Source organism: Bos grunniens, chromosome 13 (genome assembly GCF_055505025.1).
Source record: "Bos grunniens cultivar Pamir isolate PY7600 chromosome 13, Bosgru_T2T1.0, whole genome shotgun sequence".
NCBI lineage: Eukaryota > Metazoa > Chordata > Mammalia > Artiodactyla > Bovidae > Bos > Bos grunniens.
Window position 1 is genome coordinate 72,517,086 of NC_141177.1, and position 288,358 is coordinate 72,805,443.

The following is a 288,358-nucleotide window of genomic DNA, read 5'->3' on the forward strand; positions in this document are numbered from 1 at the left end:
GGTTGCCATTTCCTTCTCCAGTGCATGAAAGTGAAAAGTGAAAGTGAAGTCGTTCAGTCGTGTCCAATTCTTAGCGACCCCATGGACTGCAGCCCACCAGGCTCCTCCGTCCATGGGCTTTTCCAGGCAAGAGTAAGACAGGTGACCTGCTTCTAAATACTAACTCCACCATTTCTTGCTGTGTCATTACAGGTAAACCATTTAAATCCTCTGAGCCCCAGTTTCTTCTTTCTACCTACCTACCTATCCATCCATCCATCTTCTACCTTCATCTATCACAGCAGGTTGTGGTAAAGAGGAAAAGAGGAAGTATAAAGAGGGAGGCACTTTGAAAACTGCAAATGCACAAATTAATAGCAATTGTTCAGATGTGATAGATGGACAAGGGCTTAGGGCCTAGGCCTAAACTTGGGCTTTCTATTGTCTGAGGGTTTCTGCGATTTGAGGCAAGAGTGAGGCAGGGAGCGTGGGCCAGGGGACGATGACGGCCTGGATAGTTCCATGAGGTGGTCCCGGGGTCAAGTCAACATGATTGTCATTAAGTGTGAAAGAAATGAGTGCCACACGTGGGAGGAGGAGAGCAGTGGTAACGTGGGACATTAAGCTGGGAGCTGAGGACCTGTTAGCCCTGGATCCCGCACTAGAGGGAGGGCAGGGGGAGGAAGTGCAGAAAGAGCCTGAACCAGACCAAATGGAGCCATTTCTGGACCCCTGTTTTTTCATTTTTATTATGTGTTGTTGGATATAGAGACTTTCAATTTCCTGCTTGGTTACCCCTTAAAATAATTCTTTAAACTATATCTCTTTTCTAATTATTCATTTGTGCATATTTCAAAATGCATATTAATACTATCTTTTAACAACAAAAAAAACCACTATATGACATTTCACACCTGTTTAAGTTTACATCTAAAACATTTCTTCATCAATCTAAATAGTTGCAGAGGATATAATCTCTGGTGAAACAGAAGTAGGAAACATTTAAAAGTAAAATCCTAATATGACATCTTCACTGTTTCCAGGACCATCTAATGCCACAGCAATTTGAGATCCACCTTAATTCGTTTTAATATACACCTACAAGCTCATCTTTAGTAGGCAAAAGATATTTCATTTACTCCTTAAAGTTGTATTTCCACTCTACTTTCTTCACATAATTTTATGTTAATGTGATACATTTTATGCCTAAAATCCTTTCATTGGTCATCCATAATTATCTGCAGCAAAAATATGTATATAACTTGAATTCAATTGTGTACATTTTAATTTGAAGGTAATGTTTAAATCCTGTAGCCAAATAGCTCTAGATATTAAAGAAATAATTCTAAACCGAATTATCACTATAGATACTATTAATATGTGATTTACACACAGGGTTTTATTAATATTAAATATAAAAAGTAAAATTTTATTGGAGAAAACAGTTTGCATCAGACTTACTAAATTAAGATGCATCTATTTCCTAAAATAGATAGCAATCCTCACCAACATTAATCTCATTTTACAATTATTGTTGTTATGGTTGTTGTACACACTATGAAACATTTTTCATGAAAATGAACAAGAAAATGAAAGGAACTTTATCATAGCAATGTCCGTTACCAAGCTCCCTCTGATACGGTGATCTATCATCAAAATGATTTTTAATGATCTAATTTCTGATGGCTCAGTTAGGTCTTCCCTCAATTTTCATGAAAGCAAAGTATTAGAAATCATCTGAGTTGCAAAAAGATTTAATACTAAATCAACAGACTCTTTCACTTTCTCAAAAAAACCCATTTTATCTGGCACCCAAGAGATTTGTGGGCCCTGGAGAAACTCATCATAGTAAGCAGAGGGAGAGAGTCAGGTCTCACCTTTATGGAGAGGTCTTTGTAGAGAGCAAGACCCTCCACCCACCTGGGACCACTCATTGCCACTCAGCTCTTGGCAGAGCAACCTTTGGAAAGGGTGCACAGGCAGGCTGTGGATCTTCAGGTTTTTTTAATCCATGCACTGATGTAACCTTAGTAAGCATTCACATACCACCAAGCATGTGGGGGTCCAATTGTGAAGGTCCCCCCCCCCACCAGACTGTCTGGGAGTTGATTCCCACTGACCTAGGAGCTGAGTCTCCACAGAGCTGGCAACCCTGGACAGCGGGAGATTCCCTGACCTCTCCAGCTGGCATTCTCCAAACTGGGTTGTGGCAGGGGTGGGGAGGCATTTGTGTGCATTGAAATGTGAGTGATTCTCAGTGGAGACGGAATCCCAGTTGAAAAACATTTGGGAAAAGCTTCCTTTTATTTCCTCCCTTAGAGATTTGCCACCAAACCAGAATATTAAAGGCTAAAGAAAGCTGTTTAACTTTCTTTAGTGCAGAATTCTGAAATCAGTTTGCTCCCCCACCCCAATCTTTTCTCCCAAAGAACACATAGTTATATAGAAAGAGACTTTAAATCATCTGCTCTGATCCCCAGAGCGCCAGACTGAGTCTCCTGTGAGTTCATACATGGTCTGACCTGTTCATGACAGCTACAGGCCTCTCTAGTTTCCAGGGGACCTGAGATTGGTTGGTTTTCAAGGGCTGTTAACCTGCTAGGGCAGTGTTACCCTCTGCCCCAGCCTTCCTACTGATGTTACCCATTTTTAGATGGACGTTCTGGTACAACAGGAAGGTTTCTGTGCTACTGATGTAGGGGCAGCACCCACTGCAGCCATGAACTTGAAGCCTTATGATCAGCTCTCAAATAACGCCCAGTGGAGGGTCAGTTTGGTGCCTGCCTAGCTGTCTTTCTGGGCCCCACGGTCCATGACGATGTGGGACTAGCCAAGAAAGGACTATAATTAGATGCAGAGTACAATTAAAATCAAACATATATGAGTGGAATGTGTGCATAAGAAATAGACTGTGTCTCATCATATGACTGTTTTTTATTACATCCAGAGCCACGTGGATTATAATCATCTGGTTTGAATTGTCCATCTTTCATTGCCAAGCACAAAAAGTTCGCTACACTATCATGATGAAGATGAGAATACACAGTTCAAGTACCACCACTGGGGAGAGACATCCCTGACGCTGTTCACTACATGGGAAGGAGGGCTGGGTCACCTGACTTGGGTCACATTTTGGAACTTCGCAGGCATTTGATCTAAGACACCACCACTGGCAATACACAAGAGCAAGTCCCTGCTGTCCTTTCCTCCAGGAAGACCCCAGGACTTCAAGTTAGAAATCAGTCAATATGCGATGCACCAGTGCTGAACATTTTGGTTAGCATGGAGATCCAATCAGACTCTCCACTCTGACAGCAGCTCAGAACTCAAACAAATCCGTCATACCTGCTGGGAACAAGGTTGAAGAGTGAGCTGGCGGAGCATCTCTGTTCTTGGAACACAGGAACTGTGAAGCATTCTGCCTGTACCTTCACTCTGCACACTGTCTTCACTCTACACGGAACAAGACAGCTGATGAGAACCAGAGGCCAACCACATGGATGACTGGTCCAGCCTCAAATGGAACTGGATTGGCCCTTGGGAAGCCTCTGCTTTCACCTGTGAAGCTGCAAAATAACCAATGCATTTTTATAAGCCTCTCATTGGAGGAGGAAATGGCACCCCACTCCAGTACTCTTGCCTAGAGAATCCCAAGGACAAAGGAGCCTGGTGGGCTGCCGTCTATGGGGTCACACAGAGTCGGACACGACTGAGCGACTTCACTTTCACTTTTCACTTTCATGCATTGGAGAAGGAAATGGCAACCCACTCCAGTGTTCTTGCCTGGAGAATCCCCAGGACGGGGGAGCCTGGTGGGCTGACGTCTACGGGGTCGCACAGAGTCGGACATGACTGAAGTGACTTAGCAGCAGCAGCAGCAATCCAAAAACAGAACTCAAAACAGCTGGAAGAAACGAGATACGGCATCAAAACTAGTTTTTGATCTTAAAACCACTAGAAATTTCCTGGGAAATCACCCTCCCAAACTCCCTTTTATGGGAAGACAATGGGAGCAGAAATCAAACGTTTTACCTACAGGTGAAGGGGGAGAGCTCTCAGCACTTCAGGTCATGGGTTCTAGATGTTAAGGTTCAGAGAAACCTGCAAGAGAAGTGCCAGGGAATAACCACCACACAGCAAGTCTGTGAGCAGGGTACTCTACATGCTCAGTGAAACCTCCTGGACAAATTCGGCTTAAATATTTTCTTTTTAATGCTTTGTACGAAGGCTGGTAAGAAGAGCTGGGTGAGGAAAACAAAGTAACGAGATTAAAATTTCTTCCATGTAATGAGATAGGCAAAATACAACCTCAAATAATAATATGTCTAAGCGTAAGTCTTAAGGAATACAGCTTTCTTTATTAAACAAGAAGTAACTTTTAATTACACGAATCTTCCTCCTTTGGTTTCAAATTGTTCTGATCCTCTTCTTAAGATGATCATTGTCTATGCCCTTCATGTATCTTATGATCATAATTTTAACTCTTTAAAGCAGCTGGATGATATAAATATGGATCTGTGAAAAGCATACAATAAATACGTCATGTCAAGCTTTCCTACCATTTACCAACTTATTAAATTAAAAAAAAAATATGGTACAATTGATGCAAGAACACTGAAAAAACAAGGAGATGATGTTGCTGAATTAGGAACTTCTGGCTTCTCATCCTTTATAACTCCTCTGAAGGTTGTTAACAAGATTATTCTTTTAATCCCTTTGCCACTCTGCCATCTTTACTGTAGGTTTATGGATGTTCATAACATCCTTGCTTAACAACTATTCTAGGAAGTGAATTCTGTTCATTCATCTTAAATATCATGTTCGTTCCCCATCAATCAGGGCCTAGGCCATGTCCCAGCCCTCCCGAGCTAGTCTTCTCTCCCGACCACACTAGCTTACTTCCACACAACTTGCTCCTAAATTCCTGCCACACTCTCTTTGGTATCACTGAAAATTCAAAACTTACCACCTGACATTGTCATTCATATATAAATATATATTTTATATATTAATATAAACATATAATATGTAAAATATAGTATGTAAGATATATGTCAAATATAGAGAAATTATAAAGAGTCCTTGAAATAAAGAATTCCACTGAATTGGTTCCAGATGACTTGGTGTGTTTTTTCTTGTCCTCTACTTGTATGACAGTCATCTGAAATTCAACTATTATTAGAACTGCAGGAAAGAGAGGACTAGGATCTTGCCTCCTGGAGCTCCCGTGTCAGTACTTTCATCCACCTTCCCTGGTCTCATGCCCCCTTGAGCTCTCTTTTCTCTCTTTCTCTCTCTTTCATGACGCACTTTTTTATTCTTTTTATAGGTTTTTCTCCAATATTTTCTCTTCACCTTTTTTTTTTTTGAAGTATCTTTCATCACTTCCATTCTTTACTGTTTAATCTTTCTCAGAAGCACAAGTACACACACACACAGACACACACACAAGTTCCCATACAAGCTCTGTGTTCAGGTGCTGTTTGACGGGGCTGTCTCTGTGTTTGACTCACATTTCCATATTCCACAATGTTACCACATGCCAGGAGAGGCAACCCTTTTCCTGTCTGCTTCTCATTTTGATCCACGTCACACTAAAATGAAGCAAAAGCAAGGGTCCCAGACAGACCACTGAATGCTTTAAGATGCTGGCCTTTTAGAATCACATTTCACGTTTTCCAAAGCATCAGAGCTCTGGCCAGTCATTTGGCACCTTCTGCAGGACACAAAGAGCCATAGGCTGGGAAAATCAGATCTGATCTAATGAATCTGATTGAATCTGATTTAATTCAAGGCGGCCACCACATACCTAGAACCACTCTGAATAAACCATTTCCTGCTGTCAATATAACTGTACTAACCAAAGCAATCTACTGATCCAGTGCAATTTGTATCAAATTACCAATGATGTTTTTCACAGAACTAGAACAAAAATTTTTACAGTGTGCATGGAAATAGAAAAGACACTGAATAGTCAAAGCAATCTTAAGAAAGAAGAGCAGGAGCTGACAGGATCAGGCTCCCTGACTTCAGACTACACCACAAGCTACAGTAATCAAAACCCTGGTGCTGGCACAAAAAGAGAAATATACTGCACAGATCAACGGGACAGGATAGGAAGTCCAGAGAAACCCACGCACCTGTGGTCAATTAATCTAGGACAAAGGAGGCAAGACTATGCAATGGAGAAAAGACAGCCTCCTCAATAAGCAGTGCTGAGAAAACTGGACAGCTACATGTATAAGAATGAAATCAGAACACTCCCTAACACCATCCACAAAAATAAACTCAAAATGGATTAAAGACCTAAACATAAGGACAGGCATTATACAACTCTTAGAGGAGAACACAGGCACAACACTCTGCCACAAATCACATTAATGTATCTTTTTTGACCCACCCCTTAGAGTAATGAAACTAAAATCAAAAGTAAGCAAATGGGACCTAATTAAACTTAAAAGCCTTTGCACAGCACAAGAGATCATAAACAAGACAGAAGAAAACCCACAGAATGGGGGACAATATTTGCAAATGAGGCAACTGACAGATTAATCTCCAAAACATTCAAACAGCTCAAAGAGCTCAATATCAAAAAACAAACAACCCAATCAAAAAATTAGTGTAAGATCTAAATAGACATTTCTCTAAAGAACACTTACAGATGACTAAAAACACATGAAACGATGCTCAGAAAGGATGCTCAGCATCCCTAATTATTAGAGAAGTGCAGAAATACTACAATGGGGTATCATTTCACACCGGTCAGAATAGGTGGCATAAAAAAATCTACAAACAATACATGCTGCAGAGGGTGTGGAGAAAAGGGAGCTCTCCTACAGTGTTCATGGGAATATAACTAGGTACACCCACTGTGGAGAACAGAATGGAGGTTTCTCGAAAAACTAAATATAGAGTTGCCATATGAATCAGCAATCCCACTCCTGGTCAATTATCCAGAGGAAACCATAATTTAAAAAGATGCATGCACCCCAATGTTCACTGCAGCGATATTTACAATAGCCAATACATGGAAGCAACCGAAATATCCATCAACAGATGAATGGATAAAGAAGATGTGGTACACACACACATACACACAATGGAGTATTACTCCGTGATAAAAAGAACGAAATAATGCCATTTGCAGCAACATGGATGCACCTAGAAATTTTCATACTAAATGAGGTAACTCAGAGAGAGAAAAACAAACACCATAAGATATCACTTAACAGTGGAATCTAATAAAAATAAGCTTATTTACAAAATAGGAACCAACTCCCAGATCTCACAATCAAACTTACAGTTACCAAAGGGGAAACATGGGGGGAGGGATAAATTAGGAGATTGGAATTAATATATATACACTACTATGCATAAAATAGAAATAGATAACTAATGAGGACCACCAATATATTACAGGGAATTTACTCAATAACCCATATGGGAAAAGAATCTGACAAGAAGGGATATACATGTCTGGATCACATATATCAGTTATATATATATGATTATATATAATCATATATAATCAGTTATATGTATATGATTATATATAATCACATATATCAGTTATATATATATAATTCACTTTGCTGTACACCTGAAACCAGCACAACCCTATAAATCACACATACTCCAATAAAAATTTTTTAACACTTATTTCCTGCTGGAACAAGGCTTTATATTCCTTCAGAACAAATCTCTCCAACTCCCAATAAATATCTCAGAAGCTAAGGGGTCTTTCCAATGACTTCCTTCCATTTTCTTTGCAGTTTCATAAAGTACCTTTATTCAGTCCAAAGAGTCATGAGTGTTGAGGGGCCCAGTGGCAACCAGTAACAACCAACGTGAGAGAAGAAGCCACATTTTGTTTGTTTTTTTCCATCTCTAGCATCCAGCGCAGAGACTGGACTCTGGAATTGGTTGGTTTTGGGTGTGCGGCTTTTGAAGGGCATGATGTGTATTTAATATATGAGGTGGAGGAATATGACACAGATTATTTTAAGAAGAGAGGTTTTTCTAGATGTTCCAGCCTAGGTGGGTTATGAATGCAAAACTCCTAACTCGGAACCCTCTATCCGCCTTTTAAATCTATTAAAAATAAAGGAGGACACACTAAAAAGAAAAACCGATGGAAATGGAATAGGACCCTGTGAGGATCTGCCCACAGACCCTGCCTTTTGTTTGTAGAAAAGCTTTAGCCTCTGAGGCTTTGACCCAAGAGCAAATGAAATCAGAGAAGTGAGAAAATGTTGCAACAAAAACATTTGAGCAAGACAAAATAACTATAGTTAAAACTTCAAAGTCAAGGACCTTTAATTCCTCCTCAAGGGCTGTAGATAACATTCTGAGCCATATCCTTGAATTCTTCTGCAGATACTGAAACACCCCACCAGCTGGAAGAAGTTAACTGCATGTTGACTAAACCTACGTACACCCCAGACCAGTTGAAACCTGATGGTCGATGATACTGACTCCTAAAGTCACCCAGTTACCTCACCACCAATCAGCCCAAAAGGATGTACACAAGCTATCATGCATCTCACACTCTCACCCCTAACTCTGCCATCAAAAGCCCTTCCCTGAATTTGGGGGAGAATGGATACATGTGTGTGTCTGGGCTGCACAGTCCATGGGGTCTCGAAGAGTCGGACACGACTGAGCAACTTCACTTTCACTTTTCACTTTCATTCATTGGAGAAGGAAATGGCAACCCACTCCAGTGTTCTTGCCTGGAGAATCCCAGGGACGGGGGAGCCTGGTGGGCTGCCATCTATGGGGTTGCACAGAGTCGGACACGACTGAAGCGACTTAGTAGCAGCAGCAGCAGCCTGTGTGTGGCGGAGTCACTCGCTGTGCTCCTGAAACTATCACCACATTGTTCGCTGGCTGTACTTCAATATAAAATAAGTATTTTTAAAAAATTGTTTTCATCCTTAGGAAACCTAAGCCACATATATTTCTTTATTCTAGTTTACCAAAAGGTGCGTTCATTTTTTCCCAAGTATTCTAACTATTGGGAAATGTTTAAAATTTTGTTAATTCTCTCATAAACTAGCCTGTCCTCCTTGTTTAATACAAATATATGTCCTCCAGTTTAATACAAAACTTGGAGACATATATTTCTATACCGCTATCTCTGTATCTACTCCTGTGTGTGTGTTTTTGTGTGTCTATATCTAGCTATTTCTCCCTACTGGAAATACGCTGTGTAGTATTTTGAAGCTTGCCTTGCTTAACAAAAAAATCACTGACATTAAAAAAAAAAAAAAAAAACACCAACAACAATAAAACCCTTCCCTGGAAGCCATCAGAGACTTTGGGTCTTTTGAGAAGGAACCCTCTGTTCTCCTTGCCTGGCCCCACATTGGGCACCTTGCAAGAAACACCAGTTTCCTTCATCGCGACCTGGTGTCAGGAGATTGGTTTGACTGTGTATTGGGCAAGTGGACCCAAGTCTGGCTGGGTAACAAAATCAATAACCAACTCCTGCAGGAGGACAGGAAGGCATAAATAGGTTGTGTTCTAGGTTCTCCATAAAACCTAGCCTAGAATTGGAGAAATACTAGACAATTTCAATATTCTCCTTAAAATTGATAGCTTAAATATCTGCCCAGTGTGATGGTTAATTAATCTGTCGACTTGGCTAGAATATGATCCCAGCCGTTTGGTCAAACCTCAGTTTAGATGTTTCTGTGAAGGTATATTTTAGATGTGATTAGTATTTAAATCAATAACTTTGACCTTTTGAGATTTTTTTAAAGCTATGCAACATGATGAATAAATGAGGAAGAAGGATATTTTTCATTATGACTGCTCATGCGTTCACATTTTTCATTAGCTATGTATAAGAAAAATCATTTAACATAGCATCTGTTATCCAAACAATGGCAAAAGATGCCATTTACTGTTTTCAGTGTATTTCAGAAATCAATGAATAAATTTAATTCATAAGTTTTGGCAACATACCTTTTGTTAGTTCTCTAGTTATACTCCTGGCCAATTCCTGCTGCGTCTGAAATAAGTCAAATATTATTTATGTTTAATTTAAGCAAGAGATATTGTCATAGGAATGACACAGAACTAACTAAATGTGACATTTAAATAATACTTTTAGAGACTAGACCTAACTTGAAGATTACTTAAGTAGAAAAATAATCACATAAATAAAAGAAAATGAATTCCCACTTATTCTGCTTTTAGATAACAGAGAACATATATATGGAATGCTATTTAATCTGATAAAATGTACAATAAATACCAGTCTATCGAGAACACACAATTTCAAAGAATTAGGGAATCATGCATAGTCCTAGAAATGACCCACGAGATTACTATCTTCTCCCGTAAAAGCTCCTGCCCTAAATACATACTTCCGAGACCTTTATTTTGATTTCTAGGTGAGGATCGAGTTCGAATGGAGGAAGTGGTTTGAAATCAAACTGTTAATAAGGAGAACGCATCTGTGATTTTCTTTAAACTTTTCCATTTAACGAAAACACAGAAAGGTGAGAAAATTATACACAAGAAAACAAGGTACCAGCAAGTTTTAATTCTAAAGATGTTTAGTGAGAAGGATTCTCTCGTAACTGTTAGTTTCCAAACTATGTCCCATAAAAGTGGAAGGCCCCACAGGGGTCACTGCAGAGTTGAACAGAGAAATCACAGCTGCAGGCTCTCTGGTCGCTCCTTTAGCTAAAGGGCTCTATACTTGTCCCTATTTTATATAATATGGTTCTGTGGAAAAGTGTTTTGTTTTTTTTTGAAAGAAAGGTTGTTTTCTTTGGGGGGAAAAAAAAACTTTTTGTAAGGTATGAGACTCATTGATTTAGTCAAATTTCCTAATTCTACAAAAGAAGTAACAAAGCCAATGGCCTTCTTACTGAGTCCTATGCCAGCTACTTCCTCAGATTAAGAAAAATACATAGATTTTTAACTATAACATAGAGAAAATGATATGTAAAACCTTGTTCGTAGTTCAATAACGCTTGTGGCATGACATGATGTAGTAGCTTTCTAACTAAATCATATGCTTTAAAGGCATGAATAAGAATAATTAATATCGAACTCCTATTTGGAGAAGATATATTTAATTTATAAAGCATGAATTTTTTTAAATACAGGAAAGGGAACTTGAAGGAGAAAATCTTTATTTGAATCAAGCAGGCCAAAACTGAAGAGATTCGCCCTTAAAAGAATGTTTGCTTCCTCCAGATAAAGCCTGGTTTATTAAAATGAGTCAACAAATGAATTATCTACGTTTTGGGTTATTTAGGACAAAATTTAAAACACACAACAGATCTCTCTTTACTGTCTAGCATACTTCTAACCAAAGCTCTCATCATTAGCTGGTATATACAAAAAGCATGAGTGTAATCTCAATTATAATCTAAATCTGGTCAGAAATTACAGTTGAACTTCATTTCCTCAGCCTGAAGTTTCAAGGGGAGGACTTATACTCCTACCCTCCTGTATGAGAAGAGAGGAGATTTATCTAACGGGTGAGTTTGGGAGAAGGAACGAAGAAGTGCTTGCTTGGTTCCAAATCTCTTCTTTGAAAAGATGGATGTGCCCCCAGCACCATGAACGTGGGTCTGCAGTAGGCAGCCTGCCCCTGGGACAGGGGTCAAGCATTTGCTTCCTCCCCTTAGGCCAGCGTGGGGAAGTGTCTGACTTGGGATGAAGTGTTCAGAGGCCCGCTGTGACCGCATAGCTAAAGCACGTCCTCCAGTTTCATGGCTCTCAAGTACTAAGACCCAACATAGCCACAGTGCTATCGAAGTAACCTTAGACTGCTCTTCTATGATGGCAAGAAGTCAAATGAGAAAACTGGTTGAGACTGCATTTAACAAGGGCTACTTTTATCTGCACCACAAACATCATGAAAACACTATCAAGACGATACACCTGTGTGCACTGACAGAAATGGATATTTTAATCACAATGACTACACAATGAAATCTAGTTAAAATTTAAAGACTCCCCATCATTGCTATCTCAGTCATCATTCATCCAGGTGATGTCAAGACAGAGACAAAAGTGAGCTTCATTTACAATTTTTAAATATTTGATTTATCTACAAATTTAGAAACATTCTACAACTGCTCAGCAAGATATTGTTTAGAAATTTAAATTTAAAAAAAAAGAGAGAAAGAAAACAAACACCACCAAAACTTAACGGATGGAGCAAAAGAAGTTCTCAGAGGAAAGTTTATAACAATAAATGTGTACATTAAGAAAAAAGAATGCTCTCAGATAAGCAACCTAATAAGGAACCAGAAGAATAAGAACATACCAAGCCCAAAGTTAATATAAGGAAGGCAAAGAACAGAATGGAAATAAATGAAATAGAAACTAAAAAAATAACAAAATCAATGAAACTAATAAGCTTTGTTTTTTAAAAATATAAACAAATCTTTAGCTAGACTCATCAAGAAAAAGAAAGGACTGAAATAAAATTGTAAATGAAGGAGAAGACATTACAAATGATAAGATACAAGAACAGAGGATCATTAGAGACTTCAATGAACAATTATATACCAAAAAATCTGATTGCAGATATGGACAAATTATTATTTGTCCTCAAATATCCAAAAGTTCCTCAAATACCTAAAAAACTCTTTCGTATCGTAGGCTTGAAACACTATGTAAGGTTATTATTATGTGACTTAGGTCTCTTTTACATTTCTTTCACATTAGAACATTTCTAACCCCTTTCCCATGTCATTGAGTAGCTAGAAAATACTGGGCACAGAGTCCTGAAGGACTTGCCACGCTCTGAACATGTTGCAAAGCCATTTCTTAAACTGTGGAATCCCGTGGCCAGCTATGATTTCCAGAGGCGTATCGTTTGATATTGTGGACACTCTGCATTGTCTCATTTGGTGAAACTGGTGCATGTAACATCTGTGCCCACACTACCCTCCTCCTCTCCTGGATCCACTTAGAACCCCAAGCTATAGCTGTCCTCTCTAGGAGGTCCCTAACAGTTTTCCAAGGAGAGCTGAAAAGGAGAGCAGTGTTTCCACAGTCCAGAGAAACAGAAGCCTAGGGCTGTGTAGGCGCTCTGCTGGGAAAGAACAAAAGTTGATTGCCTCAGCAAAACAGCCAACAGTATCTGTGTTCTGGAAGAGGAAGCTCCTATCACAAACACATGTAGAGGACTTGCTGAGGTTCAGCTGCAGAGCTGCCGCATCTCTTCTTGGAAGGCAGCAGCAGGCTGGGGAGCTCAGGTGGATTTGCATGTGAACCCAACTCGCTCCTCTCCTTGTACTTACACGCAGCCTGCATCAGCAGGTTAGAAACAATAATACGAATGAAGCTCCCGCAGCTCGGAGCACCTGGGAGCCAGCACCTTGCTCTGGATGCTAGAGCTCCTGGGCATGACGACTGATGAGCTGGCCAGGGGGCCTCTTCTACACACCAGCCCAGCAGCACTGGCAGCTCGTCCTGGCCACATCTTGCATGGCTGCTTCAAGCTTCTGAACTTCAAGGCAAGAACTCATGCCTTCCGAGTTCCCACTCACCTGGGCTACTTTCAGGGTCCAGTTTCCTCCCAATAATCCAGGGGAGCCTGATAGGAACCCCTGGAGGAATCAGAAATGAAAAACTCTAAGATACTCCTTTTGATGAGCTAAGAGAGCAGCTCAAATGCAAACATGCACGTGCTTCAGTCTGGATGAACACACGCTGGCTGGCTGTCAGCTTTGAGCCAGGCTTGGTGCTCGGCACTGGGGCACATGGAGAATATTCCAGACTACTCCAGACTGGAATATCCCACTCCTCCCAAAGCTGTCAGTCTGGGCACAGTTGTGTTCTAACCATCCCTGATCTTTTTTTTCTTTTTTTTCAAGTACTTTCAGAATGGATTCCAACTTAAATTTTTCTTCTATAGCTTATATTCTGTTGCTACTGCCTTAGACTATAAACAGATATCAAATCATACTAATAAAATACCATTAGCATCTTTGAAGCCCTTTCAGGTGGCAGAGTGGTAAAGAATCTGCCTGCCAATGCAGGAGATGCAGGAGAGCCCATGAAGATGCCCTGGAGGAGGGAATGGCAACCCACTCCAGTATTATTGCCTGGTAAATCCCATGGACAGAGGAACCTGGCAGGCCAGTGTCCATGGGGTCGCAGAGAATGGGACAAACTTAGCAACTGAGCATGCACACAAGTATCTTTGGCATAGGACATTACAACACTTCACAACACTGGCACAAATAGTAAATTAATCTGTAAATTGATTCCAAATTCACAGGTGGATAGTAGTAGGCGGGTGTTTAGAGTCAAGAGATATCAGAAAAAATTCTGACTTACCATTAATAACTTGCATTATGATCTCAGGCAAGCCCCTCCACCTCCCTGGAGCCCTGTGTCCTCTCTATATGCAGCACTGGCAGCTGAAAACAAAATGATCCTTGGTATTTGAAACTCTGGGAGAGGTGACTTTTATTCATCCTAATCGTAGCAGAAGCATTATTGATGTGTAGACACCAGGGGTCTGGATGCTGTTTCTCCTGTACAGCAAAGTTTCACAGGAATAGATTTGCCTGCCCCAAATGCCAGGGGAGGTCACTTACACTGGTCTCTTTCACCCTTCCCTGCTGGACAGTCTACGCATGTCGGTCACTGACAGTGAGCCTGACTACTCAGCAAGTTGGTTGTGCTCAGAAGGAAACAGCTGGGGCCCATCCACGAGGACAGGTAGGGTAAGTCCAGGTTGCTGAACTCCTGTCCATCTGCACACCTGAACTTCCAGGTGGTCTTGGAGAGAAACCTTCGGCTGGTTATAAAGCCATGGTCCTTTCTCTAGTAAACTATGCCCTGTGCGTGCTAAGTGAACTAAAATTATTCACTGTGTATCTGACTTACAGATTGACTCCTTTAAGTTCTAGGGAACCAATTACTCTGTCATTCAGTTGCTGTTTAGTTGCTAAAGTTGTGTCTGAATTTTTTGTGACCCTGAATCCCAACTAACTTCTAAATGTTTTAAGGGCTCAGCCTCAGATGAAATACCTCACAATGAAGAACAAAAATATCAAGCTCCATAGTAGGAGTAATTATTTTTTAAACTATATGTCTGAATGCATTAAAAAAAAAAAGTATCCTCAAAAGTTTTCCAAAAAATGACACAAAAGCAGAGGTGAAGTCAACTTAGCCAGAAATAACTATTAATTTGGGCACTCTGAGGTGAGTTGAAACAGGTTTAGTATTCTCTTGGTTTCTAAAAGTCAGTGTCTTTAACTAAAAATAAAGCTGAAGTTAGATGACTGGTGTTTTGACATCTACCCAAGTTTTATTTCTGGTACAGCTATCCAGACTAAAACACCACTCATGGCAAAACTTGCCCATTTTTATGTGTATGTTTGTTTATACTCAGCTCTCTTAGCTCCACACCATCATGTCCTGTTCTAAGGAATCTTGTCCCACGGTACGTGGAAGTACACAAATGTGTTCATTTCCCCGGCTGTAAGTCCTTTCCAAAAGTCTGGCAGAGAACCTGGATGAAGTGTGAAGGCCCCAGACAGTGGCCATCGGACAAGGACCACGTGCTAACACCCACCACTATCTCCAGGGTTACATGATCAGTAAGGTTTGAGTGGGCCACCCCAGGCTCGAAAGATTCCAATTGGTTTTCTTTGACCTTGGACTTGGGTTCAGTGATGTTGTGCATAAGGCGAAGAGTCTGAAAACAGGTGACCTGGTTCCAAATACTAACTCTATCATTTCTTGCTGTGTCATCACAGGCAAACCATTTAAATCCTCTGAGCCCCAGTTTCTTCTTTCTACCTACCTACCTATCCATCCATCCATCTTCTACCTTCATCTACCACAGCAGGTTGTGGTAAAGAGGAAAAGAGGAAGTATAAAGAGGGAGGCACTTTGAAAACTGCAAATGCGCAAATTAATAGCAATCGTTCAGATGATGATAGATGGACAAGGGCTTAGGGCCTAGGCCTAAACTTGGGCTTTCTATTGTCTGAGGGTTTCTGCAATTTGAGGCAAGAGTGAGGCAGGGAGCGTGGGCCAGGGGATGATGACTCCCCGGATAGTTCCATGAGGTGGTCCCGGGGCCAAGTCAACATGATTGTCATTAAGTGTGAAAGAAATGAGTGCCACACGTGGGAGGAGGAGAGCAGTGGTAACGTGGAATATTAAGCTGGGAGCTAAGGACCTGTTAGCCCTGGATCCTGCACTAGAGGGAGGGCAGGGGGAGGAAGTGTGGAAAGAGCCTGAACCAGACCAAATGGAGCCATTTCTGGACCCCTGTTTTTTCATTTTTATTATGTGTTGTTGGATATAAAGACTTTCAATTTCCTGCTTGGTTACCCCTTAAAATAATTCTTTAAACTATATGTCTTTTCAAATTATTCATTTGTGCATATTTCAAAATGCATATTAATACTATCTTTTAACAACAAAAAACCCCACTATATGACATTTCATACCTGTTTAAGTTAACATCTAAAACATTTCTTCATCAATCTAAATAGTTGCAAAGGATATAATCTCCGGTGAAACAGAAATAGGAAACATTTAAAAGTAAAATCCTAATATGACTTCTTTACTGTTTCCAGGACAATCCAATGCCACAGCAATTTGAGATCCACCTTAATTCATTTTAATATACACCTACAAGCTCATCTTTGGTAGGCAAAAGTTATTTCATTTACTCCTTAGTTGTATTTCCACTCTACTTTTCTCACATAATTTTATATTAATGTGATACATTTTATGCCTAAAATCCTTTCATTGATCACTTATACTTATCCACAGCAAAAGTGTGTATATAACTTGAATTTAATTTTGTACATTTTAATTTGAAGGTAATGTTTAAATTCTGTGGCCAAGTAGTTCTAGATATTAAAGAAATAATTCTAGACTGAACTATCATGATAGGTACTATTAATATGTGATTTATCACAACAGGATTTCATAAATAATTATTACATATAAAAAGTACAATGTTATTGGAAAAACCAGTTTGCATCAGACTTGCTAAATTAAGATGCATCTATTCCCTAAAATAGATAGCAATCCTCACCAACATTAATCTCACTTTACAATTATTGTTGTTACAGTTATTGTACAAACTATGCAACATTTTTCATGAAAATGAAAGGAACTTTATCATAGTAATGTCCATTACAGAGCTCCCTCTGATAGGGTGATCTATCATCAAAATGATTTTTAATGATCTAACTTTTGACAGAGCTCAACTCGGTCTTCTCTCAAATTTCATGAAAGCAAAGTATTAGAAATCATCTGAGTTGGAAAAAGATTTAATACTAAATCGACAGACTTTCACTTTCTCAAAAAACACTACTTTGTCTGGCACTCAAAAGATTTGTGGGTCCTGGAGAAACTCATCATAGTAAGCAGAGGGAGAGAGGCAGGTCTCACCTTTATGGAGAGATCTTTGTAGGAAGCAAGCCCCTCTGCCCACCTGGGACCGCTCACTGCTGCTGCTCAGCTCTCGGCAGAGTAACCTTTGGAAAGGGTGCACAGGCAGGCCGTGGATTGACAATTTTTTTTAAATCCACGTATTGATGTAACTTTAGCAAGCATTCACATACCGCCAAGCATGTGGGGGTCCAATTGTGAAGGCTACCCCTTTGGACTGCCAAAGCACCGACCTGGGAGCTGAGTCTCAGCAGAACCGGCAACCCTGGACAGCGGGAGATTCCCTGATCTCTCCAGCTGGCATTCTCCAAACTGGGTTGGGGCGGGGGTTGGGGGGGGGGCATTTGTGCATATTGAAATCTGAGTGATTCCCAGTGAAGATGGAATCACAGTTGAAAAACATTTGGGAAAAGCTCCCTTTTATTTCCCCCTCTTAGAGATTTGCAATCAAACCAGTATATTAAAGGCTAAAGAAAGCTGTTTAACTTTCTTTAGTGCAGAATTCTGAAGTCAGTTTGCTCCCCCACCCCAATCTTTTCTCCCAAAGAACACATAGTTATATAGAAAGAGACTTTAAATCATCTGCTCTGATCCCCAGAACGCCAGACTGAGTCTCCTGTGAGTTCATACATGGTCTGACCTGTTCATGACAGCTACAGGCCTCTCTAGTTTCCAGGGGACCTGAGATTGGTTGGTTTTCAAGGGCTGTTAACCTGCTAGGGCAGTGTTACCCTCTGCCCCAGCCTTCCTACTGATGTTACCCATTTTTAGATGGACGTTCTGGTACAACAGGAAGGTTTCTGTGCTACTGATGTGGGGGCAGCACCCACTGCAGCCATGAACTTGAAGCCTTATGATCAGCTCTCAAATAACGCCCAGTGGAGGGTCAGTTTGGTGCCTGCCTAGCTGTCTTTCTGGGCCCCACGGTCCATGACGATGTGGGACTAGCCAAGAAAGGACTATAATTAGATGCAGAGTACAATTAAAATCAAACATATATGAGTGGAATGTGTGTGTAAGAAATAGACTGTGTCTCATCATATGACTGTTTTTTATTACATCCAGAGCCACGTGGATTATAATCATCTGGTTTGAATTGTCCATCTTTCATTGCCAAGCACAAAAAGTTCGCTACACTATCATGATGAAGATGAGAATACACAGTTCAAGTACCACCGCTGGGGAGAGACATCCCCAACGCTGTTCACTACATGGGAAGGAGGGCTGGGTCACCTGACTTGGGTCACATTTTGGAACTTCGCAGGCATTTGATCTAAGACACCACCACTGGCAATACACAAGAGCAAGTCCCTGCTGTCCTTTCCTCCAGGAAGACCCCAGGACTTCAAGTTAGAAATCAGTCAATATGCGATGCACCAGTGCTGAACATTTTGGTTAGCATGGAGATCCAATCAGACTCTCCACTCTGACAGCAGCTCAGAACTCAAACAAATCCATCATACCTGCTGGGAACAAGGTTGAAGAGTGAGCTGGCGGAGCATCTCTGTTCTTGGAACACAGGAACTCTGAAGCATTCTGCCTGTACCTTCACTCTGCACACCATCTTCACTTTACACGGAACAAGACAGCTGATGAGAACCAGAGGCCAACCACATGGATGACTGGTCCAGCCTCAAATGGAACTGGATTGGCCCTTGGGAAGCCTCTGCTGTCTTACCTGTGAAGCTGCAAAATAACCAATGCATTTTTATAAGCCTCTGCTAACCAAGGAGAACAGAACTCAAAACAGCTGGAAGGAATGAGACAAAGCATCAAAACCAGTCTTTGGTCTTAAAACCACTGGAGATTTCCTGGGAAATTATCGTCCAAAACTCCCTTTTATGGGAAGACAAGGGGAGCAGAAATCAAATGTTTTGCCTACAGGGAAAGGAGTACGTTAAGGCTGTATACTGTCACCCTGATTATTTAACTTATATGAAGAGTACATCAGGAGAAATGTTGGGTTGGATGAAGCACAAGTGGGAATCAAGATTGCTGGGAGAAATATCAATAACCTCATTTACGCAGATGACACCACCCTTATGGCAGAAAGAGAAGAAGAACTAAAGAGCCTCTTGAGGAAACTGAAAAGAGGAGAGTGAAAAAGTTGGCTTAAACTCAAAATTCAGAAAACTAAGATCATGGCATCCGGTCCCATCACTTCATGGCAAATAGATGGGGAAACATGGAAACAGTGGCTGACTTTATTTTTTGGGGCCCCATAATCACTGCAGATGGTGACTGCATCCATGAAATCAAAAGACACTTGCTCCTTGGAAGAAAAGTTATGATCAACCTAGAGAGCCTATTAAAAAGCAGAGACATTACTTTGCCAACAAAGGTCCGTCTAGTCAAAGCTATGTATTTCCAGTAGTCATGTGTGGATGTGAGAGTTGGACTATAAAGAAAGCTGAGCACTGAAGAATTGATGCTTTTGAACTGTGGTGTTGGAGAAGACTCTTGAGAGTCCCTTGGACTGCAAGGAGATCAAACCAGTCTGTCCTAAGGGAAATCAGTCCTGAATATTCATTGGAAGGACTGATAGTGAAGCTGAAACTCCAATACTTTGGCCACCTGATGTGAAGTAGTGACTCATTGGAAAAGACCCTGATGCTGAGAAAGATTGAAGGAGAGAGGAGAAGGGGACGACAGAGGATGAGATGGTTGGATGGCATGACCGACTCAATGGACATGAGTTTGAGTAAACTCCAGGAGTTGGTGATGGACAGGGAGGCCTGGCGTGCTGCAGTCCATGGGGTCGCAAACAGCTGGACACAGCTGAGCAACTGAACTGAAGGGGGAGATCTCTCAGCACTTCAGGTCATGGGTTCTAGACATTAAGGTTCAGAGAAACCTGCCAGTAAAGTACCAGGGAATAAACACCACACAGGGAGGCCACGAGCAGGATACTCTACATGCATGGTGAAAATTCCTGGACAAAATCAGCTTAAGTATTTTGCTTTTAATGCTTTGAAAGAGGGATGGGGAAGAAGAGCTGGGTAAAGAAAACAAAGTATCTAGATTAAAATTTCTTTCATGTAATGAGATAGGCAAAATATAGCTGCTGCTGCTGCTGCTGCTAAGTCGCTTCAGTCGTGTCTGACTCTGTGCGACCCCATAGACGGCAGCCCACCAGGCTCCCCCGTCCCTGGGATTCTCCAGGCAAGGACACTGGAGTGGGTTGCCATTTCCTTCTCCAATGCATGAAAGTGAAAAGTGAAAGTGAAGTCGCTCAGTTGTGTCCAACTCTTGGTGACCCCATGGAATGCAGCCTACCAGGCCCCTCCGTCCACGGGATTTTCCAGGCAGAAGTACTGGAGTGGGGTGCCATTGCCTTCTCCGAAAACATAGCTAAAAATAATCAATATGTCTAAGTGTAAGTCTTGAGGAATATAGCTCTCTTTATTAAATAAGAAGTAACTTTTAATGAGGCTAATCTTCCTCCTCTGGTTTCAAATAGTCCTGATACTGGTCTTAAGATGCTAATTGTCTATACCCTTCATGTATCTTATGATCATAATTTTAACTTTTTAAAGCATCAAGCAGGATATATATACAATATGATACATATATTATATATATAATAAATGTCATGTCAAGCTTTCCCATCATTTGTTAACTTATTAAACTTTTTTAAAAAATGGTGCTATTGGCACCAGAACACTGAAAAAGCACTGAGATGATGTTGCTGAACCAGGAACTTGTGGCTTCTCATCCACTATAACCCCTCTGAAGGTAGTTAGCAAGATTATTCTTTTAATCTCTGGCCATGTTTTTCCACTCTTTAGATTTATGGATGTTCATAATGCCCTTGCTTAACAACTGGCATAGGAAGTGAATTCTGTTCATTCATCTCAAATATCCTGTTCACTTCCCATCAGTCAGGGCCCAGGCCATGTCCCAGCCCCTCCCAGAGCTGCTGTCCTTCTCTCCCGACCACAGTAGTGCATAGCCACGCAACTTCCTCCTAAATTCCTGCAACATTCTCTTTGGTATCACTGAAAATTTGAAACTTAGCACCTGACATTGTCATATATATATATATAGACATAGATATATGGAGAAGGTGATGGCACCCCACTCCAGTACTCTTGCCTGGAAAATCCCTTGGATGGAGGAGCCTGGTAGGCTGCAGTCCATGGGGTCGCGAAGAGTTGGACACGACTGAACGACTTCACTTTCACTCTTCACTTTCATGCTTTGGGGAAGGAAATGGCAACCCACTCCAGTGTTCTTGCCTGGAGAATCCCAGGGATGGGGGAGGCTGGTGGGCTGCCGTCTATGGGGTTGCACAGAGTCGGACACAACTGAAGTGACTTAGCAGGAGCAGCAGCAGACATATATATACACACACACACACACACACACACACACACACAATGCAGTCTGAAAGATATATGTAAAATATAATATATAAAAATTATATAGAGTCCCTTGAAATAAAGAATTCCATTGGTTTCAGATGACCTGGCGTATTTTCTCTTGTCCACTACTATGATATTCATCTGAAATTCACTTATTATTATTATAACTGCAAGAAATAGAGGACTAGGATCTTGCCTCCGGGAGCTCCCATGTCAGTACTTTCATCCACCTTCCCTGGTCTCATGCTCCCTTGAGCTCTCCTCTCTCTTTCATCTACAACTTTTTATTCTTTTTATAGGTTTTTTCTAAAATGTTTTCTCTTTACCTTGTTTCTGAAGCATGTTTCATCACTTCCATTCTTTACTGTATAATCTTTTCAGAAGACCAAGGACACACTCCCGTCCTCTGTGTTTAGGTGCTGTTTGACGGGGCTGTCTCTGTGTTTGACTCACATTTCCATATTCCACAATGTTACCACATGCCAGGAGAGGCAACCATTTTCCTGTCTGCTTCTCATTTTGACCCACGCCACACTAAAATGAAGCAAAGGGAAGGGTCGCAGACAGATCACTGAATGCTTTAAGATGCTGGCCTTTTAAAATTACATTTCACGTTTTCCAAAGCATCAGAGCTCTGGCCAGTCATTTGGCGCCTTCTGCAGGACACAAAGAGCCATAGGCTGGGAAAATCAGATCTGATTTAATGAATCTGATTGAATCTGATTTAATTCAAGGCGGCCACCACATACCTAGAACCACTCTGAATAAACTGTTTCCTGCTGTCAAAATAACTATACTACCCAAAGCAATCTACTGACTCAATGCAATTTGTATCAAATTACCAATGGTGTTTCTCATAGAACTAGAACAAAACATTTTACATGTGTGTGGAAATACAAAACACCCTGAAGAGCCAAAACAATCTTGAGAAAGAAGAGCAGGAGCTGACAGGATCAGGCTCCCTGACTTCAGAGTATACTACAAGCTATAGCAATCAAAGGGAGCAGGACTATACAGTGGAGAAAAGACAGCCTCCTCAATAAGCAGTGCTGAGAAAACTGGACAGCTACACGTATAAGAATGAAATCAGAACACTCCCTAACACCATCCACAGAAACAAACTCAAAATGGATTACAGACCAAAATGTAAGGATAGACATTATAAAACTCTTAAACGAGAACATAGGCAGAACACTCTCTGCCACAAACTATAGCAATATCTTTTTTGACCCACCTCTAAGAGTAACGAAAATAAAAACAAAAATAAGCACATGGGACCTCATTAAACTTACAAGCTTTTGTACAGCACAGGATATCGTAAACAAGAGAGAAGAAAACCCACAGAATGGGGGACAATATTTGCAAATGATGCAACTGACAGGGGATTTAATCTCCAAAAGATTCAAGCTTTCCAGGAGTCATGTACACATGTGTGAGTTGGACCATAAAGAAGGCTGAGTGCTGAAGAACTGATGCTTTCAAACTGTGGTGCTGGAGAAGATTCTTGAGAGTCCCTTGGACAGCAAGGAGAACAAACCAGTCAATCTAAAAGAAATCAACCCTGAATATTCATTGGAAAGACTGATGCTGAAGCTCCAATACTTTGGCCACTTGATGCGAAGAATCAACTTATTGTAAAAGACCCTGATGCTGCGAAAGACTGAGAGCTGGAAAGAAGGGGGTGACAGAAGATGAGATGATTAGATGGCATGTTTGATTCGATGGACGTGAGTTTAAGCGAACTCTGGGAGATGGTGAAGGACAGGGAAGCAAGGCGTGTTGCAGTCCATGGGGTCATAAAGAATTGGACACGACTGAGCAACAAAACAATAACATGCAGAGGTTCACAAAGAAATGTGACTGTAAGGGGTGACTACAACTGGGGGTTGGTAGCAGTCAGTTCAGTTCAGTAGCTCAGCCGTGTCTGACTCTTTGCGACCCCACGGACTGCGGCACGCCAGGCTTCGCTGTCCATCACCAACTCCCGGAACTTATTCAAACTCATGTGCATCGAGTCAGTGATGCCATCTAACCATCTCATCTCTCATCCCCTTTTCCTCCCACCTTCAATCTTTCCCAGCATCAGGGTCTTTTCCAGTTAGTCAGTTCCTCAAATCAGATGGCCAAAGTATTGGAGTTTCAGCTTCACTATCAGTCCTTCCAATGAATATTCAGGACTGATTTCCTTTAGGATTGATTTGTTGGATCTCCTTGCAGTCCAAGGAACTCTCAAGAGTCTTCTCCAACACCACAGTTCAAAACATCAATACTTCGGTGCTCAGCTTTCTTTTCAGTCCAACTCTCACATACATACATCACCACTGGAAAAACCATAGCTTTGACCAGACGGACCTTTGTTGGCAAAGTAATGTCTCTGCTTTTTAATATGCTGTCGAGGTTGGTCATATATTTTCTTCCAAGGAGCAAGCATCTTTTAATTTCATGGCTGCAGTCACCATCTGCAGAGATTTTGGAGCCCAAAAAGATAAAGTCTTTTACTGTTTCCATTGTTTCTCCATCTATTTGCAGTGAAGTGATGGGACCAAATGCTATCTTAGTTTACTGAATGTTGAGTTTTTTGTGTTTTTTAGTTTTTATTTTATTTTTTTATTCGTAATTATTTTATTTTTAAACTTTAAAATATTGTATTAGTTTTGCCAAATATTGAAATGAATCCACCACAGGTATACATGTGTTCCCCATCCTGAACCCTCCTCCCTCCTCCCTCCCCATACCATCCCTCTGGGTCGTCCCAGTGCACCAGCCCCAAGCATCCAGTATCGTGCATCGAACCTGGACTGGCGACTCATTTCATACATGATATTATACATGTTTCAATGCCATTCTCCCAAATCTTCCCACCCTCTCCCTCTCCCACAGAGTGCATAAGACTTCTATACATCAGTGTCTCTTTTGCTGTCTCGTACACAGGGTTATTGTTACCATCTTTCTAAATTCCATATATATGCATTAGTATACTGTATTGGTGTTTTTCTTTCTGGCTTACTTCACTCTGTATAATAGGCTCCAGTTTCATCCACCTCATTAGAACTGATTCAAATGTATTCTTTTTAATGGCTGAGTAATACTCCATTGTGTATATGTACCACAGCTTTCTTATCCATTCATCTGCTGATGGACATCTAGGTACACGTGTCTCTTTCCCCTCTGGTTTCCTCAGTGTGTATGCCCAGCAGTGGGATTGCTGGACCATACAGCAGTTCTATTTCCAGTTTTTTAAGGAATCTCCACACTGTATGGGACCTAATTAAACTTAAAAGCTTTTGCACAACAAAGGAAACTATAAGCAAGGTGAAAAGACAGCCTTAAGAATGGGAGAAAATAATAGCAAATGAAGCAACTGACGAACAACTAATCTCAAAAATATACAAGCAACTCCTACAGCTCAACTCCAGAAAAATAAATGACCCAATCAAAAAATGGGCCAAAGAACTAAATAGACATTTCTCCAAAGAAGACATACAGATGGCTAACAAACACATGAAAAGATGCTCAACATCACTCATTATCAGAGAAATGCAAATCAAAACCACTATGAGGTACCATTTCACGCCAGTCAGAATGGCTGCTATCCAAAAGTCTACAAGCAATAAATGCTGGAGAGGGTGTGGAGAAAAGGGAACCCTCTTACACTGCTGGTGGGAATGCAAACTGAATGTTGAGTTTTAAGCCAACTTTTTCACTCTTCTCTTTCACTTTCATCAAGATGCTCTTTAGTTTTTCTTCACTTTCTGCCATAAGGGCAGTGTCATATGCATATCTGAGATTATTGATATTTTCCCAGCAATCTTGATTTCAGCTTGTGCTTCATCCAGCCCAGCATTTAGTATGATGTACTCTGCATATAAGTTAAATAAGCAGGGTGACAATAAACAGCCTTGACGTACTCCTTTCCTGATTTGGAACCAGTCTGTTGTTCCATGTCCAGTTATTGTTTCTTGACCTGCATACAGGTTTCTTAGATGCAGGTCAGGTGATCGGGTATTCCCATCTCTTTAAGAATTTTCCAGAGTTTTTTTTTGATCTACACAGTCAAATGCTTTGGTGTAGTCAATAAAGCAGAAGTAGATGTTTTTTTGGAACTCTCTTGTTTTTTTGATGATCCACTGAATGTTGGCAATTTGATCTCTAGTTCCTCTGCTTTTTCTAAATCCAGCTTGAACATCTGGAAGTTCAAGGTTCACATACTGTTGAAACCTGGCCTGGAGAATTTTGAGGATTACTTTGCTAGCGCGTGAGATGAGTGCAATTGTGCGGTAGTTCGAACATGCTTTGGCATTGCCTTTCTTTGGGACTGGAATGAAAACGGACCTTTTTCCAGTCCTGTGGCCACTGCTGAGTTTTCCAAATTTGCTGACATATTGAGTGCAGCACTGTAATAGCATCATATTTTAGGATTTGAAATAGCTCAACCGGAATTTCATCGCCTCCACTAGCTTTGTTCGTAGTGATGCTTCCTAAGGCCATGACTTCACATTCCAGGATGTCCGGCTCTAGATGAGTGATCACACCTTTGTGGTTATCTGGGTCATGAAGATCTTTTTTTGTACAGTTCTTCTGTGCATTTTTGCCACCTCTTCATAATACCTGCTGCTTCTGTTAGGTCCATACCATTTCTGTCCTTTATTGCACCCATCTTTGCATGAAATGTTTCTTTGGTATCTCTAATTTTCTTGAAGAAATCTCTAGTCTTTCCTATTCTATTGTTTTCCTCTATTTCTTTGCACTGATCACTGAGGAAGACTTTCCTATCTCTCCTTGCTATTCTTTGGAACTTGGTATTGAGGAGGGTATATCTTTCCTTTTTTCCTTTGCCTTTAGCTTCTCTTCTTTTCTCAGCTATTTGTAAGCCCTCCTCAGACAACCATTTTGCCTTTTTGCATATCTTTCTTTTGGGGATGGTCTTGATCACTGCCTCCTGTACAATGTCATGAACCTCTGTCCATTGTTCTTCAGGCACTCTATCGGATCTAATCCCTTAAATCTATTTGTCACTTCTACTGTATAATCATAAGGGATTTGATTTAGGTCATACCTGAATGGCTGCAAAGAATGTAATCAACCTGATTTCAGTATTGACCATCCGGTGATGTCCATGTGTAGAATCTTGTCTTGTGTAGGTGGAAGAGGGTGTTTGCTATGACCAGTGCGCTCCCTTGGCAAAACTCTGTTAGCCTTTGCCCGGCTTCATTTTGGACTCCCAGGCCAAATTTGCTTATTACTCCAGGTATCTCGTGACTTCCTATTTTTTCATTCCAGTCCCCTACAATGAAAAGGACATCTCTTTTGGGTGTTAGCTCCAGAAGGTCTTGTAGGTCTTCATAGAGCGTTCAATGTCAGCTTCTTCAGCATTAATGGAATTACTGGGAGTTGATATACTACTTCATAAATGATAGGGAGTAGGAGAAAAAGGCATCTTCTGAATAACAGGTGACTTGAGCGAGGCACTTATGGGAGAACAAATAACATTTAGGAAGGATAAATGGTACCTTAGGAGGATATATGGGAGTTAGGGGACTTTTGTGATAATGTCTGTTTGTCTGGTGCTTTCTCCAAAAAAAAAGTCTTCTAAGACTTTTTCCAAAAAGCAAAGCAAAAATAGATAGATTGGTAGATAGGTAAAGATAAGGTGAAAAGTCTTAGGCAAATCTTATTTATCGAGAGGAACTTTCTCTAATTTTAACACTGTCTCCAAAAGTAAATCAAGTCAATTAAAACTGACTCAAAAGCATTCCTTTCTATAGTTGAATAATACACAGCTTCTTTCTCCATTCATCTGTTGATGGACATCTAGGTTACTTCCATGTCCTAGCTACTGTAAGTAGTGCTGCAGTGAACACTGGGGTACATGTGTCTTTTTGGAATTTGTGGTATGATGCAGGGAACCCAAAGTTGGTGCTTTGTGACAACCTAGAGGGGTGGAATGGGGAGGGACGTGGGAGGGAGGTTCAAGAGGCAGGGGCCATACGCATACCTATGCCAATTCAGGTCAATGTTTGGCAGGAACCATCACAATATTGTAAAGTAATTATCCTCTAATTAAAAACAAAAATTATAAAAAGTTAATTCATTTAAAAGGCAAAAACTCAGGCAAATCTTATTTCTCCATGAGAAAACGCCTATGAATCTGTGTTTAAAGTTATATATAGCAAGTTTTATGCCACTATTAACAACTGTAATACATCAAAACATTGACGGAAGCCATACAGCAGTATCTAAATCTTTAGGTCTATATATAGTGATAAAAACTGGAAAATATAAAAAAGCTATCAATCAACACCACTAAAAATTAAAGACAAGTCTGGGTCTTTGGGTGCTGTTTAAACAGCTGGTATTAGGGCTCAGTGTGAGTTTGTAAAGGGCATCCCTGGTGGCACAAATGGTAAAGAATCCACCTGCAATGCACGTGACCCAAGTTTGATCCCACGGTCTGGAAGATCCCCTGGAGAAGGGAATGGCTCCCCACTCCAGTATTCTAGCCTGGAGAATTCCATGGACAGAGGAACCTGGTGGGCTACAGTCCCTGGGGTCGCACAGAGTCAGACACGATTGAGTGACTAACACTATCACTTAGAATATGGAAAACTCAACAGTGCTGATGTTTAAATCTGCTAAAAACTAAGTTAGATGCAGAGAAACATCACTTAAAATGCTATATAAATTTTCATCATACACACATAATACAAAAATATTTTCCTTTAATAAAGATTTTCTCATCATGTTTAATGGGAAACAACAAAATGGCATGGAAATGGTCCAGTAGAGAAACTTTTACTATTTATCTTTCTGAATCATGTATTTTTCCTTGCAAATCTGTATATCTTGTTCTTCTGTTTACAAAAGTAGGTCATCACACACATTTGACCCATCTGTAGATCCTCGAGAAGACACTCTAAAGGCATCAGATGCAAACTGAGGATCAACTGAAAGAAAAGGAAAGAATTATATTCTTTACCTAAAACACCTGGGTTAACTAAGATTCGTAAACAAACAAAAAACCCTGAGACCTTTCCTAGTATTCTGAAAAATGAAATATATCTATAGATGACACAACACAAAATACTAATCAAGAGTACAATTTTCTAATCTGCTTATGGTCGCATGTGGGGCTGAGTATCAGAGCTCCTGGTTTTCTCATTCTTCATTCATGTACTCATGCAATTGAGTGAAATGATGAATAGTCATGTATTCATGCAAAGGTTCTGTGACAAGCGCTGGAATTACAAGATGAAGGTGACCCAGTCCACGCTGAAAAATGATATGCCCCAAATTGGAAAAACAGACAAACAGGCAGTTTCCATACAGAGTCACAAATACTAAGATATAAAAGACGGCACAAGGAACACTCAGGAGGGGAAGCCAGCTTTGTGTCAATACTGCCAGCTTTCTGGTGGAGGTGATATGTATGTAGCTACCTGAAGGACGGGAAAAAGTGCAAGAGACGGAGGGGAGAAGCCCGTACAGAGACCGGAGGTGAGCAAGCGAATCTGTGGGATCCTACACAGTCTGGCTGGTTAGATGCAGAGCTAAGCGGCAGAGTAAGCTGGTAAAGAGATAAGGCCAACTACTTTGGCAGGACCCAAACTGACGTGGGTGTTTGGAGCATTTCCCGAGGGTAAAAGATAAACTGGTGACGTATCTAGTGACAGAGAAATTTTAAAGTCACCCACCAAGTGACAGCTACACAAATGTGACTGCTCGAGTCTGGGTTTCCTAGCCTTAACCACTACCAGACACTTGAGAGGCTGATGAGAGGCACGTTTTCTGAGAATCGTGTCAGGGTGTAGGAAGACAGCTCCACAGGGATGGAGGAAATAGAGAAAGGATACAGCTAGAAATAAAAAGAAATACACAGACCTTCAGAGACTGTTTCTCAAGCTATGGTACATGATGAATAAATGAAGAAGGATATTTTTCACTATGACTGCTCACGCTTTCACATTTTTCATTAGCTATGTATATAAAACAATATTTAACACAGCATCTGTTATCCAAACAATGGAAAGAGACGCCATTTATTGTTTACAGTGTATTTCTGAAATCAATGTCTAAATTTAATTCATACATTTTGGCAACATACCTTCTCTTAGTGCTCTAGCTATACTCCTGTCCAACTCCCGCCGCATCTGAAATAAGTCAAATATTTATCTTTAAGATAAACAAGTTATATGTTTATAACTTATTAAATGTGACTTTTAAATAATACTTTTAGAGACTAGACCTAACCTGAAGACTACCTCAGTAGAAAAAAAATCACACAAATAAAAGAAAATGAATTCCTACTTATTCTGCTTATAGATAACACAGAACATATATATGGAATGCTATTTAGATTAATCTGATAAAAAGTACAATAAATATCAGTCTATCAAGTACACATAATTTCAAAGAATTAGGGAATGACCCATAATCCTCGGAATGACCCACAAGATTACTATCTTCTCCCCTAAAAGCTCCTGGCCTAAATATGTACTTCCGAGACTTTATTTTGATTTCTAGGTGAGGATCCTGTTCAAATAGAGGAAGTAGTTTGAGTCGAATGTTAATAAGGAGAACACATCTGTGATTTTCTTTAAACTTTTCCATTTTACAAAAACAAAGAAAGGTGAGAAAATTATATACAAGAAAACAACGTGCCAGCAAGACTCAATTCTGAAGACGTTTAGCGAGAAGGATTCTCTCATCAGTGTTAGTTTCCGAACTACGTCCCACAGAAGGGGAAGGTCCCCCAGGGGTCGCTGCAGGGTTGAGGAACAGAGAAGTCACAGCTGCAGGGGCTCTGCCCACTCTTTAGCTAAACGGTTCTATACTTGTCTCCACTTTATGTAACACGGTTCCACGCAGAAGTTTTTTTTAGAAGAAAGGTTGTTTTCTTTTTTTTTTAATATATTTTATTTTATTTTTAACTTTATAATATTGTATTGGTTTTGCCCTATATCAACATGCATCCGCCACAGGTATACATGTGTTCCCTATCCTGAACCCTCCTCCTTCCCCCCTCCACGTACCATCCCTCTGGGTCGTCCCAGTGCACCAGCCCCAAGCATCCAGTATCGTGCATCAAACCTGGACTGGCGACTCGTTTCATATATGATATTATTCATGTTTCAATGCCATTCTCCCAAATCATCTTTGCAGAAAAAACTTTTGTAAGGTATGAGACTCATTGATTTACTCAAAGTTCCTAACTCTACAAAAGAAGTAACAAAGCCAATGGCATTCTTACTGAGTCCTGGGCCAGCTACTTTCTCAGGTAAAGAAAAAACACATAGATTTTTAACTATAACATAGACAAAATGAATATATAAATCCTTCCTATATAATTGAACAATGCTTGCGGCATGACATGACTTTCTAACTAAATTATGCACTTTAAATGCATAAATAAGAATAAATCAATATCAAACTCCTATTTGTAGCAGTTGATATAGTTAATTTAGAAAGGATAAATATTTTTTAAAAACAGGACAGAGAACTGGAAGGAAAAAATCTTTATTTGAATCAAGCAGGCCAAAACTGAAGAGATTCGTCCTTAAAAGGGTGTTCATTTTCTCCAGATAAAACCTGGTTAACTAAAATCAGTCAACAATGAATTATCCACATTTTGGGTTATTTAGAACAAAATTTAAAACACGCAACAGATCTCTCTTTACTGTCTGCTGCTGCTGCTAAGTCACTTCAGTCATGTCCAACTCTATGCGACCCCATAGAGGGCAGCCCACCAGGCTCCCCACTCCCTGGGATTCTCCAGGCAAGAACACTGGAGTGGTTTGCCATTTCCTTCTCCAATGCATGAAAGTGAAAAGTGAAAGTGAAGTCGCTCAGTCATGTCCGACTCTTTGAGACTCCATGGACTGCAGCCTACCAGGCTCCTCTGTCCATGGGATTTTCCAGGCAAGAGTACTGGAGTGGGGTGCCATTGCCTTTTCACTTATGCTTAGGGGTAGATAAACCGCGGTGGGTGCAGCAAAGCTCAGAAATGATTATGAACCACTGCCAAAGTGAAATCAATTAGAAAGTCAAACATTTTAAAGTATACTTTCAGTTACTAGGCAATAAGATTTCATTTCTAAAGTAGAATTTCAATGCAGCTTTTCAAGAAATTTAAAAAGTATCTCTTAAAAACGAGAGATCTAGGACCAAAAAAATCATTAAATGTTTCCTTGATTAGCACAGTTAATGACAGCTTTTACTTAGTGTGCATAAGTCAAATAAATAACTCAGAAGTTCACCAAATTACAAACAAGGATCATTAATATCAGAAATCTGAAACCCAGTGGAAAAAAGATAATAGAACTAACCTTGGTCAAGTAAGTCTCCATGCTATTATTCGAAGGGCGCGGAATTGAGGTAGAAAACCTTAAGTTTGCTCTTGGAGTAAGATTTCCGTTGAGCACTAAAGGATTATTGAAATTTCCAACACAAGGGGGCTCCAGGACTGGCCTCGTGCTAACAGTGTTGAAGAAAGATCTGTTCTGCTGCTTCTCCACCTGAAGTTTGGCGCTGACCACTGCCAGCCTCTGGTGAGTCCTGGGTAAGATGGAAAACACCAATTTCATTCATGTTTTCATAAATTATCTGCATTTTTTAAGTTGCCATATAGTAAATGGAATTCCCATTAAATTATTTGAACACTGAAAACACAGAGCAGACCTCCTATAAACAATAACAGTTGTAATCTTGCTCTAAAGAAGTACACATGTGTCTGGGGCTCCTCAAGTAACAAGGCACAGTTGGGAGAGGAGAGAAAGGGCATCAGAGAGAAAGGGAGGTGGCCTCACACGGACACCTGCTGCCTCTGGGACAAACCTGCCTCCAGGAAACAGTTCAGGGATGAAGAAACACCCCATGCCACAAAGCCACGTTCAAGTGATTCCTTTCACCACCCTTGTATACATGTTTCACTCATGACCTCAGAGAAATTCAGCTTTTGGCTCTGAGGAATCACCTAGAGCCACAATCTCAAGGGAGGACGAGAAAGTCAAAGGCTAAGGCTGAAAAGAGCTAAAACAGCCCCAGGAACAATTACAAGTATCCCCTGCTTTTCCAAAGTTCACTTTATGTTACTTCACTTCTACAAAGGGCCTATGTCAATATCTGTTTTTGATGATCAAAAAAATAAAAAAATCTGAAGACAATTTCTGGTCTCATTTAAAAAGCCAAAACTCTAAACAGTGTTCAGTGTACGTTTTACAGTGAGAGGCATCGTGCTCCCCAAGCAGGGAGACTGGCCCCACTGAGCTCCTTCCCGGGAAGCCACACCCCACATCTCAGCATCAAGTCGCCACAGCCCTAAGCCCCGTCTGGGAGCACCTGTGCTTCACTTGTGCATATTCATTTTATGTATCGACCAGCAGAATGTGTCCTCAGGTCCCTGCTTCTTTGCTTTATGCTGCTTTGGCTTATGAAAGGCTTCCTAGGAGCGCTCTGCTTTCAGATAGTGGGGAAGCCTGGACTGGGCACTGCCGGTGGGATCTGCCCTTTCCATCCTCCACACCCCTCAGTTGGGTCACTACATTACTTTTAGCCACTTTGTGACTTAACCTGCGTCTAACCCATGTGTTCATTTCCCCTATTTCATAAGCACGCCTGTACATAGTGCGGGAAGCCTTGACACAGTGGTAACAGTCGGTCTTAGGGCACCCCCTTAGCAGTAGCCAGCTAGTTAGCTTTCCCTTCCTACGAATCTCATGCCCCACTCTATAAAAATTAGTCTTAGAGACAAATCAATGAACTAAATTTCGTTTCTGTGATTCTGTGTTTTGACTTACTTGTCTAGTTTATCTTCCAATGACTTTATAAGTTCACATTCTACTAGGTAGAGTTGCTTATATTTTTCCAACTCTGCTTTATTAGAATCTTCTTGCAAACTTTTCATTTTGGAGAGTTCAGATTCCAAGTCTTTAATTCTGACTTCCATCTGTTGAAATCCAGCTTGTGTCTAAGGCAAATTGAAAAACATAACATTTTTAAAATAATCATTAACCTGGAAAATTACATTTATTCCCTTTAGTTTTGAGTCAGTGATTCAGAGAGCGATTTCAAAGGTGAAAAAAAAAGAGAGAGAGCGGAAGTTTAAAACAATTATTGTTAATGTGAAGTGAATTAAATCTGAATTATAAAATTAAAGTGGAATCACTGTTACAGTAGTACTTATATAATCTGATAATTCAAAGAATAAGAGGATCAACTTAAAATTTTAAAAATTGAACAAGATAATAATTCAAGAGGATGGTACCAGTTCTAAACCACAATATTTTCTTTTCTTCCTAATGTCTTGTTTTTTACCAATTGGTCTTATAAGTAAAAGGATTCTCTAGTGAGAATCATTCTGAAAGGTCAATTTAGTGATAACTGTGATGGAAACGGAAATATTAAAAGGGAAAACAAGCGCCCCCCTTCCTTCCAGAAATCTACAAAACTAACTGCTCTAAGGGAGGCAGAAGAAACACCTACGCTGCATACATCCAAAATGTACTGTGCAGGGAGAGTGAACTCAAGCACAGGACAGACCAACAAAGTAATCTGCAAAACATGGTGACTTCTCTTAATTTCTCTACGAGATCCTGTCTCGCTCTTTCTTCACTCTCCTGTTGATATTGCTCTACTTGACCGTGTTCTATCATATTCACTTCTATATGACTTCTGAGGGTCACTACTTCTTGCCCCAACTTCTTTCTCTTCTCTCTAGTTTTTTACATTTCTTTTGCACTAGTTTCATAGATAATAACTCCTGTTGAAAAACTTGATTTTTTGCATCCAGGTGCAGACCTTTTGAAGATGCAGTTTCCAGCTCTGCTGGAAAATCATCAGTCTTTAAGAATAAAAGGATACTGTTTGCTAGTGAAGAAAGTGGACTGAGCACAGCCTAACTCAAACCCAGGATGAAATAAATACGATGGTATCTGTATTGTAGAATGTAGGACCAGGGATTACTCAGAGAATCAAGAAATATGTTCTCACCACCAAGAGTCACAAAATATGTTCTTCACCGTCATCTTTGTCACACAACAATTGCACTTGGTTTTACACTCTTTTATGGTCCTATAATAATATTTTTCTATCTTTCCTCCATAAAATGACTACAAGTCACCTCTTAGTAGAATGTCTCTTACTCCTCTCCCCCTCTTAATGTCCCAGGATTTTAAAGAAGTTTGAGGGATACTGTACTGTCATGCATTGGAGAAGGAAATGGCAACCCACTCCAGTGTTCTTGCCTGGAGAATCCCAGGGACGGTGGAGCCTGGTGGGCTGCCGTCTATGGGGTCACACAGAGTCGGACACGACTGAAGTGACGTCGCAGGGCTAAGTTAATAAATCCCTTCCAAAACAAGACTATGAGAATAAGACTCTAATTAATAAATCTTGTAAATATGGATTCTAATCCCATAAGCCTTTTTCTGAAAGACGTTTTGCTAATTTGAATTGCATTCCAAACAGAATTATTTGCAAAGTTAAAGAAATCCCATTTCCTAACAGTTTACAGAGATGATCCACACATTCTTCTGAACAGCAACAACAAAAAATGCCTCATTCTTGTAATCCTTTGTTACTGTCCATTTATGCAAGACAAGTGCTGTGCACATCAATAAATATTCCCTGTTACACCAATGTATACTTAGCCAAGATTCCCCCTCATGGAAGAAATGTCAATAGTGTAAAATCAGGGGCTAAACTGTTCCTCAGAGCCTAGGTAACAAGCACTGATGTGAAAAGGCTCAATGAGCTGGATAGTCAGGGAAGCTCCATGAAGGAGGAGAGACTGGGCGCCAGGTCTGAAATAATGAAGGACTACCCAAGAGGAAAAGAAACTGTAAAGACAGAAAGGACAGTCTGAGCAAGGGCCAAGGAAAGGTGAAATCAGCCAGCTAACTCTGAGGATAAGATCCAACCACAGGGAAATAAAAACATGTGCACACAGAATCATGGAAATCAGTGTTCACAACAACATTGTTAATAGCCCCAAAGCGGAAACAACCCAAAGCTGCATCTAGTGATGATGGATACATGGCTTAGCTTACTGTGACAACCAACAGAAACGGAAGAACTGATACTTGTTATCACATGGATGAACTGTGAAAACATGACATCAAATGAGCAAAGCTAATCCCAAAGGAGCATACTGCATGATTCCATTTATATAAAATACCGAGGACAGGCATGTCTAGAGAGACAGATATTAGACTGGGGGTTGCCTGGGGCTGAGGGAGATGGGAGGCCATGGGTGGCGGCTAAGGGATGCAGGGTTTCTTTTAGCGGGTGATGGAAATGCTCTAAAATTGACTGTAGCCACCGGTTACACCTCTCTAAGAGATACTGAACTACACATGTTGAGTGGGTGAATTCTATGATACGTCAGTTATATCTCAATAGCTTTTAAAAAAATCCAGTCCAATGCAGGATCCAGATAATCTTCTTAATTCTCTAGTTTGGATGTACGTATTCTACACCATCTGAATACCTCCATGCTTTTACAATATACTTAAAATGAAAAGGAAAGAAGGCAATGCCTAAACTTCACCTGGCTTATATAATACCTTTTCTGCAGAAGTTATTCTGAAATCCACGAAATAAATATATACAGAACTCTACAGCCATTCACAAAAGGAAAGATGAGAAATGATAATATTCTGAACGTTCCATTAAACTAATATTATCCTCTGATTTTAATCTGGCTTGCTTCATCATGGTAATACAGTTATCACTTAAAAAAGTATTGTTGCAAAGAAAAAAAAGGCTCTCAACTAGTGTGTATAATGAGGCACAATTCTCAACTTTCCTAAGGGTAAATAATACAAGAAAAAAACAATATAATGCAAATGGCAGGATGAACGTCTGAGTTTAAGAAACGAGTGCATTATAAAGATAATAAGAAAATTGTAGTAAGTTACTTGTAACAAAATTACAGAAGAAAGCTGACCATGAAAATGAGTGTCCTAAAACACTTTATCCTGCATATTGACTGTTAACACGTTCAATTTCAAACATACCTGACTTGTGACTTGACGTGGTTGTAGTAGTTTACAATTGTTCTTCAAATCCTGTGCCTCAGCTTCTAACTTAGGACAATAACATGACGTGACCCTCAGTGAAGCCTCCGACACAGACTGCTTTTTTACAGCGTCATCCAGTTCTTGTTGAAGTTGTCTCACCACTGCCTAATAAGATGCTCTGTCACTGAGTTTATCAAATCACTTTACTATTATGTTATGTTAATAACAGATAACTCCAACATATGGACTTTGAAAACTATCGCCACAGACAGCAACTCACCTTCTTTTTCCTCCTCACTGAATCTAGTTACAGACACAGAAGGGGCCACCCTCCAGCCTTCCTGATGTTAAGTTACTCAAAGGATGCGGCCCCACTGTCCACGCCCTGCCCCTCCCAATAAATCTGCAGAGTGTCACCACCTCACGTCCAGAAAGAAATGAGCATGTAGGTGGGACAAGTGGTGGAAAATTCCACACTGTGGAAACATTTTCCTTTTTTACTAGAAGCTTTGATTAACTCAGAGATCTTCACAGATTCCAACCAGTGCTCAGATCTTTCCAATAGATTCCTACCTCAGCAGAAAAATGGGGCCATTCCCTTGTTGCTTATCTCTTTTATACCTAGTAGGGTGTCTATGTTAATCCCAAACTCCTAATTTATCCCTCCTCCCCACCTTTGCCCTTGGCTAACTGTAAGGACCTACTGGAGAGCACAGGGAACTCTACTCAATATTCTGTAGTCACCTACCTGGGAAAAGGAACTGAAAAAGAATGGATACGTGTATAACTGAATCAGTTTCCTGTACATCTGAAACTAACACAAAATTGTAAATCAACCATATTCCAATATGAAAGAAAAATGAAATTTAAAAAATGAGGTTGCTCCCATGGCCTTCAAGGAGCCTCGACAACCTGGCCTCCACCTGCGTCCAGACCGCAGCTCCTACAACCCTCTCTCTGACTCACTCCATTCCTGCTGCTCACGAATCCTGCCGTCCTTCATTTTTAGAGGACAAGCTTGTATTCAAATGATAGTAATTGATACTTAAAATGAGAATTATGAGCAAATTGTTTGTAAAAATATTAAGTAAATCATAAACAGCAGTGGGAAGATTAAATCAAGAATAGTTTTGCTAAAGTTCACCACCTGAGTCCCAGATTATGATTTCATGATAAGTAGATGCATTTGAAGAGTTGAGAGGCTTTAAGAACAAATGATTCAAGGCTAAAATGTTTCCCGTATTAACTCAAACTGACATGAATAAAAAATAAAATTGTACCAACAAATATAACAAAAAGCTATGAGAAGCTACTGAAGCCAAAGTACGGTATACAAAATATAGCCTCTGGGAAACCTGGAATTGACTATCAAGATAATCCAGGTAACTGAAGCTTCATTTCAAAATATTCATTTCAGGTTTGAGCATTTCATTTATCTGCTTCATCATGATACTGAAATGTGGTAACATAAAGATTAAAATTATTACCTTAATAAAGAGTAGATTACTAGTACCTGTCTACGTTAACAATTTAGAACTAAATCTCTTAGCATTTCATAAACAACACAATGTCCCTATTCAAAGTAAAGGATTTCTTCGGTCTAATTTTTATTTGCTGGATACAAGGTGTGCTTTTAGGCTGGTTTAGAGACCATAGATTCACAGCCTGTGTATTTTTTATATTCAACTAGATTCAACATTTACCCAGAATCAAGAATCACTTTGAACTTTCTTTCAGGAAGCCTGAGATACTTCTCCTTCTGGATACTCACTTCTCCTTCTGCTTTCTCATTTTCGTACTGACACATTCTCTCTTTTAAATGATTACATTCCTTGACTAACTCCTTGTTTCGTTCCTCCAGCATCAGACCTTGTTTCTCACGTTCGGCCTGAAGTTTTCTCACGATCTGCTGAAACTGGTCTTGGATGCTAATGATCATCTTCTCTCTACTGTCGGCTCTGTTTCCCGCATCGTTCAGTTGCTGTCGGAGCAACATGTTTTCACTCTGGAGTTGAAATAATCTCTCCTCTAAGGATTCCTGCTTTCCAAGGTATGTATTCACTCTGCCTTGTTGGTTCCGATACACGTGTTCAATTTCCTGCTTTTGACCCTCTGCTTGGTGTAGGTCTCTCTGGACATGTTTTAACATCAAAGTCTTTTCTCTAAGATCATCTCTCGTGTGATGCAGCTTGATTTTCAGCTTATTGAATTTACTTTCCACTGTAGATAGTTGCTGGGAAAGCATCTCGTTGTTATCTTTTAGATTAGCCACATCGGACTTCATTTTGTCCTGCAAGCATAACCACTCGTCTCTTGCTCTCCCAAAGGCAAGTTCCAGGTCTCTTTTTGATGTCTGACTTTGATCACGATCATGTAAGGCAGCAGCCAGTCTGGAACAGTAGGATTCCACTTCCGTTTCCAGTCTTTGTTTGCTTTCTTTTTCCTTCTCCAGCTTAGAGTTTAGCATTGCATTCTCAGCTGTCAGAGCATTAAGCTGGCCTGTATAGTGGGATATAGTCTTTGTTAACATTTCCTCATCCAGTTTTATTGTCTTTTGAAAGTCATCATTCTTTACTTTGAGAATTTCAATGTCCTCAAAATAGTTCTCTTCCTTTTCCCGGTGCTGATTTTTCAGCGCATCTCTCTCCAGTCTTAGCATGGCAATTTCCTCCTGCAGCATGTGGTTTTTGCTCAACAGGTCTTTTGCTTTTTCACAACTATCAGAAACCTAAGTGAAACAAAGGAGATGTTTAGCTAGTACTCAGTAAAGTGACATTCCATGATTTCCTCTGAAATGAAAGACTAACTTGTATGTTTATACAATGAAAAGACTGCACCAAGTGTGTCTCCAACAGGAACAAATAAGGTTCAATACAATCCTCAGACTTTATACCAGCATAAATTCCCAAAGGTTCAAAAATTTAATGGAAGACAACGAATCCATGAAAGTCAAAAAGAAATCCCAAGAGACTTTTCAACAAGCTCAGAACTGGAAAGGCTTCTCTCTGAACTATAACAAACCCAGAAGGCTTCAAATAAAAGATTCATAGACCTGATTACACTTAAAAATTGCATCTGACGTGGAATATTTATATAATGGAAAACTAGTAAGCCATAAAAAAGAATGCAATAATGCTATTTGCAGCAACAGGCATGGACCTAGACTTTATCACCCTAAGTGATGTAAGTCAGACAAAGCCAAGTATTATATCACACTGCTTATATGTAGACTCTAAAATGAACTTATTCACACAACAGAAAGAGACTCATAGACACAGAAACCAAACGTATGGTGACCACAGGGGAAAGTGGGGTGGGGAAGGGATAAATTAGGATGTTGGGATTAGCATATACACACTAGTAGATATAAAATAACCAACAGAGACCTACTGTACAACATAAGGAACTACACTTAATATTCTGCAAGAAGAATCTGAAACGGAATATGTGTGTACGTGTGAGCGTGTGTGTGAGTGACTGTGTATGTGTATTAGTCACTGAGTCATGTCCAACTCCTTGCAACCCCATAGACTATATAGCCTGCCAGGCTCCTCTGTCCATGGAATTTCCCAGGCAAGAATACTGGAGTGGGTAGCCATTTCCTTCTTCAGGCTGCTGCTGCTGCTGCTAAGTTGCTTCAGTTGTGTCCGACTCTGTGCGACCCCATAGACGTCAGCCCACCAGCCTGCCCCGTCCCTGGGATTCTCCAAGCAAGAACACTGGAGTGGGTTGCCATTTCCTTCTCCAATGCATGAAAGTGAAAAGTGAATGTGAAGTTGCTCAGTCGTGTCCGACTCTTAGTGACCCCATCCATGGACTGCAGCCTACCAGGCTCCTCCACCCATGGGATTTTCCAGGCAAGAGTATTGGAGTGGGGTGCCATTGCCTTCTCCATCTTCTCCAGGGGATCTTCCCAACCCAAGGATTGAACCCAGGTCTCCTGCATTGTAGGCAGATTCTTTACAGTCTGAGCCAGCAGGGAAGCCCCATTTATATAATATACACGCACACATGTACATATATATCTGAATCACTGTGCTGTAGACCTGAAACTAACAGAATATTATTAATCAACTATAATTCAGTAAACACCACCACTTGCTAGGTTTATAAACACTGCATCTGATACCTCCTATACATCTACTTCACAGTAAGAGCCTTAACTCTGTATAAATAGACTACGTTTTGTACAAAAAGTTTTTCCCTGAGAATATGCTACCTTCTAACATTTTAATAGGCAATTACAAGAATTACACCTATTGACAACTGTATTAAGCACTTCTACAAACATTAATTAACTCATTAGCTATAATGATTCTGGAAAGGAAAAAGTTAAAAATATGAGTAAGCTGCAGCCTTTTCGCCAGGTCTTTGGACTCTACTGGTCTTCTTACATCAAACCACATGTTTCTAGTACAAACACATCAATACAAAATAAGCTTCCTATTTCATTCATGGTACATACACTAATGGTAAATAAGGTAAAATTTAGAAAGCTCTTAGAAAACTATGAGATTATTTGCTGCAGCAATAACTTTCATTATCTCTCCATAACGTCTAAAATAGTAAGACGGGGAAAATACAATGAAAAACACTTAATAACTATCACTAAATATATATTATGGCATATCTATCACTGTTTTCAAAAGTTCTTTGTACTGAAACAGGACACTCACAGAACAGAGTGCTCATTTTCTCACAAGCAGAAGAATGACACACAAAATGTGGTCTCTGAACTGCCTATAGTTTCCACCTTACCATCAGGGAAGTGAGAAACTAACCTAATGATCAATCGAGAAAGTGAAATCATTACCAAAACCCAGAATATCTATTATTAGTAGCAAGAGTTTCCCCCCCGCCCCCGCCTTGGTGTGTGTGGGGGGTTAGGGGGGCACTTTTATAAGTTGTTCTAAAGAAACAACTTTTTAAAAGTGTTCAAAAGTGCTTTTATAACTGATGTCACAGTTTTTACAAAATGAAAACCAGTACATGATGTGAAAAGGTCGTTGACAGGATATTAAAGAAATGACAGTGGAGCCAAGAACGGACTCTGATTCAGACACTGAAGGTGACGACGTGCGTGGAGTGACCGACACGCTCACTCCAGAGCAGAGGGACTTGGTCGGGTAGCACAGTCGATGGGGGAACACACACGGTCTTCCTTGCCTAAACCACAATCAGGGTCCTGGCTCCTCCGAGATAGTCACAAAGGATTTGAGATCAATTCCTATGGAAAATATTAAAGGCCTCTCCTTGGATGAGGCCATCCTATGTCACTACCTGACTGCTCTAGACAAATGGATTTGAATTACAAATACTACTTTCCCGAGCTCTTCCCGAGAGCTTTTCGTTGTGGGAGATCTGCTGCTAGGACCTCAGGGATGGGACCCAGTCCATGTTTGAGAGGGATATCAGGTGTGGGAGCAAATTCCTCTGCTCTGAGATGCCACTCGAGAACTCTGCAGAATGAAGGACAACCAACTTCAAGAGTGTCTGGTTTCTACCAACTGCTGGAAAAAAATTCCTGCACCTCTCGAGGATGCCAGTTAACACCTGTCCTTGAGGACTCTGCTGTGAGGGAGAACCCAGCTGGGAAAGCTGGAGCCAGCTCTAAGCTGTTCACGGGGCAGGTGGCCTAGAGGGCTGACGGGCACAGAAGGAGGGGGTCCACGACCCTCAGCCACCTGCCAGATTGAAGGCCAGAGGCAACTTGATGTAAAATTAGGCACGATGGTCCCTAATGGTCCCTCAAGGCAGAAGGATCTGTTGCCTGAGGTGGGCTGAGAGCTTAACCTCCAGTTTCTACACCATTCTCAACCCTGTGGTTTCTCAGGATCTATTGTGTGAACTACTGACGTGACCTCTTCCTCCCTCTGCTCGAAAAAGTGCACCCAGCATGTCAGGATCATACAATTCTTATTTCTGGCCTTATTACTTTGGGAATTTTGAATTTCTTTTCTTTTATTTTTAACAATTAACCTAAAATTTCCTATAACACTAAACAAAATGACACTAAATAAATGGTACAACACTAAATGGTATTTTTTTTTAAAAAAAAGGGGATATTATAAATACTATTGATGAAATAGTGTTAGAAATTTGAAATTTTCACCAAAGATTACTCTACCTGATTCAGATTATTTCTCTCAGCCTTCAGTTTCACTTCTACTGCTCGGAAAGTGAGTTCTAGTTGCTGTTTCACCTCAACTTCTTTACTATATTCGTCTTCTTTTCTTCTTAAATGCTCCCTCATTTTTTCACATAACATATCGGCATTTCTTCTATTCTCTTCTTTTTGATTTAAGGTGAATCTGCCAAATTTAAAGCTCTTCTTAGAAAATCATGAGATTATTCACTGCTGCAATAACTTTTGCTCCATCTTTACAATGTTTAAAATAGTAAACGTGGGGGAATACAATGAAAAGCACTTAATAATGGTCACTGTTTGCAGACAGAGGGTTAAGAATAAAACTGCATACAATTGTTTTCATTTTCTCTTGAGAAAATGGCTACTTTATACATCTGCAGGTGGGAATGTAAAGTAATATAAACTTTGCTAAGAATAGTTTAGAAATATAGATCACAGACCTTTTTTAAGTTCTCATACTTTAACCAAATAATATGATATTATTAAAGATAATGTATTCAAAATAATTAGAAAGGTAGAAATGAATTTATAGAAAAGGTGTTCCTTGCAGTATTAAATAGAATACAGAACAGTGAAAAGCAACTGAAAGTTAATTTGGTAAATATTTAATGGGGTTTCCTTATGGTGGACTTCTGTATGGTCATGAAAATGATGATTTGGAAAAATATACATTAAGTTATTAGAAGCATTCACTGTTAAGAACCTGCCATATTATTTCCAAGAATTTCACACTCCACAATACTAGTGACACTTTCTCCTGTAAAATCCTAGAGGATAAGTTAGTCCTTATAACACGTCTACGTCTCTGCAGTATTAAAGGAAACAACAGTTCACGTATTTCTTTAAAAGCGAGATGTACAGTACCTCAAGCTGCCGAGCTCTCGTTCCCACTCCACTTTCTGATGCTCTAACTGTGACTTTACTTCTTTGGTTTCTGACAGCTCTTTCTGTAGCCCACGAACCTTACTTTTCATTCTGTAAAATTCTCTAAGTAGTTCACAATGGCTTCTTTGAAAACCTACTAATCTTTCACGTGAAAGAATTGTATCTTGAATTTTCAACAAGCTAACAGAATCTGCATGATGAAGAAAACAAAGATAGAAACAAAAAAAAAAATTATGTGAGTAATTTTTGAGTATAAAGGACTGTGCCTTTCACGTTCACTCATCCACGCACTGAACAAGTATTAAGTGTCTATAACTGGAAGACATTATTCTAAGCTCTGCAGATAAAACAGATGTCCCTGGGTCTTGTTTAGCTTTAAGTCTAGTAGAAGAGAAAGACAAATAAAATAATTATGAACTCAGATAGATACTCTAAGAAAAGAGAGTTCTATGATCACATAACAGAACTTGACATAGACTGGGTCCAGGAAAGATTTCCCTGGGGAAGAGCTGTCACACTGAGAAATGAAGGATGAGCAGGAAGTAGTAAGTAGAGTAGGAAGAACAACCCTGTGGACAGTCTCCAGCTGCCATATGTTTTTAACCAAGACAGAGTGAACAGCTACTGATTTACCTTCCTGAGTGGAGCGAGCAAAAACAACGCTGACAAAATACATTAAACAATGATTTCATGACAAAGGACTTCAGGGAGTGAAGGACAATGATCCCGGAAACACACCAGGTTAGCCTAAGGAACGCCCCAGCTCACCGCCTGGAGAGAATTTCCAGGGCCCAAAATGGGGAGAAGGAACAGAAGCTGAGTCAGCCAGACTCCCTGACAGGAGGTGATGAAGCTGACAGTCTGGTGAAACCAAAGTGGGCAGAAATCACAGCTCAGAACCGCAGAGAGGAGAGAGTGGGACAGAGAGAAAAAGGACCCTGGAGATCTGAGGAGGAGCCCCTCGGGTATTCAGCAGAGAAACAAACAGCGCCCATCTGGGAGAAACCACCTGAGACCAGGGAGAAACCATCTGAAAAGACCATAGGAACCTGTGACTGGTGCTCACTCAGTCCCAGGACTTCTATCTATTCTCATGAGCCAGGCTGGAAAAACTCCTAGGTACCAGCAGAATGAACAGGATAGTCAGCAAGGTCTGGCCTCCAAGGCAGGAAATAATCAGCCCTAGCCTCAGGCCCCCTCTGGATGCACCTAACACATCCATGAGAAGCAAGAGCACAGAAGGAAAACTCTCAACATTTGGAAACTAAATCACACGGACCTAATAACCCTTGGATCAAAGAGGTAATGAAAAGAAGAATTACAAAGTATTTTGAACTGAAGGAAAATGAAAACATTAAGACCAGCAGACATTTTAGGAAACTGACACGCTGATTCTAAAATTCATGTAGAAAGAAGGGTAAAAAATAAAACCACCGCCTTGCCATGTGAGAAGGCACCAGTGAAGGCTGATGCAGTATAAGCTATAGGAACTGAGGCCTGGAGTCACGACTGCTGTGAACTCTGGGGCATGGACTTCACTGGCTCTACGTGTAATGTCATGCCCGCCCCAACAGGAACGAGGGGGCCACGTGCCACCACGGCCACCGCAGAGACTGGTGTGGCTCAGAAAAAAAGGGGCAGAGTCACTTCTAGGAGAAATAACGCAAGAGTATTTATTTAGAGAGACGGAGCGTCCTCGTCACTTGGTCATGCTGGAGAGCCACCCGAGTTTGAACAGCGAGGGTGCGGCCGAGTCTTCCTCGTCAGCGACCAGCTGCCTGAACAGGGAGCCGGCCTGCCTGGGGTCCTCTGCTCGGGAGAGCGCCGGCGGGGCCGCCTGCCGCTGTGTGGAGGGGAAAGTGCCTTAGCGTCCACCCAGACCCCCGGCCACCCGCCCCCCACTCTGCTCGGGGGTCCACGCGGCGTGCACACAGCGGGTCTGAGCAGCACGGCCAGCTCCCGGAGGGCACTGCTTAGTCCAGATGGAAGAGGACACGCGGCAGACTGAGGGGCTGTGGCGGGACAGCCGACACCGGGAGCGAGGACTGCAGGAAGAGGAGCGTGTGCCTCCTCCCCGTGGCGTGTTCCCCTCGGGGGCAGAGCTGAACGGTCAGCTACCGGAAGGAAAGTGGACACCTGTGGGGAAAGCTAAGAGCACAGGTCTGGGCTCAGGAGCGGGAGGCTTGTGCACAAACTTTCCCCCCCTCACACCTTACTCCCATCTCCCAAGTTTTAAAACCTGCTGTTGATTGAGGATTTTGGACCTGACTGGGTTTGATGGCAGAGAATGTGGAAAGGAGACATCACAAGTACTTTTATCCAACCAGAGAGCAAACAAGGACCACACGCTGGAAGGAAGGGAGCTCTGTGAGCTCTCAGACACACGTGTACACAACACACTTCAGAGACCCCCGGAGGACTCCCACAGCTATCCTAGCAGATGGCAGCTTACGAGACAAGGTCTATTAACAAGAACAGGTGAAACTCGAGGAAACAGACTCCCTACCCGCCTGAGAGAAACTAGAGACGAAACCATCGCTGAAACAGAGCAGTTTTTTTTTTTTTTTTCCCAAACAAGTACAGTCGTAGTGCTGGGTTAGCAGTTAACTCTTCTACCCTCTTAATCTTAAACACAAGCTGTATGTAATCTCGGTCTGTCCTGCACATTTTCTACAGCCTTGGCAGCCTGAGAGTCATTTCTACCCTGAGGCTACTTGATAGTGTCAGTGGGCATCTTTTAAAACCTCTCTTAGCTCAAGCTAAAAAAAAATAAAAAATAAAAATAAAACCAGATGAAACTAGACAGTTGTGGCCTTTAACTACGCAGCAAAGAGAAGCAACACTTGGGTTACATGATGAGATCTGAATTTTTAAAAATAGTTAATAATTAAAGTTGCTCTACAGACCAAGGTTCCTCAAGGTGGAGTGGCAGGGAAAGAAGTTCTGAGATTATTTCAGTTATTCTAGGAGGAAAATGATGCTAACATGACCTTGGGTGAAGGCACAGGAAAGAAGAGTCAACAGAAGGTACAGTGAGTGAGAATGATCACAGGCCTGTGGCGCAGAGGATCCACTCACGTTCATGTTCTTTTAATACAGAACCTACTTCTGAGATGCACAGCACTGTAACACATCCCTGGCTCTAGAGCAGTACTGGATAAGATGCGCATATATCACTACTCTGTACACAAAGAGGCTTTCTGTTAATATTTACACTGCGGTCCTACCTTTATGCCCCAAGCCAAGTGGTTCTACTTGCAACATGGAATTTGTAGAGTAACGCACGTCGTCATCCTCAGAAACAGTCTCAGAAGTCATCCAAGTGGTTCACATAATTAATTTGTTCTCTGACCTATACATAAACAATATTGTCTCACTATGTCCTTAAAATATGTATAAAATATATTAAGTGTACAGAGGTGATAACTCTCTTTATCAAAGCAAAAACAGACACTTCTTAAAAGAACAGATTTTTATCAAAAGGATAACTTTATCAGTTTCTAAATGATGTGTTCAAAGTAAAGTTCTCCACAACAAAGGAAGATTTTCTATCTTGCCACTATTCCTTTGACAAAGTACTTTCTACTAGGATAATATTTTTTAAAGTTCATTTTTTTTTTCACTATACCTTCTTCTTGTCATATGGTGTTTTTCTCGCAGGCCTAAAAAAACAAATGATTCTTTTCAGGCTAATAGTAAATACTCAAAAATACAAACAATACCTAAACTTTTCTTTTTTAGATAAACTCTGCATCGGTAAGTAATTTTCTATAAAAGGATGCAACAATCAGTAAGAGGAGCATTAAAGGACAAAGAAAATATATCAGTAATATTAATAAAGCATTAAATTTAGATCCAAGGCAAAGGAAAAACATAACGTTACTTGTGTTATGTGATAGAAAGCAGCATACCAGGGTTTTTGCACCTGTCATTTTCAACAAGAACTAATTTTTATGGCACTAAAACCTATCTGGGAGATAGTCCTTAAGTCCTTCTAAGAAAGAAACCCATTTTGAATAACCATGATATTAGCTTTGCGAGGACTTCCTAGGCAACTGCTATGCATTATTATAAGCACTTGACATGTCTTAAAGGCATTTTCATCCTCACAGTCATTCTGGGAGATAGGTATAAGAAGAAATGGAGCACAGAAAGGCTGAGGAACTCGCCCAAGCCCACACAGCACATCACCACAGACCCAGAATTCAAACCCAGGACATCTGGCTTCAAAACTGCTCTTCCAAAATATGCTGAGAAAGTAATATTGAAAAGTCTTCTTAAGTAACATGATGGCGAATGACTCCATAGCATTATTCCATGTCTAGCTATAACTACAAATAATAATTTCTGAATCTTAAAATGTATTTCTCAAAAAATAAAAAGACCAGATGTAGGCAAGTCTGGAAATCTACTTTCAATAAAGATTTGTTTTTCGTAAAGGAATTCATCAATAGGCATCCATTCAACCATTCTGCTGTTTCTTCATGCATCTGACATCCACTTATCGAGCACACAATATGTGTTAATGACACTCTTAATACAGGAAGCATGGTTTTTGTCATTTAGATCTTTATCATCCAAAAGGAATCATCTGTGAAAGATTGTTAATATTTTTTTCTATTTTATATAAACAAAATCTTCCCCTTTTCTCTGCAATCTATAAACAACTATGAAGTTAATATGATGTGAAGTTTCAGAGTACCTTACAAAATCATAGCTACTCACAAAGCTACTATCAACTAGAATCATCAAGGAATTATCAAATCCTATTCAGGATAGCCTAAGTGTTTGTAAATTCACAATTATGGAATTTTTGAAAATCTACGTGTGATCGAATTAACTTAAGTAGTCATCTGCATATTCAATTATATAGGAATATTACACTTCAGAACCAATGAACAAGCCTTTACCATAAAACTATATATGAGCAGAAGTATTATGTGCAATTAGTTTATTGTAATAGCTTAAACGGAGAAGGCAATGGCACCCCATTCCAGTACTCTTGCCTGGAAAATCCCATGGACGGAGGGGCCTGGTGGGCTGCCGTCTATGGGGTCGCACAGAGTCGGACACGACTGAAGTGACTTAGCAGCAATAGTTTAAAGATAATGTCATGCAATCAATAAGCTTTCCAATATTGGAAATGCAAACAAGATTAAATAAACACATCCTTCGCTGGCTCATTTCCAACAGCATACACACTCTAAAAACTCCCTTCTTAACCTAAAACAAGAAACACCTTTGAACTCCACATTCCTCTTCAATTACCATCCAGTTCTTCATGGCCTGTCCCAATAATATTCCCTACGGAGCTGTTTACATGTATTCACTGCAGTTCAGCTTCCAAGGGGACTCTTCACTGGAACAACTTCCAGCCAAAGTCACTGGTCCTCACCTTAACCTTTCAGCAACTTTCAACTATAGTTCGTCCACTAGAGTTGAGGAATGCCTTGTCTTGGCCTGTGCAGTGTATTATGCTGCTCTATTTCCAGAAGAAGTACTCAGGGCTAATATTACTTATCCTACAAACAAAGAATTTGTAGAATGTACCTGTCATCATCCTGATTCACTTTGTTTTCATCATTCATGTGCAGCAGACCACCAGTCAGTGAATCGGGCTTTTCAAATATCGGTGCAATGACACAGCCTTCTGGTGTCTGTTTGGCGTTGTTCTTTTTCTTTACTTCCTTCCTGTGCACACCAGGGTCGCTACTTTTAAAAAATTCACAAAAAAGCCAATGTTTTCTAATAATTCAATTGATAAAGAATAAAAAACCAATTCTTGTAAAATTCCAACTCTTGCCCATCTTAAGTCATTGATTAACTCTCAAAACAGTTATGAAGTACCAAACATATGCAAGAAAACAAATTCTTCCTTCAAACACAGATATACAGTTATGATACAATATGATATGTAAGAGTTGACATATGAAAGTCATAAGTGTAATAAGGAAGGATTTATAGGAGAAGTGAAGACAGGAGGTCATGAGAAAGAGAAAAGGGAGAAAACCATTCTACTTGGAGATTCGAATGTGAGCACAAACATCAGCACGTGGCATCTAGGTTGTTTCCTAGGAACCTGGAAGGAAAAGTACAAAATACATGGAAGAAAGTAGAGAGATGCATCTGGAAAGACATTGGGAAGAAGCTCAAGGGCTACACTGAAAACCTGGAGTCCACTGCCTAAACACCATGACTCTTAGATGTGGGAGTCATAATTAGATTTACACTATATTTTTTGTGTTGCTTCTAAATATAATCATGGTGACTTTAGGGATTTTCCTGGTGGTCTAGTGCTTCAGAGTCCACCTGCCAATACAGGGGGCACTGGTTCAATTCCTTGTCAGGGAAGATCCCACACGCCACGGGGCAACGAAACCCGTGCTGCACGACTACTGAAGCCAGCACCCTAGAGCCCACGCTCAGCATCAAGAGAAGCCACCACACTGAGAAGCCCAAGCACTGCAGCAGCAAAGACCCAGCGCAGCCAAAAATAAACTAAAAAGAGAATTCACAGAAAAAAGCCACACTTAATTTAGATAATATTTTAAATGACATGAGGTACATGTACCATGAGAGAAGAAATCAAGGAAATATTTGGCCAGAGTGGGGGGAGTTTACTTTTAAACCACCCACATGATGGGGTGACAAGAGCATCATGGCTGAAAAACAGGCGCCTCATCGGCTCTCCCGCCACCAACAGCAATCTGGCTCCATCCATGGACATACTCAAAGTGCTAGGAGAACAAAACTGCCAACCAAGAGTATTCTATCCAGAAAAGGTGTCTTTCAGAAATGAAGGAGAAATAAAAACTTTCCCAGACAAAGCAAACCTGAGGGAGTTCGTCACCACTAGTCCCGCCTCATGAGAAACGCTGAAGGAAGTCCTCAGACTGAAATGAAAGGATGCTCATTAGTGACATAAATTTAACTTTACAACACACTGGTTAAGGCAAGTATGCTGTCAACTCCAGAATACTCTAATACTGTAACACGGTGGTATGTTAACAAAGGAACTCTAGTATTGAGGCTAAAGGACAAGAGTATTCAAAATAACTATATCCCTAGTAAAATATAAAATGTGTAAATCACAAACATTAGTTCAAGTTAGAAATTATTTTATAGGAAAATAACAAATGATCTGATGTGAAATATTGATACAGGATTACCTATCAAAATCTTCATTCTCCGCAGCAGGAAACTCCTGGCTGCTGTTTCTTCCACTCTTTCTCTGCTGAATCAATCCACTCTCAGCAGCAGCATCACATTCGTTGTCTGATACTTCCACTTCACTACTTTTGTGCTTCTTTTCTTGAACCTTTAGTGAAAGTTTGACACTAAGAATAATTGCTACTTCTTTATTATAAAGATCTTTGTTTTCAATTTTATTATTTGCTTCAGCGTTTGCCCTGAATTTAAGTGATAAAAACATTTTTGTGCTTATTTTACCACTTACAAGTCACTGAAATTTTTGTAAAATCTGCTCCTTTCTGTTTGAGGAAAAGAAACAAAATTCCCCAAATTTCAAAAATGGCTTTCTTCATAAGATGCAATTATTCACATTCAGTCTTCCCCATCTGACTGGCAGAGACAGAGAAATAAAAAGACAAAGACACAAAATCTGTCCTCTTCAGTCTTTACCACCTGGATTTTCCATTAAACAGCCAGATGTAGAGGATGTGACACCTTAGTGCCTCAGAGACAGAAAGGAAACATTCTTCTTTCTGCACTAAAGCTATTCTTTTCCCTCTGCCTTTTACAATTCTTTTTTTCACCTGGATCCCGGAGATAGCAAAAAAGTGATGGTGTTCACTAAAATATATGAGAAAAAGTTTACCTAAGTTTACCAAAACACAAGGAGCAGAACGAAACAGAGGAGTTGTTAGTGTGGAATTCTGGAATGTAAGTAATGCTTCCCAATTCCACATGCAATAACTGTCAAACCTTACAGCTAGAGGGTATAGAAATAATTGCATACTGTTGCCCCACTATTTACCAAAAACAGCAATAAAATTCAAAAAAGTTCAAGGTTTTGTTTGAAGCCCCTAAAGTGGCTTTCCCTAGCATTTTATGGCACCAAAAGAAACGATACAATTCTGTAACCTTGAATGTGATAAATTACCAAATGAATTCATCAGATCAATCAGATAAGTTAAAAGTGTGACTTTGGTAGAGTATTTTTAAATGCCTTAGTTGGGGATATGGAGAAGGCAATGGCAACCCACTCCAGCACTCTTGCCTGGAAAATCACATGGGCGGAGGAGCCTGGTAGGCTGCAGTCCATGGGGTCGCAAAGAGTCAGACACGACCGAGCGACTTCACTTTCACTTTTCACTTTTGTGCTTTGGAGAAGGAAATGGCAACCCACTCCAGTGTTCTTGCCTGGAGAATCCCAGGGACGGCAGAGCCTGGTGGGCTGCCGTCTATGGGGTCACACAGAGTCGGACACGACTGAAGTGATGCAGCAGCAGTTGGGGATAGGGTTCATCTCCTTTTTTTTTTTTTTACCCGAAAACACATAGAGGTTTTTATTTTTTTTCCCCTTGTCTATTGTTCAAATTCAGTTAAAGCACCTCTTACACAAAAGAGCAAACAAACAATTTTAAAAACCTATTACTGAAGAAAGAAAAATCTCTCAGCGTCTCAAAACTCAGTTTTCTCCTTTGGAGATAAAGACAATATTTTTTCTTTTTTGCTGTGGTTTTATACTACCTATCGTCTTCCCTGGTGGCTCAAATATGAAAGAATCCACCTTCAATGCGGGAGATGTGGGTTGGAAAGATCCCCTGGAGAAGGGAACAGCTACCCACTCTGGTATACCAAGGACAGAGGAGCCTGGCAGGCTACAGTCCAAGGGCTCGCCAAGAGTCAGACACGACTGAGCAACTTTCACACACACACACACACACACACACACACACCCTATGTGACAAAATCACACATGTCAAAACTTACTACATTTTAGTAAAAAACTTAATGGAAAGGTCTGTCCCAAAATAAACATCTGAGAGTGGTGATTAAAGCCTATGTGGGAGCACATGTATTTGTTATTGAAAAGATCCTGAAGCAGCCATGCTGGGAATCTAAGAGCCCAGTGACTGTGGAAAGCAGAGAAGATCACACACATTCAACCACAATGAAGAGATTAGAGGGAACACCTGTTTATGTCCCTTCTCTCAGTCACTGCTTTCTTCCCATTCTATGGAAATACAACATATTTAATCTGACAGAGTTAAAGAAAAAAAAAAACAAAACTGCAAAACCCTAGCTGATTATACTTCTTAAGCAATTTCCCTGGTGCTTATTCAGGCTCAGAAGATCATGTGGTACATAGCTAAATGAGTTTCCCAGTCCACATGAAAGACTGACAGAGACAGAATTAGATATTAGATTGATTGAAGGACAAAAGCCATGAAAATTGTTTCCTGCATTCCTATTATTGTGATGGCAGACAATCTATTTCTACACAATTACCTATTTAGATGACCCCACTTTATTCATAAGTGGAAAATCAAACAGACCAGATCATTGAGAAAGAGAAAAACCAAAGCAAGAGCAAAGGAACCTCTACCTCTTTTGAAAGTTGAATTTTCTTTTTCCAAAGCCAGCAACTCTACTTGTAACATGTCTATTTCATTCTTAAATCTCTGCATATCCTTCTGGAATTCTTCATTTACATACACTTTGGATGCTCTGTGACTTTTCGGTGAAGAATTCCCATTTTCTAAGTCGAGTTCCATGCTTTTATCCTTACAAGCACTACAATTATCCGCATGCAGTGGCTTCTGGAACCAGTCCTGTATTGGTTTGCTTTTCTGATCAGTATTTGTAACAACAGCAGGAGTACTGTGACTTTTTATTTGAATAATGTGTTTCATCTTCCCGGAGTGGACAAGCCACAGACTTGACTGATGTGTCTGTCGGATGTCTAATTTCCAATTAGTAGGATTTTGCCTCATATTTTGTGACATTTGCATATCAAACTCTTATTCTTCTTTCACTTCAAATGTAACTACTGGGTCTGCTCCATTTTTATTTTCTGTATCATTATAAAAACTCTCCTCAATTTTGATAAACACGTGTTCAATGTCTAGTTGATCATTTTCAACGTCTACTTTATTTTCAGTGAAACAAAGCTTTGAAGATGACCGACAAGCATATCCCAGGGACCCAGAGTTTACAGACAATGGAAAAAGTTTTCAAGACTGGGTTCTTTTTGTTCAGGAAATGCTGGGAATACTAGAGACATAGAGACTCCAAATGCATCTTTTCCCTCACAATCAAGTATATTATTTGTCATATTAGGAGATATTTCCTTTTTGTTTACTCCTTTTTTAGGGTTATCACGTAGTGAATCTTCCTCAGGACAAATGGTAATTTTGTATTTCACCGAACTTCTGCTTTAACTCATTTGTGATGGGTTTTAACTTATCTTTCCATTCTAATTTGCCTTGTTTGATACACCTTTTCTCATACAGTATTAAACCAGAAATTGAAATTTACAGTTTTACATACCTGTGAATGGTTATTTTCATCTCCATCAGGTTTTTCCTGTGCTTCCTCTGATATCATTTCCAAGTCTAGTTCTGCTGACAAATCTGTATGTTTAGTTAAAATTACTTAGAATGTTTAGATAAAAGACATAATCTTCATTTAAAACGTAGATCTAAAACATTGTATCAAATGACAGATTAAGTCAATCTTAATCTTCAACTGAATATCTACTTCTTTAAGAAATACTTCCAATGATCTAAACATTTTAACCAAATCCTTTGGGAAATGCCAGATGTCACCAAGTTACAGGCACACATACAGCTCAAAGATTCAGTCACAGATTCATCCAAACATCAGTGAACAAAACAATCAGAAACCAAACAAAATTTCAAAATACAGGACAGACATATAAAGTCACAATACATTCTCTTCTCTACTTCATAACAATACCTTTTTAAAAACATGCCAAGCTTTGACTGCAACATTACTCATGGTTTACAAAATTCCTCTTACTTTTTATGCTTTTGTCAGTTCCTTAATCTGAAATGCTTCCCTGTACTCTTTTGACAAGTTACTTTTCCTCTTTTAAGACTCAACCTGCTTTGTGAAATTGTCTTTGATTACAGCTATCTTTCACCAGATAAAAGGTATCTCTTTCCTTGTAGCTACCTTAGTACTTTAAAGATTTTTCTAGTGTATCTTTCTAGATTTTCCTAGTGATAGACACACATCTGAACTGTAAATTATTTCTTCACATGTCAATCCTCTTGGCTCCTAAACTGCAGACGACAAGCTCTTAAAAATCACCTTGGTATATACAGCCAACGGGAATTTGCTGTATGGCTCAGGAAACTCAAACAGGGGCTCTTACCAATCTAGAGGGCTGGGATGGGGAGGGAGATGGGAGGGAGGTTCAAAAGGGAGGGGATATATGTATACCTATGGCTGATTCATGATGATGTTCGACAGAAAACAACAAAATTCTGTAAAGCAATTATCCTCCAATAAAGAGGGAGAGGGTGGGATGATTTGGGAGAATGGCATTGAAACATGTATAATATCATATATGAAATGAGTCGCCAGTCCAGGTTCGATGCACGATGCTGGATGCTTGGGGCTGGTAAACTGGGACGACCCAGAAGGACGGTACGGGGAGGGAGGAGGGAAGAGGGGTCAGGATGGGGAACACGTGTATACCTGTGGCGGATTCATGTTGATATATGGCAAAACCAATGCAATATTTTAAAGTTAAAAAATAAAATTAAAAAAAAAGAAATAAAATTTTAAAAATCACCTTGGTATAAATAGTCTTTATTTCTTTTATTCAATAATTATTTCTCAGGTTTCTGCTCAGTACTAGATACCACAGTTTAAAGAAAAATGTAGATAAAAGGTGTCAGGGATGGCTCTTCTGGAGATAATGTCTGAGCAGAGACTTCAAGGGAACAGAGGGCAGGAAAGGGAGAGCACTTAAGGGTGCAGCAAGACGGGGACAGAAGCACACGCACGACAGGGTAGATATTGTCAAAGTACAGGGACAGGGACTACCGGAGATCATGGCATCTGGCCCCACCACTTCATGGCAAAGAGATGGGGAAACAATGGGAATGGTGACAGACTTTATTTTTGGGGGCTCGTAAATCAATGCAGATGGTGACTGCAGCCATAAAATTAAAAGACACTTTCTCCTTGGAAGAAAAGATATGACAAACATTGACAACATATTAAAAAGCAGACACATTACTTTGCTGACAAAGGTCTGTCTAGTCAAAGCTGCGGTTTTTCCAGTAGTCATGTATGAATGTGAGAGTTGGACCATAAAGAAGACTGAATGCCAAAGAACTGATGTTTTTCAATTGTGGTGTTGGAGAAGACCTTGAGAGTCCCTTGGACTGCAAGGAGATCCAACCAGTCAATCCTAAAGGAAATCAGTTCTGAATATTCATTGGAAGGACTGACGCTGACACTAAAGCTCCACTACTTTGGCCACCTGATGTGAAGAGCTGACTCACTGGAAAAGACCCTGATGCTGGGAAAGACTGAAGTCAGGAGGAGAAGGGGATGACAGAGGATGAGATGGTTGGATGGCATCACCGACTCCATAAACACGAGTTTGAGCAAGCTCCGGGAGATGGTGAAGGACAGGGAAGCCTGGTGTGCTGCAGTCCATGGGGTCACAGAGAGTCAGACATGACTGAGCGACTGTACAACAACAGGAACAGGTGAGGGGGACATCAACAGCAGTTCAGAATTCCAGGGCAAAGGACAGAAAGAGAGAGAGATGGAGAGTCAGGCAGAAGTCAGGTTATGAAAGCATCAATGGTGCTTTCAGAGGTCTAGACATTAATGTGCTTTAGAGTGCTTCATGGTCACGTGTGCTTTTGAGATTGGTGACTAAATGCTGAGGGAGGGATGAAACTGAAGAGCACGCAAATAAAACGAGGAAGATGAATCTGAAGGCATTAACGGTGGGGGGAAAAAGGTGATGCAGACCTGAACTGTGGGATGTTTCCAGAAATATTTAGGATATAAAACTTTCTGGGTCTAGTATAGAATCAATCTTTAAGAAACCAATAGATGTACAAATCCTGGGACTCTGAAGGAGGAGATTCTGCTTGATATTTTATAAAAGGTATCGACTGAGAAGAGAAACAATCAACATGAACTGACAGAAGCTGCTTCTATTTATTTTGTAGTTTTCCTATTTCACACCGTCCAGTGTTGGAGGGACTCGTGTAGCCGTTTTATTTGAATCTGTGTTTCCTGGACTTACCAAGCTCACAGAGAAACAAGAGCAAATGACTCAGTTGTACAGATTAAAAAAAAAAAGAAAAGGACAAACACTTTGAGTTTAGAGCTTGTAGTCACTATTCTAGGAGATAACTGAGAATATTCTGTAAATGCAAAGGTGAGGATAGAAACGAAATAACTACAGGAGTGTAAAAAGAAACAGTGTATGATTTCTTACTATAGCCTTGACCACATGACTGATTAAAGGCACTAAATTAGTATTTATGGACAACACATTATTAGACATGGTTACTCAATAGATTGGGCATCCTAGTAGAATCAGAATTGATTTTCTGTATACTGCTTTTAAATGATACAGCACTCCTTCAAACCAATATCCCTTGTGAACTCTTAATTCATTACAAATAACAAAACAAGTTGATATTATGTGGACAGAGCTGAGAAGGAGGTACTATGTAGCAAATTTCCCATGACTCCCATTACCACCGGGAAAGCCAATTCTAAAATATATGAAGTCATAGAAAACACAAGAAATATTTTAATATTTGGTTTCAGAGCTGCTTTTGCAATTATACTGAATATAATGATAACGAATCCTTACGAATTTAGAGCTATATAAAAACATTGCTACAAAGTCACGTTTTGAGAAAGCAATCTCTGTCTACTTAGGTCTCCCAACTAGTCCCAGAGTTCTAAATATAATCCTGCTACTCACTCTCAGGTGTATGCTAAATATTAGCCAAAATGAACTTTCATTCTCCTAACTCTCTTTATTATTTATTGTATTACTATGGTCAGAGGGAGAATGCCAACATCTTGCTAAGAGGTATTTACTGGTATTGGCTGCAGGTTGTGTGAAAGGAGTCAACACAAGGTAGATTTTGCCACAAAACCTCTAATTTGGAAGCGTCAGCATGATGGTAAGGCCGTGCCCAGGTGGCGCACGGCTGAGTGCTCTGGGCTTCTGCATTACCTTGTTGGCTTTCTCTGTTTTCTGGCAGCTGAGACTGGCACGGGTCATGGAGCGTGGAATTCCCTACCAGAAACACCACTGCAGTATTCCTCTTTACTTCATCTGTTACGGTCATCTGTCCCAATTCTGTGGATGCTGACTGATTTTTGGTCGTTGACTGTGACATCGATGGACACTGATCACCAACTTTCAAACGCCCAGCTCTCTGACAAGTCTCGAGACTGAGGCTCAAAGCAGTAGAAGCCAAATCTGAAAAACGTGAAAACAAAGTCTCCATTTATTAGAATGTGAGTAAGAATACAACTCTGACTAACTGTACAAAAGTCTTTCTTCAGAGAATCAGTTCCAAGTCCCCCGCTCCCCTCAGACTCACTAGTTCTTCCCAGCTTATTGTATCTTACGTGTCGCAGTCATGAAAAGACGTTAACTAGTGTATCTCATTTCTTCTGTTTTTTAATTTTCTAGTATTATTTACTTTGATTCACTCAACTTCTATTACATAGTCTGTATTCCATAAGAACTTTACTAATAATTATTTGTTTTCAACATACAAATATTTTATTGACAATATATAAATCTAATTTATTTTACATTTAATTATGCCTTACAATGCTGTATGCTCTAGAGACCATGGTTTTTAAAAACACTTTTAATGAATGGTACTATTTTGCCAACAAGGTCCGTCTAGTCAAGGCCATGGTTTTTACAGTGGTCATGTATGGATGTGAGAGTTGGACTGTGAAGAAAGCTGAGTGCCGAAGAGTTGATGCGTTTGAACTGTGGTGTTGGAGAAGACTCTTGAGAGTCCCTTGGACTGTAAGGAGATCCAACCAGTCCATCCTAAAGGAAATCAGTCCTGGGATTTCTTTGGAGGGAATGATGCTGAAGCTGAAACTCCAGTACTTTAGCCACCTCATGCGAAGAGATGACTCATTGGAAAAGACTCTGCTGCTGGGAGGGATTGGGGGCAGGAGGAGAAGGGGACGACAGAGGATGAGATGGCTGGATGGCATCACTGACTCCATGGACGTGAGTCTGAGTGAACTCCGGGAGTTGGTGATGGACAGGGAGGCCTGGCGTGCTGCGATTCATGGGGTCGCAAAGAGTCAGACATGACTGAGCGACTGAATTGAACTGAACTACTTTAATTAATGGTACAAACCTAGACAACATGCAAAGACATCACTTTGTCGACAAAGGTCCATACAGCCAAAGCCATGTTTTTTTTTAGTATCATGTACGGATGTGAGAATTGGACCATAAAGAAGGCTGAGCACCGAAGAACTGATTCTTTCAAATTGTGGTGCTGGCGAAGACTCTTGAGAGTTCCTTGGGCAGCAAAGAGATCAAACCAGTCAATTCTAAGAGAAATCAACCCTGAATGCTCATTGGATGGACCGATGATGAAACTGAAGCTCCAATGCCTTGGGCACCTGATGTGAAGACCTGACTCACTGGAAAAGACCCTGATGCTGGAAAGATTGACAGCAGGAGGAGAAGGGGGAAGCAGAGGATGAAATGGTTGGATAGCATCGCTGATTCAATGGACGTGAACTTGGGCAAACTCTGGGAGATGGTGAGGCACAGGTAGGCCTAGTGTGCTGCAGTCAATGGGGTCACAAAGAGCTGGACATGATTAGCGACTGAACACCACCACCAACTGCTTTAATTACAACGAGACGGTCTTCCTCAAATTATCAGTATCTTCAGAACTGATTTTTTAAGCCTTGAATAAACATCATAAACTTATATAGGAAATGATAGCTTTGTGGGTCACTAATTGTCTCCACGTGAAAATAGGATGAGTCTAGGACCACACTGGATCCAAAGAGCACAGAGCACCATGGGGCAAAAATGATTGCAACACAGAAATATTTGCTTTAAAAAAAAGGAACTGTCGGGTCTTAATTTCTTAAGAGAAGTCAAAGAAACAAGCAAGAAGTGTAAAAGTGAAACTTTAAATCCTGTGTCAGCACAAGGGCCCCTTTATCATTTCACATCCAACCATGTCAATGGTTTCAAATGACGGTTCCCAAGCGTACCCTGAGAATCCTGAAGTCCAGAGACCCACTGGGTCAGGGGGTCTAAGAGGTCAAAACTATTTTCACAATAACACTAAACGTCACTTCCATTCTCATTCTGTTCTGAGTGCACAGTGGAGTTCTTCAAAGACAGCATATGTGATAGCAAAACTCTAATGACTAATGGAATCAGCCATTAGGATTGTGTGTGTCGTGCTTTATGTGTTTTAGTTTTATCTTCCAGGAGTGTCTGGTGGAGGCGTGGGTCGGCAGTGGCCTGCTGCAGTGTTCACGGGGACACTGAGAGCAACAGTGCAAGCATGGGGCCTTTTGAAGGAGGTCACCATTATCTTCACTATCTCCACCATAGGTTGGCCTCTAGGTCAAAAAACAGGGAGGGAACACAGCCCCGCCCACCAACAGAAAATTGGGTGAAAGATTTACTGAGCATGGCCCCGCCCATCAGAACAAGACCCTCAGTCAGTCTTTCCCATCTGGGAGCATCCATAAGCCTCTTATCCTTCTCTATCAGAGGGCAGATAGAATGAAAACCATAATCACAGAAAACTAACCAAACTGATCACATGGACCACAGCCTTGTCTAACTCAATGAAACCATGAGCCAACCCATGTATGGCCACTCAAGATGGACGGGTCATGGTGGAGCGTTCTGACAAAATGTGGTCCACTGGAGAAGGGAATGGCAAGCCACTTCAGTATTCTTGCCTTGAGAGCCCCATGAACAGTATGAAAAGACACAAAGACAGGACACTGAAAGATGAACTCCCCAGGTCAGTAGGTGCCCAATATGCTACTGGAGATCGGTGGAGAAATAACTCCAGAAAGAATGAAGAGACGGAGCCAAAGCAAAAACAATACCCAGTTGTGGATGGGACTGGTGATGGAAGTAAAGTCTGATGCTGTAAAGAGCAATAATGCATAGGAACCTGGAAAGAGGTCCATGAATCAAGGCAAATGGGAAATGGTCAAACAGGAGATGGCAAGAGTGAACATCAACATTTTAGGAATCAGTGAATAAAATGGACTAGAATGGGTGAATTTAACTCAGATGACCATTATATCTACTACAGTGGGCAAGAATCCCTCAAAAGAAATGGAGTAGCCATCACACTCAACAAAAGAGTCTGAAATGCAGTACTTGGATACAATCTCAAAAACAACAGGATGATCTCTGTTCATTTCCAAGGCAAACCATTCAATATCACAGTAATCCAAGTCTATGCCCTGACTACTAATGCTGGAGAAGCTGAAGTGGAACAGTTCTATGAAGACCTACAAAACCTTCTAGAACTAACACCTAAAAATGATGTCCTTTTCATTGTAGGGCACTGGAACTCAAAAGTAGGAAGTCAAGAGATACCTGGAGTAACAGGCAAATTTGGCCTTGCAGTACAAAATGAAGCAGGTCAAAGGCTAACAGAGCTTTGCCAAGAGGAACCACTAGCCATAGCAAAGATCCTCTTCCAACAAGCACAAAAGAAGACTCTACACATGGACATCACCAGATGGTCAATACCTAAATCAGATTGATTACATTCTTTGCAGCCAAAGATGGAGAAGCTCTATATAGTCAGCAAAAAGAAGACAGGAGCTGATTGTGGCTCACATCATGAATTCCTTATTGCCAAATTCAGACTTAAATTGAAGAAACTAGAGAAAACCACTAGACCATTCAGGTATGACCTAAATCAAATCCCTTAGGATTATACAATAGAAGTGACAAATAGACTCCAAGGGATTAGATCTGATAGACAGAGTGCCTGAAGAACTATAGATGGAGGTTCGTGACATTGTACAGGAGGCAGTAACTAAGATGATCCCCAAGAAGAAATGCAAAAAGGCAAAATGGTTGCCTGAGGAGTCATTACAAATAGCTGAGAAAAGAAGATAAGCTAAAGGCAAAGGAGAAAAGGAAAGATATACCCATTTGAATGCAGAGCTCCAAAGAATATCAGGAGAGAAACGAAAGGCTTCCTCGGTGATCAATGCAAAGAAATAGAGGAAAACAATAGAATGGGAAAGACTAGAAATCTCTTCAAAAAAATTAGAGATACTAAGGAACCATTTCATGCAAAGAAAGAGCACAATAAAGGATAGAAATGGTATGGACCTAACAGAAGCAGACGATATTAAGAAGAGGTGGCAAGAATACACAGAAGAACTGTACAAAAAAAGATCTTCATGACCCAGATAAGCACCATGGTGTGATCACTCTCCTAGAGCAAGATATAATGGAATGCGAAGTCAAATGGGCCTTAGGAAGCATCACTACAAAAAAAGCTAGTGGAGGCGATGGAATTCCTGTTGAGCTATTTCAAATCCTAAAAGATGATGCTGTGAAAATTTGGAAAACTCAGCAGTGGCCACAGGACTGGAAAAGATCAGTTGTCATTCCAATCCCAAAGAAAGGCAATACCAAAGAATGTTCAAACTACTGTACAATTGCACTCATCTCACGCGCTAGGCAAAGTAATGCTCAAAATTCTCCAGGCCAGGCTTCAGCAATACGTGAACCGTGAACTTCCAAATGTTCACACTGGATTTAGAAAAGGCAGAGGAACCAGAGATCAAATTGCCAACATGCACTGGATCATCAAAAAAGCAAGAGAGTTCCAGAAAAACATCTTCTTCTGCTTTATTGACTATGCCAAAGGTTTTGACTGTGTGGATCACAACCAACTGGAAAATTCTTAAAGAGATGGAAACACCAGACTGCCTGACCTGCCTCCTGAGACATCTGTATACAGGTCAAGAAGCCACAATTAGAACTGCACATGGAACAGCAGACTGATTCCAAATAGGGAAAGGAGTACGTCAAGGCTGTACATTGTCTCCCTGCTTATTTAACTTGTATGCAGAGTAAATCATGAGAAATGCTGGGCTGGATGAAGCACAGGCTGGAATTAAGATTGCCAGGAGAAATATCAATCACCTCAGATATGCAGATGACACCACCCTTATGGTAGAAAGTGAAGAAGAACTAAAGGGCCTCTTGATGAAAGTGAAAGAGGAGAGTGAAAAAGTTGGCTTCAAACACAACATTCAGAAAACTAAGATCATGGCATCTGATCCCATCACTTCATGGCAAAAAGATGGGGAAACAATGGAGACAGTGACAGACTTTATTTTCTTGGGCTCCAAAATCACTGCAAATGGTGACTGCAGCCATGAAATTAAAAGATGCTTGCTCCTTGGAAGAAAAGTTAACACCAACCTAGACAGCATATTAAAAAGCAGAGACATTTTTTGGCCAATATCGGTCCATCTAGTTAAAGCTCTGGTTTTTCCAGTAGTCATGTATGGATGTGAGAGTTGGACTATAAAGAAAGCTGAGCACCAAAGAATTGATGCTTTTGAACTACGGTGTTGGAGAAGACTCTTGAGAGTCCCTTGGACTGCAAGATCAAACCAGTCAATTCTAAAGGAAATTAGTCCTGAATATTCATTGGAAAGGCTGATGCTAAAGCTGAAACTCCAATACTTTGGCCATCTGGTGTTAAGAACCAACTCATTTGAAAAGACCCTGATGCTGGTAAAGATTGAAGGATGGAGGAGAAGGGGAAGACAGAGGATGAGATGGTTGGATGGCATCACCAACTCGACGGATATGAGTTTATGTAAGCTCCAGGTGTTGGTGATGGACGGGGAAGCCTGGTGTACTGCAGTCCACAGAGTCGCAAAGAGTCGGACATGACTGAGCGACTGAACTGAACTCCAATATAGTGAACATCAATAGACAAAAACAAAAGCTCCTTGGAATTCTCAATAATTTTTAAGTATTAAAAGTATAATAGGATCCTAAAGCCAAAAACTTTCAGAATCACTGTTTTAAAATATTATGTCATCAAATAGTCATTGAAGTATGATTACTTCCCCTACTTTTAATAATCAAAGACACCATAAACTCACAAACACACACACACACACACACACACACACACCATCTGCTAACCAAAACATCTGATAGGGCTACATTCATCTGTGTAACAACACTAAAATGAAATAATTATAAACCGAAATACAACTGACAATTTAGCAAGTGAAGCTTTACTCTAGGTAAAGGTCAGAGATCAAGTAAGCATTTTTGGGCACTGGAAAAATCTTAGATCTAATAATTAATCTCTGAGAATTCCTGAGAAGCACAGAGGTTCCAAACAGAGAACTTCAGGGTATCGAAACATACACGGAAACATATTGAGTTCAAGCTTACATTTTAAAAATTTCTTGTTTTTATGCTTGTACCTACCTTTTTTTTCAAAACACGGATACCAACAATAACATTTGGATTATGTATGTCAAATTCTTCAATTACATTTGCCAAAAGAAGTTAGGACTATGAAGACTTAGCATTTCAAATATTTCAGTGTCCCTCTTTCCAGAGTTATGAAGAAGGCAATGGCACCCCACTCCAGTACTCTTGCCTGGCAAATCCCATGGATGGAGGAGCCTGGTGGGCTGCAGTCCATGGGGTCGCTAAGAGTCGGACACGACTGAGCGACTTCCCTTTCCCTTTCTTTCCAGAGTTAAGTGTGTATTGCAAAATTTACCTGAACTGGATGTTTGTAAATCCTTCATTCCGACTGTTTTACTAGGAACAGAGTCTTTCACTAAGACTGCAGGCTGAATGGGTTTGGAAACAAGTTCATTAGTAAATAACGTACATATGATACAATCCACAGTTCATAATTCAAGATAAAAACATAAATGTTTTTACCTTCACATTAGGATATTTCCCAGGAGAATCTAAAAGGCAAAAGGGACACAGAGGTAATTTCATGTAAACATGAAAGCCAGCTGTACATCCAGGCAGAGTTAGGACTCAGCAGAATCCTGGCACTCAGCCTTGGCAGTGAATACATTCGGATTTAGTGTCTTGATTTTAGGGGTACATTAGGACACCAGCAAAACAGACATAGGAATCCACAATGGATAGTGAAGAAAAAATAGAAATACAGGTTTAACAAAACATAGTTAAGATTTCAAAAGTAACATTACGTTTTCAATGACTTTATAAAATATTAAAGTGCACACAGATCAATGTGAACCTGTCAACTGATGAGGAGAAAAGTGATCTTAATCAGAGGAGCAAAGCATGACCCCAAGAAGATAAACATGAAAGCTGATGGCAAAATGCACCAGTACATCTTGAATGCAATATAGCAGCTATCATTTCCACCATTATACTACAAGTATTTATCATGTTCTTCAATCTGCCCAGTCATTTAAGAAGTGCACAGTGGGATGACAGTTCACCAGAATGTATAGCTCATTTCTCATCGGAAAAAGAGTAGTGAACTGATTAGCCTGGATATACACTTGCAGAAAAATGGCTCATAAAAATATTCATTCTTTTCCCATATCCATGTGGGCTACTGGTATGTCTACATGTCTTGGCTCCTCTAGTTGGGCCATCTTAAAGTTTCTCGATCCACTCAAGGAAGAAGGTATTTAAGACACATCTAGGAAATAATGTGTACTAAATTCTCAATATTGAAATACAATGATCAAAAAGGAAATACTGCATTTAATTGCCACAGAATTATTAGATATTGCATGTTTTAAAATCAGTGTAGTATTTATTGAAAATATTTCTAGCATTTAGGGAATGAACCCTATTAACCTGTTTTGTTTCAAAACTTAGTTTGGTTTGATACAGCAAGTTAATGTTTCAAAGGATTTCTGTAAAACAACTTTCAAAAAATCAGCTATCTTAAAAAAGAAAAAAGTCAGTGTCTCCATATTCAAATTAATCTAATTTGAATAACAAATACCAATACTACACATGTCTTTGATGCCTGAGAGTTACTTAGAGGGGCTGTGGTTTCCCCCACTTCTAGCAGCCCCTGCCACCTCCAGTATTCTCTGGAGCAACAATGATCTTATCTCTTTTCAGGGTAAATACTCTGAAGCCATTTAGAAGGAGTTCTCTCAAGTTTCCTCTTCAACTCCAAACTCACCTCCCTAAGGCCCACTTTCCTCCCTTCATCCTTTCACTAGATTCTCTCCCATCCAAAGGGTAGTAATCTGTGGATCTGTGGCTTGAATTCTTCCCCCTTTACATTCTTTCTATGGATCATCCCCACCACTTCTTTTTCCCTCTTTGCTTAGCAGTGGTATCTTACACTATAATTGCGACTTCGACTTTTTGCTTCCCTCTGGCTATAGACACACTCAGAAAGAAAAAAATAATAATGGTTTTCCTTGATCCTGTTATGTCCTGCACTATCCAACGTTCTTCCAGATTTCTCTAAATGCAAGGCTACACCCTTGCTTCTCGGAGAGCTTGTCAGAAACACAGATTCTCAGACCTCCTGCTCAGCATGTGCACTTCACACAAGGTCCAAAGGCGACTAATTAAAATTTGAGAAACTCTGGTCTATACGGAGTCTGCTTCTACATTAAAAGTGAAAGTGAAAGCCCCTCAGTCATGTCCAATTCTCTAGGCTAGAATACTGGAGTGGGTAGCCTTTCCCTTTTCCAGGGGATCTTCCCAACCCAGGGATTGAACCCAGGTCTCCTCCATTGCAGGCGGATTCTTTATCAGCTGAGCCACAAGGGAAGCCAGAGAATACTGGAGTGGGTAGCCTATCCCTTTTCCAGGGGATCTTCCTGACCTAGGAATCAAACCGGGGTCTCCTGCATTGCAGGCGGATTCTTTACCAACTGAACTAACAGGGACATCAACTTAATTTATTCTCCTGAAATCTTAGCCTCAACTTCCTCACTCTAACACTCCCCCTCAAAGTGAAACTACATTACAAGTTGAAAACTTTCATTGGACTATCAGGCTGCAGGTTCCTTGATCTCCCTATCACGCCCCCTGCTCGCTCCTTCTTTCTAGTTCTCTTTTTTGGCCTATGTGACACCATCCTATCAAGCAGCAACATTTCTATGACACCAGTTTGCAAACATTTACTGCTGAGCACCTATGCCCGTGTCCTCCACAGAGGATAACACACAGCTCTGCACGCCCAGGGACCGTAATCCTGAATGCCTTCCTAACAATGAGGAAAACAGGAAGAGGGGGACATTTTTGCTGTTCTTCTCTGACAAGTTTTGGTACTGGAAGCTCACTTCTAATGCATCGTCCATATCAAATACTCTCCCTTTATCTAAAGACCTTCATTACTAATTGCCCCCTTCCCCCACAGACCTGTGCTTCCTTTCCTTCATTTCCTCCCTGTACCCTCTGCCTCTCTCATCCTTCATTCCCTCTTGCCTCTTATTTCTTGACCTTCCTTAGGATGTACAGTATCTTGAAACAGAACTAATACTTTTTGGGGGGTCATGTGTCACATGGAATCTTAGTTCCCTTACCAGGGATCGAACCTGCACCCCCTGCATTGGAGAGTCTTAAACGGACAGAGTCTTAAACATTGCACTGTGAAGGAAGTTTAGGAACTAATAACTGAGGTCCTTAAACTGGATTCTCAATGTAATCTGTGGCTGAAACCTGATAAGATACATAATTTCCCTTCTCATCTTTTTCCTCACTATGTCTCTGACGGTGATTTTCTTTGGCGATTAGAACATATCAGCAACCCCATTTTAATCCAACGTTTTGCCAGATGACTTTTCTATAAAACACGGTTCTCACCTTCTACTTGTCCATTTAACGTCTTTTTTCCTCTTGGACCAGCAGCTCCAGACAAACAATCCACAGACTTCTCTGGAAGCCTCTCAGAGATACTCTGCTAAAATTAATGTCAATAATGAGTTGCATGAAGATTTCCTAATCCCTTTGGAAGAAAATACCCGACTTTTAAAAACTGCCTACTTTGAACCCAGTTAAGACAGGTTTTGCCAAGATCCCGTAGCTGCTAAGTAACAGAACTGGCTTCAGAATTCTGAGGAGAATGTATGGCTTGAAAAGAAATATTTAATGGAACACAAGATGGGGCTAAAAAGAAGGTCAACAACTTTTAATCTAAAATTCTCAGCTCACAATTTGGAGGACACTGAAAAATACAGTGTCATCTTTTTCTTATCACATATTTCTTATTTATTTCCATGCTATGCAGGACCTCATCCCTCAGCATAACTCAAGTCAACTTCTACATCCTAAATATGAAAAAGGGAATATAAAAGTAAGTCATCTTTTCAGAATTCAGATTTAACAGAGATATATTATGTATATTATATTACCTGTAACATTATATACAATTCCATTTGTCTCTTCACTAATTCACATTCAAAAACTATTAAAATGGCTCTTACATTCACGACCTATGCTACACACTCCAGGAGATGCACAACTGTTTCCTGAACTTCACTCATTTATACTGATACAGGGTCTATAAGATGAATATTTGAAGGAGAATAATACAAAATCTCTGAATTCTGAAGTTTCAGAATGTGACACAAGGACTTTGAGTAGGTTTTTTAAAAACTACAATAGAAAAATAAATCTGAGGTTGTACGTTTTATCTTACAGTTATTAAAAGTCTCTGCTCCTACAGCTGGTTATTATTTTAGGCAAAACATGTATTCTTCAATGAGATGAAGAGTTGGGAATATCCTCTTAATAGAATGCTTTAGAAAACACAGCGGAATCCTTTTATAATATGGATTTTGAGAAACAGAATTTTAATTTCTAAATCTCCATCATATCAACAATTATTTTAGTCTTAATGCAGAGCCAAAACAAAACAGAGAAAGAAAAAATTAAAAAAACCACCCTCCTAACAACTCTAAGAAACCAAAATAAAGTGTCCGGGGGGTTGGGGGCAGAAACTAGATGATATAGGCTATGTAGTTTTGGAACTGAAAGGCTCCAGGAAGATTCCATGATCATTACAATAAGGAATTACGTCCACTAAAGATATCATTATGAGTATTACATAAGTCATGTCCTTATGGTTTAAAATTCACAGAAAGACTCTTTATCCTTGACCAAGGATATTTCCTTGGTATTTCCTCCACTGTGGGAAAGCTTTTTCCGATACGATTCTTCTGTCACTATGTATTTTTCAGCCCATTTTTTCCTTCACCCCCACCTTCCATATTTATCAAAGTAAAAAAAAAAAAAAACCAACTAGTCATATGTTTATAAAATAGTTTGCTCTGACCAATTTTCCACTGCAAACAGAAAACAGTGAGAGGGACACCACTGCTGAATTTTAAGAGTAAATGCTACAGGAAACTAAATTCAGAGCACGAAAACTAATTTCACAACAGAACGCTTTACCTTGGTTTCAAAATCTAAGACTTCATCATTTGATGTAAGCCATAAATCATCACCAGGTTTGCTGGAAAACCTTTACAGCAAAAACAGACAACAACAATGAGTGAAAACATTTTTTTTAAACATATTTTGATGTGGACCATTTTTAAAGTCTTTATTGAATTGGTTGCCATGTTGCTTCTGTTTTATATTTTGGCTTTTTGGCCCCAGGGCATGTGGGATCTTAGCTCCCCCAACCAGGGATTGAACCCACACCACCTGCATTGGAAGGAGAAGTCTTACTAAGCATCTTAACCACTGGACCCTCAGGGAAGTCTCCAAAACAGTCTTTAGTTACACCTGTTTCTGCTTCTATCTTTCCCAATCTATGAAATATCTAGTTAAGGCTTATTCTTAGTTTCCATAACAAAGAGTGACAGCCGATATACTGGCAGAGCCTGAAAATAATTTGTTTTCACCAAGTCCTAATAGGTGAACTTAAAAATCCAATTGATCGACTGACATAACTTTTGTTTCCCCAAGCTGGAATAAACCTGATGACTTAAAACAAAGTGGAAGGATAAGCTGCTCCTTCTCCATTGTCTGTCCCTGGTTCAGAGACTAATCTGTGTCCATCAAAAATGGCAGTCTTGGTTCTTCAGCAGGGGAAACACTTATTGAGAAGGTCCCACTTCTCCCCTTTACTCTAAAGGGAGTGCAATGTCTAAAACTTAAAATGGACACAAGTCAAAGAACTACATTATATCTTTAGATTATATGCTACACGGGTACTTCTCAATCTCTGCTGAGGGACACAAGAGTGGGCATGGGAAACAGGCAGGCCAGCTGTCAAATCACAGGTCAACTCACTTTAACCATGGAATCACGGGTCAATTCATCAACCTCCTGAACCACAGTTGGCTAATTAAGTAAAAGTAGGACACAGCTACTTTACAAAGCTGCTGTGATGACTCTAGGAGGTCACAGATGTTAAGCACATAATGCAATGTCTGACCCAGAGTAGAACACTCAACAAACATTAGTTTCTTTTCCCCGTGTTCCCTTAAACATACAATTTTAAAACATCCATAAAATCCTACCTGCATAGACAGTCTTCTTCAGAACTCTCATCCACTATTAAAGAAAAAAGCAAGACATTTAAAATCAACAAAAGTATAGAATATTAAAACCTCAAGACTGATGCTCTGCTTAAAAGTATTCCTTTGGGACCATACCTGGAGCCCACACTAGAGGGAACAGTGATTGTACTATACTCGCAGGCCATTAATGCCTAAGAATCACTCCTCTCCTTTATAGTCATCGAATGCAAAACAAAAAAAGAAGAAAGAACTGCTTTTACAATGACAATAATCCCAACCAAACTGTAGAAGACTGACAGAAAATTATATTATACCATTAATAGAATCAGTGCGATAAGCTGACAAGAGCACGCTTAAACAGCACAGTGTTCCTGGACTTCCACTGCCTGGAGCAGTGAACAGAGGAACAGGTGTCTTGCTGGGACATAACACAACTTCTCTGGCTCTTCAGTTCAGGATGAAAACGCCCTCTCACAGGGAAGCTTGGTCTACAGGCACTGAACTTCAGAGCGTGGGAAAACATAGGAAACAAAGTTTTCCTGGCCCTATTTCCAGATGCAAGAGAAGTATGAAAGATGTAGTGATTCCAGATTTAGAAAGAATAATCTCTTGAAAGGGAGGTGGGGGAGGGCAAATGGGTGAAGGGGGTCAGCTGGGTGGTGGGGATGAGGACTAGACTTGTGGTGAGCAGGCAGTAGGGTACACACAAGCTGAACTTTAAAAAAAGTTTTAAATATATATATGTGTATGTATATACACACATACACTAATGTATTTAAAAAGAATCTCGTGAGACTATGTCCTTCCACTGCTCAAGAGTATCTGAATCACATAGAGCAGGATGGTCCAAACAGTCCTGTGTACTAGTGAGGGATATCATTATATCAATCCTCCCCATTATATGGCAAATGTTGACAGAAATCATGCTTCTTCAGGTTGGAAGGCATACATCATCAGATCCGAAGCTGATGAACAAGGGGAGGGATGGAAGGAAGGAGGGGGTGATGGACTCCGGTGCTCTTGGACAACATTTCACATGTGTCGTCATGATTTGATGCTGGAGGGATGACTCACATGCAGTGAATTCAGGGGGAGAGGAGTCCTGGTAGCTCGAGCCTGGAGGACAGGGGCAGTGATTTTTAAATGTTTGCACCCTGTGACATCAGAACAATGCTTAGTACATAAAAGACATTTGACAGTTATCTGTTTAGTGAACAAATGAACAAATAAATAAGCATGTTTTCTTTGAAAATTTTGTTTAGAAAAATACAGAAAGTAACCAGGGACAACTCTATTCTATTCTGAGCATACTGAAAACCAAGATTCTAGGTCATCTCTGTGTCTCCTCTGACGTATTAAACCAACCTACGGTTCTTTGATGGAACTGTATGTTTAGTCACCAAGTTGTGCCCAACTCTTGTGACCCCCATGGACTACAGCTCACCAAGCTCTTCTGTCCATGGGATTTCCCAGGCAAGAATACTGCAGTGGGTTGTCATTTCCTTTTCCAGGGGATATTCCCGACCCAGGGATCGAATCCATAACTCCTGCATTGGCAGGCAGATTCTTTACTAACTACTGAGCCACCCTTTGATTAGACAGAGGTTTACTAAGTTAAAGGTGTCCTCAGACAGTTTGTACGATGTGCTAAATGCCACAATGAGGGAACCTAACATTGTTTTTGTTAATGTGAAGCATTTTTAGTGCTTTTATTAGAAACTGCAGTCTCAAGTTCATCTATTTGAATATCTATTATGATAATCTTTTAACTGATGGCAAGAGAACATCTTGTTCTTTCAAAACTATACTGTCATGACAATTATCCAATACAGAAGTAAACATTTGGTCCTAATGAAGTCAACCTATCTCACTCTTTTTGGATCTGTAAGGAATGAAGTTGGTAATAGAGACCTTGTTGGTACAATAGGCAAAATAACTGGTTCTCAACCAGGCATTGCTTTTCTGCCTTCTGTACTATTGGTAAGTATCTTTCAAAAATAATCTCTCACTGGTATGCTGCACACTGGCTCAGCTTTGCAGTTCTTATTGTTTATCATTTCTTAGCCTACCAGGAAGGGATTATTGAGGTTCCCAGTTTTAATGATGGTAACTTTTTTAGTGAGATTAATCACTACACAGTAACTAATAACTATTCATTCATTAAATGTAAACCATTTGTAGAAGTTAAAGTTCACTTTCATAAGAAGTCCAATCTGCTATAATATGATGATAGATGAAATATATATCATACTAACTTAAATTTTTTTTCTTATTTACACAAAGATCTAATGTAGGGCCATATTAAATACATGAATTTCTTTTCAGACAATACTGTCTCTGATTTTAAATTACCTACAATTAACTTCTTCAACAATTCTGAATACTAGACTATTAAGAAATTAATTTAAAAAATAAAATACACATGCAATTTACACTAACTTTTTCATAGTTCTTTCATTATTGAAACTTCCTCACTCCTACTTTTTCTATGGTAGAATCACCAAGAGTAATTCTTTAGCAGATGACATACCTGGGTTGCTATTTTCAGGAGGAGTTTTAGGTCTCTCTTCTTTATATGCAGAAATCAGTTGGCGAATGCTATGCATTAAAAATGTAATAAATAATATTTTAACACTAATATGAAAAACAACATCAAATTCTTAGATCATATCATCAGACAAGGTCAGAGATAATATCAAAACTTCAATTGTCCCATACATTTCAAGTTTCTAAGTTCTATAAACTTTTATTTAGCATGTATTTAAAGGAGAAAGAAAAGGAAGATGAAGTAGTCATGAACTGAGGGCAGTATAGCTCCGTTAATTAACTAGACTTAGCCTGGCATATGAAAACGCTCTCGAACTTGGAAATCCTAGCTCTGTAACCAGCTGCTTTTTGTTCCTGGTTAAGTTGCTTCTTTTCACTTCAAAGTCTTCCTCTATACAACCGTGATCTTACTGCCTTATTTCACAAGGGGATTAAGGAGAATTTAATGAGCTAATATGCCCCCCAAATGCTTGGAGAAACAAAGATTAGAATAATTTGTTCTCAAACTTTATTGCTGGAACTACTTTGGAATTCCAAGTAAAACCCAATTTGTGTTTTTTCATACATTTAACATTCAAGGGTTGCACGAACTGTTATTAATTCTTTGTGGTTTGTAATTTAGGGAATCTCAGCTCTTATATAATGTGTACCTTAATTTATTTATAAAATATGAACTCACCACATTAGATAACATAATTAGCCCCCATCACTGCAGCTAATCACACCAAGAGCTAATCACAATCAAGACCCGGCCTGGACCACTACTCTTCCTTCTCTACCTGCTCAGACTCTGAACCAGCAGATCTTTCTGACAATGATGCTTAATCTCCATGATCATCTCCAATTTACTTGGAAGACATATTCCTACTCCTACAGTAGATACTGGCAAGTCCTAGACAGGGCTTACCTATCTGAATTCAACGATCTTACTTGAGATTTAGGGATTTCTAAATCTGGTGAATGGGTTCCTTATGAGGCAGACTCTGAAAACATTTAAGGTGGAGGCAGATACAAACCCTTTGGAAGATTTTTGTTATTACAGGAAACAGATCCCATGAGGGGCCAACCGTAATTTTGGAATCTCAGGCGAGCCAGCAGCCACTACCCTAGGAAGGATGACGGGGAACCTATGACCTAAGAAAAGGTGCCCCCACAGGACAGAAAGCTGCCTTGAGGTTCAGGTCTAGAAACCAAGGAGAAAAGGAAGTCTGTTCAATCCCTGCAGGAGGACTTGAACCTCTCTGACAGCCTAAAATGGTCCCCACTGATATCTGCTAGCAGAAAAGATAAATAAGACCCTCGACCGCACCTCATCGTGAAGATCTAGGCTTACACGTGGGCTCCACATAAGGCTTCTGAGTGTGGGGGAGAAGCTAGGAGGCCCAGCTGCCACAGCTGGTGCTTTGCGACAGTGACTTGAGCTACAAGCATACATATGAGAACAAAGAAGCTGTGACTCTGAAGTTGACGTGTGCATCACCATGAAGACTGGGGAACCTGGACCCGCAGGGGCAGCCTGGGAGTAAAGGTCAATTGTCAGCTGACTGCAGGACGAGTTTCTTTTTTTTTTTTTTTTCTTCTTTTAAAATGATTTTATTAAAGGTCTTTATAGAGCAACATCCAGACTCCAGATCCAGCTGCCAAGGAGACCCTGTCAAGACTAGTTGTAGTAGCAGTGCTGCAGCAATAGAATCAATACAAGCAACAGAATGATGAGAAGGAATTATTTTTTTCCCTCCAAATGACGTGTGGAAGAGGACTGTCTCGTTGATCTTAGGGAATCCGCGGGGTTCTTGGAAAATTCAAGCAGGAGCAGCATAGAGAGAGGCAAGTCCTCAAGGGAAAACACAGGATTTGCTGCTGAACTGAATATTTCACGACCCAAATAACTAGTTAGAAATATCACAACTGTGACACTATTTGTACTTCATACAGAGAGGTTACAATGGGAATGAAATGGCTAATGTTAGGCTCTCTAAGGATCAAGGTCTACATGTCCTGAGATAAAGAATCCCGAACCCACGACCACATGTAACTAATTGGCCTTTGCTTGGCTTTCAGCTGATGAGGGGGAACATCTCACCACCATTCCCAAACTGCCTGCACCAAACTGGAGCTCTCACTGGTCAGGTATCAGTAACAGTTAAAATTATTTTTGGCTGCAGTTTAGTGATAACTGGCGTTTTATTGGGAACACTTACATATTAAAGCCACTAATAATAGCATAGTCTTCTGCAGTCTGTCCAAAAACATCTTGAGAAAAGATGTCAACACCTTGCTGAAGAAGAAGACCAACTACATTTGTTGATCCATAATTGACAGCAAGCATGAGGGCTGTTCTAAAACAACAGAGAGATGACTTCAGCCTCAGGAAGTTGAGTTAACTTACTTAAACAACTAATTTGATATGCTTTATCAAGTTAACATCTTGCCTTTCCATGAAGAACTGACCACTTACAGGCTCGTGTTCATCTTTGTAAATTACCTCCAAGGTTAAAATGAAGGGATGGAAAAGAAGCCTCCTGTCCCACTGGGATGGCACGCAGCAGCAGCTACTATTTCAAAAGTCCCTGGTGGGGACTTCCCTGGTGGTCCAGTGGCTAAGACTCCATGTTCCCAATGCAGGGGGCCCAGGTTCCATCTCTGGTCAGGGAACTTGATCCCACATGCTGCAACTAAGAGTCCCCACAACTAGGACCCCACGCAGCCAAATAAATAAATAAATGTTTATAAAAAAATAATAAAGTCCTTGATGGACAAAAAACAATGTTTAGGTCACTTATCTGAGGCAGGTGACTATTTAAGGGATGAATTCCCCATTTCCTCCTTAGTCTGATATATTAGGCTTCAAAGTCAGCTGGAGGTTGGGTTAAGGAAAGGCTACTTGCAGGTTTAAAACAAAAATATTAACAATAATGGGAATAAAAATAGTCATGGTGGCAGTTAATGAGGTTGACAAGCATGTGCTAAGCACTAAATGAAAAAACTATATATAAAATCTTTCTTACACATAGCCAACTTTGAAAGATGCATTACTATTCGCCTTTTGTATCAGGAAACTTATTTGCTGATGGTAAGTAATGTGCCCAATGATAAGTAATGTTAGGGTCATAACCCTAACAGGCAGGAAAGCTAGGAATTGAACCCAGTCTGAACCTAAAGCCCATCATTTTCATCTGTACCATCCACCTCTGACTTGTCTTTGTTAAAGGAACTGTTTATCCAATTAAAGCTGTCTTTCTTCCTCCTACTTGCATTAAAAATGAAAACATCGAAATGTACTAGAAATGAAAAAGAATAAAAACTGATGAGCCCACAGGATCTGGTGACAGTGAGTAATAATGACTTTTTCGTTGCTGTTGTTGTTGTTGTTTAGTTGTATCTGACTCATTTGCAAACTAATAACATCAGCATTCTTCAGAGAAAGTAATTTAATGCAAAGAGTTATCCAAAAGGCAAAATCAAGTCCTTTATGTTTAGTATGCATCTTTTAAAAAAATATATATACACAAAGTAGAGGTTAAAGAATTATTTTAAAGAATTAAGAAATTCAATACTGTCATAAGGTAAACTAAAAAGCAGAATCAATATTTTATAAAGCTAATAAAACTAATGTGAAATCCCTCAGCTACTATAAGATGGACCAAAAAACAAAAAAAGATAGGTTGCATATGACATCAGTCAATATTATAAAGGCATATGAATCCTGCTGTATATTCCTGCTATATATTGTTGTTCATAATTCCCAGTCAGAAAAATTGATTTTCTACCTAAGTGATGATGTGTTGATCACAAACAAATCCTCTTATTCATTTAATCTTGGTATTACCACCCTAGAACAACACTAAGGTTTTTAAAAAGAAAAAGAACAACTGTACCTTTTCAATTTATCAACTGCATGTATATTTGCTCCGTTCTTTACTAAAAACTCCACCATTTGCGCTCTCCTTTCAATTATAGCAAGTAACAGCGGTGTGAGGTTATCCTGTAAATAGAAAACCATTTCTAATGTACACAGTTAACCTATTTCTAAACTGAAATTAAAATCGTGCAATAGATTCTCTGAACTGAAACACATAACTCAGAAGGTAAATAAAAGGGAGCCCCCTCCTCATCCCCCTGTGCACCTTCTTTCTCTTTAATCTGCTCCTCCTCTGGGCCTTCCCTAGTGGTCCAGTGGCTAAGACCTGAGCTCCCAGTGCAGGGGGTCTGGGTTTCGTTTAGCTACTAAATCAACTGCGTATTTTAGGAACAATGCTGAGGCAGAAATATATATTATCTGTAGCATGCATAACCTATCCAAGGATGACCATGAGTAAACTCATAAGGTTTACAGACAGTCCAGTGGGAATATTATTCTCTATATGAACATGCAGACAGAAAACTTTTTTTTTTTTTTTTTCAAAAAACCAAATGTGGGAACACATGTTTTACTGCTTTCTCAGAAATGTCTCCTGGAATTTAATCTTACTCATTCACTCCTCCTTGCTTGTTCTTCCCCAACTCACTCCCCCTTAAGACAGGTCAGCATTAGCCAGATGGTATTTGCATGCAAAATGACCCCTCCCCCACCTTATCTTCAAAGACTTTTCTTGATGACTCTCATATGATTACCTCCAAACCTCCAGGAGGAAACTTCCACAATCCCACAGTTCTGGTCTTTGTCTTGTTTTACTGCTCTTAGTTAAAGATTACAAGATAAGTTACCAATAAAAACATGCTCAGCATTTTCTTGGGCAGTTGCTCTTCTGCAAGCTCTCCCTGTGCTCTCTCTTATAATCTTGTGTGTTTCTGAGAATTATTCAGTGCGAAACCACCACAATCAACTTAAAAATTCTAAATCAAAAAATTCAATCCCATTCTTAAGAGATCCTTTCAAAATATGACATTGATGATTACTTAGATTGTCTTTAAAACCTTGAAATATTTATCAAAATAAACTATAAAACAAAAATTGGAAACTCAAATGCTTATGGAGGAAAAGCTGGTGAACTGAGTAAGTGAAAAAGCCAGGTAAGGCCAGTAAACCCAAGAACACATGCCCCATATCGAAGGGGTGGCCTATGCATGTTGACCAAAGAGTAGGATGGGCTCAAGGGGGAGCAGATTTGGTTCCTGGAGAAGCCTGACCTGCAGACTTCTGCATGAGTCTCCTAAACTTTAAATGTTGGCTCAGTGTGTCGACTAAATGAAACATATCCAAGGGCCACGTCTGGTCTATGGCCCACTTGTGATTTTATGTTTACTTTTTCCAAACAGGTGGATATAAAGCAAATACTTGTATGTGAAACCTTTCCTTTCTTTAGTATCATATGTTTCACAAAAAACACGGGTCCCAATATGTAATAAATACAGCTATTAAGACTCATAACTCAATTAAAAATAAATTCTTTTAAAAAGACTCAGAACTCACACATTAAGAATGTTTCCACTGCCTGTTGAAACTACAATCTGTCTCCAGAATTCTTCTAGATTGTTAATCAAATGGATAATGAGGTCCTAAGACTGCTGAAACTAAATTATTAAAACAATTCCCATCTGTACTGTTACGAACTTCATGGGTTTTAAAGCTCTCATCTGCTTATGCCAGGGATCAGCAAACAGACACACTGCAAGAGTCTGTCCTGCAGACGACACCAAAAAAAGGCTCATGAGTTATTACTACTGCAGTCAGGAAAGCCCTGTTGCTAACAAACATCTGTTGACCTAATGACCTGGATCATAAGAGAAGGTGCAAAATCCTTAAAGGGTCAGACTCTACAGATGAAGTGACTTCGCCATGAGCAAATCTCTAAAGACTTCTGGAATGCCACTGAATGATTAGTGGTTGGAAGGAAAAGGAGTTATTGTTCAAGCCAATAGATATTTCCAATAATATTTTTGTAACTTCTCAATCACAGAGACAGAGAAAAAGTCAAGGCTAATATTGTTGGAAAGGAGGGAGCTGATGGAAGGACCTAGCATTTATCAAACTCCAACTCTTCTAGAGATTACTTTTCTTTCAGATAGGTGCATCTAGTTCGGAGAAGGCAATGGCACCCCACTCCAGTACTCTTGCCTGGAAAATCCCATGGGTGGAGGGCCTGGTGGGCTGTAGTCCATGGGGTCGCTAAGAGTCAGACACGACTGAGCGACTGCACTTTCACTTTTCACTTTCATGCATTGGAGAAGGAAATGGCAACCCACTCCAGTGTTCTTGCCTGGAGAATCCCAGGAACGGGGGAGCCTGGTGGGCTGCCGTCTATGGGGTCGCACAGAGTCAGACATGACTGAAGCGACTTAGCAGCAGCAGGTGCATTTAGAAATTACACTTATTCACTCCATAGTTCTTCATCAAGGACTGTATCACAATCTCAAGGAAATAATTCTAAATACACACGTCCAAGCCTTCCTTGATTTATTCAGCCAAAATCTTCAGAGAACAGCCTAGGCTTATAAATTTTTTAACTAAGTTTTCCCAAGTGATTGCAGTTCACCAGCACAATCTAGCAAGAATAAGTGCAGCAACCACTCCAGTCTCATCTCTTACCCACATGGCCAATTCCTTCTATTACTTGAGGATTTGAAAAAAAAGAAAAGTGTAAGAGGCAAGAGTCATCAAGACTGCAAATTCTTTAATTTTTCTCAGTAAACAGTGTTAGAACAGGGACTGGTAAACTCAAAAGGCAACCTGATCTCATTAGTTATAAACCCCTTACTTTCCATCAAGACATTCTAGATTGGAGAGCAGAGTCTAGACTCTTATCTAAGTGGCTGTTTCTGCCAGAATAGGATAAGATGTCAGTTAATTATTTGTTCTTCTCTCTTATTTCCCACTTAATCGCCACCTGTTCACTGCCAGTCTGATTTCCTCAGAGTCTTCCTAAAGACTCTGGTATCTAGGCAAATTTACAATTCACTCATTCTCTTTCTTAAAATAACAACTATTATCCCTGAAAAGTGAAAAGCACCTTACAGAAATACATAAACTGAAGGGAATAAAAAGCAAAAACTAAAACCTCGGGATTCCGTGGTGGTGCAGTGGCTGGGTCTCAGTGCTCCTAGGAAAGGGGGCCTGGGTTCGAGCCTTGGTCAGGAAACTAGATCCTGCATGCTGAAACTAAGCCCAGCACAGCCAAATAAATAAATATTAAAATAAATAAATCCCCTTCTTGGTATTTCCCAATTGCCAAAATTCCAACTTCACTTGCATTTTTCATTTGCTTGCTCCTTTGCCTTTCCTTTTACCCTCTTAAGACTTGGGCTATGAGAGAGAAATCATGTCTATATAAATCATTTTTCATAAAATGGGAATTTGTGAACAGCAGCAAGATTTCTATTATGTTGTAAAATGCTTTTGTTATGTTTTAATTTTAAGACAAAGTCTACTTCAGAGGGAAATTTTGTTTCACTGTGTTATTTTAGACTAATTAGGAAAAAAAAAAAAAAACTTGAGTGGGGGAATATATTTGGAAAAAGTTCTACCTTTAACAAGTTCAGTGTTTCCACAAGTATCTGCCATAAACACATAAGAGAACACTCTACTCTCTAAGGCTTCTTTAGAAACATCACAATTTAAAGTGAAATCTTAGACAATTTGGTTCTTTCAAAATACTTTCACTCAGGGAAGGCTGCAGCTTCCAAAGATGGAAAACCGAGCTCACCTGTGAGAGTGGAGGGAGTTCCTGGCGGGGCTGCAGCTGCAGGACGTCACGTGTGTCCTGAAGAAAGAGCAGGAGGGGCAGCTTCGCCATCACCAGCTCCACACGCACAGCTGCAACCCCACCGAGCAGCAACCTGGGGCCGAGCACGGGAGACCCCGAGGTGTACATCGCAAACCAAGCGGTCACCAGCACAAGTGAACGCCCTCGCTGGGAGTCAAACATGACCTGACCCTCTTGGCCGGATCTCAGAACCAGGGTCCTGGAGGGCTCAGGGCTCCAGGCCTGCTGCCTCCAGGCCCACTTGCACTCACCCGGCTCCCCTCATGGGCACTGGGTCTCCTTCCTCCTCCCACCCACCCCCAGGGGCACCCATTCCCTGAGCCCCTGGAAGCAGCCACTCGTCACATCACTTCACTCCTCCCAGGCCTTCATCATTTGTGGGGTGTGAGCCTACCACCCACTCCCGGGCACGTCCTGATGGGAAATCTTCCTCTGGGGTAGACGGCTGGCTGGGAGACAGAGCTTTGCCCTCTCTGTGGGCTCCAACATTTTCCCCCACCCCCTGCATTGGTTTTGGAGTTGTTTCCATGGTAACAGGGCTTGATGGACACTCTTCAGTTTACCTGTTTACATAGTTAGAAATAAAACACTTCTAGTTTAAAAAAATGCTTCGCAAATATTTTGTAAATATAGTTGAGATATACCTTGTTCCTGGCTTCTATATTGGCGTCGCAGGAAAGCAGCTTTGCTGCGAGTGATATATTCTGGCAAAAGACAGCATAGTGGAGAGCGGTGTTCCCACAGACGTCCATGACATTTGGGTCGGCACCATGCTCCAGCAGAAGAGTCGCACACTTCTCTTCTTGGCATTCTACGGCCTGTCAGTGTTGTGCCAAGAAACAGAGTGTAAATTCTAGGAATTCAAAGTAAACAGGCCACAGGCTTCACCGGTTTGCTATATCTAAATGAGATGAATTCACTTTGAGTCTCAGTAGTTAAATCACATCCACCTCGTGTGGACACGGTTCGCTGCCCCATACCTTCATCAGCGCGGTCCTGTTTTCATTGTCACAGAGATTAAGCAGGCATTTTCTCTCCAGGAGCAGAGTGACCACCGCTGAATGGCCATTGGCACAGGCCAAGTGGAGCGCAGTCCTATGAAAGCAAGAGGAGTTTTCAGGAAACTGTAGTGTTACTGTTTCAAAACAAACAATTGTTCCTGTGATTGAAGATATTCAATAGCATGAGATTCCTATTGCTCTAAAACAAATATTTCGTTTCCTTCTGGAGAAAGAACATTATATATTAGCATTAGCTCTGCTTAACACAGTAATGAAAGAACAATTTACTTGAATAGAATGACCATGACCTTGAGATTCAGCTCAACTTGGGTTTGAATTTGACTTTCACTCTGTCAGCTGTCGCTCAGCCTCTCTGTGCCTCAATTTCCTCATCAACAAAATGGAGAGAGAGAAGTAGTTCTCTCACAGGACAGCACTGCGATGCTTAAATGAGATCCATGCAAAGAGTTTAGAACCGTTCCTGGCACAGGTTAACAGCTCAGTAACTGTTAGATAATATAATCATACTTATTACTATTACTACTATTTTACAAGGACAACATCTCAACGAAGTCAAAGGATATCACACATCCTTTGCAGATACATTTTGAGGATTAGAGACAACACTGTACTTCAATGATTCTAATACGTTCATTTTCTCACATTTTAACGTCTCTGACATTGGAATGAAATTTATAATTCACAATGTCTGTACAACTATCATTGGTAGCATTTTCATTTGTTCATTTCTTATTTTTCCTGTTGATCTAATTACCATAAGGTCTTTTTGTCTAAGGTTGCTTCTTTTTAATTAAAGTATAGATGATGCATATTACATATTATTATACATTACAGTACACAACATAGTGACTCACAATTTTTATAGGTCATACTCCATTTAAAGTTTTATACGATATTTGCTATATTCCCCATGTTGTACAATACATCCTGGTAGCTGGCAAGATTTTAGTTCCCCCACCAGGTATCGAACCCTGGGCCCATAGCAGTGAGTCTTAACCACTGGACGACCAAGGAACTCCCTAGATTCCCTTGACTTCTGAAAAGGCTGAAAGTTGTCAGAAAATATCAATCCTCAAAAAAAATTCTAAAAAAAATTGAAAGTGAGAAATCATTTTTATCTGTGCCACGTTTCTACTAGTGCCAAAAAGACAAGCCTGTCTGCTCAGCCGACTTGCCCAGAGGCAGCTTGGTCTACGGAGTTTTAAATTTTGTGTGTCGTTAAAATGTTAAATCAACATCCAGATTTCTTTTCTTTTCTTTGTGCCGAAATCCATGAAACTCCAGAATTCTTACTTTGAAATCATTCTTAGAAAGGTCTTTGGGGTGGGAGGCTCACAAGGAAGGGGATATATGTATACTTACAATTGATTTATCATGTTATACAGCAGAAAACAACACAACATTGTAAAGCAATTATTCTCCAATTAAAAAAAAATTAAGGTTAAGAAACAGTAGAAATAGAAAAAACAGAAGGTCTCTGTCAGCAGATTAAAAATGTATAAATAGGAATCTGAGTTTTATTCTGGTACTTTTCTCAGTGTGCATGTTTGAAATGTTTGATCCATACTCTATCTGAAACTTTTTGGTAAGATAAAAATTGAGTTACTTTTCTCTTTTACCAGGTTATTTCTCCACCATCTACACACAGTTTATCATTTCTAAAAGAAAAGGTCATCATTATCAAGTTCTAAAGTTTTACATACATTTGGGTGTTTGGGCATTCTGTTCCATTCATTTATCCATCTTTTCAGTTGTCAGTAAATGAACACTTGGTGGGCACTTATAGCACATTTTGATATCTAGAAGGGCAAATCTTTCTCTACTATACAAAACTTTTAATTTCACCACAACAATTAAAGACAGCATATGTAACCCAAAATCTTTAAAACCATGAAATATTGATTTGGTTTAAATACAGAAAAGACCATACATCCTAAGAACATGTCTTCCTATTCAAGGACACAGCCAGCTTCCTACTTCAAAGCTGTCTTCTAAGGTCCTTCAGCAAAGAACACATATACCTAAGTGTACACTGATATAAAGTGGATCTTGAATTGTATCTGAAGAATTTTTAATCTAGAATTTGACTTGGCATGGCAATTATTTTGCTCACTATGCAGTCCTCTGTAATATATAACCTTATGGTATAAAAAATGTATATATTAAAAAATAAGATATTGACAACATCAGAAATCTGTCCACTGCCATGATCCACAATAGGCGATCCATGAAGAAGTGCTTTCAGAAATCACATGAGAAAAAATGTGAGAGCCAGGAGGTTCAGAAGATTTCTTGAAGGCTATATAACTTGAGAGCTTTTACTCATGAGTACATCATGCTAACCCATGCAAATAAAAAGTAGGAGGAAGAAAGGAAAAACAGATGCTATTCATGTTTCATTTCATGTCTGTGATTACCAACATTCAGTTAAATGACTTCAAAACTATCAGTAAAGCTCTATAAGGGGAATTATAAGTGGGTCCAAAACCAGCTAAGGCTTTTTGCTGCCTATCAAGTCTGCGGGGGTGCTGGATCCCAGGAAGGTATCCAGGAGCCTTGGAGGGGAAACTCACAGGCGGGATCTCTGCCAGGCCCTTCCACCACGCTTACCTGTTTGTCTTGTCCCTGTCGTTCAGGCCATTTTTTCCAAACAACAGAACATGCTGCACTTTGGCTACGTTGCCCACGATGGCAGCTTTGTGGATCTTTCTGAGGTCTTTGTCTCGGATGCGGTACCCGGGCTGGAGGTTGATTCCATGACTGCTGTCTCTCACCGGGTTGATGGAGGAGCCTAAGGGCGACTTGCCCTTCTTACTCCTGAAGCCAAAAATCTTCTTCATTGCAGAGCCTACGGACTCCGAACACACCTCACCGCTCCGTCGGCTCTTCACAGTCCCCTAAACCCAACACGAGCACTACAGGTAAGCCAGAGCTGTCCCGCCACAACCTCCCAGTTGGGAAGCTCAACGGTTTGGAATCTTTCATCCCAGAATGATCGTTGCTAAGCGACACCTCTAAACACATTGCCCGTGCGCACAGAGGCCTGTTGTGCCAGACTGCCCAGTGCTCATATGCAAGAACTGTAAGTTCATGTCCTGAAAGAAACAAACAATATCAACAAACCCTTACCTAAACTAAGAAGGAAAGAGAGGAAACTGAAATAAATACAGAAATGAAAGTGACATTATAACTGTGTAACTGTCAAAATAACTATAGTATCCAAAGCAATCTACAGATTCAGTGCAATTTCTATCAAATTACCAATGGCATTTTTCACACAATTAGAACAAAAAATTTTACAGTGTGTATGGGAACAAAAGACCCCAAATAGACAAAGCAATCTTGAGAAAGTAAAGCAAGAGCCGACAGAATCAGGTACCCTGACTGCAGACTACTCTGCAAGCTTCAGTAACCAAAACACAGTACTAGCACAAAAACAGAAATATATTGAATGATCAATGGAACAAAACAGAAAGTCCAGAGAGAAACCTACGTACCTGGGGTCAATTAATCTAGGATAAAGGAGGCAAGACTATACAAAGGAGGAAAGACAGCCCCTTCAATAAGTGGTGCTGAGAAAACTCAACAGCTACATGTATAAGAAGGAAATTAGAACACTCCCTAACATCATACACAAAAATAAACTCAAAATGGACTAAACACCTAAATATAAGACAGGTCCTGTAAAACTCAGAGGAGAATATAGGCAGAACACACTCTGACATAAATTACAGCAGGATCTTTTTTCATCCACCTCTTAGAGTAATGAAAATAAAAACAGAAATAAGCAAGCGGGATATAATTAAACTTAAAAGCTTTTGCACAGTGCAGGAAATCGTAAACAAGACAGACGACAACCCACAGAACGGGACACAATATTTGCAAATGATGCAATTGACAAGGGATTAATCTCCAACATATTCAAACAGTTCAAAGAGCTCAATATCAAAAAACAAACAACCTGATCAAAAAATGAGTATAAGATCTAAATACACATTTCTGTAAGGAACACCTACAGACGACCAAAAAGCACATGAGGGATGCTCAGAAGGGATGCTCCGCATCACTAATTATTATAGAAATGCAGAAATACTATAATAAGGTATCATTTCACACCAGTCAGAATAGCCACCATCAAAAAATATACAAACAATGCATGCTGGAGAGTGTGGAGAAAAGGGAACCCTTCTACACTGCTTATGGAATGCAACTAGGCACACCCACTGTAGAAAACTCTATAAAGGCTTCTTTAAAAACTAAATACAGAGTTGCCATATGATTCAGCAATCTCAGTCTTGGGCATATATCTGGAGAAAACCATGATTCAAAAAGGTACATGCACCCCAATGTTCACTGCAGGAATATTTACAGTAGCCAAGACATTGAAGCAACCCAAGTGTCCATCAACAGAAGAATGGATAAAGAAGATGTGGTATACACACACACACACACACACACACACATATACACACATACACACACACAACAAAAATGGAATATTACTCGGCCATAAAAAGAAATAATAATGCCATTTGCAGCAACACAGATGGATCTCGAAATTACAATACTAAGTGAAGAAACTCAGACAGAGAAAAACAAGTATCACATCACTTACATGTGGAATTTAATAAAAATAAGCTTATTTACACAAACCAACTCAAAAAAAATCTCAAAATCAAATTATGGTTATGAAAGGGGAAACATGAGGGGAAGGACAAATTAGGAGATTGGGATTAACATATATACACTATTTCCTAGTAGTCATGTGCGGATATGAGAGTTGTACAATAAAGAAGGCTGACTGCCAAAGAATTCATGCTTTTGAACTGTGGTGTTGGGAGTAGACTCTTGAGAGTCCTCGCACTGCAAGGAGATTAAACCAGTCAATCCTAAAGGAAATCAATCCTGAATACTCACTGGAAGGACTGATGTTGAGGCTGAAGCTCCAATACTTCAGCCACTTGATGTGAAGAGCCGACTCATCGGAAAAGACCCTTATGCTGGGAAAGATGGAAGGCAGAAAGAGAAAGGGGACGACAGAGGACGAGAGGGTTGGATAGCATCACCAACTCAATGGGCATGAATTTGAGCTAACCCCACAAGATAGTGGAGGACAGAGGAGACTGGCGGGCTGCAGTCCATTGGTCACAGAGTCAGACACGACTGAGTGACTAACACTTTCACTTTGAATATGGAAAACTTAACAGTGCTGGTTTTTAAATCGCTTAAGTTAGCTGCAGAGAAAATACTTAGTACCAAAAGTACTTGGATACTACCGTTTAAAAGTAGTACTAATACTACTTAAAAGTAGTATTTTTAAAATAGCATATAAATTTTCATCATACACACAAAAAGATTTCCCTTTAATAAAGATTTTCTCATCATGTTTAATGAGAAACAACTAAAATGTCATGAAAACAGTCAAGAAGGGAAATTTTTACTATTTATCTTTCAGATCATATATTTTTTTCTTCCAAATCTGTACATATTCTTGTGATGTTTTCAAAAGCAGGTCCTCAGACAGATCTGACCCATCTGTAGCTCCTAGAGGAGACAATCCATAGGACTCAGATTCAAATTCAGCAGCAGCTGGAAAAAAAAAAGGATTACATTCTTTATCTAAAATACTTGAGTTAACTCAGTATTAGTGAAAAAAAAAAAAAAACCTGAGATATATCTAAGTGCTCTGAAAAATGAAACATATCTATAGATGACAGAAAACAAAATACAAGATTACAATTATATAATCAGCCTACGGTCCCACATGTGGCTGAGTATCAGAGCTTCTGGCTTTCTCATTCTTCATTCATTTACTCAATAACTATCTGCTAAGGTGCTGTGACAAACACTGGAATTACAAGATGAAGGTGACCCAGTCAACCTGAGAGATGATAATGCCATAAACTGTAAAAATAGATGAACAGACAATTTCCATACGGAGTCATAAATACTAAGACAGGTATACAAGATGGCACAAGGAACATTCAGAAGGGACAGCCGGCTTTGTGTCAATGCTGCCAGCTTTTTGGTGGAGGTGCTATGGAAGTAGCTACCTGAAGGACAGGAAGAAGTACAAGAGACAGAGGGGAGAAGCACATACAAAGACCAGAGGTGAGGAAACGAATCTGTGGGATCCTACACAGTCTGGCTGGTTAGATGCACAGCTAAGGGCCAGAGTAAGGTGGTAAAGAGATAAGGCCAACTACTTTGGAAGGACCCAAATTGATGCAGGTGTTTGGAGCTTTTCCTGAGGGCAAGAGATAAACCAGTGACAAAGTCAATGACACAGAAATTACTAAGTCGCCCACCAAGTGACAGCTACGCAAACATGACTGCTTGAGTCTGGGTGTTCTAGCCTTGACCACTACCAGACACTCGAGACGCTGATGAACTCCATGCTTTCTGAAAATGGTGTCAGGGTGCAGATGGACAGTTCCACAGCGATGGCAGTAGTAGAGAAAGGATACAGCCAGAAATAAATAGAAATACATAGACCTTTTGACGTTTTTTTTAAACTATGGAACATGATGAATAAATGAGGAAGAAGAATATTTTTCACTATGACTGCTCATGCTTTCACATTTCTCATTAGCTATGTATAAGACAAAAATATTTAACATAGCATCTGTTATCCAAACAAACAATGGAAAGAGATGCCATTTATTGTTTACAGTGTATTTCAGAAATCAATGTCTAAATTTAATTCATACATTTTGGCAACATACCTTCTCTTAGTTCTCTAGTTATACTCCTGTCCAACTCCTGCCACATCTGAAATAAGTCAAATATTACTTATCTTTAAGTTAAGCAAGAGATTATCATAGGAATGTTATACAGCTTACTAAATGTGACATTTAAATAATACTTTTAGAGACTAGATCTAACTTGAAGATTACTTAAGTAGAAAAATAATCACATAAATAAAAGAAAATGCATTCCTACTTATTCTGCTTATATGGAACGTTATTTAATCTGATAAAAAGTACAATAAATATCAGTCTATCGAGTACACATAATTTCAAAGAATTAGAGAATGACCCATGATCCTAGGAATGACCCATAAGATTACTGTCTTCTCTCCCTAACAGCTCCTGCCTTAAATACATACTTCTGAGACCTTTACTTTGATTTCTAGGTGAGGATCCTGTTCAAATGGAGGAAGTAGTTTGAGTTGAATGTTATGAAGGAGAACACATCTGCAGTTTTCTTTAAACTTTTCCATTTAACAAAAACACAGAAAGGTGAGAAAATTATACACAAGAAAACAATGTACCAGCAAGTTTTTATTCTAAAGGTGTTTAGTGAGAAGGATTAACATATAACTGTTAGTTTCCGAACTATGTCCCAGAGAAGGGGAAGGTCCCACCGGGGTCCCTGCAGGGTTGAGGAACAGAGAAGTCACAAGTGCAGGACCTCTGGCCACTCCTTTGGTTAAAAGGCTTTATACTTGTCTCCGTTTTATATAATATGGTTCCACACAAAAGTTTGCTTTTTTTTTTTTTAAAGAAAGGTTGTTTTCTTTGAAAAAAAAATTTTTTTTAAGGTATGAGAATCATGATTTAGGCAAAGTTCGTAATTCTACAAAAGAAGTAACAAAGCCAATGACTTTCTTACTGAGTCCAGAGTCCTATGCCAGCTACTTCCTCAGATTAAGGAAAAACACATATATTTTTAACTATAATGCAGAGAAAATGAATATGTAAAACTTTCTTATATAATTCAATAATCCTTGTGGCATGACATGACATAGCTTTCTAACTAAATCATATTTTAAACAAGAATAAATTATTGTCAAACTCCTATATGTAGCAGTTGATAGTTAATTTATAAAGCATTAATTTAAAAAAAAAAAAAAAACACTACAGGGAATTTGAAGGAGAAAAGTTTCAAGGTGAGGAGTTACACTTCTACCCTCCTTACGAGAAGTGAGGAGATTTACCTAACTGGTGAGTTTTGGAGAAGGAACTTCTCCCAAAGTGCTTGCTTGGTTCCAAATCTCTACTTTGAAAAGATGTATGTGCCCACAGCACTGTGAACTTGGGTGTGCAGTAGGCAGCCTGTGTCTGGGACGGGGGTCAAGCATTTGCTTCCTCCTCTTAGGCCTGCGTGGGGAAGTGTCTGACTTGGGATGAAGTGTTCGGAGGCCCACTATGACCACACAGCTAAAGCATGTCCTCCAGTTTCACAGCTCTCAAGTACTAAGACCTAACCTAGATGCAGTGCTGTGAAAGAAAGCTTAATTGCTCTCCTACAATGGCAAGAAGCCAAATGAGAAAACAGGTTGAGACTGCATTTAACAAGGGCTACTTTTCCGTGCATCACAAACATCAGGAAAACACCATTAAACCTATAAACCTGTGTGCACGGACTGAAATGGATATTTTAATTACAATGATTGAACAATGAAAACTGGTTGCAATTTAAAGACTCTCCATCATTGCTATCTTAGATACCATTCATCCAGGTGATGTCAAGATACAGATAAAGTGAGCTTCATTTATAATGTTTAAATGTTTGAAATAACTACAAATCTAGAAATATTCTACAAATGCTCAGCAAGATTGTTTTTTTTTTAATTTTAAATAAAAATGCTATAGGTAAAATAGCAATTAAAGAAAATAACAAAAATGTCATTTTTGTAAGAAATGACAACATTTATGTAAGAAAATAACAAAAAAGGTTAAGCTAAAACTAGAAATTAGTGTTTTGGTTTAGTATTGTAAGTTTATTTAATTCATTTTAAGTTTATTTAATTCATAAAAAGGATTTATCTGGGATTCCTTTAAACAAAAAGCATCCATATGTGGTTAGTGTTTATTTTTTTTTTAGTTTCTTTAGGTAGATATATTCCTAAGTATTTTATTCTTTCCATTGCAATGGTGAATGGAATTGTTTCCTTAATTTCTCTTTCTGTTTTCTCATTATTAGTGTATAGGAATGCAAGGGATTTCTGTGTGTTGATTTTCTATCCTGCAACTTTACTATAGTCATTGATTAGTTCTAGTAATTTTCTGGTGGAGTCTTGAGGGTTTTCTATGTAGAGGATCATGTCATCTGCAAATAGTGAGAGTTTTACTTCTTCTTTTCCAATTTGGATTCCTTTTATTTCTTTTTCTGCTCTGATTGCTGTGGCCAAAACTTCCAAAACTATGTTGAATAGTAATGGTGAAAGTGGGCACCCTTGTCTTGTTCCTGACTTTAGAGGAAAGGCTTTCAATTTTTCACCATTGAGGATAATGTTTGCTGTGGGTTTGTCATATATAGCTTTTATTATGTTGAGGTATGTTCCTTCTATTCTTGCTTTCTGGAGAGTTTTTATCATAAATGGGTGTTGAATTTTGTCAAAGGCTTTCTCTGCATCTATTGAGATAATCATATGGTTTTTATTTTTCAATTTGTTAATGTGGTGTATTACATTGATTGATTTGCGGATATTGAAAAATCCTTGCATCCCTGGGATAAAGCCCACTTGGTCATGGGGTATGATCTTTTTAATGTGTTGTTGGATTCTGATTGCTAGAATTTTGTTAAGGATTTTTGCATCTATGTTAGTGTTTAGATGCCAGTGATTCACTTATGCTTAGAGGCAGAAAAACTTCGTTGGGTACAGCAGAGCGTGGAAATGATTATGAACCATTGCCAACTGAAATCAATTAGAAAGGAAGTGAAACATCTGAAAGAATACTTTTGGATACTAGGCAATAAGATGTCATTTCTAAAGTAGAATTTAAATGCAGCTTTTCAAGAAATTTAATAATTTAGTACATATCTCTTAAAATCAAGAACTCTGGGACAAAAAAAAATCATAAAATTTCTGTCTCCTTTATTAGCACAGCTAATTATGACTTTTACTTAGTGTGCATTCAGTCACACAAACAACTCAGAAGTTCACCAAATTAAAAACAAGGATCATTCATATCAGAAATCTGAAACCCAGTGGAGAAAAGATAATAGAACTAACCTTGGTCAAGTAAGTCTCCATGCTGTTATTCGAAGGGCGTGGAATTGAGGTAGAAAAACGTACGTTTGCTCTTGGAGTAAGATTTCCATTGAGCACTAAAGGATTATTGAAATTTCCAACACAAGGGGGCTCCAGGACTGGCCTCGTGCTTACAGTGTTGAATAAAGATCTGTTCTGCTGCTTCTCCACCTCAAGTTTGGTGCTGATCACTGCCAGCCTCTCATGAGTCCTGCGGAAGATGGAAAACACCAACTTAATGATTTGCATTTTTAAAGTTGCCATATAGTATATGGAATTCCCAATAAACTGTTTGAACACTGAAAACACGGAGCAGACCTCCTGTAAACCTTGCTCTAAAGAAGTACACATGTGTCTAGGGCTCCTCAAGTAACAAGTCACAATTGGGAGAGGAGAGAAAGGGCATCAGAGAGAAAGGGAGGTGGTCTCACAGTGACACCAGCTGCCTATGGGACACACCTGCCACCGGGAAACAGTTCAGATCAGATCAGTCGCTCAGTCGTGTCCCACTCTTTGCGACCCCATGAATCGCAGTACGCCAGGCCTCCCTGTTCATCACCAACTCCCGGAGTTCACTCAGACTCACGTCCATCGAGTCAGTGATGCCATCCAGCCATCTCATCCTCTGTCGTCCCCATCTCCTCTTGCCCTCAATCCCTCCCAGCATCAGTCGTTTCCAATGAGTCAACTCTTCGCATGAGGTGGCCAAAGTACTGGAGTTTCAGCTTTAGTATCATTCCTTCCAAAGAAATCCCAGGGCGGATCTGCTTCAGAATGGACTGGTTGGATCTCCTTGCAGTCCAAGGGACTCTCAAGAGTCTTCTCCAACACCACAGTTCAAAAGCTTCAATTCTTCGGCACTCAGCCTTCTTCACAGTCCAACTCTCAGATCCATACATGACCACAGGAAAAACCATAGCCTTAACTAGACGAACCTTTGTTGGCAAAGTAATGTCTCTGCTTTGGAATATGCTATCTAGGTTGGTCATAACTTTCCTTCCAAGGAGTAAGCGTCTTTTAATTTCATGGCTGCAGTCATCATCTGTAGTGATTTGGGAGCCCAGAAAAATAAAGTCTGACACTGTTTCCACTGTTTCCCCATCTACATCCCATGAAGTGAAGGGACTGGATGCCATGATCTTCATTTTCTGAATGTTGAGCTTTAAGCCAACTTTTTCACTCTCCACTTTCACTTTCATCAAGAGGCTTTTTAGTTCTTCTTCACTCTCTGCCATAAGGGTGGTGTCATCTGCATATCTGAGGTTATAGATATTTCTCCCGGCAATCTTGATTCCAGCTTGTGTTTCTTCCAGTCCAGCGTTTCTCATGATGTACTCTGCATATAAGTTAAATAAGCAGGGTGACAATATACAGCCTTGACATACTCCTTTTCCTATTTGGAACCAGTCTATTGTTCCATGTCCAGTTCTAACTGCTGCTTCCTGACCTGCATACAGATCTCAAGAGGCAGATCAGGTGGTCTGGTATTCCCATCTCTTTCAGAATTTTCCACAGTTTATTGTAATCCACACAGTCAAAGGCTTTGGCATAGTCATAAAGCAGAAATAGATGCTTTTCTGGAACTCTCTCCGCTTTTTCCATGATCCAGCAGATGTTGGCAATTTGATCTCTGGTTCCTCTGCCTTTTCTAAAACCAGCTTGAACATCAGGAAGTTCACGGTTCACATATTGCTGAAGCCTGGCTTGGAGAATTTTGAGCATTACTTTATTAACGTGTGAGATGAGTGCAATTGTGCAGTAGTTTGAGCATTCTTTGGCATTGCCTTTCTGTGGGATTGGAATGAAAACTGACCTTTTCCAGTCCTGTGGCCACTGCTGAGTTTTCAAAATTTGCTAGCATACTGAGTGCAGCACTTTCACAGCATCATGTTTCAGGATTTGGAATAGCTCAACTGGAATTCCATCACCTCCAACTACCTTTGTTCTTAGTGATGCTTTCTAAGGCCCACTTGACTTCACATTCCAGGATGTTTGGCTCTAGGTGAGTGATCACACCATCATGATTATCTTGGTCGTGAAGATTTTTTGTACAGTTCTTCTGTGTATTCTTGCCGCCTCTTCTTAATAGCTTCTGCTTCTGTTAGTTGCATACCATTTCTGTCCTTTATCGAGCCCATCTTTGCATGAAATGTTCCTTTGGTATCTCGGATTTTCTTGAAGAGATCTCTAGTCTTTCCCATTCTGTTGTTTTCCTCTATTTCTTTGCATTGATCGCTGAGGAAGGCTTTCTCATCTCTTTTTGCTATTCTTTGGAACTCTGCATTCAGAGGCTTATATCTTTCCTTTTCTCCTTTGCTTTTCGCTTCTCTTCTTTTCACAGCTATTTGTAAGGCCTTCCCAGATGGCCATTTTGTTTTTTGCATTTCTTTTCCATGGGGATGGTCTGGATCCCTGTCTCCTGTACAATGTCATGAACCTCCATCCATAGTTTATCAGGCACTGTATTATCAGATCTAGTCCCTTAAATCTATCTCTCACTTCCACTGTTTAATCATAAGGGATTTGATTTAGGTCATACCTGAATGGTCTAGTGGTTTTCCCTACTTTCTTCAATTTAAGTCTGAATTTGGCAATTAGGAGTTCATGGTCTGAGCCGAAGTCAGCTCCCTGTCTTGTTTTTGCTGACTCTATATAGCTTTTCCATCTTTGGCTGCAAAGAATATAATCAATCTGATTTTGGTGTTGACCATCTGGTGATGTCCATGTGTAGAGTCTTCTCTTGTGTTGTTGGAAGAGGGTGTTTGCTATGACCAGTGCGTTCTCCCATGACTCCCATTATCACTAGGAAAGCCAATTCTAAAATATATAAAGTCATAGAAAACACAAGAAATACTTTAGCATTGGCTTCAGAGGTGCTCTTGCAGTCATACTGAATATAATTTATAACGAATACTTATGAATTCAGAGCTATGTAAAAATATAGCTAGGAAGCCACATTTTGAGAAGGCAATCTCTAGATGTCTACCTAGGTCTCCCAACTAGATGCAAAATTCTAAATATAAACCTGCTACCACTATCAGGTATGCTACATACTAGCCTAAATGAATTTACTTTCTGCTAACTCTCTTTGTCAGGTATGATGGTCGTACTATGGTAAGAGGAAGAATGCAAACACCTTTCTAAGAAATACCGTTTGGCTGTAGGTGGCATAAAAGGAGTCAGCACACGGTAGATTTTGCCACAATATCTAATTTTGGAAACGTCAGTGCCCAAGTGGCCCAGGGCTGAAAGCTCTGGGCTTCTTCACTACCTTGTTTGCTTTCTCTGTTTTCTGGCAGCTCAGACCTGCACAGCTGATAGAGCGTGTAAGTCCCTGCCAGAAACACCACTCCAATATTCACCTTTTCTTTATCTATTAAGGTTGTCAGGGGAGTGTGTAATTTCCTCGGTTCTGTCTTGTCACAGCAAACATTTGAAGCGACGGACGTTAAAGCCCTCGGCGTCACAGCTCTCAGGTAGTGTTACAGCTCCATGTTACAGCTCAGTTTTATTTGGAAAATACATCCATGAGTTGTGAGGACATGCTGACCCAAAAGATGCAGAGAGAAGAGAGAAAGAGAGAGAGGGAGAGAGACAGAGCGCACATGCATGGGAGAGAAACCCCCGGCCCTTTGGCCCCTCTTTTTATATGTTTTTTTCCTCCCCCTGGACTTGCCCCATGTAAACTGGGCTAGCCAGGAGTGCTGTTTTTTTCTACCTGAGGTCCTCACTCCGGTCCTCGGACCTTCCTTTGTTCTATCTTTGCGGGCTCTACCCTTCCTTGTCTTTTAGCCACTGCCATTCTGGACTCCTTTTTCCTATTCTAACCACCTAACAAGGTCATCTGTCCCAATTCTGTGGATGCTGACTGATTTTTGGTCATTGATTGTGAAATCAACAGACACTGATCATCAACTTGCAAATGCCTGGCTCTTTGACAAGTCTCACTACTGAGGCTCAAACCAGTAGAATCCCAACCTGAAAAATATGAAAACAAAGTCTCCATTTATTAGAACGTGAGGAAGAATACAACTCTGACGACCTTCTACAAACTCTTATTTCAGAGAATCACTTCCACGTTGTCCTCTCCCCTCAAACTCACTACTGCTTCACAGCTTATTGTATCTTACATGTCACTCACTGTAAGCGTCTCTTTATGAAGAGATACTAACTAGTTTGTCTCATTTTTTCTTTTTACTTTTCTAGTATTACTTACATTGATTCACTCAATCTGTTTGTTCCCTATTCTGTATTCCATAAGAACTTTGTGAATAATTTAATTGCCACAGAATTATTAGATATTAAAAATCTTGCATGTTTCAAAATCAGTGTAGTATTTATTGAAAATAACACTTCTAGCATTTAGGGGATGAACCCTATTAATCTGTTTTGTTTCAAAACTTAGTTTGGTTTGCGACATCATGCTAATGCTTCAGAGGATTTCTGTGAAACAACTGCCAAAAAATCAGCTATCTTAAAAAAAAAAAAAGTCAATGCCTTCCATATTCAAATTAGTCTACTTCAAATAATAAATACCAATACAACATATACCTCTGATGCCTGAGAGTTACTTAGAGGGGTGGGGTTTCCCCTACTTCTAGCACCACCACCCTTCTCCCCCACCCCCAGTATTCTCTGGAGCAACAATGACTTTTTCTCTTTTCAGTGGAAATACACTGGAGCCATCTAGAAGGAATTCTCTCAAGTGTCCTCATCAACTCCAAACTCACCTCCCTAAGGACTTACTTTCCTCCCTTCCTCCTGTCACTAGAATCTCTCCTTTCCAAAGGGTAATCTCTGGATCTGCGGTCTGAATTCTTCCCCCTTTACATTCCTTCTATGAATCATCTCCACCACTTCTTTTTCCCTCTCTGCTTAGCAATGGTATCTTACACCTGTAATTGCTACTGCAACTCTTTGCTTCCCTCTGGCTATAAACACGCTCAGAAAGAAAAACAAAATAATGCTTTTTCTCGATCCTGTTCTGTCCTGCACTATCCGATGCTCCTCTTCCAGATTTCTCTAAAGGCAAGGCTACACCCTTGCTACTCAGAAAGCCTGTTAGAAACACAGAATCTCAGACCTCCTGCTCAGCAAGTACACTTCCCACAAGGTCCCCAGGCAACTAATTCAAATGTGAGAAACTCTGGTCTACACTGAGTCTGCTTCTACATGACCTCAACTTAATTTATTCTTCTAAAATCTTAGCCTCAACTTACCCTCAGGAGAAGGCAATGGCAACCCACTCCAGTACTCTTGCCTGGGAAACCCCATGGATGGAGAAGCCTGGTGGGCTGCCGTGGATGGGGTCGCCCAGAGTCGGACATGACTGATGCGACTTAGCAGCAGCAGCAACATACCTTCACTCTACCCTCACTTTGGAGACACTTCCCTCCAAACTGAAACTGCATTAGAAGCTGGAAACTTCCAGTGGACACTGTAGCAGGCTGTCAGTTCCTTGATCTCCCCATCGTGGCCCCTGCTCTCTCCTTCCTTCCAGTTCTTTTGTTTTGGCCTAGCTGACACCATCCTATGAAGAGGCATCATCTCATATGACATCAATTTGCACATTTACAGCTGAGCGCCTATGCCCATGTTCCTGCACAGAGGCTAACACACAGCTCTGCGTGCCCAGGGACCTCAATCCTGAATGCCTTCTCACAGCCAGAAAAACAATAAGACAAGGAAAACTCTGCTGTTCCTCTCGGACAAGCTCACTTCAAATTCATCGCCCATGTCAAATACTCTCCCTTTTTCTAAAGACCTAACATTTCTTGCCACCTTCCCCCATAGACCCTTGCTTTCTTTTCCTTCATTTCCTCCCTGAACTCTATGCCTCTCTCATCCTTCATTCCCTCTTTCCTCTTAGTTCTCAACCTTCCTGAGGTTGTAGAGTATCTTGAAACACAACTAGTAATTTTTTTCTTTCGGCCATGGATCACACTGACCAGGGATCGAAACTGCACCCCCTGCATCAGAGTCTTAACTGCACAGTCTTAACCATTGGACCAGACCTCCAAGGAAGTCCAGGAACTCATAATTTAGCTCCTTAAATGGCATTCTCAATTTAATCTGTGGCTGACACCTGATAAGATACACTATATCCCTCCTCGACTTTTTCCTCACTACGCATCCGACAGGTAATCACCTGCTTTGGCTATTAGAATACGTCAGCAGTCCCATTTTAATTCAACGTTCTGTCAAATGACCTTTCTATCAAATCTAGTTCTTACCTTCTACTTGTCCATTTAATGTCTTCTTTTCCTCTTTGACCAGCAGCTCCAGATAAATGATCCACATACTTCTGTGGAAGGCTCTCAGAGATACTCTGTTAAAATGAACACTGAGTTGCATGAAGATTTCCTAAACCCTTTCTAAGAAAATATCCTACTTTTACAAACTGCCCACGTGTAATCCAGGTAAGACAGGTTTTGCCAAGATCCCACAGCTGCTAAGTGTCAGAACCAGGATGCTGACTTCAGGCACGGTGCTGGATCACCAGGCAGCAGCCGCCTGCAATGAAGAGAGCAGGCCCTTCCTAGCTCCTTGCATTGGAGCCACCTTCAAACAGGGCACCCTTACTTTCTGTTACTTCAAGTATGGCTGCCATAAAGGTACTCCGCACATCCAAAATGCTTTGTATTATTAGCATAAAAGTGAAAGTCGGTCAGTTGTCTCTGACTCTTTGCCACCCCATTCCCTATACAGTCCATGGAACTCTCCAGGCCAGAATACTGGAGTGGGTAGCCTTTCCCTTCTCCAGATCTTCCCGACCCAGGAATCGAACTGGGGTCTCCTGCACTGCAGGCGGATGCTTTACCAACTGAGCGATCAGGGAAGCCCTTGTTAAAACATCACTAAAGCAAACTGCTGTTGTCATAAGCCCACAGATTTATCACTATCCCCCATACTTTGGCGTCTCTTGAAATGTTCCTTGCAGATCACGTTGACAATTCAAACGCAGTAATACTTTCAAGTTTCAAGAACTCTCTTTTCAAGGCCAAAGTGGTAAAAACAAACAAACAAACAAACAAACAATTCAGCCTGTTGCTCTCTGACGCTCTCTAGCAGTTTTACAGGTGCACATGTACCAAAGAAACACACGTTTGGTTGGGAGACTGGGACTGACACATACACGCTACACACTATTGTGTAGGAAATACATAACTAATGAGGACCAACCGTATAGCACAGGGAACTCAACACTCTGTAAGAGCCCATACGGAAAAAATGCTTTTAAAAAGAGCTGATATATACACGTAACTGATTCACTCTGCTGCACACCTGACACTAACACAATATTGTAAATCAACTGTACTCCAATAAAAATCGAGGGGAGAACGTAAGGAAGAGACACAAACATTTGGCTATAGACTGACCTGGAATAATGCAGCAATTTTTAGATAAACGTCACTTCAAACCCAAAGTGTAGGGTAAAAAATCAAGATATTGTCATTATCCTCCAATTAAAAACAATTAGGAGCCCGGTGGCGGCCGGACACAGGCACTGGCCAAGCCCACTGCTGGTGCCTCACAGCTTTCTCCGGGCGCCTCGCCCGCCCCACGCGGAGGGGGCCCGGTTTCAACTGCCAGCAGCTCGGCCCTCAGGCCAGAGGGTGACTACCCGCCCGCCCTCCCGGGTCACAGGGCCCCGGGGCGCCGGGGCGCGTTTCCCACTGACAGGGCCCGGGCGCCGGCGCGCCTTTCCCACCAAGGCCCGGTTTCCGGCTCACACGCCCCCTGCGGTGCCGGCCCGGCTCTCCGCTCGTACGCTCTCGGTTCATGCTTCCCGCTCACACGCACCCCTCTCCCCGCTCCCCAATGGCCCCGCTCGCCGCTCGCGCGCTGCCCTCACCCCAGTGCGGCGTGCGGCGCTCCCGCTCTCACAACCCCCGACGCCGGCCCGCGCTCCCCGGCCGCACGCCCCCCGCGCAGGCGCCCGCCCGGCTCGCCGCCCACACAACCCCGCCCCCAGGCACGGGCGGGTGCTGGCCGCTCACACGCCCTCTGTGCGCCGTCAACCCTCGAAGAGGCCCGGCCTAAGCTCTCCGCCCGGCGCCCGCGCCGTGTTCTGCGAGAAGCCCGTGGAGCCGGCCCGGGAGCTGCCCCGCGAGGCCGAGGGAAGGCTACCTGAGGCGGGGCGCCGTGAGGGCGGGGGCGGGCGGGCGTCTCCCGGGGCCGCTGCTCTGGAGCTGCACAACCGCGTGCGAGATGGCGGGTGTGCCTGTGGTTCCACTCCGTGGCTGTGGGCAGGTCGGTTTCGGCGGCTTCCCGCGCGCCGGGGACGCCGCCACTTCCTCAGCGACCCCCGCCGCCCCGCGTCCTCGAAGCCTCTGTGTGCGCGGGCTGCGCGGTGGGCCTCTCGCCCCGGTGGCGCGCGGAGAGACCGGGAGACGGGCTGCTGGAGCTCAGGTGCGAGTTACACCAGGGAGGTGGGGACCGGGTAGCCCGGGCATTAGAGCCGCGCCCTAAGGGCTGCGGTGAGTGTAGCCCCACCGGGGAGCCGGCCATGCAAACACCCTCACCTCCCCACCAGGGAAGGGCAGGCGGCAAGGGGGCTCTGGGGCGGGAGGCTCGCTCTTCACTCCCAAGGCATTTCAGAGGAGCGATGGGATTACTCTGTGTTTAGATAGCTGTTAGAGCATTTGGACGCAGGGTAACTCCTCTGGTCGCCGCCCCTGACCTCGGACTCAGGGTAACTCCTCTGGTCGCCGCCCCTGACCTCGGACGCGGGGTAGCTCTTCTTGGCCGTTCCTGCGCCTTCGCAGTCTGGTAGTCTCGGCCACTGCCCCTGACCTCGGACGTGGGGTGGCTCCTCTAGGCCGCACTTTAGCGCGCCAGTCGCAGCCGCCTGCGCCTTAGCGATTGCACTATTCTCACAAGTTAGTAAAGTAATGCTCAAAATTCTCCAAGCCAGGCTTCAGCAATATGTGAACCATGAACTTCCTGATGTTCAAGCTGGTTTTAGAAAAGGCAGAGGAACCAGAGATCAAATTGCCAACATCCACTGGATGGCACCCCACTCCAGTACTCTTGCCTGGCAAATCCCATGGATAGAGGAGCCTGGTAGGCTGCAGTCCGTGGGGTCGCGAAGAGTCGGACACGACTTTCCCTTTCACTTTTCACTTTCATGCATTGGAGAAGGAAATGGCAACCCACTTAAGTGCTCTTGCCTGGAGAATCCCAAGGACGGGGATTCCATCTATGGGGTCACACAGAGTTGGACACGACTGAAGTGACTTAGCAGCAGCAGCAGCAGCTGGATCATGGAAAAAGCAAGAGAGTTCCAGAAAAGCATCTATTTCTGCTTTATTGACTATGCCAAAGCCTTTGACTGTGTGGATCACAATAAACTGTGGAAAATTCTGAAAGAGATGGGAATAACAGACCACCTGATCTGCCTCTTGAGAAATCTATATGCAGGTCAGGAAGCAACAGTTAGAACTGGACATGGAACAACAGACTGGTTCCAAATAGGAAAAGGAGTTCGTCAAGGCTGTATATTGTCACCCTGTTTATTTAACTTATATGCAGAGTACATCATGAGAAACGCTGGACTGGAAGAAACACAAGCTGGAATCAAGAGAAATATCAATAACCTCAGATGTGCAGATGACACCACCCTTATGGCAGAAAGTGAAGACAAACTCAAAAGCCTCTTGATGAAAGTGAAAGAGGAGAGTGAAAAAGTTGGCTTAAAGCTCAACATTCAGAAAACGAAGATCATGGCATCCGGTCCCATCACTTCATGGGAAATAGATGGGGAAACAGTGGAAACAGTGTCAGACTTTATTTTTCTGGCCTCCAAAATCACTACAGATGGTGACTGCAGCCATGAAATTAAAAGATGCTTACTCCTTGGAAGGAAAGTTATGACCAACTTAGATAGCATATTCAAAAGCAGAGAAATTACTTTGCCAACAAAGGTTCGTCTAGTCAAGGCTATGGTTTTTCCTGTGGTCATGTATAGATGTGAGAGTTGGACTGTGAAGAAGGCTGAGCACCGAAAAATTGATGCTTTTGAATTGTGGTGTTGGAGAAGACTCTTGAGAGTCCCTTGGACTGCAAGGAGATCCAACCAGTCCACTCTGAAGGAGATCTGCCCTGGGATTTCATTGGAAGGAATAATGTTAAAGCGGAAACTCCAGTATTTTGGCCACCTCATGAGAAAAGGGATTTGATTTAGGTCATACCTGAATGGTCTAGAGGTTTTCCCTACTTTCTTCAATTTAAGTCTGAATTTGGTAATAAGAAGTTCATGATCTGAGCCACAGTCAGCTCCTGGTCTTGTTTTTGTTGACTATATGGAGCGTCTCCATTTTTGGCTGCTAAGAAATAATCAATCTGATTTCGGTGTTGACCATCTGGTGATGTCCATGTGTAGAGTCTTCTCTTGTGTTGTTGGAAGAGGGTGTTTGCTATGACCAGTGCATTCTCTTGGCAAAATTCTATTAGTCTTTGCCCTGCTTCATTCCGTATTCCAAGGCCAAATTTGCCTGTTACTCCAGGTGTTTCTTGACTTCCTTCTTTTGCATTCCAGTCCCCTATAATGAAAAGGATATCTTTTTTGGGTGTTAGTTCTAAAAGGTCTTGTAGGTCTTCATAGAACCGTTCAGCTTCAGCTTCTTTAGCTTTACTGGTTGGGGCATAGACTTGGATTACTGTGATATTGAATGGTTTGCCTTGGAAATGAACAGAGATCATTCTGTCGTTTTGAGATTGCATCCAAGTACTGCATTACGGACTCTTTTGTTGACCATGATGGCTACTCCATTTCTTCTGAGGGATTCCTGTGTGCTGTAGTAGATATAATGGTCATCTGAATTAAATTCACATATTCCAGTCCATTTTAGTTTGCTGATTCCTAGAATGTAGACATTCACTCTTGCCATCTCTTGTTTAACCACTCCCAATTTGCCTTGATTCATGGACCTGACATTCCAGGTTCCTATGCAATATTGCTCTTTGTAGCATTGGACCTTGCTTCTATCACCAGTCACATCCACAGCTGGATATTGTTTTTGCTTTGGCTCCATCCCTTCATTCTTTCTGGAGTTATTTCTCCACCGATCTCCAGTAGCATATTGGGCACCTACTGACCTGGGGAGTTCCTCTTTCAGTATCGTATCATTTTGCCTTTTCATACTGTTCATGGAGTTCTCAAGGCAAGAATACTGAAGTGGTTTGCCATTCCCTTCTCCAGTGGACCACATTCTGTCAGATCTTTCCACCATGACCCGCCCATCTTGGGTTGCCCCATGGGCATGGCTTAGTTTCATTGAATTAGACAAGGCTGTGGTCCTAGTGTGATTAGATTGACTAGTTTCCTGTGAGTATGGTTTCAGTGTGTCTGCCCCCTACCGTCTTACTTGGGTTTCTCTTACCTTGGGCATGGGGTATCTCTTCACAGCTGTTCCAGCAAAGTGCAGCCGCTGCTCCTTACCTTGGAGAGGGGTATCTCCTCACTGCTGCCCTTCCTGACCTTCAACGTGGGATAGCTCCTCTAGGCCCTCCTGCACGTGCAGCCACCACTCCTTGGACGTGGGGTTGGTCCTCCTGGCTGCCACCCCTGGCCTCGGGCATGGGGTTGCTCCTCCCGGCAGCAGCCCCTGGCCTCAGGTGTGGGATAGCTCCTCCTGGCTGCCACCTCTGGCCTCGGGTGTGGGGGTGTAGGGTAGCTCCTCTCAGCTGCCGCCCCTGACTCAGGCGTGGGGGCGTGGGGTAGCTCCTCTCGGCCGCCGCCCCTGACCTCGGACGCGGGGTAGCTCCTCTTGGCTGCTGCCCCTGACCTCGGATTTGGGTAGCTCTTCTCGGGCGTTCCTGCACCATCAGAGCCTGGCACTCTCAGTCGCTGCCCCTGACCTCGGAGGTGGGGTAACTCCTCTTGGCTGCTGCCCTTTGGGCATGGGGTCCTCCCGGCTTCTTCCCCTGACCTCAGACATGGGGTAGCTCCTCTCGGCCGTGCTTAAGTGCGCCAGTCGCAGCCGCCCGCGCTTAAGTGCACCAGTCGCAGCTGCCCACGACCCAGATAATCACGATGATGTGATCACTGACCTAGAGTCAGACATCCTGGAATATGAACTCAAGTGGGCCTTAGAAAGCATCACTATGAACAAAGCTAGTGCAGGTGATAGAATTCCAGTTGAGCTCTTTCAGATCCTGAAACATGATGCTGTGAAAGTGCTGCACTCAATATGCCAGCAAATTTGGAGAACTCAGCAGTGGCCACAGGACTGGAAAAGGTCCGTTTTCATTCCAATCCCAAAGAAAGGCAATGTCAAAAAATGCTCAAACTACCGCACAATTGCACTCATCTCACACGCTAATAAAGTAATGCTCAAAATTCTCCAAGCCAGGCTTCAGCAATATGTGAACCGTGAACTTCCAGATGGTCAAGCTGGTTTTAGAAAAGGCAGAGGAACCAGAGATCAAGTTGCCAACATACGCTGGATCATGGAAAAAGCAAGAGAGTTCCAGAAAAACATCTATTTCTGCTTTATTGACTATGCCAAAGCCTTTGACTGTGTGGATCACAATAAACTGTGGAAAATTCTGAAAGAGATGGGAATACCAGACCACCTGACCTGCCTCTTGAGAAATCTATATGAAAGTCAGGAAGCAACAGTTAGAACTGGACTTGGAACAACAGACTGGTTCCAAATAGGAAAAGGAGTACATCAAGGCTGTATACTGTCACCCTGCTTATTTACCTCATATGCAGAGTACATCATGAGAAACGCTGGGCTGGAAGAAGCACAAGCTAGAATCAAGATTGCCAGGAGAAATATCAATAACCTCAGATATGCAGATGACACCAGCCTTATGGCAGAAAGTGAAGAGGAACTAAAAAGCATCTTGATGAAAGAGAAAGAGGAGAGTGAAAAAGTTGGCTTAAAGCTCAACATTCAGAAAACGAAGATCATGGCATCTGGTCCCCACTTCATGGGAAATAGATGCAGAAACAGTGGAAACAGTGTCAGACTTTATTTTGGGGGACTCCAAAATCACTGCAGATGGTGACTGCACCCTTGAAATTAAAAGACACTTACTCCTTGGAAGGAAAGTTATGACCAACCTAGATAGCATATTCAAAAGCAGAGACATTACTTTGCCAACAAAGGTCCATATAGTCAAGGCTATGGTTTTTCCAGTGTTCATTTATGGATGTGAGAGTTGGATTGTGAAGAAAGCTGAGTGCTGAAGAATTGATGCTTTTGAACTGTGGTGTTGGAGAAGAGTCTTGAGAGTCCCTTGGAGTGCAAGGAGATCCAACCAGTCCATTATGAAGCAGATCAGCCCTGGGATTTCTTTGGAAGGAATGATGCTAAAGCTGAAACCCCAGTACTTTGGCCAGCTCATGCGCAGAGTTGACTCATTGGAAAAGACTCTGATGCGGGGAGGGACTGGGGGCAGAAGGAGAAGGGGACTACAGGATGAGATGGCTGGATGGCATCACTGCCTCTATGGACGTGAGTCTGATTGAACTTCGGGAGTTGGTGATGGGCAGGGAGGCCTGGTGTGCTATGATTCATGGGGTCGCAAAGAGTCAGACACGACTGAGTGACTGAACTGAACTGAAAGCATTAGACTTGCGGAATACAACTCTCTTTATTAATCTAACTTTTAATTAGACTAATCTTCCTCCTTTGGTTTCAAATTGTCCTGATCCTCTTCTGAAGATAACTCTCTACGCCCTTCATGTGTAGACAATTTTAACTTTTAAAAGCAGCTGGACGAAATAAATATGGATCTGTGGAGAACAGGTTATATACATAATAAATATGTCATGTCAAGCTTTCCTACCAATTACCAACTTGTTAATTTTCTTTTTAAAAAATGGCACAATTGGCACCAGAACACTGGAAAAACAAGATGACATTGCTGAGTCTGGAACTTCAGGCTTCTCATCCTTTATAACTCCTCTGAAGGTTATTAACAAGATTATTCTTTTAATTGCCGGCCATGCTTTGCCACTCTGCATCTTTACTGTAGGTTTATGGATGTTCATAATTTCCTTGCTTAACAACTATCATAGGAAGCAAATTCTGTTCACCTCAAATATCCTGTTCACTCCCCATCAGTCAGGGCCCAGGCCATGTCCCAGCCCCTCCCAGAGCTGTCCTTCTCTCCCGACCACACTAGCTCACATTTATGCAACTTCTCCTAAATTCCTGCAACTCTCTCTTTGGTATCACTGAAAATTCAAAACTTAGCACTTGACATTGTCATTTATATATACATATTAAAAATAAACATATATAAAATATGGTAGGTAAGTGATATGTAAAATATATATAACGTAAATAGAGTCCCATGCAATAAAGAATTCCATTGAATTGATTCCAGATGACTTGGTGTATTTTTTCTTGTCCTCTACTTGTATGATATTCATCTGAAATTCAGTTAGTATTATTAGAACTACAAGAAATAGACGAATAGGATCTTATCTCCTGGAGTTCCCTGTCAGTACTTTAATCCATGTTCCCTGATCTCTTGCTCCCTTGAGCTCTCCTTTCTCTTTTGTCTCCAAATATTTATTCTTTTATAGGTTTGTCTACAATATTTTCACTTTAACTTTTTTTCTGAACTATGTTTCATTACTTCCATTCCTTACTTGTATAATGTTTCTCAGAAGCACAAGTACACACCCACAAGTGCCCACATCAGCTCTGTGTTTAGGTGCTGTTTGACTGGGCTGTCTCTGTGTTTGACTCACATTTTCATATTCCACAATGTTACCACATGCCAGGAGAGGCAACTATTTTCCTGTCTGCTTCTCATTTTGACCCACATCACACAAAAATGTAGCAAAAGGAAGGGTCGCAGGCAGACCATCTGAATGCTTTAAGATGCTGGCCTTTCCTAGAACCACCTTGAACAAATTTGCTGTCAAAATAACTATACTACCCAAAGCAATCTGCAGATTGAATGCCTCACCTTTCCAATGGTGTTTTTCACAGAACTAGAACAAAAAATTTTACAGTGTGAATGGGGAAAAAAAGACCCCAAATAGCCAAGCAATCTTGAGAAAGAAAAGCAAGAGCTGACAGAATCAGGTTCCCTGACTTCAGACTACCAGTCAGTTCAGTTCAGTCACTCAGTCGTGTCCAACTCTTTGCGATCCCATGAATCACAGCACGCCAGGCCTCCCTGGCCATCACCAACTTCTGGAGTTTACCCAAACTCGTGTCCGTCGAGTCGGTAATGCCATCCAGCCATCTCATCCTCTGTCGACCCCACACGGCATGGCTTAGTTTCATTGAGTTAGACAAGGCTGTGTTAGTTACAAGCTAAAGTAATCAAGACACTGGTTCTGGCACAGAAACAGAGATATATTGAATAGAGCAATGGAACAAAATACAAAGTCCAGAGAGAAACCAATGCACCTACGGTCAAGTGATCTATGACAAAGGAGGCAAGACTATACAATGGAGAAAAGACAGCCTCTTGAATAAGTAGTGCTGATAAAAATGAACAGAACAAGCATAAGAATGAAATTACCATACTCCCTAACATACACAAAAATAATCTCAAAAGAAATTAAAGACCTTAGAAAAGGCGGAGGAACCAGAGATCAAATTGCCAACATCCACTGGATCATCGAAAAAGCAAGAGAGTTCCAGAAAAACATCTATTTCTGCTTTATTGACTATGCCAAAGCCTTTGACTGTGTGGATCACAATAAACTGTGGAAAATTCTGAAAGAGATGGGAATACCAGACCACCTGACCTGCCTCTTGAGAAACCTATATGCAGGTCAGGAAACAACAGTTAGAACTGGACATGGAACAACAGACTGGTTCCAAATACGAAATGGAGTACGTCAAGGCTGTATATTGTCACCCTGCTTATTTGCCTTATATGCAGAGTACATCATGAGAAATGCTGGGCTGGAAGAAACACAAGCTGGAATCAAGATTGCCAAGAGAAATATCAATAACTTCAGATATGCAGATGACACCACCCTTATGGCAGAAAGTGAAGAAGAACTAAAAAGCCTCTTGATGAAAGTGAAAGAGGAGAGTGAAAAAGTTGGCTTAAAGCTCAACAACATTCAGAAAACGAAGATCATGGCATCTGGTTCCATCACTTCATGGCAAATAGATGGGGAAACAGTGGAAACAGTGCCAGACTTTATTTTTTTGGGCTCCAAAATCAGTGCAGATGGTGACTGCACCCATGAAATTAAAAGATGCTTACTTCTTGGAAGAAAAGTTATGACCAACCTAGATAGCATATTCAAAAGCAGAGACATTACTTTGCCAACAAAGGTCCATATAGTCAAGGCTATGGTTTTCCCAGTGGTCATGTATGGATGTGAGAGTTGGACTGTGAAGAAAGCTGAGTGCTGAAGAATTGATGCTTTTGAACTGTGGTGTTGGAGAAGACTCTTGAGAGTCCCTTGGACTGCAAGGAGATCCAACCAGTCCATTCTAAAGGAGATCAGCCCTGGGATTTCTTTGGAAGGAATGATGCTGAAGCTGAAACTCCAGTACTTTGGCCACCTCATGCGAAGAGTTGATTCATTGGATAAGACTCTGATGCTGAGACGGATTGGGGGCAGGAGGAGAAGGGGACGACAGAGGATGAGATGGCTGGATGGCATCATGGACTCGATGGACATGAGTTTGAGTGAACTCCGGGAGTTGGGGATGGACAGGGAGGCCTGGCGTGCTGGGATTCATCGGGTCACGAAGAGTCAGACATGACTGAGCGACTGAACAGAACTGAACTGGACTGAAATGTAAGAACAGACCCCACAAAACTCTTAGAGGAGAACATAGGCAGAGTACTCTCTGACATAAATCACAGCAGTATGTTTTTTCCCCCACCTCTTAGAATAGTGAAAATAAAAACAAAAATAAACAAATGGGATCTAATGAAACTTTGCTTCTGCACAGCACAGGTAATCATAAACAAGACAGAAGAAAACCCACAGAATGGGGGACAATATTCTGAAATGATGCAAATGACAAAGGATTAATCTCCAAAATATTCAAACAGCTCAAGGAGCTAAAGATCAAAATACAAACAACCCAATCAATAAATGAATGTAAGATCTAGGTAGACTTTTCTCTATAGAATACTGACAGATGATCAAAAAGCACATGAAAGGATGCTCATAAAGGATGCTCCACATCACTAATAATTAGAGAAATGCAGAAATACTACAATGAGGTATCATTTCACACCAATCAGAATAGCCACCATCAAAAAACCTACAAATAATAAATGCTGGAGAGAGTGTGGAGAAAAGGGAACCCTCCTACACAGCTTATGGAATGTAACCAGGGTACACCCACTGTGGAGAACTCTATGGAAATTTCTTTAAAAACTAAATATAGACTTGCCATATGATTCAGCAATCCCACTCCTGGGCATATATCCAGAGAAAACCAGACTTCAAAAAGATGCAAGCACCTCAATGTTCCAAATTGGGAAAGGAGTCCATCAAGGCTGTATATTGTCACCCTACTTATTGAACTTATATGCAGAGTACGTCATGCAAAATGCCAGACTGGAGGAAGCACACGTTGGAATCAGGATTGCAGTGAGAAATATCAGTAACCTCAGATACGCAGATGACACCACCCTTATGGCAGAAAGTGAAGAACTAACAAGCCTCTTGATGAAAGAGGAGAGTGAAAAAGTTAACTTAAAGTTCAACATTCAAAAAACTAAGATCATGGCCCAGTGACAAGCAGTAACAACCAACAAGAAAGGAGAAGCCACATTTTGTTTGTTTTTGCATCTCTAAGATCCAGCACAGAGACTAGACTCTGAAATTGGTTGGTTTTGGTTGTGCGACTTTTGAAGGACATGATACGCATTGAATATCTGAGATGGGGGAATATGACACACAGATTATTTCAAGAAAAGACATTTTTTTCAATATGTAAATTATGTTTTTTTTTAAGTTTTAAAATTGAACTATAGTTGGTTTAAAATATTGTGTTAGTGTCAGTTCTCCAGCATAGTGATTCAGTATTTTTGCAGATTTTACTCCAATACAGTTTATTACAAGATATGGCTATAATTCCCTGTACTATACAGTATAGCCTCATTGCTTATCATTTTATACCTAGTAGTTTGAATCTGTTAATGCCATACTCCTAATTTGTCCCTCCCCCTTTAGAAGAGAGATTTTTGTAGACTTCTCAGCCTAGGTGAGTTACAAAAGAAAAGCTCCTAACTAGGAATCTTCCCTCCGCCTCTTGAATCTATTAAAAATAAAGGGGGACACACTAAAAAGAAGAACTACTGAGAATGGAGTTGGACCCTGTGGGGACCTCCCCATATACCCTCCCACTAGTTTGTAGAAAAGCTTTAGCCTCCAAGGCTTTGCCAGAGTCCCAAAGAGCAAACGTAATTAGAGAAGTGAGAAGATGCTGAGACAAATGAAAACAGTTGAGCAAGACAAAATAACAATAGTTAAACCTTCAAACAAACTCAAGGACCTTTAACTCTTCATCAAGAGTTGCAGAGAACTTTCGGAGCCATATCCATGAGTTCTTCTGCAGATACTGACACCGGCCCCAGGTGGAAGAAGTTAACTGCATGCTGTCTACACCTATGCTTACCCCAGACCAGTTGAAACTCGGTCATGGCTGATGATACTGATTCCTGAAACCACCCAGTTAGCTACCACCAACCAATCCAGAAAGAGGTACACCAGCTATCAGCACCTCACATCCAGACCCCAAACGTTGCATTTCAGAACCCTTCCCTGAATTTGGGGGAGAATAGATACATGTATATATATGGTGGAGTCACTGTCTGTGCCCCTGAAACTATCACCCTTTTCTTCATCGGCTCTGCTCCAATATAAAATAAGTTTTTTGAAAAAATGGGTTTTGTCCTTAGCAAACCTAAGTCACATATTTTTCTTCATTCTACTTTACCAAGAAGTGCATTTATTTTTTTGAAAATATTCTAACTATCGGGAAAGGTTTAAGATTTTGTTAATTCTCTCATAAACCAGCCTACCCTCCTTGGAAAGAAAACATTAACGGTTTAATATAAAACGTGGGGACATATATTTCTACACTGCTATCTGTATACCTACTCCTGTGTGTGAGTTTATGTGTGTCTATATCTAGCTATTTCTCCCTACTGGAAATACGCTGTGCAACATTTTGAAGCTTGCTTTGCTTTAACAATAAACTCCTGACGTTAAAAACAACATCAACAGCAACAATAAAACCCTTCCCTGGAAGCCATCAGAGAGTTTGTGTCTTTGGAGAAGGAGCCCTCTGTTCTTGCCTGGCCTCGCAATGGGCACCTTGGAATAAACACCACAATTTCCTTCATCACATCTGGTGTCAGCAGATTGGTCTGACTGTGCATTGGGCAAATGGACTCAGGTTTGGTTGGGTAACAAAATCTACCCAACTCCTGCAGGAGGACAGGAGGCAACGTATAGGTTGTGTTCTAGGTTCTCCATAAAACCTAGCCAGGAACTGGAGAAATACTAGGCGATTTCAATATTCTCCTTAAAACTGATAGTTAAAACAACTGTCTAGTGTGAGGGTTCATTTATGTGTCGATTTGGTTAGCTTATGATCCCAGCTGTTTGGTCAAATATCAGTTTAGATGTTTTTGTGAAGATATATTTAAGATATGATATTTAAATCTGTAACTGAAAGGGAAATAAGTACAATTCAAGAACGAGTGATTCAGGTTAAACTGAAAGTCTTCTGAGAAAGAGAGGCGAGGGCTTATGAAGACAAAAAGCCACAGGTTGTCAAAAACTGCCTGATGAGAACTGTGACTGACCCTCATGCGAGTCAGGAAATATTTGGCCTCCCAGAAGCACAAGGTATACAGGGCAGGCGTGGTCCAAGAAGTAGCTTGAATTTCTGGCAGATGTTCTGGAGGACTTCCAAAATGGAAAAGAAATGATCTGAAGCTCAGATTGCCTCTAGGCTGAAACGTGCATATGCCACACTCCTTAATGGCCTCCCAGCTCTGTTTCAGAGAGCTCTTTAGGGAGCATTGTTGTCATTCAGTCACTAAGTCATGTCCACCTCTTTGTAACCCCATGGACTGTAGCACACCAGGCTTTCCTGTCCATCACTATCTCATGGAGTTTGCTCAAATTAGGGAGAATTACTGACTCCATCATTTTTATTCAACGAATGGCACTATGAAATCTGTCTCTGACTTCTGCTGAAGTGAACAACCGTAATAGGGAAGACCCTTTTGTATTCTATTACAAGTGCAGCACTAAAAGGATGTTGTCCGTAAGCTTAAATTATGCATAGTGGCTCAGCACTGGGAGCCCTGCTTCCCACATAATGAGCATTAAGATAAAATACCTGTATTTAGCTCCAAGGAAACATCCTGACCAAGCCCAGCTGTCAATGACTGCAGGAAGGGAATTAACACAACCCCTTCAGAGGCTGATGGGAACCAGGAAGGGTTTGGCTTTACTCTTTCTCCTTTTAGTGTAAAACAAGCCTGAATTCTAACTCAGCCACGATGGTTCTCGGGGATATGAGTCCACCATTTTACCTTGATCTACCAGCTTTCCAAACAAAGTTGCTATTGCTTGCCCCAACAACTCATCTCCTGATTTATCAGCCTATCCTGCAGGAAGCGATGCAGCTGGGTAACACAATGACCCTACCTATGTCTAAGGCCTTCAGGTGAGCATCAGCTCACTGGCTGGTGCTGCTGTATGGATCACAGTTTGCCAGAGATCTCTTCCTTGCAGACGAGGCAAAGCCTATGCCAGTTGTAAATTAGCATAGCTCCCTGTACTCAGGTGTGTGCTGTGGGGGAGGACAAAAACTATCCTTCTAGGTTCATCTGGCTGGTTAAGAAGCGACTTAACATGAGACAGATTAACAGGAGAAAAGCAAACAAAAGGTTAACAACATGTATACTTCTGTATACATGGGTGAGAACCAGAAAACATGAGTAACTCACCAGAATGGTGGAAACCCTCATCTTAAATGCCATCTTCAGCTAGAGACAGAGGAGGATGCTGTGGGTAGTGGTTTGGGACTAGAATGTGGAGGAAGGTGATTCACATGGAGATGGAAAAGCAAGTGTTTGGAACTCTCTGTAAATATTTGGAGTTCCCCTGACCACACCTGGCCCACATTTTTTCTCAGTATCTCTCATAGTAGCTGTCTTCCTGGGCTAGCCCCTTTATCTAAACTATTCAACATTTAAGGAGGCTGTCAAAAGAAAGGCTTTGAGTCTTTTCTTTCTTAAAAATATTCTGCCTAAAATCATTCTCTTGCCAAAGAGACACATTTTGGGGTGACAAATTTTGCTTCCCTACAACCCTGGATCAGGTAGAAAAGGTTAATACGGAAACACAAGGAGGAAGCCACCTTGCTTCCCAAAATAGTCCCTAAAATGTTGGGGGACTTGCTTAGATTCCTGAATCTAAGACTTGGGGGACTTCGGCTGAGACCAGTTTCTTTTGCTCAGTAAGGGTCTTGCTGATTAAATGTTGCCCAAGACAAGCCAAAAGGATTTGGTGCCCATCAACTTCAAGTTTCCTTGGACTGGTTACAGTGGCTGAATTGTGGCCTAAAACTCTTCTAGGAACAAGGAGGGAAATTGTGGAGAAATAAACTTCCCTGGATTTCTCAGCGGTTTTGTAAAAAGCCCAGATCTTCTGAGACTCTTCAGCGCAGACATCTGCAACTGTTCATCTAGTTAATAGCTCCGATCTGAAAGAATTCATAGTCTCATCTCCCCAAGGAGCAGGAGAGACCTACAGCCCAGAGTAGGTCCCCCGAAGGTGCTCCATCTCCCTATGAATTTATATTTCAAGAAGGGTTGAGGCCCAGAACCTTGGAGACTCCAGGTCAGGCTCCTGGAGAGATTTTGCTACAAGCAAAGCCCATAAACAGTTACCAGGTTAAACAAACAAACAAAAACAATATTAGGAATAAAAGTACTAACCTCCTTTCCCTTGTGCGTAGTCTGGCTTCTCTTGCTTGCTGGGTGTTTCCTGCAGAGGCCTTGCTCCCGGCTCTTCAAACCCCAGTTCCTGGTGTGAACCAGCTTGGCCGATGCTCTTGCTTGGGCTGGGGGTGCCGTGTGTGGAGACGCTGCACCCACCTTAATGCAAGATGGCAATGAGCCTTGTGAGCCCCATTACTGGGAGCAGCTGCGCCTGTCTCTGCTCCCCAGAACCCCGCCAACTCCACCCATTCCCCGCTGATGAGAGCCCTACGGAGCAGCCCCGCCCATGGCCTTTTGGAGACTGTGGACTGTACAGTGGGTGCTCCCACTTCTCGGTTCCTTTGCTTCTTAACACAACTCATTTCATTGGCGGAGAAACACTGGGCAGAAGGACCCTTTTTGGGGTGGGTGACACCTTTACTTACGTACCAAAGGCCAGAGTAAGGAGGACATCCTTCCCAGGAGAGGAGAAGGCCCTTCTCAGCAGCAGGGACAAGGTTTTCTTCCGTTCTGCACCTGCTGTTGTGGAACAACTGACCTGCTCTCAACACACGGCCCCAGGTGCAGTCCTGGGCGAGGGGGCAACGCCTGTATGTTTACTGTGAGATATTTAATAAGAACTGTGTCTCTGATCACAATGACCTGTCCGTGCCTTCAGGATAAAAGGAAAGAATACTGAAAGCCTAGCCAAAAGGAGGGAGTGTCTCCAAAAGGTCAGTTAGAGTGAACGCCAAGAGGAGGAATTCAGATAGACAAGGGCAGGAAAGGTGTGGCTTTGATTCAGCGATGTGGTAGTCATCAGTGACTTGGGAGTAGTTTTGAGGAAAGAAAGGGAAGACAGTCTAGAACTGCTAGGGATACAGGTGAACCTTTCAAGAAGTTTGTTGTGGGACCTAAGATTGTCTGGTACAAGTGAGAGAGGAGAAGCATGGTGAGAAGTTCGTAGAGAAGAGATCTGAAATCTTTATCAGAAGATACAAAATAATAAAAGTAGCAGGATTACTGGGCAGTGCAGCACTGAGACCCTTGGAGAGGGTGATGGGGGAGAAGGATCATCAGTCTCATATGAAACTGGAGCTCTGCCAAGTCAGATCACTGAGAGGACAGAAAGACAAGGGGATGAAGGATTAAGTGAGCATTAGTAACATGTCAGCTCTTGGAACTGTTGGTGAGGAAAACACTTCCTCCACCCTCTTAGGTTCAGTTATTGGGAATCTGCCAATTAAATTGACAAAAGCAGATAACCATGAGAAAAAAAACATTTAAATAGCTTTCCAGGAATGATGTACACATGTGAGAGTTGGACCGTAAAAAGGCTCAGTGTTGAAGAACTGATGCTTTCAAACTGTGGTGCTGCAGAAGACTCTTGAGAGTCCCTTGGACAGCAAGGGGAACAAACCAGTCAATCCTAAAGGAGATCAACCCTGAATATTCATTGGAAGGACTGATGCTGAAGCTCCAATACTTTGGCCACTTGATGGGAAGAGCCGACTTATTGGAAAAGGCCCTGATGCTGTGAAAGATTGTGGCCGGAGGAGAAGGGGGTGACAGAGGATGAGCTAGTTAGGTGGCATCTTCGACTAAATGGACATTGAGTTTGAGCAAACTCTGGGAGATGGTGAAGGACAGGGAAGCCTGGCATGTTGCAGTCCATGGGGTCGCAAAGAGATGGGTGTGACTGAGCGACAGAACAATAACAACCACGTGCAGAGGTTCACAAAGAAATGTGATTTGAGGGGGTGACTACAACCGGGAGTTGATATACTACTTAATAAATGCCAGGGAGTAGGAGATAAAGGCATCTTCTGAAAAACAGGTGACTTGGGGAAGGAGGGGCACTTATAACAAAAAACATTTAAGAAATATAAATGGTACCTTAGGAGGATATATGGGAGATAGGGGAGTTTTGCGAAAATGTCTGTCTGGTGCTTGGAACTTTTCTCTCATTTTAACACGGTTTTCAAAAGTAAATCAAAAGTCAATTAAAACCAACTCAAATGCATTTCTTTTTATAGCTGAATAATATACAGCTTCTTTGTCCATTCATCTGTTGATGGACATCTAGGTTACTTCCATGTCCTAGCTATTGTAAGTAGTGCTGCAGTGAACACTGGGGTACACGTGTCTTTTTGGAATTTGCTGTATGATGCAGGGAACCCAAAGTTGGTGCTTTGTGACAACCTAGAAGGGTGGAATGGGGAGGAAGGTGAGAGGGAGGTTCAAGAAGAGGGGGACATATGCATACCTATGGCCGATTCAAGTCAATGTATGGCAGAAACCATCACAATATTGTAAAGTAATTATCCTCTAATTAAAAATAAATTTTTAAAAAAAGTTAAGTCATTGCAAAGGCAAAAACTCAGGCAAATCTTATTTCTCCATGAGGAAAGACCTATGAATCCATGTTTACAGTTACATATAGTAAGTTTTATGCCACTATTAACAGTTGTAATACATCAAAACATTGATGGTAGCCATAACAGCAGTATCTAAGTCTTTAGATCTATATATAGTGATAAAAACTGGAAAATACAAAAAAGCTATCAATCAACACCACTAAATATTAATGACAAGTCTGGTTGTTTGGGTGCTGTTTAAACAGCTGATATTAGGGTTTGAGTTCATACAGCGCCGCTCAAATGGTAAAGAATCCACCTGCAATTCAGGTGACCTGGGTTTGATCCCTGGTTCTGGAAGATCCCCTGGAGAAGGGAATGGCTCCCTGCTCCAGTATTCTTGCCTGGAGAATTCCATGGACAGAGGAGCCTGGCGGGCTCATCCATGGGATCACAAAGAGTCGACATGGCTGAGTGACTAACAGTATCACTTTGAATATGGAAAACTCAACAGTGCTGGCTTTTAAGTCTGCTAAATTAGATGCAGAGAAACATCGCTTAAAATACCATATACATTGTTATCATACATAATATGAAAATATTTTCCTTTAATAAAGAATTTCTCATCAGGTTTAATGGGAAACAATGAAAACTTCATGTAAACAGTCCCGTAGGGAAACTTTTACTATTTATCATTCAAATCATCTTTTTTCTTCAAAGTCTGTACATATTCTTGTGATGTTTTCCATAGTAGGTCCTCATATACATTTGACCCATCTGTAGATCCTCAAGGAGACACTCTAAAGGAATTAGATGCAAATTCAGCATCAACTGGAAAGAAAAGGAAAGAATTATATTCTTTACCTAAAATACTTGAGTTAACTAAGTATTAGTTAAGAAAAAAAAAAAACAAAAACAAAACAAAACTGAGACCTTTCCAAGTGTTCCGAAGAATGAAATATATCTATAGATGACACAACACAAAAAACAAGATTACAATTATATAATCTGCTCATGGTCGCACGTGTGGCTGAGTATCAGGGCTTCTGGTTTTCTCATTCTTCATTCATTTACTCGATAACTACGTGCAAAGGTGCTGTGACAAGCACTGGAATTACAAGATGAAGGTGACCCAGTCCACCCTGAAAAATGATATGCCCTAAACTGGAAAAATACATGAACAGCGGGTTTCCATACAGAGTCATAAATACTAAGACAGATATAAAAGATGGCACAAGGAGCACTCAAAAGGGACAGCCAGCCTTGTGTCAGTACTGCCAGCTTTTTGGTGGAGGTGATATGTAAGTAGCTATCTGAAGGACAGGAGAAAGTACAAGAGGTAGAGGGGAGAAACATGTACAAAGACCGGAGGTGAGGAAGCACACCTGTGGGATCCTACACAGTCTGGCTGGTTAGATGCAGAGTTGAGGGGCAGAGGAGGGTGGTAGAGAGATAAGGGCAACTACTTTGGCAGGACCCAAATTGAGGTGGGTGTTTGGAGCTTTTCCTGAGCGTGAAAGATAAACTGGTGACAAAGTCAGCGACAGAGGAGTTTTAAAGTCACCACCAAGTGACAGCTACACAAACATGACTGCTTCAGTCTGGGTTCCTGACCGTAACCACTGTCAGACACTTGAGACGCTGATGAACTCCACGTATTCTGAGAATAGTGTCAGGGTGTAGGCGGATAGTTCCACAGGGATGGAGGCAGCAGAAGAAGGAAATAGCAGAAATAAAAGAAATACCTAGACCTTTTGGGCTTGTTTTTCAAGCAATGGAACATGGTGAATAAATGAGGAAGAAGGAATTTTTCACTATGACTGCTCATGCTCACATTTTTCATTAGCTATATGTAAGAAAAAATATTTAAGATAGCAACTGTTATCCAAACAATGGAAAGAGACGCCACTGACTGTTTACCATGTATTTCAGAAATCAATGTCTAAGTTTAACTCATACGTTTCGGCAACATACCTTCTTCTAGTTCTCTAGTTATACTCCTGCCAACTCCTGCTGCATCTGAAATAAGTCAAATATTATGTTTAAGTTAAACAAGAGATATTATCATAGGAATGACATATAATTTCCTACATGTGACATTTAAATAATACATTGAGACTAGACCTAACTTGAAGATTACTTAGGTAGAAAAATAATCCCATAAATAAAAGAAAATGAATTCCTACTTATTCTGCTTTTAGATAACAGAGAACATATATATGGTGGAATGCTATTTAGATTAATCTGATAAAAAGTATAATAAATACCAGTCTATTGAGTACACATAATTTCAGAGAATTAGGGAATGACCCATAATCCTGGTAAAGATGCACAAGATCACCATCTTCTCCCTTAACAGCTCCTGCCCTAAATATGTACTTCCGAGACCTTTATTTTGATTTCTAGGTGAGGATCATGTTCAAATGAAGGAGTTTGAAGTCGAATATTAATAAGAACACATCTGCAGTTTTCTTTAAACTTTTCCATTTAGCGAAACATAGAAAGGTGAGAAAATTATACACAAGAAAACAATGTACCGGCAAGTTTTAATTCTAAAGGTGTTTAGCGAGAAGGATTCTCTCACAAGTGTTAGTTTCTGAACTATGTCCCATAGAAGGGGAAGGTCCCATGGGGGTCACTGAAGGGTTGAGGAACAGAGAAGTCACAGCTGCACGGTCTCTGGCCACTCCTTTAGCTAAATGACTCTATACTTGTCTCTTTTATATAATATGGTTCTGTGCAGAAGGTTTTTTTAAAAAGAAAGGTTGTTTTTAAGGTACGAGAGTCATTGATGTAGTTAAAGTTACAATTCTACAAAAGAGTCTAGAGTCCTATGCCAGCTACTTCCTCAGATTAAGAAAACAATATAGATTTTTAACTATAACATAGAGAAAATGAATATGTAAAACCTTGTTACATAGTTCAGTAATGCTTGTGGCATTTAATAAATGTTTTAAATTATATGTCTTAAATGTGTGAACAAAAATAAATCAATATCAAACTCCTATTTGTAGCAGTCGATATAGTTAATTTATAAAGCATAGATATTTTTTAAACACAGGACAGGAAACTTGAAAATCTTTAGTTGAATCAAGCAGGCCAAAACTGAAGAGATTAGTTTTAAAAGGATGTTCGTTTCTTCCTGATAAAACCTGGTTTATTAAAATGAGTCAGCACAATGAGTTATCCACATTTTGAGTTATTTAGGACAAAATTTAAAACACAAATAAGATCTCTCTTTACTATTTAGCCTACTTCTATCCGAGCTCTCATCGTTAATTGCTATATACAAAAAGTATGAGTGTAATCTCAACTATAAATCTGGTCAGAAATTACAGTTGAACTTCATTTCCTCAGCCTGAAGTTTCAACGGGAGGACTTATGCTCCTACCCTCCTCATGAGAAGCAAGGAGATTTACAAGAAATATTTTTCTGAGCAATTGTAGAATGTTTCTAAATTTGTAGTTAAAGCAAACATGAAAAAATTTTAAATGAAGCTCACTTTTGTCTCTATCTCAACAATATACAGCCTTGACGTACTCCTTTTCCTGTTTGGAACCAGTCTGTTTTTCCATGTCCAGTTCTAACTGTTGCTTCCTGACCTGCATACAGGTTTCTCAAGAGGCAGGTCAGGTGGTCTGGTATTCCCATCCTATTCTAAATCCTTTCAGAATTTTCCACAGTTTATTGTGATCCACACAGTCAAAGGCTTTGGCATAGTCAATAAAGCAGATATTTTTTTGGAACTCTCTTCCTTTTTCCATGATCCAGCATATGTTGGTAATTTGACCTCTGGTTCCTCTGCCTTTTCTAAAACCAGCTTGAACATCTGGAAGTTCACGGTTCACATATTGCTGAAGCCTGGCTTGGAGAATTTTGAGCATTACTTTACTAGCGTGTGAGATGAGTGCAATTGTGTGGTAGTTTGAGCATTCCTTGCATTGCCTTTCTTTGGGATTGGAATGAAAACTGATCTTTTCAGTCCTGTGGCCACTACTGAGTTTTCCAAATTTGCTGGCATATTGAGTGCAGCACTTTCACAGCATCATCTTTCAGGATTTGAAATAGCTCAATTGGAATTCCATCACCTCCACTAGCTTTGTTCGTAGTGACGCTTTCTAAGGCCCACTTGACTTCACATTCCAGGAGGTCTGGCTCTAGGTGAGTGATCACACTATCGTGATTATCTGGGCCGTGAAGATCTTTTTTGTACAGTTCTTCCCTGTATTCTTGCCACCTCTTCTTAATAGCTTCTGCTTCTGTTAGGTCCATACGTGTCTGTCCTTTGTTGTGATCATCTTTGCATGAAATGTTCCCTTGGTATCTCTAATTTTCTTGAAGAGATCTCTAGTCTTTCCCATTCTGTTGTTTTCCTCTATTTCTTTGCATTGATCGCTGAGGAAGGCTTTCTTATCTCTTCTTGCTATTCTTTGGAACTCTGCATTCAGATGCTTATATCTTTCCTTTTCTCCTTTGCTTTTCACTTCTCTTTTCACAGCTATTTGTAAGACCTCCCCAGACAGCTATTTTGCTTTTTTGCATTTCTTTTCCATGGGGATGGTCTTGATCCCTGTCTCCTGTACAGTGTCACGAACCTCCGTGCATAGTTCATCAGGCACTCTGTCCATCAGATCTAGTCCCTTAAATCTATTTCTCACTTCCACTGTATAATCATAAGGGATTTGATTTAGGTCATACTTGAATGGTCAGGTGGTTTTCCCTACTTTCTTCAATTTAAGTCTGAATTTGGCAATAAGGAATTCATGGTCTGAGCTATAGTCAGCTCCTGGTCTTGTTTTTGCTGACTGTACAGAGCTTCTCCATCTTTGGCTGCAAAGAATATAATCAATCTGATTTCGGTGTTGACCATCTGGTGATGTCCATGTGTAGAGTCTTCTCTTGTATTGTTGGAAGAGGGTGTTATGACCAGTGCGTTCTCTTGGAAAAACTCTTGTTAGTCTTTGCCCTGCTTCGTTCCGTATTCCAAGGCCAAATTTGCCTGTTACTCCAGGTGTTTCTTGACTTCCTTCTTTTTGCATCCCCTAAAATGAAAAGGACATCTTTTTTGGGTGTTAGTTCTAAAAGGTCTTGTAGGTCTTCATAGAACTGTTCAGCTTCTTCAGCATTACTGGTTGGGGCATAGATTTGGATTACTGTGATATTGAATGGTTTGCCTTGGAAACGAACAGAGATCATTCTGTTGTTTTTGAGATTGCATCCAAGTACTGCATTTCGGACTCTTTAGTTGACCATGATGGCTACTCCATTTCTTCTAAGGGATTCCTGCCCACAGTAGTAGATATAGTGGTCATCTGAGTTAAATTCACCCATTCCAGTCCATTTCAGTTCGCTGATTCCTAGAATGTTGATGTTCACTCTTGCCATCTCCTGTTTGACCACTTCCAATTTGCCTTGATTCATGGACCTAACATTCCAGGTTCCTGTGCAATATTGCTCTTTACAGCACGATTCCCTAAATGATTTGCATTTTTTAAGTTGCCATATAGTAAATGGAATGTCCCACTAAACTGAACACTGAAAGCACAGAGCAGACCTCCTGTAAACAATGATAGTTGTAAACATGTTCTAAAGAAGTACACATGTGTCTGGGGCTCCTCAACTAACAAGTCACAGTTGGGAGAGGAGAGAAAGGGCGTCAGAGAGAAAGGGAGGTGGCCTCACAGTGATATCTGCTGCCCTCTGGGACACACCTGCCTCCAGGAAAGAGTCCAGGGATGAAGAAACACCCCATCCCTCAAAGCCACGTTCAAGTATTTGCTTTCACCACCCTAGTATAAATGTTTCACTTGTGACCTCAGAAATATTAAGCATTTGGCTCTGAGGAATCACCTAGAGCCACAATCTCAAGGGTAGGATGAAAAAGTCATTGGGTGAGACTGAAAAGGGCTAAAACAGCCCCAGAAACAATTTCAAGCATCCCCTGCTTTTCCAAAGTTCATTGTATGTTACTTCACTTCTACGAAGGGCCTACATAGGCACCTGTTTTTCATAATAACAACAACAACAAAAATCTCCTGTTTTTCATAATAACAACAACAACAAATCTGAAGAGGATTTTTGGTTTCATTTAAAAAGGCAAAAAGCTGAAACGATGTTCAGTGCATGTTTTTACAGTGAGAGGCATCATGTTCCACAAATAGGGAGACCGGCCCCACCGAGCTCCTTTCCTGGGAGTGACACCCCACCTCTCAGCGTCAAGTCGCCACACCCCTGAACCTTGTGTGGGAGCACCTGTGCTTTACTCGTGCATATTCATTTTATTCATCTACGAGCAGAATGTGTCCTCGGGTCCCTGCTTCTTTGGTTTATGATGTTTTGGCTTATGAAAGGCTTCCTAGGAATGCTCTGCTTTCAGATAATAGGGAAACCTGGACTAGGCACTGGAGGTGCTGCGATCTGCCCTTTGCATCTTCCACACCCGCCCTGAGTCAGGTCACCATGTTATTTTTAGGCACTTTGTGAATTATCCTGCCAGTCACCCCCATGTTCATTTCCCCCGACTTCACAACCATGATTTTACATAGTGTAGGAAAACTTACAAGGATATAGTATTACTAGTTTGACTTAGGGCCCCTTTGGCAGTGACTATCTAGTTAGCTTTCACTTCCTACTCATCTCAGGAACCTGGCTCTATAAAAATTAGGCTTTAGAGACAAATTAATGAACTAAATTTATTTTGTGATTCTGTGTTTTGACTTACGTGTCTAGCTTACTTTCCAATGACTTTCTAACTTTTAGTTCTTCTAGGTAGAGTTTCTTATATTTTTCCAACTCTGCTTGAGAAGTTTTCGTCTTGGAGAGTTCAGATTCCAACTCTTTAATTCTGAGTTCCATCTGACTTATTATGGAAGCAGTATCATTCTCTCGTAACTTCTCTAAGTTTTCTTGAGATGCTGCTTGTATCTAAGTCAAATTTTGAAAGATATATTTCTTTTGTTAATGATTATAACCTGAATAATTGTATTTGTTCCCTTTAGTTTTGAGTCAGTAATTCAGAGAGCAATTTTAAATGTGAAAAAAAGAAAAGTGAAACTTTAAAATAATCATGGTCAATGTGAAATGAATTACATCTGAATTATAAAATTAAAGTGGAATCAATGTTATAGTAGTACTTATGTAACCTGATAAGTCAAAGAATAAGAGGATCAACTTAAAATTTAAAAACTGAACAAGACAACTTGAGAATAATTCAAGAGGATGGTACCCGTTCTAAACCACAGTATTTTTTTTCCTCTTCATGGTGTTGTTTTATGCCAATTGGTCTTATAAGTAAAAGGATCCTCTAGTGAGAATCATTCTGAAATATTAATTTAGTGATAACTGTGATGGAAACTGAAATCTTTCTCTCTTCAGAGAGAGACAAGTGTCCCCTTCCTTCCAGAAATCTACAAAACAAACTGCTCTAAGGGAAGCAGAGGAAACACATAAACTGTATACATCCAAAATGTAATTTACAGTGAGGCAAATTCAAGGATATGACAAATCAACAAATTACCTGTAAAAACATGTTGACTTCTCTTAATTTCTCTATGAGATCCTGTCTCACTCTTTCTTCAACCTCCTGTTTATAGTGCTCTACTTGACTGTGTTCTATCATATTCAGTTCTATATGACTTTTGAGGGTCACTACTTCTTGCTGCAACTTCTTTTTATTCTTCTCTAGTTTTTCACATCTCTTTTGCATTCCTTTCATAGATAATAACTCCTCTTGAAGAACTTCAATTTTTGCATTCACGTGCAGACACGTTGAACATACAGTTTCCAGCTTTGCTGGAAGATCATCAATCTGCAAGAATAGAACAAATGCCATTTGGTAACGAGGGAAGTGGACTGAGCCCAGCCTAACACAAACCGAGGAGCAAATAAATGTGATGGTATCTGTACTGTTGAATGTAGGACCAGGAATTATGCAGAGAATCAAGAAAGAAGTCACCAAGAGTCACAAAATGTATTCTTCACTGTCATCGTCTTTGTCACACAACGTTTGCACTTGATTTTACACTCTTTTATTGTTCTGTAATAAAACTTTTCTCTCTTTCCTCCATGGAATGACTGCAAGTCACCCCTTGGTAGAACGTCTCTTACTCCTTCCCCTCACCATGTCCCATGGTTTTTAAAGAAGTTAGAGGTATATTGTATTGAGTTTAGGGCTGAGTTAATAAATGCCTTCCAAAAAAAGATAGTGAAAATAAGACTCTAATGACTAAATCTTGTAAATATGGATTCTAATCCAATAAGCCTTTTTCTGAACTAGAAATAGTTTTTCCTAATTTGAATTGCATTCCAAAGAGAAATGATTCACAAGGCTAAAGATACCCATTTCCTAAGAATTTAGTGAGATGATCCATACATTTTTCTGAACAACAAAAAAATGCTTCTTTCTGGCAACCCGTTGTTACTTTCCACAGAATAAGAGAACATAGCTAACAAAACAAACAAAAAATATTTGCTGGAATTTCAGTGACACAGAGTAGGAAAGAACTTTCATTTAGACAGAATGATTACTTGGTAAGTCGAGGTGAATGGAGCTGGTGGTTTTCAAACATGTCTACAAATTCTTTGACACTTTTCACATGAAATTCCCTCCCCTTAAATATGCGCTGGCCTCAGTAGCTGATTCTAGTGGACAGAGTCTGGGGGAACTGCTATGTTATTTCTCAAGCTAAATAGCTTCTGACTTTGGCTCCATGGGGAAGCCCACCCTTAGCATCAGTCACCATGCTATGAAGAAGCCCAGGCCACATACTGAGCACATGTCAGTGTCCTCCCCCACCTAATGACCCATCCAAAAGCCAGCTCCAGTTGCCAGACATGTGCATGAGCAAGTCTTCAGATGACTCTGGTCCCCACCTTCACAACATCCCAGCTGATGATGACTGGAGAAGAAATGAGCTGGCCTCACTCACTGAGCCTTGCCGCAAAACAGACTTGTGAACAAAGGAAATGCTGTTTTGAGTCACTAGGCTTTGGGTGATCTCTACTGCAATTTGTTAGCAATAAATAACTGGCACAGATACTGATATAAAAATGGGGTTCAGTGCAGTTCACTCAGTCATGCCTGACTCTTTGTGACCCCATGGACTGCATCACACCCGGCTTCCCTGTCCACCACCAACTCCTGGAGCTTGCTCAAACTCATGTCCATCGAGGCGGTCATGCCCAAAAATGAGATATTGCCATTAAAAAAGAACTAAAACACACGAGAATGCTTTTGAACCTGGATGTAGGTGGGACCTGAATGGATGCAGAGAAAGAAATGAAAACCCAATGGGCTTCATGACATTGTACACAGAAGCCTGATGGTCCTTGAAGAGGCTGCCGGTGTCGGCTTCTAGGCAAGAGAAGAAACTGACACTGAAACATGGGGGGCAGAGACTCTTGTTATGAAGCAGCTGAAAGTAAATCAATGAGAGGGGTAAGCTATGAGACAAAAAAAAAAAAAAAGCACTATTAAATATAAAGGAACCAGGACTCACTGGGTTCAATACCATATCCCCTTTACAGCATCTCCACCTGTCCAATTGTCACATGATGCAAAAAGACAGAAATGGCTTCTGGGCTAAGATCAAACCTAGGGTGCTGCCAGGAAAACATGGTCTAAAGGTAGAACCTGTAGGCTGTAAAACCCTTCATTAAGACCCTGGAAAGACTTAAGGTGGTGCCTCAGATTCCTTTAAGGATCTTAAGAGCCTAAGAATTTTAAGGGCATCATCCGGCAAAGCTTCACAGAAAGCCCAAGGTATGATGCTTCCCTCAAAAAAGATTTTTGAGGGTAGCTTTTCCAATGGCATGAACCCCAATCAAATTCACAGGACACCGAAAGCTTTAAAGAGAACTTTGGCAGCAAAAACACCGCTCGCTTGCTTGATTGACCTAACAGAGACCAAGTGTTATTCACCCAGTCACGTCTGACACTTTGTGATCCCATGGACTGTGGGAGAAGGGATAGGCTACCCACTCCAGTATTCTTGGGTTTCCCTTGTGGCTCAGCAGGTAAAGAATCCGCCTGCAATGTGGGAGACCTGGGTTCAATCCCTGCATTGGGAAGATCCCCTGGAGAAGGGAAAGGCTATCCACTGCAGTATTCTGGCCTGGAGAATTCCAACAACTGTGTAGTCCATGGGATGTCAAAGAGTCGGACACAACTGAGCACTTTCACTCTCACTTTCTCCAGGGGATCTTCCCAACCCAGGGATTGAACCTGGGTCTCCTGCATTGCAGGCAGATTCTTTACTGTCTGAGCCATCCGGGAAGTCCAACAGAGACCAAGACATACAAAATGAGAAAAGGCCTTTGAGATTTTCTTAGAAGTTCGATAAAGAGGAACCTGGCTTAGGAAACATGACTCAGCTACAGACAGAGGTCATTTCTTAAGAAAAGGACAGCACAGAGCCCAGAGTGTGAGCACAGAAATCAAAGAAAGTATTATTTCTCATGGGTTCATGAGTGATATGCATTTATACTCAACACAGTTTATAAACCTGATGCCAGTCAGGACAGACTTCAAAATGAATGACTTTCCTTCAAACAGCTTAAAATAATTTTTCATCATTTTGTTATCTTTCTGGAATTTAAACTGCCAACATTTATTTGTTAAAAATAGGCTATTTTACACATAAAATCGACCATCAGCTGATGTCCATGTGTAGAGTCATCTCTTGTGTTGTTGGAAGAGGGCGTTTGCTATGACCTGTGCATTCTCTTGGCAAAACTCTGTTCACCTTTTCCCTGCTTCATTTTGTACTCTGAGGCCAAAATTGCCTGTTACTCCAGGTATCTCTTGACTTCCTACTTTCGCATTCCAGTCCCCTATAATGAAAAGGACATCTTTTTTGGGTGTTAATTCTAGAAGGTCTTGTAGATCATCATAGAACTGCTCAACTTCAGCTTCTTCAGCATTAGTGGCTGGCGCATAGACTTGGATTACTGTGATATTGAATGGTTTGCCTTGAAAACAAACAGAGATCATTCTGTCATTTTTGAGATTGCAGCAGAGTACTGCATGTCAGACTCTTTTGTTGACTATGATGGCTACTCCCTTTCTTCTAAGGGATTCTTGCCCACAGTAGTAGATATAATGGTCATCTGAGTTAAATTCACCCATTCCGGTCCATTTTAGTCCACTGATTCCTAAAATGTCAATGTTCACTCTTGCCATCTCCTGTTTGACCACTTCCAATGCACCCTGGTTCATAGACGTAACATTCCAGGTTCCCATGCAGTATTGTTCTTTACAGCTTCAGACTCTACTTCCATCACCAGTCACATCCAAAACTGGGTGTTGTTTTCGTTTTGGCTCCATCTCTTCATTCTTTCTGGAGTTATTTCTCCACTGATCTCTAGTAGCATATTGAGCACCTATCAACCTGGGGAGTTCATCTTTCAGTATCCTATTTTTTTGCCTTTTCATACTGTTCATGGGGTTCTCAAGGCAATAATACTCAAGTGGTTTGCCATTCCCTTCTCCAGCAGACCACGTTGTGTCAGAGTGCTCCAGAACGACCCTTCCACCTTGGGTGGCCCGACATGGCATGGCTCGTCGTTTCATTGAGTTAGACAAGGTCGTGATCCATGTGGTCAGTTTGGTTAGTTTTCTGTGATTGTGGTTTTCATTCTGTCTGCCCTCTGAGGGATAAGGATAGAGGCTTATGGAAGCTTCCTGATGGGAGAGACTGACTGTGGGGTCTTATTCTGATGGGCAGGGCCATGCTCAGTAAATCTTTCATCCAAGTTTTTGTTGATGAGTGGGCCTGTGTTCTCTCCCTGTTGTTTGGCCTGAGGTCAAACTATGGTAGGGGTAATGACAGTAATGGCCACCTCTTTCAAAAGGACTTGTTCATGCACTGCTGTATTCAGTGCCCCTGACCCCCAGCAGGCCACTGTCGACCCACCCCTCTGCAGGAGACACCTGGACACTCACAGGCAAGTCTGGCTCAGTCTCTTGTGGGGACACTGCTCCTTTCTCCTGGCTCCTGGTGCACACAAGGTTTTGTTTGTGCCCTCCAAGAGTCTGCACTGGTCATACCAAAACACCCTCTTCCAACAACACAAGAGACGACTCTACACATGGACATCACCAAGTGGTCAATACCAAAGTCTGACTGATTATATTCTTTGCAGCCAAAGATGGAGAAGCTCTATACAATCAGCAAAAAAAAAAAAAAAGACCGGGAGCTGACTGGCTCAGATCATGAGCTCCTTATTGCCAAATTCAGACTTAAATTGAACAAAGTACAGAAAATCACTAGACCACTCAGGTATGACCTTAATCAAATCCCTTATGATTATATAGTGGAAGTGACAAACAGATTCAAGGGATTAGATCTGATAGACAGTGCCTGAAGAACTGTGGATGGAGGTTTGTGATATTGTACAGGAGGCAGTGATCAAGACCACCCCCAAGAAAAAGAAATGCAGAAAGGCAAAATGGTTGTCTGAGGAGGACTTACACATAGCTAAGAAAAGAAGAGAAGCTAAAGGCAAAGGAGAAAAGAAAAGATACAATCATCTGAATGCAGAGTTCCAAAGAATAGCAAGGAGAGATAAGAAAGCCTTCTTCAGTGATCAAGGCAAAGAAATAAAGAGAAACAATAGAATGGGAAAGACTAGAGATCTATTCAAGAGAATTTGAGATACCAAGGGAACATTTCACGCAAAGATGAGCACATTAAAGGACAGCAATTGTTGGACCTAACGGAAGCAGAAGATATTAAGAAGAGGTGGCAAGAATACACAGAAGGACTATACAAAAAAGATCTCCATGACTCAGATAACCGTAACAGTGTGATCACTTACCTAGAGCCAGACATCCTGGATTGCAAAGTCAAGTGGGCCTTAGGAAGTGTCACTACAAATAAAGCTAGTGGAGGTGATGGAATTCCAATTGAGTTATTTCAAATCCTATAGATGATGCTTTGAAAGTGGTGCACTCAATACGCCAGCAAATGTGGAAAATTCAGCCGTGGACACAGGACTGGAAAAGGTCAGTTTTCATTCCAATCTCAAAAGCAATGCCAAAGAATGTTCAACCAATTGCACAACTGCACTCATCTCACATGCTAGTAAAGTAATGCTCAAAATTCTTCCAGTGAGGCTTCAACAGTACGTGAAATAAGAACTTCCAGATGCACAAGTTGGATTTAGAAAAGGCAGAGGAACTAGAGACCAAATTGCCAACATCCGTCTGTTGAATCATAGACAAAGCAAGAGAATTACAGAAAAACATCTACTTCTGATTTATTGACTGTCAAAGCCTTTGACTGTGTGGATCATAACAAACTGTGGAAATTCTTCAAGAGATGGGAATGCCAGACCACCTTACCTGCTTCCTCAGAAACCTGTATGTAGCTCAAGAAACAACAGTTAGAATCAAACATGGGACAATGGACTGGTTCCAAATTGGGAAAAGATGCATCAAAGCTGTATATTGTCACCTGCTTATTTAACTTCTATGCAGAGTACATCATGCGAAATGCCAGGCTGGAGGAAGTACAAGCTGGAATCAAGATATCTGGGAGTAATATAAATAACCTACTAAAGTAATCTTTGAAAAATCCCCATGCATACCCCACGTCTTTAAAAAAAAATCCAACAAAGGAAAAATGCATTCTTTCAAAAACACTGTCTATGCAGACGTAGTATTCATTCCTGGTGAAGAGAATAAGCTACAATATTAAAAATGATTCATTCTCAAAAATCTCACAGAAGGGTTAGGATTACAAGAGATACTCAGAATTCTCAATCAAATCATTATTCAAATTTCTAGACTCTAACAGATGTTTGTGTACCAATGTTCAAGGCAGCATTATTAATAATAGCCAGAAAGTGGAAAAACCCTGATTTCATTGACAGAGGAATGAACACACAAAATATTTTCTATATAAAATATTGCTTTTGGACTGGATTGTCACAATCTTTTAAATTAAAATCTTACTACAAAAATCATTAATTTTATGAATTCAATCCATTTCTTCTCTAAAGAGTAATTATGCTATTAGTAGCAAGCAGTATCAGTAAAAATACCATAAACTTTTTAATCAATGAGACTTTTCACATTGTCCAAAATATTCTTATATATTACTATTAAAAAGTTAAAACTCTTCTTCAGTATGACAGAAATTAAGAGGTTGACTTACCGATCTTATGCTTAATAGGTTTTCCTGAAGCTGTTTGATTCTGCCCGCTTGCTTTTTGACTGTAGTTTGTAAGTCGGTATTTTCCATTTCAAGCCTAAAATGCAGATTTTAAAACAATGATTCTCACACATAGGGTTTTTTGTTTAAAGATTTTTTTGAATGTGGACCATTTTTAAAGTCTTTATGGATTTACTGCCATATTGCTTCTGTTTTATGTTTTGGTTTTTTGGCTGGGAGGCACATGGGATCTTAGCTCCCCAACCAGGGATCAAACCCTCTGCATTGGAAGGCATAGTTTTAACCAGTGGACTGTCACGGCAGTCCTTCACACATAGATTTTTAAAATACCACACTGTTTCTGAACAAACATCTGCAGGTTCCATTACATAGGTTGTTAGAATTTTGAAAAGTAAATGATCTGGCAACCGCACTGTTTTTCTAGTTGTGTTTTGTGGATAATTGGCTTCCCTGGTGGCTCAGACGGTAAAGAATCTGCCGACAATGCAGGAGACCCAGGTTCGATCCCCGAGTCAGGAAGATCCCTTGGACAAGGAAATGGCAACCCACTCCAGGATTCTTGCCTGGAGAATTCCATGGACAGAGGAGCCTGGTGGGCTATACTCCATGGAGTTGTAAAGAATCGGACACGACTCAGTGACTAACACTTTCACTTTTCACTTGTGGATAATGTGCAAAATATGGAAATAATGGGGGAAAATTATGCATCTCAAAACACCTCAAAGCTGAAATGTTACCCAGCTTCACAATGATGTTTTTTATTATCATTACTGATCTAATTATCATATTATACTGTTTATCTGCTTTATATTTAAGTTGTTTTCTGTGCTGCTTTAAATCATACTTTTGGATGTGATCCTGTGTTTTTTCAGCACATCTCACGGCCTCTGTACGTTGATCTTGTGTTTCTTGCAACTAAAAAGAAAGAAAAAAAAAAAGGGAAAAAAACCAACTGTTTTAATTACTAATAACCTAGTGAATCTGCCAATGTCAGTTTCTGTCTCTTTCATCTGCATATTGTTTACAGCTGTTTTCCTGCCATACAGCGGAGTTGAGTTGTTACAATAGATACCTTACAGTCCAAAAAGTGAAAATATTTACTGTCTGCCCTTTGTATATTACTGACCTCCCCTTTAGCACTCAAACACAAAATCATTCATGCTTTAAATTAGATTTTCTCAAATAAGTACACAAATTTATAAACTGGCCAAATGGGGAAAGACAGAAATTTACCTGACCATAAACATACATACATACATATATGTATATATTTTATTCTAAGCGCCACATCAGCCACCACTTTAAACATCCACATTTGTGAATGACCACAGCTCTTCCAGTGATTCTGAGAGCTAGCGCTACTGTTGGTGACAACCAGATGCTTCAGGGACTAGTGTGAGAGGCAGTAGGTACATGGGAGACAGAATCCGTGGGCCTGTGTTCCAATTCCATCAGTTCTGAGCTGTGAGTCCTGGGACAAATTACGTAACCTTACTGTATCTCAGTTTCTCCCTCCATAAAATGGGGATAATGGTAGCATCAACCTCAGTGGGATGCTGGGAAGATTAAATTGGGGACTATACATAATGTCAGAGAAGGCAATGGCATCCCACTCCAGTACTCTTGCCTGGAAAATCCCATGGACGGAGGAACCTGGTAGGCTCCAGTCCATGGGGTCGCTAAGAGTCGGGCACGACTGAGTGACTTCACTTTCACTTTTCACTTTCATGCATTGGAGAAGGAAATGGCAACCCACTCCAGTATTCTTGCCTGGAGAATCCCAGGGACAGAGGAGCCTAGCGGGCTGCTGTCTATGGGGTCGCACAGAGTCAGACAGGACTGAAGCGACTTAGCAGCAGCAGCATACATAATGTATTTAGAAGAGGATGTGGCAGATACTAAGAGCTCTTTGTAATTGGCGTTATTACGGTTGCTGTATTTTATCTGCAAAACAATCTGATACTTGAGGCAGACGGCATGCCAACGAAAATGGTCTTCTACACAATCACAGTGAACTCACTCTCCATACTGTTGCAAGGGGCAGTAAGGGGGAGCATGAGGCCCAGAACACACGCCTTCAGACTTCAAAAATGTTCACTGACTCCACTAACAAACTAGTACTCTAGTACTTTTCTCCACTTACAGTAATTTGCAACTTCCTTCCTCTCTGTACTACTCAGTGGACAATGACCACCAGTTAATGTGTAAATAGCACCTCCTGGATGGAGTGGTACAGAACATTACACGACCATCAGAGGAAGGATGAAGTCACTGCCATGGAAATATAACTCTACTGCTAAATCAAAGTTCTGAGTCAATTCATTCTCACAACTGTTAATGTCTAGCCAGTACTCCGGTGAGACAATTAAGGTTACGAGGTACGGATATCAGAGAAGCTATTCCCAGAACTTTACAGTTGGTGAAAGGCTAGAAATCTGTAAATCCCACTTCTGCCTACATAATGAAGGAAGGCAAATTTACACTTTTCTCCCAGAGTCAGGGAGAAAGATGAGCATTTAATTGAACAATTCTCCTCTATTAGACTAAGCGCTTTCAATTTTACATTGAGTTGCTTAAAATACATTTTAATAAAAGTTTTACTATACAAACACCTTCAAGAAAAAATAACTGGCGTGGGATGAAGTACTTAGTTGTGTCCTAACAGTTGTTAAACTAAACTGTTTCCCATTTATGCAAGACAAGTGCTGTGCATATCCATAAATACTCCCTGTTAGAACAAGGTATACCTAGATAAGATTCTCCCTCATGAAAAAAATGACAACAATGCAAAATTAAGGGCTAAATTGTTCTTCACAGACTACATAACAGGGCTGAAGAGAAAAGGCTCGATGAGAGCTGGACAGTCAGGAAAGCTCCATGGAGGAGGAGAGACTGGGCGCCAGGTCTGAATAAATGGAGGACTACCCAAGAGGAAAAGAAACTGTGAAGGCAGAAAGGACAGTCTGAGCAAAGGCCAAGAAGAGGTGAAATCAGCCAGTTAACTCAGGATAAAATCCAACCACAGGAAAATAAAAACATGTCCATCCAGAAATGTATAAACCAATGTTCACAGCAGCATTATTAATAGTTGCCAAGTGGAAACAACCCAAATCTCCATCAACTTATGAATGGGTAAATATAGCCACGTACTGTTTATTGTTTGACAGTCAACAGAAACGGAAGAACTGATCCGTGCTATACCATGGATGGACCGCAAAAACATGAGGTCAAATGAGAAAAGCCAATCCCAAAGGAGCATACTGCATGATTCCATTCATGTAAAACACCCAGAAGAGGCATGTCTCCAGAGACGGATATTAGACTGGGGGTGGCCTGGGGCTGCGGGAGATGGGGGGGCCTTGGGAGGTAGCTAAGGGATGCAGGGTTTCTTTGGGGGGCTGATGGAAATGCTCTGAAATTGACTGTGGTCAGAGGTGACACCTCTCTAGACTAAGAGATACTGATCTACACACTTGGAATGGGTGAATTATATGATATGTGAATTATATCTCAATAGCTTTTTAAAAATCCAAAGGCACTATCTAGATAATGTGCTTAATTCTCTATTTTCGATGTACGTGTTATACTCCATCTGAGTGCCTCCATGCTTTTACAATGTATCTTAAATGAAAAGAAAAGAAGGCAGTGCCTAACTTCAACTGGTTTGTATAATACACTTCCTGCACAAGTTATTCTGAAATGCACAAAATAAATATATACAGAACTCCACAGCCATTCACAAAAGTGAAGATGAGAAATGATAACTTTCTGGAACATTCCATTAAACATTATCCTCTGATTTTATCTGGCTTGCCTCATCATGGTAATACCGGGATCAAGAAATAAAATATTGTTCAATAGAAAAAAAAGTCTCTCAACTTGTGTGAAGAATGATGCACAATTCTCCACTTTCCTAAGGGTATATAATATATGAAATATATATATATATATAATGCAAATGGCAGAATGAAAATCAGAGTTTAAGAAACAAGTGCACTTAAAGATTAATAAAATTATAGTAAATTACTAGTAATGAAAATACAAAAGAAACCTGTCCATGAAAATGAGCATCCTAACACCAGTCAGAATGGCTGCGATCCAAAAGTCTACAAATAATAAATGCTGGAGAGGGTGTGGAGAAAAGGGAACCCTCCTACACTGTTGGTGGGAATGCAAACTAGTACAGCCACTATGGAGAACAGTGTGGAGATTCCTTAAAAAACTGGAAATAGAACTGCCTTATGATCCAGCAACCCCACTGCTAGGCATACACACTGAGGAAACCAGAAGGGAAAGAGACACGTGTACCCCAATGTTCATCGCAGCACTGTTTATAATAGCCAAGACATGGAAGCAACCTAGATGTCCATCAGCAGATGAATGGATAAGAAAGCTGTGGTACATATACACAATGGAGTATTACTCAGCCATTAAAAAGAATACATTTGAATCAGTTCTAATGAGGTGGATGAAACTGGAGCCTATTATACAGAGTGAAGTAAGCCAGAAGGAAAAACATAAATACAGTATACTAACGCATATATATGGAATTTAGAAAGATGGTAACAATAACCCGGTGTACGAGACAGCAAAAGAGACACTGATGTATAGAACAGTCTTATGGACTCTGTGGGAGAGGGAGAGGGTGGGAAGATTTGGGAGAATGGCAATGAAACATGTAAAATATCATGTAGAAAACGAGTTGCCAGTCCAGGTTCGATGCATGATGCTGGATGCTTGGGGCTGGTGCACTGGGACGGCCCAGAGGGATGGTATGGGGAGGGAGGAGGGAGGAGGGTTCGGGATGGGGAACACATGTATACCTGTGGCGGATTCATTTTGATATTTGGCAAAACTAATACAATTATGTAAAGTTTAAAAATAAAATAAAATTGGAAGAATAAAAAAAAAAAAAAAAAGAAAATGAGCATCCTAAAACACTTTATCCTATGTATTAACTGTCGACACATTCAATTTCACACATACCTGACTTGTGAGTTGATGTAAGTTGCTCTTTAAATCCTGTGCCTCAACTTCTAACTTGGCACAGTGATATGACATGACGTCCAGGGATTCCGCCAACTCAGACCGCTTTTTGAAGCTGTCAGACAGTTCTTGTTGAAGGTGTCTCACAACTGCCTAATAAGATGTTTTGTTACTGAGTTTATCAAATCACTTTACTATTACGCTATGTTAGTAACAGATGACTCCAACACATGTACTTTGAAAACTATCACCATGGACAGCAACTCACCTTCTTTTCTCCTCCCTGAATGTGGTTACAGACCCAGAAGGGCTCCCCACCGGCCTTCCTGAAATTAAGTTCCTCAGACGAAGGAGGCAGCCCCACTGTCCACACCCTGCCCCTCCCGATAAATCTGCAGAGCTTCACCACCTCACGTCCAGAACGAAACAGGTGTGTAGGTGGGACAAGCGGTGGAAAATTCCACACTGTGGAAACATTTTTCCTCTTTCTTTATTAGAGGCTTCGATTAACATCAGAGATCTTCACATATTCAATCCAGTGCTCAGATCTTTCCAATAGATTCCTTCCTCAGAAGGAAAATGAGGCCATTCCCTTGCTGCTTATCTCTTTTATATCTAGTCGTGTGTCTGTGTTAATCCCCAACTCCTAATTTATCCCTCCTCCCCACCTTTACCCTTGGCTAACCATAATATTCTGCAGGCATCTACTTGGGAAAGGATCTGAAAAAGAATGGATATATGTATACCTATACCTGAATCAACTTGCTGTACATCTGAAACTAACGCAAAATTGTAAATCAACTATATTCCAATATAAAAGAATAATGAAATTTTAAAAAATGAGGTTGCTCCCATGCCTTCAAGGAGCCTCGATAACCTGGCCTCCACCTGCCTCCAGACCGCGGCCCCTACAACCCTCTCCCTGACTCACTCCATTCCTGCTGCTCACGAATCCTGCCACCCTCCATTTTTATTGAGCAAACTGGTATTCAAATGACAGTAATTGATCCTTAAAATGAGAATTAGGAGCAAATTGTTTGTAAAAATGTTCTAAGTAAATAGCATAAATAGCAGTGGGAAGTTTAAATCAAGAAGAGCTTGGTTAAAGCTCACCACTTGAGTCCCAAATTATGATTTAATGACAAGTATATTTAAATGACTTGTCAATGAATTCTCAATTTCATGACAACTCTTTAAAGAGTTGAGAGGCATAAGAATAAATGATTCAAGCCTGAAATGTTTTCCAAGTTAATTCAAATTTACATGAATAAAACTAAAATTACACCAACACGTATGACAAAAAGGTATGACAAGCTACTGAAGCCAAAGTACAATATATAAGTAATAGCATCTGGGAAACCTGGAATTGACTGTCAGGGTAATCCATGTAACTGAAGCTTAATTTCAAAATATTCAGTTTAGGTTTGAGCGTTTCTTTTATCTGCTTCATCATGATACTGACATGTGGTTACATAGAGATTAAAATTATTATCTGAATAGTAAAAGAGTAAATTACTAATACCCATCTATATTAAAAATTTAGAACTTAATCTCTTAACTTAATTTCATAAACGACACGATGTCTCTACTCAAAGTGAAGCATCTCTTGGGTCTAATTTTTATTTGCTGGATACAAGGTGTGCTTTTAGTCTGTTTTAGAGACCACAGATTCACAGCCCGTGTATTTTTTATATTCAGCTAGATTCAACATTTAGCCAGAATGAAGAATCACTTTGAATTTCCTTTCAGGAAATCTGAGAATTATTTCTCCTTCTGGATACTTACTTCTCTTTCTGCTTTCTCATTTTCATACTGACGCATTCTCTCTTTTACATGATTCCATTTCTTGATTAACTCCTTGTTTCTTTCCTCCAGCATCAGACCTTGTTTCTCACGTTCAGCCTGAAGTTTTCTCAAAATCTCCTGAAACTGGTCTCGGGCGCTAATAACTATCTTCTCTTTACTGTCGGCTCTGTTTTGTGCATCATCCAGTTGCTGTCGGAGCAACATGTTTTCACTCTGGAGTTGAGATAATCTTTCCTCTAAGGATTTCTGCTTTCCAAGGTATTCATTCACTTTGCGTTGTTCATTGAACATGTGTTCAATAACCTGCTTTTGACACTGTGCTTGGCGTAAGTCTCTCTGGACACGTTCTAAAATCAAAGTCTTTTCTCTGAGATCATCTGTCGTCTGATGCAGCTTGATTTTTAGCTGATTGAATTTATTTTTCACTTTAGAAAGTTCCTGGGAAAGCATCTCATTGTCACTTTTCAGGTTAGCCATATCGATCTTCATTTGCTCCTGCAAGCGTAACCTCTTATCTTTTGCTTTCTGGGAGGCAAGTTCCAGGTCTCTTTGTGATGTCTGACCTTGATCATGATCGTGTATGGCAGGAGCCAGTCTAGAACGGTAGGATTCCACTTCTGTTTCCAGTCTTTGTTTGCTTCGTTTTGCATTTTCCAGCTCAGGGTTTAGCATTGTATTTTCAGCTACTGGAACGTTAAGCTGGCCAGTATGCTGGAATATGGCCTTTGTCAACGTTTCCTTGTTCAATTTTATTGCCTCTTGAGGATAATCATTCTCTCCTTCTACAATTTCAATACCCTCAAAACATTTCTTTTCTTTTTCCTGGTTCTGATTGTTCACTGTGTCTATTCCTAGTCTTGCCATGGCAATTGCATCCTGCATGTGGTTTTCACGCAACAGACCTTTTGCTTTTCTCCCACTATCAGAAACCTAAGTGAGACAAAGGAGACTTTTAGTTAGTACTCAATAAAATGACATTTCATCATTTCCTCTGAAATGCAAGACTAACCTGTATGTTTATACAGTGAAAAGACTGTACCAAGTGGATCTCCAAATGGAAAAAATGAGGTTCGATACAAACCTCAGACCTTATACAAGCAGAAATTCCCAAAGGTTCAAAAATTTAATTGAAGACAATGAATCCATGAAAGGTAAAAGAAAGCCCAAGGGACTTTTCAAGAAGCTCAGAAGTGGAAAGGCTTTTCTCTGAATTACAACAAACACAGAAAGCTTAAAAGATTTACGGATCTGACTGCACTTAAAAATCAGAGAAGGCAACAGCACCCCACTCCAGTACTTTTGCCTAGAAAATTCCATGGACAAGGAGCCTGGTAGGCTGCAGTCCATGGGGTCGCTAGAGTCGGACACGACTGAGCAACTTCACTTTCCCTTTTCACTTTCATGCATTGGAGAAGGAAATGGCAACCCACTCCTGTGTTCTTGCCTGGAGAATCCCAGGGACGGGGAAGCCTGGTGGGCTGCCGTCTATGGGGTCGCACAGAGTCGGACACGACTGAAGTGACTTAGCAGTAGCAGTACACTTAAAAATTGTATCTGATGTGGTATAGTTATATAATGGAAAACTACGAAGCCATAAAAAGAATGAAATAATGCTACTTGCAGCAACAAAGATGGACCTAGACATGCCCACACTAAGTGAAGTAAGTCAGACAAAGACAAGTCATGTTGCTTATATGTGGGATCTAAAAGGAACTTATGACATAACAGAAAGAGACCTACAGACATAGGAAACAAATTTACTCACCATACAGGAAAGTGGGTAGGGGAAGGGATAAATTAGGAGGTTGGGTTTAACATATACCATTTTATATATAGACAAGTGTATATAAAATAACCAGTAAGGATCTACTGTACAACATAAGGAACTACATTTAATATTCTACAATCAGAATCTGAAAAGGAATATGTGTATGTGTGTGTGTGTGTGTGTGTTAGTCCGTCATGTCCAACTCTTTGCGACCCCATGGACTGTAGCCCACCAGGCTCCTCTGTCCATGGGATTCTCCTGGCAAGAATACTGGAGTGGGTTGCCATTTCCTCCTCCGGGGGATCTTCCCGACCCAAGGATCAAACCCAGGTCTCTTGCATTGCACGTGGATTCTTTACTGTCTGAGCCAGCAGGGAAGCCCCATTTATATAATATACACACACATATACATATATGTCTGAATCACTGTGCTGTATACCTGAAACTAACACAATATTGTAAATCAATTATAATTCCATAACAACACCACTCGCTACCTTTAAAAACACTGCATCTGATACCTCCTATACAGCTACTTCAAGTAAGAGCCTTAGCTCTATATATATTTAAATAGATGAAATTTCATACAAAAATTATTTTCTTAAGAATATGCTACCTTTCTAACATTTTAATAGGCAATTGTAAGGCTTATACCTATTGACAACTATACTAAGCACTTCTACAAACATCAATTAACTCATTAGCTATAATGATTCTGGAAAGGAAGACGTTAAAACTATATAAGTAAGCTGCAGGCTTTTCATCAGGTCTTCTGACTCTGTTAGTCCTCTTACATCAAACCACAGTTACTTCTCTAGTACAAACATATCAGTACAAAATAATCCTCCTATTTCATTCATGGTATATACACTAATGGTAAATAAGGTAAAATTTAGACAGCTCTTCTTAGAGAATCATGAGATTCTTTGCAATAACTTTCATTCTCTCTTCATACTGTTTAAAATAGTAAGATGGGGGAAATACAATGATAAACAATGATCACTAAATGTACACTATGGCACATATATCACTGTTTTCAGAAGTTCCTTGCACTGACACAGGACACTACACAGAGCAGAGGGTCATTTTCTCTCAAGTACAAGAATGACTTCCAAAGTATGGTCTCTGAACTGCCTGTAGTTTCCTCCTTACCTTTAGTGGAAGTGATAAACTAACCTAAATCATCTATCAAGGAAGGGAAATCACTACCAAATGCCAGAACAGCTACTGTTAGTAGCAAGAGGTTTTTTTACTTTTTTTCCTTGGTGGGAGGGGGACTTTTATAAGTTTATTCTAAAGAAACAACTTTTTAAAGTGTACAAAAGTATTTTTACAACTGATGTCACAGTTTTTATTAATTGAAAAACTGTAAATGATATGAAAAGGCCGTTGATAGGGTACTGGTTAAAAAAATGACAGTGGAGCCAAGAACAGACTCTGATTTAGACACTGAAGGTGATGACGTGCATGGAGTGACCGACACGCTCACTCCAGAGCACAGGGACTTTTGGTCGGGTAATGCAGTCGTCGGTGGAGCACACACGGTCCTGGCCTAAACCACAATCAGGGTCCCGGCTCTGCAAGACAGTCGCAACAATTTTGAGATCAATTCCTATGGAAAATATTAAAGGCCTCTCCTCGGATGAGGCCATGGTGTGTCCCGACCTGACTGCTGTAGACAAATGGATTTGAATTACAAATACTACTTTCCCAAGCTCTTCCTGAGAGCTTTTCGTTGTGGGAGATCTGCAGCTAGGACCTCGGGGATGGGACCCGGTCCGTGTTTGAGAGGGACATTGGGTGGGGGAGTGAATTCCTCTGCTTTGAGATGCCACTTGGGAGCTCTGCAGAATGAAGGACAATCAACTTCAAGAGTGTTTGGTTTCTACCAACTGCTGGAAAAAATCCACAGGGGGCATTCCTGCACCTCTTGAGGATACCAGTTAAACACACCTTCCTTGAGGACTCTACTGTGAGAGAGAACCCAGCTGGGAAAGTGGAGCCACCTCTGAGCTGTTCATGGGGCAGGTGGCCTGGAGGGCTGACGGGCACAGAGGGAGGGGGTCCATGACCCTCAGCCACCTGCCAGATGGCAACAGGGAATTTTTAGAGTAAAGCATGTCGCCATCCTCAGAAGCAGTTTCAGATGATTGAGTTAGGTTATCAAGGTCATTCACATAATTAATTTGTTCTTTGACCTACACATAAATAATACTGGTTCACAAAGTCCTCAAAATATGTATAAAATATACCAAGTGTACAAAGGTGATAAATATCTTCGTCAAAGCAAAAGCAGAGCCTTCTTAAAAGAACAGGTTTTTATCAACAGGATAACTTTATCAACAGAGTTTCTAAATTATGTTTTCAAAGTAAATGTCTCTTCAGCAAAGGAAGATTTTCTATTTTGCCACTATTCCTTTTACAAAGTATTTTTTAGAGGATAATATATTTTAAAGTTAATATTTTTTTTTTTTTACTATACCTTCTTCTTTTCATATGCTGTTTTCCTTGCAGGCCTAAAAAAAAAAAAATGATTCTTTTCAGGCTAAAATTTAATAACTCGAAAATATAAACAATACCTAAATGTTTGTTTTTTATATAACATCTTTGCATTCATAAGTAATTTCTATAAAAGGATGAAACAACAAAAAAGAGTAGCATTAAAGGACAAAGAAAATACACCTGTAATATTAATAAAACATTAAATTTAGATCAAAGGAAAAGGAAAAACGTAACACTACTTGCATTATGTGATAGAAGCAGTATACCAGGGTTTTTTGCAGTTGTCATTTTTTAATAAGAACTAACTTTTATGGCAATAAAACCTATTTCGGAAGTATTCTCTAAGTCCTTATAAGAAAGAAACCCATTTTTTATCACCATGATATTAGCTTTTTGAGGGCTTATTATACAATGGCTATGCATTATTACAAGCATTTGACATGTCTTAAAGGCATTTTAATCCTTGCGATCATTCTGGGAGATAGGTAATATATTAGATCCTTTAGTTAGGAAGAAATGGAGCAAAGAAAGGCTGAGGAACTTGCCCAAGACCACACAGCAGTTCACCAACAGCCCAGGAAATCTGGCCTGAACACTGCTGTTCCAAAATATGCTGAGAAAGTGATATTGAAAAGTCTTTTTAAGTAATATGATACCAAATGAATCTATATTATTATTTCATGTCTAGCTATAACTACAAATGATAATTCTGAATCTTAAAACATATTTCTAACAAAACAAAAAGACTTTAGATGTAGGCAATATTGGAAATCTACTTTCAATAAAGATTTGTTTTTTGTAAAGAAATTCATCAATACACATTCATTCAACCATTCTGCTGTTTCTTTATGCATCTGACATACACTTATTGAACACATAATATGTGTTAATGAAACTTTTAGTACAGGAAGCATGGTTTTGTCATTTAGATCTTTATCATCCAAAGTAATAAACTGTAAAAGATTGTTAATTGTTTCTATTGAAAATAAACAAAATCCTCCCCTTTTCCCTGGAAGCTATAAACAACTATGAAGTTAATATGATGTGATGTTTCAGAGCACCTTACAAAATCATAGCTACCCACGATGATACTATCAACTAGAATCATCAAGGAATGATTAAATCCTACTCAGTATAACCTAAGTATTTGTAAATCATGATTATATAATTTTTAAAAATCTATGTTTGATAGAATTAACTTAAGTAATCATCTACATATTCATTTACATAAGAATATTATGCTTCAGAGCCAATGAACAAGGCCTTACCAAAATCTACATATGAACAGAAGTACATATGTACATAATAATCATGTATAATAATAATAATGTACAATTAATTTATTGTAATAGTTTAAAGATAATGTCATATAATCAATAAGCTTTTTAATTTGGAAATGCAAATAAGATTAAACTCAGTAAACACTTCCTCCTCTGGCTCATTTCCAAGAGCATACACACTCTACACGCTCCCCTCTTAACATAAAACAAGAAACTCTTTTGAACTCCACATTCCTCTTCAGTTACCATCCAGGTCTCCATTGCCTGTCCCAGTAAGTATTCCCGACAGAGCTGTTTAGGTGTATTCACTACAGTCCAGCTTCCAAGTGGACTATTTACTGAAATGACTTCTGGCCAAAGCCACGAATCCTCTCCTTAACCTTTCGGCAGTGTTCATCCAGTAGAGTTGAGGATTCTCTTCTCTTGGCCTGTATACTATTTATGCTGCTCTATTTCCAGAAGAAGTATTCAGTGCTAATATTTCTTCCCCTAGAAATAAAGAATTTGTCCATGTTACCTGCCATCATCTTGATCCACTTTCCTTAAAATGCTGTCATCATTCACGTGCAGCAGGCCACCAGTCAGTGAATCTGTCTTTTCAAATATTGGTGCAATCACACGTTCTTCCAGTGTCCATTTGTTATCGTTCTTTTTCTTTACTTCCTTCCTGTGCACACCAGGATTGCTACTTTAAAAAGTCCAAAAAAAGCCAATGTTTTCAAATAATTCGACTAATAAAGAATAAAAAACCAATTCTTGTAAAATTCCAACTCTTACCCATATTAAGTCATTGATTAATTCATAAAACAGTTATGAAGTACCAACCATATGCAAGAAAACAAATTCTTCCTTCAAACAGAGATATATAATTATGATACAATATGATATGTAAGAGTTGACATATGAAAGTGATAAGTGAAATAAGGAAGGATTTGCAGAAGAAGTGAAGACAGGAGGTCAAAAGGAAGAGAAAAGCGAGAAATCTTTCTACTGGGAGATTAGAATGTGAGTACACAGATCAGGCACACGGCATCTAGGTTGTTTCCTAGGAACCTGGAAGGAAAAGTACAAAATACATGGAAGAAAGTAGAGAGATGCTCTGGAAAGACATTGGGAAGAACCTCAAGGGCTACACTGAAAACCTGGAGTCCACTGCCTAAACACCATGACTCTTAGACATGGGAGTCATAATTAGATTTACTCTGTATTTTTTTGTTTTGCTTTTAAATACAGTAATGTTTAATTTAGGAATTTCCCTGGTACTCCAGTGCTTAGGAATCTGCCTGCTGATGCAGGGGGCACAGGTTCGATCCCTGGTCAGGGAAGATAGCACATGCCGCAGAGCAATGAATCCTGTGCTCCACAACCACTGAAGCCAGCACCCTGGAGCCCATGCTCAGCATCAAGAGAAGCCACCACAATGAGAAGCCCAAGCACTGCAGATGCAGAGAACCAGCGCAGCCAAATAAATTAAAAACAAAAACAAAAACAAAAAACAACCCTCAAAGAAAAAGGTAACACATAATTTAGATGATTTTTAAAATGACATGTGGCACATCCACCATGAAAGAAGAAATCAAATTTAGGTGGGGTTGGGGGCAGTTTACTTGTAAACCACCCACATGGGTGACATCAGCATCATGGATGAAAGGCAGGTGCCTCATCGGCTCTCCCGCCACCAACAGCAATCTGGCTCCATCCATGGACATACTCAAAGTGCTAGGAGAAAACTGCCAACCAAGAGTACTCTATCCAGAAAAGGTGTCTTTCAGAAATGAAGGAGAAATAAAAACTGTCCCAGACAAAGCAAACCTGAGGGAGTTCATCACCACTAGTCCCGCCTCATGAGAAACGCTGAGAGAAGCCCTCAGACTGAAATGAAAGGATGCTCATTAGTGACATAAATTTAACTTTACAACACACTGGTTAAGGCAAGTATGCAGTCAACTCCAGAATACTCTAATACTGTAACACGGTGGTATGTTAACAAAGGAACTCTAGTATTGAGGCTAAAGGACAAGAGTATTCAAAATAACTATATCCCTAGTGAAATATAAAATTCATAAATCACAAACATTAGCTCAAGTCAGAAATGATTTTACAGGAAAATAACAAATGACCTACTGTTAAATATTGATATAGGCTTACCTATGAGAACCTTTATTCTCCATAGCAGAAAACGCCTGCTTGTTATTTCCTCCACTCTTTCTCTGCTGAATCAGTCGACTCTCATCAGCAGCATCTTTGTGCTTCTTTTCTTCTTCAACCTTTAATGAAAGTTTGACACTAAGAATAATTGCTATTACCTAATTCTAGAGACTCTGTTTTCAATTTATTATTTGACTCTGTATTGGCCCTGATTTTAAGTGATAAAAATATATTTGTGCTTACATAAATTTTATCACTTACAAGTCACTGAAATTTTTGTAAAATGTGCTTTTTTCTGAGGGAAAGAAACAAAATTCCCAAAATTTCAAGAAAGGCTTTTTTAATAAGATACAATTATTCACATCCAGTCTTCCCCATCTGACTGGCAGAGGTAGAGAAATAAAAACACACAACATCTGTCCTCTTTGGTCTTTACCACCTGGATTTTCCATTAAACAGTCAGATGTAGAGGATGTGACACCTTAGTGTTTCAGAGACAGAAAGGAAACTTTCTTCTTTCTGCACTAAAGCTATTCTTTCCCCACTGCCTTTTCTAATTCTTTTTTCATTTGGATCCAGGAGATAGCAAAAACCTGATGGTGTTCACTGAAATATATGAACCAAAGTTTACCAAAACACAAGGAGCAGAATGAAACTGAGGAGGTGTTAGTGTGGAATTCTGGAATATAAGTAATGCTTCCCAATTCCACATTCAGTAACCATCAAATTTTATAGCTAGAGGGTATAGAAATAACTATCTACCTTTGCCCCACTGTTTACCAGTAACAGCTTTAAAATAAAAAAAGGTTAAATGATTTGTTCAAAGCGCCTAAAGTGGCATTCCCTAACATTTTATGGCACCAAAAGAGATGATACAATTCTATAATCTTGAATCTGATAAAATTACCAAGTGAATTCCTCAAATGAATCAGGTAAGTTAAAAGCGTGACTTTGGCAAAGTAATTTAATTCATTAATTGGAGTAGGGTTCATTCTCCTTTTTCTTTAAAGGAGAATAGCTACATTTTTTTTCTTTTTTTGTCTTACACAAAAGACCAAGCAAGTTAAAAAACCTACTACTGAAGAAAGAAAAATCTCACAGCATCTCAAACCTCTGTTCTTTCCTTTGGAGATAAACACTTGATTTTTTTTCCCCTTTTTTTGCTGAGGGTTTATACTACCTATGGGCTTCCCTGGTGGCTCAGATTTTAAAGAATCTGCTTTTAATGCAGGAGACCTGGCTTCGATCCCTGGGTTGGAAAGATCCCGTGGAGAAGGGAACAGCTATCCACTCCAATGATATTCTGGCCTGAAGAAATCCGTGGACAGGGGAGCCTGGCCAGCTATAGTCCATGGGGTCGCAAAGAGTCAGACATGACTGACCAACTCTCACACACACATATACTACCTATGTGATAAAATCACACATATCAAAACTTACTACATTTTAGTAAACAACATCGTGAAGAGGTCTCTCTCTAAAGAGACATCTGAAAGTGGTGATTAAGGCATATGTGGGAGCACATGTATTTGTTATTAAAAACATCCTGGCCATGTTGGATATCTAAGTGCCAGGGACTGAGGAAAGCAGAAAACATCACACATATTCAATCACAATGAAGAGATTAGAGGGAATATGTGTTTATGTCCCTTCTCTCAGTTTCTGCTTTCTTCCCATTCTGTGGAAATGCAACTTATATTTAATCCAACAAAGTTAAAAAAAAAAAAAACACTGCAAAATCCTAGTTGATCATACTCCTTAAACACTTTCCTTGGTGCTTATTCTGGCTCCGAAGGTTACATGGTGTACAGCTCAATGAGTTTCCCAGTCCATATGAAAGACTGACAGAGACAGAATTTGATTGACTGAAGGACAAAAGCCATGAAAACAGTTTCCTGAATTCCTATTATTTGGATGGCAGAAATAATCTATTTCTACACAATTACCTATTTAGATGACCCCACTTTATCCATAAGTAGAAAATCAAAATCGACCAGATCATCCAGAAAGGGAAAAACCAAGCAAGAGCAAACAAACCTCTACCTCTTTTGGAAGCTGAACGTTCTCTTTTTCCAAAGCTAACAACACTACTTGTAACATGTCTATTGCATTCTTAAACCTCTGCATATCCTTCTGTAATTTTTCATTTAGATACACTTTGGATTCTCTGTGACTATTTGGTGGAGAAGAATTCCCGTTTTCTAAGTCGGGCTCCATGCTTTCATCCTCACTAGCACTGCAATTATCTGCATGCAGCAGCTTCTGGAACCAGTCCTGTATTGGTTTGCTTTTCTTATCAGTATTTTTAACAACAGCAGGAGTACCGTGACTTTTTATTTGAATTACGTGTTTCATCTTACCGGAGCAGACAAGCCACAGACTAGACTGACGTGTCTGTCCGATGTCTATTTTCCAACTGGTGGGATTTTGCCTCATATTGTCTGACATTTACATATCAAACTCTTGGTCTTCTTTCACTTCAAATGTAACTACCTGGTCCCCTACTTTTTTATTTTCTGCATCATTATACAAACTCTCCTCATTTTTGGTAAACACACGTTCAATATCTAGTTTATCACTTTCAAAGTCTATTTTATTTTCACTGAAACAAAGCTTTGAAGATGACTGACAAGCGTATCCCGGGGACCCATAGTTTATTCAAGGAAAAAACATTTTCAAGACTGGGTTCTTTTTGTTCAGGACATACTTGGAATACCAGATTCTTTACTGTCTGAGCCACCAGGGAAGCCCAACAATACTGGAGTGGGTACCCTATCCCTTCTCCAGGGAAATTTCCCGACCCAGGAATTGAACCAAGGTCTTCTGCATTGCAGGCAGATTCTTTACCAGCTGAGCTACCCAGGAAGCCCCTACATTCAGTTATATTATGTTCTAATATCCACCAAACAAAGTGGAGAAAGCAATTTTAGTAATATCTACTGATTTCCCACCCTGAAATGAAATAAATTAGAACGTTATTATTTGTACCCTAAAAACAAAGGTCCAATCTAGAAGGTTCGATTCTCTTAATAGGCAACTGGGTTGATTCTATGACCCCACTCTCTCCCTGAATGTTCATCCCAAGTCAGTTATGCCGAGATCACAGGCAGAATGAATCTTTCATTTTGGCATCAGTGGCTGGCGATTTCAACGGAAAACCTTGAGCCACTGGGAATGATTTCTCTTTACATGTATCTAGGTCAGGGGCCGTCATATTGTTCATAATTTCAACTGCTTAATCTTATGATTCAGTATTTGATATCACCTTCTTAATCATGTAATGAAGTTATAAAAATGGAAGAAATAAACAATCAGGAAATTTTTTTCCCTCAATTCCAAAGACGAACTATAAATTACAATAGATTCTAACAGTATTTTAAGTTGTATAATTAAAGTGCTATAAAAACTATTAAATTATTATCTATCAATTCTAAAAAGGTAATTTTGAAAGGCAATTTTATTTGTTATGGACTCTGTTACACACTGTATTGTGTTGCTAAAGCATAGAAAATGGTATTAAACCAGAAATTTAAATTTATAGTTTTACTTACCTGTGTATGGTTATTTTCATCTCCATCAGGTTTTTCTTGTTCTCCCTCCAATATCACTTCCAAGTCTAGTTCTCCTGACAAATCTGCATGTTTAGTTAAAATTACTTAGAATATTTAGATAAAAGATATAATCTTTATTTAAAACACAGATTTAAAACATTGTATCAAATGACAGCTTAAGTCGATATTTGTCTTCAGATGAATATTTACTTCTTTAAGAAATACTTCCAATGATCAAAAACTTCAACAAACCATTTGGGAAACACCAGATGTCACCAGGATACAGGCACACAAACACCTCGAAGGTTCATTCATGAATTCATCCAAGCATCAGTGAAAAAAACAATCAGAAACTAAACACAATTTCAAAATACAGGACAGACATATAAAGTCACAGTATATTCTCTTCTCTACTTCATCACAGTACCTTTTGAACAACACGCCAAGCTTCAACTGCATTATTATTCTTAGTTTACAAAATTCCTCTTACTTTTTATGCTTTTATCAATTCCTTCATCTGAAATGCTTCCCTGTACTCTTCTGACAAATTACTTTTCATCTCTTAAGACTCAACCTGCTTTGTGAAGTTGCCCTTGATTACAGCTATCTTTCCCCTGATAAAGAGGTATCCCTTTCCTTGTAGCTACCTTAGTACTTTGTAGATTTTTCTAGTGTACCTTTCTAGACTTCTCTAGTGATAGATATAGGTCTGAACTATAAATTATTTCTTCACATGTCTATCCTCTTGGCTTCTAGACTGCAGAGGACAAGCTGTAAAAAAATCACCTTAGTATAAATATTCTTTATTTTTTTCAATAATTACTTGTCTACCTAGGTCTCACAAAGAGTCCCAGAGTTCTAAATATAATCCTGCTACCCATCCTCAGATGTATGCTAAATACTAGCCTAAACGAACTTGCTTCCTCCAAACTCTGTTATTTATTATATTACTATGGTCAGAGGAAGAATGTAAGCTCCTTGCTAAGAGATATTGTTTGGCTGCAGGTTGCATAAAAGGAGTCAGCACAAGGTAGATTTTGCCACAAAATCTAATCCGAACCGTCAGAAGGACGGTAAGGCTGTGCCCAGGTGGTGCATGGCTGAGTGCCCTGGGCTTCTGCATTACCTTCTTTGTTTCCTCTGTTTCCTGGCAGCGGGGACTGGCACGGGTGATGGGGCATGGAATTCCCTACCAGAAACACCGCTGCACTTTTCATCTTTTCTTTATCTGCTATGGTCTTCTGTCCGAGTTCTGTGGGTGCCGATTGATTTTTGGTCACTGATTGGGACGCCAACGGACGCTGATCATCAACTTTCAAATGCCTGGCTCTTTGACAAGTCTCACTATTGAGGCTCAAACTAGTCAAATCCCAATCTGAAAAATCTGAAAACAAAGTTTCCATTTATCAGGATCTGAGTAAGAATACAACTCTGACTACCTCGTACAAAGTCTTTCTTCAGAGAATCAGTTCCACGTCCCCCTTCCCCTCAAACTCACTACTCCTTCAGAGGTGACTCTGTCTTACATGTCACTGTCATTCATGAAGAGACATTAACTAACATGTCTCCTTTCTTCTACTTTTTATGTTCTAGTATTACTTTGATTCAATCTTTATTACCTTCTTTGCTTCCTCTGTTTCCTGGCAGTGGGGACTGGCACGGGTTAAGGGGCATGGAATTCCCTACCAGAAACACCGCTGCATTTTTCATCTTTTCTTTATCTGCTATGGTCTTCTGTCCGAGTTCTGTGGGTGCCGATTGGTTTTTGGTCACTGATTGGGACGCCAAAGGACGCTGATCATCAACTTTCAAATGCCTGGCTCTTTGACAAATCTCACTATTGAAGCTCAAACTAGTCGAATCCCAATCTGAAAAATCGGAAAACAAAGTTTCCATTTATCAGGATCTGAGTACGAATACAACTCTGTCTACCTGTATTTCATAAGAACTTTATTATTATTTTCCTTCAATATACAAATATTTTATTAACAAAATTCATCTCTATTTTACATTTAATTTTGCACGATAATATTGTGTGTTCTAGAGACCATGGTTTTAAAAACACTTTTAATGAGTGGTACTACTTTCATTAATGGTAGAAACCTAGACAACATATTAAAAAGCAAAGACATCACTTTGCTGACAAAGGTCCGTACAGGCAAAGCTCTGGTTTTTTCAGTAGTCACATGTGACACTGGACCACAAAGAAGACTGAGCACCAAAGAACTGATGCTTTCAAATTGTGGTGCTGGAGAGACTCTTGAGAGTCCCCTGGACAGCAAAGAGATCAAACCAGTCAATCCTAAGGGAGATCAACCCTGAATATTCATTGGAAGGACTGATGCTGAAGCTGAAGCTTCAATACTTGGCACACCTGATGCGAACAGCTGGCTCACTGGAAAAGCACCTGATGCCGGGAAAGACTGAGGGCAGGATGAGAAGGGGAGGGCAAGAAGAGAAGGGGGCGGCAGAGGATGAGATGGTTGGACAGCATCGCTGATTCAATGGACATGAACTTGGGTGAACTCCAGGAGATGGTGAGGAACAGAGAGGCCTGGCTGCAGTCCATGGGGTCACAAAGAGTCGGGCACGACTTAGCAACTGAATACCACCACCATCAACAACTACTTTAATTTCAATGAGACAGTCTTTCCTCAATGTAGAAATATCTTCAGAACTCATTTTTAAAGCCTTGGATAAACATCATAACCTGGAGAAGGAAATGGCAACCCACTCCAGTATTCTTGCCTCTTGCCTGGAAAATCTCTTGGACAGAGGATCCTGGCGGGCTATAGTCCATGAGGTCGCAGTGGTTGAACACAACTTAGCGACTAAACGAAAATATCATAAACTTATATAAGAAATGATGGCCTGGTGTGTGACTAATTGTTTCCATGTGAAAACAGGTAAGTCTAGGACCACACTGGATCCAAAGAGCACAGAGGGGAGACAGGAATGAATACACCACAAAAAACTAAAACAGTCAGATCTGAATTTCTTAAGAGAAGTCAAAGAAACAAGCAAGAAATGTAAAGGTGAAGCTTAAAACCCTGGGTCAACACAAGGGCCCCTTTATCGTTTTACATCCAACCACTTCAATGTTTTAAAACAGTGGTTCTCAAGTGTCCCCTCAGAATCGCTGAAGTCCAGAGACCCATCGAGTCAGGGGGTCCAAGAGGTCAGAACTATTTTCACAACAACACTAAACATTACTTCCATTCTCATTCTATTCTGAGGGCACAGTGGAGTTCTTCAGAGACACAATATGTGATATCATAACACTAAGGACTAATGGAATTAGCAACTATGATGGTGTGTGCTTGTATTTTAAGTTTTTCAGTTTTATTTTCCAATATAGTGAACAACAATAGACTTAAACAAAGTTCCTTGGAATTTTCAATAATTTTTAGAAGTATAAAAGGATCCTAAAGCCAAAAACTTTCAGAATCACTGTTTTAAAAGATTATGTCTATCGAATCTAAGGTTTGATTACTTCCCCTACTTCTAATAATCAAAGATACCACACACACACACACACACACACACAGTCTGCTAATCAAAACATCTGATCGGCCTACATTCACCTGTGTAACAACACTAAAATGAAATAATTATAAGCAGAAATACAACTGATATTAGCAAGTGAAGCTTTACTCTAGGTAAAGGTCAGAGATCAATTAAGCATTTTTGGACACTGGAAAAATCTTCAGTTCAGTTTAGTGGCTCAGTCCTGTCCGACTCTTTGTGACCCCATGAATCGCAGCACGCCAGGCCTCCCTGTCCATCACCAACTCCCGGAGTTCACTCAGACTCACGTCCATCGAGTCAGTGATGCCATCCAGCCATTTCATCCTCTGTCATCCCCTTCTCCTCCTGCCCCCAATCCCTCCCAGCATCCGAGTCTTTTCCAATGAGTCAACTCTTCACATGAGGTGGCCAAAGTACTGGAGCTTCAGCTTTAGCATCATTCCTTCCAAAGAAATCCCAGGGCTGATCTCCTTCAGAATGGACTGGTTGGATCTCCTCGCAGTCCAAGGGACTCTCAAGAGTCTTCTCCAACACCACCATTCAAAAGCATCAATTCTTCAGTGCTCAGCTTTCTTCACAGTCCAACTCTCACATCCATACATGACCACTGGAAAAACCCTAGCCTTGACTAGACAGACCTTTGTTGGCAAAGTAATCTCTGCTTTTCAATACGCTATCTAGGTTGGTCATAACTTTCCTTCCAAGGATTAAGTGTCTTTTAATTTCATGGCTGCAGTCACCGTCTGCAGTGATTTTGGAGCCCAGAAAAATAAAGTCTGACAATGTTTCTACTGTTTCCCCATCTATTTGCCATGAAGTGATGGGACTGGATGCCATGATCTTAGTTTGCTGAATGTTGAGCTTTAAGCCAACTTTTTCACTCTCCTCTTTCACTTTCATCAAGAGGCTTTTTAGTTCCTCTTCACTTTCTGCCATAAGGGTGGTGTCATCTGCATATCTGAGGTTATTGATATTTCTCCCAGCAATCTTGATTCCAGCTTGTGCTTCTTCCAGCCCAGCGTTTCTCATGATGTACTCTGCCTATAAGTTAAATAAGCAGGGTGACAATATACAGCCTTGGCGTACTCCTTTTCCTATTAGGAACAAGTCTGTTGTTCCATGTCCAGTTCTAACTGTTGCTTCCTGACCTGCATACAGGTTTTTCAAGAGGCAGGTCAGGTGGTCTGGTATTCCCATCTCTTTCAGGATTTTCCACAGTTTATTGTGATCCACATAGTCAAAGGCTTTGGCCTAGTCAATAAAGCAGAAATAGATGTTTTTCTGGAACTCTCTTGCTTTTTCGATGATCCAGCGGATGTTGGCAATTTGATCTCTGGTTCCGCCTTTTCTAAAACCAGCTTGAACATCTGGAAGTTCACGGTTCACATACTGCTGAAGCCTGGCTTGGAGAATTTTGAGCATTACTTTACTAGCGTATGAGATGAGTGCAATTGTGCGGTAGTTTGAACATTCTTTGGCATTGCCTTTCTTTGGGATTGGAATGAAAACTGACCTTTTCCAGTCCTATGGCCACTGCCGAGTTTTCCAAATCTGCTGAAAAATCTTAGGGTCTAATAATTAATCTCTGAGAATTCCTGAGAATACAGAGAGTCCAAACTGAGAACTTAAGGGTATTGAAACATATACAGAAACATCTTGAGTTCAAGCTTACATTTTAAACATTTCTTGTTCATATGCTTGTAAATATCTTTTTTTTCAAAACATGGATACCAACAATAACATTTGCCTTATGTATGTCCAATTCTTCAATTAAATTTGCAAAAAGAAGTTAGGAGTACAAAGAGCTAGCATTTCAAATATTTCAGTGTCCCTCCTTCCAGAAGGGACTTCCCTGATGGCTCGATGGTAGAGTATCTGCTAGCAATGTAGCAGCCAGAGTTAAGTGTGTATTGCAAAATTTACCTGAATTAGATGTTTCTGGTTTCTTCATTCCGACTGTTTTATTAGGAATGGAATCTTTCACTCCGACTGCAGGCTGAATTGGTTTGGAAAGAAGTTGATTAATAAATAATGTACATATGATACAATCCACAGTTCATAATTCAAGATAAAAGCATAAGTGTTTTTACCTTCACATTAGGACATTTCTCAGGAGAAGCTAAAAGGCAAAAGGGACACAGAGTTAATTACATGTAAACATGAAAGCCAGCTGTACATCCAGGCAGAGTTAGTACCGAGCAGAATCCTCGTGCTCAGCCTTGACATTGAATACATTCTGTTTCAGTGTCTTGTTTTTAGGGGGATGTTAGGACACAGGCAAGACAGACATAGGAATCCATTATAGATAGTGAAGAAAAAACAGGAATACAGGTTTACCAAAACATGCAGTAAGATTTCAAAAGTAACATCATGTTTTCAAAGACTTCAGAAAATATTAAAGAGTACATAGACCAATGTGAATGTGCTGACTGATGAGGAGAAAATTAATCTTAATCAGAGGAGTAAATCATGACCCCAAGAAGATAAATGTGAAAGCTGATGGTAAAATGCACCAGTATATCTTGAATGCACTATAGCAGTAACATTTCCACCATTATACTGCAAGTATTTAACATGTTCTTCAATCTGTCCAGTCATTTAAGAAGTGCACAGTTGGGATGACAGTTCAGCTGAATGTATAATTCATTTCTCATCAGAGAAAGAGTAATGAACTGATTGGCTCGAATATACACTTGTAGAAAAACGGTTCATAAAAATACTCATTTTTTTCCCATACCCATGTGGGCTACTGGTATGCCTGCACATCTTGGCTCCTCTAGTTTAGTCATCTTAAAATTTCTCGATCCATTCACGCAAGAAGGCATGTAAGACACACTTACAAAATAATGTACAATAAATTCTCAACATTGAAATACAATGATCAAAAAGGAAATAATAAATTTAATTGCCACAGAATTATTAGATGTTAAAAATCTTGCATGTTTTAAAATCAGTGTAGTATTTATTGAAAATAACAATTCTAGCATTTAGGGAATGAAGCCTATCAATCTGTTTTGTTTCAAAACTTAGTTTGGTTGGGTACATCATGCTAATGCTTCAAAGGATTTCTGTGAAACAACTGTCAAAAAATCAGTTATCTTAAAAATAAAAAGTCAATCCCTCCATATTCAAATCAATCTAATTTGAATAACAAATACCAGTACCACATATATCTTTGATGTCTATAGTTACTCGGAGTAGCTGGGGTTGTCCCTACTTCTAGCACCCCCTCCTGCCTCCCGTATTATCGGGAACAACAATGATCTTATCTCTTTTCAGTGTAAATACACTGAAGCCATCTAGATGGAGTTCTCTCAAGTGTCCTCATCGACTCCAAACTCACCTCCCTAAAGCCTTACTTTCCTCCCTTTGTCCTTTCACTAGAGTCTTCCCTCTATAAAGGGTAATCTCTGGATCCGTGGTCTGAATTCTTCCCCCTTTACGTTCTTTCTATGGATCATCCCCACCATTTCTTTTCCTTCTTTGCTCAGCAATGGTATCTTACACCTGTAATTGCTACTTCGACTCTTTGCTTCCCTCTGGCTATAAACACACTCAGAAAGAAAAACAAACTAATGCTTTCCCTTGATCCTGTTATGTCCTGCACGAGCCAATGCTCTTCTTCCAGATTTCTGTAAACGCAAGCCTACACCCTTGCTACTCGGAGAGCTTGTTAGAAACGCAGAATCTCAGACCTCGTGCTCAGCATGTGCACTTCCCACAAGGTCCCCAGGCGACTAATTAAAATTTGAGAAACTATTTGGTCTATACGGAGTCTGCTTCTACATTACTTCAACTTAATTTATTCTCCTGAAATCTTAGCCTCAACTTCCTCACTCTAACACTTCCCCCCCACCCCCAAACTGAAACTGCATTGCAAGTTGGAAACTTTCCAGTGGCCTCTCTGTCAGGCTGTAGGTCCCTTGAGCGCCCTGTTGTGCCCCCACTCTCTCCTTCTTTCCAGCTCTCTTGTTTTGTCCTGTGTGACACCATGCTGGAAAGCAGCAACACTTCATATGACACCAATTTGCACACATTTACAGCTGAGCACCTGTGCCCACGCTGCCCCAGAGGATGACAGACCGCTCTGCACACCCAGGCACTGCAGTTCTGAACGTCTTTCTAACAACGAGTAAACAGGAAGAGGGGAGAACTTTGCTGTTCTTCTCTGACAAGTTTTGGTGCTGGAAGCTCACTTCAAATTCATCGTCCATGTCAAATACTCTCCCTTTATCTAGAGACCTTCATTACTTATTGCCCCCTTCTCCCACAGACCTGTGCTTCCTTTCTTCATTTCCTCCCTGTACCATCTGCCTCTCTCATCGTTCATTTCCTCTTTCCTCTTATTTCTCGACCTTCTTTTGGTTGTAGAATACCTTGAGACAGAACTAATCATTTTTTTTCTTGTCCAGTGTCACGTGGAATCTTAGTTCCCTGACCAGGGATCAAACCTCCACCCCTGCACTGGACAGTCTTAACATTTGGACCTCCAAGAAGTCCAGGAACTAATAATTTAGCTCCTTAAACTGGATTCTCAATTTAATCTGTGGCTGACACCTGATAAGATACACAATTTCCCTCCTCTTCTCGTCTTTTTCCTCACTACGGATCTGACAGATGTTTGGTTTTTTTTTTTGTTTTTTTGTTTTGCCTGTTAGAATATTCCCATTTTAAATCAATGTTCTGTCAAATAACCTTTCTATAAAATACAGTTCTCACCTTCTACTTGTCCATTTAATGTATTTTTTCCTCTTTGATCTTCAGGTAAATGACACACAAAGTTCTGTGGAATGCTGTCAGAGATACTCTGTTAAAATGAATATTGAGTTCCATGAAGATTTCCTAATGTCTTTTTAAGAAAATACCCTACTTTTAAAAACTGCCTACATTTAACCCAGTTAAGACAGGTTTTGCCAAGATCTCACAGCTGCCAAACGACAGAACCTGGATGCTGACTTCATACACTGCTGGATCACCAGGTAGTGGCTGCCAGCAACGAAGACATCAGGCCCTTCCTATCTCCTTCCATAGCTGCCACCTTCAAACAGAGCATCATTACTTTATGTTACCTCAAGTACGGCTGCCATAAGGGTACTCTGCCCTGCTACTTAAGTTTAGTTGCTCACTCGTGTCCGACTCCTTGCGACACCATGGACTGTAGCCTGCCTAGCTCCTCCATCCATAGGATTTTCCAGGCAAGAGTACTGGAGTGGGTTGCCATTTCTTTCTCCAGGGGATTTTCCTGACCCAGGGATCGAACCTTGATCAAAACCGTAGGCAGATACTTTACCTTCTGAGCCACCAGGGAAGTCCCCCTGCTACTTAAACAATCCAAAATGGTTTGTACTTATTAAAACATTGCTAAAGCAAACTGCTGTTATTACAACCCCACATATTTATTGCTATTCCCCATGCTTTTGCTTCTCTTGAAATGTTTCTTCCAGATTAACCTGACAATCCAAATACAGTAACACTTTTAAGTTTCAAGCACTATCTTTGAAGGTCCAAGTGATAAAAAACCACAATTCACCCTGTTTCTCTCTGACGCTCTCTAGCAGTTTTACACGTGCACATGTACCAAAGAAACATACATTTGGTTGGGAGATTGGGACTGACACATACACACTACACACTATTGTGTAGGAAACAGATAACTAATGAGGACCAACCGTATAGCACAGGGAATGCTACTCAACATTCTGCAATGGCCCATATGGGAAAAAGAATCTAAAAGAGGTGACACACACACACGAAACAAAGAAACATTTGGCCATGGACTGACCTGAAATAACGTTTCAATTTTCAGATAAATGTAACTTCAGAACTCAAGCGGATTCCTTATGATCTCTAAGCCTTGGTTTCTGTACTACACTGACTTCACTAGGTGAATCTTGCAAATGAACAAAAGTGTACTAGGTGGTAGTATTTAGCACAGAATTATTTTATTCAATATAGGTTAAAAGTAAGAGAAAAGTTTTGATGGGGAAATGCAAAGGTGAGAGAGTCACAGCATCTCCCACTTTCATGTACTTACATTACTCAGGGCTTACATTTCAAAATAATAATAGAAGACAGTACCTCAGAATCCCAAGATGATTCTGTACCTTTCTCTTCTCTCAATCCTACGGCTGACATCATGTCTGTAAAATGCAGTCACAGATGCATTAATGAGAACATTCACTACTATGAATTTTAAAGACATAATTTTAAAGTCTATCCCTATCCACAAATATTTCAATAAAATAAAGTAGTGGAAAAGAATTTCAGAGGGTTGAAGCATTTTCAGGAAGAAAAAGTTGGTAGTAGGTGGGACACTTCTGAAGAAAGAGAGCAAAAGAAATGTATTTCAAATGAAATGGATATTGTATTTGGATCTATACCATTTACATGTTTTTATATTTAAAGTATAGACAAAATTCACAGGCATTCACTAACTTACCACTTCTATTATTTTCGTGTGCTCTATCAACAGAAGTCAAATGGTCATGATTTGCTTGCTCTTGGGGAGCCCTTTCAATAATATCAGCATCACTTTCTTTTTCAGCAAGTTCTGGCTTTGTGGTTCCTTCCTATAGAAACAAAACAAAATAAAACCAAAACCCAACTTCAGAAAGCATATTCATTCACTGGTCCTTCACCCCGTCAGTGAGACGACAATCATGGTGTCTAGCACATCCTCTAGGGTGTCCTGGGAGAAGTTAGAACTGTTAAAGAGAAGAGCGACTCTGCTCTGCGTCTAGGCAAGGCAGAGACACGTGGAAACAAACGAGAGCAGAGGAGTATCCTTCGACATCTCTGCAGCTGAAGTGGACAGAGCACAGGACGCGCACAAAGGAGAGCGGAGGCAGGTGTACCTGCGAAGCTCAAGGAGTGCTGTGACAAGGGCTGTGTCTCAGAAGACAGAGAGTGCAGAGCCGGGGTGTGAGGGGGAGTCTAGGAAGGGAGGCCCGAGCCAACAGATGAGGTGTGAAACAGGGTTCACAAGTCATGTGGAAAACTAGATCACGGTTACTGGAAACTGTATAGAAAGACAAAACTGGAGGACCAGGTTCAAACAGGGAAAAGCAAGTGTCATCTTCTTCCTTCAAGTGACAGGGATCATCACAAATTTATTTTATTTGGTGCCATGCTTTTATTCAAGTGACAGGGAAAAGACTGCACTGCACTAGGAAGTAGAAAGTTCAGTTTAGTTCAGTTGCTCAGTTGTGTCCGACTCTTTGCGACCCCATGGACTGCAGCACGCCAGGCCTCCCTGTCCATCGCCAACTCCCAGAGTTTAATCAAACTCATGTCCATTGACTCGGGGATGCCATCCAACCATCTCATCCTCTGTCATCCCCTTCTCCTCCTGCCTTCAATCTTTCCCAGCATCAGGGTCTTTTCTAATGAGTCAGTTCTTTGCATTAGATGGCCAAAGTTTCAGCTTCAGCATTAGTCCTTCCAATGAATATTCAGGACTGATTTCCTTTAGGATGGACTGGTTGGATCTCTTTGCAGTCCAAGGGCCTCTCAAGAGTCTTCTCCAACACCACAGTTCAAAAGCATCAATTCTTTGGTGCTCAGCTGTCTTTATAGTCCAACTCTCACATCCATACATGACTACTGGAAAAATCATAGCTTTGACTAGATGGACTTTTGTTGGCAAAATAATGTCTCTGCTTTTTAATATGCTGTCTAGACTGGTCATACCTTTTCTTTCAAGGAGAAAGTGTCTTTTAATTTCATGACTGCAGTCACCATCTGCAGTGATTTTGGAGCCCAAGAAAATATAGTCTGTCATTGTTTCCACTGTTTCCCCATCTATTTGCCATGAAGTGATGGGCCTGGATGCCATGATCTTAGTTTTCTGAATGTTGAGTTTTAAGCCAACTTTTTCACTCTCCTCTTTCACTTTCATCAAGAGGCTCTTTAGTTCTTCACTTGCTGCCGTAAGGGTGGTGTCATTTGCATATCTGAGGTTATTGATATTTCTCCCAGCAATCTTGACTCCAGCTTGTGCTTCATCCAGCCCAGAGTTTCTCATGATGTACTCTGAATATAAGTTAAATAAGCAGGGTGACAATATATAGCCTTGATGTACTCCTTTCCCTATTTGGATATTTGGCCTTGGAGTACAGAATGCAGGGCAAAGGCTAATAGAGTTTTGCCAAGTGATTGCACTGGTCATAGCAAACACCCTCTTCCAACAACACAAGAGAAGACGCTACACATGGACATCACCAGATGGTCAATACCGAAATCAGGTTGATTATATTCTTTGCAGCTAAAGATGGAGGAGTTCTATACAGTCAGCAAAAACAAGACTGGGAGCTGACTGTGGCACAGACCATGAACCCCTTATAGCCAAATTCAGACTTAGATCGAAGGAAGTAGCAAATACGATAGTATTTTACAGGAGAGCATTAAAAAGAAAAGAACAAAAACAAAAACCTATCAGCAATGCTCCAGAGTGGACAGTAAGCACACGAGATACTGTACATCACCCAAAGTGTCCATTAAACTGTAATTAAAAGGCTAATTTGGCTTTAAAAATAGCCAAATAAAAACGGTAACAGTCATTCTAAAACAAACTGCAGAGCCAGGAGGAATGAAAAGATTGACAAGTATATTTTAGAAAGATTACTCTGGCAGCAGCATAAAAAAGAACATCAGGGTAGCAAAACTAGAAAAGAATATTTCAAGATTATAGGTGAGACAGTGAGTTATGGTGATAAGATATGAAAAATGATAAGCAGGCAGAAAATACTGAACTTCTTGAGTGACTGGAAGCGGTAATTTCAAGGAAGTTTGGAGTCCAGGGTTTTTCCTGCTGTGGCATTTCAGTGATTCTGTCTACTAGGCTGGGGAGGACAGATGAAGGGATAGCTTCCAAAGAGTCAGGGATGAGGGAAGCATCAGGGACAGCACCTTCAGTTTGGGGTGTAATAAGTTATTTTGAGGCATGCAAGGGACTCAGAAGAAAGGATTTGGGTAAATACATTTGAATTAGAAATAGATAAACTTATTCAGGAAAAACATATACTGTAAAGATAATTATTTGTAAAAGATACTAACCTGGTATAATTAATGCAAACCTAGGCAGAATTCTGAACTTTTGAAAATAAAACAATACCAGGGGAAGAAAACTATGAGATTAAAATTGTCAATTATATATTTCAACATGTTTCAAGGATATAAAAATATACTTTTATAAATATATGAAAATACTCATTTCTGTCATATTACCATAATAAGCATTTTGTGTAATGAAAAGGTTTAATTGTTAAACACCAATTCAAGATGCTACAAGAAGACTCTGTTTTAAAATTGATCTTAAAAGACAAGTTTTCATTTGTAGAAGAGAAATGCTTATGTGAGGATGGAATTATGAGGCATTTTAAAGTACTACTATGACATAAGAAAGAAATAGAAAACCCTATTTGAAAAGATCTTATTCAAAATTGATGGTGAAATCAAAAGCTTTACAGACAAAGCAAAAGTTAAGAGAATTTAGCACCACCAAACCAGTCTTACAACAAATACTAAAGGGATTTGCAGCCAGTAAACACAAGAGAAAGGAAAGACCTACAAAAACAAACCAAAACAATTAAGAAAATGTCAACAGGAACATATATATTGATTATTACTTTAATATAAATGGATTCAATTCATCAACCAAAAGATACAGAATAACTGAATGAATACAAAAACAAGAGCCAAATATATACTGCCCACAAGAGACCCGCTTCAGACCTAGAGACACATACAGACTGAAAGGAAATGGATGGAAAAAGATATTCCATTTGAATGGTAACCAAAAGATAGCCAGTGTGGCAACCCTTATTTCACACAAAATAGACTTTAAAATAAAGAATATTATAACAGACAAAGGACACTACATAATGATCAAAGGATCAATCCAAGAAGAAGATACAACAATTGCAAGTATTTATGCCCCCAACATAGAAGCACCTCAATACACAAGGCAAACACTAACAGGCATAAGAGGGGAATTCAACAGCAACACAGCCATAGTGGGGGACTTTAACACCCCACTTACACCAGTGGACAGATCATCAAAACAGAGAATCAATAAGGAAACACAAAACTTTAATGAAACATTAGACTCAATGGATCTAATTGATATCTTCAGGACTTTCCATCCAAATGCAGAAGAATACACTTTGTTCTCAACTGCACATGGAACATTCTCTGGGACAGACCACATCTTGGGCCACAAATCAAGCCTCAGTACATTTAAAAAATTGAAAATATATCACATATCTTCTCTGACCACAACACTATGAGACTAGATATCAACTACAGGAGAAAAATGTAAAAAAAGCACAAACTCAGGGAGATTAAACAATTCGTTACTAAATAACAAAAAGGGTATTGAAGAAATAAGAAGGGAAATCAAAAGATTCCTAGAAACAAATGACAACAAAAACATGACCATCCAAAACCTATGGGATTCAATAAAAGCACTTCTAAGAGAGAAGTTGATAGCAGCACGATCCTACCTCCAGGACAAGAAAAACTTTGAACAGGCAACACTCTACATTTAAAGCAGCTAGAAAAAGAACCAAAATCCCCAAAGTCAGCAGAAGGAAAGAAATCATACAGATCAGAGCAGAAATAAATCAAAAAGAAAATGAAGGAAACAATAGCAAAGATTAATCAGACTGAACACTGGTTCTTTGAGAAGATAAGCAAAATGGACAAACCACTAGCCAGACTCATCAAGAACAGAAGGGAGAAAAATCAAATTGACAAGATTAGAAATGAAAAAGGAGAAGTTACAACAGACAACACAGAGATGAAAAGGATCATAAGAGAATGTTATGAGCAACAATATGCTAATAAAAGGGACAACCGAGAGGAGATGGACAGATTCTTAGAAAAGTTCAACCTCCCAAAACTGAATCAGGAAGAAATAAAAATTACAAACAAGCCAATTACAAACACTGAAATAGAAAGTGTTATCCAAAGTCTCCCAAAAACAAAAGGCCAGGGCCAAATGGCTTCACAGGGGAATTTTATCAAACATTTAGAGAAGAGCTAATGCCTATTTTTCTGAAATTCTTCCAAAAAATTGCAGAGGAAGGAACACTTCCAAACTCATTCTATGAGGCCACAATCACCTTGATGCCAAAACCAGGCAGAGACAACACAAGAAAGAAAATTACAGGCCAATATCACTGACAAACACAGATGTAAAAATCCTCAACAAAATTCTAGCAAACACAATTCAACAACACATTCAATAGCTCATTGATACCATGATCAATTCGGTTTATGCCAGGGATGCAAGGATTCTTCAATATACACAAACCAATTTCAATGTGATGCACCATCTTAACAAATTGAAAAATAAGAACCATATGATCATCTCAATAGAGGCAGAAAAAGCCTTTGACACAATTCAGCACCTGTTTATGACAAAAACGCTTCAAAAAATAGACACAGGAGGAACCTTGGTCAACATAGTAAAGGCCGTATAGAATAAACCCACAGCAAACATTATTCTCAATGAGGAAAAATGAAAAGCATTCCCTCTAAGATCAGGAACAAGATAAAGTTGTCCATTCTCAGCACAGTTATTCAGCATGCTTTTGGAAGTCCTAGCTATGGCAATCAGTGAAGAAAAAGAAATACAAAGAATCCAGATCTGAAAAGAAGAAGTAAAACTCTCTCTTTTGCAAATGAAATGATACTACACATAGAAAACCCAAAAGAAACTATCTATTTTCTAGTAAAAGAAAATTACTAGAGCTACACAATGAATTTAACAAAGTTGTATGATACAAGGTCAATACACAGAAATCACTTGAATTCCTATATACTAACAATGAAAAATCAAAAAGTGAAATTAAGGAGCCAATCCCATTCACCACTGCAACAAAAAGAATACAATATCTAGTAATAAACCTACCTAAGGAGACAAAAGACCTGTATATGGAAAATTCTAAGACACAGAGGAAAGAAAAGAAAGACGACATAAACAGGTGGAGAGATATTCCATATTCCTGGGTAGGAAGAATTAATAGTGTGAAAATGACTATATTACCAAATGCAATCTACAGATTCAGTGTGATCACTTTCAAATTACCAATGGCATTTTTCATAGAACTAGAACAATGTATACAATGGACTATTACTCAGCCATAAAGAGAAACACATTTGAGTCAGTTCTAATGAGGTTGACAAACCTAGAGCCTATTCTCCAGAGTGAAGCGAGTCAGAAAGAGAAATATAAATATCATATACTATTCGCATATACATGGAATCTACAAAGATTCTGAGTCTACAATGGTAGGTGATGGATTTATTTGCAGGGCAGCAATGGAGAAACAGATATAGAGAACAGACTTATGGACATGGGGGGAGGGGAAGTGGGGAGAGGGTGAGATGGATGGAAAGAGTAACATAGAAACTTACAATTCCTTATGTAAAATAGATAGCCAATGGGAATTTGTTGTATGACTCAGGGAACTCAGAAAGGGACTCTGTGACAATCTAGAAAAGTGGGATGGGGAGGGAGATGGGAGGAGGGTTTGGGAGGGAGGGGACATGGGTGTACCTATGGCTGATTCTTGTTGATGTTTGACAGAAAACAACAAAATTCTGTAAAGTGATTATCCTTCAATTAAAAAATAAATACATTTTCTAAAAACCCCATTTGAGAATTTCATCGTTTTCTTCTTTTTTCCCTGTAAACAGCACATAACGGCTCTAATTTCCTTTCTATGCCCTCTTCAATGGCAGATAAAGGTTGAAGGAACAATTTAGATATAAAAAAAGTAGTAAAACTATGATTATCCAAGTTGGAGATTTAAAAGTTTTCAAATACATCTATGATTATCAAGCAGAATTCAATATTCACATCAGGAAAGAACAAATGAGCTGAAAAAATCAAGTAACCACAATGACTGAGTTTTAGATATGGAAGAATTTGCATTTTAGTTTAACATGTATAACAAAGAACTGACATGCTAATTTAACACCTATAAATACTGAAGCTAATAAAGTTTCTTAAAAGTAAAACTTAAAAATAACTTCTTAACTTAAAAAAATACTTCTTAAAAATAAACTTCTTAAAATTTTATTCTTTAATAAAATTCTTAAAATGGAATACACGTATTACTAGAGATATTTTTTAAAGTAAAAAATTATCTTTCTGAGATAATTTTATAAACTCTGTTGGTAATTCTTTCCTTATAATTTCATAACAAGTAGTCTACATAAGAAAAAAATCATGAATTGTGATTTCATTCATTCAATGTGTGTGACTTGCAGATATTAGGAAAAGATAAATCACAATCTTTCTGGGGGTGGGGCGGGGTGGATTCTACATTTTTTTCTTTAAGACTGTTGCAGCTTAAAATTTTCTCATGACATGAAGAGAGTTTAAGAATCTCATTTATATAATTATAAATTATAATTTTAGTAAAAGACAAGATAAAATGCTTATTTCCTCTTTATTTTCAAGAAGATTCAAAACCTCCACCAAGATTATACCAAACAGTAAGATAAATTAGTTAAGAACATTAAGTATGTATCAAACAGTAAGTTAGTAACCAGAAGAAACAGAAGGGCCAAAAATTCTTAATTCATAATATATCTGCTAAGGCCTAAAATAGAGCTCATCTAGAATTGCCTATAAATGAAAGTTCTGCTAGATTAAACAGAAGACATCGCTTGATTAATTTCAAAGTGAGAATTTTTTAAAAAAGAGAAATCACTTCAAATTGAAATGAACTTCCAGAGGGAACTATATTCAGTATAGATATATACATATACAAGTGTAACCAGGTCACATTGCTATACACCTGAAACTAACACAGTATTGTAAATGACTACACTTTAAAGAAAAAAACAAAAACAACCACCAACCTCAAAAACAACCACCAAAAAAGCTAAGTATCAAATTTTCTTTCAGGTCTTCATAAAAATCAGCTATATGTCATTCAGAAGCGTATAAGTATTGAGTTTTCACAACCTCACTTTCTCCTAAGTTGAATTTGAAATAATTTACCTCATATTTATAATATAGAGCACCTCCTCTGACTTACCCCCACTATTTCTGTTGTGTTTGTAAAATAATGTTGCATCTTGACCTTCATTCTGTCTCGTATTCATCTTTTTTTAATTTATTTATTTTAAATGGAGGCTAATTACTTTACAATATTGTATTGGTTTTGCCATACATCAACACGAGTCCACCATGGGTGTACACGTGTTCCCATCCTGAACCCCCCTCCCACCTCCCTCCCCAGACCATCCCTCTGGGTCATACCTGTGCACCAGCCCCGAGCATCCTGTATCATGCATTGAACCTGGACTGGCAATTTGTTTCACATATGATATTATACATGTTTCTATGCCATTCTAACATATCATCCCACCCTCTCCCTCTCCCACAGAGTCCAAAAGACTGTTCTATAATCTGTGTCTCTTTTGCTGTCTCGCATACCGGGTTATCGTTACCATCTTTCTAAATTCCATATATATGCATTAGTATACTGTATTGGTGTTTTTCTTTCTGGCTTACTTCACACTGTATAATAGGCTCCAGTTTCATCCACCTCGTTAGAACTGATTCAAATGTATTCTTTTTAATGGCTGAGTAATACTCCATTGTGTATATGTACCACTGCTTTCTTATCCATTCGTCTGCTGATGGACATCTAGGTTGCTTCCATGTCTTGGCTATTATAAACAGTGCTGCGATGAACATTGGGGTACATGTGTCTCTTTCAATTCTGGTTTTCTCGGTGTGTATGCCCAGTAGTGGGATTTCTGGGTCCCAGTTCTATTTCCAGTTTTTTAAGGAATCTCCACACTGTTCTCCATAGTGGCTGTACTAGTTTGCATTCCCACCAACAGTGTAAGAGGGTTCCCTTTTCTCCACACCCTCTCCAGCATTTATTCTTGTAGACTTTTGGATAGCAGCCATTCTGACTGGCGTGAAATGGTACCTCATAGTGGTTTTGATTTGCATTTCTCTGATAATGAGTGATGTTGAGCATCTTTTCATGTTTGTTAGCCATCTGTATGTCTTCTTTGGAGAAATGTCTGTTTAGATCTTTGGCCCATTTTTTGACTGAGTCCTTTATTTTCCTGGAATTGAGCTGCAGGAGTTGCTTGTACATTTTTGAGATTAATTGTTTGTCAGTTGCTTCATTTGCTATTATTTTCTCCCATTCTGAAGGCTGTCTTTTCACCTTGCTTATAGTTTCCTTTGTTGTGCAGAAGCTTTTAATTTTAATTAGGTCCCATTTGTTTATTTTTACTTTTATTTCCAATATTCTGGGAGGTGGATCATAGAGGATCCTGCTGTGATTTATGTCAGAGAGTGTTTTGCCTATGTTCTCCTCTAGGAGTTTTATAGTTTCTGGTCTTACGTTTAGATCTTTAATCCATTTTGAGTTTATTTTTGTGTATGGTGTTAGAAAGGGTTCTAGTTTCATTCATTTAAAAGTGGTTGACCACTTTCAATTTGTTAATGTGGTGTATTACATTGATTGACTTGCGGATATTGAAGAATCCTTGCATCCCTGGAATAAAGCCCATTTGGTCATGATGTATGATCTTTTTAATGTGTTGTTGGATTCTGATGGCTAGAATTTTGTTAGGGATTTTTGCATCTATGTTCATCAGTGATATTGGCCTGTAGTTTTCTTTCTTTGTGGCATTTTTGTCAGGTTTTGGTATTAGGGTGATGGTGGCCTCATAGAATGAGTTTGGAAGTTTACCTTCCTCTGCAATTTTCTGGAAGAGTTTGAGTAGGATAGGTGTTGGCTCGTCTCTAAATATTTGGTAGAATTCAGCTCTGAAGCCGTCTGGTCCTGGGCTTTTGTTTGCTGGAAGATTTCTGATTACAGTTTCGATTTCCGTGCTTGTGATGGGTCTGTTAAGATTTTCTATTTCTTCCTGGTTCAGTTTTGGAAAGTTGTACTTTTCTAAGCATTTGTCCATTTCTTCCACGTTGTCCATTTTATCGGCATATAATTGCTGATAGTAGTCTCTTGTGATCCTTTGTATTTCTGTGTTGTCTGTTGTGATCTCTCCATTTTCATTTCTAATTTTATTGATTTGATTTTTCTCCCTTTGTTTCTTGATGAGTCTGGCTAATGGTGTGTCAATTTTATTTATCCTCTCAAATAACCAGCTTTTGGCTTTGTTGATTTTTGCTATGATCTGTTTTGCTTCTTTTACATTTATTTCTGCCCTAATTTTTAAGATTTCTTTCCTTCTACTAATCCTGGAGTCCTGCATTTCTTCCTTTTCTAGTTGCTTGAGGTGTAGAGTTAGGTTACTTATTTGACTTTTTTCTTGTTTCTTGAGGTAAGCCTGTATTGCTATGAACCTTCCCCTTAGCACTGCTTTTACAGTGTCCCACAGGTTTTGGGTTGTTGTGTTTTCATTTTCATTCATTTCTCTGCATATTTTGATTTCTTCTGTGATTTGTTGGTTATTCACCACCATGTTATTCAGCCTCCATATTTTGGAATTTTTAATAGTTTTTCTCCTGTAATTGACATCCAATCTTACTGCATTGTGGTCAGAAAAGATGCTTGGAATGATTTCAATTTTTTTGAATTTACCAAGGCTAGATTTATGGCCCAGGATGTGATCTATCCTGGAGAAGGTTCCGTGTGTGCTTGAGAAAAAGGTGAAATTCATTGTTTTGGGGTGAAATGTCCTATAGATATCAATTAGGTCTAACTGGTCTATTGTATCATTTAAAATTTGTGTTTCCTTGTTAATTTTCTGTTTAGTTGATCTATCCATAGGTGTGAGTGGATTAAAGTCTCCCACTATTATTGTGTTATTATTAATTTCCCTTTTCATACTTGTTAGCATTTGTCTTACATATTGTGGTGCTCCTATGTTGGGTGCATATATATTTATAATTGTTACATCTTCTTCTTGGATTCATCCTTTGACCATTTTGTAGTGTCCTTCTTTGTCTCTTTTCTCAGCCTTTGTTTTAAAGTCTATTTTATCTGATATGAGTATTGCTACTCCTGCTTTCTTTTGGGGTCTATTTGCATGGAATATCTTTTTCCAGCCCTTCACTTTCAGTCTATATGTGTCCCTCGTTTTGACGTGGGTCTCTTGTAGACAACATATATAGGGGTCTTGTTTTTGTTTCCATTCATCCAGTCTTTGTCTTTTGGTTGGCGCATTCAACCCATTTATGTTTAAGGTAACTATTGATAAGTATGAGCCCATTGCCATTTACTTTATTGTTTTGGGTTAGAGTTTATACTCCCTTTTTCTGTTTCCTGTCTAGAGAATATCCTTTAGTATTTGTTGGAGAGCTGGTTTGGTGGTGCTGAATTCTCTCAGCTTTTGCTTGTCTGTAACGCTTTTGGTTTCTCCTTCATATGTGAATGAGATCCTTGCTGGGTACAGTAGTCTGGGCTGTAGGTTATTGCCTTTCATCACTTTAAGTATATCCTGCCATTCCCTCCTGGCCTGAAGAGTTTCTATTGAAAGATCAGCTGTTATCCTTACGGGAATCCCCTTGCGTGTTATTTGTTGTTTTTCCCTTGCTGCTTTTAATATTTGTTCTTTGTGTTTGATCTTTGTTAATTTGATTAGTACGTGCTTTGGGGTGTTTCAACTTGGGTTTATCTTGTTTGGGACTCTCTGGGTTTCTTGGACTTGGGTGATTATTTCCTTCCCCATTTTAGGAGAGTTTTCAACTATTATCTCTTCAAGTATTTTCTCATGGCCTTTCTTTTTGTCTTCTTCTTCTGGGACTCCTATGATTCGAATTTTGGGGCATTTAACGTTGTTCCAGAGGTCTCTGAGATTGTCCTCATTTCTTTTACTTCGTTTTTCTTTTTTCCTCTTGGATTCATTTATTGCTACCATTCTATCTTCTATCTCACCTATCTTCTGACTCCATTATTCTACTATTTGTTCCCTCCAGAGTGTTTTTGATATCATTTATTGCATTATTCATAATATGTTGACTCTTTTTTATTTCTTATAGATCTTTGTTAAACCTTTCTTGCATCTTCTCAATCCTTGTCTCCAGGCTATTTATCTGTGATTCCATTTTGTTTTCAAGATTTTGGATCATTTTCACTATCATTATTTGGAATTCTTTATCAGGTAGATTCCCTATCTCTTCCTCTTTTGTTTGGTTTGGTGGGCATTTATCCTGTTCCTTTACCTGCTGGTATTCCTCTGTCTCTTCATCTTGTTTATATTGCTGCATTTGGGTAGCCTTTCTCTATTCTGGCAGTTTGTGGAGTTCTCTTTATTGTGGAGTTTCCTCACTGTCAGTGGGGTTGTACGGGTGGCTTGTCAAGGTTTCCTGGTTAGGAAAACTTATGTCGGTGTTCTGGTGGGTGGAGCTGGATTTCTTCTCTCTGGAGTGCAATGAAGTGTCCAGTAATGAGTTATGAGATGTCAGTGGGTTTAGAGTGACTTTGGGCAGCCTGTACATTGAAGCTCAGGGCTATGTTCCTGTGTTGCAGGAGAATTTGCATGGTATGTCTTTCTCTGGAACTTGTTGGCCCTTGGGTGGTGCTTGGTTACAGTGTAGGTATGGAGGTGTTTGATGAGCTCCTGTCAATTAATGTTCCCTGGGGTCAGGAGTTCTCTGGATTTAGACTTAAGCCTCCTGCTTCTGGTTTTCAGTCTTATTCTTACAATAGCCTCAAGACTTCTCCATCTATACAGCACTGTTGATAAAACATCTAGGTTAAAGATGAAAAGTTTCTCTACAGTGAGGGACACCCAGACAGGTTCACAGAGTTACATGGAGATGAGGGAGGAAGGAGACAGAGGTGGCCAGGAGGATAAAAGGGGGAATCAAAAGGAGGGAGACAGATCCAGCCAGTAATCAGTTCCCTAAGTGTTCTCCACCGTCCAGCACACACAAAGAGATCCACAGAGTTGGGTAGAGAAGAGAAGGGGGATGGAGGAGATAGAGGCAACTTGGTGGAGAAAAAGGAGAGTCCAAAGTGGGAGAGAGCGGTCAAGCCAGTAATCTTGCTCCTGAGTAAATTTGAGTACTGAAGATTGGGTTCTTAAAGGTACAAAATTGATAACAAATACCAAAAAGCAAAGATTAAAAATCTAGAGTAGAGGTTGGATTTTCAAAAATTCAATATTAAAGGAAAAAAAAGTCACAAAAAGTATAATATATATATATATATATATATATGAAGTTTGTTCTAAAAAATAGGGTCTCTTTCTCTCTCTCTCTTTTTTTTTTTGCAAAGTAATAGTAGGTTATAAAAATGAAAATTAAAGGAGTAATAGAGGACTTAAAATTTTTTAAATTTTTTTATAAATTAAAGAATGATAATAAAAATAGTAAAAATATATATAGGACTTTCTCTGGTGTTGTGGGCGGTGTGGGGTCAGTTCATTTTCAGATAGTTACTTGATCCGGCTTATATTTCTCAAGACCTATAGGCCCCTCCCTATGTAGTTGGTACTAACGACAGGGTTTTAATCTATTGCACCTGTCACTTCCAAGGAGGTTCCCTCTGTTTTAGCTTCTTCTGTTTGCTGGTCTCTTCAGTGTCTGATTTCGGCCCTGACACAAGGTGGGTGGTGGTGGACACTTTTTTTAGGCTCACTTGTTCAGTCGCACTGTGGGGAGGGAGGGACACTGCAAACAAATAACACTGGTGTGTGCTTGCAGTGCCTCAGCCACACTGGGCCTGCCCCTGCTTACAGCACATGTGCCCTCCCTGCCCACACTGCTCAGGCTCCAGGTTGCTCCGCCAGGAACCGTCGGAGGCCAGCCCTTGGCTGCCTGCACCTCCGATGTTTAAGCCACTCAGGTTCAGGCGCTGGGTACTCCTCAGAGGTGCAGACTCCGTTGGGCCTGCGTTTTGTGCACCTCCCAGGTCTGAGCAGCTCAGGTGATGAGGTGTTTGGTGAGCGCGGTTGGTGCGACTTATCGCCTCCCCCGTCCCTGCTGTTTGGTTTTCTGGGTGTACAACTGGTGCACCTTCTCAGGCGGATGTTGACCGTCCAGAATCCCAAGAAGTCTTGGTTAGCAACAAAGCCTGCTTGCAGTTTGGTAGATAATGCCTCTCTGGGGCTGCGATTGCCCCCTTCCGGCTCTGGCTGCCTTTGCCTGCCTGTCACCGGAGGCGGGGGATGGGTTGGCCTGTAGCCGGCTAGCTCTGCTCAGTCCGTTGTTCTGTGAGTGGGCCTGGTGGTGTCTTAGGTTAGGGCTTTTCGCGTGGTAGCTCTCCCACAGTCTGGTTTGCTAGCCCAAGTTAGTTCCCTCAGATTGCCCTCGGGGCATTCAGGCCCGGTCCTTACTCTAAGCAATGCAGCCCACGCCTCCCTGCCCAGCCCCGGCTTGCTAGTGGAGGATGCAGGCGTCTGCGCTGCTTCTCCGCTGGGGGAGTTACCGTTGGGCACGTAATCTGTGGGTTTTAATTATTAATTTATTTTTCCTCCTGGTTATGTTGCCCTCTGTGGTGCCAAGGCTCACCACAGACTCGGCAGTGAGAGTGCTTCCTCGTGTTTGGAAACTTCTCGCTTTTTTAAGACTCCCTTCCCGGGATGGAGCTCCATCCCTACCTCTTTTGTCTCTCTTTTTATCTTTTATATTTTTTCCTACCTCCTTTTGAAGACAATGGGCTGATTTTCTGGGTGCCTGATGTCCTCTGCTGGCATTCAGAAGTTGTTTTGTGGAATTTACTCAGCGTTCAAATGTTCTTTTGATGAATTTGTGGGGGAGAAAGTGCTCTCCCTGTCCTATTCCTCTGCCATGTTAGGACCGCCTCCTCTGTCTCGTCTCGTATTCATCTTATCCTTCTTAAATGAATTCTTCTCCTTCATCCCCCTCCCTGTCTTCATATTCATCTAGCTGTTTTTCCTAATTGCTTTGTAGTTTTTTTCTTTCATAATGGCATACTTAGTATGACAACATTTATAAATCTGAATCATGCAGATATATTCCTCTTATTATCACATCATTTTGTATCATGACTTTGAAGTCTTCCATTTCTGCAGTGGGATCCTTTTTGTCATCATAAGGATCAAGGGAATGGTGTGTAAAAAAGTACAGGGGAAAAAAGTGTTAAAAACAAAACAACTTACCTTTGCAAGACCAAGGCTTGCTAGAGTCTTGAGTGGTTTTGGAAGAGGATCAGGCCTTGGGGAGGCAGGATGAGAGAAGCCCTGGACTCCAGGTGATGGTTTGGGAAGGGTTTCAACCACATCTTCAATTTCACTATCAGAATTATTGTTCTCAGAGAGGGTGGTATTCTCTCTTCTCACAATGCCACATTCTGCTTCTAATACAGTGAAAACAGGGGAGAGTACATGAGAACCTCTGTCATTTCAAATCAGTGAATAACACCAGGAGGACAGTCTTCAAATAACTTACGGTTTCTCTTGGATTGCTGAAAAGCCTTCATTAGCTTTGCTAAGTTTGATTTTGGTTCCTTCTGGAGAAGAAAATAAGAGCTTGATGAATAACAAGTATCAACTTGAATAAAAGAATTATAACCTCCCCCATTACTATATGATCTAACACAAAGAACACAGGCTCTGGAGTCATTCAGATGTGGATTCAAATCCCAGTTCTGCCACTGACTAACCTTCTCATAGGGTAAGCATTATGACAGATGACATCAGAAACCCCAGATGTTCCTCTCCTTACCCCTAATTGACTGCTGTACAAATACTATGACACCCACTAGATTATTTCTCTACCAAAATGTTCTAGAAAAAAAATTTATCCCTGGCAGTTTAGAGTACTATTGAAAAAATAAGACATTTAAATTAATTGCTATATTTTGACATATGCTTGCATGATTTCTATATGCATGAATTATCACTTGGGAAGGGAAATATGAAAGTTTAGATTTTAGTAGAACCTTATTTAGATAGGTTACAAGTGCAAACAGGATAAGCTACTTCTATTCTGTTTGTTAAACAACTAAAGACAAATGATTGTTTCAATTTGGCTCTTTCAAAGAAAAAGGGGGAAAAAAAAACAAGAGCAAACCTGTAGGGAAATGATCATGAATGAAAGCCACAAACACACTAAACAGAAAGCCATAATCAAACATGTTCACAATAGAGGCAGAGAGAGATGGACTGAAAGAACAGACACTGAAGAAAAGTATTCCGCAAGGAAAAATTAGGTTAACAGTAAAAAAAAAAAAAAAAAAAAAAGGTGGGGGAGGAAAAGAAAGCAAAGAGAGAGATGTTCCTAGTCAAGTACAAAGTTAAGGGAAAAAAATAAGTATAATAAGCTTTGTGGAAAAACACATATATTTAAAATTCATATACAATAGATCAGTAATATATCAGTATTCTTAAGGATATACTATGAACAAAGCCTCTGTTTTCAGCGCTTTTATTAATATATAAATTATGCATCTATATTGTTCTTCAAATTTTATGAAAATATCAACATACATTGTATACAAAACATATATTTAAGACAGAGGCTTTTGTTCATAATATATCCCTAGTATAGCAGTCAGTATTACTCTAAAACTTTTTGTTTATAAATACTACCATATTAGAGTTGAATTTTGCCACTATAAAAAATGTCATTTGATTAGCCACACATGGTCATCTATCACTACCTGAATGTTGTAAAGTATTACTTGAGAGAGAGAAAATTGATTAAGAAATATTCCTAACTATTTACTGGGAAAAAGAACTGGTAATCAAAATTCTGAGGAGAATGTATGGCTTGAAAAGAAACATTTAATGGAACACAAGATGGGGCTAAAAAGGTCAAAAATTTTAACCTAAAATTCTCATCTCACAATTGGTGGACACTGAAAAAAATACTATAACCTTTTACTTTTCATGTATTTCTTATTTATTTCCTTGTTATGCAGGACCTCCTTCCTCAACATAACTCAACTGAACTATATTACCTGTAACATTATATAGGATACCATTTCTCTCTTCATTTATTCACATTCAAAAACTATTAACAGGATTCTTACACGCGAGACCTATGCTACGTGCTCCAGGAGATGCACAGTTGTTGCCTGAACTCCACTAGCTTACACTGATACGGGGCTGTAAGATGAATACTTCAATCACAGTAATACAAATGTCTGAAATCTGAAGTTTTAGAATGTGACACAAGAACTTAGAGTAGGTTTTTTTAAAACTACAATAGAAAAAAAAACTCAAGTTGTAAGTTTTATCCTACGGTTATTAAAAGTCTCTGCTTCTATGAAGTGAAAGTCGCTCAGTCGTGTCTGACTTTTTGCAACCCCATGGACTATATGGTCCATGGAATTCTCCAGGCCAGAATACTGGAGTGGGTAGCTGTTTCCTTCTGCAGGGGATCTTCCCAACCCAGGGATTGAACCCAGATCTCCTGCATTGTAGGCAGATTCTTTACTGTCTGAGCCACAAGGGAAGACGCTTCTGTAGCTGGTTATTATTTTAGGTAAACATGCATTCTTCAATGAGATGAAGAGTTGTGAATATACTCTTAATGGAATGCTTGAGAAAACACAGTGGAATCCCTTTATAATATGGATTTTGGAGACACAGAATTTTAATTTCTAAATCTCTATAACTTCAACTTTTATTTTAGTCTTAATGCAGAGCCAAGACAGAAACAGAGAAAGAAAAAAAAAAGGCCCTCCTAACAACTCTGCTGCTGCTGCTGCTAAGTCACTTCAGTCGTGTCCGACTCTGTGCGACCCGATAGACGGCAGCCCACCAGGCTCCCCCATTCCTAGGATTCTCCAGGCAAGAACACTGGAGTGGGTCGCCATTTCCTTCTCCAATGCATGAAAGTGAAAAGTGAAAGTGAGGTCACTCAGTCGTGTCTGACTCTTTGCGACCCCATGGACTGCAGCCTACCAGGCTCCTGTGTCCATGGAATTTTCCAGGCAAGAGTACTGGAGAGGGTTGCCAACGCCAAGAAACCAAAATAAAGTGTCCAGGGGTGGTGGGTAGTGGTGGGGGGGCAACTAGATGATATATACTATATAGTTTTGGAACTGAAAGGCTCCAGGAAGATTCCATGATTATTAAAATAAGTAATTACATCCACTAAAGACATCATTATGAGTGTTGCAAAAGTCATGTCCTTATGGTTTAAAATTCACAGTAAGACTCTGTCCTTGACCAAAATTCATATTTCCTTCACTGCGGGAAAGCTTTTCCCAATACAATTTTCCTGTCACTCTATATTTTCCAGCCCATTGTTTTCTTCACCCACCTTCAGTATTTACCAAAGTTAAAAAAAAAAAAAATCAACTAGTCATATTTTTATAAAATAGTTTGCTCTGAAGAACTTTCCATTACAAACATAAAACAGTGAAAGGGACACCATTGCTGAATTTAAGAGTAAACACTACATGAAACTGAATTCAGAGCATGAAAACTAATTTCACAAGAGACCACTTTACCTTGGTTTCAGAACCTAAGATGTCATCATCTGATGTAGGCCATGAATCCACACCAGGTTTGTTGGAAAACCTTTAGAGCATAAACACAAAGAAAATGAGTGAGTTCATTTCTCTAAATGAAAAAAAAAAAAGAAGTAAGTGAAAGTTTGGCTATCTATGTAGTAAACGAAGTTTCTTGACATAATTAAAATCTGGCCTCTGTTTTAAAACATTTTTTAAAAGATATTTTGATGTGGACCATTTTAAAAGTCTTTATTGAATTTGTTGCCATGTTGCTTCTGTTTTATGTTTTGGCTTTTTGACCCCAAGGCATGTGGGATCTCAGCTCCTCCGACCAGAGATTGAACCCACACCACCTGCATTGGAAGGAGAAGTCTTACTAACCATCTTAACCACTGCACCCCCCAGAAGTCTCCAAAAAAGATTTTAGTTACCTATTTCTGCTTCCATCTCTCCCAACCTAGGACATATCTAGGTAAGACTCATTCTTACTTTCCATAACAAAGACTGACAGCCAATATATTGGCAGAGCCTGAAAATAATATGTTTTCACCAAGTCCTAATAGCTGAACTGAAAATCTAACTGATGGACTGACGTAACTTTTGTTTGCCCAAACTGGAATAAACCTGGTGACTTAAAGCAGAAGGACATGCTGCTCCTTCTCCATTGTCTGTCCCTGGTTCAGAGCCTAGACTGTGTCCATCAAAAATGGCAGTCTTGGTCCTTCAGCAGGGAAATCACTTATGGAGAAGGCCCCATTCCTCCCCTTCACTGTAAAGGAATACAGGAGTTCCCCGCAATGTCTAAAACTTAAAATGGACACAAGTCAAAGCAATAATTTATATGTTTCACTTATATGCTACACGGGTACTTCTCAATCTCTGCTGAGGGACAGGAGAGTGGATGTTGGAGCCAGGCAGGCCAGCTGTCAAATCACAGGTCAACTCATTTTAACCATGGAATCATGGTCAATTCATCAACCTCCCCAAACCAGTTGCCTAATTTAGTAAAAGTAGGACACAGTTACTTTACAAAGCTGTTCTGATGACTCTATGAGGTCACAAATGTTAAGCACATAACGCAGTCTCTAACCCAGAGCAGAACACTCAACAAACATTAGCTTCTCTTCTCTGTGTGTTCTCTTAGTAACACATACAATTTTTAAAAATCCGTCAAATCCTACCTGCTTAAAGAGTCTTCTTCAGAACTCTTAGCCGCTATTAAAGAAAAAAGTAAGACACATTTTAAATCAACAAAAGAAAAATACAGACGATTAAAACCTCAAGACTGATGTTTTGTTTAAAAGTGTTCCTTTGGGACCACACCTGGAGACCACACTAGAGGGAGTAGTGATTGTATTATCCTCATGGGCCACTAATACCTAAGAACCATTGCTCTCCTTATAGTCATCAAATGTAGAACAGAAGGAACGAAGGAAGAACTGCTGTTTACAATGACCATAATCCTAACCAAACTCCTGGAGACTGACAGAAAATGATACTGCACCATGAATAGAATCAGTGCGATATGCTGTCAATAGCACGCTGAAACAGCACAGTGTTCCTGGACTTCCACTGCCTGCAGCAGTGAACAGAGGAACAGGTGTCTTGCTGGACATAACACAACTTCTCTGGCTCTTCAGTTCAGGATGAAAACGCCCTCTCACAGGGAAGCTTGGTCCACAGGCACTGAACTTCAGAGCGTGGGAAAACATAGGAAACAAAGTCTTCCTGGCCCTCTTTCCAAATGTAAGAGAAGTATGGGAGATGTAGTGATTCCAGATTTAGAAAGGATGATCTCTTGAAAGGGAGGTGGGGGAGGGCAAATGGGTGAAGGGGGTCAGCTGGGTGGTGGGGATGAGGACCAGACTTGTGGTGAGCAGGCAGTAGGGTACACATAAGCTGAACTTCTTAATGTTTTAAATATATGTGTATACGTACTAATACATGTGAAAAGTACACTCTCTTGAGACTATTTCCTTCCATTGTTCAAGGGTATCTGGACCACCTAGAGCAGGATGGTCTAAACAGTGCTCTGTTCTACTGAGGGATATCATTATATCAATCCTCCCCATTATATGGCAAATGTTGATAGAAATCATGCTTTTTCAGCTTGGAAGGCATTCGTCATCAGATCCTAAGCTGATGAATAAGGGGAGGAAGGGAAGGATGGAAGGAGCTACAGACTCTGGTGCTGTTGGACAACATTTCACATGTGTCGTCATGATCTGATGCTGGAGGGATGACTCACATGGAGGGAGAGGGGTCCTCCAAGCTCGAGCCTGGAGGGCAGGGGCAGTGATTTTTAAATGTTTGCACCCTGTAACATCAGAACAATGCTTGGTACGTAAAAGACACTTGATAGTTATCTCTTCAGTGAACAAATGAACAAATAAATAAGAATGATTTCCTTGAAAAGTCTGTTTAGAAAACTATAGAAAGTCACCAGGGACAACTCTATTCTGTTCTGAGCATATCGAAGACCAAGACTCTATGTCATCTCTGTATCTTCTCTAACATACAGAAGTCCTTTGATGGATGTTGTTGTTGTTCAGTCACTGAGTCGTGTCCAACTCTTTGCGACCCAATGGACTGTAGCTCACCAGGCTCTTCTGTCCATGGGATTTCCCAGGCAAGAATACTGGAGTGGGTTGCCATTTCCTTCTCCAGGGGATCTTCCCGATCCAGGGATCAAACCAGGATCTCAGGTATTGCCAGGCGGATTCTTTATTACTGAGCCACCTGGGAAGCCCCTTTTGATTAGATAGAGGTCTACTAAGTTTAAAGGTGTTCTCAGACAGCTTGTACAATGTGCTAGATGCCACATCAAGGGGACATAGTGGTGTTTTTGCTAATGTGAAGTGTTTGGGGTCTTTTGAGTTGATCTATTTGAAAATCTATTATGATACTCTTTTAAAGAATGGCAACAGAACATGTTGTGCTTACAAAACTATACTATCGTGACAATCATCCAACACACAGAAGGAAACATCTGGTTCTAATGAAGCCAACCTATCTCACTCTTTTTGGATCTGTGAGGAATAAAGTTGGTAATAGAGACCTTGTTGGCACAATAGGCAAAATAACCGGTGGTTCTCAACTAGGCATTGCTTTTCTGATCTGTACTATTCCAAGGTATCTTTCGAAAGTAATCTCTTCCTGGTACACTGCACACTGGCTCAGCATTGCAGTTCTTACTGTTTATCATTTCTTATCCTACCAGGAAGGGATTGTTGAGGTTCCCAGTTTAAACGATGGTAACTTTTTTAATGAGACTAATCACTACACAGTAACTGATAACTATTCATTCACTAAATGCAAACTATTTGTAAAAGTTAAAGTTCCACTTTTATAAGAAGTCCAATTTGTTATAATATGATTATAGATGAAATATATATCATACTAACAAACATTTTTTCTAATTTACATAAAAATCTAATACAGGATTTTAGGGGCTGTGATTAAATACATGGAATTCTTTTCAGACAATACTGTCTCTGATGTTAAATTACCTACAATTAACTTCTTTAACAATTCTGAATACTAGACTATTAAGATATTAATTTAAAAATAAAATACACGTGCATTTTACACTAATTTTATCATAGTTCTTTCATTATTGAAACTTCCTCACTCCTACTTTATCTATGGTAGAATCACCAAGAGTAATTCATTATTAGCAGATGACGTACCTGGGTTGCTCTTTTCGGGAGTAGTTTTAGGCCTCTTTTCTTTATATTCAGAGATCAGTTCGCAAATGCTATGTGTTAAAAATGTGATAAATAATATTTTAACACTAATATGAAAAACAACTACAAAATATGTTAAATTCTTAGATTATTTCAGACAGACAATGTCAGCGATAATATCAAAACTACAATTGTCCCATACATTTCAAGTTTCTAAGTTCTACAAAGTTTTGCTTAGTATGTATTTAAAGAAGAAAGAAAAAGAAGATGAAGTAGTCATGAACTGAGGGCAATATAGCTCAGTAGATTAACTAGATTTAGCTTGGCATACGAAAACTCTTTCAAACTTGCAAATCCTAGCTCTGTAACCAACTGCTCTTTGTTTCTAGAGAAGTTGATTCTCTGGAGTTCAAAGTCTTCCTCTACACAACTGGGATCTAATGAGATAATATATCCCCAAAATGCTTGCAGAATGGAATAATTTGTTCTTGAACTTTATTGCTGGAACTACTTTGAAATCCCCAATAAAACCAATGTCTGTTTTCTTATATGTTTAGCATTCAAGGGCTGCAGGAAACTGTTATTAATTATGGTGATCAGTTGTTCTTTGTGGTTCGTAATTTAGGGAACCTCAGCTCTTATATAATTTGTACCTAAATTTATTTATAAAATATGAACTCACTACATTAGATAACATAATCATCCCCCTTTATTGCAGCTAATCACACCAAGTGCAGAAAACTAATCACAATCAAGACCTGGCCTGGACTGCTACTCTCCATTCTCTACCTGCTCAAACTCTCAACCAGCTGATCTTTCTGACAATGATGCTTAATCTCCATGTTCATCTCCGATTCACTTGGAAGACATTACCCTACTCTTACAATGGATCCTGGCAAGTCCTAGGCAGGGCTTACCTCTCTAAATTCCTCTCTGAACTAACTTACTTGAGATTTAAGGATTTCTGGTAAATGAGGCAGATAAATCCTTTGGAAGATTTTCATTCTTACAGGAAACAGATCCCATGAGGGGGCCAACTGTAACTATGGAATCTCAGCAAGTTGACACCCACTACTCTGGGAAGGATGACAGGGAACCTATGACCTAAGGAAAGGTGCCCCCACAGGATAGACGCTGCGGGCACCAGACAGACAACTCTCACTGGTCATGTAACAAGTAACAGTTAGAATTCTTTTTGGCTGCAGTTTAGTGATACCTGGCATTTTAATGTAAACACTTACATATTAAAACCACTAATAGCAGCATATTCTTCCGCAGTCCGTCCAAAGACATCTGGAGAAAAGACGTCAACACCTCGCTGAAGGAGAAGACTGACTACATCGGTACATTCATAATTGACAGCAAGTATGAGGGCGGTTCTAAAACAACAGAGAGATGACGTCACCCTCAGGAAGTTGAGTTAACTTACAGAAACAGCTCGTTTGATATGTTTTACCAAGTTAACATCTTGCCCTTCCATGAAGAACTGACCATTTACATGCTCAAGTCTACATCCTTGTAAATTACTTCCACGGCTAAAATGAAGGGATGGAAAAGAAGCCTCCTGCCCCACTGGGATGGCACGCAGCAGCAGTTACTATTTCAAAAGTCCCTGATGAGGACTCCCCTGGTGGACCAGGGGCTATGAATCCAGGCTCCCAATGCAGGGGGCCCAGGTTCCACCCCTGGACAGGGAACCTCATCCCACATGCTGCAACTGAGAGTTCCCACAACTAAGACAGCACGCAGTCAAATAAATAAATGCTTTAAAAAAATAATAACAAAGTCCTTGATGGACAAGAAACTATGCTGAGGTCACTTATCTGAGGCAGGTGAGTATTTAAAGGACGAATCCCCCGTTTCCTCCTTAGTCTGATATATTATGCTTCAAAGTCAGCTAGAGGTTGGGTTAAGCAAAGGCTATTTGCAGGCTTAAAACAAAAATATTAACAATAATGGAAATAAAAATAGTCACCGAGGCACTTAATGATGTTGACAAGCATGTGCTCTTCACTAAATGAAATGCTATATATACACACAGCCGCCTTTGAAGGATGCATTACTATTTGCCTTTTTGTTCCAGGAAACTTATTTGCTGATGATAAGTATTGTGCCCAGGGTCATAACCCTAATAGGTAGGAAAGCTAGGAGTTGAACCCAGTCTGAATCTAAAGCCCATCGTTTTCGTCTGTATCATCCACCTCTGACTTATCTTTGTTAAAGGAACTGTTTATCCAATTAAACCTATCATTCTTCCTTCCACCTTCATTTAAAATGAAAACATCAAAATGTACTAGAAATGAAAAAGGATAAAAACTGATGAGCCGAGTATCTGGTGACAGTGATTACTCATCACTTTTTTGTTGCTGTTTAGTCACTAAACTGTGAAGGACTCTTCTGCAATCTAATAACATCAGTATATTTCAAAGAAAGTAACTGAAAGCAAAGAGTCATCCAAAAGACAAAATCAAGTCCTTTATGTTTAGTATGCATCTTTTAAGGAAAAATATATACGAAGTAGAGGTTAAACAATCGTTATAAAATAATTAAGAAATTCAATACTGTCATAAGGTAAACTGAAAAGCAGAATCCATATTTTATACAGCTAATGAAACTAGTATGAAATCCCTCAGCTACTACAAGATCAACCAGAAAAAAGAATAGGTTGCATATGACATCACTCAATATTATAAAGGAATATGAATCCTGCTATATATTCCTGCTATATAGTTTTTCACGATTCCCAGTGAGAATAATTGATTTTCTACCTAACTGATGAAGTGTTGATCACAAATGAAACCTGTTATTAATTTAATCTTGATCTTAGCACCCGAGAACAGCACTAAGGTTTTTAAAAAGAAAAAGAACAACTGTACCTTTTCATCTTATCAACCGCATGTATATCTGCTTCTTTTTTTACTAAAAATTCCACCATTTGCTGTTTCCTTTCACTTATGCCAAGTAAGAGTGGTGTAAGGCCATCCTGTAAAACAGGAAAAACCATTTGTAATGTACACAGTTAACCTATTTCTAAACTGAACGGAAAATCATGCAATAGATTCTCTGAACTTAAACATATAATTCAGAAAGTAAACAAAAGGAGCCCCTCCTCCTCATCCCCTGGCGCGCCTTCTATCTCTTCAAGATTCTCCTCCTCCTGGCCTTCCCTGGGGGTCCAGGGGCTAAGACTTGAGTTCCCAAGGCAGGGGGTCCAGGTTCCATCCCTGGTCAGGGAACTAGATTCCACGTGCCGAAACTAAAGATCCCACGTGCGACAGCTAGACCCAGTGCAGCCAAATACGTCTTTCAAAAAGATAACTAATAAAATGCTCCTCCTCGACCTCTTCCAAAGATGAACCACAGAGTCATTCTCTAAAACTCACTTTCAACATTTACTGGTTCCAAGGATCTTTGCTTCTATCATAGTATTTATCAGGAATATTGTAGTATTTACTTGCTCTATTACTAGTCTCAATACTCCTCCAGAGAGAATCAATCAGCTACTAAATCAACTGCATATTTTAGGAACAATGCTGAGGCAGGACTATATAATATTATCTGTAGCATGCATAAGCTATCCAAGGATGACCAAGAGTAACCTCATGAGGTTTACAGACATTCCAATGGGAATATTATCCTCTACACGAACACGCAAAGAGAAAGGTTGTTTTGTGTTTTTCTTTCTTCCAAAAAACCAACTGTAGGCACCATGTTTTTTGGCTTTCTCAGCAAAGTCTCCTGAAATTTAATCTTACTCATTCTCCTTTGCTTGTTCCTTCCCCCGCCCTTAAGTTAACCTGACATGTCAGCTTTAGCTAGATGCTGTTTTGACACAGAACAACACTGCTTCTCTTCAAAGACCTTTCTTGACGACTCTCATGTAATTACCTCCAGACCTCCAGGAGGAAGCTTCCTTAATCCCAGTGTTCTGGTCTCTGTCTTGCTTTACTGTTCTTAGTTAAAGATTACAAGGTCAGTTCAGTTCAGTTCAGTCGCTCAGTCGTGTCTGACTCTTTGCGACCCCATGAATTGCAGCATGCCAGGCCTCCCTGTCCATCACCAACTCCTGGGGTTCACTCAGACTCACGTCCATCGAGTCAGTGATGCCATCCAGCCATCTCATCCTCTGTCGTCCCCTTCTCCTCCTGCCCCCAATCCCTCCCAGCATCAGAGTCTTTTCCAATGAGTCGACTCTTCGCATGAGGTGGCCAAAGTACTGGAGTTTCAGCTTTAGCATCATTCCTTCTAAAGAAATCCCAGGACTGATCTCCTTCAGAATATAAGTTACCAATAAATATGCACTCAGCATTTTCTCGAGGAGTTGCTCTTCCATGAATTCTCCCTGCGCTCTCTCTCATAATCCTGTGTGTTTGGGAGACTCATTCAGTGTGAAACTGCCACAACCAACTTAAAATTCTAATTTGAAAAATTGAATCCCATCCTGAAGAAATTCTTTTAAAATATGAAATCAATTATAGATTAATTAGACTGAATTTAAAATCTTGAAATAGTTATCAAAATAAACTATAAAACAAGAATTGGAAACTCAAATGCTTATGGAGGGAAAGCCGGTGGCCTGAGTAAGTGAAAAAGCCAGGTGAGGCTGGCAAACCTGCGAACACACGCCCCATACAGAAGGGGAGGCCTCCACACGCAGAGCAAACAGGGGCGGCCTCCACACGCAGACCAAACAGTAGAATAGGCTCAAGGGGGACCAGATTGAGTTCTCCAAGAAGCGTGAAATGCAGACTTCCGCATGAGTTTGCTAAGTTTTAAATGTTGACTCAGTCTGTGGAGGTAAGTAAGCTAAACATATCCAAGGACCACATTTGCTCTGTAGCCCACTTGTGGTTTCACGTTTTGCCGTTTCCAAACAGGTGGGCATAAAGCAAATATTTGTATGTGAAAGCTTTCCTTTCTTTAGTATCATGTGTTTCACAAGAAAAGTGGGTCTCAATATGTAATAAAAATTGCTGTTGACTCATAATTTTATTAAAATAAATTTAAAAAACAAGACTCAAAATTCCCACTTTAAGACTGTTTCCACTGCTTGTTAAAACTACAATCTGTTCCTAGAATTCTCCCAGATTATTAACCAAATGGATAATGAGTTCCTAAAACTGCTGAAACTAAATTATTAAAAGAATCCCCATCTGTACTAACTTCATGGGTTTTGATGTTTAAAGCTGTCGTCTTGCTTATGCCAGGGCTCAGCAAATCTAACACACACACTGCAAGAGTCTGTCCTGCTGACACCAAAAGAAGGCTCATGAGTTACTATTACTGCAGTCAGGAAAACACTGTTGGTAACAAACATCTGTTGACCTCATGACCTGGTTGATAACAGAAGGTGTAAAATTCTTAAAGGGTCAGACTCTACAGACGAAGTGACTTCGCCATGAGCAAATCTCTAAAGACTCTTGGAGTGTCACTGAATAATTAGTGGTTGGAAGAAAAAGGAATTATATTATTCAGGCCAATAGATTTTGCCAAAAATATTCCTTTTAACTTCTCAATCACAGAGGCAGAGGAAAAAGTCTGGCTAATATTGTTTCAAAGGAGGGAGCTGATGGAAGTAGCCAGCACTGATCAAACTCCAACTCTTCTATCGATTACTTATTTTTGAGATAGGTGCACTTAGAAATTATCCTTAATCACTCCATAGTTCTTCACCAAGGATCGTATCAGAATCTCAAGGAAATATTTCTAAATACACATGTCCAGGCTTTCCTCGATTTATTTCATCAAAATCTTCAGGGAACAGCCTAGGCTTGTAAATTTTTTTATAAACTTTCCCAAGTGATTGTGGTTTTCACCAGCACACTCTAGCTGAGAATTAGCGCAGCAAACATTCCAGTCTCATCTCTCACCCACATGGCCAATTCCTTCTCTTACTTGAGGATTTGAAGAAAAAAGAAAAGTATAAGAGATAAGAGTCATCAAAACAGAATTAAATTTTCCCGGGTAAATAATGGTAGAACAGGGACTAATCAACACAAAAGGCAACCTGATCTCATTGTTTATAAACCCCTTACTTTCCATCAAGACCTTCTAGATTGAGAGCAGAGTCCAGACTCTTGTCTAACTGGCTGTTTCTGCCAGAATAGGATAATATTTCTGTTAAGTATTTGTTCTTCTCTTTTTTTTCCCAACTTAATCACCACCTGTTCACTGCTGATCTGATTTCTGCAAAGTCTTCCTAAAATTGGTATCTAGGCAAGTCTCCAATTCACTCAATCTCTTTCTCAAAATAACAACTATTGTCCTGAGACTGAAAAGCACCTTACCGAAATATATAAACTGAAGGGGAAAAAAAAAAAACCCAAAAACCAAAACCTTGGGACTTCTGTGGTGGTTCGGTGGCTGGGTCTCAGTGCTCACAGTGCAGGGGGTCTGGGTTCAATCCCTGGTCAGGGAACTAGATCCTGCATACTGAAACTAAGACCCAGCACAGCCTAATAAATATTTAAAAAAACACCTCTTCTTGGCATACCCCAACTGCCAAAATTCCAACTTGATCTGCATTTTTCACCTGCTCGCTCCTTTGCCTTTCCTTTTAGCCTCTGAAGCCTTGGGCAATGAGAGAGAAATCATTTTTATATAAATCATTTTTTCATAAAATTGGAATGTGTTAGCAGCAGCCAGATTTCTATTATGTTGTCAAATGCTTGTTTGAGTTTTAAGACAAAGTCTATTTCCAAGGCAAATTTTGCTTTACTGTATTAGTTTAGACTAATTAGGAAAAAAAAAATTTTTTTCAATAAGGGAAAAATACTTGGAAAAAGTTTTACCTTTAAAAAGTGCAGTGTTATCACAAATATCTGCCATCGACACGAAAAGGAATGCTTTACTCCCTAATGCGTCTTGAGCAATATCGTGATTTAAAGTGATATCTTAGACAATCAAGTGCTTTGAAAATATTTTCACTCAAGGAAGGCTGGAGCTTCCAAACAAGGAAAACTGAGCCCACCTGTGAGAGTTGGGGAGCTCTCTCTGCAGCTCCAGAGCTGCAGCTGCAGGAGAAAGAGCAGGAGGGGCAGCTTCACCATCATCAGCTGCCCACACTCAGCTGCAACCCCACTGAGCGCCCCCCAGGGCTGAGCGTGGGAGACCCACTTGTACCTGGAGAACCAAGTGGTCACCAGCACAAGTGAACACCCTTGCTGGGTGTCAAACGTGACCTGACCCACGTGACCGGATCTCAGAACCGGGGTCCTGGAGGGCTCAGGGCTCCAGGCCTGCTGCCTCTCCAGCCCACTTGCAACCCCCAGCTCCCCCTGCTGGGCACTGGTTCTCCTTCCTCCTACCCCCATCCCTCCTCCAGCAGCTGAGCCCATTCTCTGAGCCGCTGGAAGCAGCCACCCATCACATCACTTCACTCCCCCCAAGCCTTCATTTTTTGTAGGACTGAGCGCCGAAGAATTGATGCTTTTGAACTGTGGTGTTGGAGAAGACTCTTGAGAGTCCCTTGGACTGCAAGGAGATCCAACCAGTCCATCCTAAAGGAAATCAGCCCTAGGATTTCTTTAGAAGGAATGATGCTAAAGCTGAAACTCCAGTACTTTGGCCACCTCATGCGAAGAGTTGACTCATTGGAAAAGACTCTGATGCTGGGAGGGATTGGGGGCAGGAGGAGAAGGGGACGACAGAGGATGAGATGGCTGGATGGCATCACTGACTCGATGGACATGAGTCTGAGTGAACTCCGGGAGTTGGTGATGGACAGGGAGGCCTGGCGTGCTGCGATTCATGGGGTCGCAAAGAGTCGGACACGACTGAGTGACTGATCTGATCTGAGCCTACCACCCACTCCTGAGCACGTTCTAGTGGGAAAATCTTCCTTCTGGGGTAGAAGGGTGGCTGAGGGAGCTTTGCCCTTTCTGTGGGCTCTGATATTTTCCACCCACCTGCTGGCGTGACTTTGGAGTTGTTTCCATGGTAACAGGGCCTGCTGGACACTACTCAGTCTACCTATTCACATACTATTATCAATAAAACACTTCTCGTTTAGAAAAAAGGTTTGCAAATATTTTGTGAATAAAGTTAGTTGAGCTATACCTCGTTCCTGGCTTCTAGATTGGCATTACAGGAAAGCAGCTTTGCCGCGAGTGATACATTCTGGCAAAAGACAGCATAGTGGAGAGCGGTGTTGCCATTGACATCCGTGACATTTGGGTCGGCACCATGCTCCAGCAGAAGAGCCGCACACTCCTCTTCTTGACATTCTATGGCCTGTCAGTGCCAAGAAACAAGAGTGTGAATTCTAGGAATTCAAAGTAAATAGTCCACAAGCTTCACCAGTTCCCTATATTTCAATGAGATACATTCAGTTTTAGTCTCAGTAGTTAAATCACATCCATCTCATGTGGACATGGCTCGCTGCCCCATACCTTAATCAGCGCGGTCTTGTTTTCACTGTCACTGAGGTTAAGCTGGCATTTTCTCTCCAGGAGGAGAGCTACCACCTCTGAATGGCCATTGGCACAGGCCAAGTGGAGCGCAGTCCTATGAAAGCAAGACAAGTTTTTAGGAAACTGTAGTGTAATTGTTTCAAAACAAATAACTGTTTGTGTGATTGAAAACACTCAATAGCATGGTACTCCTATCCCTCTGAAACAAATATTTCATTTTCTTCTGGAGAAAGAGCAGCATATATTAGTTTAGCTCCTCTTACACAGTAAAGAAAGAACAGTCTACTTGAATAGAATGCGTGAGACCTTGAGATTCAGCTCAACTTGGGTTTAAATTTGACTTTGTCACTTATTAGCCGTCACTCACCCTCTCTGTACCTCCATTTCCTCACCCACAAAATGGAGAGAGAGTAGTAGTTATCTCACAGGACACTGCTGCGATGCTTAAATGAGATCCACGCACAGGGTTTAGAACCATCCCTTGCATAGATAACAGCTAGTGATTGTTAGATTGTATTATCATATTTACTACTATTACTACTATCCTACAAGGACAACATCTGAATGAAGTCAAAGGATATTACACCTCCTTTGCAGATATGTTTTGAGGATTAGAGACAACATTGTACTTCGATGATTCTAATATGCTCATTTTCTCACATTTTAACATCTCTGACATTGGAATATAATTTATAATTCATAGTCTTTACAACTATAAATTGTAGCATTTTTGTTTGTTCATGTCTCTTTTTTCCTGTTGGTTAATTCCCGTGAGGTGTTTCCATCTAAGCTTGCTTTAGAGATGACGTGTGTTATATATTATTATATCATACAGTGCGCCACACAGTGACCCACAGCTGTTACAGGTTACACTGCATTTAAGGGACTATAACATCTTAGCTATATTCACCATGTTGTACAATATGTCGTTGTAGCTTGCAGGACTTTAGTTCCCTCACCAGAGATCGAACCCTGGGCCCAGAGCAGTGAGTCTTAACCACTGGACGGCCAGGAAATTCCCAAGATTCCCTCGACTTCTGAAAAGACTGAAAGTGTCACAGGATACCAACCCTCACAAAAAATTCTAAATTAAATTGAAAATGACAAATTATTTTTATCTGTGCCACATTCCTATTAGTGCCAGAAAGACAAGTCCTGTCTGCTCATCCAACTTCCCTACACACAGCTTCATCTACAGAGATTTGTAAATTTGAGGGGTCGCTAAAGCAACTTTCAGATTTCTTTTCTTCTTTTTTGGGGGGGTGGAGTGGGGAGGTGAAACCCAGGAAACTCCAGAATTCTTGCCTTTGAACTCATTCTTAGAAAGGTCTCTGGGGTGGGATATACGCATTCTTACAACTGATTTCTGATGTTGTACAGCAGAAACCAACACAACATTGTAAAGCAGTTACCATCCAATTAAAAAAATATTAAGGTTAATAAACAGTAGAACTAGGGAAAAAAAGGTCTTCGTCAGCACACAAAAAATGTACAGATAGGAATTTCAGTTTTCTTCTGGTACTTTTCTCACCTTGTGTATTTAAAATTTTCGATCCATACTCCATCTGAAACTTTTGGTGAGATAAAAATCTAGTTACTCTTCTCTAAATAGTTACCAGGTTATTTCTCCCACATCTACACATAATTTATCTTTCCTAATAGAAAATGTCACCCAGCAAATTTTGATATCTAAAAGGGCAAATCTTTGCCTGCTACACAAAACTTTTAATTTCATCACAATTAAAGACAGCATGTATAACTCAAAATCTTTAAAACCACAATATGTTTATTGGTTTAAATATGGAAAGACCATAGATCCTAAGAAAATGCCCTCCTGTTCAAGGACACAGCCAGCTTCCTACTTCAAAGCTGTCTTCTAAGGTCCTTCAGCAAAGAACATATGCACATAAGTGTACACTGATATAAAACAGTGTAGCTGAAGAATTTTTAACCCAGAAGTTGGCCTGTCATGGGGATTATTTTTCTCACTATGCAGTTTTTTGTTGAATTGTAGCTGAAGAATTTTTAACCCAGAAGTTGGCCTGTCATGGGGATTATTTTTCTCACTATGCAGTTTTTTGTAATATATAACATTATGGTATAAAAATGTGAACATTAAAAATAAGATGCCGACAACATCAAAAATCTGTCCACTGCCAATATCCACAATGGACGATCCAAGGGAAGAAGAGTTTTCATAAATCACATGAGAAAAACAATGTGAGAGCCACGGAGTTCCAGAAGATTTCTTGAGGGCTATAGAACTTGAGAGCTCTTTCTGCTGCTTCTGCTGCTAAGTTGCTTCAGTCGTGTCCAACTCTATGTGACCCCACAGACGCAGCCCACCAGGCTCCACCATCCCTGGGATTCTCCAGGCAAGAACACTGGAGTGGGTTGCCATTTCCTCCTCCAATGCATGAAAGTGAAAAGTGAAAGTGAAGTCGCTCAGTCGTGTCTGACTCTTAGCGACCCCATGGACTGCAGCCTACCAGGCTCCTCCATCCATGGGATTTTCCAGGCAAGAGTACTGGAGTGGGGTGCCATTGCCTTCTCCTACTCATGAGTAGATCATGTTAATGCATGCATAATAACAAATGAAGAGGAGGAGAAGGAAGAAGGAAAAAAAAGATGCTATTCATGTTTTATTTCAGTTCTGTGATTAATGTCATTCAGTTAAATCACTTTAAAATGACCAGTAAAGTGCTCTATAAGGGGAATTATAAGCAGGTCCGAAAGCAGCTAAGGCTTTTGCAGCCGATCAAGTCTGTGGGGTGCTGGATCCCACAAAGGTGTCTGCGAGCCTTGGAGGGGAAACTCACAGGAGGGAGCCCTGCCAGGCCCTTCCTCCCACTTACCTGTTCTTCTTGTCCTTGTCATTCAGGCCATTCTTTCTGAGCAACAGAACCTGCTGCACTTTGGCTACATTGCCTTCGCTGGCAGCTTTGTGGATCTTTTTGAGGTCCCTGTCTCGGATGTGGTACCCGGGCTGGAAGCTGGTTCTACGATGACCTCTGTCTCTCCCCAGGCTGATGGAGGAGTCTAAGGGTGACTCGCCCTTCTTACTCCTGTAGCCAAAAATCTTCTTCATCGCAGAGCCTATGGGCTCCAAACACACCTCACCTCCCCCTCGGCTCTTCACAGTCCCCTAAACCCAACACAAGCACTACAGGGAAGCCAGAGCCGTCCCGCCACAACCTCCCAGCTGGGAAGCTCAACGGTTTGGAATCTTTCATCCCAGAATGATCGTTGCTAAGCGACAGCTCTAAACACATTGCCCGTGTGCCAGAATGCCCAGTGTGCATGTGCAAGAACTGGAAGTGCATTTTTCAAAAGAAGCAAACAATATCAATAAACCCTTACCTAAGGGAAGAAGGAAAGAGAGGAAACTGAAATAACCCCAGAAAGGAAAGCGACATTACAACAGATACCTCGGAAGTAAAGAAGCATAATCATAAGGGGCCGTTATTACTCATGAACAATTACAAATTGGAAAACCTAGAAGAAATAGATAAATTCTGAGAAACATACACCCTGTCAAGACTAAAACAAGAAAAAATAGAAAAACTCAACACTCCAGTAGCAAATAAGGAGATTCAAATATTAATTAAAAAAAAACAAAACACAAAAACCTCCCCAAAGCTAAAAGCTTAGGACCAAATGGATTCAGAGCTCAATTCTACCACCATTCAAGTAAGAATTAAAAGTAAGAATATGCAGAAAAAACACTTGACAAAATTCAAAACCCACTCATGATAAAGGCAACTTGTGTCCTCTTCCTGACTGGTGCTTTTCTGTACCAACCCCAGTTTTGTTTTGTGCTGTTTTTCTCTTCTTTCAATTTTCAGAGCTTCCCTCAATTACCCAGTCCGTTGGCGGGTCAGTCATAGGCCTGCCTGTGGTGGCTCGGCCAGGGCTGGTGCACACAGGCGGCCCCTGTGGTGAGAGCCCAGCGAGCCCTGCCCCCGCCCTCCTGGGCTGTGTGCTTCCCAGGAGGCCACCCTCCCGGTCTCCCCCATGGGCTTCACCTGCTTCCCTGGCCAGCCCACAGCATCCCTCTCTCCGGCTTTCTAATCTGCCTGCTGGTCCTTCCCACCAACTCAGGCCACATGATTGAGACATGTGCTTTGATGCTCCAGGAATGTGCGTGGTACCCTGGGGCCAAATGCCTGGGGTCTTGAAGAACATTCTGCTTCTCAGTAGTTCTGCTCTTTCGGGGAAGGCCATCACAGAACACATAACCAAAATATTTTTGTTGGTTTTTTTTTTTTTTTTTTTGCTTGTTTAATGTTTTGGCTATGCCTCTCAGCATGCTGAGATATTAGTTCCCTGACTGGGGATTGAAACTTTGCCCCCAGCATTGGCAATGCAGAGTCCTAACCATTGCACCATCAGGGAGATCCTAAACCTACGTATTCTTAACTTACAGAGTCTGGTATTCTGCTCCTATGAATAAATATGCGCACACAGGAGGCACAGGGCGCGGCTGACCTTGTGGTCTGCCGGCTGTCTGGGCAGCGGGTGAGGACTGGCCGAGACCCTCAGAGCTTCCCACTGAGAGGCCACAGCTCTGTGCTCTGTGGGTGGTGAGACGCTGCCCCCTCCTGGCCTGATTTGCCGCGTGGACACGTTCCTGAAGACGCATTTCCCCCTGGTGGAGGGAGGAGGTGACACTTTCGGAGAACATTTATGAACCGGTTCTAACGTGTGTGATTTCTGGGCGTCTCATTGCTCTGAGGAAAGTGCTGAGCAGCTGAAACAATGAAGAATGGGGGGACCACAACAAGGGCAGGTGGGCCTCCGGACGCGGACCGAGGGATCTCAGGAGAGGAGAGGCCGAAGCCCAGTCAGGCCAAGGGCGCAGGTGTGGTGCTGGCTCACGACCTCCGGTGAGCGGGGAGTGCGGAGCCCCAGGCGGGGTACCACGTGCCGTCAGGCTCCCCTGGTTTCCCGAGTGTGTCCCCGCTGCCCACTCCCACCTGGCACGGCCTTTCTCTTCCCGCTGCTCCCTGCTCAGCAACCAGCCACAGCCTGTGTGTAGACAGAAACCAGCGCAGGCGCGGAGCCTGCGTACAGGCCTCTGCTGTCTGCATGGGGTGCTCAAGCCTCTCATTTCCTCCCTGTCAGTGGGAATGCCGTCTCCTCTCCAGCAGCCCCGGGAATCCCACATGGGGAGAGTTTACAGGGCCAGACCCTGCCCATGATAACCTCACAGGGTCCAGGAACATGGTCAGCCCGCCGTAGATGTCCTCTGTCACATGGAACTCAGCATCTTCCGCCCCAGACTCCTCCCTTGTCCTCAGTTTCTCTGGGTCGCCGGCATCACTGTTTCTCCTGGAGGCCTGGTTGGACCCAGCCTCCTCCTCTGATGCTCCCAAGGTCAGGGGCTGCAGGCCAGTTTTGGGTGAGGAGGACAGAAGGGAGGTGGTACGTGGTCCCTGGGAGCGTGACCACCTGTGTCAAATGGTCTGTTTTCCTGGCCTGGCCTTGCTTCCTGGGACCCTATGCCTTTCTCTCCCACTGGCCCCTTCTGGTTCCTTCCCTTCAAACCTGTGTTCTCTCCTGTCACAGCCCAGGCCGCACCTCCACTCCCCAGTCTCTCTGGCCACACAGGTTCCTGCAGAGGCAGTGTCATTTCTTCTCTGCCTGCGGAGTCCCCATTGCTCCACAGATGTGGGCAGGTAAGGAGGGAAGAAGGAAGTGCAGGGGTGTATTAGGGCTGAAGGGAGCCTCATGAATCCCTAGCTGAAGTCCACACCTGCCTCTGCCCTGTATAGACTCATGCGGAGTCTGAGCCTCCCTGACTGTGCTGAGGTCCTTGCCTCTGTGTCCTGTCCAGGTGGGGTCCTGTAGTGGGGTGGGGTCAGGTGGGTGGGAAATGACCTTCTGGTCTCCAGAGCACTTGGATTATTGGAAGGTTATTTCTTTGTGTAAAAAGCTAGATTTTTAAATTAGTTTTCTATCATATAACAAAAGCATGTTTTGCTTGGAAACACCAAGAGTTTAGGATGGAAAGTCCTGTCTCCCAGCCTAGCTGTCTCAGCCCCAGCCCCATGTTGGCCACTCCCTGTGTTCTGGCATTTTCTCTGTCAGTCCCCAAGAGCCACATTGCACCTCCGAATCTGCATCTTTGTAAGCACAAGTGGGCCCAGAGTCTGTTTTAAAGAGCCCCACACGCCTCCCATTTCTTTCCAGTTGCCTCTCGGGCTGTGCCCCCAAAGTACGTGAGCAGCTCTAAGTGGTACGGCCGTCAGAGCCAGCCCGAGCCCTGTGGCGCTGCAGGTGGAGCCCCAGGTTTACTGGAGCAGCCGGCCATACCCAGTGTGAGGAGCCAGCTTCGTGGTTCTGCATCCCTGGAAAGCGTGGAGGTGGGTGGACCCCGCCCTCGGCACATCCCCCCAGTCACTGCTCACATGACATGACACAGGAGGATGGGAGAGGGCATCTCATCACTGGAAGAGGGGCTATTTGGGGACCTACATTTTGTTTTAAGGTGTCTCTGGGTCTCTCTATCTGCAGGGCAGCTCTGGCCACAGAGCATCCTCCTTCAGAAACGGGGTCTCGGAGCATGTCCTGTTTACCACCACCCTGCCCTGGCCCTGCAGGAGGAGGGGAAGGCTAATCGACTGAGGGTAGAAAGGGCAGGTGTGCAACAGCCACAGTCACCCGCATCCAGCCCTTGGACCAAGGCTCACCCTGCACAACTTGGTGGGCTCACGATGGATGCCTCCGGGGCCCCCACTGAGACTCCTTGAGCTGTCCACTGTGGGAGGCTTCGGGCCTTCGTGTCAAAAAAGTCTATCCACAGGGCAGATCCACCCCCTGCAGGTTAATCGTGGCTGATGGCCTTCTCTTTCTGTTTTTCCAGAGTCTCGAGTCTGATGAGGAAGCCGACAGCACGAAGGAGCCTCAGAATGAATTGTTTGAAGCCCAAGGTAAAGCCTGGCCTTGTGGTAAATGCCCACTTTGGTCAGTGCTGGGCTGTCAGGCAGCAGGCTGCCAGCGAAAGAGAATTTCCTGGGAGGTGCCCAGTGTGGGTGGTCTCTCTGGGGTGCCCTTCTCCTGGGGAGGTCCCAGTTCTGAGATTCCTGAGGTCAGACCCTTGGGCAGGGGCTGCTGGCTAAGAGAGCAGCGAGTTGGTTGGCTAGGGTCATAGTGATCCTCCCGACCAGCAGGCATGGGCCAGGGGACTCCTTCCTAATGTGCCAGACCTGGGCCAGCAGCCTCCCCACTCACCAGAGGCCCTGCATGTGCCCCAAGTGGAGGGTGAGACATGGCTCTGGTCCTGGGAACCTGGCGGAGCACCCAGAAGGCAGTCACAGGTGCTTAGCAAAGCTGGGTGCATCAGCATGTGGGTGTGCGGGTTCCTTAAGGACACCTCTCACCAGCGTGTGTCACAGGGCAGAATGTGCAGGACCACGGCTCCAGCGGGAGACCAGAACTGACCTGGAGCTTCTCCTGAGTGAGAGGTCTGCACTGGTGCTGAGCACCGTCCAGACTGTGGTCCTCAGGGGCCGAGGCTGTTGCTGGCTCAGTGCTGAGCATGGGGACGTCAAGTGAATGAACCAAATGTCTGTGCTACTGGACGAAGCAGATGGACCTCTTTGTGTCCAAAAATCACTTCCTACATTCCCTGGACTCAGACTAAATCTAGGGGATGAGAGGAAGGGCTCCGGGGAGGTTATCCACTGAGTGATGTTGGGCTCTCTGCCCAGAGACAGGTTGGGTGCTTCTTTCCATCCAGGTTAGAACTGACCCTCCTGCACAAACACTAACGTCAGACCTCACAGGACTTACTTACCTTCTCTGCCAGCCCTGAGAACAGGCCCTGGTGTCAGAATTGCTTTCCCCCTTTTTTGGTTCCTGCCTTTATTTATTTGTTTATTTTGTAAATTTAAAATGTATTTATTTGTTTTTTTTTTTTCCATTTAATCAATTTATAGTTGAAGTTTGATGTCAAAAACATTAGTTCTTGATCCTGATTCTGGCCCAGTACACACAACATTAGCCATCATCATCCCCTCCCCCATAATCATATTGTCACCATTATTTTACAGATAAGGAACTCAAGGCCTTTAAATTCTGAGAAACTTGCCCAATGTCACAGCCAGTGAGTAGAAGGGATAGCATTTGAATTCAGGTTCTCTAATTCCATAACTAAGGTGCTTTACCTCAGCACCTATAGTTTCTAGCAGGTAGTAGACATTTAACAATTATTTCCTGAAAAATAAATAGAACAATAAGTATACGACATTGTACCTGACTCTGAAGCAAACTGATAAATGAGTAAAACAGAGACCCAACTGTTAAAGTGCTTAAAATGGGGATAAAGTAGGGATTACAGGTTAATCAAATGTACAGATAACCATACTACAAGGCAGTTTTTTGTTTCTTATTTTTAGCAAATATTTTTTGGACTCCTGATATCTGTCTCTATGTCAAGCTCGGAACCAAGAGAAGAGAATATTGTCAACAGTATTAACATAACTGCAGTTGAAGGCCACACCCCGCAACTAGAAAGCAACCCCCACTCTCTGCAACTGGAGAAGGCTCGTATGGAGCAATGAAGACTCAGTGCAGCCATAAATAAATAAATATAGATAAGTCGTTTTTATAAGAGGCTTCATGGAAGGACCTTGAAAGACCTTGAAAGAGGAAGATAATTTTGGGGGGAAGCTGCACCAACTGCCAGGTGGAACTTCCCTGGCCAGGGATCAAATCTGTATCCCCTATAGTTAATGCATGGAGACTTAACCCCTGGACCACAAAATGTAACTGCGATTCATGGGGTCACAAAGAGTCGGACACGACTGAGCGACTGATCTGATCAGGGAACTCAGATCCCATGTGCCATGGAGCAACTAAGCCTGTGCCCTGCAACTAGACAGAAACCTGTGCACTGCAATGAAAGATCCCAAATGACGTGTGAAGATCCTGCATGCTACCACTAAGACCTGACACAGCCAAATAAATACATTTTTTTTTTTTTGACACAGTTTTTTTTGTGGACTGTAACCCTCCGGGCTCCTCTGTCCATGGAATTTTCCAGGCGGGAATACTGGAATGGGTTGTCATTCCCTTCTCCAGGGTATCTTCTTGACCTAGGGCTCAAACCTGGATCTCCTGCATTGCAGGCAGATTTTTACCGTCAGAGCCATCAGGGAAGCCCAAGTGCTGTACCTGCAAGAACAATGCTATGTTATGTAAAATATTCCTATGCATTTTTGGCCTTCACATATTAAATATCATTGGTGTCTCCTATTCCTTATTATTACCAGAAACACCTTCATAATTTTTAAAACACCTTTTATGGGTGATATTGCCCTATTGCAAGTCACTAGATGAGGGACTTAAAATATCATTCCTAATTCCTAACAAATGTAAGTTTTGTGGCAGAAAGTCATCAAAACACTGTACTAGTCATCCTCATACTCACTCAACAAATTCTTACTGAGCACCTACCTGTGGAAAATGTTTAGGTGCTATCTTGCGATGCAGTGAACAAGACAATATCTCACCTTCTCTCAGGGAATTAATAGAAACAACAGAAGGGATATTAAGAATGGATATTGACCATTTCATACTCTTCCTTTCTTTTGGAAGGAGCCCGGAGGGTTACAGACCACAAAAAAAACTGTGTCAAAAAAAAAAAAATGTATTTATTTGGCTGTGTCAGGTCTTAGTGGTAGCATGCAGGATCTTCACACGTCATTTGGGATCTTTCATTGCAGTGCACAGGTTTCTGTCTAGTTGCAGGGCACAGGCTTAGTTGCTCCATGGCACATGGGATCTGAGTTCCCTGATCAGATCAGTCGCTCAGTCGTGTCCGACTCTTTGTGACCCCATGAATCACAGCACACCAGGCCTCCCTGTCCATCACCAACTCCTGGAGTTCACTCAGACTTACGTCCATCGAGTCAGTGATGCCATCCAGCCATCTCATCCTCTGTCGTCCCCTTCTCCTCCTGCCCCCAATGACCAAGGATCAAACCCGAGTCCCCTGCATTGCAAGGTGGATTCTTAATCATGGGACCTTCAGAGAAGTCCCTGTTTTTCCACTTTTCCATAGAACTTTCAGATGTTTTAAGCTGGAAGGGGTCTTGGAAGTGGCCCTTTCCTTGTGTTTTCCTCAACCCAATATACAGCATCATTCCTGAGCATGGAGGCTTAGCTTTCCTCAGGAAAGGACTTTCTGATTATTAGTTGGGTTATCACAGTAAACGCCAAGATGACTCCTCTCTGGAGACCTCCAGACCACTGACCAGGAGCCGGGGTCTGGTTAGGTGCAGGTGACCCTCATCCTGTGTCAGGCAGGGTGGTGCAGTCTGGGTGTGGAAGGAGCTCTGCTTTGAAGCCTTGCTTATCTAAAGAGAGCTCTTTGTGGGCACCCCAAGGTCTGTCCTCTCCCAAAGGGTGTTTCTCTGGCAAAGCTTCAGAAACCTCAGTAAGCCACCTGGCTAACGTAGAAAGGCTATGAAACCAGGCCGGCTGTCACCCAGACTCGCTGCTGAATCTGCATCTCAAAGACCCCTGTGGCTCCTGATGTGAGGTGGTATGGAAAACAGCCCATCTCGGGGCATTTTTGCTGGGGAAAAAAAAGAAAAAAGATAACACTCACCCTGCATCCAAACTAGCCTTTGGTGCTAAGTTCCAGGTTACAGGAGATGTTAGGGGTGGAGAGCAGGAGCCCAGGGACTGGGGGGCGGGCGGGAGGTGACCCAGCGACTCTGGGGGAGTAGCCACACACACAGGGAGGGTTCTGCGTTGATGCTGAGTTGAAGAAATCAGCTGTCGGGAGACTTGGGAGAGAACTGGGACGTCGTTGTTGGGTTGTAGGGCCATCGTCGCACTGGGGTCAGGAGTGCATATGAAACACTCAGGGGTGAGAACACGGCAGCTGGGATTTGCCTTCAAATTCTTGGGCCAGGGACTTCTGTGGTGATCTATTGTCTAGGACTCCACAGTCCCATTGCAGGGGGCCCGGGTTCCATCCCTTGTCTGAGAACTAGAGCCCCCATGCTGTAACTAAGAGTTTGCATGCCACAGCTAAAAAGATCTCACATGCAGCAACCAAGACCCAGAGCAGCCCAATAAATATTACAGAAAAAAGAAATACGTGGGCAAGAACAAACAGGGGTAGATGAAGCCAGGGCGAGAGGCTGCCCAAGGGACAGGGTCATCGGCCTTTGTTGGACTGTGCTCTTTGCTTTGGGCAGGTTTGAAGACCTTCAAGACGTTAATTTTTTTAAATCTGGCCCTTTTATTCTAAGTACAAAGCTTGCAGGTATGCTCCTGGTGCTACAGCTTCTGTAGGCTCCCTTCAGAAAATGCCTTCCCCACGTGCAGCAGAGTCCCCCTTTTATTGTGAAATTTTGCATAGAATTAAGTTGGAAGAATTGCACAGTGAGCCCCGTGTTGCCACCATCGGAAGCTTGACTCTCACATGTGTCCCTCTGCCCATCTGTCAGTCCATCTGATTTCAGAGTAAAGTACCGCCTTGGTGTGTTTCCCCTGCTTCAGGCCAGCTGCCAACCTGGGGTTCTGAGGTCTTCGGGAGCCCCGGAAGCCCTGCAGCCACTCCTTCGACACCCCCGAGAGCCGGGTCTGGGGCCTCTGGGAAGAGCTGGGTGCGGGCAGCAGCGGCCACCTCCCCGAGCAGGAGCTGGCCCTGGTCTGCCAGAGCACTGGGCTCCAGGGCCTGGTGAAGGAGGTGAGAGGGGATGGGATGGACCGCCCCAAAGGGCTGAGTCTTTGTGGTTGGTGCTGGACCTAGAAAACCCCTTCACCCTCAGACACTGATTCAGTTGTCACTGTCTGATCTAAAATCCTGTGCTGACTCCCAGGGCTTGTGCTGAGGGTCCGTCTCGGGCCACCTTCACGCAGGACCCTCCTCTGCCTAGAGCTGTCTCCCCTCTCTGGTCTCCCTAGGCCTACTGCCCAGCCCAAAGGTTGTGCCCATAGCATCTGGCTGTGACCCTGGCAGCTGTGTTCAGCCCTTCCCTCCTTCGGGGCCCAGGGGAGGAGAGGGCAGTGCGATGGGATGGGCTCTGCCTTGCTGACCTTGAACCGCTGGGATTCCGTACACACGTGTCCCGCACACACACGTCCCACCGTCCAGCAGACTCCCTCACAGCAGACTCAGGTGGGTGTTTGGGAGATGCGGGATGCTCAGCTGGGTGGAAACTGACCAGGCGTGTGGATTTCACAAGCCCCAGCCAGGAAGCCAGTGCTGGATAGCAAGCCTCTGGCTTGGTGGGGTGGGGGCTGGGCCTGGGGGGGGCGGTCAAGGCTGCTGGGGAGCAGCCTCTGAGCAGATGCCTGAGGCGCTTTTCTTTAGGAACCTGAAGACCTGTTCAACAAGCTGGACCAAGATGGGGATGGCAGAGTGAGTCTGGAGGAGCTCCAGCTTGGCCTGTTCAATCATGGGTCCCCTCGACCACTGGAACTGGCCCCGCTTGTCAAACCCAGCAGGTCCTGGTCTCGTTACCAGGTAAGGTGGGGCGATTAACTCTTGAAGCCCAGGGTGACTGCCATCACTCTCCTGAAGGCCTGAGCTCTCTGCCTGGTCCCCAGAGTGGGTTCATCCTGCACGAGTCCAGCTGGAGTCAAGCAGACTTTATTTACACTGTGATGTTGGCCGGTGCGTTTGGTTCATGTCTGTCTCGGGGTGGTCAGGGCTCCTTCTCCCACAGCAGGGCACGGTTGTCCTGGGGAGTCTTGCTGCCGCCTCTTTGGCAACGTGGTTGATCCCGTAGTTTGTGGGCGGTGGTGCAGGAACAGTGTGGCCTTGTTCTCTGCTGGGCTGGGCGCGTCCGAAAATCAGGTTTCTGCCCCTGAAGCCACTGAGATGGGGAAGGACTTGGGGTAGTGAGGACAGTGCCCGGCCACCTGAGGGCAGGGACTGCATGGTGCCCACAGCCCGCAGGGGAGGGCTCCTCCCAGGGGCCTCGGCCCCTTGATCCTGCCCAGGAAGCGCTGACATGGCCCCGGGGCCACGTCCTGTGCGTGTGGACACCAGTGTGACCGGGCTGCAGGTGTGGGGCCTCGTGCAGCAGACCGAGGTTCTCCTGCTCCATCAGGCGAGCCCCTGGGTCTGGTGGTCTGGGGACACCCACCTCAGAGAGGAGGGGGCCGCTGCTCCTCCTTGTTCGGGCCCCAACAGCCAAGGCGTGTCCCGGGGGCCCTCCCTGGGGCAGGAAGCAGCTTACCGGCCACACCACAGCCTCACCCGTCAGCTTTCTGGCCGAGGGATTTTTCTGCTCTTGTCTCCAGCCCTGAATCCTGAGGACACGTGCCCTCTGCTCAGGCCGCTCCGCCTCTTCTGAAGCCCATCTTGGGTTTCTATGCATAGACTGGGTTTCCCTCGGCTGGTGTGTGCCTTCCCAGGCTCTTCCTCTGGGAGGACAGGCGGGAAGCCATTGCTTGTTCAGAGAGAAGTTACTTCGGGGGGCCCTGCAGGTGCTGGGGCGTCCCCCCGCACGGTCTCAGGCAGATGGCCCTGAGCCCTGGGCTCGGGTCGCCTCCGCGGAGCCTGCAGTTCCCTCAGGTCCTCTGGGCACCCTGTTCCCTGCAGCAGGAATCAGGGGGAGGCCGCGCCCGCCGAGCACAGATGGTGAGGTCAGGGAAGGTGCGCGGGGAGGCCCGCGGTCCTCACAGCGCTGGTCCCCGTGTGCAGGTCCCGGAGGAGAGTGTTGGCCAGACCACCACGTCGTCCCTTGTGTCTGTGTGCTCGGGCCCCCGTCTCTTCTGCAGTGTGGATGACGGCAGCGGCTTCGCCTTCCTGGAGCAGATCATCTCCTTTGGGGCCCAGGAGGGCGTTCACAATGGCAGGGAGGTCTTGCAGGTGTGGGCCGGTCACGCGGCTGCCCCAGCAGAGGCGTCTGGGCGGGGAGATTGGGGGGAGCCGCTGCCCATGAGGGAGGCTGGACAGAGAACCTCGCAGACACAGGCCCCATGGAGGGAAGGCTCGCCATCCTCACTTTTTGCTTTATTTTTTGATATCCATATGTAGGACCTCTTAACTTAGAAACATAATAAGTAAACAGCAGAGAAAGCCCACAGCCCGAAACAAATCCTTTAGAGGGTAGGTTTCAGTATCTCAGACACCCCGCAGTGCGTGTCGGCCTCCGAGCGGATCCTGGGTCCTGGAGGACAGGAGGGCCTCTTAGTGACTGCAGCACGTGGGCGTGGACACCAGGAGGCGCCGCCCACACGTGTGACGCGGTTTTTCTAATCTGGAAGCTGCTGCCCAGACCTCTTCGTCCTCTGCTCCCCTCGTGATTTCATTGCTGAGAAGCGTGCTCTCAGCGTGTCGTGGCGCAGCTTCCGGGTTGCTCCGCACGCTTTAGCGTCCTGTCATTTTTCTCCCAGAAGCCCTCGGGGCCATGGAGAAGCGTGGAGGTTCAAGTCCCCGTCTCCCGCTTTACAGGAAGGGCTTCCCCGTGGGCCCTGCCATGTGCCTGCCCCACCCGTGTGTCTGCAGCTTGTAGTCACAAGCACCAGTCACCGAGAGAGCAGCCACGCCACCCGCGTTGTCACTAGGCCGCCGGCAGGTGCGTGGACGTTCCCAGCCTACTCTTTTTCTTTCTGTGGTAAAATACAGAAAGCACCGTTTTTCTGTTCTTTTAACTTTACCTTCCCCAATCCTGAAGGGCTTCCCTGGTGGCTCAGAGGTTAAAGCATCTGCCCGCAATGCGGGAGACCTGGGTTCAATCCCTGGGTCGGGAAGATCCCCTGGAGAAGGAAATGGCAACCCACTCCAGTATTCTTGCCCGGAGAATCCCATGGACAGATGGAGGAGCCTGGTGGGCTACAGTCCACGGGGTCGCAAAGAGTCGGAGACGACTGAGCGACTTCACTTTCCCCAATCCCGAGGGGGAATGGCTGTGACTCTCGGAAATGCCTGGCTGTGGCTCATCGCTCTATCAATCGTTTCCGTCAACAGAACCCACATTGTTCCTATGTCTGTTCGTGCTTTTTAGAGATATATCAAGGATTCTTTGTGTCTGAAATGGCAAGAATTCAACTCCCACTTGGCAAGAGGAGGACATCAGGGATCTTTGTGATCAGCTGGGGAAGGAGGAGGATGTTTAGGCTTGGGAGTCCCAGCTCTGGGGGTTGTCAGGACTCTCCTGGCCTCTGGGTCTTGGCTTCAGGCCTAGCACCCTTGCATGGTTCCCCAGGACCCCGTGGTCTATACAACACTTGCCTTGACAGAGAAAAAGCCCTTCTCCAGCCTCCCTATCAATCCCCAAAGTCCTCTGCTTGCATATGCCCCCTTCTGTGTCTGTCCCTTTGTCCAAGAAGGGGGACTTTGTCCAGCTTGAGTCGTGCCCACCTCCAAGGCAGGGACAGTGAGGGGAGGAGCTGTATGTTGACAGTGGGAGGGGGACATCAGTGTTGACAGGGACCTAGGGAGATGTACTCTAGAGGGATGGGAGCAGGGGAGAGGCTCCATTCAAGAGGTGGAGACTTTGCAGACAGAAAAGAAAGGTACTGGGACAGTGAGGTCTGGGCCTGAGAGAGCCAGCAAATATCTGAAGACCCACTCATCCTGCCTGCCTGACAGGCCTTTCTGTTTTCGGAGCCTTGACTTCAGTGTGGATGAGAAGGTGAACCTGTTGGAGCTGACCTGGGCCCTGGAGAATGAGCTCATGATGGTGGGCGGGGCCACCCAGCAGGCAGCCTTGGCCTGCTACCACCAGGAGCTGAGCTTCTGCCAGTAAGAGCCCCGCTGGTGGAGGGGGGCGGGGCGTGGGGTGCTGCTGGCCAGGCTGGCCTCCTCGCCCAGGACACGGGCAGCCTGCGGGAGGAGAAAGGGTGCTTCCAGCGTGGTCACAAAGCACGGCATGGAGATTGGGCCAAGAATGCGTTCCTTTTTCATTGGGTTTGGCTCCAGTTGAGCTAGATATTCAGGCCATCTGTCTGCTGAGCCTGTTGGCACAGAGATTGTTACTGTATTTTTATTGATGTACTGAAGCTACAGAAAAGGTTGGCAGTAATTCCAATCTCCATCCTCACGACTTTGCATCTCGTTAGGTATCGACAGATGAGACCTCTGACATCAGGCAACTCTGCAGAGGGGCCCAAAGGAAGACTGCTTTGGGAGGATGAGGAAGGGAGACAAGCTCGGTGCTTCTCCAGTGGGAAAAACAGGCACCAGGATAGCCAGTGCACTGAGCCTCAGGCAGGGCCTGGGGTGACCGGACAGAGACAGGAGTCTCCTCTGCTCTGGGCAACTCCCTGGCTCTTTGGTGCTAGGCTACAGTTGGCAAGGCTGTGACCAGGCAGAATAAGGGGTGGCCCCCTTCTCCCCTTCATGCGTCCAGTCCCAGGTTAGGTACTAGGGATCCCTGGGGCCTGAGGCCCAGCTGCAGGCAAGAGGGAGTGTGGATAATTTCCCACTTCTTCTAAGGCCGTCTGGAGGGGTGAACACTGCACACCCCAGGCTTGAACCTCTTGGTTCAGAAACCTGCTAGAAACCCCATTGCAAGCCAGTTGGCTTCTTGCTGTATGTACTTCTGTAAAACAGACTCAATAGCTGCAGAAACCATCCTGGTAGGAGGAGGGTCAGGCTTCCCGGGTGGCGTTAGTCATAAAGAACCCACTTGCCGATGCTAGTGTAACCCGCTTGCCAACACAAGAGGCCTGAGAGATGCGAGTTCCATCCCTGTGTCAGGAAGATCCCCTGGAGGAGGGCATGACAGCCCACTCTAGTATTCTTGCCTGGAGAATACTTGCCTGTCCACTCCATGGACAGTGGAGCCTGGAGGGCTACAGTCCATAGGATTACAGAGTCAGACATGACTGCAGTGACTTGGCACGCATGCACAGGAGGTGGGTCAGAGCCCAGCGCTAGCCACTGCTCAGCACTCTTAGGCCAGCTGAGTTTGTTCCTTCAGACTGGCTCGCTAGGCCCAGAGCAGTGTCCCCAGTGATCCCTCCCTCCTCTCTGAAGGGAGCAGGTGGAGCAGATGGTCAGGGAGCGAGATAAGGCCAGGCAAGACCTGGAGAAAGCTAAGCAGAGGAACCTGGAGTTTGTGAAGGAGACGGATGACCTGCACTCTGCCCTGGAGCAGCTCACGGAGGAGAAGGTCAGGTAGGTCCTGCCGGGGTCCTGGGCCAGGGCGGATGTTGGACCCAGGCTGCTGCCAGCTGAGGCCCTGCTGTCTCACCTGAGCCCGCAGCAGGGAGTCCGCAGACCAGGCATCACCCATGAAGTGGGCTGAGCGGACTCCGCCGAGTCAGCCCGGCTGGTGGCGGACAGACCAGAGGAAAGCATCTCTGACCTTTATGAAAGTCTTTCCCTCTCTCGAGGCGTCACCTGCCTCCTTGTGGTTCTTTGCCGTGGCCGCGTTTGGTTCCATCCCAGACAGGGGAGGTGCCGGGTCCCCTCTGGATGCACATGGGGCTCCCCGCTGGGGGGGCAGCCTGACCACACACGCCCTTCCTCTGCAGCCAGCGCTGCCCTCCCCAAGCGCCCACAAGCCGACGGTGACTGATTTCAGGCCGTCAGTCGGGGAGCTGAGAATGGATTTGCGTTGGTCTCAGCCTGGTTGACCTGATTGTCCCGACCACCCCGAAGGGACTCAGTGAAGTTCTCTCTGAGTCAGAGAACCGGAGACTCGTTATCTCCATCCAAGAATCTGGTTGGGGGACACAAGGCCTCGAGGGCCATGTGGGTGTTTGGATTTTGCTCCATGAGTAACACGGTGTCATTGGCACATTTTTAGAAATAGCGTTTGCAGTTGTGTTAGGTTGCTGCTGCTGCTGCTGCGTCGCTTCAGTCGTGTCCGACTCTGTGCGACCCCATAGACGGCAGCCAACCAGGCCTCCTGTGTGTTAGGTTACTCTAACAGAAAAGTATTAAGGGATACATGTTCATTGTAGAAAACTTGGAAAATACACACACGAGGAAAAATAAAAGCAAACATTTCACGTCCACAGAGGTGGTTGTTCCTGACCTTTCTCACGTGTCCCTTGCTTCTTCCTGTGCGTGTGGTCGCTTTCAGAGAGGTGTCGTTGCTGTAATGTTGCATATCCTTCCTGAGCACCCGTCATGAGGCTCTGCCATATGTTACTACACCTTTCCCCTTTAAAGAGGGGAGTGATATGATCAAGTGTGTAAAACTCACCCCAAGATCTGCAGGCTCTTAGGTTAATCGTGCTCATCAAACTGTTGCCCTGAGTGACAGCTGCCCTTGTGCCCCAAAGCTCTGCGCTGAGTCTGAGGGAGGCCGAGCCAATCATTTCTGGTTTCGACCACAGTCAATTGATTGCGGACCCGGGCAGGCTCTGCCGAAATAAGAGTTTCCACTCATCTTCACTCTAGATATACTGGGTTTGAGAGTTTTGTTAAGCAACTGTTTTAGTAATGTTGTTCAGTCACTCAGTCGTGTCCGACTCTTTGCGACCCCATGGACTGCAGGGCACAAGGCTTCCCTGTCCTCCACCATCTCCCGGAGTCTGCTCAAACTCATGTCCATCGAGTCAGTGATGCCATCCAGCCATCTCATCCTCTGTCGTCCCCTTCTCCTCCTGCCTTCAATCTTTCCCAGCATTGGGGTCTTTTCCAATGAGTCAGTTCTTTGCATCAGGTGGCCAAAGTACTGGAGTTTCAGCTGCAGCATCAGTCCTTCCAGTGAATATTCAGGACTGATTTCCTTTATGATGGTTTGATCTCCTTGCAGTCCAAGGAACTCTCAAGAGTCGTCTCCAACACCACAGTTCAAAAGCATCAATTCTTTGGTGCTCAACTTTCTTTATGGTACAAATCTCACATCCGTGCATTACTACTGGAAAAACCATAGCTTTGACTAGATGGACCTTTGTTGGCAAAGTGATATCTCTGCTTTTTAATATGCTGTCTAGGTTGGTCATAGGTTTTCTTACAAGGATCAAGCATCATTTAATTTCATGGCTGCAGTCATCATCTGCAGTGATTTTGGAGCCCAAGAAAATAAAGTCTGTCACTGTTTCCATTGTTGCCCTATGTGTTTGCCATGAAGTGATGGGACCAGATGCCATGATTTTAGTTTTCTGAATATTGAGTTTTAAGCCAGCTTTTTCACTGTCCTCTTTCACTGTCATCAAGAGGCTCTTTAGTTCTTCTTCACTTTCTGCTTTAAGGGTGGTTATCATCCGCATATCTGAGGTTATTGATATTTCTCCCGGCAATCTTGATTCCAGCTTGTGCTTCATCCAGCCTGGCATTTCACATGATGTACTCTCCATATAAGTTAAACGAGCAGGGTGACAATATACTGCGTCGACGTACTCCTTTCCCAATTGTAAACCAGTCTGTTGTACTCTGTCTAGTTCTCACTTTTGCTTCTTGACCTGCATGCAGGTTTCAGAGGAGGCAGGTAAGGTGGTTTGATATTCCCATCTCTTTAAGAATTTTGCAGTTTGTTGTGGTCTACACAGTCAGAGGCTTTAGTGTAGTCAATGAAGCAGAAGTATGTGTTTTTTGTGGAATTCTCTAGCTTTTTCTGTGACCCAGTGGATGTCGGCAATTTGATCTCTGGTTCCTCTGCCTTTTCTAAATCCAGCTTATACATCTGGGAGTTCTTGGTTCACATACTGTTGAAGCCTAGCTTGAATGATTTTGAGCATTACTTTGCTAGCATGTGAAATGAATGCAGTTGTGTGGTAGTTTGAACATTCTTTGGGATTGGAACACAGGAAAATGAAATCTGTCAGTGCTTCCACTTTTTCTCCTTCGATTTGCCGTGAAGTGATGGGACTGGGTGCTGTGATCTTAGATTTTTGAATGTTGAGTTTCAAGCCAACTTTTTCACTCTCCTCTTTCACCCTCATCAAGAGGCTCTTTAGTTCCTCTTTGCTTTCTGCCATTAGAGTGGTATCATCTGTATATCTGAGATTCTTGATATTTCTCCTGGCATTTTGCATGATGTACTCTCTACGTTAAATAAGCAAGGTGACAATATACAGCCTTGATGTCCTCCTTTCCCAATTTTGAACTAGTCCATTGTTCCATGTCCAGTTCTGTTGCTTCTTGACCCACATACAGGTTTCTCAGGAGGCAGGTATGGTGGTCTGATATTCCCATCTCTTGAAGAATTTTCCACAGTTTATTGTGATCCACATAGTCAAAGACTTTAACGTAGACAATGAAGCAGAAGTAGATGTTTTTCTGGAATTCTCTTGCTTTTTCTATGATGCAGTGGATGTTGGCAATTTGATCTCTAGATCCTCTGCCTTTTCTAAATCCAGTTTGTACATCTGGAAATTCTTGGGTTATGTACTGTTGAAGCCTAGCTTGAAGGATTTTGAGCATTACCTTGCTAACATGGAATAAGTGTAACTGTGCGGTAGTTTGAACATTCTTTGGCATTTCCCTCCTTTGGGATTGAAATGAAAACTGACCTTTTCCAGTCCTGTGGCCATTGCTGAGTTTTCCAGATTTGCTGGCATATTGAGTGCAGCACTTTAACAGCGTCATCTTTTAGGATTTTAAATAGCTCAGCTCCACTAGCTGTAGTGATAAAGCTAAGGTTTGGCACTGTTTTCCCTGCTGATAGAAATGGTTGTTGCAAAAGATCACTGCAGAGTCCGAGGGGAAGGGCCCCGCCCCATCCTCTGTCTGCTTGGGATTTGCTATGTGCTGGTTTTCCAAGGCTTGTGGTGGAGGCTGACTTCTCTGTGCCTTCAGTCACCAAGGGCCCTGATGCTGCCTTTATTTACCGATGCATTTTTTTTTTTTTGATGACGTGGAAAAGGTTGAATGGCCAAGGAGTGCCAGAGACCCACCCAGAGGTCACCTGCCAGCTCGCCCCATGGGCCGAGGGACACGCTGGCTCCCTTGTGTGGGGTCACCTCTGCTAGCCCCGAGTCAGGCAGTTCATGAGGCCTGTGCTGCCCCACAACACTGCAGCTCACCCGTCTATCAGGCGGGAACAAATGCGTCCCTAGTGCCGAGGCCAAGTGTGCTGACGGGAGACCCCGGGGAGGGAGAGGCCCAGATGGCGCCCCCGATGCACCGTGTGCCGTGTGCCTTGCAGACGCCTGGAGCAGGGCTACCAGGGGAGGCTGAGCCTCCTGCGGTCCGAGGTGGAGGTGGAACGTGAGCTGTTCTGGGAGCAGGCCCGGCAGCAGAGGGCCGGTCTGGAGGAGGACCTGCGGCACCTGCAGGCGGAGGAAACCGGCCTCCGCGAGAAGCTGACCCTGGCCCTGAAGGTAGGGGGGTCAGGGTGCTGTGGGGTGCCTCCTCAGGGCTCCCCACCCGAAAAGAGGGAGGCCACATTGCCCGGGGTCCCTCCTCCACACCCACACCTTCCTGGGCCAGGTCTGAACCCTCCCCGTGGCCCTGGGGGCTTAACGCTAAAGAACGTTTTCTGCAGCCACTGAGAGAGCCCATTTCTCAGCCGAAGCGGAAGCGTCCTGGCTTCTCCAGGAGAGACCCAGGCCTCCTCTGCAGCCGTGTGGGCCGCAGGATGGGGGCCCCGGGGCTCTTGTCCTCGACTCCGGGTCAGTGGCTGCCGCCTCGGCTGCCTCCCTGGAACCACAGCACTAGACCAAACACAAAAGCGTCACCCGCCCCCAACCCTGGCTGTGTGACCTGGATCGGGGCACTCTTCCTGGCTGTGGAGAGGGTCCCTGACCTGCTCCCCGCCTGCCTTTGCTTCCAGTGAGGTGGCTCCGGCCCCACCTTCTTCCCTGACTGTGGGTTCCTCCACACCTGCCCTGCCTCCCTCCCCCAGAGGAGAAGCCAGGCCTGCCTTCTGGTTGTATCCTGTGTCTCCGGACACCGCCTTCCTTCCGGTGGACTCCTGGGCTGTTGTGGGGCAGCTTCAAATCCGTCCTTTCAAAGACGGCTCGGGAAGGGTTGTCACTGCCTTCCACTCATGCTGCTTATGACCTTCTCGAGAGCTCAGGCGGCCGGGAGAGCCTCCCCCAGGGCTCCTGCCCCGGAGCCCTGCCTCTCGCTCCCTCCTCCATCCTGGCCAACCACTGACCTGTGTCTCGTAGGAAAATAGTTGATTGCAGGAGATGACTGAAGTCGTGGAGAAGCTCTCAGACTCAGAGAAGCTAGTCCTCAAGCTGCAGAATGACCTGGAGTTTGTGTTGAGGGACAAGGCAAGTCCTCTTGCAGACTCTGAGTCCCCAGACAAGCGCCTGTGGGTATTGGTAGAGGGCGTCAGGGTCTTGATGGAGAATACACAGGAGACGGAATTGGGTTTTTCTGCTAAAATTCCACATGCTGCTCAGTCACTCAGTCATGTCTGAATCTTTGTGACCCCCATGGACTGTAGCCCGCCAGGCTCCTCCGTCCGTGGAATTTTCCAGGCGCAGGCAAGAATACTGGAGTGGGTGCCATTTCCTGCTCCAGGGGATCTCCCCGCTCCGGGGCTGAACCTGTGTCTCCTGCGTCTTCTACGTTGGCAGGCGGGCTCTCTGGCACTAGTGCCACCTGGGAACCCTAAATGCTGTGATGCAGAGGAAGTTATTAAGGCCACTTCGCCTGGAGTTTCTTCCCCTTCAGGCAGTGCAGGGGTGCAGGTGACTCCCCAGTGATGCCCTGCATTGACCTTCTGGTGACGAGGCCTGGACCAGGTAGCAACTCCTGCACAGACCCCAGTGCTGGGGTGAGGAGCGCTTAGAGACCTGGCCCTTTCTGTCACCTTGAGGGGAGGACGGGAAGGGAGAGAGGTGCACGTCCGTGCAAGGGGCCTCCCAGGGGGCCGAGGCAAGAAGGCAGCCCAGGGTCCAGGTGGGAGCATGACCACCTTCCTGAAATTCGAAACATCCTTCTGCCCTGAGACCTTTGAAACGAGGGCGGGGAGGAAGGGGAGGGACAGGTGGCTGCGCCTGCAGATGCTGAGCGTACTGCGGCAGTACGAGGGGGTGGCAGCCCACCCTCTACCTGGCCTGAGGTCCTGGCCCTCACTTTCCTGCTTGCATCTGGCTTTCAGCTGGAGCCTCAGAGCACAGAACTCCTGGCCCAGGAAGAGCGATTCTCAGAGATCCTGAAGGAATACGAGCTTAAGTGCCGGGTAAGTGTCCCCCTGCCCTGCCCGAGGGAACGTCAGGCACTGTCTGCTCAGGACTGGGTGGCCCCTCCCACCTCCTGGCCTCCACGTAGAGGGTGGCCCAGCCTGGGTCCACAGGAGCATCCCTACATGAGCCGGGCAGGCATAGCCTCTGACGTGGGCTTCTTTCTTCAGTTGAGGTCTTCTGAGCTTCGTGTTTTTGTTTTTTCAAATTTTTTTGGCTATGTTGCATGGCTTGTGGGATCGCAGTTTCCTGACCAGGGATGGAACCCACACCCTCGGCAGTGAAAGCCATGGAGTCCTCAATGCTGGACTGCCAGGGAATTTCCCAAGCCTCATGTTCTGCAAGGAGGCAGTTGGGACTTTGCCTGCCCGGCACCTGTGCCTGGCCCCACACAGGCTGCTCACCCCAGTCCCAAGGCCCCTGTGTGTGTCCGGGCACCCGTGTAGGGCTTCATCTTGTTTCCTATGGTTGAGTGTATGCATTTCCTGGGCCAAACCTACATGTGAGCCCACTCAGCTGGCGTCGCCACCATGCAGAGCAGGGTGCAGGTGGTGAACAGTCCCTGCTGGGAAACAGATCACACTGTGACTCCCTCAAGATTGTCCAGGACTCCGGCAGATAAAGCATGATTGTTTGGCATTAAGGGTCTAGTATTCACTTGCTTCTTAATGGTTTCCCTCCTGATTAACGTAAGAACTGTCTCTCTGCACGTGATGCTTTGGTCACACCAGAGGATAAAGGTGAGCCCATGCTCGTCTGCAGTGTGACGTGACCCCTGCCTCCTGCCTGCCACACCCCGAATCCCGGTGCCCCTGCAGTCCTGTGTATGGGTCACCTATGTAGCCCTTCTCAGAGACCGAGTGGTGTGTGGGTTTTGTGGTTAACTTTCTGGGAGGAACTCTCCTTCCTGCCGTGTTTTCTCCCCCACTTTGAGCACCTGTGACTAACCAGCACTTAATACGTTGCTTTAGTGCACCTGAACTTTTTCATACAGGTGTAACCCTCTTTGTTTTTTTCACATGACTGTCACCTAACTGTTGCTACTCATTTCACTTTTGATTCTTGAAATTTTGGCAAAAAAAACTTTACATTTTGGTGCTACTTATTCAGAGATCTTCCCTCTTTTGGGGGGACATTTTTGGCTGTTTCAAACTAGCATTGAGAACGTTAAAATTTTTTTTTTTTAATAATTTCTAATACACGAAGTTGCAAATGTCTGGGCAGCCAGCCCCTCTGTGTGTGCTGACTCGGTGTGGCTGGCCCCGCCTTCCTCTCCAGTGCTTTCTGAGCTGCTGTTGAAACCCCACCCTCTCCTGCTTTCTTGCTGAGCTCACCTCTCCTGCTAATGCTAACGTGAAGAGAAGCCTCGAAGGTTCCAGAGCCTCAGACCTAGGGCTTCGCTGTGTGCAGTGGACTTGCTGCCTTTCCCGGCTCTCGGGGCAGCATCCTGTGACTGCCTTCAGCATCCACAGGCACCCCAAATTCACGTGCAACCCACACGAAAGCAGGCACGTGGCTCCCCAGCCCTGCTGGGCGCACCCTGGATGGACAGGCTGGGACCCAGGACAGTGCATGTCATCCTTAGGCGCTTGGAACAGAGCAGTCTGCCTGGCATCATACCTTAAGGGCCTGTTTTCTGGCTCTGGGGAACTTGCGGAGCATGTATGCTCTTACAGTGGCCGTGTGAGGGGGGAAGGAACCCCTGAAGGGGCAGGGCATTGGGCAGAAATGATTCTGTCTATGTTTCCTGCCACATCAGCACTGCTCAGTAAAAACAGCAGTCACGTTGTACTTCCAAGTTTTCCAGTGGTCACATTAAAAAAGGTAAAAGAAAAAAGTAAAAAGAAATGGGTGACGTTAATTTTAATAACATTTTATTTACTCCATTACTTTCACAGTGTCATCATTTCAGCATGTAATCAATATAATCACATTTTAAGTGAGCTATTTTGCATCCCTCTTTGGGAACCTGGTCTTTAAGATCATTGTAGAGTTTATGCTGCACACCTCGATCCAGACTGACCACGTCAGGGATGCTCTGTGGCCTGTGTGGTGTCATTGTGGGGTGGGGGCGCACACACCCGCCACCCCACGGGCCTCCCTGCAGCTCTCGCTTCCTGGCCTTGCCCTTTCCCCGGGACAGAGCTGCTCGCTCTGGGGAGATTGCGTATTTGCTCAGGAGTTTCTGAAGGAGGTACAGTGAGCCTAGTAAACATGTGCTTCCTCTAAGATCAGCAGGGCCTGTCCCTTCTCCCACATGGCCTAGAGCCGCCAGTTAGAGGCTCCTCCTCCCAGGGTGGGTGTGGACACAGGCCAGGCACTGGCCACCAGGGAGTTCAGAAAGAACTGAGAGGAGCTGCCTGCAGAGGAAACTCAGATTAAAAAATCAGAGAGGAGGGACTGCCCTGGTGGCCCAGTGGTTAGGACTCCACTCCCGATCAGGGGGCGTGGGTGTGATCCCTGGTTGGGGAACTAAGGTCCTGCAGGCCGCATGCGCAGCCCCCAGAAAAGGAGAATCAGAGTGGGCAGTGGGGCCTTGAGGGTGTGCGTGGCGTGGACCCCAGAGCCTGGGTCCCGGGGGAGGAGCCGGCTGGAAGCGGCATCGCATGTGGCGTCCTCCAGGTGGGGTGACCACGGCCCACCCGAGGCGGGGGGAGGAGCACGTGGACCCACCGTCACGGGTGAACGTGGCGCTCGGGCCGTGGGACCACCTGGGAGAGCGGACTGTGCGCGCTGCCCTTCCTGCCCGGTAAAAGCCAGGTGACCAAGTGGGCACGTTGAGTTATATTTCATTCTTTGCGTGGATAAATGATGCTTGTTACAAACGAGACCCTTCCTCTTTTATTTTTCCTCTGTGCTGTGCAGCTTGCAGGGTCTTAGTTCCCTAACCAGGGAGCAAACCCGAGTCCTCTGCAGGGAAAGCACTCAGTCCTAACCGCTGGGCCACCAGGAAGGTCCCAGAGGCCCTTCCTCTTAAGCCTCACGTCCCCCGAATCTCCCCTACCCCCTTACAAGCATGCCCCCCCAACCTCTTGTGGTTTCAGGTGTTAAAAGGTCTCTGTATTTTCTCTATTTCTCACTTTCACTGCATTTTTTTGCCCGAGCCCCTTCTAGGTATCTAGTGATGGAAGGTGGTGCCAGGCATAAGGTGGTGGGAAATGACTCCCGCTCCTTGTCGCTCCCAGAGCAGTTCGGTGCCCGGGTATAGTGTCGGTGCCCCGTCCTGGAAGTCGGGACCCACTCTGCTGGGGCCTGAACTGTTCCCCGGGTGCAGGCCCTGTGCCCCGCTCCTGGGCCTGGTGGCCGCAGTGGCTGGAGGAAGTGTCTGGCTCTGCCCACAGGACCTGCAGGACCACAACGACGAGCTGCAGGCTGCCCTGGAAGGTCTGCAGGCACAGGCGGCCCCGAGTCAGCACGGCCGCCTGCCCCCGGGACACGGCCCGGCAGGTAGGAGCTGACTGCTTGGAGGTGGTGGGTCTGCTGGGAGGCAGTGGGTCACGTGCTCATGCCCCGGGGGTGGGGCGGTGGGCCAGCCCGCTATGCAGGGGGTCACAAGTCCTTCGGACCACTTGTGTGGGAGAAGGGGCCTATCTGAGGCGAGGGGTTTAGGCAACCCAGAGCCCCAAGGGAGATGGAGGAGGATGAAGGTCCTACTGCTTGGACAGAGTAAGTGGTGAAGGTTATGATGACCTTGCTGTGACCTCAGGGCAGGCGTGTCCCCTGTGAGCCTCCTAAGGCAGCGGGGACGGAAGGAGATGCCCCCGGGGAGGGTCATCTGGGAAGGGGAGCAGAGAGCGGGCTGGGGGCGAGGGGGGATGGCCTGCGATGGCTCTGACAGGGCAGTCCATGTCAGCTTTCCTCGGGGCCTCCGAGGGCAGCCGGGGGGTCTTCTGCGCACCTGGCCTCTGAGGGGGGCCCTCACCTGCACCTGCAGCAGTGGACTCTGTTCCCCGAGCCACAGCCCTGCTGCCCTCAGCCAGGGGTGGTTGGCGCGTGGCTGCTGTCATCGCATGCCTCGATGAGTGTCAGGGGCCCGTGTGGCCGCAGGGAAGGAGGCGATGGTCTTTATCCCTGGACGGGCCTGAGCTGCAAGGAGTGTGTGGCCCTTGTTGAGAGCCAGGACCTGCGCCCTGGGTGTGGTGGCCATATGGCTCTGGGTCGTAGCACCGGAGGGAGCCCCAAGCTTCGTGTTGGTGCCGACGCAGCCAAAGCGCTCTCCGGCTGGAGCCTTTTCTCTTCCCCTCGCCCCCATCTAAGGAGGAGGGGCGGTCAGAACAGCAGCACTGTGGTGCAGGGGCCACATGGGTGGTGGAGGCCGGGCTGGCTGTGCATCCAACCGGGGCCACTCCTGACCCAGGCGGCAGCTTCCTGTTGTCAGGGCGATGGGATGCTCTCTTTCCTAAGGTGCTTATCCCAAGTATTCTCGGCCGGATGTTGCCGAGTCTGTCCCTTTTTTTCATGGAAAACAATTCGGGAACTGAAAAGAGCAGGCGAGAGGTCAGGATGTGTCTGCTCCCTTCACTTTCCAGCCCATCCACCCGCATGAATGAAACCCCAGCAGTGGCCACACTCCCATTCTGAATCAATGTGAGTGTGCCCCCTACCACGCGTGGCGTGGGGACACCTGGGCCCAGGAGGGCTGGCCGTGAATCACTGCAGATGGTGACTGCAGCTATGAAATTAAAAGATGCTCGATCCCATGGTGTTCTGGGCAGAACATCAATGTGCATGTCCTCTTTATTTTCAGGCACCATCACGTTCGTGGGTGATTCTGCCCCAGCGAGTATAAAAACAGAGGTCATGTTGGAGCTGCTGAAGGAGTGTTACCAAGAACTCAAGATCCAGCTGGAGACCAAGGTCAGGGGACTGAGGGAGGCCACAGAGTTAGGGGAACTTCCTGCTGCTGAGACGTGTCTGCACACACGTCTGCCCAGAGTGAGCGCGCTCAGGGGGATGGAGGTTTGCAGGGAATGTGTGTGACCTTGACTTTGTGCCTCCACCCTCTTCGGAAGGAGGCAGGACAGAAGGAATAGCTAATAATGGGAGGGAGCAGGGTCCATCCCCGTGTCTGGAGGCTGGTGCAGAGGCCAGACCTCCCTGTTTGCCCTGCACTGGGAAGTCACAGCCCCCAGCTCTGTTGCAGCTGAAGCAGATTCTGGGAGCAGAATCTTAGTTCCTGTGATTGCCCTGCACCAGGGGCTCCCCAGGTGGCACTAGTGGAAAAGAGGAGATATGTCGCCAAGACAGGAGACATAAGAGATGCAGGTTCAATCCCTGGGTCGGGAAGATCCCCTGGAGGAGAGTGTGGCAACCACTCCATCTTCTTCCTGGAGGATCCCATGGACGAAGGAGCCTGGTGGGCCACAGTCCACAGGGTCACACAGAGTCGGACACGACTGAAGCGACTTGGCACGCAGGGGCTCCTAGGCCACCCTGGCCAAGCCTGTCTTCTTGGGTGAATGTGTCTCTTGCTCTGTTACTTGATTGTGGTGGGTTTTGTGGAGGGATGGTGCCCACAGCTTGTCAGGTGTCACCATGGCCACGGGGTGGTCCTGCCCCTGGGTGCCTGCTGTGGCCTTGCCTTCCAGGCCTCGTGGAGGTGTTGTTCCCCTCTACCCTCCTCCTGCGGCTGCCTGCCAGGCCGCCAGCCTCCCTTCTGCACCTGCGGGCCTCCCCCCAAGGCTGCAGTGGAGGTTACAGGAAGTGATGGAAGCAGGCGGCCACACAAGCCGTGGGGAGCCTTTCATGGGCCCCGGCACCCTGTTGAAGCTGGGCCACCTGCTGTTTGGGTTCTGCGCCCGGCAGCCTTGATTCGTCAAGTGAGTTGTGTTTGGGCCCCCGGTCGACATCACTCATGCCTCTCTCCTCAGGTTAATGACCACGAGAGGGAAATGGAGGTGACGAAAAGGGCCTTTGCAGAGGAGAAGAGGCAGCTGGAGCAGGCCTTCCAGCTCGAGGTTGGCGTGCTGCAGGGTCAGAAGGCCGAGCTGGCGACGCTGCACGCGGAGTCGCAGGAGGTGGTCTGAGGCCTGCAGGAGCAGCTGCAGAGGAGGGCGGAGCTGGAGCGGGGCCACACGTGGTGGCTGAGCCAGGAGAGAGCACGGCTGCAGGAGGCACTCCAGCGGCTCAGGTCCGCCACCCCAGCTTTGCGTGATCTCAGGTCCGGGGTTTGTTGCCCAGAACCCGGATTTGAAATTGAATTTGGGCAGATTGCTCAGAGTCACAAGTACTTGTTACCTGAGTGGTGAGCCCTGAAAGAGCAGGTTATTTTACACAGGGTCTGACTTTTCTTTCGGCTGCACTGTGCGCATGGCATGAGAGAGCTTAGTTCCCTTACCAGGGATCGAACCTGTGCCCCTGTGGTGGACGCATGGAGTCTTCACCACTGGACTGCCAGGGACGTCCCAAGGAGTCTGACTTTAAAAACACAGTCTCCCTCATCTGTCATCTCGTGGCTCCTGGGGAGGTGGACGAAAGGCCTAAATGCCCCCAAATAATGGGAAAGGCCTTTAGTTTGGGTTAGTGGAGTTCTTGAAAGAAACCGAGATTTGTGAGCAAAGGAGAGAACAGGTTTATTTGGAAAATTGGAACATGATCTTCTGTGCTAGAGAAGAAGGGCCCACACGCCCATCCTCCGGGCCCCACCAGGGAGCTGGGGCTGGAGGCCTGAGGGGAGGCTAAAGGTGGGGAGGAGGTCTGTGAGCTGGTGATGGAGTGTCAGGTATGCAGCCTGGCCCTCCTCCCCGGGCCCCCTGGGGCCCAGGCCGGCACCCACTCCACCTCAGGAGCCCAGGCCTCTAGAAGGGCTTTGCCAGGAGCCTCCCAGCACCACCCAGGAGATGACCTGGGTGACTGCAGGCAGGCCCAGCTGTGTGTTGTGGTTGCAGCTCACTACCCAGTGTCTTTTGGTCCCGTGAGCGCCCACACGGCACTCCCGCAAGCTCATCGCGTCCTGCAGAGACAGAGTCTTTGTGAGCTGTTGTGTCCCTTGTCTGGGCAGAGGACACTGGCTCACCGCACACGCAGGTGTGTCCAGCTGAGGAGCCAGCTCCTGCCCGCAGGGTGACCATGCCACGTTGCTTCACCGGAAAACAGATCACGTGGGATTTATGATAAGCCAAGGAATAAATGTCAGTGCACCTCCCAGCTTGAGAAAGAAAATACTGGCATAGCCAGTAGCCCCAGGCTCTGTTCCCAGACCCCCCTCCCTTCCCCCCGAGGCGCCTGGACTGTTTATCACCCTCTAGACCTTGCTGTAGGCCTCTGCCTCAGACGCGGGGGTCCCCCATGATGTGGAGCCTTGGTCGTGGTGGGCTGACCTCTGAATTCCCTGCTCCATGAAGCAGAGGTGGTGCTGGGCCTCACAAGTGGCAGAGCCTCAGGTGAACGTGTGGACCCACTGTTGCAATTGCGGCTGCGATCGGAGGCTGGTCTCTGGCCCAGTGGACCTGCGAGTCCACATCAGGCCCCTGGCACACTCCAGGGCCTTTCGTGCAGGAGCAGCCCAGCGGCCACACGCCCTCTCTGCTCTCTGTCTCGGGCACTTCCTCTGGACAGGCACAGGAGCCGGTGCTGTCCTCGTCCTCCACCCAGCCCCCGGGCCCAGGGGCTGTGCTGGGCCTCTCCCCGCTTCTCCTGACTCGCTGCATGCCTTGGCTTGTTGGCCCCACAGATAACATCACAGTTCCAGTCTCAGTGGTGTCTGGATCATTGGACAGGGTTTCCCGGGCACCTGCCACCTGCTGTCACAGCTGAGGGAGCAGCCGGGAGTGAGACAGGTGTTTGCAGCTTTCGGCCCCAGGTGGGTGGGCGGACAAAACAAGGCTCCATTCTTCAGCATCTGTAACCCTTGTTACAGGTCTGTTCAGGTCTTATGTTTCCTCCTGGGTCTGTCTTGGTAGATTGTTTCAAGGCATTTGGACATGGCCGTTTTTCAAATCTCCAGACCGGGCGTTGTACTGAATGGTCCTCAGCTTGGATGCCAGGTTAGATGCCTTCCTTATGGGGCCATCTTCTTTACTCTGATGTGTGGTCTTCTGTGAAACTGTCTTTGGAGTACATTCCCTCAGTTTTTTTTTAATCTGAAAATGTCTCAGCTTCTCTCCCATTTCTGAAGGCTGGTCTTCCTAGAAGCACAAACCTTGATGTGCAGTTGAAGGTTGCCCTCTGCCCTCTGCCCTCTGACCTGGGCAGGCTGCTCTGTGTGAGCGTCCATTTTCCATTGCTGCAGTGATGAGTTACCAGGAAGTCAGAGGCTTAAAGCATCATCACTTAGGATTTCACGGTGCTCGAGCCTGGAAGTCAGAAGTGCCTACGACTGGGCAGGAGTCTTGGTGTTGGCAGCTGCCTTCCTTTCTGGAAGCTCGGGAGGAAACCTGCAGGCCTCCCATTCTTTTTTTTTTTTTTTAAACTTTACATAATTGTATTAGTTTTGCCAAATATCAAAATGAATCCGCCACAGGTATACATGTGTTCCCCATTCTGAACCCTCCTCCCACCTCCCTCCCCATACCATCCCTCTGGGTCGTCCCAGTGCACCAGCCCCAAGCATCCAGTATCATGCATCGAACCTGGACTGGCAGCTCGTTTCTTACATGATATTTTACATGTTTCAGTGTCATTCTCCCAAATCTTCCCACCCTCTCCCTCTCCCACAGAGTCCATAAGACTGTTCTATACATCAGTGTCTCTTTTGCTATCTCGTACACCGGGTTATTGTTACCATCTTTCTAAATTCCATATATATGCATTAGTATACTGTATTGGTGTTTTTTCTTCTGGCTTACTTCACTGTGTATAATAGGCTCCAGTTTCATCTACCTCATTAGAACTGATTCAAATGTATTCTTTTTAATGGCTGAGTAATACTCCATTGTGTATATGTACCACAGCTTTCTTATCCATTCATCTGCTGATGGACATCTAGGTTGCTTCCATGTCCTGGCTATTATAAACAGTGCTGCAATGAACATTGGGGTACACGTGTCTCTTTCCCTTCTGGTTTCCTCAGTGTGTATGCCCAGCAGTGGGATTGCTGGATCATAAGGCAGTTCTATTTCCAGTTTTTTAAGGAATCTCCATACTGTTCTCCTTAGTGGCTGTACTAGTTTGCATTCCCACCAACAGTGTAAGAGGGTTCCCTTTTCTCCACACCCTCTCCAGCATTTATTATTTGTAGACTTTTGGATCGCAGCCATTCTGACTGGTGTGAAATGGTACCTCATAGTGGTTTTGATTTGCATTTCTCTGATAATGAGTGATGTTGAGCATCTTTTCATGTGTTTGTTAGCCATCTGTATGTCTTCTTTGGAGAAATGTCTGTTTAGTTCTTTGGCCCATTTTTTGATTGGGTCTTTTATTTTTCTGGAGTTGAGCTGTAGGAGTTGCTTGTATATTTTTGAGATTAGTTGTTTGTCAGTTGCTTCATTTGCTATTATTTTCTCCCATTCTGAAGGCTGTCTTTTCACCTTGCTAATAGTTTCCTTTGATGTGCAGAAGCTTTTAAGGTTAATTAGGTCCCATTTGTTTATTTTTGCTTTTATTTCCAATATTCTGGGAGGTGGGTCATAGAGGATCCTGCTGTGATGTATGTCCGAGAGTGTTTTGCCTCTGTTGTCCTCTAGGAGTTTTATAGTTTCTGGTCTTACGTTTAGATCTTTAATCCATTTTGAGTTTATTTTTGTGTATGGTGTTAGAAAGTGTTCTAGTTTCATTCTTTTACAAGTGGTTGACCAGATTTCCCAGCACCACTTGTTAAAGAGATTGTCTTTAATCCATTGTATATTCTTGCCTCCTTTGTCAAAGATAAGGTGTCCGTATGTGCGTGGATTTATCTCTGGGCTTTCTATTTTGTTCCATTGATCTATATTTCTGTCTTTGTGCCAGTACCATACTGTCTTGATGACTGTGGCTTTGTAGTAGAGCCTGAAGTCAGGTAGTTTGATTCCTCCAGTTCCATTCTTCTTTCTCAAGATCGCTTTGGCTATTCGAGGTTTTTTGTATTTCCATACAAATTGTGAAATTATTTGTTCTAGCTCTGTGAAGAATACTGTTGGAAGCTTGATAGGGATTGCATTGAATCTGTAATTTGCTTTGGGTAGTATACTCATTTTCACTATATTGATTCTTCCAATCCATGAACATGGTATATTTCTCCATGGCCTCCCATTCTTGATCCACACCTTCCTCCTCTGATGCCAGCAGTGACTAGTTGGTCCTCCTCGTGCTCCATCCTGACTCCCAGTCTTCTGCCTGCTCTTCCACAGAGAAGGGCCCTAGTGGACAGTCTAGGACACTCTTTCCATCTAAGGGCAGTGAATTAGCAGCTTTAATTCTGTTTGTTGCATTGATTCCCCTTTGCTATGAAATAGCACATTTGCAGTTTCTGGATGCAGATGTCTTTTAGAGGCTGTTATTCTGTCTCCACAGGAGGTGATCTGAGTTGTGTCATCTGGTTGCTGTTAGCTTCTCCATCTTTTGTGGTTTTTCTTTGGTGTGTTTAGGTGTGTATTTCTTTCATTTTAACTTTTTATTGAAGTGTTATATGCACACACACAAAAATACACACGTGTATACAGTTGGAAGAATTGATGAATTGGACACATCTGTGTCACCACACCCAGAACACGTCCCCAGGGTCACTATTCCAAGTCGGGATAGTGGTAACCCCTTGGGGGGGGCTCTGGGGAACCCCATTTTTTGTTCTCGGTGCTGGTGTTCCTAAGAATGGAATTGTTGAGTCATAGGGCAGAGGTGCCGTTTTCTTTTTACTTACCATACTTAGAAATATTATGCCTGCTGAGTATATAGATTTGTGTCCTATGAAAATCTTTCAGATATTCTTTGTAAAATATTGCCTCTCCCCTCCGTGGCCTTTTCAGTTGGATGTATGATATTAGATCTTTTCACTTTTCCTGCTTTTCTTAACCTCTCTTTCATTTCTTGCAGCTTCTTTTCTGTACATGGCATGTTCTGGGTACTTATTCATATCTCTGTGTTCCAGGTCAGTGATTCGTTCTTCAGCTATATCTAATCTACCAGTGAGCTTTTCTTTTGACATTGATTTTTTTTTTCATTTTCTAACATTCTATTTGGTCCTGCCTGATCGTTTCTGATAGCTTCTTGCTTGCTTGTCCACTTTTTATTTCCATCTTTTATTTAAGTAAACATTTAATAATATTTATCCCAAGTTTGTGTCTGATAATTCCAATATCTGGGATCTAATTCTGTTGTTTTGGCTTCTTCTGACTCTCATCAGTGGTCCTTTCCCACATACGTTGTGGTGACCTTTGATTGTGAGCTCATGTTCACACGATGTTTATCTCTGGGACTCTTGAGAGCTGTAGTAGAGGGTTCTCCCTGCAGAAAGGATGTGTTTTGCTTTTTCCAAGAAGACTTGGGAGCCTCTTAATCTGAGACCGCTTAAGCTACTCCAGGGAACCAGCCCAGCACACGCACCCCTGGTGTGGTTTCTCCACACCGATGTAGGTGTTGGCCTCAGGGTGACGCTCAGGGCAACCCCATCTTTGTGCTGCTTGCTCACAGCTCTGATTTCAGCATTCGGGTTTTTGTTTAAGGCCCATGGAGGCTTCTATAACCTTCTGTGAGGACACCGCACCTTAAATGATCAGCTATGCACGGCTCTGGTTATCTGGTGAATGTGGAGGACTAGGATAAGGCAGCCACCATCTTATTCGAGGTCCAGGAAACTGGAAACAGAACCCCACCCACCACTGCCACCCACATACACACACAAACCTGTCTCGAATCAGTTTTGTTTACCATCCAGGAGCCTGAATAACAGTTCAAAATACAGATCTCATTGGAGATCACTCTCCTCATTGAAACCCTTCATTTCTTGTAAACTTCCATTGACTTCTGTGTCTTAATTTTTCTGTTTAGTTCCTCATGAGAAAATTGAAATCATACTTATGCTTATGGAGATACTTATGCTTGATATTATAAGAATAATATATTAAACATATGAGGTCATGTGCTTGAGTACTTTTAGATTGAAAAAACCAGAAGCTAATGCCAGGTAGAGACCTAATGTTTAGGGGAATAAGTGTCAGTGACACCAGCACATATGAAGGATAGATTTTCTGGGCGGCAGGTGTGGGTTTCAAGCTGCCTCCCCGTGCTCTTTATTGGTCAGTTGCTCATCTGTTGCACATCACTGGAGTTACCCTCCAGGGAGACTAAGAGCATTGGAAGCCAAGGGCTCCAGGCAGACTTGGCCTGGGCAGCCTCTGTCAGTACTTGCTTTCCCCTCCTGAAGGTTCCACGTTGCATCGGATCACCCTCCGTCTGCTGCCGCGGGCATCTTTCCAGTTTCCTCCAGTGCTGACCTCAGGGTGTAGGACAGGGGGCGCTCCCCATAGGATTCAGCTTCCTGAGTCCTCATGTTCCTCAGCTTTGTGCTCGGGGTCCCTGGGGGGATTTCCTTGCAACAACTCTGTGAGGACTCTCACCCAGCATCTTGCATTGGTGCCAGCTGTGAGCACGGTGACATTTCAGTGAAGGTAAGGAGATGCAGGAACGGGCCAGCTGTAAACACAGTGAACCAAGGTGCCGAACACACTAGTCACTGGCTCTTTTAGGAGCTAAGAAAGCTTTGTTTTTCTGTAGCTTATCTCTTGGGAGATGCAAGCCAGAGCAGGTTAACACTGGATACAGGGAGGGACTGGTGCCCTGTGTCCCCATCCAGGGAAGGAAAGTGGGGCTGTGGGTCATTGCAAGACCAGACTCTGTTGGGTGACCAGCTCCTGGAATTCCCACTCTTCTTTCTTTTTAAAATTTGTTATCCAGAATCGAGTTGGAAAAGCTTTCTGAAGAAAACACGCTCTTGAAAAATGAGCTGGGGAGGATCCAACAAGAGCTTGAAGCTTCAGAAAGGACGGAGGCTGCACAGAGGTAAGGGCCAGCTCATGGGTCCCACCCCAGCCACCCATCCCAGACACGGTTTGCTCATCACAGAAGAAGCTCAGAGGGCATTACTGTAGAAAGTGGGACGTGTTCACAGATAACCCACATTCCAGGAACAGTCAGCAGAGAACTGTGCTGCCCTCCGACCAGCCTTGATGCGCACGGGAGGGCTCAGGCGTCCTACAGAATACTCCATAGCGTGCTCAAGGGTCAGAGGAGGCATCCTGCATCCCTGTAGGGGCAGGAGGGCCTCTTACAACCTTCCTGGGCCAGGAGAATCTGTTTCTTCTTGTCCTGATGATGATTTCAGCCCTGCTGTTGTCCACGGTTCATTCCTGGTCTGTTGATTTCAGTGTGTCAGAGTCAGGGGTCTAGGGCAGGGGCCTGAGCACTGAGGCAGGAGCTGTGTGTATTGTAGAGGGATACTTGTTGGTAGATTTCAGCTTTCACTATCAGAGCCTCATCTAAGAAGGGTTTGGCTTTTTTTTTTTTTTTAATAAAATTCAAATGAGCTCAGCTGTAAACTGCTGAGAATGTGGTGTTGATTTGATAAAAAGTGCCTGACGATTAAAGTGTGGAATCCAGAGTGGATGGTCACCCAGCGATCACTGTTACATTACAGCAATTCTGAAATCTGAAAGGTTTCTTCCCTCCAAGAACCATTTTCCCTAAGTTTGGTGCTGGGGCCCTTTTGACAGCAGATGTCAGCAAATGTAAGGCTGTGTTGATCGTTATGCTTCTGGGTGTGAAGAGCACTCCCACGTGCTGGAGAGAGATTAACATGTGCTGTGCAACTGAGGAATGTCGTGGAGGGTTTGTTCTTACAGTGCTGGCAGGGTTCCTCTGGCTCCCAGGCTGGGATCCAATTGGACCAGCAGCAGTAACAGTGCAGGACAGTGACAGACCAGTGGCTGTAGGGTATCGAGAACAGGTGTACAAACCAGCACCATGGTGACCACGGTGAGCAATGACTCATCAGTGACACTGTTAACTTTGCTTCTTCAACAGGAAGGAAATTGAGGTTTTAAAGAGAGACAAGGAAAAGGTCTGCTCTGAGATGGAAGAGCTCCGCACACAGGTTAAGTATTGACCCCTGGTGTGAAACGGATGCCCCCCTCCCTTTTCCATTGTTTTGAAATAATCTCAAACTTGCAGAAAGGAAACACAGAACATTTTTATGGAAGTTACAAGAGTTGCTGGCCCATCAGCCCCTCCCACTCCAAGTTGGGGAATCACTGTGGATATGACGGGGTGTAGCCTCGTCAGCCACAGCCGGGACCTCGTGTGGCTTGTCTGCCTTTCCTTGTTCTTAGGACCTGGTGCTTTTGAAGGTTATAAGCAGTTGTTTTGGTGTGTCTAAAACTTCCTTATAATTGGATTCCGATTATGTGGGAACATCCCCTTCTCATTCTATCCTGTCCGGGGACACAAGCTTTAGTGACGTCCTTAGATTCTTGGTCAGGTGCTGTTGGCCAGGCTTCTTCACAAAGTTACTTTCCCCTTGGTAATTACGGAACATTTTATAGGAAAATCCTTTGAGATGATGTGAATGTCCTGTTCTTCATCAAACTCTCACCCAGTTGTTCTCCCTGTTTATTTAATGGGTTATAATATGTTACCATCAGTATTTATTTTCATGCTCAATTGTCCCAGATTTGGCTAATAAGAGCCCCCTCCTGGTGAGTTCTGGGCCCTCCAGACAGGTCCTGGTCATTATTTGAGTACTTCCTTACTTTCTAGTGTCCCATGATATTCCAGGTTCATCTGGTACTTCCCTTGCCCCAACCCTGGAAGCAGCCACTTCTCCAAGGAATCCTTGGTGACTTTTAGCTCAGAATGGTACGTGGAGACCAAGATTTGGGTACTGGGGGTGCTCACAGCTCCAGGATCATCACTATGTCCAAATACAGTTAGTGCATGGAACTAGGGAGTGTATATTTATGATGCTCACATGCATGTGGTTTCAGGTATATTTATTTGTACACCTCTCTACTAGAAATCATAAATTCAAACTCTGAAATTCCAATATCACAGGGATGGTTCTAGCTTTCTCTCTCTGTATTTATAACTTATTCCTCTAGCAGTGAAAAGCCTGGTCTCCATCATCCTCAGTGGATGGACTTACTGTTTGGTCAGTCCCCTTTAGCCTGCACGTGAATGCCCTTCTCACGCTGTTTAGCGCTGACCACCACACTGGTCTCCCTTTGAGCCACGAATAAGTGTTTTCTGCACTTGGTCTCTCTTACTGGCTTTCGTACCCAAGCACACAGCTAGGAGGGCTTCCCTTGTGACTCAGCTGCTAAAGAATCCACCTGTAGTGTGGGAGACCTGGGTTTGGTCCCTGGGTAGGGAAGATCCCCTGGAGAAGGGAAAGGCTACCTACTCCGGTATGCTGGCCTAGAGAATTCCAAGGGGTTGCAAAGAGTTGGACACGACTGAGCTTCTTTCACTTCACTTCACACAGCTTGGATGTGTCATTCTTTTTTATTTTTTTTTTAAATTGAAATTATTACTGAGAATTGCAGGCTCACATGTGGTTGTAAGACATATATTACAGTGGAATACACTCTGTCCAGTTTCCCCAGGGACCACGTTTTATTAAATTTTAGTATAGTGTCTGTGTTAGTATGCTAGGGCTGCCATAGCAAAGCACCGCAGACTGAGGGGCTTACACAACCAAGTTTATTTCCTCACAGTGCTCGGAGTTAGAAGTTCAGGTCAGGGCGGGGCTGGTTTCTTCTGAGGCCTCTCTCTGGTTTGTACACAACTGTCCTGCCTGTGTCTTCACATGGTCCTCCTTCAGATGCGTCTGTGTTGTCATCTCTTATTGGGGCACCATCATACTGCATTCATACGACCTCGTTTTACCTTAATCACCTCTTTCAAGACCCCGTCTCCAACTACACTCCCTCTGTACAGGATTGGAGGTTTGGGCTTCAACATTGAATTGGGGTGTGAGGGGGCGCAAGTCAGCCCTTAATGAACATCACAGTCAAGCTCTTGACATTGATGCATCCGTAGGTCTTACTTCCCCAGTTTTTTTTTTGCGGGGTGGGGGGTGGTGGTGTTCTTTTTCTTGGGGGAGGGGCTTCGTTGCCCCACGGCACGTGGCATCTTAGTTCCCCAACCAGGGATGGAACCCGAGTGTCCTGCCTCGGAAGGCAGGTTCTTAACCACGGGACCACCCAGAAAGTCCACGTGCTCCCGCAGCTTTGCTTATGCTCTCGTGTGGTGTCAGGTCTACACGGTTTTATTCCCTGTGCAGGTTCATGTCTCCACAACCCAGCTGCAGCGCCACTAGGTCCTTCATATTGTTCATTCACAGCGACATCCGCCATCTGTCTTTCTGCCCACCTATCTCAGCCCCAACAGCACCCTTACAGCAGAAAACAAAGAGGAACTGAAGAGCCTCCTGATGAAAGTGACAGAGGACAGCCAAACTTGTACCATTTCTCCAGTGACACACAAGGAGCCATCCCAAATGAGCTCTCTGGGACTGCCTCTCCACATACCACGGCTCCCTGCTGCGTGTCCACAGTAGTTTCTTCCTGCCACTGGATGGCATTCCAAGGCGTTAATGTCCCACAGCTCGTCTTCAGTTCAGTTCAGTCTCTCAGTCGTGTCCGACTCTGCGACCCTATGGACTGCGGCGTGCCAGGCTCCCCTGTCCATCACCAACTCCTGGAGCTTGCTCAGACTCATGTCCATCGCGTCGGTGATGCCTTCCCCCCATCTCATCCTCTGTCGTCCCCTTCTGCTCCTGCCTTCATTCTTTCCCAGCATCAGGGTCTTTTCCAATGAGTCAGTTCTTCACATCAGGTGGCCAAAGTATTGGAGTTTCAGCTTCAGCATCAGCCCTTCCAATGAATATTCAGGACTGATTTCCTTTAGGATGGACTCGTTGGTGTCTGCACCTTGCAGTCCAAGGGACCCTCAAGAGTCTTTTCCAACACCACAGTTCAAAAGCATCAATTCTTCGGCACTTAACTTTGTTTATGGTCCAACTCTCACATCCATACATGACTACTAGAAAAACCATAGCTTTGACTAGATGGACCTTTGTCAGTTTTTTAACATGCTATCTTGGTTGGTCATAGCTTTTCTTCCAAGGAGCAGGCGCCTTTTAATTTCGTGGCTACAGTTACCATCTGCAGTTATTTTGGAGCCCAAGAAAATAAAGTCTGTGACTGTTTCCATTGTTTTCCCATCTATTTGCCATGAACTGATGGGACCGGATGCCATGATCTTAGTTTTTTGAATGTTGAGTTTTAAGCCAACTGTTTCATTCTCTTTCACTTTCATCAAGAGGCTCTTCAGTTCCTCTTTGCCTTCTGCCATAAGGGTGGTGTCATCAGCGTATCTGAGGTTATTGATGTTTCTCCCGGCAATCTTGATTCCAGCTTGTGCTTCATCCAGCCTGGCATTTTGCATGATGTACTCTGCATGTAAGTTAAACAAGCAGGGTGACAATATACAGCCTTGACGTACTCCTTTCCCAATTTGGAACCAGCTTGTCTTAATGCTCACCTTTTAAAGGATGGCTGGGCTGATTCCAGTTTTGGGCCGTCACAGGAGCTGCAATGAACGTTCCTAGGCAGGTCTTTGTGTGGATGGTCTTCATTTCACGGGATAGATGCCCAGGAGACAATTACTCATCTGTACGGCAGCTACATGTCTAGTTTTATATGAAATTGCCCAGCTGTTTTCCAGAGCAGCTACTAAGAGTTAATGTTCCCGCCAGCGGCGTCTGCCAGGTCCAGTTGCCCCACATCCCTGTCCACACTTGGTGTTGTCACTCTTACTTTAGCCCGTCCAGGAGTGAGTGACACTGGGTCAGAACAGCTGGCGGGGGCTCCACTTGGCTATCCCCTCGCTGGTTCAGGCCTGGTAAAGAAGGAGGTTTCCCTCGAGGGCAGAGAGCAGAACGCTCTGTGTACTTCAAAACAGGCGCGGTCCTAGTCTACTCAGGCTCATACAGACGCCACAAGCAGGCAGCTTCAACTACAGGGTTTATTGTCCCAAGGTTCTCAAGGCCACGGTCAAGGCGGGGCCGGCCTGGTTCCCGTGAGGCTCTTCCAGGCTTGTGGGGAGCCCCTCTCACTGTGTCTTCTTATAAAGTCACTGTCCCATTGGATTAGGACCCCACCTTGCGAGCACATTTAACCTGAATTACCTGCCAGCAGCCTTGTCCCCAGACTGGTGACTTTGTGGACCCGGTTCTACCCACAGCAGCCACCTTGTTCAGGCCTCCAGCCTCTGGCTCCTGGTGAGCTGTGACGCTCTTCGCCTGTCTTTCTTGCTGGTTTTCAGAGCATTGGTTTGCCCTGTGACTTCAGTTCTCTGATGGGCCTGAGAAGAGTTGTTGACTTTCAGTTACTCAGCTTTTTCTTTGTTCTTGCTGGGAGGGTGGGAGTGCCGACTTCCAAGCTCTTTCCAGGCCAGAGTGGAAATGGCGTTTTGTTTTTCTCGTGGGTCTCTGCACGTTCACTGTCAGGACATAGAAGCGTAGTAGGTTTTCACCTGCCGACCTTGTGTCCTTGCTGAGCGCCCACTCACTCTGGGAGTGCATTTGTCACCTCTGGTTTCCCAGACTCCTGCTGTACCCTGGAGACACCCGCAGTTCCCATCTGCCTCTTCCCACCGCTGCCTGCCTCCCCGAGCCTGGCTGATACGGTGGGAACAGCCACCCTGGGGCGACAGTGATGCATCCGCCTAGCTGTGCATGAACCCTGCTCCGAGGCACAGAGGGCTTCAGACCCTCAGCCTCCGGAGCAATTGCTAGGGAAAAGCAGAGGTGCAAAACATGGTTTGTGTGAAGGCGTGTGACACACGGTTGGCGGTAACGAGCTTCCTTGTGTCGCCTGCTGGCTGCCATTTTTCCCAGGCCGCACCGCCAGCGTTCAGCATCCACTGTCTGCAAAGTGGGTCATTTCATCAGTGTGCTGTGTTTAATGACAGTGATCAGATTTTTAAAGAGAATCATGTGCCTCAGGTTTAGCTAGGGTTCTGGGTTTTTTTTTTCCTTCAACTTGTATAAGATAATGTCAGAAATAACTGTGGGAGAAGCAGTTCTCCAGAAACAGTGATGGGATGTTGATGGGATGTGAGTGCTCCTGGTGCCCAGCATTTATTTCTTGGGGGATTGATCACAGTTCATCCTCCACCTGGTGGCCTGAGAGCCCGTCACTCTGGGGACACTGAGCGAGTGCTTCACCCACTAGTTGCTAATAGCAACCCCACCCCCAGCTGTGATGACCAAAATGGTCTCCAAAGATTGCCAAGCATCCCCTGGGGAGAAGAGTGTCCCTGGTTGAGGACCCCTGGGATGCTGCTGGCTTAAAAAAATAACTTTCCTACCTGTGTTTTCTCCCTGTTTGTTCCAGAGTCAGAAGTGTAGGGATGAACTGTCCCAGCTCAACCACAGGGTCCTGCAGCTTGGAGAGGAGGCCTCTACCCACCAGACCCAAAGCGAGAAGAGTCCCGTCACCGTCCAGCTGCTGACACACAGACTGGAGGAGGCCGAGCTCCGGGAGGAGCTGCAGGTGAATGGCGGGCAGGGCAGGGAGGGGCAGGCAGCCCGGCCTAAAACAGACCAGGGACAGCCCTGACGTGCCTGCAGGTAATAAAGCAAGGGGCTTCACAAGCAAGCCCTGACAAATGTGTGAACTTCTAGCCGCTTTTGCAAAGCCTGGTACCTCTAGAGAAAGTAGCAGAAAGGAATTAAATCCTGATGATAGGAGCCTAAATTGGGGTGACCTCTCCAGAGGTCATTAGGCAAAACATACATCAAGAGTGGTCAAGAACGTTGGTGTGCTCTAACTTCATGATTCTGCTGTGGGAACTTTACTGAACATTGTGTATGGACTTAGATGAACATATTTTCATTGCTCTGGTGTTTATAATAGCACAACAGAATTGGAATCAGCTTTGAATCATCAACCGTATTGACTAAGTCAGTAAATTATGGTGCCGCCATTAAAAACCACATTTTTGAATAGTGTCTAATGCTCTGGACGTTATAAAAGAGAAAGCATGGCCCACGATGTCGTGGTGGCAGCATGTGTGTGTGTGGAGGAAGGGCCAGGAGATACAGCATGTCGGGTGTGCTGTGGTCACTGCTGACTTAAATTTTGTAATTCTTGCTTTTCTGAAGTTTCTGCATTAAGTACGTATCATGTTGCTAGTGTTCTTCTTATACTTGTGAAACCGATATTTAACAACAGGGTAACCAAATCCAAAAACTTGAACTTGAACTTGACCGCGTGACTCGGGACCGTCAGAGCCTGAGACTGGCACAGTCACAGCTGAGAGAGGCCCTTGAAGAGAGTCGGAACCAGGTGAGTGTGCATGGTGGTCCCAGGCTGAGGGGAGTCAGCCTCGCCTCTGACAGCCTGCACGGGACTAGTCCGGCCAAGGGCTTCACGGGGCTGGCTGAGGCCACACAGCTAGGGAGGCGCCCTCCAGGCCGAGGATTCAGTCAGGCCCCGTCCAGGGTCAGGTGGAATGCGAGTGAACCGTGTGAAGGGCTGTGCCTGTTCCCTCACGATGGCAGGCAGGCATAGCAGCACCTCTGGGTGTGCCCTCTGCAGGTGGAGGAGCCAGGGAACACGGAAGGTGGCCTCCGAGGTCCAGGCCGCGGGCGGAGCAGCCCCCGAGGGGACCAGCTGCTTGCCCTGGTGGAGCCCGGGTGTCACACGCCTGTTCATGTGTGTGGCAGTGCTGCCAATGCCCTGCACTTGTCTGATGCCTGCCAGGCTCAGAGATGCAGCAGCGGGGAGGCAGGGAGCTCACAGGCTGGGACACACAGATGTGAGCAGAGTGGGCCCAGGAGGGGTGGTGGGTGCCTGCCAGAGTGAGGTGCTGGGACGCAGGGCTGGTTCTTCCGAGGAGCTCGAGCAGGAGGAGAGGAGGGAGCTGATGGTGTGAGGTGCCCTGAGGGCCTCAGGCCCTGGTGGACTCAGACATGGGGTGCGCTTGGAGAGCCGGGGTCTGCAGGGGGAAGGGGCTGTGAGAGAGGGTCTAAGCCTCGTGTCTCTGCTCAGCCTGGCACCAGGTTCCCCACCTGGCCCCTGGTCTGACCCCTGGACTTAGCTGTGGACACCTGGTGTGAGAGGTCACTTCTCAGATGGCCCAGGTTGCAGAAGGGTCTGTCTGCATGTGGGACCCCTCCCTGTCCAGGGTCTTAGGAGGGGCTGGCAGACCCCTGTGGGCCCAGCCCCCCACTGTCAGCAGGCACTTTCTCCAAGGTGTCTCTGTGTACTGGGGGCTCCCTTCCCTGTTTGTAGTGCAAAAGGAACCTTGAGAAATTGCTGGACTGGTTTGAGCCTTTGAGGTGGAGAAGACAGATCCACCCATGGGCAGCAGGACTGGGCTGCCGGAGGCTTCCATGCCGCTGGAGTTGGGGGATGCCCAGCACTCAGCCACTGTCACAGGCAGGAGCAGCTACCGTGAGGCAGCTGGTGTCACCATTGGTGAGTTAGATGAGGACCCCCCAAAACATGCCTGGATGAAAGTGTGCTGTGGGCAGGGGCACCTGCACTGGCCTCTGTGGCATCGGGTCCTTGTTGCGTGGCAACCAAGCACCCAGGAAGGGCAGACAAGCATCCAGGCTGCTGAGCACTGCGCCAGGGGTTTCCTTAGCATCACTGCCCCACATTTGGCTGGGCCAGCCTGGATTCAGGGTGGAGAGGTCCGCCATCGTCTGAGGGGCTCACTGCCCCACCCCAGCACCCAGAACACGGAGGCCCTGGCTTCCTGGCTGCAGGGGCCCCACTTCTCTTCTGGGGACATCCTGCCTTCTCACGTGGTGGTCGAGCAGGGCTCTCCGGAGCGGGCCCACTCTCCACCCACACCTTGTTTTACAAGGAGGGCCTCAGGGGCACTCAGCTGGGCCGTGCTGAATACTGCCTGGTCTAGGAGAGTGGACGGTGAGGCCTGTGGTCAGGCTTCAGGGCTAAGCAGAGCATCGGCTGCAGGAGGCAACAAGGCACCCAGGCAGGTGTGTGGGACTCAGACCTGGGCAGGAGTGACTGCATAGTGATCATCCGAAGCTCTAAAGCCACAGGGAGGCGGCTACGTCTGGTGGAGGGTGTGTGAGAACTTTCCTCCCCTCTCTTCATCCCAGGAGCGTGGCAGCTGCTCCGCTGGACCTGTGTGTGTGGTGTGCTTCTGGGGGTCTGTCTGGGGAAACTGCCCAGGGTGGCCCCTCAGACACGGTGACACAGGCCAGTGAGGGAGTAGGGCTGTGGCTCACAGTTTCACCCCTGCCCGGCCAGGATGGCCAGTGCCCTCCTCCCCTGCCTGCCCTCAGCAGGGCCCCTGGTGGAGCCGCCGCCTCTCCCGTCCACGGGGTCTCAGAGAGCAGGTCTGTGTGCTCCAGACGAGGCCGCCGGAGCCCGTGGTGTAAATGGTGTTTAGATGGCCTCCCAGGCGCTCCATTCAGGGAAAGTGGCCAGGCTCTGGGCAGCCTGGTGCCAGCGATCCCGTGGGTTCTGTGCCCAGGAAGCAGGTGGCCGAGTCCGTCCACATCCACACCTCTCCAGATGCTGTGCAACCACCTCCGGGGCCCTGGCCACAGCCCGTCTCAGGAGCATGAGCTCTACATTTAGAGGGAGGCTGCTCTATGCTGCTGGTGTGAGTCCCATTATTGAAGGAATTAAACCCAGCAAAGAACCCAGGGGATAAACAGGACAGAATAACTTGATCCTCCCAGGATCCGGTACGAGGTCACAGGGAGGGCTACAGGCAGGCCTTCCAGGCTCTCAGGGTGCAGAAGCACCCCTGAATGGACTCTGTGTTAGTCGCTCAGTCCCATCCGATTCTTTGCAACCCCATGGACTTTATCTTGCCAAGCCCTTTGTCCCTGGTATGCTCCAGGCAAGAATATTCGAGTGGGTTGCCATGCCGTTCTCCAGGGGATCTTCCCAACACAGGGACCAAATCCACGTATCCCGTGTCTCCTGCATTGCAGGCGGATTCTTTACCGTCTGAACTACCAGGAAATGGAGTGTGGGCATCAGATAAATAGACTCTTTAGAAATTGTGGGCTCTGCTGGACACACCCTTCCCTTGTGGGGTGCCTACCAGGTAGAAATGCAGTTTTCTGTGTCTGGTGGTGACCCTTTAGCTCTGGGCAGTCACCGCACAACTGCTGTGCCTTTTCCCCGGCAGCTGTATGGAGCCACCCAGAGGCTGCAGCTGGCCCAGTCGCAGCACACCCAGCGGGTACAGCAGCTGCGGGAGGAGATGGCACAGCTCGTGCCTGCAGTCCGCGTGGCCGAGCTGCAGCGGCTGCTGGAAGGGGAGCGGTGGGGGGCACGGCGGCTCCAGGAGGAGGCCCAGGTGAGTGGGGACCAGGCTCGGGGGCCAGCTGGGGGTGATGGGGAGGGCGAGTAGGCTTTCTGGTGCCAAGGCGAGGATGGCCTGACAGCCCTCCCACCATGTGGGATGTTTATGGAAGCCACGGGACCCGGCTTCCGCTGGGAGCTGGTGGGCATTGAGCGGCCGACCCTGAGTCCCCCAGCCTGTTTTCTGGGCTGTGTGTGTCTGTAGCCAGCCACACACGTGACCTGCTTCCAGGTCTGAAAGGTGGTGATAGAAAGGCCACAAGAGAGGGATGGGCAGGGATAGCTTTTCAGGAGTGTAGGCAGGTGCAAAGGTCCTGGGGTGGGCTGTGCTTGGCATGTTTCAAAGCAGCAAGGGGTGTGGGGTGCTGGTTGGACAAGAGATCAGCACAGTGACAGCATGGACTTGGGGAGCCCTGCTGTGTGCCAGGCTCACATGCAGAAACAGAGCTGCTGCCTTAAAAGGGCAGCAGAACAGTGGCTCAGCGCGTGCACTGTGGGGAACTGGATCCTGGCTCCACCACCTGAGCCGAGTGGTTTAACTGAGTGAGTGATTCAACTCTCTGTGCTTCCATTTCTTTCAACCTCTGGTGGCAGTGGTTCCCACCTCAGAGCAGTCTCTCAGGCATCAGTGAGTGAGCACCTCAAAGTGCGAGCCTGGGGAAGCACATTTGGGTCCTCAAAGTTCATGGGTCAGTGGGAGGGTGAGGAGCGGCAGAGAGCTAGGTGCCTTCCTGAGGAAGCAATTTGTGCAAGATTGGAAAGGTGGGTAGAATCTGACATTTGTAAAACACAAATTTTAACGAAGAACAGCCTTATAGCATTATGCAAACACGTTGTGCTGGAGAGACATTTAAGCTAGGACAGATTATTGACAAAGGAAATTTAGTCAGAGATCCCCTAGAAAGACTACCATGATTGGGGAAACTCAACTTTGAGTCATTTAGGATTAAAATCCTAGGACAAAGAGTCTCTTATCTGTTCACACGACAGTGAGAAGTGCAGCTTGGTGGCTTGTGAGACATTTCTAACCATCCCTCCCTATAGATGAAAGGTTAGCCAGATACTCAGATTTTGTACACTTCAGCTGATTTCCATTCTAAAGTAAATAAGCCTGAGATGATTCTTTTTATTTTATTTTATTTTTTTACGAACGAGGCAATTTATTAACCCAGCATCATTTGTTCTAATGCTTCTTGTTGGCAGCTGCCACCTGTCCAGCGATCCCGTCCAGATCTTTCTGTCCCTGAGGCGTCAGTTTGCGGCCCCCATCTTGGTCCTTTTCCACCATTTTCAGCCAATGTACCGTGTTGATCTCTGCCACTGCTCTGCTGCTAAGTCACTTCAGTCGTATCCAACTCTGTGCGACCCCATAGACGACAGCCCACCAGGCTCCCCCGTCCCTGGGATTCTCCAGGCAAGAGTACTGGAGTGGGGTGCCATTGCCTTCTCTGGTGTTGATCTCTAACCTCCTCTTATTCAGGAAGCACATGAAAAGCAGCTGAAAGCAACAGAAGAGCGGGTGGAGGAGGTGGAAATGATTCTGAAGAACATGGAAGTGCTCCTCCAAGAGAAAGTGGGTGAGCTGAAGGAACAGGTGAGTGATGGACGCCTCCTTTGGGCGTCCCGGTAGCTAATGAGGGAGACAGGACCCCAGAGAACCCTGTGTCCTGCGGAAGTGCTGAGAAGGGGAGAGGAGGGCAGGGAGAGGGGAGAGAGAGGCCTTGCTGTCCTATGAGGTCTGCTTGCTGCTCCAGGAAGTGAAATGTGAGCATCTGTGGAAATGCTTAGTTCCACAGTGACCGAATGTGGTTTACCTGGAGCGCCCTGAGCCGCGTCCCCAGTTCGAGTCACTCCACGCAGGCTGCCTGCTCCAGACCCCCACTCCCACCTGTGTAGCCCCTGCCCTGCCGGCACCACCGCCCTCCAACCTTTTCCGTCCCTGGGTCCTCACTTTCCTTCCCAATCATCAGACTCCTGGTGACCCCCTACCCCCAGTCACTCTTGGTAAAACCTCAACCCCAAGTAAATCTTGAGGCTCCTACATGCTGGGGGAGGGGGCGGGTAGGGGTTGACTGTCCCTACTGCCGCCTTTCCCCCCTCCCTGTCTGGGGGGCCCTTCCGCTCTGACCCCCAGCCCCTCTCCCCTCCTCTCAGTTGTGACTTGGGCTGTGTCCCCGTAAGACCAGAAGGTCCCAGAGAAATGGCTGTGCGCTCAGCTCGCCCAGCCCCGCTTCTGCCGCCCCCTCTCCGGTCTCCTCAGCACCGCCTTCCGGAGCCCGGTGCTCCCAGCGAGTTCTCTGCTGCCTTGACAGGCGCCCCTTCAGAGCTGTCTGCTCCCAGCCGCCCGGCCACCCAGGGGCCCGTCTGGCTCTTCGGCGCGGCCCTCGGTGCGGAGCAGAGCTCCCATCGCGCACCCCGCGCCCCGTCTTTTGGTCCTGACAGCTGGGCTCCTCGTCTCCTCTGCCAGCCCCTCAGCAGCAGCAGTCTTCCTTAGATACGTTGGAGCTGCGGCCTGCCTCAGAGTAGACAGCGGCTTCTCCGGTGGCCTCGAGATCCTGCAGGACCTGGCCCCCTCCCCTCGGCCCCTCGCCCAGCCGGCGTGGCGGCCCTGCCTTCCTCACGGGCCTCCTGGCCGTTCCTGCCACCGCGCATGCGCCGGCCTCTGCCCGGGAGGTTTGCGTCAGGCAGCCGCCCGCGCGTCCTCCATGCTTCTTTCAGGTCTCTGTGCACCTCAGGCTCAGCCTTGTGTCCCCCGCCTGGGTTCTCTGTTAACACGCCACCTGACACTGCGCGCTCTGCTGGCTCCTGTTAGAACACGTGCCTGTGGGAGCAGGGCCGTGGCCGGGCAGCACTGGCCCGCAGAGCTGCTTGGTAGCTACTTGAGTGAGTGGCCTCAGCGCGGACTTTCAAAGCCCAAAGCCGGGACCCCTGCGTCTTTGCATCTTGACTAGTGTATCCTGTGTCCCCATCACTGAAGCCCCTGTCGGTGTCGTGTGGGTGGCACCCAAGGTGCCTCGGTGCGTCCCGGCTGGCATGGTGGGCCTGCAGAGCGCACTGAGATAAGGCCATCATTTGGGTACTCTTGACAGTTTCCTCATTGATTTTTGGAGGCCTCTTGTCTTCATTTCGTGATACATCAATTTGTACAAAGTTGGCTTAAATTTTCTCTACCACATAGTTCGTCAGTTTCCTCTCTCATGCCAGGATAACAAAACCTGTCATTACATCCAACATGTCTCTGATTTGTAAGGTTCCCCAAACTAGTCTGAACGCGTGTGGAGGAATAGGAAGGGAGAGCTGGTGGCGTGGCGTGGCTGCGTTAGACGTGCAGTAAGTAAAGTAAAGACGTGGTGGCTTTCTCCCCTCTCCAGTTTGAAAAGAACACCCGATCTGATCTGCTGCTCAAGGAGCTCTATGTGGAAAATGCTCACCTGACAAAAGCGCTTCAAGTCACTGAAGAGAAGCAACGAGGTGCTGAGAAAAAGTCCCGATTCTTGGAAGAAAAAGTTAGAGCTCTCAGCAAACTGCTCAGCAAGATTGCTACAGCATCCCTCGCTGTGTAGACTGCTTTTCTTCCTGGAGTTCGTTTTGAAAGAACATCTTTAAAGTAAACCACTGTGACGCTGTAACTTATTGTGGCTCACTGGCTGTACACCCCTGGATAGACGAGGATTGTGATTCTGTTTATCTCACAAGCATTTAATGAAGGTCTGTGTGCCAGAGGCTGGGGAAATAGGTTGGAAAAGACTACTTTTTTTTTTAGTGGTCCTTGGGTAACTTCCAGAGTTACATTCCTAATTTTGCTACTGACAAGCAAAACAGATTATGGGGTTCCCAGCAAGGTAAATGGTAAAATAAAGCAATTTTAATGTTGCACTTCTGACCTTGGCTACAGAGATTCAAATGCAAAGTCAGGGCTCTATAGTTTTACCATTGCACTGTTAGTGCTATGGGTTTAGTCACTGGCATTCTCGTTGGTGGATTGATATAGACACTCCAGAAATGTACTTTCTGTGACTTTCAACTGGCGATAAGGGATAGAGGAAGGAAGCCTTTTTGTCAGGGCCTGTTCCACCACGAGGGAGTCTAGACAGTGCTGGTATTTTAGGGCTGTGGACTCAGGGAGGATGGTATCCATTGTGAATGCAATCTTTTCCTCATTGAAATGTCATCACACTGGAAAGTGTATGATATGTTTAAAAAAAAAAAAGGGAAAAAATATAGTTTTATATCCAAGATATACATAAAGTATGGTCATTTGGTTTATCAGAATAAACTACTGTAATATGAAGTCACTGTATTTGCAATAAAATCCTTTTCTATTAAAACCGATTAACTTCTAGATATTTTTTAAACTAAAATATTTCAGAGATATAGAACAATAGTTCTATAGGAAGCACTCATATGTACTACATGAACATGCAGATGTGTTAAGGACGTTGTTACAGCATCCTGGACAGAGGCCCAGTCCCTGTTCTACTGCAGCCAACCTCTCTCCCCGTCCTGGTGGCCTCCACTCTCCCGAAGCTGCTGCACGCCCCCTCCCCTCTGTCTGTCTGCACATTTACTGTCCGTGCTTGAATGAGAAAAGCCTTAAACCGGGGGAATAGATGGAAAGATCAGATCTGGGGTAGGAGGACTCAACAACATAAAGTGGGCTCTTCTCTCCATGCAACTCTGGTCGCTTAACCTATGACAAAGGAGGCAAGGATGGACAGTGGAGAAAACCCTCTTCAATAAGTGGTGCTGGGAAATCTGGACAGCTACAGTGAAAGAATGAAATTAGGACATTCTCTGATACCATACACAAAAGTATACTCAAAATGGACCAAAGACCTAAATGGAAACTTTTAGAGGAAAACGTAGGCCGAACACACTTTGAGGGAATTCTCTGGCAGTCCAGGGTTAAGACTTGGCACTTTCACTGCTGTGGGCCTGAGTTCGATCCCCGGTCAGGGAACTAGGATCCCACAAGTCTCATGGCACAGCGAAAAAAAAAAAGCACTCTGACATAAACTGCAGAACTATCCTTTTTGATCCATGTCTTTGAATACTGAAAAATAAAAATAAACAAAGGGAACTTAATTATACTTAAAAGCTTCTGCACACCAAAGGAAACAAAAACAAAATAAAAAACTAACAGGGAAAATATATTTGCAAAGGCAGCAACTGACAAGGGATTAATCTCCAAAATATACAAATGTAGCTCTATGTCAAAAAAATAAAAATAAAAAACCAAAAACCCAATTTAGAAATGGGCAACACAAATAAATAAAAATAAAAAATAGAAATGGGCAGAAGACGTTAATAGTTCTCCAAAGAAGATAGACAGATTGCCATGAAATGATGGCACATGAAATGATGGTCAGCATCACTAATTATCAGAGAAATGCATGACAGAACTGCAATGAGGTATCACATCACACTGGTCAGAGTGGCTATCATCCAAAAGTCTACTAATAATAAAGGCTGGAGAGGGTGTAGAGAAAAGGAAACCCTCCTACATTATTGGTAATACTGTGAATTGGTACAGCCACTATGGAGAACAGTATAGAAATTCCTTAAAAAGCTGAAAATATACTAGAACTACTGTATGATTCAGAAATCCCACTCTGGGGCATATATCTGGAGAAAACTATAATTCAAAAAGATACACATACTCCAATGTTCATTCCAAACTGCCTTCCCATCCAAGGTTGCCACATCCCATTGAGCAGAGTGCCCCATGCTACACAGTAGGAAAGACAATTGAGTTTTCAACCTTGGGTCCATCACTTACTGTCTGAGTGACTTTGGTGAGGTTACGTAACCTTTCCGAGGGGAGCAGCTACTCACCCTCTGCTGGAGGAACCAGGGAGATGGGTCCCCTCTGTCCCCTCCCCAGCAGTGCATTCCTTGGCCCTGGTCCACCGGTACTTTGTCTTGTCCAAGCAGACGTGTTTAGGCCTGAGTTGTGCTCCTCTTCAGTCGAGGACCTTCATCATTAGCCTTCCTCTACCCACCACCCTGGGGTCTGGGGCCTGGTGCCCACCTGTCCAGGCCCACTGCCTCCTGCCCTCTCTCCAGAGCAGCTGGACCCCTCCTTCCTCCCCAGCCTTGCCTCGATTATACCTAATGGCCACCCTTACTAGACTAGCGCCCCACCTAGTGACAGCGCTTCCCTGCTTCTGCAGAAACAGTGATCACGCACAAATGAACAAGAGTAGTGACCGCTGCCGCGTGTACGCTTAACAAAATGCCCCTTCACTCTACGTGATAGCCTCCAACACCCACAACTTCATAAAGTTGGATGAGACAATTGAGGCTGAGGGTTTAAACTTAATATTTGAGCTGGGATTTGCACATGCACGGCCTGCCTGCCACCAAAATCTGACTCCTTCTGCTGCACCCCTTGGTTTTTCTTTATCACTGTGGGGGTTAGTTTATATTAGTGCCAAATCAGTACTGGGTGAGAGCTATCCCTCTCCCTCCCCAGGCAAACAGTCTAATTTGCAGGCTGAGGTCACAGTAGGAAGGATATAGATACATGGATCCATAGAGAAATGGAGAAAATAAATTGGTTGAAATATCTGAGGCTCATTTATGGGCAGAGCCAGAGTAATAATTCAAAAGGATTCCAGCATCCCGAGCTTTGTCTTATCCACATACGACTATGATCTCTCTTCTCAAAGCTAAGGGCCCAGACATGGCCCTTGGGTTCTGCCCTGCTACAGATGTGGTTTCTTTAAGCATCTGAACGCCAGCATCCCACTTTCCTTTAGACAGCTTTCTTGTGCTCTGACAGCTTCAGAAACTAACCAGGGAGCAGATGTGGACAGAGCAGCCCAAGGACTGCTTGGAGCTGCTGGCTGCACTTGCCTCGATCCTGGAGAAACAGTTCTTCCATCCCTCAGCCTCATTCACGGGCTGAAAACAGCCCCAGGGCCCATCCGTGTCCCTGATAAAGAATCCTCTCTCTCCACCCCACACACACCGAGGTTCAGACTTGGGCCAATTTCACCACCTTTCAGGTTGGCTGTTGCCTGTCCTGCAGTATCAGAAATGAGAGGCTGACGCTACACTGTGAGTTTAGATCAGAATGTGTTCTTGAGCAAATGTGTGTTTCCTGCTTCTTCCCAGCCTCAGCCACCACCTGGGAAGAGAAAAAAGCTCATTGCTCTTTCCTGGGAGCCAGACTGAGGTAGGTTGAACATTCTCCACACCTGGGATACGTTTAATCAGAGCACAGTGGGTCAGCCGCACAGACACAGGGCAGGAGTCCCCTCCCCGCCGGGAAGTGACAACAGCCTGTGACTGTATGCATGCCAACCTGCCCCCCTCCCCATCTGTGGGGACAGATCAGGGACTGAGGGTCTTGAGCTCTTTTTCCCTCCAGTGAGGATCCAGCTCGTGGCCTCACCATGTGATGTTTATACCCCGGTAACGTTACTGGCAGCTTTCTTTGAACCTTACCATCTAGCACCTGTGACCTGAAGCGCTGAGAGCTCTTTCCCTTCACCTGTAGGCAAGCCGTTTGATTTCAGCTCCGGTGGCAAAGAGAACAATTCCAGAGTGAGGGAGCAGAATCTAGGCTGTGGCGAGGAGGAGTGAGGCTGGGCAGCTCCTTCAGGGTGTTTGGTTGTGGGCTGAGCACCTTTGAGGCTGCAGGTAAAGGGGGCAGCATAGTTGAGGGAGAGGTGTTCTTTTTTTTTTTTTTAACTGAAGGACAATTGCTTTACAGTATTGTGTTGGTTTCTGCCAAACATCAGCATGAATCAGCCACAGGACAGAGGGCTTTTTTCTTTTTAACGATGGGAGCCATCCTGGTCAAAGCCTCTTGGTCCCTGCTTTTCCTACTATCAGACGCTGTTTTCCCAAGTAGACTAGCTTCCCTGTTAGCTCAGTTGGTAAAGAATCCACCTGCAATGCAGGAGACCCTGGTTCGATTCCTGGGTCAGGAAGATCCACTGGAGAAGAGAGTGGCTACCCACTCCAGTATTCTTGGGGTTCCTTGGTGCTCAGCTGGTAAAGAATCTGCCTGCGTTGCGAGAGACCTAGGTTCTATCTTTGGGTTGGGAAGATCCCCTGGAGAAGGGAAAGGCTACCCACTCCAATATTCATGCCTAGAGAATTCCATGGACTGTATAGTCCATGGCATAACAAAGAGTCAGACACGACTGAGTGACTATCACTTTCACTTTTCATGCTTTTCATAAATGGCCTTGAGGAAATTTCTGTTTTATTGAAGCTTTTTTTTTTTTTTATCATGAATGGGTTTTAAATTTTTTCAAGTGTTTTTTATGCATAGTCTTACTTTTAATTCTTACTTGAATGTTGGTAGAATTGAGCTTTGAAGCCATTTGGTCCTAAGCTTTTAACTTTTGGGATTTTTTTTTAAAATTAATATTTGAATCTCTTTATTTGTTACTGGAGTGTTGAGTTTTTCTATTTTTTCTTGTTTTAGTCTCTCAGGGTGTATGTTTCTCAGAATTTATCTATTTCTTCTAGGTTTTCCAATTTGTAACTGTTCATCAATAATAACGTCCCCTTATGATTATGCTTCTTTACTTCTGAGGTATCTGTTGTAATGTCACCTTCCTTTCTGTGGTTATTTCAGTTTCCTCTCCTTCTTCCCTTAGGTAAGGGTTTATTGATATTGTTTGCTTCTTTTGAAAAATGCACTTCCAGTTCTTGCACATGCACACTGGGCATTCTGGCACACGGGCAATGTGTTTAGAGCTGTCGCTTAGCAACGATCATTCTGGGATGAAAGATTCCAAACCGTTGAGCTTCCCAGCTGGGAGGTTGTGGCGAGACGGCTCTGGCTTCCCTGTAGTGCTTCTGTTGGGTTTAGGGGACTGTGAAGAGCCGAGGGGGAGGTGAGGTGTGTTTGGAGCCCATAGGCTCTGCCATGAAGAAGATTTTTGGCTTCAGGAGTGAGAAGGGCGAGTCGCCCTTAGACTCCTCCATCAGCCTGGGGAGAGACAGAGGTCATCGTAGAACCAGCTTCCAGCCCGGGTACCACATCCGAGACAGGGACCTCAAAAAGATCCACAAAGCTGCCAGCGTAGGCAATGTAGCCAAAGTGCAGCAGGTTCTGTTGCTCGGAAAGAATGGCCTGAACGACAGGGACAAGAAGAACAGGTAAGTGGGGAGGAAGGGCCTGGCAGGGCTCCCTCCTGTGAGTTTCCCCTCCAAGGCTCGCAGACACCTTTGTGGGATCCAGCGCCCCACAGACTTGATAGGCTGCAAAAGCCTTAGCTGGTTTCGGACCCTCTTATAATTCCCCTTACAGAGCACTTTAGTGGTCGTTTTAAAGTGATTTAACTGAATGTCGGTAATCACAGAACTGAAATGAAACATGAAAAGCGTCTTTTTTTGTCCTTCTTCCTCCTCCTCTTCCTTTGTTGTTATGCACGTGTCAGCCTGATGTACTCGTGAGTAAGAGCTCTCAAGTTCTATAGCTCTCAAGAAATCTTCTGGAACCCTCTGGCTCTCACCCTGTTTTTCTCATGTGATCTATGAAAACGCTTCTTCCCATGGATCGTCCATTGTGGATATTGGCAGTGGACAGATTTTTGATGATGTTGGCATTTAATGTACACATTTTTATACCATAATGTTATGTACTACAGAAAACTGCATAGTAAGAAAAATAATCCCCATGACAGGTCAACTTCTGGGTTAAAAGTTCTTCAGATACAATGCAATATCCATTTTATATCAGTATACACTTAGGTGTATAGGTTCCTTGCTGAAGGACCTTAGAAGACAGCTTGGAAGTAGGAAGCTGGCTGTGTCCTTGACTAAGAGGACATTTTCTTAGGATCTATGGTTTTTCCATATTTAAACCAAATAAACATCATGGTTTTAAAGATTTTGGGTTACACATGCTGTCTTTAATTGTGATGAAATTGAAAGTTTTGTATAGTAGACAAAGATTTGCCCTTTTAGATATAAAAATTTGCTTGATGACATTTCTATTAGAAAGATAAATTACGTGTAGATGGTGGAGAAATAGCCTGGTAACTATTTAGAGAAAAGTAACTAGATTTTTTATCTCACCAAAAAGTTCAGAGGGAGTATAGATCAAAAATTTTAAATACACAGGGTGAGAAAAGTACCAGAAGAAAACTGAAATTCCTATCTATACATTTGTGTGTGCTGACAAAGACCATTTTTTCTAGTTCTACTGTTCATTCACCTTAATGTTTTTAGTTGGATGGTGGTTGCTGTACCATGTTGTGTTGGTTTCCTCTGTACAGCATCATGAATCAGTTGTAAGAATACACATATCCCACCCCAGAGATCCCACCCACATATCCCACCATCTCTAAGAATGGTTTCAAAGGCAACAATTCTGGAGTTTCCTGGGTTTCGGCACCAAAACAAGAAAAGAAAAAAATCTGAAAGTTGATTTCAGTCAGTTCAGTTCAGTTGGTCAGTCATGTCCGATTCTTTGTGACCCCATGAATCGCAGCACGCCAGGCCTCCCTGTCCATCACCAACTCCTGGAGTTCACTCCAACTCTTTCCGTCCATCCAGCCATCTCATTCTCTGTCGTCCCCTTCTCCTCCTGCCCCCAATCCCTCCCAGCATCAGAGTCTTTTCCAGTGAGTCAACTCTTCACATGAGGTGGGCAAAGTACTGGAGTTTCTAGCATCATTCCTTCCAAAGAACACCCAGAACTGATCTCATTTAGAATGGACTGGTGGGATCTCCTTGCAGTCCAAGGGACTCTCAAGAGTCTTCTCCAACACCACAGTTCAAAAGCATGAATTCTTCGGCACTCAGCTTTCTTCACAGTCCAACTCTCACATCCGTACATGACTACGGGAAAAACCATAGCCTTGACTAGACAGACCTTTGTTGGCAAAGTAATGTCTCTGCTTTTCAATATGCTATCTAGGTTGGTCATAACTTTTCTTCCAAGGAGTGTCTTTTAATTTCATGGCTGCAATCACCATCTGCAGTGATTTTGAAGCCCCCAAAAATAAAGTCTGACACTGTTTCCACTGTTTCCCCATCTATTTGCCATGAAGTAATGGGACAAGATGCCATGATCTTAGTTTTCTGAATATTGAGCTTTAAGTCAACTTTTTTACTCTCCTCTTTCACTTTCATCAACAGGCTCTTTAGTTCCTCTTCACTCTCTGCCATAAGGGTGGTATCATCTGCATATCTGAGGTTATTGATATTTCTCCCGGCAATCTTGATTCCAGCTTGTGCTTCTTCCAGCCCAGCCTTTCTCATGATGTACTCTGCATATAAGTTAAATAAGCAGGGTGACAATATACAGCCTTGACGTACTCCTTTTCCTATTTGGAACCAGTCGGTTGTTCCATGTCCAGTTCTAACTGTTGCTTCCTGACCTGCATATAGGTTTCTCAAGAGGCAGGTCAGGTGGTCTGGTATTCCCATTTCTTTCAGAATTTTTCACAGTTTATTGTGATCCACACAGTCAAAGGCTTTGGTATAGTCAACAAAGCAGAAGTAGATGTTTTTCTGGAACTCTCTTGATTGTTCGATGATCCAGCGGATGTTGGCAATTTGATCTCTGGTTCCTTTGCCTTTTCTAAAACCAGCTTGAACATCTGGAAGTTCATGGTTGACATATTGCTGAAGCCTACTGTGGAGAATTTTGAGCATTGCTTTACTAGAGTGTGAGATGAGTGCAATTGTGTGGGAGTTTGAGCATTCTTTGGCATTGCATTTCTTTGGGGTTGAAATGAAAACTGACCTTTTCCAGTCCTGTGGCCACTGCTGAGTTTTCTGAATTTGCTGGCATATTGAGTACAGCACTTGCACAGCATCATCTTCCAGGATTTGAAATAGCTCAAGTGGAATTCCATCACTTCCACTAGCTTTGTTCGTAGTGATCCTTTCTAAGGCCCACTTGACTTCACATTCCAGGATATCTGGCTCTAGATCAGTGATCACACCATTGTGATTATCTTGGTCATGAAGATCTTTTTTGTATAATTCTTCTGTATATTCTTGCCACCTCTTCTTAATATCTTCTGCTTCTGTTAGGTCCATAGCATTTCTGTCCTTTATTGAGCCCATCTTTGCAGGAAATGTTCCCTTGGTATCTCTAATTTTCTTGAAGAGATCTCTAGTCGTTCCCATTCTGTTGTTTTCCTCTATTTCTTTGCACTGATCGTTGAGGAAGGCTTTCTTATCTCTCCTTGCTATTTTTTGGAACTGCATTCAGATGCTTATATCTTTCCTTTTCTCCTTTGCTTTTCATTTCTCTTCTTTTCACAGCTATTTCTAAGGCCTCCTCAGACAGCCATTTTGCTTTTTTGCATTTCTTTTCCATGGGGATGGTCTTGATCCCTATCTCCTGTACAATGTCACGAACCTCTGTCCATAGTTCATCAAGCACTCTATCTATCAGATCTAGTCCGTTAAATCTATTTCTAACTTCCACTGTACAATCATAAGGGATTTGATTTAGGTCAGACCTAAATGGTCTAGTGGTTTTCCTTACTTTCTTCAATTTAAGTCTGAATTTGGCAATAAGGAGTTCATGATCTGAGCAACAGTCAGCTCCCAGTCTTGTTTTTGGTGACTGTATAGAGCTTCTCCATCTTTGGCTGCAAAGAATATAATCAATCTGATTTTGGTGTTGACCATCTGGTGACATCCATGTGTAGAGTCTTCTCTTGTGTTGTTGGAAGAAGGTGTTTGCTATGACCAGTGTGTTCTCTTGACAACAGTCTATTAGCCTTTGCCCTGCTTCATTCCATATTCCATAGGAATGTGGCACAGATAAAAATAATTTGGCACTTTCAATTTGTTTTAGAATTTTTTGTGAGGATTGGTATCCTGTGACAACTTTCAGCCTTTTCAGAAGTCAAGGGAATCTTGGGAATTTCCTGGAAGTCCAGTGGTTAAGACTCACTGCTCTGGGCCCAGGGTTCGATCTCTGGTGAGGGAACTAAAATCCTGAAAGCTACAAAGATTTGTTGTATAACATGGGGAATATAGCTAATATTTTATAGTCACTTTAAATGCAGTATAACCTTTAACAATTGTGGATCACTGTGTCGTACACCTGTGTTATATAATAATATATATTATACGTCATCTCTAAAGCAGACTTAGATGAAAACACCTCATGGGAATTAGACCAACAGGAAAAAAGAGAAATGGACAAACAAAAATTCTACAATTTGTAAAGTCTGTGAATTATAAATTATATTCCAATGTCAGAGACATTAAAATGTGAGAAAATGAGCATATTAGAATCACCGAAGTACAATGTTGTCTCTAATACTCAAAATATATCTGCAAAGGAGGTGTCATATCCTTTGACTTCATTGAGATGTTGTCCTTGTAAACTAGTTGTACTAGCAATAAATATGATAATATGACCTAACAGTTACTGAGCTGTTATCTGCCAGGAATGGTTCTGCACCCTTTGCATGGCTCTCATGTAAGCATCACAGTGCTGTCCTGTGAGATAACTACTACTCCCTCTCCATTCTGTTGATGAGGAAATTGAGGCACAGAGAGGCTGAGCAACGGCTAATGAGTGACAGTGAAAGTCAAATACAAACCCAAGTTGAGCTGAATCTCTAGGTCACGCTTGTTCTATTCAAGTAGATAGTTCTTTGATTACTGAGGTAAGAAGAGCTAAAGTGAATATAGACTATTCTTTCTCCAGAAGAAAACGAAACATTTGTTTTAGAGTGATAGGAATAGCATGATGTTTTCAATCACAGGAACGATTGTTTGCTTTGAAACAGTAACACTAGGGTTTCCTAAAAATTGCTCTTGCTTTCATAGGACTGCGCTCCACTTGGCCTGTGCCAATGGCCATTCAGCGGTGGTCACTCTCCTCCTGGAGAGAAAATGCCTGCTTAACCTCTGTGACAATGAAAAGAGGACAGCGCTGATGAAGGTATGGAGCAGCAAACCGTGTCCACAGGAGATGGGTGTGATTTCCTGGGACTAAAAGTGAATTTATCTCATTGAAATATAGCAAACTGGTGAAGCTTGTGGCCTGTTTACTTTGAATTCCTAGAATTTACACTCTGTTTCTTGGCACAACACTGACAGGCCGTAGAATGCCAAGAGGAGGAGTGTGCGACTCTTCTGCTGGAGCATGGTGCCGACCCAAATGTCATGGACGTCTGTGGCAACACCGCTGTCCACTACGCTGTCTTTTGCCAGAATGTATCACTCGCAGCAAAGCTGCTGTCCTATGACGCCGATATAGAAGCCAGGAACAAGGTATCGGTCACCTAACTTTATTTACCAAATGTTTGTGAAGCATTTTTTTAATCTACAAGTGTTTTATTTACAACAGTATGTAAAGAGGTAAACCGAATTGTTGAGGTCCTTTAATGGACCGGAACCTGGCCGTCTGGAGGCGACGATAAGAAAGTGAGAGAAAGAAAGAGGCTGATACTCCCTGGTTTACGCAGAAAACCAATAAAGTCCTTGAGACAGGACTTGCGTCTCTCATGAAGGCACCGGGCGCCCTCTCGAGGGGGGTGAAGGCACAGGGTGCCTTCTCGAGAGTCTTAGAAGCCCGGGCAGGAGAGTGAGCAAGACGGGTCTCTGCGCTCCAAGGAATCAGCCGGGGAGAGAGAGAGACAGACAGACAGACACGGGGACCCAAGCTCTGATGGAGCAAAGGTGCTTTAATGATTTTTCTGTGAGTATATATAGGCTGTAGTACAAGAAGTTTCTTTCGTCAATGATAAAGATCAGAAAACCAAAGGTACAGTAGCCGTTACCAAGGGAACAAGGGATGACGATGGTCACAAGCTCAGGAGACAATCCGTATCTCAAGAAAGGGGATCGAGACTAACCAGTTTTGTCGTAAAGAGATGTTTACTAAAGGAGATTGAAGCCTGTCTCACACAATGACCCCAGTTCCTGGGAGCAGCGTGCTGTTCCGCTTAAAAAGAAACAAAGGACTTGTGAGAAACAGCACGTAGGAATCCTCCTGTTAAACATTCCCTGACTTGAATAGTGTCCATGAGGCCCTGTAACCATGGAAAAACAATTCCAAACCCGAGTCAGGGGGCGGGGGTGAAAAAAGTCGGTGCCCCCAGAAAGGGCAGAGCTCTGTCTGCCAGTCACCCTTCTACCCTAGAAGGAAGGCTTTCCCATTAGAACATGCGTGGGAGTGGGTGGTGGGCTCTGAGCCCACAGGAAGTGAAGGCCTGAGGGGAGTGAAGTGATATGGGCACTGGCTGTTTACAGGGGCTCAGGGAATGTGGGCTGCTGGGGTGGGCAGAGGAGGAAGGAGACCCAGTGCCCAGCAGGGGGAGCTGGGTGAGTGAAACTGGGCCTGGGAGGCAGCAGGCCTGGAGCCCTGAGCCCTCCAGGACCCCGGGTTCTGAGATCCAGCCAGGCGGGTCAGGTCATGTTTGACACCCAGCAAGGGCGTTCTCTTGTGCTGGTGACCACTTGGTTCACCAGGTACCCCTCGGGGTCTTCCACGCTCAGCCCCGGGGAGCTGCTCGGGGGTGGCGGGGGGCAGCTGTGCCTGGGGAGCTGCCCCTCCTGCTCTTTCTTCAGGAAGCATGTGAAGTCCGGCCTCTTCAGCCCCGCCAGGAACTCCCTCCACTCTCACAGGTGGGCTCAGTTTTCCGTGTTTGGAAGCTCCAGCCTTCCCTGAGTGAAAGTATTTTGAAGAAACCAAACTGTCTAAGATTTCACTTTAATCCTGATATTTCTCAAGCATTAGAGAGTAAAGCATTCCTTTATGTGTTTATGGCTGGTATTGGTGATAACACTGCACTTGTTAGAGGTAAAACATTTTCCAAATACTTTCCCCCACTTAAGGTTTTTTTTTTTTTTTTAATCAGTCTAAAATAACACAGTGAAGCAAAATTTGCCTCAGTAGACTTTGTCTTAAAATTCAAACATAACGAAAGCATTTTACAACATAATAGAAATCTTGCTGCAGTTCACAAATTCCCATTTTATGAAAAATGGTTTATATAAACACAGTTTCTCTCTCATTGCCCAAGTCTTAAGAGGGTAAAAGGAAAGGAAAAGGAGCAAGCAAGTGAAAAGTTGCAAGTCAAGCTGGAATTTTGGCAGTTGGGAAATGCCAAGAAGAGGATTCTTTTATTTTAATATTTATTTATTTGGCCGAGCTGGGCTTAGTTTCAGCATGTAGGATCTAGTTTCCTGACCAGGGGTCGAACCCAGGCCTTTACCGGGAGCACTGAGACCCAGCCCCGGGACCACCACGGAAGTCCCGAGATTTTGGTTTGTGCTTTTTATTCCCTTCAGCTTATAGATTTCTTATATGCTTTTCAGTTTTCAGGGATAATAGTTGTTATTTTGAAAAAGAGTGTGAGTGAATTGTAAACTTGCCTAGGTGCCAGTTTAAAGAAGGCTCTGAGCAAAACACTGACAGTGAACAGGTGGTGATGAAGTGGGAATTAAGAGAGAAGAACAAATAACTACCTGATATTATCCTATTCTGGCAGAACCATCCACTTAGATAGGAGTCTAGACTCTGCTCTCCCATCTAGAATGTCTTGATGGGAAGGAAGTAAGGGGTTTATAAATAATGAGATCAGGTTTCCTTTTGGGTTTACTAGTCCCTGTTCTACCACTGTTTACCCAGGAAATTTTTAAAATTGCAGTTTTGATGACTCTTGCCTCTTACACTTTTCTTTTTTATTCAAACCTTCACATAAGAGAAGGAATTGGCCGTGTGAGTAAGAGATGAGACTGGAGTGGTTGCTGCACTAATTCTCAGCTATATTCTGCTGGTGAACCACAATTATTTGGGGAAACTTCTTTTAAAAATGTATAAGCCTAGGCTGTTTGCTGTAGATTTTGACTGAGTAAATTGAGGAACACTTGGACATGTGTATCTAGAACTATTCCCTTGAGATTCTGATCCAATCCTTGATGAATAACTATGGAGTGAATACGTGTAATTTCTAAATGCTCCCTTCACAAAAGAAAGTAGTCTCTAGAAGGGTGGGAGTTTGATCAATGCTAGCTGCTTCCATCAGCTCCCTCCTTTCCAACACTATTAGCCTGACTTTTTCTCTGCCCCATGTTTGAGACATTAAAAGGAGTATCTTTGGCGATATCTATGGGCTTGAACGACAACCCCTTTTCCTTCCAACCACTCATCATTTGGTGACCCTCCGAGAGTCTTTAGCGATTTGCTCATGGCGAAGTCACTTCGTCTGTAGAGTCTGACCCTTTAAGGATTTTGCACCTTCACTTATCATCCAGGTCATTAGGTCAACAGATGTTTTTTACCAACAGGGTTTTCCTGATTGCAGTAATAGTAACTCCTGAGCCTTTTTTGGTATCATCTGCAGGACAGACTCTTGCAGTGTGTCTGTTAGAATTGCTGATCCCTGGCATAAGCAGATGAGAGCTCTAAAACCCGTGAAGTTAGTAACAGTACAGAGGGGAATTGTTTTAAGCATTTATTTTCAGCAGGCTTGGAAACTCATTATCCATTTGATTAACGGTCTAGAAGAATTCTAGAGATAGACTGTAGTTTCAACAGGCAGTGGAAACATTCTTGACTGTGAATTATGAGTCTTTTTAAAAGAATTTATGTTTACTTGAATTATGAGTCTTAATGCCATATTTATTACATATGGGGACCCACTTTTTTTGTGAAACATATGATACTAAAGAAAGGAAAGGTTTCACATACAAATATTTGCTTTATACCCACCTGTTTGGAAACAGCAAACATAAAACCAAAAGTGGGCCATAAACCAAACATGGCCCTTGGATATGTTTAGTTACCTCCACACATTGAGTCAACATTTCAAATTTAGGAGGCTCATGCAGAAGTTCAGGCTTCTCCAAGGACCAAATCTGGACGCCCTTGAGCCCATCCTACTGTTTGGTCTGTGTGCAGAGGCCACCCCTTCTGTATGGGACATGTGTTTTCGGGGTTACCAGTCTCACCTGGCTTTTTCACTTACTCAGGTCATCAGCTTTCTGTCCATAAGCATTTGAGTTTCCAATTTTTGATTGATAGTTTATTTTGATAAATATTTGAAGGTTTTTCAAGACAGTCTAATTAATCTATAATTGATTTCATATTTTTAAAAAATCTCTTAAGAATGGGATTGAATTTTTCAAATTAGAATTTTTAAGTTGGTTGTGGCGGTTTCGCACTGAATAACTCTCACAAACACACAAGATTATAAGAGACAGCACAGGGAGAGCTGGTGGAAGAGCAACTCCCCGAGAAAATGTTGAGCATGTATTTATTGGTAATTTTATGTTGCAGTAAAGCAAGACAGACACCAGAACTCTAGGATTTTGGAAGCTTCCTTCTGGTGGTCTGGAGGTAATCACAGGAGAGTCATCAAGAAGGGTCTTTGAAGATAAGGTGGGGAGGGCGCTCATTCTGCATGCAGTTAGCATCTAGCGAATGCTGACCTCTCAGCCAGAATGTCTAACTTAAGGAAGGGCGGTGGAAAGAGCAAGCAAGGAAGAGAGAATGAGTAAGATTAAATTCCAGGAGACATGTCTGAGAAAGCAGTAAAACAGGGTTCCCACAGTTGATTTTTTGAAAAAAAGAAAATGTTTCTCTCTTTGCATGTTCATGTAGAGAATAATATTCTCGCTGGAATGTCTGTAAACCTTTTGAGTTTACTCATGGTCATCCTTGGATAGGTTATGCATGCTACAGATGGTATTATATATTTCTGCCTCAGCATTGTTCCTAAAATATGCAGTTGATACAGTAGCTAAATGATACCCACACCCCCTGCATTGGGAGCTTGACACTTAGCCACTGGACCACCAGGGAAGGCCCAGAGGAGGAGCAGATTAAAGAGAAAGAAGGTGCACAGGGTGATGAGGAGGAGGGGGCTCTCTTTGATTTACTTTCTGACTTTTATTTTTAAGTTCAGAGAATCTATTGCACGGTTTTAATTTCAGTTTAGAAATAGGTTAACTGTGTACATTAGAAATGGTTTTCCCTGTTTTACAGGATGACCTGACACCACTGTTACTTGCGATATGTGAAAAGAGAGGGCAAATGGTGGAGTTTTTAGTAAAGAAAAAAGCAAATATACATGCGGTTGATAAGATGAAAAGGTACCATTGTTCTTTTTCTTTTCAAAACCCTTAGTGCTGTTCTAGGATGGTAATATCAAGACTAAATGAATAAGAGGATTCATTTGTGATCAACACATTATCACTTAGGTAGAAAGTCAGTTATTCTGACCGGGAACCATGAACAATATATAGCAGGAATGTATAGCAGGATTCATATTCCTTTATAATATTGACTGATGTCATATGCAACCTGTTTTTTGTTTGTTTGGTTGATCTGGTAATAGCTGAGGGATTTCAAATTAGTTTTATTAGCTTTATGAAATATGGATTCTGCTTTTTAGTTCACCTCATGACAGTATCGAGTTTCTTAATTCTTTTAAAAGAATTCTTTAACCTCTACTTTGTATGTATGTATTTTTATAAGATGCATAGTAAACCTAAAAGACTTGGTTTTGTCTTATGGATAACTCTTTGTTTTAAATTACTTTGTTTGAAGAATGCTGATGTTATTAGATTGCAAAAGAGTCAGATACAACATAGTGACTAAATAACAACAGCCACAAAAAGGTGGTTATGACTCACTGTCACCAGATCCTGTGGGCTCATCAGGTTTTCATTTTAGTACATTTTGATATTTTCATTTTTAATGCAGGTAGAAGGAAGAAAGATAGCTTTGATTGGATAAACGGTTCCTTTAACAGAGACAAGTCAGAGGTGAATGATACAGACGAAAATGATGGGCTTTAGATTCAGGCTAGGTTCAATTCCTAGGTTTCCTACCGATTAGGGCTATCATCAGCAAATAAGTTTCCTGATACACAAGGCAAATAGTAATGCATCTTTCAAAGGTGCCTGTGTGTAAGAAAGATTTTATATATAGTATTTCATTTTTAGTGCCTAGCACATGCTTGTCCACATCATGAACTGCCACCATGACTATTTTTATTCCCATTAATATCAATATTTTTGATTTAAACCTGCAAGTAGCCTTTCCTTAACCCACCCTCTAGCTGACGTTGAAGCCGAATATATCAGACTAAGGAGGAAATGTGGAATTTATCCCTTAAATAGTCACCTGCCTCAGATAAGTGACCTCAGGATCATTTCTTGTCCATCAAGGACTTTATTATTATTTTTAAAAAACATTTATTTATTTGGTTGCATGGGGTCCTAGTTGTGGGAACTCTTAGTTGCAGCATATGAGATCAAGTTCCCTGACCTAGGCCCCCTGCATGGGGAACCTGGAGTCTTATCCACTGGCCCACCAGGGAAGTCCCCATCAGGGACTTTTGAAATAGTAAGTGCTGCTGCCTGGCATCCCAGTGGGACAGGAGGCTTCTTTTCCATCCCTTCATTTTAGCCTTGGAGGTAGTTTGCAAAGATGAACACTTGAGCCTGTAAATGGTCAGTCCTTCATGGAAGGGCAAGGCGTTCACTTGGTGAAGCATATCAAATTAACTGTGTAAGTAAGTCAACTCAGCTTCCTGAGGCTGAAGTCATCTCCCTGTTGTTTTAGAACAGCCCTCATGCTTGCTGTCAAGTATGAATCACCAGATGTCGTCAGACTTCTTCTTCAGCAAGGTGCTGACATCTTTTCTCAAGATGTTTTTGGATGGACTGCAGAAGCATATGCTGTTATTAGTGGTTTTGATATGTAAGTGTTCACATTAAAATGCCAGTTCTCACTAAACTGCAGCCAAAAATAATTTTAACTGTTACTTGCTACGTGACCAGTGAGAGTTCCAGTTTGGTGCAGGCAGTTTGGAGAAAGGTGGTGAGATGTTCCCCCTCAAGAGCTGAAAGCCAAGCAAAGGCCAGTGAGTTACTCTTGGCTGTGGGCTCAGGGTGCTTTATCTCAGGACATGTAGACCTTGCTCCTTAGAAAGGTTGACATTAGCCATTTCATTCCAAGTGTGACCTCTCGGTATGGCGTATGAACAGTGTCACAGTTGTGATATTTCTAACTAGTTCTTTGGGTCTTGAAATATTTAGTTCAGCAGCAAATCCTGTTTTCCCTTGAGGACTTGCTTGAATTTTCCAAGAACCCGGCGGATTCCCTAAAATCAATGAGACAGTCCTCTTCCACAAGTCATTTGAGGGGAGAAAACAGTTCCTTCTCACCATTCTGTTGCTGGCACTGATTCTACTGCTGCAGCACTGCTGCTACAGCTGGTCTTGACAGGGTCTGCTTGGCAGCTGGATCTGGAGTCTGGATTGGCTCTATAAAGACCTTTAATAAAATCATTTTAAAAGGAAAAAAAAAAAAAAGTCATCCTGCAGTGGGCTCACGATTGACCTTTGCTCCCAGGCCACCCCTCTGGGTCCAGGTTCCCCAGCCTTTAAGATGATGCACAGGTCGACTTCAGAGTGAGAGCTCCTTTGTTCTCATATGTATGCTGTCACTCAGTCTCTGTTGCAAACAAAGCACCAGCACCCAGTTTGGGCAGCTGGGCCGCCTAGCTTACCCCCTCAGTCAGAGACCCTATGTGGAGCCTTTGTGTAGGCTAGATCTTCACGATGAGGTGCCCTTGAGGCTCTTATTTATCTTTTCTGCTAGCAGATGTCAGTGGGGACCATTTTAGGCTGTCAGAGAGGGTCAAGTGCTCCTGCAGGGATTGAGCAGACTTCCCTTTCTCCTTTGTATCTAGACTTAAACCTCAAGGCGGCTTTCTGTCCTGTGGGGGCACCTTTTCTTAGGTCACAGGTTCCCTGTCATCCTTCCCAGAGTAGTGGGTGCCAGCTTGCCTGAGATTCCCTAATTATGCTTGGCCCCTCATGGGATCTGTTTCCTGTAATAATGAAAATCTTCCAACGGATTTCTGTCTGCCTCCACTTTAAATGTTTTCAGAATCTGCCCCATACGGAATCCATTCAGCAGAAATCCATAAATCTCAAGTAAGATAGTTGAAATTCAGAGAGGTAAGCCCTGTCTAGAACTTGCCAGTACCCACTGTAAGAGTAGGGATATGTCTTCCAAATGAATTGGAGAGGAACACGGAGATTAAAAACCACTGGCAGAAAGATCTGCTGGTTCAAAGTTTGAGTAGGTAGAGAAGGAAGAGTAGTGGTCCAGGCTGGGTCTTGATTGTGATTAGTTTTCTGCTCTTGGTGTAATTAGCTGCAATAATGGGGGATCATTATGTTCTCTCATGTAGAGAATTCATATGTTATAAATAAATTTAGGTACACATTATATAAGAGCTGATATTCCCTAAATTACAAACCACAAAAAACAGCTAAGCACCAGAATTAATAACAATTTCATGCAACACTTGAATGTTAAATGTATGAAAAAGCACACATTGGGATTTACTTGGAATTTCAAAGTAGTTACAGCAATAAAGTTGAAGATGAAATTATTCCACTCTTTGTTTCTGCAAGCATTTTGGGGGTATATTATCTCATTACATCCTATTAACCCTCTTGTGAAATAAGGTAGTAATATCCCAGTTGTGTAGAGGAAGACTTTGAACTGAAGAGAAACAACACCTCCAGGAACAAAGAGCAGTTGGTTATAGAGCTAGGATTTGCAAGCTCGAGAGATTTTTTGTATGCCAAGCCAAATCTAGTTAATTATTGGAGCTGTACTGCCCTGAGTTCATGACTACTTCATCTTCCTTTTCTTTCTCCTTTCAGTTCAGTTCAGTTGCTCAGTTGTGTTCGACTCTTTGGGACCCCATGAACCACAGCATCCCAGGCTTCCCTGTCCATCACCAACTCCCGGAGTTTACCCAAAATCATGTCCATTGAGTCGGTGATGCCATCCAACCATCTCATCCTCTGTTGTCCCCTTCTCCTCCTGCCTTCAATCTTTCCCAACATCAGGGTCTTTTCAAATGAGTCTGCTCTTTGTATCAGATGGCCAAAATGTTGGAGTTTCAGCTTCAACATCAGTCCTTCCAATGAAGACCCAGGACTGATTTCCTTTAGGATGGACTGGTTGGATCTCCTTGCAGTCCAAGGGACTCTCAAAAGTCTTTTCCAACACCACAGTCCAAAAGCATCACTTCTTCTGCGCTCAGCTTTCTTTATAGTACAACTCTCACGTCCCTACATGACTACTGGAAAAAACATAACCTTGACTAGACAGGCCTATGTTGAGAAAGTAATGTCTCTGCTTTTTAATATGCTAAGCTGGTCTAACTTTCTTTCCAAGGAGTAAGCGTCTTTTAATTTCTTGGCTGCAAACACCATCTGGAGTGATTTTGGAGCCCCCAAAACAAAGTCAGTTGCTGTTTCCCCATCTATTAGCCATGAAATGATGGGACCGGATGCCATGGTCTTAGTTTTCTGAATGTTGAGCTTTAAACCAACTTTTTCACTCTCTTCTTTCACTTTCATCAAGAGGTTTTTTAGTTCTTTTTCACTTTCTGCCATAAGGATGGTGTCATCTGCATATCTGAGGTTATTGATATTTCTCCTGGCAATCTTGATTCCAGCTTGTGCTTCATCCAGCCCAGTGTTTCTCATAATGTACTGTGTATATAAGTTAAATAAGCAGGGTGAAAATAGACCTTTACTTTCTCCTTTACTACACGCTAAATAAAAGTTTATAGAACTTAGAAACTTGAAATGTATGTGACAATTGAAGTTTTGATATTATCTCTGACATTGTCTGAAATGATCTAAGAATTTGATAGTTGTTTTTCATATCAGTGTTAAAATATTATTTATTGCATTTTTAATACATAGCTTTCAGCAACTGATTTCTGAATATAAAGAAAAGAGATCTAAAACTTCTCCTGAAAATAGCAACCCAGGTAAGTCATCTGATACTGAATTACTCTCAGTGATTCTACCATAGATAAAGTAGGAATGAGGAAGTTTCAATAATGAAAGAACTATGAAAAAATTAGGGTAAATTGCATGTGTATTTTATTTTTTTAATTAATTTCTTTATACTCTAGTGTTTAGAATTCTTTAAGAAGTTAATTGTAGGTGATTTAACATCAAAGACAGTATTGTCTGAGAAGAAATCCATCTCTGTAATATGGCCCCTAAAGTCCTGTATTAGATCTTTGTGTAAATCAGAAAAAAAATTTTAAGTGAGTATGATGTATATTTCATCTATAGTCACAGTACAGCAGACTGGACATCTTATTAAAGTGAACTTTCATTTTTAGAAATGATTTGCATTTAGTGAATGGATAGTTAGTAGTCACTGTGTAGTGATTAGTCTCACTAAAATAGTTCCCATCATTAAAACTGGGAACTTGAATTATCCCTTCCTGATAGGATAAGAAATGATAAACAATAACTGCAAAGCTGAGCCAGTGTGCAGCATAGTAGTGAGAGATTATTTCTGAAAGATACCTACCAATTGTACAGAAGGCAGGAAAGCATTGCCTGGTTGAGAACCAGTTATTTTGCCTATTGCACCAAACAGGTCTAGATTACCAACTTCATTCCTTACAGATCCAGAGAGAGTGAGATAGGTTGACTTCATTCAGTTCAGTTCAGTTCAGTCACTCAGTTGTGTCTGACTCTGCGACCCCATGAATCGCAGCACACCAGGCCTCCCTGTCCATCACCAACTCCTGGAGTTGACTTCATCACCAAGTCCCGGAATGACTTCATTAGGATCAGATATTTTCTTTTGTGTGTTGGACAATAGTCATGAGAGTATAGTTTTGTAAGAACAAGATGTTCTCTTGCCATCAGTTAAAAGATTATCATAATAAATATTCAAATAGAACAACTTGGGACTCTGCAGGTTCTAATAAAAGCACAAAAATACTTTGCATTTACAAAAAAAACATTAGGTCTAGCACATTGTACAGGGTATCCAAGGATAAGTTTAACTGAGTAGACCTCTATCTAATCAAAGGGGGCTTCTCAGGTGGCTCAGTAGTAAAGAACCTGCCAATGCAGGAGATACGGTTTGATCCCTGTGTCAGGAAGATCCCCTGGAGAAGAAAATGGCAACCCACTCCAGTACTCTTGCCTGGGAAATCCCATGGACAGAAGAGCCTGGTGAGCTGTAGTCCATGGGGTCACAAGAGTCAGACACGATTTGGTGACTGAACAGCAAAAACATCTATCAAAGAACTGTAGGTTGGTTTATTACGCTAGTCAGAGGAGACACAGAGATGACAGTGTCTTGGTCTTCAATACGCTCAGAATAGAGTTTTCTCTGGTTAATTTCTGTATTTTTCTAAACACAATTTTCAAAGAAAACATGCTTATTTTTTGTTTGTTCACTAAACTGATAACTTTCAAAAGACTGATAGTCTTTTGTGTACTAAGCATTTTTTTGATGTCACAGGGTGCAAACATTTAAAAAATCATTGCCCCTGCTCTCCTTGCTCAAGCTTGCAGTGCTCCTCTGGAGTTACTGCATGTGAGTCATCCCTTCAGCTTCAGATCATGACGACCCCTGGGAAATGTTATCCAATAACACCAGAATCCGTGGCTCCCTCCATCCTTCCCTCCCTCCCCTTGTTCATCAGCTTAGGATGTGATGATGTATGCCTTCCAGGCTGAAAAAGCATGATTTCTATAAACATTTGCCTTATAATGGGAAGGATTGATATAATGATATCTCTCACTAGTACACAGCACTCTTTGGACCATCCTGCTCTGTGTGGTCCAGATACTCTTGAGCAATGGAAGGAGATAGTCTCAGATCAGATCAGATCAGTCGCTCAGTCGTGTCCGACTCTTTGTGACCCCATGAATCGCAGCATGCCAGGCCTCCCTGTCCATCACCAACTCCCGGAGTTCACTGAGACTCACGTCCATTGAGTCAGTGATGCCATCCAGCCATCTCATCCTCTGTCGTCCCCTTCTCCTCCTTCCCCCAATCCCTCCCAGCATCAGAGTCTTTTCCAATGAGTCAACTCTTCGCATGAGGTGGCCAAAGTACTGGAGTTTCAGCTTCAGCATCATTCCTTCCAAAGAAATCCCAGGGCTGATCTCCTTCAGAATGGACTGGTTGGATCTCCTTGCAGTCCAAGGGACTCTCAAGAGTCTTCTCCAACACCACAGTTCAAAAGCATCAATTCTTCAGTGCTCAGCTTTCTTCACAATCCAACTCTCACATCCATACATGACCACGGGTAAAACCATAACCTTGACTAGACAAACCTTTGTTGGCAAAGTAATGTCTCTGCTTTTGAATATGCTATCTAGGTTGGTCATAACTTTCCTTCCAAGGAGTAAGCATCTTTTAATTTCATGGGTGCAGTCACCATCTGCAGTGATTTTGGAGCTCAGAAAAATAAAGTCTGACACTGTTTCCACTGTCTCCCCATCTATTTCCCATGAAGTGATGGGACCGGATGCCATGATCTTTGTTTTCTGAATGTTGAGCTTTAAGCCAACTTTTTCACTCTCCACTTTCACTTTCATCAAGAGGCTTTTGAGCTCCTCTTCACTTTCTGCCATAAGGGTGGTGTCATCTGCATATCTGAGGTTATTGATATTTCTCCCGGCAATCTTGATTCCAGCTTGTGTTTCTTCCAGTCCAGCATTTCTCATGATGTACTCTGCATGTAAGTTAAATAAACAGGGTGACAATATACAGCCTTGACGTACTCCTTTTCCTATTTGGAACCAGTCTGTTGTTCCATGTCCAGTTCTAACTGTTGCTTCCTGACCTGCATACAGATTTCTCAAGAGGCAGGTCAGGTGGTCTGGTATTCCCATCTCTTTGAGAATTTTCCACAGTTTATTGTGATCCACACAGTCAAAGGCTTTGGCATAGTCAATAAAGCAGAAATAGATGTTTGCTTTTTCGATGATCCAGTGGATGTTGGCAATTTGATCTCTGGTTCCTCTGCCTTTTCTAAAACCAGCTTGAACATCAGGAAGTTCATGGTTCACATATTGCTGAAGCCTGGCTTGGAGAATTTTGAGCATTACTTTACTAGCATGTGAGATGAGTGCAATTGTGCGGTAGTTTGAGCGTTCTTTGGCATTGCCTTTCTTTGGGATTGGAATGAAAACTGACCTTTTCCAATCCTGTGGCCACTGCTGAGTTTTCCAAATTTGCTGGCATATTGAGTGCAGCACTTTCACAGCATCATCAAGAGATTCTTTTTAAACATGTTAGTATATATATACACACACACACACAGACAGAAGCTGAACTTTTTAAACAAGTTCCATATATATATACACTATATACATATATATATAGTTCCCTATATATATATAGAACTTTTTTAAAAGTTCAGCTTCTGTGTACCCTACTTCATGCTCACCAGTACAAGTCTAGTCCCCATTCTCATCACTGAATTGAGCCCCTTTACCCGTTGGCCTCCCCCAACTGCCTTTCAAGAGATTATCCTTTCTATACCTGGAATCACTACATCTTTCATACTTCTCTTGCCTTGGGAAAGAGGGCCAGGAAGAGAAAACTTCTGTTTCCAATGTTTTACCACGCTCTGAAGTTCAGTGCCTTTGACCAAGCTTCCTTGTGATAGGGCGTTTTCACTGTGAACTGAAGAGCCAGAGAAGTTGTCATGTCCCAGCAAGACACCTATAGTCTCTGTTCAGTGCTCCAGGCAATAGAAATCCAGAAACACTGTGCTGTTTAAGCATGCTATTGTCAGCTTATAGTACTGATTGTATTGATGGTGTAGTATCATTTTCTCTCAGTCTCCTGGAGTTTGGTTAGGATTATGGTCATTGTAAACAGCAGTTCTTTTCTTTGTTATTTTGTTCTGCATTTGATGACTATAAAGGGGAGGAGTGGTTCTTAGGCATTAGTGGCCTACGAGTATAGTACAACCACTGTCCCCTTCCTCTAGTGTGGCCTCCAGGCGTGGTTTGAAAGGAATACTTTTAAACAAAGCCTCAGTCTTGAGGTTTTACTATTCTGTATTTTACTTCTGTTGATTTAAAATGTATCTTGCTTTCTTCTTTAATAGTTGGTGAGAGTTCTGAAGAGCACTCTTCAAGGAGGTATGATTTTATGGATGTTTTAAATTATATGTTTAACTAAGGGAACATGGAGAAGAGAAAGTAATGCTTGTTGAGTGTTCTACTTTGGATTAGACAATGCATTACATGCTTAACATCTGTGACCTCATAGAGTCATCACAGCAGCTTTGTAAAGTAGCTGTATCCTACTTTTACTTAATTAGGCAACTGTGGTTTCAGGAGGTTAATGAATTGACCCTGGTTAAAATGAGTTGACCTGTGATTTGACAATTGGCCTTCCTGGCTCCCATGTCCACTCCCATGGCCCTCAGCAGAGACTGAGAAGTACCCATGGAGCATATAAGTTAAAGATATAAATTAGTTCTTTGACTTGTGTCCATTTTAAGTTTGACATTGTGGGGAAACTCCCTGCACTCCCTCTTAGAAGTGTACTCACTTCTTAGAGAAGTGGTGCCGTCTCAGTAAGTGGTATCCCTGCTGACGGACCAAGACTCCCCTTTTGGACGGACTCAGATTCATCTCTGAACCTTGAACAGACAATGGAGAAGGGAAAGCCTGTTCTTCTGCTTTGCTTTAAGTCATCAGGTTTATTCCAGTTTGGGCAAACAAGAATTATTTCAATCCATCAATGGGATTTTCAGTTCAGCTATTAGAACTTTTGGTGAAAACAAATTATTTTTAGGCTCTGCCGATGCATTGGCTGTCACTCTCTGTTATGGAAACTAAGAATGAGTGTTAACTAGATATTTCATAGGTTGGGACAGATGAACGCAGAAATAGGTAACAAAAAACTTTTTTGGAGACTTCCCTGGGGGTGCAGTGGTTAAGACGGTTAGTAAGACATCTTCCAATGTAGGCAGTATGGGTTCGATGCTCGGTCAGAGAAGCTAAGATCTCACATAACCCGGGGTCAGACAGCCAAAACCTAAAATAGAAGCCCCATTGGAACTAATTTAGTAAAGACTTTAAAAGTGGTCCACATCAAGAAATCTTTTAAAAAATTACAAAAAAAAAGCTGTTTTAAAACAGGCCAAATTTTATTCATGTCAAGAAAGTTCATTTAATATATAGACAAACTTTCACTTGTTTTTTTTTTTTTTTCTTTTGTTCAAGGACATGAGCTCACTCATTTTTATTGTATGTTTTTGCTTTAAAGGTTTCCCAACAAACCTGGCGTTGATTTAGGGCCTACATCAAATGATGAAGTCTTAGGTTTTAAAACTAAGGTAAAGTGTTCTGTTGTGAAATTCGTTTTCCTGCTCTGAAATTAGTTTCACGTAGTATTTACTCTTATGATTAGACAGTGGAAGTGACAAATAGATTCAAGGGATTACATCTGAAAAACAGAGTGCCTGAAGAACTATGGATGGAGATTCATGACATTGTACAAGAGGCAGTTATCAAAACCATCCCCAAGAAAAAGAAAAGCAAAAAGGCAAAATGGTTGTCTGAGGAGGCCTTCCAAATAGCTGAGAAAAGAAGAGAAGCAAAAGGCAAAAGAGAAATCGAAAGATATACCCATTTGAATGCAGAGTTCCAAAGAATAGCAAAGAGAGATAAGAAAGCCTTTCTCAATGATGAATGCAAAGAAATGGAGGAAACAATAGAATGGGAAAGGCTAGAGATCTCTTCAAGAAAATTAGAGATACCATGGGAACATTTCATGTAAAAATGGACACCATAAAGGACGAAGAGAAGCAGAAGATATTAAGATGAGGTGGCAAGAATACACAGAACTCTACAAAAAAGATTTTTATGACCCAGATAATCAGGATGGTGTGATTACTCACCTAGAGCCAAACATCCTGGAATGCGAAGTGATAGTGGAGGTGATGGAATTGCAGTTGAGCTATTTCAAATCCTCAAAGATGATGCTGTGAAAGTGCTGCACTCAATATGCCAGCAAATCTGGAAAACTCACCAGTGGCCACAGGACTGGAAAAGGTCAGCTTTCCTTCCTATCCCAAAGAAAGGCAATCCAAAGAATGGTCAAACTACTACATAATGGCACACATCTCACATGCTAGCAAAGTAATGCTCAAAATTTTCCAAGCCAGGCTTCAAGAGTACATGAACCATGAACTTCAGATGTTCAAGCTGGATTTAGAAAAGGCAGAGGAACCAGAGATCAAATTGTCAACATCCTCTGGATCATAAAAAAAGCAAGTGAGTTCCAGAAATGCATCTACTTCTGTTTTCTTGACTGTGCTAAACCATTCGACTCTGTGGATCACAAGAAAGTGTAGAAAATTCTTCAAGAGATGGGAATACCAGATCATCTGACCTGCCTCCAGAGAAATCTGTATACAGGACAAGAAGCAACAGTTAGTACTGGATATGGAACAATAGACTGGTTCCAAATCAGGAAAGGAGTACATTAAGGATGTAAGTTATCCCCCTGTTTATTTAACTTATATGCAGAGTACATCATGTGAAATGCTGGGCTGGATGAAGCAGAAGCTGGAATCAAGATAGCTAGAAGAAATATCAATAACGTCAGATACTCAGATGACACCACCATGATGGCAGAAATTGAAGAAGAACTAAAGAGCCTCTTGATGAAAGTGAAAGAGGAGAGTGAAAAAGTTGACTTACAATTCAACATTCAGAAAACGAAGATCATGGCATCTGGTCCCATCACTTCATGGCAAATAGATAGGGAAAGAATGGAAACAGTGACAGACTTCTTTTTGGGGGCTTCAAAATCATTGCAGATGGTGACTACAACCATGAAATTAAAAGACGCTTGCTCCTTGGATGAAAAGCTATGAGCAACCTAGACAGCACATTGAAAAGCAGAGACATTACTTTGCCAGCAAAGTTCTGTCTAGTCTAAGCTATGGTTTTTCTAGTAGTCATGTATGGATGTGAGAGTTGGACTATAAAGCAGGCTAAGTGCCAAAGAATTCATGCTTTTGAACTATGGTGTTGGAGAAGACTCTTGAGAGTCCCTTGGACTGCAAAGAGATCCAATCAGTACATTATAAAGGAAATCAGTCCTGAATATTCATTGAAAGGACTGATGGTGAAGTTGAAACTCCAATAGTTTGGTCATCTGATGCGAAGAACTGACTCATTGGAAAATACCAATTCTGGGAAAGTTTGAAGGCGGGAGGAGATGGGGATGACAGAGGATGAGATGGTTGGATGGCATCACCGACTCAATGGACAAGAGTTTGTAAAACCTCTGGGAGTTGGTGATGAACAGGGAAGCCTGGTGTGCTGCAGTCCATAGGATTGCAAAGAGTCACACCACTGAGCAACTGAACTGAGCTGAACTGATGTTGATATTTTCATAAAATTTGAAGAACAGTGTAGATGCATAAAATATATTAATAAAATCATATGAAACAGAGGCTTTGCTCATAGTATATCCTTAAGAATACTGATATGGTACTGATCTATTGTATATACATTCTAAATATATGTGTTTCTCCACATACCTTATTGTACTTTTTTTTTTCTGTAAAGTTTGTTCTTGACTAGAAATGTCTCACTTTTTCCTTTCTTCTTCCTCCTCTACCTTTTTTAAATTTTTAAAAAAATATTTCCTGTTAACCTAATTTTTCCTTGCAGAACACATTTCTTCAATGTCTGTTCTTTCAGTCCATCTCTCTCTGCCTCTATTGTGAACATGTTTGCTTATGGCTTTCTATTTAGAGTGTGGCTTTCATTCATGATCATTGTCTTACGGGTTTAACCTTGTTTTTTCCCTGTTTCATAGAAGTAGCTGATTTTTTTTTGCTGTTTCATTGGTCTCAAGCTGTTTGACAAACAGAATAGAAGTAGCTTATCCTGTTTGCAGTTCTAGCCCATCTAAATAAGGTTCTGTTAAAACCTAAACTTTCATATTACCCTTCACAAGTGATAATCCATGTATATATTAATCATGGAAGCAAATTTCAAAATATAGCAATTAATTTAAATGTCTTAGTTTTTCAATAGTGCTCTAAACTACCGAGGATAAATTATTACTCTAGAACATTTTGGTAGAGAAAGTAATCTAGTGGGTGTCCTAGTATTTGTATAGCAGTCAATTAGGGGTAAGGAGAGGAAGATCTGGTGCTTCTGATGTCATCTGTCATAATCCTTTCCCCATGAGCAGGTCAGTCAGTGACAGAACTGTGATTTGAATCCACCTCTGAATGACTCCAGAGCCTATGCTCTTTGTGTTAGATCATAGAGAAATGGGGGATGTTATAATTCTTTTATTCAGGTTGATACTTGTTATATTCTTCAAGCTCTTAATTTCTTCTCCAGCATGTCCTGAAATCAAAGTTAATGAAGTTAATGAAGCCTTCTCAGCTATCCAAGAGAAACAGTAAGTTATTTGAAGACTGTCCTCCTGGTGTTATTCCTTGATTTGAAATGACACATGTTCTCATGTACTCTCTCCTGTTTTCACTGTACTAGAAGCAAAATGTGGTATTTTGAGACCAGAGAGTACAACTTTCTCTCAGAACAATAATTCTGGTAGTAATGTTGAAGATGTGGTTGAAACATTTCCCAAACCATCACCCTGGTTTGAGGGCATCTGTCGTCCTGCCTTCCCATTGCCTGAGCCTGTTCCAAAACTTCTCAAGTCTGTAGCAGGCCTTGGTCGTACAAAGGTAAGTTGTTCTGTTTGTAACTCTTCTTTCCCTGTATTTGTTCACATACCATTCCCCTGATCCTTATGATGACAAAAAGGATCCCACCACAGAAATAGAAGCCCTCAAAGTCACGATACAAAAAGGTGTGATAATAAGAGGCATACAAGTGCAGGATTCAGATTTATAAATACTGGCATACGAAGTATGCTGTTATGAAAGAAAAGAATTACAAAGCACTGAGGAGTGAATTCCGGGAGTTGGTGATGGACAGGGAGGCCTGGTGTGCTGCAATTCATGGGGTCGCAAAGAGTCAGACACGACTGAGCGACTGAACTGAACTGAATTGAGGAAAAACAACTAGATGAATATGAAGATGGGGAGGAGGATGAAGAGGAAGAATTCCTTTAAGAAGGACAAGATGAATATAAGATGGAATGAGAGTGAAGATGAGACAGGTATTATACAAACACAACAGAAATAGTGGGGGTCAGTCAGACCAGGAACTCTATATTATAAATATGTGAGAAATTATTTCAAATTCAACTTAAGAAGAGAAAGTGAGGTTGTAAAAAAACAATGCTCATACTCTTTTGAATGACACATAGAATGACATTCTTATGAAGAACTAAAAAAAATGTGTTCCTTATTATTTTTTTTGGTGGTTGTTTTCGAGGTTGGTGGTTGTTCTTGTTTTTTTGTTGAATTGAAATGTAGTCAGTTTAAAATACTGTGTAAGTTTCAGGTGTACAGCAATGTGATTTGTTTACACTTGTGTATGTATATATATATTTTTTGAATATAGTTCCCTCTGGAAGTTCATTTAAATTTGAAGTGAGTTCTCTTTTTAAAAAAATTCTCACTTCAAAATTAATGAAGCAGTCTTCTATTTAACCTAGCAAAACTTTCGTTTAGAGACAATTCAAGATGAGCCCTGTTTTAGGCCTTTGGAGACGTATTGTGAATTAAGAATTTTGGGCCCTTCTGTTTATTGTGGTTTCTAACTTCAGTTCGGTTCAGTCGCTCAGTCGTGTCCGACGCTAGATACTTAATGTACTTATCTAATTTATCTTACTGTTTGCTATAACCTTGGTGGGTGTTTTAGATCTTTCTGAAAATAAAGAGGAAATACATAAGCATTTAATCTATTCTTTTTACTAAAATTATAATTTATAATTTTATAAATGAGATTCTTAATCTCTCTTCATTAAGTGAGAAAATTTTCAGCTGCAACAGTCTAAAAGAAGAAATGTAGAAGTGTATTTTTTCCTCTGGAGAGATTCTGATTTCTTTTTTCTGAATGTCAGCAAATAATGGGTAATTGCATACATTAAATGAACGAAATCATGACTTATGCTTTTTTCTTATATAGACTACGTATTATTATAAAGTCATAAGGAAAGAAAAATTACCACCAGAGTTTATAAAATTATCTGTGGAAGATATTTTTTCTTTAAAAAATATCTCTAGCAACGTGTACATTCCACATTATTTTTATTTATTTATTTTTATTTTAATTGGAGGCTAATTACAATATTGTGTGGTTTTGCCATACACTGACATGAATCAGCCACGGATGTACATGTGTTCCCCATCCTGAACTCCCCTCCCACTTCCCTCTCCATCCCATCCCTCTGGGTCATCCCAGTGCCTAGCCCTGAGCACCGTGTCTCATGCATCGAACCTGGACTGGCGATCTGTTTCACATATGATAATATACATGTTTCAATGCTATTCTCTCAAGTCATCCCACCCTTGCCTTCTCCCATAGAGTCCAAAAGACTGTTCTTTACATCTGTGTCTCTTTTGCTGTCTCGCATATAGGGTTATCGTTACCATCTTTCTGAATTCCATATATATGTGTTAGTATACTGTATTGGTGTTTTTCTTTCTGGCTTAATTCACTCAGTATAATAGGCTCCAGTTTCATCCACCTCATTAGAACTGATTCAAATGTATTTTTTTAATGGCTGTGTAATATTCCATTGTGTATATGTACTACAGCTTTCTTATCCATTCGTCTGCTGATGGACATCTAGGTTGCTTCCATGTCCTGGCTATTATAAACAGTGCTGCGATGAACATCATCGGGGTACACGTGTCTCTTTCACTTTTGGTTTCCTCGGTGTGTATGCCCAGCAGTGGGATTGCTGGGTCGTATGGCAGTTCTATTTACAGTTTTTTAAGGAATCTCCACATACTTCTCCATAGTGGCTGTACTAGTTTGCATTCCCACCAACAACATAAGAGGGTTCCCTTTTCTCCACACTCTCTCCAGCATTTATTATTTGTAAACTTTTGGATAGCAGCCATTCTGACCGGCAGGAGATGGTACCTCATGGTGGTTTTGATTTGTATTTTCCTGGTAATGAGTGATGTTGAGCATCTTTTCATGTGTTTGTTAGCCATCTGTATGTCTTCTTTGGAGAAATGTCTGTTTAGTTCTTTGGCCCATTTTTGATTGGGTCGTTTATTTTTCCAGAATGAGGTGCAGGAGTTGCTTGTATATTTTTGAGATTAGTTGTTTGTCAGTTGCTTCATTTGCTATTATTTTCTCCCATTCTGAAGGCTCTCTCTTCACCTTGCTTATAGTTTCCTTCATTGTGCAAAAGCCTTTAAGTTTAATTAGGTCCCATGTGTTTATTTTTGCTTTTATTTCCATTACTCTGGGAGGTGGGTCATAGAGGACCCTGCTGTGATTTATGTTGGAGAGTGTTTTGCCTATGTTTTCCTCTAGGAGTTTTATAATTTCTGGTCTTACGTTTAGATCTTTAATCCATTTTGAGTTTATTTTTGTGTATGGTGTTAGAAAGTGTTCCAGTTTCATTCTTTTACAAGTGGTTGACCAGTTTTCCCAGCACCACTTGTTAAAGAGACTGTCTTTTGTCCATCATATATTCTTGCCTCCTTTGTCATTGATAAGGTGTCCATAGGTGCATGGATTTATATCTGGGCTTTCTATTTTGTTCCATTGATCTATATTTCTGTCTTTGTGCCAGTACCATACTGTCTTGATGACTGTAGCTTTGTAGTATAGCCTGAGGTCAGGCAGGTTGATTCCTCCAGTTCCATTCTTTCACAAGATTGTTTTGGCTATTCGAGGTTTTTTGTATTTCCATACAAATTGTCATATTATTTGTTCTAGTTCTGTGAAAAATACCATTGGTAGCTTGATAGGGACTGCATTGAATCTATAGATTGCTTTGGGTAGTATACTCATTTTCACTATACTGATTCTTCCGATCCATGAACATGGTATATTTCTCCATCTACTAGTGTCCTCTTTGATTTCTTTCACCAGTGTTTTATAGTTTTCTATATATAGGTCTTTTGTTTCTTTAGGTAGGTATATTCTAAGTATTTTATTCTTTTCATTGCAATGGTGAATGGAATTGTTTCCTTAATTTCTCTTTCTGTTTTCTCATTGTTCGTGTATAGGAATGCAAGGGATTTCTGTGTGTTAATTTTATATCCTGCAACTGTACTATATTCATTGATTAGCTCTTATAATTTTCTGGTGGAGTCTTTAGGGTTTTCTATGTAGAGGATCATGTCATCTGCAAACAATGAGAGTTTTACTTCTTCTTTCCCAATCTGGATTCCTTTTATTTCTTTTTCTGCTCTGATTGCTGTGGCCAAAACGTCCAAAACTATGTTGAATAGTAGTGGTGAAAGTGGGCACCCTTGTCTTGTTCCTGACTTTAGGGGAAATGCTTTCAATTTTTCACCACTAGGATAATGTTTGCTGTGAGTTTGTCATGTATGGCTTTTATTATGTTGAGGTATGTTCCTTCTGTTCCTACTTTCTGGGAAGTTTTTTTTATCATAAATGGATGTTGAATTTTGTCAAAGAGAAATCTGCCTCTATCAAGATAATCATATGATTTTTATCTTTCAATTTGTTAATGTGGTGTATTACATTGATTGATTTGCAGATATTGAAGAATCTTTGCATCCCTGGGATAAAGCCCATTTGGTCATGATGTATGATCTTTTTAATATTTTGTTGGATTCTGTTTGCTAGAATTTTGTTAAGGATCTTTGCATCTATGTTCATCAGTGATATTGGCCTGTAGTTTTCTTTTTTTGTGGCATCTTTGTCAGGTTTTGGTATTAGGGTGATGGTGGCCTCATAGAATGAATTTGGAAGTTTACCTTCCTCTGCAATTTTCTGGAAGAAATTTTTGGTAGAATTCAGCTGTGAAGCCGTCTGGTCCTGGGCTTTTGTTTGCTGGAAGATTTCTGATTACAGTTTCGATTTGCATGCCTGTGACGGGTCTGTTAAGATTTTTTATTTCTTCCTGGTTCAGTTTTGTAAAGTTATACTTTTCTAAGAATTTGTCCATTTCTTCCAAGTTGTCCATTTTTTGGGCATATAGTTGCTGATAGTAGTCTCTTATGATCCTTTGTATTTCTGTGTTGTCTGTTGTGATTTCTCCATTTTCATTTCTAATTTTGTTGATTTGATTTTTCTCCCTTTGTTTCTTGATGAGTCTGGCTAATGGTTTGTCAATTTTATTTATCTTCTCAAAGAAACAGCTTTTAGCTTTGTTTATTTTTGCTATGGTCTCTTTTGTTTCTTTTGCATTTCTTTCTGCCCTAATTTTTAAGATTTCTTTCCTTCTACGAACCCTGGGGTTCTTCATTTCCTTTTCTAGTTACTTTAGGTATAGAGTTAGGATATTTATTTGACTTTTTTCTTGTTTCTTGAGGTAAGCCTGTATTGCTATGAGCCTTCTCCTTAGCACTGCTTTTACAGTGTCCCATAGGTTCTGAGTTGTTTTTTTCATTTTCCTTCATTTCTATGCATATTTTGATTTCTTTTTTGATTTCTTCTGTGATTTGTTGGTTATTCAGCAGTGTGTTGTTCAGCCTCCATATGTTGGAATTTTTAATAGTTTTTCTCCTGTAATTGACATCTAATCTTAGTGCATTGTGGTCAGAAAAGATGCTTGGAGTGATTTCAATTTTTTTGAATTCACCAAGGCTAGATTTATGACCCAGGATGTGATCTATCCTGGAGAAGGTTCCATGTGCACTTGAGAAAAAGGTGAAATTCATTGTTTTAGGGTGAAATGTCCTATAGATATCATTTAGGTCTAACTAGTCCATTGTATCATTTAAAATTTGTGTTTCCTTGTTAATTTTCTGTTTTGTTGATCTATCCATAGATGTGAGTGGGATATTAAAGTCTCCCACTATTATTGTGCTATTGTTAATTTCCACTTTCATACTTGTTAGCATTTGCCTTACATATTGTGGTGCTCCTGTGTTGGTGCATATATAGTTGTTATATCATCTTCTTGGATTGATCCATTGGTCATTATGTAGTTTCCTTCTTTGTCTCTTTTCACAGCCTTTATTTTAAAGTCTATTTTATCTGATATGAGTATTGCTACTCCTGCTTTCTTTTGGTCTCTATTTGCATTGAATAACTTTTTCTAGCCCTTCACTTTCAGTCTGTATGTGTCCCCTGTTTTGAGGTGGGTCTTTTGTAGACAACATATATAGGGATCTAGTTTTTGTATCCATTCAGCCAGTCATTGTCTTTTGGTTGGGGCATTCAACCCATTTACATTTAAGTTAATTATTGATAAGTATGATCCCGTTGCCATTTACTTTGTTGTTTTGGGTTTGAGTTTGTATACCCTTTATGTGTTTCCTGTCTAGAGAAGATCCTTTAGCATTTGTTGAAGAGCTGATTTGATGGTGCTGAATTCTCTCAGCTTTTGCTTGTCTGTAAAGCTTTTGATTTCTCCTTCATATTTGAATGAACTCCTTGCTGGGTACAGTAATCTGGGTTGTAGTTTTTTCTCTTTCATCACTTTAAGTATGTCCTGCCATTCCCTTCTGGCCTGAAGAGTTTCTATCTAAAGATCAGCTGTTATCCATATGGGAATCCTCTTGTGTGTTATTTGTTGTTTTTCTCTTACTGCTTTTAATATGTGTTCTTTGTGTTTGATCTTTGTTAATTTGATGAATATGTGTCTTGGGGTGTTTTGCCTTAGTTTATCCTGTTTGGGGCTCTCTGGTTTTCTTGGACTTGGATGACTATTTCCTTTCCCATTTTAGGGAAGTTTTCAACTATTATCACCTCAAGTATTTTCTCATTGCCTTTCTTTTTGTCTTCTTCTTCGGGGGCTCCTCTGATTCGAATGTTGGGGTGTTTAGCATTGTCCCAGAGGTCTCTGAGGTTGTCCTCGTTTCTTTTAATTCATTTTTCTTTTTTCTTCTCTGCTTCATTTATTTCTACCATTCTATCTTCTACATCACTTATCCTATTTTCTGCCTCTGCTGTTCTACTGTTGGTTCCCTCCAGAGTGTTTTTGATCTCATTTATTGCATTATTCATTATTGATTGACTCTTTTTTATTTCTTCTAGGTCCTTGTTAAACATTTCTTGCATTTTCTCAGTCCTTGTCTCCAGGCTATTTATCTGTAATTCCATTTTGTTTTCAAGATTTTGGATCATTTTTACTGTCATTATTCTGAATTCTTTTTCAAGTAGACTCCCTATCTCCTCCTCTTTTGTTTGGTTTGGTGGGCATTTATCATGTTCCTTTACCTGCTGAGTATTACTCTGCTTTTTCATCTTGTTTTGATTGCTGTGTTCGGGGTGGCCTTTCAGTATTCTGGCAGTTTGTGGTTCCTTTTTATTGTGGAGGTTCCTCGCTGTGGGTGGGATTGGACGATTTGGCTTGTCAAGGTTTCCTGGTTAGGGAAGCTTGTGTTCTGGTGGGTAGAGCTGATTTCTTCTGTCTGGAGTGCAATGAAGTGTCCAGTAGTGAGTTTTGAGATGTCTATGGGTTTGGTGTGATTTGGGCAGCCTGTATGTAAGTTCAGGGCTATGTTCCTGCATTGCTGGAGAATTTGCATGGCTTGTCTTGCTCTGGAACTTGTTGGCTCTTGGGTGGTGCTTGGTTTCAGTGCAGGTATGGAGGCTTTTGGATGAGCTCTTATCAATTAATGTTCCCAGGAGTCAGCAGTTCTCTGGTGTTCTCAGGTTTTGGACTTAAGCCTCTTGCCTCTGGTTTTCAGTCTTATTCTTACAGTAGCCTCAAGACTTCTCCATCTATACAGCATCAATGATAAAACATCTAGGTTAATGATGAAAATCTCCTCCACTGTGAGGAACACCCAGAGAGGTTCACAGAGTTACATGGAGAATAGAAGAGGGAGAAGGGAGATAGAGGTGACCAGGAGGAGAAGAGGGGGAATCAAAAGGGGAGAGAGCAAGCTGGCCAGTAATCAGTTCCCTATGTGCTCTCCACAGTCTGGACCCCTTGGAGAGGTTCATGGAATTACAAAGAGAAGAGAAGAGGGATGAAGGAGACAGTGGTGACCAGGAGGATAAAAGGGTGAATGAAAATGAGACAGACAGATCCAGGCACTAATCAGGTCCCTAAGTGTTCTCCACAGCCTGGAACACACAAAGAGATTCACAGAGTTGGGTAGAGAAAAGAAGGGGGAGGGAGGACATAGAGTCGACCTGGTGGAGACAAAGCAGAGTCAAAAAGGCGAGAGAGCAATCAAGCCAAGAATCACACTCCCAAGTAAAAATGGGTACTGAAGATTGGGTTCTTAAAGGTACAAACTTGATAACAAATACCAAAAAGCAAAGATTAAAAATCTAGAGTAGAGGTTAGACTCTGAAAAATACAATATTAAAAAACCAAAACAAAGTCACAAAAATTATAAAATATATATATATATGAAGCTTGCTTTAAAAATAGGGTCTTTTTTTTATTTTGCAAGGTAATAGTAGGTTATAAAAATGAAAATTAAAGGAGTAATGTCAGGGGACGTTCAGCTTTAAGGGATCCAATATGTTATTCTTTTCTTTTGTGTGCCATTTCTCAAGGATTCTGTATTCCTCATCACGTGCTGCAGGAATGAGCAGAGCTGCACGCAGTTCCTGGGACTGAGATCCTGAGAAAGGGCACCTGCTTGGTCCTTTCAGTGACTCCCTCCAGTGACCTCACTCAAATGTGATCTGCTCAGTTATGCCCCTCTCACTCAGGACATGCAATTCTTTCTGGCCCTTTGAAGATTGTTATTTGCTTGCCTTTGTTTTTGCTCCTTTTTTTTTTTTTTTTTTTTTTTACTGCCTAAAGCTGCCTTGGATGAATATATATAAACATGCTTTTTTGCAAACAAAGCACCTTTGTTTCACTCGAGACTTGGGTCCCCTGCATCCCTCTTCTTGTTGACTCCAGTCCCCAGGTCCCGGTCTACAAAGACCATGACAGAGTAATAGAGGACTTTAAAATAAAATTTAAATATTTATATAATGATAATAGTATAAATATATTTAGGAATTTCTCTGGAGCTGTTGTGGGCAGTGTGGGGTCAGTTCAGTTCCAGATAGTTACGTGATCTGGCTTATACTTCTCAAGATCTATAGGCCCCTCCCAATGTAGTCGCTGCTAACTACAGGGTTTTAATCTGTTGCACCTGTCACTTCCAAAGCGGTTCCCTCTGTTTATTCTAGCTTCTTCCGTTTGCTGTTCTCTTCAGTGTCTAATTTCTGTCCTGACACAAGGGAGCGAAGGTGGTTACTTATTTAGGCTCACTTGTGCAGTACTGCTGTGGGGACAGAGGGACACTGCAAACAAATATCACTGGCATGTGTGGGGAGTGCTTGCAGTGTCTCGGCCACACGGGCTTTGCCCTTGCTCATGGCACATGTACTTTCCCACTCTACACTTCTCAGGCTCTAGGTTGCTCTGCTGGGGAACTATCTGAGGCGGGCCCTGGGTTGCGTGCACTTCCGAGGTCTAAGCTGCTCAGGTTCAGGTTCTCAGGTAGTCCACAAAGGGGCAGACTCGGTTGGGCCTGCGTTTTGTGCCCTTCCCAGGCCCGAGCAGCTCAGGCGACCAGGTGCTTGGCGAGCGGTCTCCCCAGGTGGGGAGTGCATCTTATCACCTCCCCGGTCCAGCCGCTCGGTTTCCTGGGTGGCAGCGGGCGCACCCGTTTCCACCGTGTCGTATGCCTCTTCTGGGGAGCTGATCTCTGGCTGTGACCCTCCCGGCAGAAGTCAACCATCCAGAATCCCAAGGGGTTTTGGTTAGTGACTGGGTGCCTGCTTGCAGCTTGGTAGAGGATGCCTCTCTGGGGCCGAGTTTGCCTCTTTCCAGCTCTGGGTGCCCCCCTCCTGCCTCCCTGTCTCCAGTGGGAGATGGGCCGATCCGCAGCTGGCTAGCTCTCCTCTGGTATTTGCTCAGTCCTTTGTTTTCTGAGTGGGCCTGGCAGGGCCTTAGGTTAGGGCTTTTCGCAGGATAGTTCTCTCTCTCTCTTTTTTTCTCTCTCTCTCTCTCTGGCTATCCCACAGTTTGGGTTGCTATCTCATGTTAGTTCCCTCAGATTGCCCCCTCAGGGCATTCAGGCCCAGTCCTTACCCTAAGCAATGCAGCCCGTGCCTCCCTGTTCAGCCCGCACTTGCTGCTGGTGGATGCAAGCTCTGGGAGTTCCGGTTAGGCACGTGATCTGTGGGTTTTATTCATTTATGTATTTATTTTTCCTCCGGGTTATGTTGTCCTCTGAGATTCCAAAACTCCCCACAGACCCGCCAGTGAGAGTGTTTCCTGGTGTTTGGAAACTTCTCCCCTTTTAAGACTCCCTCCCTGGGATGGATCTCTGGCCCTACCTCTTTTGTCTCTCTTTTTATCTTTTATATTTTGTCCTACCTCCTTTTGAAGACAGTGGGCTGCCTTTCTGGGTGCCTGATGTCCTCTGCCAGCATTCAGAGTTGTTTTGTGGAATTTGCTCAGCGTTCAAATGTTCTTTCAATGAATTTGTGAGGAAGAAAGTGGTCTGCCCATCCTATTCCTATGCCATCTTAGGACTGCGCCCCCCCCCCCCCACACACACACACATTATTTTTAAGAAACTTTATTAATTTCAGTGTTTATAGATGTTAAATTACCATGTCAATTCTTTGTTATACATGTGGAACTAACATGTAAATTCTTCCATATAGAAAAGTTAGTCCTTGTGGTTACTTGATTTTTTTCGTTGGTTTTTTCTTTCCCGATGTGAATATTGAGTCCTTCTTGATCATCATAAATGTATTTGAAAACTTTTAAACCTTCAACTTAGGTAATCATAGTTTTACTCCTTTTTTTTTTTTTTTTGTATCTAGGTCATTTCTTTAATCTTTACCTGCCATTCCAGAAGACATAGATAAGAAGTTAGAGTCGTTAGTGTGCTGTTTACAGGGAAAGAAGCAGTAAATCATGTGAATGTTCAAATAGGGTTGTTAAAAATTCATTTATTCTTACATGAAGGATAATTGCTTTCCAAAATTTTGTTGTTTTCTGAAAGCCATCAACAAGAATCAGTCATAGGTTCACCCAGGTCCCCTCCCTCCCAAACCCCCCTCCAATCTCCCTCTCCATGCCACCCTTCTAGATTGTTGCAGAGCCCCTCTTTGAGTTCCCTGAGTGATAGAGCAAATTCCCATTGGCTATCTATTTTACATATGGAATTGTAAGTTTTCATGTTACTCTTTCCATCCATCTCACCCTCTCCCCTCTTTCCCTTCCCCCGTGTCTCTAAGTCGGTTCTGTCTGTTTCTCCATTGCTGCCCTGCAAATAAATTCGTCAGTACCATCTTTCTAGATTCCATACATGTGCATTAGTATATGACATTTATATTTCTCTTTCTGACTTACTTCACTATGTATAATAGGCTCTAGGTTCATCCAGGTGGATGAACTGACTCAAATGCATTCCTTTTTACAGCTGAGTAATGTTCCTTTGTATATATGTACCACCACTTCTTCATCCATTCATCTGTCAATGGCCATCTAGGTTGCTTCCATGTTCTAGCTATCATAAACAGCACTGCAGTGAACATCAGGGTGCATGTGTCTTTTTCCATTTTGGTTTCCACAGGGTGTACTCCTGGGAGTGGGATTGCTGGGGCATATGGTGGTTTTACTCCTAACTTCTTAAGGAACCTGCATACCGTCTTCCATAGTGGTTGTATCAATTTACCTTGCCACTAGCAGTGCAAGAGGGTTCCCTTTCCCCCACACCCTCTCTGGCATTCATTGTTTGTAGACTTTCTGATGATGGCCATTCTGACGGGTGTGAGGTGGTATCTCATTGTGGCTGAGTAGTGAAGAATCTGCCTTCAGTGGGAGACCTGGATTTCCTCCCTGAGTCGAGAAGGAGGCCATGACAACCCACTCCAGTATTCTTGCCTGGAGAATCCAATGGACAGGGAAGCCTGGAAGGCTTCAGTCTTAGGGTGGCACAGAGTTGAACATGACTGAAGCTACTAAGCAGCAGCAGAGGTAGCAGACTTTTGGATGATGGCCATTCTGCCTGGTGTGAGGTGGTATCTCACTGTAGTTTTGATTTTCATTTCTATTTTGGTTTTTTACCAAATTGACGTTGACAAGATAGTGCTTGAAGCTTGAAAATATTACTGCATTTGGATTGTCAAGTTGATCTGCAAGGAACATTTCAAGAGAAGCAAAAGCATGGGAAATAGTAATAAATATGTGGGGCTAAAATAACAGCAGTTAGCTTTAGTGATGTTTTAGTAAGTGCAAACCATTTTGGATAGGTTAAGTAGCACGTGCAGAGTACCTTTATGGCCGCCATACTTGAAGTACCATAAAGTAACGGTGCCCTGTTTGAAGGTGGCAGCTATGGAAGGAGATAAGAAGGGCCTGGTCTCTTAGATGTGGCAGCCACTGCTTGGTGATGCAGCACCATGTTTGAATTCAGCATCCTGGTTCTGTCACATAGCAACTGTGGGATCTTGGCAACCCTGTCTTAACCAGGTTAAAACTAGGGTATTTCTTCAAAAAGGATTAGGAACTCTTCATGCAACTCAGTGTTATCATTCATTCTAGCAGAGTATCTCTGAGATCCTTCCACAGAAGTATGTGGATTATTTACCTGGAACTGCTGGTCAAAGAGGAAAAAAGACATTAAATGGACAAGTAGAAGGTAAGAACTGTGTTTTACAGAAAAGTCATTTGACAGAACGTTGATTGAAAATGGGAATGCTGATACATTCTAATAGGCAAAGAAAATCACCTGTCAGATGGGTAGTGAGAAAAAAGATGAGAAAAGGAGGGCAATTATGCATCTTATCAGGTGTCTACCACAGGGTACATTGAGAATCCAGTTTAAGGAGCTAAATTATTAGTTCTTGGACTTACTTCGTGGTCCAATGTTTAAGACTTTGTCCGGTTAAGACTGTCCAATGCAGGTGGTGCAGTTTCAATCCCTGCTCAGGGAATTAAGATTCCATGTGACACATGACCAAAACCAAATGATTAGTTCTGTTTCAAGATACTCTACGACCTAAGGAAGGTCAAGAAATAAGAAGCAAGAGGGAATGATGGATAAGAGAGACAGAGGGTACAGGGAGGAAATGAAGAAAAGGAAGCACAGGTCTGTGGGGGAAGGGGGCAATAAATAATGAAGGTCTTTAGATAAAGGGAGAGTATTTGACACGGACGATGAATTCAAAGTGAGCTTCTGGCACCAAAACTTGTCAGAGAAGAACAGCAAAGTTCTCACCTCTTCCTGTTTACTTGTTATTAGGAAGACGTTCAGAACTGTGGTCCCTGGTCGTGCAGAGCACTGTGTCATCCTCCTCCTGGAAGCATGGGCATAGGTGCTCAGCTGTAATGTGTGCAAATTGGTGTCATACGAAATGTTGCTGCTTTCCAGCATGGTGTCACGTGGGACTAAAGAGAACTGGAAAGGAGAGAGCAGGGGGCATGATGGGGAGACCAAGGAACCACAGCCTCAGAGAGAGTCCACTGGAAGGTTTCCAACTTCTAATGCCATTTCAGTTTGGGGGGACGTGTTCATGTGAGGAAACAGAGGCTGAGATTTCAGGAGAATGTATTAAGTTGAAGTCATGTAGAAGCAGACTCCGTGTAGACCAGTGTTTCTCAAATTTTAATTAGTCTCTTGGGGACCATGTGTGAAGTGCACATGCTGAGCAGGAGGTCTGAGGTTCTGTGTTCCTAACAAGCTCTCTGAGTAGCAAGGGTGTAGCCGTGCATATAGAGAAACCTGGAAGAAGAGCATTGGATAGTGCAGGACAGAACAGGATCAAGGAAAAGCAGTATTTTGTGTTTCTTTCTGAGTGTGTTTATAGCCAGAGGGAAGCAAAGAGATGAAGTAGCAGTTATAGGTGTAAGATACCATTGCTAAGCAAAGAGGGAGAAAGAAATGGTAGGTGTCAGGGAACATTTAACTTTAGGACTCCTGTATGTTGTTTTCTGTTTCTCATGAACCCTCTGTTCCTTATCAGTTCCTGGTATACAGGAACGAGTGGAGCGGCACGCTGTTCCCAGGACTGAGGTCATGGGACGGAATGCATACGTGGATTTCCTTCAGTACCTTCTACCCTACAGTGTTTAGTCACGACCCTCTTACTCAAGATATGGATTGTCTTCTGGCCTTGAGACGATTGTTATTCTTTGTTATTCCCTTGGTAACGGTTGTTATACATCTGGTTTTTTTCTTTCCTCAACTTTATTTTTTTGCCTAAACCTTCCTTCTATAACAATATGTAAACTCACACAAACATGAATAATGCACCCTTGTTCCACTAGAGACTTGGGTCCCCCGTGTCCTTCTTTCTCTCTCTGGCTAGGTCTTTGGAGTATGGAGTCCTGCCGAGCTCACTTTCCTGCCCGGGCTTTCAAGACTTCCTTGAGAAGGATGCCCTGTGTCTTAGTGAGTGGTATTAGCCCTATTCTAGGGCTTTATTGGTTTTCCACATAACCCAGGGAATATTAGTCTCTCTCTTTTGCTTTCTTTTCGTTGACTCTGGTCCACCAGGCCCCAGTCTGTAAAGAAGACCACAGGTAGGGATGATCCATAGAAAGGATGTCAAGGGGGAAGATTTAAGTCCACAGATCTAGAGATTACCATTTAGAGAGGAGAGAATCTAGTGAAAGGACAAAGGGAGGAAAGGAAGGCTGTAGGGAGGTGAGTTTGGAGTTGATGAGGACACTTGAGAGAGCTCCTTCTAGATGACTTCAGTGTATTTACCCTGAAAAAAGATAAGATCATTATTGCTCCAGAGAATCCTGGAGCTGGGAGGGGGTGCTAGAAGTGGGGGAAACTGCAGCCCCTCTGAGTAACTCTTAGGCATCAAAGATATATGTTGTACTGGTATTTGTTATTCAAATTAGATTAATTTGTAAAAGGAGGCATTGACTTTTTTTTTTTATAAAGATAGCTGATTCTTTGAAAGTTGTTTCATAGAAATCCTTTGAAGCATTAACATGATATACCAAACTAAACTAAATTTTGAAGCCAAACAGATCAATAGGGTTCATTCCCTAAACGTAGAAATACTTTTAATAAATACTACACTGATTTTGAAACATGCAAGATTTTTAATTTCTAATAATTCTGTGGCAATTAAATATATTATTTCCTTTTTGATAATTATATTTAAATATTGAGAATTTATTATACATTATTTCCTAGATGTGTCTTATATACCTTCCTGCATGAGTGGATTGAGAAACTTTAAGATGGCTAGACTAGAGGAGACAAGACAAGTAGGCATTCCAGTAGCCCACATGGATATGGGAAAAAAAAATGAATATTTTTATGAGCCATTTTTCTACAAGTGTATATCCAGGCTAATCAGTTCATTACTCTGTCTTTGATGAGAAATGAATTATACATTCTGGTGAACTGTCATCCCAGCTGTGCACTTCTTAAATGACTGGACAGACTGAAGAACATGATAAATACTTATCGCATAATGGTGGAAATGATAACTGCTGTGTTGCATTCAAGATGTGCTGTTGCATTTTACCATCAGCTTTCACGTTTATGTTCTTGGGTTCATGACTTGCTCCTCTGATTCAGATCCACTTTCTCCTCATCAGTCAGCACATTCACATTGGTCTGTGTGCACTTTAATGTTTTATAAAGCCATTGAAAATGTAATGTTGCTTTTGAAATCTTAACTGCATGTTTTGGTGAGCCTGTATTCCTATTTTTTCTTCACTATCTTTGGTGGATTCCTATGTCTGTCTTACCAGTGTCCTAAGATCCCCCTAAAAACAAGACACTAAAACTGAATGTATTCAGTGCCAAGGCTGAGTGCGAGGATTCTGCTCGGTACTAACTCTGCATGAATGTACAGCTGGCTTTCATGTTTACATGTAATTAACTCTGTGTCCCTTTTTCCTCTTAGAGTCTCCTGGGAAATATCCTAACGTGAAGGTAAAAACTTTTATAATTTTATCTGAACTGTGGATTGTCTCCTATGTACATTATTTAGTAATCAACTTGTTTCCAAACCCCATTCAGCCAGCAGTCAGAATGAAAGATTCTGTTCCTAATAACACAGTCAGAATGAAGGATTTCCAAACATCCATTTCAGGTAAATTTTGCAGTACACAGTTAACTCTGGAAAGAGGGACACTGAACTATTTGAAATGCTCAGTCTTCATGCTTTTAACATTTTCTTTGCAAATTTAATTGAAGAATTGGACATACATAAGGCAATGTTATTGTTGATACCTGTGATTTGAAACAAAAGATACAAGCATAAGAACAAGAATTTTTTAAAATATAAGCTTCAACTCAAGACGTTTCTGTATACGTTTCGACACTCTGAAGTTCTCAGTTTGGAATCTCTATAATTCTCAGGAAATCTTAGAGGTTAAATTTTAGACTCTAAGTTTTTTCCAGTGCCCCAAATGCTTGTTTGAACTCTAACCTTTCCCTTGAGTAAAACTTCACTTGCTAATATGTCAGTTGTATTTCAGCTTGTAATTATTTCATTATAATGTTGTTACACAGATGAATGTAGGCCAATCAGATATTTTCATTAGCAGACTATGTGTGTGTGTGCATTTGTGTGTGCGTGCATTTGTGTGTGTGTGTGTGTGTGTGTGGTGTCTTTGATTATTAGAAGTAGGGGAAGTAATCATACTTTAATGACTATTCGATAGACATAATCTTTTGAAACAGTGATTCTGACAGTTGTTGGCTTTAGGGTCCTATTATACTTCTAAAAATTATTGAGAATTCCAAGGAACTTTTGTTTCTGTCTGTTGATGTTTACTATATGGAAGTTCAGTTGAGTTCAGTCGCTCAGTCGTGTCCGACTCTTTGCAACCCCATGGACTACAGCACACCAGGCTTCGCTGTCTATCAGAACTCCTGGAGTTTACTCAGACTCAAGTCCATCGACTGGGTGATGCCATCCAACCATCTCATCCTTTGTCTTCCCCTTTTCCTCCTGCCTTCAGTCTTTGCCAGCATCAGGGTCTTTTCCAGTGAGTCAGTTCTTCACATCAGGTGCCCAAAGTATTGCAGTTTCAGCTTCAGCATCAGGACTGAATTCCCTTTGGATGGACTGGTTGGATCTCCTTGTAGCCCAAGGGACTCTCAAGAGTCTTCTCCAACACTACACTTCAAAAGCATCAATTCTTTGGTGTGCAGTTTTCTGTACAGTCCAACTCTCACATATATACATGACCACTGGAAAAACCATAGCTTTGACGAGACAGACCAATGTTGGCAAAGTAATGTGTCTGCTTTTTAATATGCTGTCAAGGTTGGTCATAGCTTTTCTTCCAAGGACCAAGGGTCTTTTAATTTCATGGGTGCAGTCACCGTCTGCAATGATTTTGGAGCCCCCCCAAATAAAGCCTGTCACTGTTTCCATTCTTTCCCCATCTATTTGCCACGAAGGAATGGGACCGGATGCATTGCTTAGTTTTTTGAATGTTGAGTTTTAAACCAACTTGTTCACTCTCCTCTTTCACTTTCATCCAAAGGCTCTTTAGTTCTTCAATTTCTACTATAAGGGTGGTGTTATCTGTATATCTGTGGTTATTGATATTTCTCCCGGCTATCTTGATTTCAGCTTGTGCTTCACCCAGCCTGGAATTTTGCATGATGTACTCTGTGTATAAGTTAAATAAGCAGGGTGACAATATACAGCCTTGACGTACTCCTTTCCCTATTTGGAATCAGTCTGTTGTTCCATGTCTAGTTCTAACTGTTGCTTCTTGCCCTGCATACAGATTTCTCAGGAGGTAGGTCAGGTGGTCTGGTATTCTCATCTCTTTAAGAATTTTCCAGTTTGTTGTGATCCACAGAGTTAAAAGCTTTGGGGTGGTCAATAAAGCAGAAGTAGATGTTTTTCTGGAACTCTTGCTTTTTTGATGATCCAGTGGATGTTGTCAGTTTGATCTCTGGTTCCTCTGCCTTTTCTAAATCCAGCTTGAATATCTGGAAGTTCACGTTTCATGTGCTATGGAGGGATGGCCTGGAGAATTTTGAGTATTACTTTGCTAGCGTGTGAGATGAGTGCAGTTGTGCGGTAGTCTGAGCATTCTTTGGCATTGCCTTTCGTTGGGATTGGAATGAAAACTGACCATTTCCAGTCCTGTAGCCACTGCTGAGATTTCCAGATTTGCTGGCATATTGAGTGCAGCACTTTCATAGCATCATCTGTTAGGATTTGAAATAGCTCAACTGCAATTCTATCACCTCCACTAGCTTTATTCGTAGTGATGCTTCCTAAGACCCACTTGACTTCACATTCCAGGATGTCTGGCTCTAAGTAAAGGATCACACCATCGTGCTTATCTGGATCATGAAGATCTTTTCTACATAGTTTTTTTGTGTGTGTTCCTACCCCCTCTTCTTAATATCTTCTGCATCTGTAGTTGCTGCTGCTGCTAAGTCGCTTCAGTTGTGTCCGACTCTGTGTGACCCCACAGACGGCAGCCCACCAGGCTCCCCCGTCCCTGGGATTCTCCATGCAAGAACACTGGAGTGGTTTTCCATTTCCTTCTCCAGTGCATGAAAGTGAAAAGTGAAAGTGAAGTCACTCAGTCCTGTCCGGCTCTGTGCGACCGCATGGACTGTAGCCCACCAGGCTCCTCCATCCATGGGATTTTCCAGGCAAGAGTACTGGAGTGGGGTGCCATTGCCTTCTCCATCTGCATCTGTTAGGTCCATACTATTTCTTTCCTTTATTGTGCCCATTTTTGCATGAAATGGTCCCTTGGTATCTCTTACTTTCTTGAGGAGATCTCTAGTCTTTCCTGTTCTATTATTTTCCTCTATTTCTTTGCACTGATCACGGAGAAAGGTTTCCTTATCTCTCCTTGCTATTCTTTGCAACTCTGCATTCAAATGGGTATATCTTTCCTGTTCTCCCTTGCCTTTAGCTTCTCTTCTTTTCTCAGCTATTTGTAAGGCCTTGTCAGACAACCATTTTGCCTTTTTCATTTCTTTTTCTCTGGGATGGTCTTGATCACTGCATTCTGTACAATGTTAGGAATCTCCATCCATAGATCTTCAGGCATTCTGTCTATCAAAACTAATCCTTTGAGTCTATTTGCCACACCCACTGTATAATCCTAAGGGATTTGATTTAGGTCATAGATGGATGGTCTAGTGGTTTTCCCTACTTTCTTCAGTTTAAGTCTGAGTTTGGCAATAAGGAGTTCATGATCTAAGCCACAGTCAGCTCCTGGTCTTGTTTTTGCTGACTGTATAGAGCGTCTCCAAAGAATAGAATAGAATAGGCTGCAAAGAATAGAATCAGTCTGATTTCATCATTGACCATCTGGTGATGTCCATGTGTAGAGTCTTCTCTTGTGTTGCTGGAAGAGGGTGTTTGCTATGACAAGTACGTTCTCTTGGCAAAGCTCTGTTCACCTTTGTCCTGCTTCATTCTGTACTCCAAGGCCAAATTTACCTGTTACTCCAGGTATCTCGTGAATTCCTACTTGTACATTTGAGTCCCCTATATTGAAAAGAACATTTTTTTGGTGTTAGTTCTAGAAGGTCTTGTAGGTCATCACAGAACCATTCAACTTCAGCTTGTTCAGTGTTACTGGTCAGAGCATAGACTTGCATTACTGTGATATTGAATGGTTTGCCTTGGAAACGAACAGGGATCATTCTGTCATTTTTGAGATTGCATCCAAGTACCGCATTTGGGACTCTTGTTGACTGTGATGGCTACACCATTTCCTCTAAGGGATTCTTGCCCACAGTAGTAGACATAATGGTCTTCTAAGTTAAATTCACCCATCCAGTCCATTTGGGGGCTTCCCTGGTAGCTCAGTCGGTAAAGAATCTACCTGCCGTGCAGGAGACCCAAGTTTGAATCCTGGGTCAGGAAGATCTCCTGGGGAAGGAAATGGCAACCCACTCCAGCATTCTTGCTTGGAAAATCCTATCACCAGAGGAGTCTGGCGAGCTACAAATAGCCCATGGGCTCAGGAGCGTCGGACAGGACTACGGACTAAACCACAAACCAGTCCATTTTAGTTCACTGGTTCCCAAAATGTTGATGTTCACTCTCGTCATCTCCTGCTTGACCGCTTCCAATTTGCCTTGATTCATGGACCTAACATTCCAGGTTCCTATGCAGTATTGCTCTTTACAGCCTTGGACTGGACTCCCATCATCAGTCACATCCACAGCTAGGTGTTGTTTTCACTTTGGCTCGATCTCTTCATTCTTTCTGGATTTATTTCCCCACCGATCTCTAATAGCATATTGGACACCTACTGACCTGGGGAGTTCATTTTTCAGTGTCCTATCTTTTTGCCTTTTCATACTGTTCATGGGGTTCTCAAGGCAAAAATACTGAAGTGGTTTGCCATTCCCTTCTCCAGTGGACCATGTTTTGTCAGAACGTTCCAGCATGACCCGTCTGTCTTGGATGGCCCTTCACGGCATGGCTTGCTCATAATTCCACTGAGTTAGACAAGTCTATGGTCCATGTGATCAGTTTGGTTAGTTTTCTGTGATTGTGGTTTTCAGTCTGTCTGCCCTCTGATGGATAAGGAAAAGAGGCTTATGGAAACTTCCTGATGGGAGAGACTGACTGAGGGGGAAACTGGGTCTTGTTCTGATGGGCTGGGCCATGCTCAGTAAATCTTTAATCAGACTTTCTGTTGATGGGTGGGGCTGTGTTCCCTCCCTGTTGTTTGACCTGAGGCCAAACTATGGTGGAGGTAATGAAGATAATGGCACCTCCTTCAACAGGTCCCATGCATGCACTGCTGCACTCAGTGCCCCTGACCCTGCAGCAGGCCACTGCCAACCCTTGCCTCAGCCAGAGACTCCTGGAAAATAAAACTAAAAAACGTAAAAATACAGGCACACACAATCATAATGGCTAATTCCATTAGTCATTGGAGTTCTGATATCACATATCCTGTCTCTGGAGAACTCCTGTGTGCACTCAGAACATAATTGAGCATGGAAGAAACGTTTAGAGTTGTTGTGAAAAGAGTTTTGACCTCTTGGATCCCCTGGCCCAGTGGGTCTCTGGACTTCAGGGATTCTCAGGGCACACTACAGAACCACCATTTTAAACCATTGGCATGGTTGGATGTGAAATGATAAAGGGACCCTTGTGTTGACATGGGTTTAAAGTTTCATTTTCGCATTTCTTGCTTGTTTCTTTGATTTCTCTTAAGAAATTTAGACCTGAGAGTTCCTTTTTTTTTTTTTTTAAGCAAATATTTCTGTGTTTCGTTCATTCTTCCCTCATGGTGCTCTGTGCTCTTTAGATCCAGTGTGGTCCTAGACTTATCCTATTTTCACGTGGAAACAATTAGTCACCCACAAGACTATCATGTCTCATATAAGTTTATGATGTCTATCCAGGGCTTAAAAAACGAGTTCTGAAGATATTGATAATTTGAGGAAAGACACCTCATTGTAATTAAAGAAGTTGTCATTGGTGGTGGTGTTCAGTTGCTAAGTTGGGTCCAACTCTTTGTGAGCCCATGGACTGCAGCACGCTAGGCCTCCCTGTGCCTCATCGTCTCCCGGAGTTTGCCCGAGTTCATATCCATTCATCAGCGACGCTATCCCACCGTCTCATCCTCTGCCATTCCCTTCTCCTCCTGCCCTCAATCTTTCCCAGCATCAGGGTCTTTTCCAGTGATTCAGCTATTCACATCAGGTGCCCAAAGTATTGGAGCTTTAGTTTCAGCATCAGTTCTTCCAGTGAATATTCAGCATTGATTTCTCTTAGGATTGATTGGTTTGATCTCTTTGGTGTCCAAGGGACTCTCAGATGTCTTCTCTAGCACCACTCTTTGAAAGCATCAATTCTTTGGTGCTCAGCCTTCTTTATGGTCCAACTCTCACATCTGTACATGACTAATGAAGAAACCATGGCTTTGGCTATATGGACCTTTGTCAGCAAAGTGATGTCTTTGCTTTGTATGTTGTCTAGGTTTGTAACATTAATTAAAGTAGTAGCATTCATTAAAAGTGTTTTTAAAACCACGGTCTCTAGAGCACACAGTATTATAAGGCATAATTAAGTGTAAAAGAAGGTAGATATACATTTTCTTAATAATATATTTGTATGTTGAAAAATAGTCCTGTATGGGTGTTAAGAGTTGGAGTATAAAGAAAGCTGAACGCAGAAGAATTGATGCTTTTGAACTGTAGTGTTGGAGAAGACTCTTGAGAGTCCCTTGGACTGCAAGGAGATCCAACCAGTCCATCCTAAAGGAAATCAGTCCTGGGTGTTC

At 42.5% G+C, this 288,358-nt stretch overlaps 6 protein-coding genes, 1 long non-coding RNA gene and 2 pseudogenes across 16 annotated transcripts in view; 5 read left to right on the plus strand and 4 right to left on the minus strand.

The window, feature by feature from the left end:
- Window positions 1-13,431: 13,431 nt before the first annotated feature.
- Window positions 13,432-19,067, minus strand: LOC147361218 (uncharacterized). Its single transcript, XR_015139931.1, has 3 exons — window positions 18,849-19,067; window positions 14,299-14,381; window positions 13,432-13,565 (listed from the first exon to the last, which is right to left on the minus strand). It is a non-coding gene; the product is annotated as an uncharacterized LOC147361218 (long non-coding RNA).
- Window positions 19,068-28,472: 9,405 nt separating this feature from the next.
- Window positions 28,473-86,054, minus strand: LOC147361219 (ankyrin repeat domain-containing protein 26-like). Its single transcript, XM_086335203.1, is given in 27 exon segments — window positions 28,473-28,693; window positions 29,851-29,896; window positions 32,072-32,300; window positions 33,542-33,711; window positions 36,761-36,928; window positions 38,535-39,491; window positions 42,891-43,074; window positions 43,776-43,986; window positions 47,024-47,109; window positions 47,111-47,148; window positions 47,425-47,458; window positions 49,347-49,508; window positions 50,630-50,689; window positions 50,966-51,114; window positions 54,312-54,394; window positions 58,015-58,263; window positions 64,604-64,676; window positions 64,771-64,799; window positions 67,654-67,750; window positions 69,244-69,313; window positions 70,320-70,353; window positions 72,850-72,917; window positions 75,068-75,205; window positions 76,745-76,851; window positions 81,214-81,387; window positions 81,550-81,664; window positions 84,202-86,054. Coding segments are annotated over 27 exon segments (4,110 nt in total). The 5' UTR covers window positions 84,432-86,054; the 3' UTR covers window positions 28,473-28,544.
- A 904-nt stretch (window positions 86,055-86,958) lies between these two features.
- Window positions 86,959-114,060, minus strand: LOC147361220 (ankyrin repeat domain-containing protein 26-like). Of its 2 annotated transcripts, XM_086334954.1 has the most exons (6): window positions 113,927-114,060; window positions 113,495-113,653; window positions 97,804-97,898; window positions 91,553-91,781; window positions 88,317-88,362; window positions 86,959-87,180 (listed from the first exon to the last, which is right to left on the minus strand). In XM_086334954.1, the coding sequence occupies exons 1-6, from the start codon at window positions 113,948-113,950 to the stop codon at window positions 87,032-87,034; spliced, it is 702 nt and encodes a 233-aa protein (XP_086191080.1). In that variant the 5' UTR covers window positions 113,951-114,060; the 3' UTR covers window positions 86,959-87,031. The 2 variants fall into 2 exon arrangements, with proteins under 2 accessions (XP_086191080.1, XP_086191081.1); XM_086334955.1 differs by lacking the exon at window positions 88,317-88,362.
- LOC147361221 (uncharacterized) lies at window positions 98,040-100,042 on the plus strand (annotated as a pseudogene).
- Window positions 114,061-116,421: 2,361 nt separating the features above from the next.
- LOC147361222 (ankyrin repeat domain-containing protein 26-like) lies at window positions 116,422-191,302 on the minus strand. The gene is made up of 28 exons (XM_086334956.1): window positions 190,909-191,302; window positions 188,033-188,147; window positions 187,701-187,874; window positions 182,519-182,625; window positions 180,884-181,021; window positions 179,646-179,713; window positions 177,138-177,171; window positions 175,954-176,023; window positions 172,941-173,001; window positions 172,652-172,848; window positions 158,016-158,145; window positions 157,655-157,716; window positions 156,296-156,383; window positions 153,667-153,695; window positions 153,500-153,572; window positions 149,668-149,916; window positions 148,049-148,131; window positions 144,498-144,616; window positions 142,867-143,037; window positions 141,050-141,083; window positions 136,779-137,729; window positions 134,994-135,146; window positions 130,852-130,922; window positions 129,990-130,083; window positions 123,350-123,640; window positions 122,568-122,757; window positions 117,808-117,852; window positions 116,422-116,664 (listed from the first exon to the last, which is right to left on the minus strand). Exons 1-28 carry the CDS (start codon window positions 191,139-191,141, stop codon window positions 116,621-116,623), a joined length of 4,074 nt encoding a protein of 1,357 aa, XP_086191082.1. The 5' UTR covers window positions 191,142-191,302; the 3' UTR covers window positions 116,422-116,620.
- A 10,240-nt stretch (window positions 191,303-201,542) lies between these two features.
- On the plus strand, window positions 201,543-209,363 carry LOC147361223 (ninein-like protein). The gene is made up of 5 exons (XM_086335205.1): window positions 201,543-201,928; window positions 203,619-203,771; window positions 205,008-205,148; window positions 209,074-209,248; window positions 209,358-209,363. The coding sequence occupies exons 1-5, from the start codon at window positions 201,543-201,545 to the stop codon at window positions 209,361-209,363; spliced, it is 861 nt and encodes a 286-aa protein (XP_086191331.1).
- Window positions 209,364-209,505: 142 nt separating this feature from the next.
- On the plus strand, window positions 209,506-217,357 carry LOC147361224 (ninein-like protein; annotated as a pseudogene). The gene is made up of 7 exons (XR_015140055.1): window positions 209,506-209,699; window positions 209,773-209,896; window positions 210,059-210,148; window positions 210,985-211,065; window positions 214,408-214,513; window positions 215,814-215,923; window positions 216,937-217,357. The product of XR_015140055.1 is annotated as a ninein-like protein (transcript).
- Window positions 217,358-219,516: 2,159 nt separating this feature from the next.
- LOC147361225 (ninein-like protein) lies at window positions 219,517-238,668 on the plus strand. Of its 4 annotated transcripts, XM_086334965.1 has the most exons (8): window positions 219,517-223,587; window positions 223,874-223,978; window positions 224,999-225,068; window positions 230,374-230,532; window positions 231,214-231,327; window positions 234,161-234,331; window positions 235,817-235,930; window positions 237,708-238,668. In XM_086334965.1, the coding sequence occupies exons 3-8, from the start codon at window positions 225,048-225,050 to the stop codon at window positions 237,897-237,899; spliced, it is 771 nt and encodes a 256-aa protein (XP_086191091.1). In that variant the 5' UTR covers window positions 219,517-223,587; window positions 223,874-223,978; window positions 224,999-225,047; the 3' UTR covers window positions 237,900-238,668. The 4 variants fall into 4 exon arrangements, with proteins under 4 accessions (XP_086191091.1, XP_086191093.1, XP_086191092.1 ...); XM_086334968.1 differs by lacking the exon at window positions 219,517-223,587 and having other exon boundaries at window positions 223,872-223,978; window positions 237,708-238,658; XM_086334967.1 differs by lacking the exons at window positions 219,517-223,587; window positions 235,817-235,930; window positions 237,708-238,668 and adding an exon at window positions 235,540-235,798 and having other exon boundaries at window positions 223,846-223,978.
- Window positions 238,669-243,019: 4,351 nt separating this feature from the next.
- The window catches only part of LOC147361226 (ankyrin repeat domain-containing protein 26-like), a 77,190-nt gene continuing 31,851 nt past the window's right edge, over window positions 243,020-288,358 (plus strand). For 4 of the 5 annotated variants that reach the window (XR_015139932.1, XR_015139933.1, XM_086334957.1 and 1 more), the window contains exons 1-13: window positions 243,020-243,459; window positions 248,110-248,224; window positions 248,383-248,556; window positions 253,277-253,383; window positions 254,861-254,998; window positions 258,037-258,104; window positions 262,218-262,251; window positions 263,387-263,456; window positions 266,491-266,551; window positions 266,644-266,840; window positions 278,687-278,783; window positions 282,019-282,047; window positions 282,135-282,207. Coding sequence is in view for 3 of the 5 variants with exons in the window: in XM_086334957.1 (XP_086191083.1) it covers window positions 243,227-243,459; window positions 248,110-248,224; window positions 248,383-248,556; window positions 253,277-253,383; window positions 254,861-254,998; window positions 258,037-258,104; window positions 262,218-262,251; window positions 263,387-263,456; window positions 266,491-266,551; window positions 266,644-266,840; window positions 278,687-278,783; window positions 282,019-282,047; window positions 282,135-282,207 (1,396 nt within the window). In the remaining 2 variants the exon portion in view is untranslated. The remainder of the gene's footprint in view (window positions 243,460-248,109; window positions 248,225-248,382; window positions 248,557-253,276; window positions 253,384-254,860; window positions 254,999-258,036; window positions 258,105-262,217; window positions 262,252-263,386; window positions 263,457-266,490; window positions 266,552-266,643; window positions 266,841-278,686; window positions 278,784-282,018; window positions 282,048-282,134; window positions 282,208-288,358) is intronic. The other variant, XM_086334959.1, reaches the window with a different exon arrangement.

Coding starts and splice junctions, on each gene's coding strand:
- LOC147361220 (XM_086334954.1), bottom strand. CDS start 113,950: ATGTCCTCCTTACTCTGGCCTTTG. Junction 91,782..97,803: donor ATTAAATGGACAAGTAGAAG/GTAAGAACTAGA, acceptor CATCTTCCGCAG/GACTCATGAGAGGCTGGCAG. Junction 88,363..91,552: donor TGGAGACTTACTTGACCAAG/GTTAGTTCTATT, acceptor GACTTATTTCAG/ATGTGGCAGGAGTTGGACAG.
- LOC147361222 (XM_086334956.1), bottom strand. CDS start 191,141: ATGAAGAAGATTTTTGGCTACAGGAGTAAGAAGGGCGAGTCACCCTTA. Junction 137,730..141,049: donor CAGCATATGAAAAGAAGAAG/GTATAGTAAAAA, acceptor TGTCTCACTTAG/GTTTCTGATAGTGGGAGAAA. Junction 117,853..122,567: donor AGTTAGAAAGTCATTGGAAA/GTAAGCTAGACA, acceptor GACTTATTTCAG/ATGCAGCAGGAGTTGGCAGG.
- LOC147361223 (XM_086335205.1), top strand. CDS start 201,543: ATGGCCCTGAGCCCTGGGCTCGGGTCGCCTCCGCGGAGCCTGCAGTTC. Junction 201,929..203,618: donor GCGGCTGCCCCAGCAGAGGC/GTCTGGGCGGGG, acceptor CCTGCCTGACAG/GCCTTTCTGTTTTCGGAGCC. Junction 203,772..205,007: donor CAGGAGCTGAGCTTCTGCCA/GTAAGAGCCCCG, acceptor TCCTCTCTGAAG/GGAGCAGGTGGAGCAGATGG.
- LOC147361225 (XM_086334965.1), top strand. CDS start 225,048: ATGGAAGAGCTCCGCACACAG. Junction 230,533..231,213: donor AGCTCCGGGAGGAGCTGCAG/GTGAATGGCGGG, acceptor ATTTAACAACAG/GGTAACCAAATCCAAAAACT. Junction 235,931..237,707: donor TGGGTGAGCTGAAGGAACAG/GTGAGTGATGGA, acceptor TCCCCTCTCCAG/TTTGAAAAGAACACCCGATC.